The sequence below is a fragment of the Drosophila montana genome, unplaced genomic scaffold, assembly GCF_035044405.1.
Source record: "Drosophila montana isolate Dmon_TW-CO22-7 unplaced genomic scaffold, ASM3504440v1 contig_3699_1, whole genome shotgun sequence".
NCBI lineage: Eukaryota > Metazoa > Arthropoda > Insecta > Diptera > Drosophilidae > Drosophila > Drosophila montana.
The window spans coordinates 1-277,621 of NW_026998585.1; the positions used below are offsets into that span (position 1 = coordinate 1).

General features: G+C 37.5%; 16 protein-coding genes and 2 long non-coding RNA genes across 44 annotated transcripts; 12 read left to right on the forward strand and 6 right to left on the reverse strand.

The window, feature by feature from the left end:
* Window positions 1-4,649: 4,649 nt before the first annotated feature.
* On the forward strand, window positions 4,650-5,935 carry LOC135435776 (uncharacterized). Its single transcript, XR_010437434.1, has 2 exons — window positions 4,650-5,065; window positions 5,154-5,935. It is a non-coding gene; the product is annotated as an uncharacterized LOC135435776 (long non-coding RNA).
* A 3,247-nt stretch (window positions 5,936-9,182) lies between these two features.
* On the reverse strand, window positions 9,183-14,296 carry LOC135435779 (broad-complex core protein isoforms 1/2/3/4/5-like). Its single transcript, XM_064692998.1, has 4 exons — window positions 13,419-14,296; window positions 9,628-9,973; window positions 9,336-9,500; window positions 9,183-9,230 (listed from the first exon to the last, which is right to left on the reverse strand). The coding sequence occupies exons 2-4, from the start codon at window positions 9,775-9,777 to the stop codon at window positions 9,183-9,185; spliced, it is 363 nt and encodes a 120-aa protein (XP_064549068.1). The 5' UTR covers window positions 9,778-9,973; window positions 13,419-14,296.
* An 11,585-nt stretch (window positions 14,297-25,881) lies between these two features.
* lola (longitudinals lacking) lies at window positions 25,882-102,639 on the forward strand. Of its 24 annotated transcripts, none has more exons than XM_064692962.1 (7): window positions 25,882-26,119; window positions 37,468-37,920; window positions 37,987-38,410; window positions 38,482-39,156; window positions 39,235-39,318; window positions 66,527-66,853; window positions 67,559-69,852. In XM_064692962.1, the coding sequence occupies exons 2-7, from the start codon at window positions 37,747-37,749 to the stop codon at window positions 68,881-68,883; spliced, it is 3,009 nt and encodes a 1,002-aa protein (XP_064549032.1). In that variant the 5' UTR covers window positions 25,882-26,119; window positions 37,468-37,746; the 3' UTR covers window positions 68,884-69,852. The 24 variants fall into 24 exon arrangements, with proteins under 24 accessions (XP_064549032.1, XP_064549034.1, XP_064549030.1 ...); XM_064692964.1 differs by lacking the exons at window positions 25,882-26,119; window positions 66,527-66,853; window positions 67,559-69,852 and adding exons at window positions 27,584-27,888; window positions 76,152-76,256; window positions 77,048-79,779; XM_064692960.1 differs by lacking the exon at window positions 25,882-26,119 and adding an exon at window positions 27,584-27,888.
* On the reverse strand, window positions 102,636-104,185 carry Pef (Peflin). Its single transcript, XM_064692995.1, has 4 exons — window positions 104,044-104,185; window positions 103,762-103,981; window positions 103,177-103,320; window positions 102,636-103,100 (listed from the first exon to the last, which is right to left on the reverse strand). The coding sequence occupies exons 1-4, from the start codon at window positions 104,050-104,052 to the stop codon at window positions 102,874-102,876; spliced, it is 600 nt and encodes a 199-aa protein (XP_064549065.1). The 5' UTR covers window positions 104,053-104,185; the 3' UTR covers window positions 102,636-102,873.
* A 6-nt stretch (window positions 104,186-104,191) lies between these two features.
* Window positions 104,192-105,420, forward strand: trsn (translin). The gene is made up of 5 exons (XM_064692994.1): window positions 104,192-104,351; window positions 104,413-104,500; window positions 104,562-104,658; window positions 104,739-104,854; window positions 104,916-105,420. The coding sequence occupies exons 1-5, from the start codon at window positions 104,277-104,279 to the stop codon at window positions 105,242-105,244; spliced, it is 705 nt and encodes a 234-aa protein (XP_064549064.1). The 5' UTR covers window positions 104,192-104,276; the 3' UTR covers window positions 105,245-105,420.
* Window positions 105,421-105,554: 134 nt separating this feature from the next.
* On the forward strand, window positions 105,555-115,151 carry whd (carnitine O-palmitoyltransferase whd). Of its 3 annotated transcripts, none has more exons than XM_064692986.1 (8): window positions 105,555-105,712; window positions 111,245-111,413; window positions 111,479-112,416; window positions 112,480-112,818; window positions 113,234-113,299; window positions 113,788-114,169; window positions 114,236-114,595; window positions 114,653-115,151. In XM_064692986.1, the coding sequence occupies exons 2-8, from the start codon at window positions 111,273-111,275 to the stop codon at window positions 114,773-114,775; spliced, it is 2,349 nt and encodes a 782-aa protein (XP_064549056.1). In that variant the 5' UTR covers window positions 105,555-105,712; window positions 111,245-111,272; the 3' UTR covers window positions 114,776-115,151. The 3 variants fall into 3 exon arrangements, with proteins under 3 accessions (XP_064549056.1, XP_064549058.1, XP_064549057.1); XM_064692988.1 differs by lacking the exon at window positions 113,234-113,299 and adding an exon at window positions 113,466-113,525 and having other exon boundaries at window positions 105,556-105,712; XM_064692987.1 differs by lacking the exon at window positions 105,555-105,712 and adding an exon at window positions 108,746-108,923.
* On the reverse strand, window positions 114,811-115,943 carry LOC135435775 (peptidyl-prolyl cis-trans isomerase-like 3). Its single transcript, XM_064692996.1, has 3 exons — window positions 115,768-115,943; window positions 115,460-115,696; window positions 114,811-115,407 (listed from the first exon to the last, which is right to left on the reverse strand). Exons 1-3 carry the CDS (start codon window positions 115,768-115,770, stop codon window positions 115,162-115,164), a joined length of 486 nt encoding a protein of 161 aa, XP_064549066.1. The 5' UTR covers window positions 115,771-115,943; the 3' UTR covers window positions 114,811-115,161.
* On the forward strand, window positions 115,920-118,449 carry Caf1-105 (chromatin assembly factor 1, p105 subunit). Its single transcript, XM_064692989.1, has 2 exons — window positions 115,920-116,598; window positions 116,655-118,449. The coding sequence occupies exons 1-2, from the start codon at window positions 116,009-116,011 to the stop codon at window positions 118,357-118,359; spliced, it is 2,295 nt and encodes a 764-aa protein (XP_064549059.1). The 5' UTR covers window positions 115,920-116,008; the 3' UTR covers window positions 118,360-118,449.
* On the forward strand, window positions 118,338-127,681 carry LOC135435781 (putative ATP-dependent RNA helicase BoYb). Its single transcript, XM_064692999.1, has 6 exons — window positions 118,338-118,445; window positions 118,499-119,338; window positions 119,399-119,851; window positions 120,640-121,449; window positions 121,511-121,607; window positions 127,542-127,681. Exons 2-4 carry the CDS (start codon window positions 118,499-118,501, stop codon window positions 121,285-121,287), a joined length of 1,941 nt encoding a protein of 646 aa, XP_064549069.1. The 5' UTR covers window positions 118,338-118,445; the 3' UTR covers window positions 121,288-121,449; window positions 121,511-121,607; window positions 127,542-127,681.
* Galphao (G protein alpha o subunit) lies at window positions 122,850-165,061 on the reverse strand. Of its 2 annotated transcripts, XM_064692991.1 has the most exons (8): window positions 164,932-165,061; window positions 163,332-163,626; window positions 148,106-148,290; window positions 147,856-148,016; window positions 130,033-130,161; window positions 127,537-127,666; window positions 127,308-127,461; window positions 122,850-127,238 (listed from the first exon to the last, which is right to left on the reverse strand). In XM_064692991.1, exons 2-8 carry the CDS (start codon window positions 163,447-163,449, stop codon window positions 127,051-127,053), a joined length of 1,065 nt encoding a protein of 354 aa, XP_064549061.1. In that variant the 5' UTR covers window positions 163,450-163,626; window positions 164,932-165,061; the 3' UTR covers window positions 122,850-127,050. The 2 variants fall into 2 exon arrangements, with proteins under 2 accessions (XP_064549061.1, XP_064549063.1); XM_064692993.1 differs by lacking the exons at window positions 163,332-163,626; window positions 164,932-165,061 and adding an exon at window positions 153,596-153,907.
* LOC135435771 (probable cytochrome P450 49a1) lies at window positions 133,756-146,772 on the forward strand. The gene is made up of 14 exons (XM_064692990.1): window positions 133,756-133,931; window positions 138,110-138,416; window positions 138,471-138,604; window positions 138,681-138,846; window positions 143,854-143,934; window positions 144,004-144,120; window positions 144,190-144,266; window positions 144,350-144,545; window positions 144,621-144,795; window positions 145,869-146,038; window positions 146,112-146,190; window positions 146,263-146,362; window positions 146,430-146,554; window positions 146,616-146,772. The coding sequence occupies exons 2-14, from the start codon at window positions 138,163-138,165 to the stop codon at window positions 146,727-146,729; spliced, it is 1,788 nt and encodes a 595-aa protein (XP_064549060.1). The 5' UTR covers window positions 133,756-133,931; window positions 138,110-138,162; the 3' UTR covers window positions 146,730-146,772.
* A 330-nt stretch (window positions 165,062-165,391) lies between the features above and the next one.
* Window positions 165,392-166,185, forward strand: LOC135435764 (succinate dehydrogenase assembly factor 2, mitochondrial). Its single transcript, XM_064692956.1, has 3 exons — window positions 165,392-165,483; window positions 165,536-165,729; window positions 165,787-166,185. The coding sequence occupies exons 1-3, from the start codon at window positions 165,466-165,468 to the stop codon at window positions 166,055-166,057; spliced, it is 483 nt and encodes a 160-aa protein (XP_064549026.1). The 5' UTR covers window positions 165,392-165,465; the 3' UTR covers window positions 166,058-166,185.
* A 183-nt stretch (window positions 166,186-166,368) lies between these two features.
* Window positions 166,369-173,009, reverse strand: RanBPM (Ran-binding protein M). Its single transcript, XM_064692955.1, is given in 12 exon segments — window positions 166,369-167,686; window positions 167,746-167,857; window positions 167,922-168,061; window positions 168,120-168,188; window positions 169,075-169,166; window positions 169,229-169,431; window positions 169,492-169,643; window positions 169,899-170,011; window positions 170,072-170,253; window positions 170,320-170,510; window positions 170,579-170,746; window positions 172,617-173,009. Coding segments are annotated over 12 exon segments (2,322 nt in total). The 5' UTR covers window positions 172,885-173,009; the 3' UTR covers window positions 166,369-167,054.
* A 2,919-nt stretch (window positions 173,010-175,928) lies between these two features.
* Window positions 175,929-179,295, reverse strand: LOC135435778 (uncharacterized). The gene is made up of 4 exons (XM_064692997.1): window positions 179,242-179,295; window positions 177,110-177,435; window positions 176,773-177,045; window positions 175,929-176,712 (listed from the first exon to the last, which is right to left on the reverse strand). The coding sequence occupies exons 2-4, from the start codon at window positions 177,238-177,240 to the stop codon at window positions 176,019-176,021; spliced, it is 1,098 nt and encodes a 365-aa protein (XP_064549067.1). The 5' UTR covers window positions 177,241-177,435; window positions 179,242-179,295; the 3' UTR covers window positions 175,929-176,018.
* A 1,163-nt stretch (window positions 179,296-180,458) lies between these two features.
* On the forward strand, window positions 180,459-181,430 carry LOC135435766 (peroxiredoxin-6). Its single transcript, XM_064692959.1, has 4 exons — window positions 180,459-180,633; window positions 180,718-181,092; window positions 181,161-181,236; window positions 181,302-181,430. Exons 1-4 carry the CDS (start codon window positions 180,551-180,553, stop codon window positions 181,428-181,430), a joined length of 663 nt encoding a protein of 220 aa, XP_064549029.1. The 5' UTR covers window positions 180,459-180,550.
* A 1,428-nt stretch (window positions 181,431-182,858) lies between these two features.
* On the forward strand, window positions 182,859-189,742 carry LOC135435777 (uncharacterized). Its single transcript, XR_010437435.1, has 2 exons — window positions 182,859-183,187; window positions 189,544-189,742. It is a non-coding gene; the product is annotated as an uncharacterized LOC135435777 (long non-coding RNA).
* A 52,991-nt stretch (window positions 189,743-242,733) lies between these two features.
* On the forward strand, window positions 242,734-244,617 carry LOC135435765 (uncharacterized). Its single transcript, XM_064692958.1, has one exon. The coding sequence runs from the start codon at window positions 242,734-242,736 to the stop codon at window positions 244,615-244,617; it is 1,884 nt and encodes a 627-aa protein (XP_064549028.1).
* A 23,725-nt stretch (window positions 244,618-268,342) lies between these two features.
* LOC135435782 (putative uncharacterized transmembrane protein DDB_G0288661) lies at window positions 268,343-276,260 on the forward strand (the record flags this gene model as incomplete). Its single annotated transcript, XM_064693000.1, has 2 exons — window positions 268,343-268,726; window positions 276,067-276,260. Coding segments are annotated over exons 1-2 (302 nt in total), but the record flags the coding sequence as incomplete, so codon positions are not given.
* Between the last annotated feature and the right edge of the window lie 1,361 nt (window positions 276,261-277,621).

Consider the following 277,621-nt stretch of genomic DNA (forward strand, 5'->3'; position numbering starts at 1 on the left):
GCTGAAAAGATACATATATTACAAAACAGCATCAGCCGCAGCAACGTTGTGCGCTGAGCGGGATGCGGCTTCATACTGAACGTTCGGCTGTCGAGGCCGGCGTTCGGCTGCCACTCTCAGCAGTCTTACTTTGTCTGGGCACACTAAAATGGTCGCGGTCACCCATGGGGCTCAGTCGTTGACGATTTATCGGTATCCGATTATTTTAACATTTGACAAGTCTATGCATTGTATGGTTAGTGATTGTATTCTTCTGAGAATAAAATATATATGATCGAATTTCAGTTTAGAGATGAACAAAATGCTAACGATATAACGATAAAATATCGCAAATTTATCGTTTATATTTTTCGATTGTTAATTATCATTTTTTTGTTTTTATTGAAAAGGGAAAGGCTTTTTTTTTTGCAATTTAGAATATGTAAATTAGGAATAAATGATTATCACATGATTTTAAATCAAATTTTCAACATATTCATGATTTTCCAAATAAACAATGGTTCTTTGCTGCCTGATCCTTGCTCTTTAAGTTTGAGCTGAAACAGTTTTCTTGGCGGAAAAACTTCCTAATGACATTTTGTTTTATTATTTGACATGCTGCGAAAGTTTTGAAACAAACACGGAGACATTTGCCATGCTAAGAGCCTTTCATTGTGTGATTTTTGCCAATATGATAGTGGTTTAGTGGTCATAACTTTCACATTATGTGCCCGAAAAGTTCAGAAAGCGACCAGGCGTACTCAATTGGTGGCTATTGGAAAAACCTTAAGAAAAACTACAGCAACAACAACAACAACAACAGTAAAACAAATACAAATACAGGCAACGACTATGTAACTTTTGGGTGTGCCAGCAAAAAAAAAAAATATGAAGGGAGAAACCGAAGGAAAAAAAATCGCTCAGTTTCATTGGCTTTCACGTTTTTTAAGCTTTTATATTTTTTTTTTTTTTTTACTTTTTGCCCGTTATTATGTCTCAGTTTTGTTTCTGATGGCCGCTAATTGCGAGCGAGCGCAGCTAAGAGATTGGGTCGTGCGGCCTGTGCGTGCAAGAGAGGCAGAGAGTGCAGGTTATTAAGGGTGTGGTGTGCGTGTGTCTGCCTGTGTGTGTGTGTGTGTGTGTGTGCCTAATTAATGGCATTATTTGATGGAACATTACTAAGCGAACCAAGCCCTTGGAAAGGTGCGTAGGGCTAAATGGAAAAAGTAAAGAACAAAGTCAAAAAGTAAAAACTTGAACTTGAAAAGCGCCTGCCGATAGGCAACATTTTTTATGGGAATACATATAAATGACCCCGCTTAATCATAAATTCCCAACAAAAAACTTAAAACTCTAAATCAAATTTCCCTTCAATTAAAATGAATTCGATTTTGATGGGACATTATCATGGGAAATTCTAGTTAGATTTAAAGCACATACCTTATGCAATACAATTGAAAATCCTTGTGGCACAAGCCTTTTAAGATCGCAATTTTTGTTGTTTTCTCTTTTAGTTAATATCGCAGTTTTGTAGTAACGATTGCATTTGTTGTTGTAGAGTAGGTTGGACAAATTGTAGTAGACGACGTGACGGAATCAATTGCATACAATATATATTAACTTTTGTTGTTGTATGTGTGAGGATTGTGTGAGACCCAAACAAAAGAGAAAATATTTGCACACCAAAAACTTTGCTGCTTCTTTATATATTTATTATATTTATATATTTTTTTTTTATAAATAATAAACAATAATATATGTAATTGTAAGAACAACACACGCACGAATGATTTGATCAAAAGAGAAAGAGCAAAAAGGACGCAATCGTTGCGATTAGTTGTGAGTGTATTAAAGAGCGTGTGTAAGAGCGATAGAATGTGAGTGAGATGGAAGCGTAATGTATTATTATTGATGTTTGGGAATTTTAATTTGGGAAAATGTTTATCAACACGTGACGCATTTGCATAGGATTTTTATGTTTGTTTTTTTTTTTTTGTAATTTGTTTTTTTGTGGCTTGTTATGCTGCGCAAGAGAATTGAAATTGTATTAATGAGAAATGCTGAAAAGGCAAAATATTAATTGTATAACAAAAAAGAGACAATGCACAAAAGCTGCGGCAGCATCTGGTAAATACAAAAAAACAAAATAGAGCACGCCTAGTTCAATAAACCGTAAGCGCGAGGCTGGAGAGCTGGAGAGCCGCGCGCAAAGTCAAAACACACGCGAATAACGCGGCAAAAGGCAAATGCACATAAAATAAATACGAAATATACATATAAAAAATAATCATAAAAGTAAAGCGCGCAGTCAGCAGGCGGCGGCACTTGTCACACTCACACACACACGCACACACACAAGCACACGTCAAAAACTTGCAAAGCGCAGCGACAGCAGCAGCCACAGCAGCGACAGCGGCGCAACGTCAACGTCATACGAAAAGGAATGTTGCGGCAGCGACATGTGTTTGATGTATGCATCCAGGCCGTATGTTTGTATGTGTGTGTATGTGTATGTGTGCGCGTGTGAGGGAATGCCTCTTTACGTTTACTACGTATGCCGAAAAAAACGTTAACCCAAGTCGTGTAAGTTTTGCCCAGCTTGAATTTTTATACGTTTCGCGGCATTTCTTTTTGCCTGCTGTTTTGTTCTTATTGGACTGATGCTGCTACTGCTTGTTTGTTCTTATTGGGGGAAGCCAGACAGCGGCCTGTCTGCGCTGATTTTGCACTTGTAAATGTGTGCGTGTGTATGTTTTTGAGTGTGTGTGTGTGTAAATATTTATATGTGCATACGCGCGCGAACTTGAATTCATGTAAAAATAAGCAGCTAAGAGCCTGCATATGAGGCGCAGGCGGCGACACACTAACGGTGCACGAACTGGGGACCGAGTTTTATTTTTAAGCACTTTTGATTTTTCGGCCTGTTTTAATTTGATTTGGTCGCAGAACTGGCAGAATTTGCACGACTGACAGCCGCGTTTCGGGTAATTAAAAGGGACTGACTACGAAGCGGGGGGAGTCGCAGCGGCTCAATTGGCGATATTCGTCCAATTGGGAATGACGGCGACGAGCAGACGCCGGGGGCAGACGGGCGGAGTAAATACGCGATAATTACAGCAACGTGGCGGCGACCGAGTGTCCGATCGAAGCAAGACCCACCGAGTACAAATGTTGTCTGATGGCTGGCAACGGCAAAGTTGGCAGCATTGACCGTCGTCGCTGCCGCTGCGGCGCAAAGAAAGAAAGAAAAAAAAACACAAGAAAAGGCAACGGCAGCAGCGGCGGCGGCAGCAGCGGCAGCGTGTGAGCGAGCAGACATACACACACACACACACTGATACGGCGTACACATATACAGTTACATACATATGCGACAGAACGATGAACGATGATGATGAACCGAATTACAAATAAAAGATGATGCCAAAAGACGACGAAGTCTACGTTGACTGCGACGACAACGATTAGCAAACAGCCAGGCGCAAGGAGCAAAAGCATACACACACCCACATACACAAGCACACACACACACACATATACACTCAAAGTAGCAGCGGCAGCGAAAAAAATCGGTCGCAATCGGAAAAAATTGCAGAGCGTAGCCGCTCTCTGCACATATAAAAAGAGAAGAAAAAAAAAAAAAAAGAAAAACGTAAGCAAGCCGCAACTCACACAAACTCACACACAGACACACCGACACAAACGTACTCAAGCATACAACAACAACAACATAAGCAGCAAGCACTACAAAAAAAAATCGAAGCAGCGAAAAAATGAGAAGAAACACTGAGAGCAGCAGCGCCGGCAACAACAACAACAACAAAGTGCTCAGCAAGAAAGCTTGAAAAAATTGCGGCACAGCACGCGCACCGTGGTCCATGCTAGCGCAAAACGTACACGAAACTCTTGCAGACAACAACAATTTGCATTATTGATGAGCAGCGTGAGGCATAGGCGCCACCCAGCCCCAACACTCACATTTCTTAACAAACTTGCGGCAAACTTACAAGTGTGTGTATGTTTGTATGTGTGTGTGTGTGTGTGAGCGAGTGAGTGAGACAGTGACGCTGAACGAGCAGCGCATACATAAGAGGACCCCCACCACGGCTGAGTGGGTGGCGAGCGGCGGGGCCAAGTATATAACACCCTTAGAAAATGACCAACACTGACCAGGCCACCAAATGCGACGATGTACGCCCATTAACTGGAGATGAATTCGCATGGCCATGATTTGTGTTGGGTGTCACTCCGTGGCGGGGGCTTTCGGTTGGCGGGTTGGTGCGGGTAAGAATCAGCAGATTTCGTCGCTGCTAGCGGGACCAGTAAAAACAATGGAACATTTGAGCGACAAAAGAAAAAATGCAATTGCAGCAATTGATGGACATTTTTTTTTTACTCCTCTTGTTGCTAGTTTGGCTACAAGCGAGAACAAGCAACATGGATGTTCCAGTGGGTGTGGACATGTGCTTAGAAACTGGTGGGAGATAGCAAAATTGAACAATATGGCTCCAGGTGTGACTTTCTTTGACGATAAGCTACATACATACATATGTATATAAACTAGCTACATACAAGGAGTCGCAACCATTTTGAAAAACAAAGTAAAAACCCCATTAACAGAAAAATATATTATAATTGTCGAAGCATTTTTCATGTTCGTTATATACATATATTTTTATTGTATAAAATTTACCAAAAGTCCTTGGTAAAAAATTCAACTCCAGGTTGACAAACCTTGCACCACTGTGCAACAAAAACAATGGGCCGCAAAGAAAAAATTGTGCTCTCCGGCAGCAACAACAACAATGGGAGCCTGACCAGCAGGCGAATCTGAAGACAAGAAACAGGACGAAAAATACGAGAAAAAAATGCATGACGGAACTGGACAGACGCAGCGACGTCCATGGAAGCAGCGAAGGTAGCGCAAGAGGGGAAGCTACTTGGACCAGCGAGGACTGAGAATGAAAGTGTACTATGAGTCCAAGCTCTTACACACACAAGCCCGCAGATGTGTGTGTGTGTGTTTGTGTGTGGAGCAGCTGGGCCATTGTTGGCGGACACTCACACACATACACACACACCGCACGTAAGTGTGTATGTGTGAAGCATTTTTTCTTTGCGCCTCACTCAATTTCGAATTTTTTCTTTTATTTTGCCTCCTTTTCGCTCAGCAGCGGTTGTCCTGTGCTGCTGTTTCCTTCAATAAGTTCAAAGTGGCAAGCCAAAGCGCGCTCTCACTCACAGAAGCGGGGCGCGCTCACACACATACATACACCGACGGGCACACATACACTGAGACACTTTGGCGACGTGCTGCGGGGCAAAAAAAAATACTCAGAGAGCCAGCAGAGCAAAGAAAAAGAAAAAAAACGAAACGAAACGAATTCTGCACAGAAAATAAAAATTGTTTGCAAGAAAGAATGAAAGAAAAAATCGGAAAAAATGCAAGCCAAGTGGTTGCTGGGCGCATTCAAAGGGGGAGTGGGCGAAGGTAGCAGCATGCTGGCTGTTGGGTGTGCCCGCTATGTCTCCAACACCACCCCCCTATTAACTGGGTTGCTGCTGCTGCCACCGCTGCCGCTGCTTTTGCTGCTGCTGATGTCCAACGTCGCGACCGTCGACGTCTGCCGCTGCTGCTCTGCTGCGCCCGTGTGTGTCAGTTTCAGCTGCTCACATAGTTGGCCGAAGATAAAGGTGACGTTGATGGCAAGGGGGAAACAATGCAATGGGGCCAACAAGGGGCAGGGTACGGTAGGGTAGGGTGCTGGCGATGGGAAGACCCTCAAGTGTTGGCATGCAAAAAAAAACACAATAAATATAGCCAAGCACATGGCGTCGTTGTCGCAGACATACATGTGCACATGTAGGCATGTGTGACACACATACATACACAAATACATATGCATGCTCATATGCTCAAGCACATGTAGTGTGTGTGTGTGTGTGTTTAAATATATGTAACGGCTTTATGCTGCGTGCGTGTACGTCTCGCTGTTAATCATCTACGCGGGTATGTGCTTGAGCGAGTGAGAGATACATAGAGCGAGCAAGCGAGCTTGACCACATTAGCTAAAGCATTCCACGCAGAGCCCAGCATAATTAACGCTTAGCAAAAATCGAATCTAAGCTTAAGGCGAAAAAAAGCACCGATGTACAACAAAAAATAACTAAACCAAGTGGCAACACTGCCATCGCCGCGTTCGAAAGAGCAAGCAATAGCACGCACACACACACATACACACACACTCAGCCAAAGTCCAGTTTGAGGTCCAGTCGCAGTCAGCAGCCATACAACATTTTTCAAGGCGATGCAGACGCGCCAAAAAAAAGGGGGCCACCATGCAAAATCACAAAAACAGCAACAATAACAACAAGAGAAGCAGCGCCAAAATACGACGAACGCACCAGGCGCTGGGCAAGACGAAGCGACGTCAACGTTGACGTCCGCAAAGCTCCACATACTAAGCGACGCCATTGAAGTTGCGGTCGACGGCGACGACGACGTCGCAACGCACAACGGCAAAAACATTCAAAAGTACAAGGGCAACTACAACTACAACAACAGCAAAAGCAGCAGCAGCAACGAGACAGAAAATAAAAATGGGCGAAAAAAGTTTTATACATAAAAGTGGTGGCAAGCCGAGACGAGAGCAGGAGCCAGCACGAAACTCCAAGAACATGTGCAGAAACAACGGCGACGACGATGACGACGAAAGAGATACAAACAAACACAAGCTGTGTAGCTGTGTGTAGTTGCCACCTTTTCCCCGCTTGCTCCCAGAGGCGGGTGGGTTGGGGGGTCGCCCTCACACAGATGGCCGGCAAAGTTTTGCAGCGAAAATAAAAATGTAGCGCACGTTTGTGACAAAAACAAAAAGCAAAAGCAAAACTTGCAGCATGAATGGGAAGTTGTCGCCGTCGCCGTCGTCGTCGTCGTCGTCGACGGCTGCCCGCCGTCTGAAGCCAGCGCGCGCTCTGCCGACTGTGTATGAGGGTGGGCAGACGTTTGAGCGTTGCGTCAGCTTGAGTTTGAGTGTTTTTTTTTTTGTTCCTCTGTTGCTGGCCAACGACTCAAGCCGGCTTCGCGTGTGCATTGAGTGAGCGCTAATATGCTGAGTATGGCAGGAGCGCAAAGAGCACATTAATGCCAGCCACCAGTGTAAGCGAACGGTTGGTGACTTGGCTAAACAAAACTGGGTTGCTGCTCAAATAAGTTAATGCGTTAAGTGGATAATTCGTTAAATAAACTTCGTTAAAAAATGTCTTATAGCTGCCGAATATTTAAAGTTATTTAAAAAGATTTTACAGATGACAGTTTATATTAATTTCGTGCACAAAACCTGCCCAAAATCGCAGTTATTAAAACGTGGCTGCGTTGATAACATTAAAGCAATAACTGTTTTTGCAATGCTTGAAGTAAAGAGCTGCATAAATAATCAATATTAATTAAAAGCTGCTCACATTCTTTATCAAAAGCAACCAACAACAACAACAGCAACAACAACAATAATAACGAGAACAACTACAGCAATCAACGGTTAATGAAGCGCACAAATGACAATTACAATGGCGTTCGTCAAATGCAAAACAGCGCAACATCAATGAAGGCAGCAACTGGAGTGGGGGGGAGAGAGACAGAGACAGAGAGAGTGGGAGAGAGTAACAGAACGAGAGCGGCAGGCGCAACAGGAGAGCTGACAAACCTGCATAGATAACGACCCTGGCAATAATTGTGGGTGTATATGCATGTCAGTGTGTGTGTGTGTGTGTGTGTGTGTGTGTGTGTGTGTGTGTGTGTGTGTATGTGTGTGAGAGAGCGTGTGCGTGTACATGCTTGTATGTTTGTTGCTGGCGATCAATTTAAAAAAGATAAACACGCACACATACACATTCATACATGCTGCTGCTGTTGTTGTTTTTGTTGTCAATGAAATTGTCCGACCAGGCAGCCAAAGGTGCGGAATGTCTGTGTAAATGGCTTACATAAATAGTTACCGTTTACATACATATGTACATATGTGTGTGCATGTATGTATAAATAGACATCTATTGAGATATGAATAGACAAGAATTGATAAAGATAATAAAAAAAGGCCGCCGCAGCAGCAACAGTGGCCAAAGGTGCGGAGCACTTGCGGTTGCACTTTCCACAGACTTTTCACTTGGCCAAGCAACCACAACAAATATAAATATAAAAAAAACTACAAACAAAGCGATAACTATGAATGCACTGAGAGAAATAGTCAACCGATAAAAATAACCTGTTGCAAGAAATGCACGGAGAAATATACATAGTTAAATTTCTTATATGTACGCGATTGTTACAAATGCACTGAAAGAAATTTTAACCCACTAAACGTTAAATGCAATGCGCATATCGTAAGAAACAATACCCAAGACCAATATATTTATCTATCTATCTATTTTCTATTTATAACAAGTGTATTTGTACATTCGGAGAAATAGTAAACCAGCCCAAGATAAATATTTATCTATGATGCAATAACATTTGCCGAGACAAATAATTCACTATCCTAATAAAAATGTTTATATAAGGCGATAAATTGAAAAACATTGACATTAAATATATATGTATATATAGATGCTTTTATATATAAACAAAGAATTAATCCCCAAAATTTGAATTGTACTGAATACTATATAAAAGGATCGAATAACATATATTTACATAATAATAAATATTTATATATTTAATAATATGTATGTTATGAAGCCTTAAAATAAATAAACATACGTAAAAATTTTTGTAAGAGCCTACACATAGATAATCTCTACTTTATAGTGCATATATGTATGTAAATATCCATATGCAAAAATAGTAAAACCTACAAACTCTTTAAATCAAAGAGGTATGTGGCATATGTTCCCCACAATTTGTAAGAAATAAATAAATTAACAATAATATCATTTTTTCCTATAACAACTCATTTTTGATCCCTATTTCCCTATTTTATCCCAAAAAGTGCTCTCTATTAAGCGATCTTCCCTCCGAGCAGGAAAAGCACGTGAATATCCGCTTCAGGAAGCTTTTACTACATATCAAATATTATTTGTTAAGCTCGTTACAGGGTATTTCATGGTCAAGCAGCGTTCGTAATTAGTTGCTAAACCAAGTTTAATATTGATTTTCAATTATAGACAAAATACGTTTCAAACTGAGGACATTAACGAGCCCCTCATGTTCAGTTGTTTCTGTAGGACCTCTTCATTATTTTGAGTCCACAAACGGACTACGAAGGTTGTGCATTAAAAATGCGTAATTGCAACCTTTTGGTAAAAACTTGGGCCAATTATTTACTTAGTTATTCAAGGCATAGTCGGACAGTCGCACTTACCTGTAGGTCCGATTCGGTGACGTCGATTTCGCCGCGATAAACAAAATCGATAATTGTTTTCAGATCTGTGAATATGATGTCGGCGGGTAATATAATCGTTGGATGCTTGCATGGATTCTCGAGCAGTAGCTTTTGAAAATACGTGGAGCAGGCGGATAAAACAACCTGTTGCCAAAAAAAAGAGTAAACAAATTAAATTATTGAAAAACAAACATTTAGTACAAATGCATTCGTTAAATTTGTCTATCGATAGCTGCAGATATCGATATACGTGTATCGACAAGTTACCCACCTTGTGTGCCTTGAGCGAGCCATGCTCACAGGACAAGGTCACATCGACAAAGGAGAGATCCTCGCGCAGCTGCTGAAACACTGACGTCATCGTGTTCTGATAGTTATTCCAGCGTAGACTAAAGTACTGATGTCCCCGCACGGCAGCCATTTTGTATGTAAGAGTCTTTCGCTGTGCCTTGCAGTTGCAGTTATTCTATTATATTATTGTTGCCCCTCTCTCTATCTCTCTCTATCTCACTCTCTCTTGCACTCGCTCTTTTACGCGTTCACTTTCGCTGCGCACAGCGCCAAAAGCTCAGTGCTACGACGACGACGTCGGCGTTGTCGTCCTGCTGCTGGCAGCGCTGCAAAGATGCAAATGCGATTAGTTGAAAATTGAAAGTTAATTTGTAGCTTAACATAACAAAATATATATTTGCGCCTGCGCACGCACCACATTCCAGTTATTGCATACGGTTTTCGCTTTCCCAGCGCCCATAATAAATACGCATTTATTAATTATTCAGACAGCAAATTGATCGATAAGCGCAGCAACAATAACAACTAACAACTGTAGCAGCCCGTTGCAGCCCGTTGCAGCAGTCTTTTCTGCTTCTATACCAAACGCAACGCCAGTTGCGACTGAGCCAGCTTTTTGAGGCAGAGTCTCGGATGCAAACGGCCGCCTTGCCAGGCCCGGCCGCCTGCTGGGGCAAGAGATGTAAAAGGAGTCCATTGTGCGGCGCATTACAAGTGGAGAGCACAGAGGAGCGCAAACTATGCCTGTCTCCCAAAAATAAAAACAGGTAGTCTCTGGGTGTGACCTGAGCGCGACTTGTGCATACCCTGTAAATAACAGTTAGATGTGCTTGTAAGAAACTGAAGGTAGGCGCAGCAAACATTATAAAAACAGTGTTGAAAAACTCAAAGAAAATGTGTGCGCAAGCTTGAGAACGATATTTGGTATTATCGAAGATTGTAACTAGTGAAATTATATATGTATTTTTTTCGTTTTTTCCTAAAGATTCTATTTTTATATATGAACATATTTATATATTCCATATTAGAGGATCATTAAAAATATATTTAATATTTTTTTAAAGGTTTTTTTTGCTTTTAATCTACAATAGATATTCTATACCCTACATTTCAACCTTTGGTAAATTCAAGTTAAATCACAGGATATTATTGCTTACAATCTACAAGAGGGTATTTGGAACTTTACATTCCAGATCGACCAGAGGATCATTAAAAATATTATTAATATTTTTTAAGGTTTTTTTTTGCTATTAATCAACAAGAGGTATGATAAACCCTGCAATCCTTCTCAACTCAGATTAAATTACAGGGTATTATTGCTTACAATCTACAAGGGGGCATTCGAAACTTTAAATTCCAGTTGGACCATTGTCAATTCAAATTAAATCAAAGGGTATTTTTGCATTCAATCTACATCTTCATCTGCACACACACACACACACACACACATACACAGAGAGAGGATACCTTGATCCCATCCAATTTCATGCTTAACCCTTGGCAACACCTCGCATTAGTCGATTTTTGCAATAAAACTTTTTGCATGTGGCCCATTGTCGTGTTGCGGCGTGTTGTTGGGCTCTGACCGTGGCTTCAATTCAGAAAAGTTTTTAGTTTTGTGCATGAAAATGTAAAATGCTGCCTTCTGCCTTCTGCCCAGGCCAAAGAAAGAAAACCGAAACCAGTTTCAGTTCGAGCTGAAGTTTACACTCTTTACATTTATTTTTTTTATTTTTCGTAGTTCTTTTTACGGATTTCAATGGCACGTACAACGTCATGTTGTTGCTAGCTGGGCCATTGGTATTGTCAAAAAAAATAAATAAAAAATAAAAAAGAGAAATAGGAATGCTGAAAAGGATGCTGCTGCTGCTGCTGCTGGCTGTAAGGACCGAAGCTGCGGTAACCAATGCAGTTAATAGAATTTAGGCGACGTGCAACTCGTTGCTGAAGGGGGAGGGGGATGTGCAGCGGCTCCAGACATAGGCACAGACACAACAACAACAACAACAACAACAACGAGAACAACATACAAAACCAACATTGACTTGCAGCTTTAACGACCGCAGCGAATGCTACATTTTAAGCCCATCGAGGATAGTACGCTGTTCACGACAGCAAGCACAAGCAAATACAAAAAGCAAACGCATTTAGCTATAAATAAATTCAATTTGAAACTTAAATGCTTTTTGCATAATTGAACAGAAGAAGTTTGCTTGAGCAAAATACGGCCAGCGTACGCGCCTTCAAATTTGATATCATGAGCGTCTTTGTTTTTGTTGTTGTGCTGTTCATCCAAAGAAACTGAATGCAGTTTACCAAGCAGCGCAAAGAAGAAGCACATATATAAAAAAAAATAACGAAATCAAAACAATAAAGCGCGCACCAAAATGGAATGCCGAAAACCCAAAAAGAAAAGAAAGAAGAAAAAAAAACAGTGCGAAGCAAATGCACACACTGAAAGTGATGCCACCCACTTGCACACTCCACAAAACGTGTTGGATTTAGTGGGGGGAGAGAGCACAACAGACAGAGAGGGAGAGAGAGAGAGAGAGTCAGAAGCAGAGAGAGCTTATAATCAGTTGTGCATTTAATGCGGCCTGTTTGTTGTTTTGATGCCGTTTCTGCTTCTTCTCCATTTACGCGACCAATCCACGTTTTTTTAATATTCTTTTCGCTATTGTTTGTTGGTCCCCTGTTGCTCGTTGTGTTCGTCTCACACGGACACACACAACACACACACACGCACACACAGACACTCGCGGGAGAAGTCAAGTTGCCGCCTTTTGGAGCCTCTGCTTGCTTCGTCGTTTTCCTTTGCTTGTTTGTTTGCCAAATGGATTTTTTTTCGTTTCGTTTGCTCTTGAATTTTTGTGACCAGTGTGATTTGTGTTTGTGCCTGATATGCCCTACACATGCTTCAATTAGGTATTTAATATTATCTAACATTAAGTATGTTGCATTAAACTAAAAGCTTCTTAAGTTCCTATTGTCTGTATGCTTCTTATTTGTTTTATCTATGCTTTTAATTCCCTATTCAAATATTAATGTACATGGCTGTGTGTGCGCGCTGCACAGTGGTACACGCCATTGGAAATCAAATTAATTATGCAGCCACATTATTATTAAAAGTCAATAATTTCAATTGCCTCCATTCTTCGGAAATAAGTTAAATATTTCCTAATTGTAAATATTTGTTATGTTAATCGATCTAATTAGGTAACATTTTAGGTTTTAACAATAACATAACTGATTTTATCCCACTGTGAGTTTTAGACTTGGCAGCCGCTTCATTGCGCTTTGGCTATGCATGAGCAAGCGAGACAGCTGTTTTGCACGTTGACGCTTGCATAAGTATTGGTGTGTGAGTGTGTGTATGAAGTAGATAAAGAAGAAGCACAAGACAAATGACAGACTAAAACAGCGCTGATGCGGTGGGTGAAGAAGCAAAGAAAATGGATTTTAAACATTTTTGTTTTGATTATTATTGTTCTTGTCGCACAGCAACGAGGGGGCAAAATTTTTTGAAGTAAACTAGAGAGAGAGAGAGACAGGGAGAGGGAGAGTGTGAATGCGAGCGTATGAGAGGCCGAAGTGCAGGTGGCATGGAAATTTGCACGGTATCCTCCCCCCCCACCCACTTCCGCGACATGTAAATAAATGTAATGCTTAATATTGTCGCAATTGAAATCAATTGAAACGTGTGTTAAATTTGTCTTTTTGTTGTACCGTTGCTATTATTATTTTTAGTTTGTTGCGTTATTGTTGGTTTACCTTTTTGTGTTGTTGTTGTTGCTATTTATATTTAAATTTAGCGCTTTGCAATTTGTTGCTGCAAGTGTACATCAGCGCTGTCGTTGCCACAGTCGTTCAATTTGTTGCTTTTTTGCATAATTGGTTGCACACATGGCGCGCACGCAATATGTCGCCTAATTGTAGAATAGTCAGGTTTTTCTTTTGCCGCCTTTGCTGCTTTGCTGCTTACGTTAACGTTACGTGTTCCTGTATTACGTACTGCACGCATAGAGACCACGATTACAGTAAGCGGTGCGTTAGTTGTTGTTTTTGTTGCGCAGTTTATCGGTTATTTTTATGCACATTTTAGGCACACACACACACACACAGAAACTGACAAACACGCACGCACACAGCTTCTGGAGAGAGACACACGCATACATGAACGCGTGCAGAGTTTACCGCCAAGTTTTATTTCGTACTTCTCTTTACTTTTCTTTATTTTTTTGCACTGTTAATTTTTCGTTTTATTTTTATTTCCTTTCGTTTATTTGCTGCTGTCCGTCCCGCTACCTTTCTGCTTTACGATGTTCTTGCCCGCTCACTCACACACACTCACGTACGCACACGATTGTAGCCACACATTCGACTCAATTGGTTTTTCAGCTGCTTTTTCGTAATTTGCAAATAGTTAATTTATTCTATTTAGCTGGCCATCAATGCACAACCAATTGCACTTTGGTCGTTTCATACTTTAAAATTGTATTGCTTTTTGTTTTGCGCACTTTTTTTTCATTAGCTGACTCGCGTTGGAATTTCGCTGGCAAAACGGAATTTAAAATAATAATTATTTTTTCCACTCGTCGTTCATCGGAGGTTTGCTCGTGTTCGCCATTTTCGTATTCAATTGGCCTTGCCAGACTGTTGAGCTATGTTTACGATGCCAGAGAAACCCAGCAAAATGTGATTCTTGTTTAGCTATAACAAGCAAAACCTAACAAAAATAACAATAACCTGCATATATCAATTTAATATATTATAATTACTGCTTAAATTTTAAATATATTTCATGTCGCGCTATCAATGCCAGCAGCTGGCAACGTTTCGGGTTGCGAGAGTCTACCTGTCTCGCTTGTTCGCATTGTTATTGCCGATTTACTTTTGTGCTGTTGCGTTGCACACGAAACAGCTGGAATGAAATGTGCGCGCACAATTTGAACTTGAGAGTAAAACATCAAAGCGTTATTTTTGAGAATTTCTTTACATTGCAGCTATATGGCAAAACAACTACAATGTATTACGTTTATTTTTATCTGTATTTAAAGTAATTTAAGCACAAATGTTTTGAGATTTTAATAGATATGTGCTGTGTACACACTGTCAAACAGCATTGCCAGATGTGCGACGAAAAATTAGCTTCAGCACAAAAGCTAACTGCTATAAAACGAACAATAAGTTTTGAATTGTATATCGATAAGGTGGCGGCTTTTATTCAAATTTAAATTTGTGGAGTGATAAATAACGAAATTTCATTAGAAAGAGACTCAAATATTTGTGCACTTCCCATCATTTTATAATTTATTGGCAAGTTAACTTGACTTTTGTAGCTTGATTTGCATGAGTTGGCTTAAGGTCAAATTATGCTCCCTATGAAGTCATGCCAAAATGCTGTCATAGAAAGTCTGGGCCTGGCAATCGCAGCAAGACTTGAATTATCTTTATGTATTTATAATAAGCAAATAAATATTCGTGGCCAAAAGTCGACATTTGCATAATGAAGGCGAAACAATTCAAATGAGTTGCAATTTTCTGTTGCTGAATGCGAAAGTGACTTGCATATGTGTGGGTGTGTGTGTGTGTGTGTGTGTGTGCATGTATACGCATGTGTGCATGTGTAAGCATGACTTGTGGGTGCGGAAGTGGGTGGCGAGACCATAAAAACGCGCTCACCTAACGCTATTTGAAGCTTTCGATGGATGGGCTGTTGGCGCATACAAAGCGACTCATTTGCAGAAGGAGACAAAGAGAGAGAGAGGGTGAGCAAGTAGGCGAGCGAGTGGGACAGACACACAGAGAGCGGGTAAAAGCGTTGCCCACGTGAGCGCAATTTGGAGTATGGGTACTCGCTCTCTCATATGCATTAAGCTAATTGACATTCATGAGCATCAAGGCTGAATACATTAAAATAATTGCATATTCTCACTACTCGCTCTAGCTCTAAACAACAACAACAACAACTGATTGACTTGCATAATTGTTACATTGATCGTCGCAGTAGATTAATTTCAACTATTAGTTAACATTAATTGACATTGTTCAAGCTTTTCACATGTTGTTGGAAAAATCGATCGAAATAGAAACTCGCATGCGCAGGCTCGCGACGAGCGGAACTGGAGACAGAGGCGAGGGCCGACCTCGCTTGCATTATGCACCTATGCATTTATGTAGTACACACACATTTATGCACACACATACACACTTATAACTACAGCTAAACATTCGCCCCCAACGCCCACATTAAGAGAATCGTAAACAAAACAAAACAAAACAAAAGATCCCCCACGCCAAAGCAACAACTGCCCTGGCAGCGAGCTTCGTCGCCAGCAGCGCAGCTTTAGCCATGCGTATGCATGTGCGAGTGTGTGTTTGGGATCAAAATTAAAGCACGAAGTATTGTGCTCCATGAAACGAAAGCTGTGCATATTTAATGCGCGTGAGCATGACCCAACAAGAGAGCATGAAATATGCGAGTGCATTAGAACAAGCACACACACACACACACAGCGCAGCACAGAAAAGCTTCCCCTAGTTTACAGCTGCTTGAAACAATTAATGCATATTAAGGTCAGCGTCAGCAGCAGCAGTGACTGCGGCAGCGGCCACCCTTTTTGACAAGCTCGACCGCTAGGTGGCGCCATCGGTTCTAAATCGAGCACAGTTGCGGCTGGTTGACGGATATATAGACATAAAAACATACATACATACATTCATACACACGTACTTGAACATTAATGCAGCAAACTCTGGCCGCTAGCTGGCGCCAGCAGTCCCAAAACGAGAACAAATCCGGCCTATTAATGGATATTCCTACATACACGTACTTGAAAATTAATGCAGCGCACTCTAACATGATGTGCAATAATGACACACTCTCACATGCTCACAACCTAAACTGAAATAGAAAAGAGAAAAAGTTAACAACAACAACAACAAAAAGTAGACACTTTATTGGGCAGCAATTGACGTCATTGAAACGCTTTTCTATGAAATTGCCTGCTCGCACACATGCTAAACATGCGATATGCACTTGCAATTTGAAGTGTGAGTGCCTGAGTGTGTATGCGAGTGGGCAGCATGCGTTAATGTATTGGTGCGCGTGTTGTATGGCATGTGTGCATTGCATTATTCTTGTTTAGGCTTTCCATGCGCACTCTCACTCACTCGCTCGCTCACCTACTCGCACTCCCCCCACCCGGTGCTGGGCGAAGAGAGTGTGCCAGGAAGCTTTTGTGCATGCGTTTGTGTTTGTATGAGTACATAAGAATTTAATGTCATAAATGCATAAAATTGCAGCCATGAAATATTTGTGCTCACATGATAGGATTTATCTATTGTGCGTATGTGTATGTACATATACATATACATAGTCGTATATAGTATATAGTGTGCCATATTCATGCAGTCTCGCAGCGCTCGTGAAAACCTGCCCTAGAACTGTTTATTTTATTTTTTTTTTATAGCGACATTGCGAAACCTTAATATGCAAAAGTTCTAAGCTGCTGACAGGTGTTGGCTTTCGAGCAACTGGCACGCCCTCGCCCTTTTTTAACTAGCCATGGAATGTGCTAACAACAACAACAACAAAGATATACGCCTACTTACAAAGCTTTTTCGCTAACATGTGATGCGATCTGCTTTACACTGTTGTTGTTGGTTTTGCTATTTGATCTTTAGCTTAACGATTCGAAGCTTTTGATGCTGTGTTGGTGCTTGTGAAACCCAAACCCTTATGGGATGTAACCGCGTATATATGTACATATGTATGTATGCATATATAGATGTTGATCTAACGGAAGTGAGAACATACGCAAAACGTAAGATAACGAGAGCAATTATTCATTTATCTAAATTTTTGTAACAGATAAGTTTTATGGTTTGCAGAGAGCAACGTACATATGTAAAATACATACATATGTATGTTTGTATTGTATGTATGTATGTATGCATTGTACGGTGCTTAGTTTAACTTAGATACTGTGTGCAATTTTAATGAGTCACATTTAGTAATTTGCAGTGAAACACTTTTAACTGTGCTTGCAGTTCATTATCATTAGCACATTACATGAACAACTGTGGGGCTTAAAATAAATAAATAAAAATTGCTGGCAGAGCTTGTATTTGTATTTATGTATGTCTGTGCAAATGTTGGGGTGTTAGTATTTATGATCACCTAAAAAAGGTTTTGCGTGCAGCTGTTTATCTATTCTACCTTGTACTTGAGCTTTGGCGACCATTTGCAACTGACGTGAGCTACATACATAAATAAAAAGGAACTGGCCAATGGGAAGCCAAAGCCACTTAAAAAAGTTATGCACTCGATTGTATTAAATGAAAAAATATGCAAATTTAAAAAGATTTATTTTTGAATGATACCTGAATGAAGCCTGCTTGATCTAAGCCAATCTAAGCCAGAGGGGGTTTCTTTGTATATGTATATACATTTCTACTTTGCTTTGTAGATTTTCATCTGTAAAACATCTGCCCTAACTAGCCGAAGACACCTTCAGCCACTATTATTAGAGTTTTAAGTACTAATATGCATGTATAATATTACCCAAAAAGAATATATATTTTGTAAAATTGTTTCTTGTTTCGACTTGTTGAAAACTAAATTTTTTCTAAGTGTTGCCTTAAAGTTAAACATGTTCATGCCGAAAGCTTCTTATTGCAATCCAACGGTAAGATGTCTGATTCAGCTTAACCCAGCTTCAGCTTTTATCTACCGTTGACAGCAGTAGCAGCAGAAACAGCAGCAGCAGCAGAAACAGCAGCAGCAGCAGCAGCAGCGCGTTAACCACGAACTCTTGTTGTTGTTCTCATTCTTGTTATTGTTGTTGCTAGAAGATGTGTCACACATCAAGCTAACCACATCATGAAATCGGATTTAGCTTTAACCGTTGTTCGCCTTGCACATGACATAATGCACATACATACATACATATTCGGAGTTTACGTCCAAGCAGTTATTTACATTAATGCAGTTTATTTTGTGCTCTGTTTCTAAAGCTTTTTAACTGTAATTTGGCTTGGACCTAATTAAGTAGCGTATGCTTATTTTAGAAAATGCAAAGCCATGTGAGCACATAATACCTTCGTCCCTCTCTCACACATACACAAACGCACGCACATAAGCTCGTGTAGCAACAGAAGAAAAAAAAACGCACACATACTTCGTGGCGCGCTCGCAGCTTGCGCTCTCTCACGACGCTCTCGTCCGTTTTAATGTGGATCTCAATTCTGGCCCACCGCCTCCCACCCGATGCAATGCGTTTACATTGTACATAAATGCTGGCAGCGACGTCGCCAACGCTACCCTAAGCCTAAGCCTTAGCCCAACGCCGCCGACGCCATCGCCCTCCGCTCGATCTGCTGCGTCGACAACGTTTTTAGGGTAGGTTTTCTGGTTTTCTGGTTTAGCTGTGCATTGCTGCTGTTGTTGTATATGTATGTACTTTGGCCCTGAAGCTTTATTTGCTTCAATCGATGCCGCCCCGCCAGCAGCAACCCCACAATTTAGGGTGGAAACTCGTGAGTCGGATCATGAGCCAAGCCGAACGTTGCGTTTAGGGTTTCACAATTGTTGTTGCGGCTATTACTGTTTTATTGTTGCCATTGTTGTTGTTGTTGCTGTTGTTGTTGTTGTTGTTGCTGTGCGCTGACATGACAACGTGAAATTCGCTTTATTGTCTGTCCGCGTATTTCATGTCAAACATTATTCGATGCGCCCTCGGGCCGCGCCCACACACTCCCATTACCATGGGATCGTCAAAGCTCCCTCGCACACGGCCCAACATGAAAATAATTTTATTTTTTAGGCACTATTTGTTGTTGTTTTTCACATGCAACTTTCTATGTGGGTATAAATCTTTTTTATATGTAATTAACTTTTTTTCTACCTTTTTTTTTGTGTTTGCAAACTTGATTTTTGTTTAAAAATAAACGCTTACGGTTGCCTGTTTCACAAACCGGCAACAACAGCAGCAATACCAACAACAACAACGACAGCAACAACAGCAACAGCAAATTGGCAACCATAATTGAGCTTCTAAAAATTGTGCACATTATTAGCAACTGCGTCGCTGCCGCTGCCGCTGCCGCTGCTCGCGCTCCGCCCGCGCTAGAGCGCGGCTTCGAAAGCTGCGCTGCGCCGCGTTGCTCTGAAATCAGCCAACATCAATGTTGAAAATTTAGCGCCATGACAAAGAAAATATTCCCTGATAAACAAAATAAAAATATACATATAAGAGATGCCAAGAAATGACGGCAGATCCGAAAAAAACTCGTTTTGGGTTTTTGGATTTTTTGGCAACACTATTTTTTTCGAACGGGCAAAGTGAAAATTTATGCCGCACCCGCTTACTTGAGACGGGCATCAACAGCAACAACAACAACAACAACAACAGCGTTGAGACTTAAGTGTCTCGCACTCGCACTCGCTACGTGATTTCGTAGCAACAGCTACACAAATTCCATTCCATTTCAAAGCCGCCAACAACTAATACAAGAACAACAACAACAACAGCTAGATTCAATATGTAATTGAGTTTTATTTTATGTTTTCGTTTTTCAACGATTTTCGTTGGCCGTCGCCAACTTCGAAAGCTTTCATGCGTTTGTGTGCGTGTTTTGCGCATTTCGTAGCCCAAGCCCCAAAAATATTTTGTTGCTGTTTTCTACACACTTCAATTCGGTTGGCATGCCAGTGCATGTGTGTGTGTGTGTGTGTGTGCGTGTTTTAGTTATGTTTTTGTTGCTGTTGTTTCCATACACTTTGATTTCCATTATGATTGCGCTTCTTTTTCACAAATTCTGAGCTTCGTTTTCATTCGAACTCGAAAACACATTTAGCATGGCTGCCGTTCTGTCTGCGTGTGTGTTTGTATGTATATACATATTTGTGATATATGTGTGTGTGAGTGATTGATGGCTCTCGGATTTTTCAAAAGAACGCTCGCAATCGGCTGCCACCGGTCTCGCTCTCCCCCCCTCTCTCTCTCTCTCACTCACACACACACACTCTCTTCGCGCCCTCATCTGCCCCAACAGCAACAACAACAACAATATCAGCGAAGACGACGCCGCTGCCCAAATGAGGCTGCCAAAAATATTTTCGTTAATGGAACTTTCTGGTTTTCTTTGGCTCTTGGGCTTGCAAATTTATGTACAATATGTACATAATACGCATATATGTACATGCGTATGTATGTGTGTACATAACTATGTATATACATATGCATATGTATTTCTTTTGAGGTCAATATGAGAAAAATGTTTAACAAATATTCTGTGCGGAGAGTTTTTGTTAATCAAGTGAAAGGAAGATGCTCAATGGAGCTGGATTAGGGGCATAAACAACGTGATTTCATGGCAACTGCGAACTGTATGGGGAGTATGTATGTATGTATGTATGTATGTATGTGATATACATAAATAGATCTTACAAGTTAAGTATGTAAATGTGTACATGTGTATATCGATAATTTGACAGTGGGACCAAAAGTATTTTTGATTTATTGATATCATATTAATACGTCCTTGCAAATCGATAAACGATAACGATAACATTTTGGAACATCAACTTTGCAGCTTTGGCTACAAGGTTGCTGGACTCAAAAGCTTAATATCACATCATCCCATTCTAGCAAAACAAATATAATAAACCGCTCAACTCTAGGGATGCTGCGCCCGCGAAAGAATTATATTAAAACTACATTACCAACTGCGCACATTTCCACTTCTGATCCGCCCCATTTTATTGATTTACTCCAGCCCTAAAGGGGACGAAAAGCGAAGCGAAATTTTCTAATGCGTACACAAAACAAGGGCAACTATCTGAAAGGGATGCGAGGGTTGGGCGAGGGAGCGACCGAACGTGAGAGCGAGGGGGTGGTCGGGTGTCGGGCATCGGGCGTCGGGCGTCTGGCAGCGACAACGGCGACCAAGCATGATCCCCTCTGTGGCAGCAACCGCATTTCAACCCTCGGTTTTAATGGGGGGGTTGCTAAAGCAACGGAAATGTGTGGACCGGAGAGCTTTTGCGTTTGACAAGGACACGCACCAAACAAACAACCCTAACATGGAGCAACAGCAGCAGCCACAGCAGCCGCCTCAGATCACAAGCAGGCGCTGGCGGGTGGTCCTTGGTCCTTGGTAGGGCTGTTCGTGTTCGTTAGGGTGCGAGGGTGGTCCTGGCCAGTTGTTGCTGCGTACTTTTCGTTTTGGGGTGGAAAGCTGCCACATGGAGATCCGCATGTGGCAACGGGGGTTGTTTAAAGGGCTCCACAAAACAACAGAAAAATAACTTGACAACATGCGCCAGCTGCCGTTGATCAACAGCAAATGGACTTTGCACTGGGCAGAAGAAGACAAATGGCCACCAAAAACAGAACTTGCATTTCAACCCCTAAAACTGCAAAACTAGGGGAGCCCTGGCAGAAGAAGAAGAAAAAACGCTGAACTGCATATATTCGCTGACATGTTGCAAAATTGAGAAAATTAAAATAATATATTTTGATATATTCTGGTATTTTATAGTACAGTAAAAGCTGTCTTGAGCGAAAAAAGGTTTACGTCTTTTTCTTCTGCAATGTCGAATTCGCCGTGAATGAATAAAAGAAAGAGAGCTTTCTATAAAAAGGAGCATTTGCTCGAAAGAGTGGACCTTGCTCGAAAAAGTAAGCAAAGCTTACGAAGAGATCTGTTTAAGTACATGATGTTTTACGTAACCAGGGCTTTTTTTAAATGCTACAAACTTTTAATATAATTTGTTTGTCAAACATACCCATTGTATGCAGACGATATGCGATATCAACTTCCTTAATTGGATACCGCCAACGGTAGGCAACCCTGTATGTGTGCGTGCGTGTGAATGACAGCAGGCCCCGGCGCAGAGTCCCGGCGTGGTCGTGGTCGGTTGGTGCATTTGGGTTTTTCCTACCCCCAGAGGGCAAACATAAAAACAAGCACATAACAGCTGCCGAACGGCAACAACAGATGCTCCCTCCGTTTCGGTTAGTGGCCAACGAGCAACCCCTAAGGCCCCGCTTGCATGGTTCTCTGATCAAGTTGATCGATCAGTTCTACCCTTGGCGCAGACGCCCATTTTCTGGCCCAGCCGCCGCACAACTCCATTAAATTCAATTGACAAAAGGAAATGAACATGAAATGCAAAAAAATAAAGAGAGAGAGAGAGAGAGAGAAATAAAACCCAACAAACACACACACACACTGTCACATGCGAGCGCATACACGAAAAACAGATTAATGTTAAACAAAAAGAAGAAGAGGAAGAAGAAGAACATCAACAGTGGGAGAGAACGTGTGCACGAGGGGCGCATTAAAGGAAAATGTTAAGAGGGGAGCCCAGCGTTTCACATCTGCTCTTCTGGGCAAATGCATAGAAACGCAGCCATGTGCCGTAGTTGTTGGGCTTTTGCATTTCAAAATTTACATTTGCATGCATGTGCTGCAACGGCAAAAGCAACGGCAGCAGCAGCGTCAGTGGCAGCGAACGAGCGAATACAGAACAAACAGAGAAAAGATGACTTCAAGGTTAAGCATAGCCGAGAGTAGAGTTGACGTTCCCCTCCCACGCATGCCGTTGGCGTGCGCTCTCCCACTCTATCTCTCTCTCGCTCGCTCTTAAAGTTTGGCTGCTTCCTTTTGCTTTTGCTGCTCGTGTGTTGTTGTGTTTGTTGTTGTTGTTGTTGGTTTTTGCATGTGTGCATGTAAATGAGTTTGCACAATAATAAAAATAAACTTTTTTCTTACATTTTTCCCTCTCGTGCAATTTCTGTTGCTAAAATTAAACGTTAAGGAATTTTTATGGAACAGCTGTGTGCGCCAAAAGAAGAAGCAAGGCACCAAACAACGGCGTAAAAACCCAGCGAAGTTTCAAGAATAAAGCAACAGGCAAAATCACACACACACACACGCACACAAAACATAAAGATGTACACACATACATATGCATGCATGTGTCTCTGTCTATGTGCATGGCCATCCCACACCCACGCACGCATCACTGGGCCAGCAGGTGATTCATTTCGAAGTTCGTACAGAAAATCATTGAAAAATTGATCAAGCTACAGCATTTAACTATGGACGGCTTTATAGATTGGCATTTCTGTGGCGATCCACTCAAAGTAATCGCCGCTGCTGTTGCTGCTGGCGACGGGGCGCGGCATACAATTTTCACTTTGCCTGCTGAATGGGCAATCGAAAAAGTGTTGCCGAAAAAAACAAAAACAAAAATGAAAAAAAAAACCCCAACAACAATAACAACAAATCCAGCCAAAGCCAAAACGAGTTTTGTCGACTGTCTTCGCCTTCGGACCGCAAAACTTGAGCTTAACGATTATTTTCTTTGTCATGGCAAACAATTTTCAACTTTTTATTGTTGTTAATTTCTTGCAGCGCAGCTTTTTAAGCCGCGCCAAAATCTCTAAAAAAAAAAGCAACAACAATAAAAAACAACTTCGCTCTGCGCGGGCGGCGCACAGCAGCGACGCCAGCAGCGGCAGCGACGCAGTTGCTAATAATGTGCACAACTTTTAGAAGCTCAACGCAATTATGGTTAACATTTTGTTGTTGTTTTTGGATTTTTTTTCTTTTTCGCTTTTAAACAAGTAATCATTTATTTTTAAAGAAGCATCCAAATCAAGTTTGAGCAATTGTTAATGCAAAAAGCCAAGAGGGAAAAAATCAAAAATGTCAGAAAAAGTGGAAAGATTTATACAGTACATGTGTACATACATGCATATGTATGAACGTGTGTATGTTTGCACATTAGACGCTCCATTAGAAAGTCGCAAGTGTAGAAACAAACAGATTCATGTGATAAGTAATTACATACATACATACATTTACAGGAGCGGCTTGTACGATAGATCGGGTACTCCAAGGGGAAACCTGAGCTGAGTAGCTGATAATTGGGCCCAGTAGAAACTTTACAGAAGAGGTTAACCCTAGTTTCACGAACAAAAATGCATCCTTACTACGTCACAATTATTATGTATTAACATATTTTTGGGCCCCTGGCGGCTTGACAGTCCGTCCCTGGCTTAAACATTCGAGGGTTTGCTTTGAACTCTGCATTACTTGACACCTTCTCTACTGAGGAATTTTTATTGTTCCGCTTAATGCTTATTATTTGATTAATGTACAAATATGCATATGACATATACCATATAACATATTTATTTCTTAATTAACATTTTAATGCTCTTAAGATAAATACATAAGTATGTATGAACATATATGTATATGTACTTATGCATTAATCTGCATTAAGAGTGTAAACACTCATAAATCTACTCAGTAGTTTATTAAGTGTGTACATAGAATGACAAAAAATATATACATATACAATACAATATTTAATTTACATTTGGATTATTTCATATTTCTCTGATACAAATATAAGTACGTAAATGCATTTGTATATGTACACACATATTTATACATTTAAAAATATACACGCATATGTGGTCACTCAAACACACAAACATACATGTAAACATTTTTCTTTGCTTTTTCATTTAGCAGCACTTCCACATTCCCTTTTTGAAAAAAAAAAACAACAACCACAAGCAAATGTCGCTACTTCTCTCACACACATTCGCACAAATATGCAAAGGTACACAAGGCAAAGTCAGCGCCTTCACTCACGAGCGATCTTCGTTTTTCGCATGCAGCGAAAACAACAAAAACGTTGAGCTTCGTGTATGCACACATATGCTTTGCTTTTCTGTGTTTGAATTTTTTAGCTTTTCGACTCTTATTCTTTTTGGCTGGCATTGGCGTCGCACTCGCCGTCGCAGTTTTATTTTATTTCTGTTATTGCAGTAACAAACGGAACTCTCAGGAATAACGCGTTTGTCGGCTAGTGTCGCTCGTTTGATGCACATAACGTAACGCAAGCAATTTTCCCCACACCCAGCGAGGCAACAAAAACAGCAACAATAATAAAACACTTTGTTACTAGCTTACATAAAGGCAAAACAGCAATAAAGTGAGCTTGAAGAATAATGCAAAAGCAACAAACACAAAAGTCGTTCGATTTGGTTTATGGCCCTCAGGCCGCAGTTGAAATATAATTTATTATAATTAAAAAGCAGCAGCGAGCAAATAACATAAATATATATGTATGTGTATATGTTTGCTTGTATGTAGATAACTGTCAGTGTTTGAATTTCACTTGTCTTGTGTGTTTATTTCTCGTGCAAGCGTGCGTGTGTGTGTGTGTGTGTGACGCAGCTGCCATTGCAGCAGGCGGCCTAGGTGATAGTGCAGCTGAAGCCGACGGCGACGACGCGCCGCTTGTCAAATGTAACAAAAGAGTCAAATGTAAATGTAAGGAAAAAGCTTCTACGTGACCGATTTGAAGTTTTTGCTTATTAACTATGGGAGGTGGTGGACACAGAGAGAGTGAGAGAGAGAGAGCTTTGCATTGAATGCAGGTGAGTTAATTATTATGCGAAACGTGCTGCTATTTAAGTTATACATATATCTAAAATTACACACATACATACAAATGTTGCATTCTATACTCACATTTTCTATACATATGTATGTATGTTACACATTTAATTTCTTCGTCCTTTTAACATCTGATCGCTAAATATTCGTACGGAAAACACGGCTATTGCCAAAAATAAAATTCGCACCTTAAACTGTCTCCATTTCGTCAATTAGTATCGCTTAGAGCTTTTCAATTAAGCGTGTAGAATTTCACATAAAAGCGTTAATTACAAATACATAAGGCATAAACGCAACACCGTTAAAAATTGAGGTACATACATAATTACACACACACACACACACACACACACACACACACATGATTTTTAAAGGTATGGTCGGGGCAAGGGTGCACGAAAATGTTTCCGATGAAGTCATGCTGGAACCTAAAATAAATCAGCAATATGTGTGTGTGTGTGCATGAACGATCATTAAAAAAACAACTCAACACACTCACGAAATAATTTGCACTTTTTAAGTACAAAATGCAATGCATACATTTTACATGGTATATATCCCCCCCCCCCCCTCACCTTTCCCGTCACACACACACACATTAAACATCCATAGAAAAGGAGACACAGAGAGAGCGAAAGACAGCCAGCGAGAGAGAGAGAAAGAGTGAGAGTGAGACAGATACAGCCCAGCAACGGCAGTTTTTGTTCTTGTGAACATTATGGCTTCGCCTTGGCAAAAACTCATACACAAAATCTCGCCCCCTACATGAGCGAGCGACGCTGTTAGCAACAACAAAAACAACAACAACAACAGCGAACGAGCACAACGAATGATATTTTTGAACTCCACTACATAGACAGAGTTGCCAGCTTGCTGGCAAATACATACACAAACATATCTATGTATGATTGTTGGTTTATTTATATCAATAGTTGTGGCGCTAGCTGTCAAAGTTGCCTCAATTAAACAAACTCTGCTAATTAATGCTGCCAAGCCTGCCTTTTTATCAGGCACAACAAATAAACAACAGTTTTTCATTTGCATGCGCCGTTGAGTTTTTCGTATTGGTGTTGGCAACTCTGCGCGCGCGCCAAGCATACAAAGCACATACTCACACGACGCACACATATTATGTACATGAACGCCAAAGTTACCCAGTTGGACAAGATGTGGTAAATGTAATTTACATTGCAATGGCAAAACAATAAATATTCTAATGGCATTAATTACCTAATTGCATACAAAAAATAAGAACCTCTAAAAATGGGTAAACATTAGATATGAGAAACAATGCTGTGCATGAAATAATAAGGTAGTAAGCAGTACTCTTGTCATGCAGTGAAGCGCAACTGGGTAATTTTGTTGAACTCACACTCACTCGATTGCTCGCTCTCGCTCGGAACTTCGTTCGGTAGCGCGGCGGCTAGACCAGAAAACTTTTCGTGTGCGCTCGTCAGTCGTCAGTTTTTCTTCAGTGGCTCCGCGCGTTTCGCATTTTGTTGTGCGGGCTGCTACTCCGCAGCAGCAGGAAAACTACACATACATACACACAACTGAAAAACTTGGCTTTTTAATAAAAATAAATTCAATTTTATTGCTTCTTCTCCCGCGCGCTTTTACACATATACAAATCGTGCGTATCTCTATCTCTGTGTGTGTATTAACATAATTTTGATGTGCAAAGCTCTTTAAAGAAAAAAATCTAATCAAAACGACACGACGACTATGTGCTGCCTGTGATTCTATTTCGGTGTGTATACCTTAAAAACAAGCAACTAAAATGCATTAGATCTATATGTATATATTTTTAAATAGACTTAGAACTGTACTTTCTAATATGTGCGATTGATTTACTGTCTCTCATTTCGCTCTTTCTGTGTGTGTTTTTGCATATAATCAATATTTTCAACGTTTTTTGCATGCGTGTATTAGTTTGGTGAGCGCCTCACTTTCATATCGATTTTTCATGCGTTTTGTGAAAGCTTTTCTGCACTGCAAAAGCTTTTCAGTGCAACAGCAAACTAACACACGCATACATATACATGTGTATGCAATTTGAAGTAATGACGAACAATTTTCATTAATTTAATGAACACACACACACCCACAAACATGCATGCAAATGAGGTCAAGTGTCGCTGTGAAAAATTGTACGTTCTCTCTCCATTCGTATGCAGCCAGCCTGACGATTGTGTGAAAGAGTGAGTGTGACGACGACTACCGTTCGTTACATAAGCTTTTCTAATTGGCGAATATACATATGCGCAGCAGCATAAGCTTCTAAAGCGCGCTTTTCAATGCATTAACAACAACGTGTACATGTGTATGTATGTATGGTATGAATAAACATTTTAGGTAAATTGTTATAAAAAGCACGTTGTCAAAAAAAAAGTAAAATCTAAAAAAAAAAATGTGTCGCTGTTTTGAGCTCTATGTACAGCCGCCATCTTGGTTTTTCCCCCCTATGGGCAACCCAGTCGAAACAGCCGTGGCAGCACCATACAACAACAACAACAACAATACAAAAATATTTTTTCAATGCTACTGGCGGGCTGGCAACGCTCTCTTTTTACTCCCTCTCACTTTGGCTCACTTCGTCGGCTGCTGACTTCGTTTGCTTTTCGTTTTATGTTTGTACAAGACAAAAAAAAGCGTGAAATTTTCTCTCTGCACTTTTCACACACGCACACACACACAGCAGACAGCAGCAGCAGCGCTCACAGGCGCTTTGGCGCTTCGTATGCTCTCTTTGTAGCTTTTCGTTGCTGCCAGCCGACGGACGGACGGACGGGACCGACCGCCCGCCACATATTTTTGTTTCCACTTTGTGCTACACTTCTACTTCGCTGCGGCTGCCTTCTGGTGTTGTTGTTGTTTTATGTACATATGTACGTGCTCTACAGACACGTTTACATTTTCATTTTTCATATTTTCGGCCTGTTTTTGACTCACATACACAAAGACACTTTGCTTTGTCGCTTTTATAATCTTTCACTTTATGTGCACACGCCATGTTTAATATACATACAAACATACATACATATGTATATGCGTTCGCGCTGCGACGTTGCCAAATTTCACGCGCGCAGTGAACTTTTTGTCATGTAGCTTAAAAGTTTCATTTGTTTACATTCTACGCACATGTGCAGAATAACAAAAGTACAATAATAACAATAATAATGAGAGCCAGCACGCACAACAGCAGAAAAGCAACAAAAAAAAAAAGCTTTTGCGCAACAAGTGCAAAAGGAAGAGAATATGAAGAATACACATGCGAAACAGAATGCAAAAACGCTCAAGTATCTTTTCTTAGTACTTGTGATTTGTTTATTATTTCTTTTTTAGGCCAACTTTTAAGAGATATACGTGCGTGTGTGTGTGTGTGTGCGTGTGCGTGTGTTTGCCTCACATTCTTGGTTGGCTTTTGAGCGTCGTCTGTCATCAAATTTAACCACCCACGTCTTTAACGTAACGACCTTGCATTTAGATTATTTTTTGGTCTTTTGTGCTCTTCAATTTCTACACTGACCTACACGTTTATAGTCGCGTGTGCCATAAATTCTTTGCCCTACAGAGTTTATTTTATAATTATTATTTTCTGTTATAGTAAACAAAAATATGAAAACGTGCAAAACTAAAAAAAAAAATACGAGACTTTTGTAGGCCGTTATCGTTGGCTGCTCTTTGCTTTTATTTTGTATTCATTTATTATTATTTTTTTTGCTAGTTTCTTGTCTCTATTGTTATTATTTTTGCGAGTGCCAATGGCCAAAAAGTTCATTGAACTTTTTGTTTTTGTTGATTATTTTGTGGCTTCAGTTAGTCTCTTCGCAATTTCACTTTCATGCGGCCTACTGACAATTAACTTTAAAAAATGAATTATTTACATTTTTTTAATGAAAATTATTGACTTTGAAGATTGTTAAGAATAATTGCTAAGTTAAAAGCTCTTGAAATAGGAATCGTTCCGAAATTAGAACAGGCATTAGACGCGTTAACTTAATGCTATTTATTTAATTAAATTTTTCAAAAAGAATGGAACTGAAAAATGAATTGTTTATTAAGCTAAACGAGATACGAGAACGAGTAGCTGTTCATTTGTTAATCATCTACTAAAAAATAAAACAAATAATTTTGGGCAAGATTAAGGAAGCAGCTTGAAGTTTCCTTCAATAAGTCAAGACAATTGTCTCTCAGCACTATTCAACAAGTCAAAGATCAAGTTTTATCTCTCTTGTTACCACTTCACATCAATTATATAAATATATATATAATTTTACACAAACCTATGCAAATGTTAATGTGTAAATACGCAACGCCCCAAACATCACCTGTCATATAGAGACGGGGAGATAAAAAAAAACACCTCTAGACACACCTATTTAAAAACTCGGCGTGACCACATTTTCAAATTACAACATGTCCAAAACAAGCGTCACATGCAGATGGAAGAGAACATTGAGAGATGGAGTGAGGGAGCAGGCAGGTGGGTCAGGGGCAGTGGCAGTGGCAGAGGCGGAGGCGGAGAGTGGGCACAGTCGGACATCATCATCATCGTCATCATCATCACAATCATCATCATCATTGGCATCAGCGCGAGTCAAGTCGTTGCCGCAGGCCCAATTCAGCAGCAAGCAGACAAACACTTATACTCTGATAGATAAAATCCATAGATGCCCCCGGTGCCCCCCCCCCCCCCTCCGTACCCCTTTGAATACCGCACACCCATTGCCAGTTTTGCCAGTTGCCATTGGAACGCTTGAGTTTTTCAGCCAACTCACGCCGAGAGCGACAGAGACGCCCTTTACTCGAACTCGAAACACAAGCCCTTAACATTCACTTTAAATAGCTTGTTGAGGAAAAAAAAACGAAAAAAAAAAACTGAAAAAAATAATAAAACAAAAAACAAGTTTTCGTTTTTCTCTGCTGGCCGCTTTTAATGGCAAAAACGACATTTTCTGCCTTCGCGAGCATCGCAGAAAAACAGAAAACCTGTGAACGACTTTGGGATTCACCTGTAAATGGCTCAGGAAAACGGAAAACTTTTTAGATATACATATATTATTATCGTATGCTAATGATGCACTGTTCGATTTGTGATTTATTATTGAGTTGCTCATTAATTTTGCTCTCATAAAAGTCGTGCGTTTTGCTAAATGGAATATTTAATTAGAATGAAAAATGTAATTATATGTTGAATGATAAGTTCTAGATGATATCACACATATAAATTGATCAAGGACAAAAACTCTTATTCAAAAACATTGAGAAAACCTTGATGTAATAAAAGTATTTAATGCTGAATACTTAAGTGTTTTATAGGAACCCTCTTAAATGCAAGAACTTAAGATAAGTATTTTTAGATAGATTTTTATGACTATTACAGAGATCAGCTTTAATATTTTGGGAGATATAGATCTGTTGAGAATGAGGCAAACACATTTTAAAACTCTCGCTATTATTGATAGATATTTATGGCAAAAAATATGAAAAAGGAAGGAAAATATGGATATATATGGAAATTGGAACGTCCAAAAAAAGCATTTTCTAGAAATTAGATAAGTTATTTTCATCCCAATGATCGGGAAAGTGGGATACAGTCAGCCAAGGAGAGATTTTAAATGCCTTGAGAGGGTACACTCGTATATTATATGTTTTTTGCAAAATGGGATGTTCCAAAAATCGAATTCACGACAAATCTGAATCATTTCTGCAACCCACCCATGTGCGTATTTTCACCTATGAAGATGGAAATTATGAAGTATACTCCTATTTTATGTAGGGTATGATGGCATAAACAAACAAAAATCCATCCATATCATAAAAGAGCGACAGACAACGATGAGGCCTGCGCCGCCTACGTTTTCAAAAGCGATTTCTTTTCGGTTTTTAGGCTGTTGCGGCGAATGCTACAAGTTCTGTCTACCTTCTGCCCCTCCTGTTGCCCTGTTCTCGCCTATTGTTGTTGTTGTTGTTGTTGCTTTTGCGATGCCAGAAATTAAATTATTGAAAGTCAGCAGCAACTGCGACTGCGGCGTTTATTTTAACGTCGTAAATATACAAATTTTATGTCTGTATTTGTGGCTGTGCTTGCGCACGTGTGTGTGTGTGTGTGTGTGTGTGTGGGTGTGCTGCTCAGCTTGGCAAGATAAATTCCACTTTATGCAAATCTTGTGGGGGGAACTTTTTTTTTTTGCTCGTTTTTAGCAAGAACTCCTTTCTTTAATTTTTTCTTTTTATTTTATTTTATTTCAAGTTATTTCCATTTTAAATTTGTTTTTCAGTCGCGTTTGTCGATTTTTCTGTGTGTGAGTGTGTTTTATTTTTCTTTAAACTGGTTTTTCTGCCAACTCGCAACTGCCGCCCGCCCGTTTTTCGAAATGGCACAGTTCTTGTATATTTTGCGAAACCGGTTTTTCTTTTGACTTTTTAGAACAGAACCAACCAGAACAAAACTCACAACAGCAAAGAAAAGAACAAGAAGAAGCATTGCCAGCAAGCATCAGGCTGCAGAAACACGTATGGAAAGTTTCTTTTTTTTCTTAGCTCCAAGTGAATTTTCTTCTCTTTTCTCTTCTCTTTATATGTTGCAGTCTCAAGTCCCAAAACTCAATGCCAAATACATATATACATATATATATATATATATATGTATATATGTATTCTCCCCTGTTTTGTGTCGCGCGCACTTCCTGGAGCTCAGGGCAGTTGTTCCTTGACGCTGTGATCCCCTTTGGTCGAGAGGGTGGGGGGATCATCGGCCACACTTTTAGGGGTTGCAACCCCCAAAAATGTACCCTTCGCACTCGCTCTTGCCTCTCTGACCGGCGTAACCAGTTTTCGGGGTTGCTCTGGGATCCTGGGACCAGGAACCGTCTGGCGCGTGCTTAGTATTAAAACCTTTTTCCTTTTTTTTTTTTTTTTTCATATAAATATATACACTTTTTTTTTAACCCGATTTGCATCATGCACGGCACTCAAGTTGTTGGCATTTGAATCCCTGATTTAATGAGTTCTGTGCCTTTACAACTGCGATTCATTCAAGTGCCTAGATTAATATCATTGTATAGGAGAGTTTTTCGCTAACATTGCGTGACATTTCGATAACGCTTTAGTTTGATAGTAGATCTCTCCACAATGCAGTCTTCTAAATATGAAATAAGATTTAGAATATAAAACATCCCACTTTCTGGAAACAATATCCCCACAAAGTGGTTGAAAGGGATTAAATAAAGTTGTCAAAATGTATGAAGCAGGAAGGTAGGATGCGTCTTATACCATATCATAGACCATATACATTTGTGATCAAGAGAGAACGGCCTTAAATTTAGAATAGGTTTTGGTTTTCGATAACTTTTCGCGTTCCTCCCACAAGAATCCTCTTAATAAATGGCTAAATCTCTGTTCTATCCCTCTTTTTGAGGTTATAAACTTTAATACTAACGTTTTTTAGAGCTACGTTTACAAAATATTGCATCCAGAGTGCTGGAAATGCAAATTTTACTTTCTAGACTATTCCAATTTCTGTTATTTTTGCCATCTGTTTGAAAATATCTAGGTATACTCATATGCAATACACATCTCTTTTTTATATATTATATATTTTACTATATATTTAATCTCTTCATCGCAATTGCTTATAATGGGGGTGTTGAGGGATATTTTATCCATGTCTTAACATCCCAAGAACAGCAGCTGCTAAATTAATATCTCAAGTTGGGTTTTTCGCTAACAACGTACCGCATATGAAAATTTTGGACGTCGTTTGATAGTAGATCCCAATACATTATAATTATTATGTAGTACTCAGTATCATCCACATTTAGTTGTATTCTCTATATCACTCCTGCAATTGCATATGATACGATGTTTCGGAAATGCAATTCCGTCGCCATTTAATTGCAAATTGCTAAAATAAAAAAAAATTGAGATTTTCGCTAACAACGTTCCGTAAAGAAATTGTTTGGACGTCGTTTGATAGTAGACCTCAATACAAGCAGACATTACTCATAATCATGCTCATTCACAATCGGCACATTTTTCGACAACTCTATGCTACATGGTTGCCACATCCGCTGAGAGAGCGCCCCCAAAGCGCAAAAAACGCGCGTCATCTACAACACATTTTCTGTGGGGTCCAACTGTACTTTTTCCACACAAAGCAACATGCTCAGCAACGAAAACGCTTTGCTCTCTGCCTGCGTTGGGAAAAAAGGATCCCAATTTTCGTTATAATCCTCCACCATCTGCGCAAAAATAAAACCTTGCATGTGCAAAGAGCGTGCGTCACGAAATGTCGTTAGGGAGAGCGGGAGGGAGAGCGAGAGAGATCCTTTTTCATGCTGACGCTGACGCTGCCGCTGCTGCTGCTGCTGCTGCTGCTACGGCTGCGGCTGCAGTCGCTGCATGCTTTGGCAGCGAGCCGCCCTTCCGCCCGTTTTTACCTACTACTCCTCGGCGTCTGTCGGCTGCTGTTGTTGAACTACAATAACAACTAATGTAAATCCCTTTTGCTTTGTTGTTCTATGTGTGTGTGTGTGTGTTTATGTGCGCGTAGGAAAAACCCTCAGCTTAAGGCGAACGACGGCAGAGCGTCGACATTGTCTAGCCAATGCATCATCTACGTCGCTGTCGCCGTCAACGTCGCTGCCACTTGGGGTAAGAGTTACTCTAACTAAGAACAGATGGCGCCACTGCGCATGACTCGCACCTTATGTACAAAGGCCACAAAAGTTCGCACACACACATACGTATGCATATATAGGTATACATACGAGCAAACGTATGTAAATAGAAAAAACTGATCCCTCACACAAAGTAACCGACCGCCTAACGGTGCCCTCCTGCGCTTGCATTTCTTTTTTGCTCCTCTTTCGCTTTGCTCAGCCAACAACTCCTAACAACAAGCACAGCATGTGTTTTTCGCCATTATATTTTATATTGATCGGCTGCTTCCTTTTCACTTGGCAAAACGAAAAAAAACAAGCAACTTGTGAAAAAGGGAGCCCGAAGCGAAAAGCCGAAAGCCAGCCCAGCGTCGTCGTCATCGTCGTCGTCTTCTGTCACTGCGTCACGTAGCGCACATCTTGCTGTCTCTGTTGCGCGCATTGTGCCCAGAGAATTGTGCATGGGCACAGTTAGGTTTTCTATAGAACTTCTCTATGTCGGCCTGTCCGCCGCCTGCCTGCCTGGCAGCCTTACACCGACGTGGGCCATAAAAACGAACGAGCGAGTGAGCGTGCTGCAGCTGTCGTTGCCGCTGCTGCTTTCCACCTCTTTTTTATGCTGATGATTAAATTACGGCAGGAAACGGACGCACAGAAAACAACAACAAGAATGCACACAAGATGCAACTGCGCGCGCTCCCCTTTTCATTAAAATTTCCATGCAAATTCGCCGCGGTGGCATCAGTCTTCTTAATTTGCGTTTTCATATACTATTTTTCGCTTCCATTTTGAAAATTGAAAATGTGGCCCAGCGACGGCATCATTACCCGACTCCAAAAACTCTTGCCACGTTTTCTCTCTATCACTTGCTGCCTGGCTGGCTGGCTCTCGCGGCGAATTCAATTGCTCGCATTATGTTTGTCTGTTTACCTGCTTGCGTGTGTATGTGTATGGGATGTATTCCCGTTATGTTTGCTCTGCTCTTTGGCACGCTCACTGCAATGCATTTAAAAGGCTCCTTTTGCCTACCTGCCTTAGGCTGCCAGTCGTCTGCCTACTTGGCAATTTCATAACGTGCCCCCAAAATATGTGAGGCTCACTCTCACTCACACAGGGACGCAGCTCGCTCTCAGCAACTTCGCACTGGGCGGCCATTTTGGTGTGTGCGAGTGAGCGAGCGAGCATGCCAAAACGAACGCGTCGAGAGCGAGAGCAGTGAGTGAGCGTCGACGAAGCGTCGCGGCGAAAATGAAAAAGGGTCTCTCAGTTGCCAGCACATTTACGTCGTTTCAGTTGCTTTCGTGCGCTTGGAGCTTTTGTTTGGTTTTAGTGTGTGCACGGCAGATCGTGACGCGTGCGGTGTGCTGGCCAAAAAATTACATACAATACATACACACACACACATTGAGCAGCAGCAACAACAACAAACGCTTAAATCATATAGAAAAACAAATTGTTTTTTCTCGTGCATTAAGAAATTTATTAAGTAAGTTTGTGAAGTGAAAATAAATATGAACATAAGAAATTGTGAAATAATTTTTATGCGAAGTCTCCCCCATTTGTATTATGTATGTGTGTTGCTTCAAACGAAAAATGTTCTATTTTTAAATGCATCATAAAACAAACGACGCACACACACAAATATGTGACTGGCAGCGATTGCTTCATTCTTCAACTTTAAAATTATCTGAAAATCGTAAACGTTTCTGTGTGTGTGTCTACTTGTGAAATTTTCCACAACGAAAAACCCACTGGGGGAAAAAAAAACCACACTGAAAACGCACACACGTTCATCTCGTTCACATATACCTATATTGTACGTTTGTAGTTGTGCATGCAGCAGTGACGACGCGAACGTCGACTGCGACTGCGAAACTTCCCCTCTTTATGTTTCATGCTGCCTGCTGCCTCGTTAGCTGACGACGACGCGTCGACGTCGCAACGTCTCGTCGTCATTTATCGTTTCCATCGATCTCCAACACTAGCAACTGTAACATCGCCACAAAATCCGTTAGCCGAGTATTTGTACTTGCGCTCTCGTTGCTATCGCTTGCTCTCATTTGTTGAGTGAGAGTGGTGTGGTGGCGAGTGCCGTTCGAATGAGCAAAGTTGAGAAAAAGAACATAAAAGAAAAAAATCGAAGCAAAGATAGAAGTATTTGAAAGCAAGCGACGGAACAAGAATAAAAAAAATTGCATTTGCAGTTGTGTGTTTAGGCGTCACAGAGGGCGCTTTTGTGTGCTGGAAAAGTATGTTTCATTCGTGTTAGTGTATGTGCGTGTGTTGAAGCAATTGCGGAGCTGTGTTATTTGCATATGTAGATAAAAATAAATATATATATATATATATATAAATTTGTGCTTATACGTATGATGAATGCAAATAATAATCTCACTGAATTTTCGAGCTCTGTTGAGCGTTTATGTATGAATGTGTTTGTGCAAAAGAGACACTAGGCGGCTTTTTGTTGCCGTAGCTGAAATAAAACATGAACTTGACCTTGAAGCGCTTGCTAGTTGCAAAACATAAAAGCGAGTAATTAATTGCCATTGTTGTTTGGGCTTTATTGTGTGTATGCGTGTATTTGCTTGAAATTTTGTCTACTTATTTGTATGGCCAGCATTACTAACTGTTTTTGTGTTATTTTTTCATTGCACTTGCAGTTAAACTGACATAACTACAAGCATTTGACAAAAACAAGAAGGAAGATAACAGCAAGAAGAAAAAGCAGACAAACCAAACAACAAGTTTACAACAAAACAAAAACAAAGCATATTTCAACTGCCTGCTACATTAAACTGAAATTTCCTGAAAGCTGCAAAAAGAAAAACGCGCCTGGCAGAGAGCACAACTCCAAGCGGCAGAGCCACGTCGAACGACGACGGTCGGCAAAAGGCTTCTTCCCTTCCTTCCTTTAAACTGTTTAACAATTCGGGGCAAACATGGACGACGATCAACAGTTTTGTTTGCGCTGGAATAACCATCAGAGCACGCTAATCAGCGTCTTTGATACGTTGCTGGAAAATGAGACACTAGTCGATTGTACGCTTGCTGCCGAGGGCAAATTTCTCAAGGCCCACAAGGTGGTACTATCAGCATGCAGTCCCTACTTTGCTGTAAGTAAACAAAGACATATCTAATAACTGTTTAATATATTTATATATTTATTTCTCATATTGTAGACATTGCTGCAAGAACAGTACGACAAGCATCCAATTTTCATACTCAAGGATGTCAAGTACCAAGAGTTGCGCGCCATGATGGACTATATGTATCGCGGCGAGGTGAACATCTCGCAAGATCAACTGACCGCGCTTCTCAAAGCCGCCGAATCGCTGCAGATCAAGGGCTTATCCGACAATCGCAGCGGCACCGGCCCAGCAGCTGCTGCAGCACAACAGCAAGCACCCAAACCGGATACACATCATCGCGTCAAGCTGAGTGCACCCTATACGCTGGAGCAGACCAAGCGTGCGCGCATCACAAGCGGCGCAGCTGCCCCTGGTGCTGGCATGGTGGATGCCGCCGATGTGTCTGGTTCGCGTGAAGGCTCCTCCAGTCCATCACGTCGTCGTCGAAAAGTGCGACGCCGCAGCATGGAAAATGGTTAGTGATAAATAAATGAATTTTATATCGATGCAATTGTAAACTAATACAAATTTCCACTATACTTATAGATGTGCACGACAACTCCAATTCGTCAGTGCTAGCCGCCGCCTCCAATCAGTCAATCCTCCAACAAACAAGCGCTGGCCTCGCCGCCTCCGCACTGGTCAGCACTCAATTGGCCAGCGGCAGTGCAGCAAGTGCAACGGCCGTCAGTGCAACAGCCTGCGGCAACAGCAGCAGCAGCGGAAGCCAAGTATCCAACCAGCCATTGACCACCAGCAGCAGCAGTAACGTTACCAAAAAGACTGAAAGCGCTAAACTAACATCGACCGCAGCTGCCCAGGGCGCCCAACAACAGCAGCAGCAGCAGCAACAAACAACAAGCGATGCCATTAACACCGACAATGTACAACAACAACAACAACAACAAAATCAAGGCGCCCAAGGCGATGCTGAAGATATGGATGTGGCAAGTGGTGCTGCTGGCGGTGCAAGTGGCGCCGTTGCCGTTCACACTGGTGTCGTTAAGCAATTAACAACGCTCGATAAGTCGAATCATAAACAAAAGATCAAAGATAATAGCATAACAACAACTGAAATGGTAATTGAGCCCAAGGCCGAATACGATGATGATGCGCACGATGAGAATGTTGAGGATTTGACTTTGGATGAGGAGGATATGACAATGGAGGAGCTGGACCAAGCGGCCAGCACCAGTCAGGGTGGCGAAGGATCTAGTCAAGGTTTGTTTGAACATCTTCAAATTCAATAAAAGTTCTTTATTTATTTTCGATTTCCCCCTTTTTTTTGTTGATTTATAGCATATGCAACATGGCAACACGACAGATCTCAGGATGAACTTGGACTAATGGCCGCACAGGATGCACAGCAACGGGATCCACAAGGTGAGTTTTTCATTGCATACTCTATACTCGGAAAGATAGTTCAAAACTATTCCAATATATATATATATAAATATATAATACAAATGAAAAAGCAAAAACAGTTTAGAAATATGGTTAGACCAGCCGAGCACGACGACCAGCTAAAATTTTCAAATGCAAATTAGTATACGCATAAAAATGCTCTTATAAAGACAATTATTTTTCACACAACTCTCAATTCACAATATTTGTTTTTCGTTTTCGATTAAAACTAATAAGTAACTAAAAACATTTTTTGAAATTAAATAAATCATAACATAAAACTGCAAAAAGTCGTGCTCCGAAAAAAGCTCTTAAACGTTTGAGAAAGAATTGTTTGTTAGGCAGAAAGTGTAGAAAGAAAGTAAAGATAAAAAACAAGCAACAAGAAATATGCAAAAATACTAAAAAGAAAAAACAAACAAAATTCGAAGCGGCGGCACAGCAAACAAAAAAAATTTAGAACAAATCATATGACAAATGTTTCAAGTATCATTAAAAAGTTAAATTTATTTTTTACTTCTATATTATTTTTGTTTTGCTTTGCTCCGCTCTCGATGCTTTAGCCAAAAATAATTACCTAAAAACAAAAAAAAAAAACATAATTTGTGCAAGTTGAAAGTACTACTCTTTTATTTATTTTGAGTTTTTTTTTTTTATATAATAACTAACTTCAATTATTTTTTTTATGATTTGATCACACATAATTCGTATAACTCAATTTTTTTTCTGTATATATTTATTGTATTTATTATACTACATTAATTTAATTTTTAACACACATAAATGAAAAACACAACCAACCACCAACAAAAACATTTGCTACTATTTCCCCAAGCCCCGATATAGCTATCCTCCACTATATAACTAACTTTTACTATATAATAACAACTCACCAAACTACCATCAATTCATTTGCGCTTTATGAAATGTGTTCAATGTATGATTTGTTTTAATATATATATATATTTTTTTTTATTACATATATATATCATTTTATATATATATATATATATATATATATACTATTTGGTAATCATTTGGTTTTCTTATGTATTGGTGTTCTTTGTGCCGCATTTGGTTTTTAACATTTTGTTATGTATATATATTTTATATTTATTATTTAACACGCAAACACACACACACACAAACATATATTTTTTTATATTTAGTTGCCATGCTATTTTAACATAAGCCGCAAGCTGCTGCTCCATAAGTTCTCTCTCTCTCTCTCTCTCTCTCTCTATCTCTCTTTAAACTCATTCGCTGCCAGAGCGTTCAAGAAAACGAAGACACTTCAATTGCGCTCTCCCACGCTCAACACATTTCCCCACACGCACACACACACAGACAGACACAAACATTCATACAGCACACTGCAGCTTCAACTTTGATTGTGTTGTGTTAAGTTAGTTTTTAATTATGTTTTGTGCGTGAATGTGTTGTGTGTGTGTGCGTGTGAGTTGATAACAAAAGTTGCCGTCATCAATAGCAATACTCATACGTCACTTTAGTTATTGTTATGCCTGGGTGTGTGTGTATGTGTTCACAGCGTTGCTCTCTCCCCACGTGTGTGTGTGCGTGCGTGTCTGCCCAAGGTTGCTTTCTCTGTCCCTCTCACTCTCTCACCGAAAGCTCTAGTGTTTGTTTCAAGTGCTGCTGCAGTCCTGTCAAAAGTTTTGTTGTTATTGTTGGTAAACCACTTCTAGCAATTTTAACAAGCAAAAAAAAAAATAAATTCAAGTTTAACTTTTGTTTTCGTTAAACTTCATACAACACACGCACATCATACACATACATACACCCATATATATTTCACAAACAACCCCCATTTCGGCACTGTTTGTTATCATTTTTGTTACATTTGCTTTTCGCCATATTCATAATTGCCAACATCTGTTGATTCGTCTTCGTTTAGAACTTTTCCCATTTTCCCCTCTCCAGAGCGAGCTAATGTTTTTTACACGATTTTAGTTGATTTTTTTATTCTTTTTAAACTATATATATATATATATATATTTATATAAAAAAATACGCATGCAGTTCTTAAATTGTAATTTTAGTACTATGTATATTTACCTATATATTATACATACATATCTATGTATATATATAATTTTGCTTTATTTTGGTTGACGGGACTTTTTTGTTTCATTTATTGACTTTAATTTGTGTTATCCATTATGTTTTATGCTAGTTTTTAAGAAATTCTCGTTTACTCTCTGAGTTTGGCAAATCCTTTTGACCAAGCAAGGGCGCGCGCGCGCAGCTTTTCGCTCGTTTACCGTTTTGTGCAATGCACGCGGCGCTCTCTCTTGAGAGCGCATTGCGCATGCATAATCGCGTTCCTTTTGTAAACTTTAACGAGTCAAGTGAATCAGTGTACAAAGTAGCAGCAAAAGGAGCGGAAGAACGAAGGAGAAAAACATATCAGCATGGTTCAGAGTCGCCGTCACCGTCACCGTCGCCGTTGCCGTCGCCGTTGCCGTTGCCGTAAGCACATCCGCCCGATCAAGTTAATGCCGCGCAATTAAGCACGTAGCCATCCAGTGGGTGGTGAGGTACAGTTGTTGCTTAAGCGCTGGTACTTGATGGTGGCGCCCTCTACAGTTGGTGGTCATCGGTTTCTCTTTTGCGCTTATTACCAGGTAAGTATGCTTCGCTCGACGGTATCGGTTGGGCGAAGTGCGAACAAAATGAAATAAATTTTGATATTTTAAGTTCGTTTTTTGTTTGTGCCAAACAAATCCAAACCAACTATCCAACCCTCTTCCCCATAAGCTTTCCACATTTTCCCAAACTCCAGTCAATCCAAAGAAAACAAAAAAGAAAACCACTCATCATACATTTTACCGCCTCCCCAAAAAAAGAAACATTTTTACAGAGTTTTCAGGTAATGTAGCAAACAGAGAGCAAAGCTTTGCCTAAAAATAAAGCTATTCCACTCTATTTGAAGCAATTTAAAAAAATATATATATTGCTTACATTTAAAACGCCGCTCAGGGTAAGCTATAAACTATCTAAAAAATTATAATCATACTTCATTTATCTATCTTATGCTGCATTATTATTAAGTGTATACACATTAAATTACATATATATATATATATATATTTATTGTATATATATCATACATATTCTTATTATTATAATTTATTCTTCGTCAATTTACATTTACCTTGCATTACGCTCCAGCCAATTGAGTCTCTGTTTATGTTTTAATTTTATACATGAAATCTTAAACAGAAATTGCTTGAAGCGGTGCCAACAAACCCCAATTTTTTAACGATCTCTGATTTATACCATATAAATATAACAAAGTATCGCCACCAACAAAAAAGAAACCCACAAATTTTCCTCGACAGAAAACCAAGAACAACACAAACAAAACAAATTTGTACCCTCTAATTTTTCAAAGTTATATTTCACAATTTGTTTTAAATCTTTTTGATGTGTTGTTGTTATTGATTATGTTTTGTTTCTTCTATTGCTTTCATCAGGTTTCATTAGGTTGCGTTTTCGAATTCAGATTTAATCAAGTTTTCGATACTGCATTTTGTAGGTTAACAAATAAATTATATTATTACATGTATAGAAAAATAATATAATTATTTTTTAAAGAATAGGTCTGGAATTTCAAGTTAGATTTCTATAATGTATGTACTTTGTTCATATGGAACGTGCGTCATTTGTCTGGTCAAACCACTTACTTTCTGTGTGTCTATAGCTGTATAGCTCTTTATCCCTTGCCCCCCTCCTCCTGCTCGTTCAAAGCTTGTTTTCTCATAATTTATAAGCGCCCCTTCGTTAAGTCTCGATGCTAGTCGCGCAGCTCACTTCTGGGCTCTGTGGTACTCTCTTTCGTTCAACTCTTTTGCTGTCTCGCTCGCTCTCTGCTGCTGCTGTTGCTGCTGTTGTTGTTAATTGTTAATCAACATCAAGTTGAAAGATTCGTTCAAGTTCAAGGTCGGACAAAGATTTTTCTACACTTTTGTGTGCTTTATGTGCGAGAGGTTTTTGTTTTTGTTCGTTTTTTTTTTTAAAATCAACTTTTTGCAGGCATGGTTGCGTCTTTGTCTCACATTGGAAGAAAATGTTTATCTCTGTGTGTATGATGTGCTATAGCCTTTTTTTTCTGCTGTGCATTCCCTCTTGATGCTGATGATCACTTTGTAGATGAGTGTATTCTGTTTTCATTGGTTAGTTGCATTAGGAAACAAGTTTCTTTTCAAGTGTTTTTTGGCGGGGTATTCCCGGATTCATTAGCATATTATTGTCTACAAATTATTGAAAGCGGCGAATAAAAAATAAATTAAACTTTGAACACTCCCACCATAGAAAATAATTCTTTGAATAATGCTGAAAATGCGATTTGCGTTTGATTATTCACGGCATTTTGTCATTCCTCTTCTTCGTTGCTTTAAGTTGAGGCATGATTTCATTTCTGGACGCATTTTATATCGAATATTTCTTTCACATTTGTTCTCTGACTTTCGCGGTTAATAATTGCGTTTTGGTTGCAGAAGTTGTTTCTTTGGCCTTGACCCAATTCGAGCCAAGTGCTTGGCTGGCCTGTAAAAGCACAAGAATCAAATGCTTTTTAGGTTGCCGCTGCTGCTGCAACGTGAATAAAGCTTTTTGTGATAACTGTACATGCACGCACACATCTGTGTATGTGTGTATCTGTGTGTGTACACGCGAACGTTATAACGTAATTGGCATATAAACTAGTTTATACATATAAAAAACAAAACACACAAATTTAATCTTAGCATTTGAATGCAAATGTGTACAAATTTTATTGCTCTAATAATCCCAATTGAATTAAGCTCTCATATGTATATGTATGTTGTAGTGCACACTTTTCTCCATATCTATTTACTTTGTAGTTTGGTAATAGTTTTTAAACTGGGCCTTTCCTTGCTTTCAACTTGTACAATTGCAATTATTGGTTAAAAGAAAATTTGAGATTTAAGCGCCAAAGACAAAAGAGCTTTTTTCATGAGGTCAATGTGTGAGCTTAATGAGGACTAGGAGACAAGTTAGGAAGTTTGTTAGTAATTTGTTTTTGCTTATTTGTGTGTCATACTCTTCCTCTCTCTCTCTCTCTTTCTCTAATTTCTGCCCTGCCTGGTGTGTAGGCATGCTAATGCAGCCGAGCTTAAAGCTTAATGCGAATACCCGAAGAAAGTCCAGCCGATCGATGGCAATGCAACAGCAAAAACGCCGCCAGTCAGCTAAATCGATGTCCACGTCCTCGTCGCCGTCATCGTTGCCGTTGCACGTGTGTCCCACCTGTGGTCGCATTTATCAAACGCTTTCCACATTGACGCGCCACATGCGCAAAGAGTGCAATCAGCCCAAGCTGTTTATATGCCACCTGTGTGGCCAGGGCTTTCACTATAATTTCAAGCTGCAACATCATTACCATCACACACACCGGCTCAGTGCCTGATCCTAAAGCAAGCAACCTTTTTTTTTTGTTTTAATGTACACAATTGCATATTTTTGTTACAAAAAAGAATGAAAAACAAAAGACAAAAAAATAAAACTCAACTATTCAACTTAAATCAAAAGTAAATTTAATTCGTTTACGTGTACTCTAGTCGGTTAACTGTTATTTGTTTTGGCAGAAAATGAGAGCGAGAGCGTTTTAAGAGCTTTTTTCACAATTAGCGAGCTTTTAGTAAGGGTATATTAGTATTTCTTGATTTGTGCTTGTTGTTGTTGCCTAAGCCTGAGCCATGTTCTCTTCTATCTCTCTCTCTCTTTTTACATTGTGCGTGCGTGCAGCCGAAGTCGCCCCCGCCTCTGACACACTGTTGCCACAAATTGTTGCCGTGCGTGGTCGCTCAAGTCGCAATGCTCGAAGAAAGCCCAATGCCACCACCATCCCGTCCCCCTTTCAGTCGACGGCCACAGGCGCCGCCACACGCAGCAAGCCCAGGCGCAAACGTAAATTGGGCAGCAGCAGCAGTAAATTGATTACGACGCGCAGGTAAATGTGTGCTTTCACTCTCTCTCTCTTACACACACACACTCCAGTTGTGCTTGGCTCTCTTACAAATCAGCCTTTCGTCCACTTTCGTTGTGTTTCTCTTTAGAAATGTATCGGCCATCAGCAGCGAGTCGGCAACAGCATCGACATCAACGTCGTCTTTAGCGATGGCGGGCGGAGCTGGCGCGTCGGCGCCTTACGTCTGCCAGACATGCGGTCGCAGGTATCAGGTGTTGGGCACATTGACGCGTCACATGCGCAAAGAGTGCAACCAGCCAAAGAAATATGTGTGTCGCATGTGCGGACGCGGTTTTCACTATAATTTCAAGCTGCAAGATCACTACTATTACGTTCACAAGGGCGTCTCAAAGAGAGACTTAAAGAACGACGAGGAGAGCTTAGGCTAAGAGTGTACTGTACACATATAAATTGTTGTTTGTAAATCACGATGAATAAGCGCTAATAAAGCCACTGAGAGACGAGTCTTTCGTTCAATTTCGTGTGTGTGTGTATGTGTGTTTACAAAAAAAGGACAGGCCAGTATAGGACAGTGTTTGTGTGTGCATGTGTGTGTGCACAGGCTAGGCACATAGAAAGTTTAATACGCGCATGCACAGCAGAGAGAGACAATAGTTTCGTTCACTTTTGTTCGAACAGCGCAGGAATAGAGAGCTTAATACGCACAAGCAGAGCAGTTGAGAGTTGCCTTTGAAATATTTTATGCAAAGTTGTCGTCGTGCATGCGTGCACACAAATACGTAGTTAAAACAAGCTTTTACCTTGCTCTCTCTCTCTCTCGCTCTTGCCAAACATCTCATTGCAGGTCTTCTTGAGTTGAGCTTAAATCAAGCCTCCTCGTTTTACTATGAGCCCGATATACCGCTGCTACTACCGCCGCTACCGCCGTCGCCGCCGCCACCCCCTGCGTCAGGGCCAACGCTGCGACGCGGCAAATTGAGATCGCGTAAGAGGAGAAATAATAGCGCAGCTATCGCTGCGGCTGCTGCAGCTAAAAAATTAATGGCGCCACCGCCAATACCGCAGCCGCCGCTATCGGAGCGCAGCAGCTCGGCAGCGACAATGGCGCGCAATGCCGAGCTACGGGACGATGGCAAACTGCAGTGTCCGCAATGCCCGAACGCATATACCCGTCTGTCGGCGCTGAAGCGCCACATAGAGTTCGAGTGCGGCCAATTGGAGAATTTTCGTTGCGCGGTTTGTGATGCGGGCTTCAAGCGTAAAGATTCATTGAATCGGCATTGCAAGGTCAAGAAGCATATTACCAAATATTTGTATTAGGTTCTTTCACTCTCTCTCTCTCTCTCTCTCTCTCTCTCACAAATTATGTTTTAGACACTGTTTCTTTAATTGATTAAAGTGCGTAATTTATTGCTGCGGCAGTCAGTCGTCAAATTTATAGTCGAGTGTTTGTTTCAAGGATTTTCAACCGTAACACACACATACACACACACACAAACAAATACATACTCTTACACCTAGAAACATACAGACAAACGAACAGTTCCAAAAAGTCCCAATCAACCAATATGAAAAGAAAGCCTGATTTTTTAATACGTGTTATGCTCGTCGTGCCTGCGTGTGTGTGTCTCCTTCTATTGCTGCAACTGTTGTGCCTGCCCGAAAGCTCGTCTTGCACTCACACCTTCACACATATTCATGCTTATTATATTTCATAACAAAAACAACAAAAAGAACACTAATGAAAGCTCTCTTGCATAATTGAATTTACGCTCTTTTACAGAGAGGCTTGCGCGTCTCTCTTTCCCTCTCTACTGAACTCTCTTCTCTCTACTCCACTCTTAACTTCTGCTCTGTTCTTCTATTTGATTTGATTTTTTTTTATTTTAAGTTTTACTTTTATTAACCTGTGTGAGCTGCTGTGCATTTTCCAATTAATTTTGCCTGTTTGAAATTTGTTTTTGTTTGACAAAACGCGTTAAACCAAACCCAACAAACATTAATTTATTAATTTGAACGAATTAAAAAAAAAACTGAATTAAAACACGCTACGAAGAAGGCCTTTTAACAAAATTAAAAAAATATAAAAAGCTTACACAAAACTATTTTATTGTTAACGGCATTTTGATAACAACTAATTATTGCTTGTTTTGTGCCTTGAAGATGAGAACTAAAAAAACCAAAAAAACAAAAAACAAAAAAAATAATAAGAAGCATGCCAAAACCAACAATTATTAACGTACTCTGCTGAGCCAAAAAACAAAAGAAGAAAATTACATAAGAATTACAAATTATTTCAAATTATGAGAAATATCAACCAAAACAAACAAAACAAAAACAAATTTCAGGCTACCAACAACTGCAACTGCAACAACACCAACAAGACAGCAGCAACAGCAGCTACAAACAGGACGACAGCTGCGATATGCATTTACACTATCAAGGAACAGCAGCAACAACAACAACAACAACAGCAACAGCAACAGCAACTGCGGCAGCTGCACCTGCAACAACTCTGCATCATTTTCAAGCGCCGCAATTTGATAATTTTCAGTCTATGCTTAGTTCAGGTGCTGCCGCTGCTGCTGCTGCTGCTGCTGCTGGAAATCCCATGGAGGAAAGTTTCACCTGCCCGCAATGTTATCGGACCTATCGACGCCACGGCACGCTGCGCCGCCATTTGCGGCAGGAGTGTGGCAAGGGCAAGTCGATGGTCTGCTCCGTTTGCGGTCATCGCACCAAGCGGGCGGATCATCTGCGGCAACATGTGCGCAAAAAGCATCCAGAAATTGCCATGCGTTCGCTTTTCAAGCGGCAACAACGCGCTGCAGCGGCCAGAGCTGCGCAGCCGGCAGCGCAGTCGCAGGGCAGTGAGGATATTGTTGATTTGGATATGTTGGACGATGGCCTGGATGAGCTGGCCGAGGAATCGTCACAGCAGCGGCAGCCGCAAACCTTTATTGTCGATGATGATGACGAGGATAATGACCAGGAGGGGGGCGGGCTAACGGATGAGCAGCAGCAGCAGCAGCCGGTGGATAATTACTATCAGCAACAGTTGCATCAGCAGGCGTTGCAGCAGCTGCATAAGCAACTGCATCAGCAGCAGCAGCAGCAGATGCAAGTCCTGGCAGCGGCCGCTGTGGCCAAGGCCAACAAATCTGGCAGCGATGCGGCAACGCTTAATTGTTGAGTGTGAGTGAGGTGGAGGAGGGCAGAGAAATCTGTGCAGGATTTGGGCGGAGAATGGGGTTTTCCTTAGTCGTTAGAAAAAGACGCCACTCTTGAACTATACTAATCAGATTAACCAAAGAAACGTGGGGGCAGCGGTTTTTAAGCCGTTGACCTTTGACCCGTGCGAGTCGATTTTTTTCAGTTTGCATTTTCTTCAAAACTCTCTTGAAAAGTATTTTCACTTTGTTTCTTGCTATTTTCTTTAAAAGCAAAACTTTTATTTCCAGCAACGAAAATCAAAATTCAAGTTGAACTATAAATTATTTTTTAATTAAAATAATGTATAATATATAAAACAACAAATTAAGTAACTAAAAAACTAAAAAAAAAATAAAAATTAAATATTAAAAAAATACAATAATAAATGCAATTTTTTATATACAGAAGCTACAAAAATGCGTTTTTCAATTTTCAATTGCATGTCTCATACACACACACACACACATATACACACAACACACACAAAGAAAACAAAATTTATCAACAAAAAAATTAATTATATTTTTTCTCCAATTTTTATCTTCAAAACTGGTAAATAACATTTAATTTAAACGCCCTTAAAAATTTATGTAAAATTTTGGTGCAAAAGTTTGTGTAATAAAATTTAAGTTTTTTTTTCTTACAATTAATTTTTATGTGAATTTACCGAATGAAAAAAAAAAGAAGGAAAATCAACAAGAAAATCTCCAAACAACAATTTTGTGTAATTTAAGTGGCGGTCGTGGCGCGGTGTGCATTTTGTTTTTAAGTAATTTTAATTTAATTTCTGCTCCTAATTAACTACTCTAATTTAATGTGTGAGAGTTGCGCCTAATCATTAGCCATTTAAGTAGCTGTAAATTATATAAAAAAAAAACAAACCACAAACACACACACACACACACACACATACTCAAACTACAACCCAACAAAAACAAACCAAAAAAAAAAAAAAATCAGCGCAAAAGACGAAACTATTTTTGAGCCCAAAAACCACCCAATCCACAACTTTTTACAGATTTAAGGACGCTGTACTGTAATTTTGCCACGGCTGTTGTAGCGGCTGCCGCCAGCAAGGCAACAACAGCAACTAAGACGCCAGCAGCAGCAACAATTGTCGACAGCAGCAGCAACAGCAACAACAACAGCAACAATTGCCAAGCAGCAGCAAGTGCGACAGAAATGCGTGAGGTTTTTGAGCCGGAGGTAACAATACGTAGAATGTACAAGTGTGGCAACAACAACAACTGCAACAGTGAGGCCAATGCGCTGGCAACAATTGCCAACAACAATAATAGCAATAGCAGCAGCAGCAATAACAACAACAACAACAACAAGCTGCACTGCAATGCCAGCAATTGCAGCGGATGTCAAATGTCAGCGGCCGCTGCCTCGTTTCAATTGGCGAATCTATTAAACTCGAGCATGTTGCTGCCAACAGCGGCAGCAGCCGCAGCAGCAGCAGCTGCTGCCGCAGCAGCAAAAACAACGACAACAGCAGCAGCAGCAGCAGCAGCGACAACAACGTCGGCAGCAACAAAGCCCATGCGCAGCAGCAACAATAACAACAACAATAATTTGCTCAGAGTCGCCAGCGGAGTTGTTGTTGGCAGCAGCAACAGCTGCAGCTCCTCGTTAAAGAAATCTGCGAGCGTGCAATTCCATTGTGAATTTTGTAATTTCAGCTGCAGCTGGCGCTACGATCTAAAGCTGCATCTGCGTCAGAAACATGGCATACATCAGTTAAAGAAATCATAGAACCCAAATTGTTGACCATATTATTGTTGTGTGTTTAAGAATCCCTCCAGTCCAGTCCCCCCCGCCCCCCCAACTCTTCCAGTCAAATTGTATATAACAAAAACGAAACAATTCCATTTAATGTTGTTAAACTGCGCTAGCTAAGCTAAACTCTTAAAAATGAAGAAAGTTAAATATATGTGTACAACTATTTATTGAAAAGAAACTTTGGTTTTTTGTTGTTAACTTTTTTTAAAAAAATATTTATTGTATTTTTAACATTAAAAACTGCAGAATTTACAGCGCGCGCAATTGCAGCTACTTTGTGGATAAACAAAACAGAAATGACACACAAAAATAAACTATAAAATTAATTATTAAAAAATTAGCTATTATATAAACTATTTTTTATAACACAAATTATTATACTATTATTAACTAGTACATTTTGTTACATATCATTTTGTTAAAGTATTTCTTTGTCACTTTAGTTGAAACAAATTTAACTCAATTATTTCAAGTAAAATTTAGTTTAATTTTTTTTTGTTTGTAAAATTTGCCAAGTAATTTGTTAATTTAATTGAAAAAATTGTATTTGTTTAAAACTTGTGTAGCCAAATTCGAAAAGTAGTTAACAAATTTGTTGTATTAGTTCAATTGGAACTTTGTCTTTGTCATTTTGTATTTTCTAGTTTTTAGCTTTTAGTTCACTTCAACTTACAAAAACAAAAAAGAAATCAGCAAAAATTTAAGTTTAGCTTAAGTTTAGTTTAAACGAAATTATTCTTCGGACAACAAAGCCAACAAAAAAGAAGAAAAAAGAGTATCTACCGCTTAAGGGATTTGCGTTTTATGATTTTTCACAATATTTTTTATTTTTCTTTTCATTTTCATTTCATAAAACACAAACAAAAACCAAAAAAAAAAAAAACCAACCCAATTCACAAATACATCACATAATAACCTACATAATAATAATGAACACCTAAAACTAAATACGCACAACAACACATCAAAATCAATCAATCAATCAATCAATCAATCGTTCGATCAATCAATCAATCAACCACAACGTAGACTCCAAGTATGATTTTGGCCACAGCGTTTTTGGCGGCGATATGGACATGGATCGCAACTCGTCCGGCGATCCTCACGAGCGTTTCCCCTGCGCCGTCTGCGGCAAGAGCTATCTGCGCAAGCGTCATCTGCAGCGTCACATGCGCGACGAGTGCATCGGCATACCGCCGCGTTTCAATTGTGAATTCTGCAGCTCACGTTTCCGTCGCAAATATCACATGGTCCGGCATCTGGTCTCCAAGCATGGCATACCACCGGCCATTGCACAACAGACGACGGGCAGCGGCTCGAGGACCAGCAGTCCGCGCAGCAACAATCTGGAGCACAAGCTGAGCGCTGCTGCTGTGGGCGTGGCCGGAGGAGGCAGCAGTGTTAACGGTGGCGGTGGCGGCGGCGGCGGCGGTGGCGGCAATGGAGGCATCCACAGCGACAGCGCCAGCGTGGGCAGCGCTGGCTCGCACAACGGCTGCGAGAGTCCCATACCCGAGAATCTGTCGTTGCGCAAGGAGCACTATGAGCGGGATGAGAACCTGAATGGTTCGCGCTGCACAAGTCCCTTGCCGCCGCACATGATGCCCATACCCACATATGGGCTGACGGGTGCGATTACAGCTATTTCAGCAGCCGCTGCAGTAGTCGAGGAGCAAGCAGCAGCAGCCGCGGCAGCAGCAGCGGCAGCAGCAGCAGCGGCCGCAGCCGCAGCTGGCAACAACAATGGCAGCGATGCAACGGCGGGCAGCGTCGCAGAATTGGCCGCTGCCGCTGAGCTGGCCATCAAGGCGGAGCCGGTGACGCCGGGCAAGGCGCAGCCGCATCATCTGCTCGACGAGGAGTGGAACATGAAGCTCGGCCTGCAGATCATATCGAATTCATTGCTCAAGGAGCGCTTGATGAATACAATGCCATTTGCGTACAACAATAACTGAAGTTGTCCAATTTTGTCCCTTTCTTTGAACCCTTAAAGTAAACCAAAGTATATTTGACTTAAGATTCACAAGACAAACTAAACTAAAAAAAAAAGAAGAATTATTTATATTTATTATTACCAAAACAAAGTCTTACAACTACTTTAGTTTCATAATTTTAATTTGTGTCTGCTTAAAAAAAAAATGCTTTGTATGTTTAAAGAATCGAGTGTAAAAGTAAGAAATTATAATTCCATGTATGAATCTCAGAAACTAGACATTCCAGCGCTTATCTATATATTTTTTTGATTTTAATTTTATGTAACTTATTTTAATGTTTTTCATTTTTTTTTTGTTGCGTGCTTTCTTTAGTCAGCGAAACGTGTCTTAAAAGAAAAAAACAAAAACAAAACAATCAACTGTATTACAATGTTACTTTGCGGTACTATTTATCCTAAAAAGAAAGAAATGTCAACTTAAAACCGAACCGTCACGAATTTGTATTGCTTAAGTCATTCCCAATAAAGAAACCAATATTTGTTAGAATTGTAAGATTTTGAATAAGTGATGCCATTCCAGTCATGATGCTGATGTGCTATGCAGCCCAAAGAGGGACGAAAACAAACAGAATACTCAAAAGACAACAAAGAGAAATACTCATGAATTCCAAAAAACGCAAACTCCAAAAAAACAACAAAAAAAAAAAAAAAAAAGAATGATGAGACGTTTTTTTTGAAACACTTATTCCAAATGATATGCCACCAAATTGTATACCTACATTTTTAAGTAATTTTTATACGTGTATGTGAAATATTTAAAATAGTATATAAAATATATATATTTATCTGATAAACAAAAGAAAAAAAAAAAAACAAAAACCAAACAAAAATTTATATTATTAATTAAATAAATCTAAAACAAAAAAAAAAAAAAGAAAGAACAACAAATTTATTGCTGCATACGTTTTAATTAACTATATATTTCTCTTGTTTTTAGCTGGCTTTACATGTTTCACACATCCAATTTTGTACCCCTCAAAAATTTTGCCTTCTTTATACTTATTTTGTTTGCTTTATTTTTGTTGCGTGTTTCGTTTGCTGAAAGAGCAACCCGAAAGCAAATTGTTGTACAGAGAATTTCACTAACCTATTTTTATTACTAAATTTCTTTTAGATAAACTCTTCTACTCTACCTACTACTACCTACTACTACTCGGTACTGGCTGCAGTTCTAGGAATCTATCTATAACCAGTACCACCCAACTATCAGTATCAATCAGTAACTGTATGCGTATACTCGTACCAGTACAACATCACAATACAAGAAAGTCTGTCACTTACTATAATACATATTTACTTATATACTTATATATACGTATATATATATATATATATAGATAATCTATTCTGTCTGCGTCTATTTCTTGAAACTCTCTCTATATACTTTTATATATAAATGGGTTCTACTTGTTCTAGCTGCACATATCAAAACAATTACACACCCACACACACACACACACACACACACACACACACACCCACACACACACATACAGAGATGTTTGTATATAGCATGCATAGAACGCCTGCTTGTATGCTGCATAAAATTGTAATTCTCAACTTGTGCGTGTGTTTATATGTGTGTGTGCGTGTGCGCGTGTGTGTGTGTCGTCCTGTGCTTTTGTGTCTTGTCCTTGCGCTACTCACACAACGAATTTAATTTTAATATATTTAAATTTATTGATATATACATATCTATATATATATATATATATATTGTATTTGTGTCTTTTTCAAAAATAATAAATTATTTAACACTCGATGTTTTTCTTACACAGCCTCTCTCTCTTTAAAGCCAGCTGCAATGTTCTGCAATTGATTTTCGCCGCAAAAAAATGACGAAATCGATTTGCAGAATCGGCGCTGGGTTTTTTATGCTCTCTATGTGGGTTTTTTTTAATATATTTATATATATCTTTATGTGGGCGTGCCTGATGTTATTTTCATACTTATAATCAAATATTTTTACACTTATTTGTTTTTATTTAATTTTATTTTTTACCCGTCAAATATTTGTAAGCTTTATGTGTCTTTATTTTTACTTGGAATGCATATATATGTCTATATAATTATATATATTTTTTATGTCTTAAGTTTTATGTTGAGTTTCATGTAGTTTGACTTGCTCAAAAAAAAAAACAAAACAAAAAAATTAGTTTAAAAACAACTCAGTTAAAATTCAGTCATCAGCCAACTAAATTTAAGAATTCAAAAAATTGCAAAATAAGAAAAATTATATCATATCATTATATATTTAACACCCAAACAAACAAAAAATGCAACAAATTCATCAACAACATCTTCACAAACACACACACACACACACACACACACACACACTCGCGCACTGCTTCATTCACTCTTTTGTGTTGTTGTTGTCGTTGTGTGGTGTTCTCTTTCTCTCTCTCTCTCTCTCTTTCTCTGTTACCCCGTCCCAACGTGTGTTTTGGGCCAACAAAATTACTTACAGATTTCGTACTCACCTGGTATCAACACGCGTGCGATCAGTGCGGCAAATCCTACAAGACACGCAAGAGCTTGAGTCGCCACCGACGCTTCGAGTGCCGCTTTACCACAGAGAGGCCAATTTTTCAGTGCCCCAGCTGCAATTATGCGGCCAAGCGCAGCGATAATTTAACCAAACATATTAAAACTCATTTTGCCAAAATGAAAAAGGATTTCCTGCCGCTGGCATTTCAAATGCAGGCAGCCAGCATACAAACCAAATGGGAAACGGCATAAAAAGAAAAAAATACTAAGAACAAAACGTTAAGAAACAGAAAGATACTTCGGCATGCCGAGGCTTAAATATTCTTGCAACAGGCTGACTCAGAAAATAATATAGATATAACATATTTGTCTGCTTAATACAAAAAACTAAATGCAGATGCAATCAATTATTCAGATTTATTAGATGCTTTTTATAAAGCTGTCATTCGATCTAATTCAAGCCATGTCTGATAGCTGAAAAATTGATATAGTTTTGACCTATCCCAATTCACAGTTTTTCTAGTTCAAGCAAACAATAGTTTTTCCACACAGAAAAATAATTCTTTTCATATGAGCTATAGGAAAAACTTTCCACGAATCAACAAAATTAATTTTTCCAGTTTTTTTTGCCTGTTAGCTATAATATATAGTGCTCCGATTCGTCCAGTTGGGACTCAAGCATTATGTAAACAGCATTTAGTTTGTTTTCTCTCTCACAGCACATAATAACTAGATTTATAGAGCTGGTCTCACAGTTTATACCTCTTTTATTCCGTGTTTATTTGGGCCTCTGCACGGATATTCGCGCTAAGCGAAAACTTCATTCGATCTCTAAAAGTTGTCAACTATAAACTTTTAAGTACCGGGCAGCGCAACGCACAAAATGTTTCTACCAAAAAACAAAAAAAAAAAACATACCTGAATGGCGCACACTTCCATTTATTTTTGTTTACCTTATTTTTGCATATTTAAACTTTCACTTAGTGGCCAGAGATTTGCATGCGAAATTTATTTTTTGCATAAATTTGTGTAATTTATGTAAATTGAATGCGGCAAAGTTTCCGAAAAAAAGTGCTGCGACTTTTGGCCGACATTTGAATTAGTTTCTATGTGCAATCAAATTTCCGTACTTTGTTTTGTGCGTTGCAATCCCAAAAAAAAACCCAAAAAAAAAAAAAACAAAAAACCAGCAGCCAAAAAAAAAACTTTATATTTACTCATTTGTTAGCCTTAAGTTGATCAAGAAAAAACCAAACAAATTTAAAGCCTAAGTTAATTATTAATATATATTTTTAGCACTCTAAGCCAAAAGTCCAAAGAGAAATGTAACCGAAACTAAGTCAAAAGCATTTAAAGCAAAAACTATTCAAAAAGAGTTTTAAATATTTAACTAGACTACTGAGAGTAGTAACAGATTTTACCAGGGGGGTTGCACTTAAGAGGCAATTTCGTAACGTCGCATTCCTAAGCAAAAAAAAAAAAAAAATTAAATATATATATATTTTAAAAAGAAAATCAAGTGAAACAAATGTTTGATATGATGTAGTTTAGTTAAGCAACGGCAACGCCAAATTCAAAAGAAAACCCAAGTATTATACTAAAAAAGAAAAAGAAAATCAACTAAAAGCTTCAAAATTGTATGTAGCTTAGTTGGAGAGCTGTAAAATGTAAGTTCCTTGCTAGCTTAGAGATACTTTTTTTAAGATAAACATATATTTTTATTAATATTATTATATGATGATGTTCATACAACTAACAAACAAAACAAAGCGATCTCAGCAAATACAAATGAATGCAACCAACAGTACAATTTATAAAAAAACAAACAACAACAATTACTTACAGCAAATAGTTCAAATATATATTTACAACAAAAAACAGCCAAAAAAAAAAAGGAGCAACAAAAGTCAAAGCTGAGAGCTCAGCTCTGGTCATTTAATGCTGGCAAAATCTATGATATAATGCTTTGGAATTCCATCTAAAACTTGTGCGATATAGATTTTTCTCAGCCATTAACCGAACCAGTTGTGTACTTGGCTTAAAACAGTTATTAACCATGCTTAGTTCAAGTTTATAATGTATACAGTTTCAAGTTGATATTGAGCGCACTTAAGAAGAGAGGTCTTTTAAAGCACACAAAACACAAAAACACACTCAACTTTTTTTTTTTACTTTGTGAAAAGAGTACTTTGTAAAACATTCCAAATATTTTAAATAATTTAAGAAAATGGGGATTGAAAGATTTGTTCGATATGTTGACTTTAATAATAAGAAGATTTCAAGTGTTGTGAATGTGTACAAATGATTCAAGCTATGTGTATTGTTTTGCGAATGATTCAAATTATTTGAATTGTTGCGAATGATTCAAACCATCCGAATGACTTACAAGTTTGAATTGGTATGAATGATTCTAAGTATTTCAATTGGTGCGAATGATTCAAAGTATTTGAATTGGAGCGAATGATCCAAACTGTTCGAATGACTCAAAAGATTGACGCGATTGTTTTCAATGCCTCTGCTTTCATTTCATGTATTCATATTCACAAACTTTAAAGTCAAACAGTCACAACTTTCATGCCATAAACTACTTCTACAAATTTTCAACTATATTTACTCAATTCACACACACTCAAACATAATTACACACACATACAAATACATTTGTATTTTCATATAAATTTTATGCTATCATTAAAAAAACCAAAAAAAAACCAACTATTTTTATACACATTGTCAAAGAGCATAATTAAGTATTTTTATAAACATATATACATATATACACACACACATATATATATATATATATACATAAATACCGCTATTTTTGTATGTAACTGAATAAATTTGTAACAAAATGAAATTGTTATTTACTGTTTTTCATATAAGATATTTAATTTTTAGTTTCGTTTAGTTATTTCGTATGCGGGTTGCATTTGCATTTTTCTACTCTTTTTTTTTTCGCCTACTAAACATGTTTCATTGCAGCAGCCATTAAAACCAAAAACCAAAAACCAAACAAAAAAAAAAAACTCAAAAAATATGCATCATCATTCACACAGCGCCTCATTTAAAGTATCGCAAGTATATCGCCTCCTCCACATATATTGCGAAAACGTGTACATAATCAAGCTGCCTCTATCATCAAGCACTGCAACTGCTCTCTGCATCAGCTCAGTATCAGCCTCACGCTTCATCAACAAACACCAACAGTCCATCAATCAATCAATCAATCAACCAACCAACCAATCAACCAACAAGCAAATTGAACACAATAAACAGTTGCATACCACACACTAACTGTAAATATCACTTTTTATTATTCTTATAATTATTATATTAATATATAAATACATAATTTTTAATTTTTATGCCTAAAAACACTTTTAACAGCATAATACCAAAATTAACTAAAATTTTAACTTAAAAAAAAAAAAATGAAATCTTGTTACTTTTTTTTATTCAAAAACTATAAATAACAGAGCTGTTAAATCAATATATTTTATTTTTAAGTATAGACTCTACAGCTCTGTTATAATATATCTAAAACAACAAAAAAAATATATATATCTTTTGTCTAGTTGTTTAAGCTTTAAGAAACACAACTCTCGTAACTGATTCAAGTTTATCTTTGTTTCTTTCCTTTTTTTTTTTTTTTTGCTGTTGTTTTTTAACTGTTTGCCATCGTATTTTTGATTTGATTATATTTTATTATTGTAGCGCCCGGCAGCTACGCCTCCAACTCCAGCCAAACGCCGCCGCCAACCAGTTCGGCGGCGCATTCACTGATCCGGGACTATTGGTATGAGCTGAAGTTTTCGGATTTGTTCAAGTTCATAAATCCGGATGGACGCTATCAGTGCCCCAGATTCAATTGCCTGAAGAGCTACAAGGATGCCAGCTCCTTGCAACGACATATCAGGTGAGTTGTCGCTATATACATATATATTTCCACTCCTTAGATACATACGTTATATATATACATATATGTCTGTCGCGTCTGTCTGCTGCAGTTAAACTAATGTTTTTCTTTATCATATGTTATCGAAACTCTTCCTCTGTAGATATGAATGTGGTGGACAGAAAAAATTTCGCTGTCTGATGTGCGGCAAAGCATTTTCACAAAGCTCCCACCTAAAGCGGCACCTTGAGTCCGGTGTCTGTGTCAAATATTACTTATGAGATAATGTATTCTTTAAAATCAAATAGAATAAGCGTTATCCGCATAGGCAAAGTGCAACATTTTGTTGAGCAAAACCTAAAACAAAACCGTAAATTCAAAAATAATTATATAATGAAAATTGTAACTACCAAAAAAAAAAAAAGAACAAACGAAAAACAAGTAAACCCAATAACAACAACACACTCACACACTCAAGAACAACAACAAAGAGAACAAACATAACAAAACAGTTAGTTGAAGAAAGCAATTGAATATATATATATATATATATATATATATATATATAAATATATACATATACCATATATAGAGAGAACAAGTAGCTAAACCAAGAACAATTACAAATAACAACAACAAAACGAATTTATTGGATGCCACATCATTTATAAAGAGAAACAAAACAAAAACAAAAAACAAAAAACAAGCCCATATACATGCATATATACATACGATATATATATCTAGTATATACAATACATATTATGATAATATGAACAAGAACAAGTTGAGAATTATTGTTGACAACTGAGCATTAAAAACCAGAATTAGTTAAAATTAACAAACTGAAGAAAACAGCGTAGCTATTATAAAATATTTAACAAGCTAGACAAGATATATATACATATATATATACATACATATATACATATGTATAGCTGCAGTCAGTGCAACATTTTATAGAATTTTAGTAAAATTAAAAAACATAAAAAAAAACGTAAAAAATTACGAACCAAAAAAAAAAAAAATAATGAAGAGCTAGTAAACATTTGTATTGAGAGGCCGTAACAAAGCACACACATGTTATAGAAAAAGAACAAGAGGAAGACGAGCGAGTTGAAGAAGAAGAGAAGCTAAGAGCAACAACATTTTAGTCAAACTAACCAAAACTACGTAATTTTAGTCGAGAGTGCAAAAACAAAAACAAAAAAAACATAACAACAAAAAAAACAAACCAAGAAAAACGAGCAGCAACTTAGTAAAATTAACAGAAAGAAAAGTAAATAATAAAAATAATAACAATAATTATAGTAATATATAGAAAGAAACAATTGCATTATATAAACAAAACAAAAACAAAAACAAAAAAAAAACACTGAAAACAAAATACATATAACAAAACGTACTGTGTTTATTTGTTGCCAAATATATATCTATATATATTTCTAATATATTATTGAAAAACAAAAACCAGAACAAAATGATTAATAATTAATTATAATAATTGCAAATTTCAAAGAAGCTAAAAGCCAATACAACAACAACAACTAAACCGAGAACTATGTTTAATTAAATCGATTACAGGATACAAAACATATATGTATGTTATGTTATATACACTATCGTTATATATTGATATATATATATGTTTATGTTGCAAGCAAAATCATACATACATATTTATACCCACATATATACATATATATATATATATATATGGATACACACACACGTGCGTATTGTATATGTCGAAATGTGAATGTTTGTTATAAAACAAAGTAAAACCAAACTAAAACATAGAGCAGCGAGTTTTCGGCAAGCCGAAGTTCAGCATACCCTTGCAGCTTTTATTTTAAATATATATATATGTATATTTTTAATAGCCCAAAACTATGGCAGCTATAATCTTATAGCGATCCGATTCGCTCCGATTCATTTTCATGTTTTATCCTTACTCAAGAATCAAGTTCTACCAAAAGCCAAAAGACTAGATGTACAGTAGAACCTGACTATGCGGACTCAGCTACAGTCTTATGTTATATATATATATATATATATATATCTATATATTGTTTAACTTTAGGAATATCTTTAGCTTATGTCAGTCAATCATAATACTCTCTCCCCCCACCTGCAAGGGTATACAGATTTGTTGTGTTATATAGACGAAAAAAAAAAAACAGATAATTTTTAGTTAGTTATACTTAGAACTAAAATGCAAAGAGGCCAAACGATTTGTTGGTTCACAGAACAAAAGTTTATATACATACATACACACTACATATACATACATATTAACAAACCAAACTTACACACATCTATTTAAAAAGAAATGCTATGTTAGCAAATTTGTTGTCTGTTGTTGCAAAAATGTAAAGAAAATGTTATTACAAAAATTGTTTTTTGTAACTTGTACTCACTGTGTGTTTAAGTGTGCCTGTGTGTGTGTGTGTGTGTGTGTGTGTGTATGTGAGTGTGTGTAAGGCAGCATTGAATTTGTGTGCAGAACGTGTGTGCCATTATGTAACTCCAACAAAAAAAAATAAAGAAGATATATTTAAAAAATATATATATACAAAATTACACTCAGCCGTAACCAAATGAAATTACAATTCAATGCTGCCCAAAAGTAGAGCAAAGCGTGAGAGATCAAAACATATAAACACATATACTCATGAGTTAAGCAGAATATATGTATATGTATGTGCTGATTTACATATATATATTTTTGTTGTACAGCAGACGCGCGCCCCGCCCACTCCGCAAAACTCTTTAGTTTTTATTGGTCTTTTGTTGAACTCTTTTAGTGCAATCTAATAACAAATTATTGCGAAAATGAAAAAACAAACAAAACTAGTTAATAGCTATACAATTGCAAACTAAATTGTATTTAACAAGTACAATAATAAGAAGAAGATGAAGTAAAACAGTAACAAAAACATATACCGAACAATGTTATAAATAAAAAAAAAAAATGAAAATAATATTAACAAGAAAACGCTAAGAGTGCCATTAAAACAATTTAAATGTAATAAATTATTGAAATTATACATATTAATATACATATATGATAATTGGATACATATATATATATATATATACATATATATATATATATATATATATATAAACAAAACTTACTAAGGCAGGCAGTTAAAATGCAACTAAAAACACTTATATATACATTATACATATGCATGTATATATATATATTTTAATATATATATATGTGTGTTAGTTAGGTCCAACCATTATAACGTAATTAACTTGTTTTCATTATATTGTTTTTTGTTTTTAATCAAATTTGCTTGTTATTAATATTTTATGTTATTATTGTAGTCAAATATTGCAAAAATACAGACAGTACAATAAACCATAAAATTAGATTCAAAGCTGACGTTGCAAAAGGCACGAGAAGCGCAGAGCAGCAAAAAGCGAACTTGATTTGTGCCATTAGCTAGACGAGAAGACAAGTTATGAAAGGAGAGAATATCGTATATGTTCGTAAAGGTGTAAGCGAATAGAGAAGCGTGTGCGCTATAGGAAGTTCAAGCTAAAGGAGAAGCGCAAGCAGGACGATAGATGCGTAAAAACAAAGAAGCGTAAAAGTAAATTCCTCCAGCTAATATCCATTAAAACGCTAAGAGGGAGAAGCAAATGAAAAGAAGTTCCATATTCGCTTCTCGCGGTTGTTTGAGCGTCAGCCTACAATAGGCACGAGAAGCGCAGAACAGCAAGAAGCGAACATAATTCGTGCCATCAGCAAGACGAGAAGAGAAGAAGTAAAAGCTCGTGAAAGTGTAAGCGAAGGGAGAAGCGTGATGGGCTCTAAAAAGTATAAGCTAAAAAAGAAGCGCAAGCTGGAAAATAGGTACATATATAAAGAAGCGTAAAATTAAATTTCTCTAGCTTAGATATCTTTAAAAGCTTACAAGAGTGAGAAGCAAAAATAAAAAAAAATAAGTTCCGTGAGCGCTTCTCGCGCTCCTTTAAGCGTCAGCCTAGCAATTAAACAGCAATAGCAATAACAAATAGTTGAAGCTCGAATTGAATATAGACAACATAAACTTAGTAAAAGAGAACACTTAAATTAACTAAACACACTAACTAAACAATAAACAATTAACAATACCAATGCAAATTTTCATAACTTTATAACAATTGATTTTTCGTCAATTTGGTTGTCAATTTGCTTATTTCAAATTAGTCGAATGAAAATTCATTTTCTTTTTGCAATTTGTCCTGTGTGCCAAATTCGTGTCAATTGCAAAGTACCAAAAAAATATAATACAAATAATAATACTAAAAAAAAATCTAATCAAAATCAAAATAAACTATATTAGCACATACGACAAATTGTTAAAATTGTTTGGCTAAAAAAAAAAAAAATTAGGTAAATTTTTATATATATAAAATATATTTATGTAGCCTATACTAAACTAATTTGTTAAACTAATTAACTAAGGTTTTTGTTGCACGTTCATTGAATTAGCTAAATTATTATTATTAATTTTTTGTTTGTTGCGCTGTTAAAGCTTAGACTAATTTTTAAAAAAAAGCCAGAGCTATATGAAAAAGAAACATTAAATGTTTTTTTGTTTTTAACATATTTTTTTTTTTAAACATTTTTGTTGCATCGTTTTTAATATACACACACACATATATATACTGATAAAAGAAATTGTCTTTGATTTTTGTTCATTAATTTAACAACTAAGTTTTAACTTGTTATTGTTAATTAATATTTATAAAATAGTTTAAAAGAGAAATTAAAACAAAAATATAAAAAAAAAATGTTAGCCTAAAGCATAAGTTACAAAATAATGAACAAAATATACTCCAAAGAAACCAACCAAAAAATATATATACAACAACACATACATATATACAAGGACATATACATAAAAAATAAAAATAAAATTAAAGTGAATGAAAAGAAAAGAAAATGAACAAACCCAGAACAAGTTTTAGTAAAAGTGTATTTGGAACAAAATTGCCATATAATGAACATTATATATATATATTATTATATATATACTATATATATATATAAATAAATATATAGTCAAACCAAAAGAACAGACATATAAAACAATAATTAACAGAACAACAAAAAGAAGCAAAAGAAAAATGTAATTATAACAAAACGAATGTTGTTTATTTTTTGTAGCGTAATATTAAACAAAAAAAAAAAAAAGGAAATTAAAAATGTTTATATAAATATATATATACATATATATATCTATATATAAATATACATATATTTATTGTTAACGAATACCACGGAAAAGGCGAAACAGAAATTATGAAACAAATTTATATAAAAAGCAAACTTACATTGACGAAGCTGATATTGTTAGTACCTTAAACAAAATGAAAAACAACAACATCAACAACAGAAACAACAGAAACAACAACAATTAATATTATTAATAATTGTAATAATAATTATAACAAAGTAGCATTAAACATATTATAACAATATAATGTTGTCATGAGAGCATATATATATATATATACATACATATATATAGAAAACTCAAAATGAATATGTAAACAACATTTGAGATTCTGTTTTTTAGGACAATTTGAGCAAAAAAAAAAGAAAAATGAAAATACAACCAAAACATCAGCGTAAAAATTGTTATTTTTGCAAAACCGCAGAACAAAGAAAAGGCATTATATGCATTGTTTATATACACAACATGTTTGAATTTGACGCATGATGGTAACAAACAAAAACAAAAAAAAAAACGTAATAAAGATTGATATTGAAATGTTGAAACCCAAAAAAAAAAAAACAACAAAAAACAAAAATGTGAAATGTTTTTATTGGTTATTGGTGCGAAGTTGGGGCTTATCTGGAGTTCTTTTAAAAAAAAGTAATTAATTATGTTAACAATTTTTTCTATTTCCACAGATGTTAACCGGCTGTGGCGCTGCTTTAGAACGTGAATGTGCGTGTGCTTATTTTTCCTTAAATAATTATAATCATACTTTCTTATAGATAATTAACATTTCAGTTATCAGTCAGGTCGATTGTGCAGTTGCACAATTGCTACCGTTATGTGCATAGTAGACGGTACTACCTGCGGCTATGTTAAGTTTTAATTCAATTTTAACATTGTTGGGTACTCACAGCGTTCTCGTTAACAGCGCGTTTTAATGTTATTTACAATCATTTTTTTCAAGTGTTGTTTATCGCGTTTAAAGTCACTTTTTTTTAGGCGCTGTGATTAACCCAATTTCCTTAAGTGTATTTTTAAGACGAGTTTTGCAAGGCTGGTAAGAGTTTTTTTTTTTCAAATTATTCTAACTAAGTTAGTTTGAGTTTTGATTTTGAATTAAATTAGCCAATTTTGATATATTTTGTTTATATAGTTATTGAGTAATTAGTTATTAATTATTTGTTCTTTTTTGTGTGTATGTATGTCTGTATGTCTCTTTGTAAGCTTTTCAGTAATGACCTGCCCAAAACTGCTCTACTCTATCGCCTCTGCCTACTGCCAAATGGTTGCCCGGTAGTTATATACGCTCTATAGATATATACACATATACTATATTACATATTTTTCTTTTCTACTGCCTCACTTTAGCTAAAGACTCTAATATCATCAACTTCATTCCTATCAAACGTTTCGTTCGTTTTTGTTTTAGTTTGCTTTCTTTTAAAAGCTTTCGATACAACTATTAACCTATTTTCTTTCTCTGTTATCCTGTTGTAGAGAACACCTGGACGCTGGCTGTGAAATCGGTTACCTCGCTGAACAATATTGCCACAACGCTGGCCAGCTCGCAGCACATTTGTCCGCGCTGCGACAAGGCCTATACGTATAAGAAGAATCTCTGGCGACACCTGCGCTTCGAGTGCGGCAGATTGCCAACGGAGAAGTGTCAGCATTGCCACTATGTGGCACGCTACAAGCACAGCCTCAACATGCACATGAAGACGCAGCATCCGGATCAGACAGCGGGCGGTGTGGCACGTGGTCTCTTTGAGGCCCAAACGCGCGGCAAGTTGGTCTAAAAGGACTCGCTGTTTGTGCTTTGATCTCAGTTATATGTGTCTCTCTCTCTCTCTCTATATATATATCGAGAGATATTCTATATAGATATTTGCGTGTGTTAGCAGCAGGTAAGTTAAAATCTAAGTCGCAGCCATTGTGTATATCAAAAGTCAATACGAACATTTAAATTGCCTCCTTTAAAAGGAATATCTAAACTACATATCAACAAAAATTGTTAATAAAAACTGCCTTTTGTAACAAAATTGAAATGTGTCATTATTGAATTTCTTTAGAGCATAAGCAGCGTTTCATAATATTTATTTAGGGGCACGGTTTTTAAATAATTATTAAAATAATCTCAACTTTTTGTTCTTTTGTTACGTTCATTTATTTTGTTTTTGTTTTTTTTATACATATTTTTTCTGGCTTTGGTGTTTAATTTTATATATATACATATATATATATATATATACATATATATACACAGCCGCACACAAAGTTTATGTATAAATTTATAAATATGTATAATATTTAATTAATTTAAGCAGCGATCATTTGTTTGCTTGTTTTTATCAAATTGTAAAAATATAACAAAAAAAAAAATGAAGAAGAAAAACGAAAACTTAACCCAAGACAGGACACGTTTTTGAGCTGAGCAAAAAAGAAACAGAGTGAAGAGAGTATGTGTGTATGTGTTTGTACTACGCCTAAGAAGTGGTAAAAGACAATTAATTTGTGCCCCACACAAACAACAATTAATAATGCAAATCTTTTTGCCGCCATGCCCACCCCTCTGTTCCCCCGTTTCCTTCAATATGTTTTCACAGCAGCCAAGCAGGACAAGTCGGAACAAACTGAGGGCACACACGATGAATTCGAACTGGACGATTGCCTGCTGGAGAGCAACGATATTGTCATCACACAGAACAAGGATGGCTTTGTGCTGCACGTCAAGAAGCTGGGCAACATCACAGCCGCCAAGCTGGGCACCACCGAGGAGGAGCAAACGGCGGCTGTAACCGTCACCGGACCCGCTGGACAGCCAACCCAAACGATAACCGAGCTCCTCAGTGCGGCGGCCCACAGCACGGATGTGAAGCCCACGTTGACGACATTGACGAACACGCCCATCAAGTTGCCCTCATCAGAATGCGGTAAGTTGAACCTCAAAAAAATACAAAAATTATATGAAAAACGACTATTAAAAGCTTTTTAACATATTTTTTGTGGATAACTTGAAATTAAATTAACTTTAAAGTTATATAAATGGATTCGAGATCTTAAAAAATGTTGAAAAAAAATTTATTATTTAATAGAAAATATATTATATTAGGAAACGTTGGGCTATGTTTGAACCGCTCTTCAAACTGCTTAAACAATAAAACATTAAATTCAGGAAGTTCTAGAGCTCATAAGAGTAGAAATCAATTATGATCTAATGTCATTAGAAATTGATAAAAAGAACTAGAAAATAATATGAAAAATATTGAGAAATTATTTGATAATGGTTTATAATCATATGCTAAGGTTAAATAAGCTGAACATCGAGAAAACAAGGATGTGTTTCATGAAAAGAAAGATAGAAAAAGCGAGGAATAATGTATTGTTATTATTGAAAAGGCTTTTTTTTTGCATTAAAGAACATTTTAAATTTTTCATCCAACTAAAAAGTTTTAAAATAGTAATATATAAAGCAGTAATATTTTAGAAAAAGTGAAATATCGATCGTGTCATAATAAACTATATTTGATAAATGATAAATGAATGATAAGCTATAGTAATATTAATTGCCTTTAACACATACCTATTGGCCAATTTGTTACCTTTTACTAAAAAGATAATACAATTTTAATTTGCAGAGCTTATCAACATCAAGAAAATCATACCATCAACAACTACATTGGCGACGCATAGCAGCAGCAGCAGCGGTGGCACAACCACCATAATACATCCGCACCACATTATACAACATGTGACGCAGGAGACGCAACAACAGCAGCAGCAGCAGCAAACACCCCAGCAACACCATCCTCATCATCATCATCAGCAACAGCAACACCAACAGCAGCAGCAACAGCAGCAGCAGCAACAGCAACCACAGCAGTTGCACATTGAGGAGGTGCCACAAAGCTCGCATCATCATCATCAGCATCAGCAGCAGCACCACCAACAGCAGCAGCTGCATCAAGGCGCTCAGCAAGTACAAAGCATAATTACATCCCATACGGGCCAGACCATCAATTTGGTGGGTCTGCGCAATGTTCAAATTGGCGAACAGAAGCCCAACATTGCCTCGCGTATACGATATTCGCGTGGCAAGATTATTGCGCCGACCGTTAGCAATTTGCAGATTGTGGAAACACACGAGGCCATACCGCATCAGCATCATGAGCTGGCCGATGGCACAAAGTACGAGATTAGCGAAATAGATCTGAACAATCCGAACGCATCGGCGGCAATAATAAGCGATCTGGTCAAGTATGCCGAGATCGATGATATCGAGCTGCCGGATGGCACCAAAATTGGCATTGGCTTTGCGCCCTCCGAGATCACCGAGCACATGCAGACAACGGCGGGCGAGACGCACATAACCACCATTGAGCATGAGCCGCAGGAGCTGCAGGTGCATCAGCATGAACAGCAGCCGCAAACACATCACATACATGCCACACAGCTGCAGACGCATCACATACATCCGGCCACGGTGGTGCAGCAGCAGGAGGAGGACCAGGAGCTGGAGCATCAACAGCAGCAGGAGCATCATCACATCCAGCTGCAGGCGGAGGATGATGATGATGGTGTCGAGACCATAATACCCGAAGAGCTGGGCGTACATGATTCGAGCAAGAGCTATACCATTTTGACCACACGGCCCATGAAAGAGGAGTCGGATGCTGGCGGCGATCCCAGTGGCATGACCTATGAGCTGTCGTTGAGCGACTCCTCATTGGGTCCCTGCGATGATCCCGAATCGCGTTACGTTTGTCGGCACTGTGGCAAGAAGTATCGCTGGAAATCGACGCTGCGCCGTCACGAGAATGTCGAGTGCGGCGGCAAGGAGCCGTGTCACCCGTGTCCCTATTGCACCTACAAGGCCAAACAGCGCGGCAATCTGGGCGTTCATGTGCGCAAACATCATCCCGAGAAGCCGCAGCTGGAGAGCAAGCGGGGACGCAAGATCTAAGAAGGGGGCGTGAGTACCACACAAAGAACAGTAGCAACAAAAAAATACCAGTTTTCATTATTCTTCTACATCTGAACTATATATATATATATATATCTATATATCATATATATACCATTTATTATGTATTTTTGATTTTTCTCGAGCCTCAATTTTGATAATTGATGCGATTTGCTTAGTTGTTGATTATTTGCTTAAGTTCAAACTTAACTTGTAATATCGTGTATGTTTTTATCATGGAAAAAACATGAAAAACATAAAAAAAAAAAACAAAAACCCATTTCATTATTTTCAAAATCTAACTTTTTGTTCGGGCTTTAATTGATGTCTTCACGTATAATTTTCATTATGATTGCCGTAATTTCAAAAATTACTTTTATTTCATGTTGCAGAAGAAAAAATAATTAAAAATGAAAAATACAACAACAAAAAAAATACCAGAAATCATGTGCAAGTATTTTCATGGAAATAACAAAAATCAAATATTGTTAACCGTAATGAAAAAATAATTAAAACAAAAAAAAAACACACAAAAATATATAGTTTAGAATTGAGTAGGTTAAATTTTAAATACATTTCAAATATAAATTAAACGCATAACATCTAAATGTCTTCGCAGAAAGTACAGTACCTAGCAAATCTATAAATATGTGTAAAAAATAAATGAAGGAAAGGAAAGTAAACAAAACAAACTTAAAGGGGAGCTCTAGGTATTTAAGATAAATACAGAAACAATGTTAAAGTGCACAGCGTGTTTTGTTTTACATATATACATTTAAAACAATTTCACAAAAAAAATATGTTAGTTGCAAAACACACAAAAAAATATATTACAAAAAAAATATTGTCTGAATTGGAGGCTTATCGTATTCATAAAGTTGTCACATGTTGTTTTTACAGTTCACAAAAAAATGATTAAATAAATAAAAAAACAAAAGTAGTGACAAAAAAAATATTTTACATAAAATTGACGCTAAATTTTGAACAAAAACAAAAACAAAAACCTTTAAAACTATTGTGTGTAATACTGTGGTTGCAATTGAAGCAGCCGCAACCAAATTGAAAGAACTTTAATTAAAAGAAAAAAATACAAAAACAAAAACAAAACTTAGTAAAATTGATTGTATATGACACACCTAAGCCACAAAACTTCTTAGCATATATTTTCGCGTAACAAAAAATATTCAATTTAATTCAAGAATTTTACAAAATTTACAAGAAATGAAAAAAGCAAACAAAAAAAATTGTATGTACAACATTTTAATTCATTGCTAAACATTTATTATGTATACATATATTAATTATAATAATATATAGAAATTATATATTTTGAAAATAGTTGTAACAATAAACGTAAACAATAAATTTCAAAAAAAAAAAAAAAACAATTGCCGTTTGTTGCTTTATTTAATCAAACATTTATGCGAACATTACTAATATATTTTTCTCTTTCTCGCAGGTAGACGTTGCAGCGCGCCAGCAGCAAGCCGCCTTTTCAAACCCAACTATAAAATACCCTTACTTTTAGTTGACATTTCCATTAATATATTTCTCTTTTTTCTAGGTAGCCGCGAGGAAACTGTGGAAAACTGCCGGATGCAACAAACTGTAAAAATGTTTGCATATTACCTAAAGAAATGTGATGAAGCTCTAACTATATAAGTACCTACATCTTAAGTAATTGTTTTCTGTATATGCCACTAAAAAAAAAAAACAAAAATAATAATAACCAGCAATTGCCAAACCTCTTCCCCGCCCGTGTGTGTGTGTGTGTGTGTGTGTGTTGTGTTTCCAGCTGCTACGTGCAACACCATATAAAAAAAAAAAAACCAAACAATTCAAGAATGCCCAACGTTTAACTTAATTTTTGTAACCTTTGCAGATGTATTTATAAGAAAGTCAATAAGATATTATACAGATAATGTATCTATATTTATTCATGATACAATTTGAGTTCATTTATCTATTTGTCCATTTCTATACACAACAATCATAGGAAAATTAGGCTGTATCTTAGTTATCAAATTATAATATAGTATACAATTGTACTTAAAAGCTTATAAGAAAAGTTATCAAAAGTTATTAGAAAAGTTAACTGATGGTATAGGTAAAAAAGCATATCATATTGCATTTAAATATCAAATAGTTCATATAACATCTATATTCGAGTTCATAAATTTGTCAATTTGTCTGCTTTTATAATACAATCGTTACCTATACTACCCAGTACAGTTAGCATTCATATTAAAATTCTTCTATATTCTGAAGATATCATTAATTTCAAACAACTATAGATTGTATAGGTAGAAAACAAATCGGGTTGCATTTTAATATCACTTAAATTTGTTTGGTTTTACAACTTGATTTTCCTATAAAGTATATCTGCCAGGGTTTTATATATGCCTACGGCATATCCTACCCAGCTGTTCTTCGTTATTATAATATATTTTTTTTTAATTTTTAAAAATTAATAAATATGTTTATACACCCTGCACTAATTGGCTCTCAATGAAAGCGTTTTTTGTTTACCTTGTTTGTGCACACATACTTATGTATGTATTTACATACACATGTCTGTATGTACATATATAGCGAAGCTATTTATTTTTAATATTTTTGTACATATCTATATATTATATTGTTTATGTGTATTTGCCAATTCACGCTCTAATTTTTAATGCTTTTTAAAACAAATATTTTTTAGGCTTTGCCGCTTCACTAATATATAATTATATATTTTTTTTGGATAATTGCTTTAATGTTTGTTGTGCTCGACTAATCATTTTTTGTATCACTAATTTTCCATGCATCGACATTTAAGTTTTTCTTTTTGCCCTATTTTTTTTTTCTGGCATTGGTTTAACCGAACCGTTCGTTTTCCTGCCCGCCCACCCCTCTTTACATCCGTTAACCGTTTATTGTTAAGTTTTGTTACGAATTTTCCTATATTTTTTTTTCTTATTTGTTTTATTTTTTTTTTCATGTTCGGTTAATTTAACTTTTCGTTGCATTGTGTCCAGTCTCAAAAGTAATGCTATTGATTTTCGTTCTTCTTTTCTTTTGTTTTTTTTTCTTTTCTCGTTTTATTTTCATATGTTGTATGGCTGACCAACCCTCTCTTCACACAAAAACCAACAACAACAACAACAACTACAACATATATGCACCTACAACAAATACACAAAATATAATGTTAACAAAAAAAAAAATCGAATATAAAATCGAAAACAAAAACCAGATTTGAGTATTACGCGCATTGCGGGACTCACCTGGAACGAGTGGAACGCTCGCCTGGCCATGCCGCTGGTAACGCTGCGCGAGGGCGTCCAGCCCTTGGTCTTTCCCACCGATCTGTCGGTGGACAAGCAGCTGAGCATGGCTGGCATCAAGGGCGCCGCCGCCGCGGATGCCATTGACCGGAAAACGCCCACGGATAGCATTCGTTTAAAAATCGAACCGGGCACCACATCAACGCCGTGCAACACTAGCGAAAAGCAGCACAAAATTTATCCCGGCGGTGGCAAGCTGAAGCACCTATCCGAGGAGGAGGCCACCGCGCTGATGCTCAAGGCCGTTGCAGAGAAACAGGCGGCAGCAGCAGCGGGCAACAGCAGCGCCGATCTGAGCTATGGCGAGGAGAATCTGAGCTCTGTTGGCGGCAATGGCAACAGCAGCAGCAGCGATTATCCGATTACGCTGACCGGTGCCGTATCCCTGGCCGATGTCGGACCGGCTGGACTATGCCATATCAATATATTGAATAGCATTAGCGCCATGAACAATCTCATCAGCGGCAGCACAGCTGGAGCTGGCAGCAGCACGGGTGCTGGCAGTGGCAGTAATCTGAGCGTCACATTGAGCGCCGCCGGAGTCGGCAGCGGCGGCGGCGGCGGCAGCAGCAGCAACAATAGCTCCCTGGCTGGCGCTGACAACGGTGCTGGACACCCATGTCCCGTTTGCGGACGCGTCTATAAGCTGAAATCATCGCTGCGGAATCATCAGAAATGGGAATGCGGCAAGGAGCCGCAATTCCAGTGCCCCTTCTGCGTCTATCGGGCCAAGCAAAAGATGCACATTGGCCGCCACATGGAGCGCATGCACAAGGAGAAATTCAAGCTGGAGGATGACAAGAGTTTCATCAGCGGCATCATCAATGCCAGCGGCGGCGCCTCCAGTGTCAGCGGCATGGACGCTGACGCTGCCGTTGGCAGCGCTGCGGCTGCGGTGGCAGCAGCTGCTGCGGCCGCGGCGCTGGCCAATGCGCCGGAGCTGCACACGCATTTCTCATGAGTGGGAAATTTGGGAAATGGAAAACGCATTGGGAAATGGATTTGTGTATAAAAAGCGTTAAAGTTGGACAAAGACACACAGTTATTAAATGGAAAAACTAAATATCAGGGATTACAGAAACAAAACAAGCAAGAAATATTGAAATTACATAAAAAGAAAAAAAACACACTCGCACATGTGTGTGTATTTGTGTGTGTGTGTGTGACAGTAGTCAAACAACAACAAAACAACAACAAGAACATAACAACACACCTAGCTCGGGGTTTCTCTTATGGAATACGGAATCAGTGTGCCAAATTAATCTTAAAAAAAAAAAAACAACAAAAGTTAAAGAAAACCTAACAAAGCAAAAAAAAATAATAATAATTAATAAGAATGCCTGGAAAATTGTAAAAATTTTCATCACGAAAAAAAAAAAACAAAACAAAAGACAAACAAAACAATTTGTTGCAAAGCACAAACAAAACGAAACAAAACAAATTTAGCCATTTTATTTTTTTGCATAAAACATATTTTTTGTTATTGTTATTAATTTTTTAACAAAAAAAAAAGTCAAGTGCACAAGCAAAAATCTTTTTTGAAAAAATATTTTTGTTACATTAAACAGCAAAGTGATCAGTAAAATGATTTTACACACAAAAAAAAAACACAATTTAAAACCGCATTCCACAAGTTACAAAAAACAAAAAAAAAACAAAAACAAATAAAAGACACATATTGTACAATGAAACATTAAATTAGTTAGCTAAGAGTTAGGTTTAGCTGAGATATACATATAATATATATAGGAAATAGGGTTTAAAACGAACGCGGTGCGAGCAGTCAACTCAGTGGATAGTCTTTTTTATATAAAGCTTTTCGAACTCAGAGCATATTAAGATATTAGTTAAAGGAAACAAACAAGAAACAAGAAAGGAAACTTTAATGAGCTATAGAGCATTAGATATTCACATAAACATTTCAGTGCCAAAACCAACTATAAAGAAGATACCTAAAACAAACAGTTAACAAACAGTACAGTTACAATTACAATTCATAAAACATAAACAACAACAACAACAACAAGTTACCTCAGATAAACAACAACAAAAAACATATATTAGTCTAATGGCTTTAAACTATGCTCAAAAATTGCTTAGTTGTTTTTTTTTTCTAAATACAGTTTAGTCAAGCAAAAGCGAAAAGAAAAACTTAAAGACAAGTTTAAAAGTGCCTTTTGAAATTGAAAATATATTTTCAAATAAAAAAAGAAAACAGTATGTGCTTATTAAAAGATATACACTAGAAGAAAAAAAAATAAAAATAATAATAAACAAAATCTAACACTTAAAAGCCATATCAGTTAGTTGTAAGCTGTATCTTAGGTCAAGTCAGCTAACAAATGTGTCAAGTATAATATTACTATTAATACTATATACTATTCCATTTTTTTTTTTGCGATACACACATGATACACGTTTAAACTCAGGTACTTAGTTTTGTGTTTCACAATTAGGCAGGAAACCAAGAGAAAACAGGCGCGCGCGTAGCTGAGCTACGTCGAGGGTTTGGCCCAAAACAAATTGAAAACAAAATAAATAATAATAATATTTTAAAATATATAACAACTACAAGCAAACAAAAACACCGCCACAATACGTCACATGCACTTATTTATTTTTAATATTTATAAAAAATATATATATACATATGTATATATATATTAAAATTATATATTATAATTTTTACGTTCTTTTTTGCTAGTAAAGCGTAATTTATTTTTAGTTTTCACTTTACAACTTTATATTCTATTAAAAAAAAAACAAAACAAACAAACTACAAAAAGCAAATACATTCCATAGATGATTTTATAAACAATTAAGCTTAAACAAAACAAAACAAAACAAAACAAAAACAAAAAACAACTGCAAACATTCACAGCAACAGCGAAAAAAAAACACACACACATTGCCAGTCAAACTGTGCACTGAAAAACTAATATATAAAATGAATTAAATTTACAACAAATAAATCTCGAATTGTAATTATATATTTTGCTAATTTTCTGCTATTAAGAAAATACAACCAATTGGTTATATTCAAGCGGTGTTGGGGCTAAGTTTAGCGCTTCTTTATAAAATGAAGAATAAAAAATAAGGCAATAATTTTTAAAGATAACAAAAACGCAACAGTTAAGGCAAAGTGAAAATTCAAAATTTTCTAAAAAAAAAAAAACATACAATTGATATATACTTCAAGTTAAACAATATTGTTGAACAATTTTTGGTTAAAAACTGGCACACGAAAAATGTTAATACACATTTAAAAAAATAAAATAAATAAAATAAAATGTAATATTTTATGTTAATGAAGCAAACACTTAATAAGAACACAAATACTCATTACCAATAAAAGAAAGTATAATAACGGTTCTATATAGTTAACACTATATACATATATTATCTATTATATATTATACCTTATATTTAATTTTTTCAATGCGTCGTTTGTAAACATTTTTGTAAATTGATATATACATAATATATATATATGTATTAAAAAACAAAAAAAAAAACAATACAATCAATGTGAGAATTATACAAGTTCATGTAATAAAACGCAAAAAGACAGAAACTTGTTTGTTATGCTGCGTTTAAATTATTCTGTTATTATTATGATTATTATTATGACTTTTATTATCATTATGATTATTATTATCAACACATTTATTTTATTTGATTTTCTTATGCAGCCCTTAGTTTATGTAGCGTACTGCTTGTAAGTATTCATATTTATTTATTTCATAACATTTATATTTTCTTTTAAATAAAACCAATTCATAAGATAGTTCAACTGAACATAATATAAATAGGGCACATTTTTAGGCACACATACGCAAAAAAAAAAAGAAAAGAAAAACATTTTTAGGCCACATTCGATACCCTGTTCACTTGTGACTCTCACTAATATGTGCATATTTTGTATATACATTTTTACAGATGACAATGGACAGCTGGACTCGGGCGAATCTCGTATACGCGTGCGCAATTGGCTCATGTTGGCGGATCAGTCGATCATAGACAAGACTAGCGACGAGTCTACAGGTATTTAAACCAGTTTTCCAGTCCATATAACATAACTTTTGATTGAATTTATACATATATATATATAATTTTTTTTATCAACTAATTGGAGCCTTGCAGAGTGTATTATAAATAAGTAATCCCTTTAAAGGTAATTTGTTCCGACTCTATAGTTTCTATGAATATGCCATGTCCGTGTGTTTGTCTGTATTTATACAGTAAAATTTTCCAATTGTCTGACTATATTAGGAAATGATTTCGAGAGATAGATTTGAAGACTTAAAGAAGCTAATAATCAAAGTAGAAAAAAAAATTATATTCTTAAAATCATGAAAAAGGAACTATCTCTTTTTACTTCCTCCAATTAAATATACGTTCGTCTAGAACAACTTAATATAGTTCTCTGATTCTTTATTATATTTTTTTGCAAACTCTGCCAGGTTGTTCAATCTTCGGCTTGCCGCTGTCAATCCATTATGTTGTTCTTGTTATTTTCCAGTAACTTTTTTTTTCCTAATAATGTTTCGTTTTCTTTTTACAGTCTTAATTTTGCATTACAATTTACATTTTGTTTTGTAACGGCCACACTGCGGCAAATACACATATCATTTTGTTTTACAAAAATATTTTCACACACATATCTTCAAAATAATAAAAAACTAACCTAACATTTCCCTAATACAATTTCTATTTTCATGCGCCAAAAAAAAAAAAAAAAATCCAAATTATAACAAATCCAAAAACCATTGCTAACACTTTCCAAAAAACTAACATAACTAAAAAAAAACAAAAAACAAAAAACGAAAATAAAGATAAACTAACTCCGAGCAAAAAGCCAAACATAAACGCTGCTAAAAACACTAACAATGCCAATGCAAAGCCACCCACGACACCTGCAACAATCAGCACAACGCCGCCGGCGACGAGAACGCTCAACAACAGCAGCAACAACAGCAATAGCAACAACAACACAAACAACAACAGCAACAACAACAATGTTGTTGGCGAAAAGACAACCGGCAGCTGTTTACCCGTGCTGGACCCAAAGACGCAAACGGTGACTCGAATTGGCAGCATCGGACGCACAACGATTGCGTGCATCACGCCGGCGAGCCTGAAGAATAGCGCTAGCAACTGCAATGTGGATGCCGCATCGGCTGCGGCGCTGGCCGCTGCAGGCGTTGAGCTGGACAGCATTGATGATTCGATGACCGAGGTGATAGTGAAGATTGAGAATCCGGAGAATGTGTCGCTCAATGGCGACGAGGCTGTGTGCAATGAGGCTATCGATGATGAGAATACATTCGATTATGATCTGAAGATGGCCAGTCCATTGTCCTGGACCTATGATGCGGTCAAGATTGAGAACGAGGAGTTCGAGGATAGCTATTTAATGGATAACGATGATGACGACGACGATCTGTTGACCACCGCAGCGGCCACACAGAAGCATGCCAAGCAATCAAACGACAAGCAAAGAAACGGCAGCAACAGCAGCAACAACAACAACAGCAGCAACAAGATTGTGCTCAGCACACAGCAACAGCAGCAACTGTTGCTGGAGCAACAGCAGCACTTGCAGCATCTGCAGCTGCAGCCCACCAGCCAATCGCTGCAGATCAAGCTGCCCACCATACCGGCGACCATAACCACCATCGCAGCACCACAAAAACAGCCGATAGCCAGCACCAGCGGTGGTGCGAACATAACCACCGCCAATTCAACGCTGCTGTCCAGTAAGCTGGGCCTCAATATGGACGCACAGAATCTGAATTTGCACTGGTCGCACACGGATGACAATCGCTATCGGATTCTGGTGCAGAATAAGCGCATGCGCAAGGAGTCGCTGGAGCATTCGGCGGACATGATCTATAATGCGGACATTGAGAAGCCGTGGGTGTGCCGCAACTGCAATCGCACCTACAAATGGAAGAACAGCCTCAAGTGTCATCTGAAGAACGAGTGCGGCCTGCCGCCCCGCTACTTCTGCAGCAAGATGTGCGGCTATGCGACGAATGTGCACAGCAATCTGAAGCGTCATCTCAATACCAAGTGCCGTGATCGCGAGAAGGAGGAGGAGGAGAAGGAGAAGGAGAAGGAAAAGGAGAAGGAGAAGGAGCGAAAGCTGGCACCAGCTCCAGTCAATGCAATCGCCAACAGCAGCAGCAATATTGTCGGCGGCAACAACAATGCCAACAGCAACAACAACAGCAACAACAACAACAACAACAGCAGCAACAGCAGCACCTACACACTGGTCTTTCAAAATGAATAGTGGCTCCAGGCAAACAATATAAATGTTGTACAAATAAGCTATGGGAACTGGCAACTGGTAAATGGTAACTGGATCTGGTGGCAACCAATAAGCAACAACCAGAACTTAACTTAGTAAAAATTAAGTTTTTTTTTGTACAATATTGTTTTTTTTTATTATTTTTGTCTCTAACAAGCACGTGTGCAATGTTTGTTGCTGCCACTCCAAAAAAGGAGCAGCACGGAATCTGTCATAAGTTGTTCCTTTTTTTATAACATCTTTTTCGAACAAACTTTTTTGTTGCATGCCCCACGCACGCTGTGCCATCAAGTTGCAGAGGAACCCCCAAAAAAAAAAGAAAACACAACTAAATTAAAAGAGACAAAAATTAGTTTTAGTTGGCAATACAAAACGTTAATTTTTGTATTGTTTTAGCGAATTCTCAAAAGAAAAACTAAAAAAAAACAACTTAAAAGAAAAACAAAAAAAAAAAAAAGAAAGCAAATAAGAAATGTGTACATTTTTTTCCGAGAAAAATCTCACACAAAACGCAAGAAATTATATAACTAGTCACAGCAAAAATTGTTTAAGTGTGCTATACAACATAAACAAAAAGAAAAACAAAAGATTTTTGTATTAATTATTAATTTTAAATAAAACTAAAACAAACCAAAAATCATATGCATGGCATGAAGACGCGCCCTCCCCAAACAAAAAAACGAACACCAAAAACAAAAAAACAAAAAAAAAAGATTATATGACACTCACACATACATAGATACATAATACATAACTATATCTGTGTACATTTAAATAAAAAACCATTTACAATATTGGTTTTCACTTAGTTGCAATCGAATTTTTCTCATACATTCCATCTTTTGGTTAGAAACATTTTCAACTACAACCAATTTTTGGGCATTAACTATGTTAGAATTGCTTTATATATACATATATATACACATATATGATAATGAGAACAAGTTCTAGTCAAAACAAAAGGATATGATTATATTATAATAATAATACGTATTAATAATAAATAATATCTATACAAATAATTTGAAAATTAGACAAAAATTATTATGATTAATTCTAAAATAATGTTTTAATTTTTAATTCGAAAATATCAGCGAATGCTTTTCTAAAAATGTCGAACAAAAAAAAAATACACAAATTGTTAGATTTAAAAAAGAAAAACAACAACAACAAACACAACTAAACCCGGCCATACAAAAAAAAAAGCAACAAACAATTTTCATATGTAAAAAGCAAAAGAAAATTAAAATTGGCTGAAAAAATCTCAAAAATATAATAAACTACATCTAAGACCCTACACACACACACACACACATGCACACACAAACAAACACACATGCAAAATGCGAAAAAATTCTACAATTATTATGTATTCCATATGAAATGAATATATCGTAATTATTGCCGGCTATATGTATTAAATAAAAATTCGAAATACAATTAAAAGCAAATGTCAGAACAAAAAATAACCAAAAACCAAAGTTGTATTTATTTTAATTGTAAAACAAAACCAAAAAAAAAACCAACCTTTTACAATTTTTTTCCCCCCAGTCATCAAAACTCATCCATCATGAATCCAATCTCTTGTATATGCCTATATACAACACATGCTCCCAACACATTTCCAAGCGATCCCAAAAACAAAACCTCAAAGATCCCAAGAAAATCTTCCAGCTATATATACACACACATATATTACGAGTTGTTCTCTTTCTTGCCAAGAATCAATACTAATCAGCTCTCTATTTCAGGTGGATGTTGTCCGAATTGATGTTGATTGAGATCGATGAAAGTATATATCTCTGTGCTGGCACAACAAATCCATACAAGAATGCAGTTTATGGTGTAGACCTCTCTAATTGTTGTTTGCATGCTCTCTTAACCTACTATACTACAACTCTACATAACTAGAACCAGAGTATCTGCTGCTTAGATATCCTATAAACCAACCTATTAAATCAACTATTAGATACGTATGTGTATGTACATGTTTTATAAAGACAACGTGACAATCACCCCCCCTCCCAAGGGGGGCGCCCCCTCGATATTGATGATGCTGTTAAATAACTAGTACATGAACATATTACTTATATATATTATATATATTTATACATATGACTCTTAACTTTGTATGAATACCTCTTTATTAGAATTTGTAGATTTGTTTTCTCTTTTTTACATATACCATTCGTTTGTATTGCTGCAGGTTATTCTTAAGTTTCACTTTTGTGCTCATTCTAGTGTCGTAACGTACCAACTATCTATCTATATACTATCTATTTAAATATATACATCCTTTAATATAAATAGCCTTAAATTATTTATACATTTATATATCGAAAAAAAAAAACCAAAACTATGATGAAAGCAACAACTTTGTTTGTAAAAACAAATTGTTTTTATAAATATTGCATTTTCTACCAACATTTTTTTTTTTTAATTTTAGATATTACTTTCATTATTATTTGTAGCTTCTATTATTTTTCAAAACAAAAAAAAAAAGAAGAAAATATCGTAAACTTATGCATGCGTATTTTTTTATAACGAACTTTGTCTAGAATTGCTCCTCTATAAATATAAATATATATATATATATATATATATATGTGTGTGGAGCAGCTCGTGTATCTATGGATTTATAAGAATTCTTCTAAGTCTGAAAGCGTTGCGTCCCCTCTTAAGCACACATACATTTATACAATTAGTAACCAAATTGTGTGTTTTATCTATAATAATATATATTCTTATTTATATATTTGTGACTAACACAGAAAACTATAAAAAAAAAACAATATTGAAATTCATTTGGATAAAAAAAAAACAAATCACTTGTAATATTTTTTTGCTTAGCTCAATTTGTACTCAATGTAACTTACACTCGATTTAATGTTGTTTACACACACACACACATTTTATACTTATATTCATTGTGTTTATTAAATTTTGTTATTTTTATTATTATTATTTGATATATCAAACTCTTAAGCAGCGTTTTACACAATTTATATACATATATCGTAAACATCTCAACATTTTACTTTAGATACAAGCAGCGCCTACTCACGCACACACACACATACCACACACACTTACACGAACACACACACCAAACACCACACACCACACACACACACAACTATCACAATGCACCAACAACAAAAATCACTAAAAGTTAAAAGAAACGCAACATTTATAACGACTTCACGGTAATAAATTCTATTTATATATATATTTTTTTTTGGTTCAACTACGTTTCCAATTAGATCTTAGGATTTATGATTTTTCTATCTCTGAAAAAAAAAAAAGAAATATCCTATATGCATTTTTGCGCCCAGAATTTCGTTAAATTATAGCTCTTGACTAACATTGCATTTTCTTTGACTCTTTGTCTTGCTCATCTGCAGAATTTGCGCATTGCGGCCAGGAAGCCAGGCCGGGCAGCCCGCAGACGTCCCCGACGCATCCATATTATCCGCTGCTGCACATGAAGACCAGTCCGTATACCAGTCCCATTGCCACGCCCAATCAAATTATCAAATTCGAGCATGCTGGAATCATGGATGATAATGAGCATGAGCTGCGCATTGATAGCGGCCGTGCCACGCCCACGCACTGTACACTGCACGGCCATGGGCATGGTCATGGGCGTCACGGGAATAATGGCGACAACGATGACAGCAATAACAACAACAACGAGGATGATGAGGACGACGACGACGACGATAACGGCGATAAGCCCTTTGATCTGCGCATGGGCATTGCCAAAGTGCTGGTAGCTGCCGCCCAGGTGCACGGTGCCCTGCCGCTGGGCCATCATCCCCATCATCCACATCAGCAGCAGCACCACCACCAACAACAGCACACACGTCCGCTGGCCCAGCTAATGCAGCAGTCCAGCCCCGACGAACCGCTGCGCCGCTACAGCAGCAGCAGCAGCGTCGGCATCGCGCCCACAACGCTGCCCAGCAACAGCAGCAGCAGCCTGGTGGCTGCTGCAGTCGCTGCTGTGGCAGCCAACAATACAAGTGCCTCGACGAGCGGCGGTGCCTCGACATCGGCTGCAGCTGCAGCGGCCGCAGCGGTAGCGGCAGGTCTCGTCACGCCCAATGCCACACTTGGCGCTGCCGGTCCATCGGGTGGCGGCAGCTGGAGCAGCGCCGGTGGCAGCGGTGGTGGCGGCGGCGGCGGCGGCGGCGGCGGTGGTGGTGGTGGTGGTGGTGCCTATGCCTGCGATCGTTGCGGCAACACATACGCCCGTCCGCACAGCCTGAATCGGCATGTGCGTTTCGAGTGCGGCGTGGAGCCGCAATTCGAGTGCCCCATCTGCCACAAGAAGTCCAAGCACAAACACAATCTCGTGCTGCACATGCGCACGCACCAACATCGATGATACAATCAACAACAATTGCAAGAACGTCAGCAACTGGTTGCTGCCGTTGCTACTGCTGCTGCTGCCTCCACTGTTGCTGCTGCTGCTGTTGTCACTAGTTAGTTAGCCGTGTTTCTAGGCAGCACTTTCCGGATTCAGTCCAGTTCAGTTCAGTCCAAAAACAACATAGGAAGAAAGAAGCAAAACAGTGCGCGGTTTTTTTTTTCAAATGATCTTGAAAACATATAGTCGTTTTTTTTTTTAAATCTATAAATATATATATATATATACAGTATATGATATATGTATATATAAACAACTACATACAGAGCATGCATAAAAGCCGTCAAATGTGAAAATTTATCAAATTCTAACTTTTAGTTTCCACATATATATCAAATTATTTTCTTCTCTGTTTAATTTTTCCCTTATTTTGATTTTCACATATAATATTTGATATATCGGTATATATCGGGGGGCGCGTGAGAGTGCGAATCATGTTGCATGGTTTTATATTTGTTCTTGTTGTTGTTGTTGTTGTTGTTGTAGTTGCTATTGTTAAAATGTGTGTAACATCCTTAGAAAACTCAATGATCTCAATGAATTTTTCTTTATTGTGGTGTAACAGAAAAGAGGAAAAATTAATGCATTTTTTTGTGTAGAAAGAAAACAAAAACAGATAGAGGAAGGAAGGAAGGAAGGAAGGAAGGAAAAGGAAACGCAGCAAAACGCAAAACATTCACATTAATTTTAACGTATTTTATTTATTATATACAAAACATAAAAACAAACAAAAAAAAGAACAACAAAAAACGCAAAAACAACACTGAGAAGGGGCGAGGAGGGCAGGGGAGGAGCAGAGAGTGAGGTAAGGTGAGGTGAGGTGAGGTGAGGTGATTTATAGTTAGCTCAAAGAACTGTTCGATTGTGACTCTCACGCGCTTGCAATTCACTTATATGATTATTATTTTTTTTATTATTAATATCTTTCTTTTGGGGCAATAGTTAAACTTAATAAACTTAAACAACCATTTTGCATATATGTTTATGTATATAATGTAAAAAACACACACGAAACTTCGGCACATACAAATATGTATGTATTGAAATAGCAACAGTCAATCGCTTAGTCAGTCAAACTAAAAGTTAGCAACTAAGTTAGTTTTAGCTTTAAGGCAACGATAAAGCGTAACTAAATCTAAATGGACATGTGCAATAAGCTAAAAATCACAGACAGCAACAAAAACAACACACTAAAAAAAATAACGAAAAATTAAAACCACAAAAAAAAACAACAAAAGCTAAATAACTCGTGCAATAAGCTTAAAGAAAATCCCAAAATCAGAAACCAATGTAATGAAAAAAAAAAAAAAACAGCGCACAACCAAGTTGTAATTTTGATTTTCTTTTTATAAATATTTTTTTTGTTTAATTTTCGATTTATTCACTTTATAATTTTTTGTTAAATGCGCGCCGCCAAAGCCACAAAAAGAAAACAAAAAACAAGAAAAAAACAAACAAAAACAATTATTGTTAGTGCAACGCAACGATCTCTTAAACAACTTTTCTAAAACACAAAACAACAAATTTATTAATTTATCTTGTGCTCATTCCATGAAAAAAACAAAAACAAAATTATTCGTTTATTTAAAAAAAAAAAATTATATTATTTATTCTATGACGAACACAAAATGTGATAGGCGGCAATTTTAGTTGGACCAAAAACGAAACAAAAACAAACAACAAAAAAATGCTAAACAAAATTATTAATTTATAAAAGCAAAAAAAAAAAAGTTTGGCTTGTGGCTTTGCGTAAAAGGCGCGTGCAATCAATTAAAACAGTTATTAACAATATATATATATATTATTATTAAAAACAAAAAATATTCTTACATATATGGCAAGCAACATGTACAAGTGTGAGCAAATCAATTGGCATTATAAAGTTAAAGATTAATGAGTTAGGGACAAAACTCGCATCGAGTCACAGTCAGAATCGAGGTTGGAGTCAGAATCAGAATCGGAGTCGGAGTTGGAGTCGGAGTCGAAGAAGGTTGGAAACGAAGAGTCAAGTAAATGAGAAATAATTGGTATGTGATATAATGAATATAGTCCTCATTGTAATTAATATAATATTAATAATTTTTCTTGTTGTTAATACACACGAAACATACACACACACACACACACACACACACACACACACACACACACGAACACACTAAATGTTACTTTATTTATTTAATATATTTTCAAAATTTGTATAAACCAAGCAAATCACATAATGTTGCAGCAAACCTTGTTATAAAACCCGTTATTATAATTAAGCTACAATTTGTGTAATGTGCGCCTAAAATCAATTTCGAACATATTATGCGCACATTTCAACAGTTAGACATTAACACGCTATATAGTTACAAAAATTTAAACATTTATAAATTGTTAAACTACATTACGAAAGAAGGAAAACGAGAATGTAACTAAAGAAAAGGTTTTAATAATGAGCTTAACAAAAATTCGTTGCTTAGGTACTTTAAAACAATATAAATAATATTGTAATATAAATATATATATATATACACCCTACCCCACACAGAAACACACACACACACACACACACACACATAGAGGGGCGCAATGTAATATTCGTTAGCAGTTTGTGCCACAAAATATGTGATAACAATTTTATTTGTACAACAGACAAAACGAAATTGGCACAAATTCTAGCAAATTGAAAATAAAAAAAAAAAAACGAAAAAGAAAAAAGCCTAAAAAAAATTATAAAACTTTATGTATAAATTAATTAACATCACACAAAACATTGAAAAAAAAAAACAAAAAAACATAAACATGCGAATATTAAAAAATTTAATGTAAATTGTGCAAAGGAAATGAAAGAGAAACAAAAACAAAATTCTTGTCGGTCAGTATTCGAATTACGTGAGGAAAAAAAAAATTACAAAAAATTTGTATTTAAATTGTTATTATTTTTTAATGTATATCTTTTCTGTTAACAATCAGGCAACTTTCTAATTGGCATACAAATTCATTTTAATTAAATATACATATACATATATATTTGTCAAACAAACATTTGCGCTAGTCAATTACGTGAGTTTGCTTTGCTTTTTTTTTTAATTTTTTGTTATACCTAATTGTTTAATTAATTAAAAGGAACGCAGAGAGAGAAAGAGAAAATGCTAAGGGAAGAGTTTCACAATCTACATTATATGCAATTGTGTGTCCTTTTTAAACAATTATAATCTAATGCAATTATTTAAATTTGTCTATTAAGGTTGTGGTTCTTATTTATACATCTAAATAATTTTTTTACTACTTTTCTAAGCAAACAAAACAAACAAACGAAAAAAAATGAATGAAAAACGAAGATATGCAAAAATCGAGCAACATTTTAATTTATCAACAGCGCATGTGATGGACCCAAAGTTGTTCAGCATATAAACAATATATATATATATATATATATATATCCAATATATAAATCTGGCTAATGCAAGACAAGCCTTGCGTTCGACTTTGGGTCATATAGTTAAAAAGTGTTAAAGAAGAAGAAAACCATGGAAATAATGAAGAGCATGTGATAAATTCAATATAATTTTGATTAACAAACAATTTACTAACACGCAACACAACACAACAGCAACACACACACACACACATACACATACAGAATAGCTATGTTTGTAATTAAAATTAAGTAGCGCTTATGCAACTATATACACACACCTAGTACATCTAGTATATTAAATAATTAACCATTTTTGAAGGGTGCAAGATTTGTAAGAAACGAAAAAAAATATATATAAAATTGTAAATTTTTGAAATAATCACAAAAGTTTGTATGCACATTGCTTTTGGCCTTTTATACCATGCATCTACAAATAAAATGTAGCTTCAACAAAAAAAAAAAGAAAATAATTAAGTGTGTATATCACAACACAACAGCAAGAACAGATCATAAAACATATTTTTTGAGAAATTGTACTAACCAGAAACAATTTAATTATGCTAACAAATGTATCTTTTTTCTGTTTTATTTTTTGTATAAGCCTTAAATGAATTGAATGTATCTATGTAACTTACACTAAACACATACATATGTAACGAAGAGTTTATATGATAGCGCATACTACTACTACTACTAAACACACACACACACAACACCCACACACTATACACACACACACACACACAAAACGTTGTAAACAAGGAGCTGTGAATGTAAAATTATATATAAATATTATAATTATATATATATTTATGTATATATAAATATGTACATATAGATACATACATACATAAAAAGAAGCAAATCGATGTGATCAAATGTGATTGTTAAGAGAAAAAAAAACACAAGATTTTTATGTGTATTGAAATTGAACGGCATAGGCAAGCGGGGTAATAGGTTTTGGATAACATTGAATGGGCTTTTCTTTACAAAAAAAAAAGTTAAACTAATGAAAACACAACATACAGAACACATTCAAACATTCAGACACACACAGACACAAACATCTTTAAGTTGTATTTAACTATCCAATAATTTACTTCTTCCTTGTTTATATTTTCTCTTTAAACTAATACAAATCATATAGTAGCATATTTATAACTGCAAGAACACGTCAAATGGGGTTTTATATACATGCAACGATAACAAGAAAAATTAGCTTTAAGTTAAACCCAAAACACACACACACACACATATATACATGTGTATATGTAATTGTGGATTATAAATCATAATTGTTAATTGCTGTTCACGCACGCTAAACACACACACACACACAGACGAAAAACTCAAGAGTCATTTGCCTAAAAATTAAACTTAAAAATTATAAAATAGCAAATTCTAAACAATAGTTAAACGAAAAAATTCGCAAAAATCTTATTTCTATTTAATAATAAAAACTAGCTTAGTTTACGCCTATAACAAAATTTACAACAAAAACCCTCTTTAAAAAAAAAAAATGTTAAAATTTGAAAGATATTTGGCTTTTTCAATGCATAGACACATTTGCGAGTAGTTTAACAAAATTTTAATATGATACAAATAAAATGACATTCAAAATGCCAGTTGTTAGAATATTTTTGAAGAAAAGTGTGCTTAAATCAAGAAAATTTGTAATTGGAAAAATAAAACAACGATAAGCAACAAATAAATCAAGATATATATATACATGAAAGTATATATATATGTATATATATATATCTATATGTGTATAGAGCCGAAAAACGCCTTAAAACATTTTGTGAAACAATTTTATTATTATGTATAATAAAAAAAAGGTATATAAAAAAAAACAAATAGAAATGTGAAAATGTAAAACGAGTAAACGATTTAATTGTTATAAGTAAAAACAGGAAAACAACTAAATTTAAAAATACATTATATTAAAAAACCAAAAAAAAAAAAAAAAGAAAAAACAAAACAAATTAAGGTTGCCTTTACTTATCGAAAGAAATTCTCATTTACAGCAACATAATATATATTTGAAATAAAAACCCAAAACTAACATAAGTTTTTCTCTTCTTCTAGATGCCGTCGCGCTGGAAAACCCATTCTGGAAAAGTAATACCTATATGGCTTTAATGTGAGAACCTTGCGTTTCTGCAGCATAATGCTTAAATTCTTTTATTGTATTTTGAGAAGAAACCAAAAAAAAAAAAAAAAAAAATGAAATGAAAAAAAAATGAAAGATAGTCTTAAATATAATGATAAACCTATGTATTTATTGCTGTATTGTTGTAGTTATTGAATGCACCAAAAAACACAACAACACACGCCCATTGATTAACTATTCGAAATTGTATTTGTTATTGTTTCTGTTTCATGTTCTTGTTTATAATTTATTGTACATAATTAATACAAACTTTTTGTTGGCGTTCTCTTTTTCTGTATTCAAAGTTAAGGGGCTAGTGTGCATAGATATGCGGGAAATATATGCTTCTCATTATCAGCTCCATCATCAAGCTAATCATCATCTTCCTCATCATCTTCATCATCATCATCATCAAGTGCGCTCATCAACGCCTGGGGCTCCAGTCATATTTGCTATAAACCATACCAACAACAACAACAACAACAAAAACAACAACGCAACACTTGTATCTAGCCGGTAGTTAACATAACACTAAGTACCTCTTCACACTCTCTTTATACAAATTAATATATATTTCCTTATATTTTTTATAATTTGTTTAAGTTCGGCAATTTTTTAGTTTATGTTGTATTTTTATTTATTTTTCGATTAGTATTTTTGTTGTTTGTGTTGCCTTTTAATTAATTAATTTGTTTATTGTTATGTTTTGTTCTTGTTTTTTTTCATCGCCCACAACCGACAACGCCTCCAAAAACAGACATCTATCCCATATTGGGCAGTCTGCTGGGCGTGGATACATCGAGCAATGCGAATGCTGGCAGTAGCCATGACACCGCCATTGGCGACTACTACGGCTATCTCAACAACAACAACAACAACAACAGCAGCAGCAATAATAACAACAACAACAGCAGCAGCAGCAACACCAATGCCGCCGGCGCTGCCACGACGCACAGCGCCAATGTCCTGCGACCAGGACATGCGAGCAGCCTATCACGTGATTCGTTTATGCAGTGCAAGCACTGCAATCGCTACTACAAATCGCATCAGAAACTGCAGGAGCATGTGCGCAAATATTGCCTGAAGCAGAAGAAATACAAGTGCGTGTCCTGCGAGTATCGTTCGCGCCGCAAGGATCATGTGCTGCGGCATGCCAAGCGCAAGCACTGCATGCTCTACGAGAGGCTGCGCAACGACGAGGAGAGTCTCTATTTGATACGCAACGAGGACGATTTGAGCAACGATGATAACGAGCACGACAATGATAACGATGCTGATAACGATCACGATAACGATGCCGAAGACGCCGATGGCGGCGGCATGGATAGCGATGTGGCTGCCGCACTGTGTGAGATCAATTTCGATTTCGCAGGACGTGATCTAACCATAACAGCGGTGCCCATGCTGCAGGAGAGCGACGAGGATGATGATGACTACGATGAGGATGCCTAAAAGTGTCTCACTCTGTCTCTCTCTCTCTCTATCTCTCTCTCTCTCACTCTCTCACTCTGTTTGTGCGTGCGTGTGTGTGTGTGTAGCAAAACCGTGAGGCGTAATTTGAAATGTTTACCAAATATGAATACACATTAGTTTGTACTGTACGGTTCAGCCTGAGGCCTGAAGCCTGTTGTGCAGTGTTAGCTTCAACTACCTCCACATGTGTGTGTGTGTGTGTGTCTGCAGCATCAGCAGCAGCAGCGAATTCATAGCTTTTTTTTATAGTGTAGCACAACCACTTATACCTATATATTAACCTTATATACTATCTAGTATATATACCATATATAATATATATAACCAATTATCATAGCCAGTTGTTGTGGCAAACTCAAGCATGTCACATTCCTGCGCACAACGCACAAATTACTTAAACAAAACTTTGCAAAAGTGCAAAGCAACTTTAAACAATTGAATTTTACTAGAATTTTAACTGCAAAGCTGAGTTTACACGTGATACAATATTAACGTCAACCATAGTTAATTAACAAAAAAAAAAAAACAAACTTATATTTGAGCACATTTTGTAAATCTTTTTTTGAAAGGAGAGCTGTTATATTTGTATATACATTTTTAATATTTTCATGTCTTTCCAATGAAATAATCCATATTTATTTCATTATCTAAGTAAATCTAAGTTTACACATGGCAAAGTTTTTGACAATATATTCTAACTTTCCTCGGGCATGGCCTAATCGTTTAAATTTATTTAATGTACATATTTTATGCACATTTCGATCAATGATTTTGACTTTTTCCAATTCCGAATCATTAAATTGCTCAACGATATTACAGATAATTTTTGATATTTAAAGCTGATATATAAAAGTTGTCTATGAGTTCTTCAATGAAATGAAGAGGCGTAGCCTTACCCCATATTTAACCCTTATAACGTGTACTTATCAAGCATCAATAATAGAACCTATATTCTCTATTTGCTTTCTTCGAGATATTTTCTTAACTTATGATATGTCACAATCTCTACACTAATGCAATGAGAGATATGAAGGCAGAAAAAATTAAGGCATGCCTGCATATTTTGGTCCTGGACAGAAAGCTATAACTCAATAGATAGAAGGTCGCAGGGCGCAACAATCTATTTAATAATAATACATTTTCAGTCCTTAAAGAAATACTTGTGCCCAATATTTGCTAAAAAAATATATAGAATTTAGCTAAAGGTCTTATCCTAACATTTTTTTTTTAAACGACAACAAATATTTTCAATTTGGTTTTTACAAATTATATATATGCAATACAAATTTCTAGAATTTCATAAAGAATTTGTTTTTAACCGTCACGTGTGAACATCAACTTAATTATCTCTGAGCGCATTCCGTTAATATTCTTTTTGTTTTTTGTTTTATAATTTCTTTAATATTTTTAAGTTTTGTTGACCGTGTGCCCATCCTGTAGTTTAAGCAGCAAATTGGTCCAAGACCACAATTATTTATACCCAAAAAAAAAAAAGAAAAGAAAGAAAATAAATCCCTTGATTTGTTAATGTCTGTGGTGGGTTGGTGTTCTGAAATACTTCCAAACTCTCTCTCTAATTGTTTCTCAAATATTCTTGCCAGCAGCAGTTCCAAAAAAAAAGAAAGAATAAGAAAAAAGTAAATACAATTAATAAAATAATATTGTAAAGCAAACAAAGACTTAAAGCGCCATTATTTGCCACTACATATATTCCTCAGTTACACACATTTAAGTACAGTATGTATTTTCAGGTGTTATAAACAATAATTTTTAAACTTAAAACAAAAAGCAAAGCAAAGCAAACGTTGTGTACATTTTTTATATATATACATAATTATATCTATATTATATATTTGTAAATGCAAGCAATTAAGAATAAAGCATACTTATAATAATTATACCATCTATGATCAGTTGAGTAGAGCTGTTTCATATGAGTTCCATGTTCATTTATTTATTATCTTTTTTGTTTATTTTGAAAGCTGTATTTTAAATGAAACACCAAGACCTTATAGTACACATCTATTATCCGACACACACACACCCAACAACACTTGGATGATCAGCTGCTACATTTGTTATTTTACTGCTGCAAGTAATTATATATGCATATATACCCGATATATATAAATAATCTCAAATGTTGTTCTAATGTGTTGTTTATTCCTCTGGCTCTATTTACAGATGGCTACTGGACCATACTGGAGACTGTGCCCTATTCCATAGCCAGTGCCACGAGCCAGAATCAAACACTAAGCACTGCGCAATCCCTGAGCTCGGGTAATGCCAGCAGCTTATTGTCGGGCGCAACAGTTGTTGTGGAGCTGCCGCCCGATGATCTGGGCAATCCCGTGGGCAACATACAGTATACGATTCCCGCGCTGACCAAAAATGCCACCACAAATACAAATACCACCAGCTTGCACAAGCCACAGGCCACCACCATACAAATTGTCAAGCAGCAGCAACAGCAGCGGCAGCAACTGTCGCTGCACCAATGCCTGGATGTGCGGCAACAACAACAACAACAACAACAACAGCAGCAGCATCAGCATCAACAGTCGCAAACGCGTCCGGAGTATATCAAAATAGACACGTCCCGACTGGAGGACAAAATGCTGCTCCGTGATGTGATGCAATATGGTGCCACCAGCATCTCCATGGCGCCCAGTACAGGCAGCGAGGTGGTCACCACCACAGTGGTCACTACACACGAGTCGGAGCTGCTGCTAACCGATGCCGATGAGGCGGAACGCGAACTCGAACTGGAGGCCATCAAAAATAATCAGCATGAGGATCTTTTAAACGACGATGATGATGACTATGTGGACAAGCTGCCCTGTGGCGAAGAAGCCGCGCATCAGGCGGACAAGCTGTATGTGAATGGATTGAGCGGAGTGCACACCACCATGGCACTGCACCAGGTCACCAATGAGCTGGCCATCGATGATGCCAAATATGCGTGCAACGTGTGCGGCAAGACATACAAAATCAAAGGCTCACTCAAGCGCCACAAGAACTACGAATGCGGCGTGGAGCCAACTCTCAAGTGTCCGCATTGTCCGCACAAATGCAAATACAAATCGGATTTGCGCAAACACATGAATCAAAAACACTCCGAAAATGGCGATACGCTGCTCCTAAGCAATTAGAGGGTAAGGGAGGGATGGCCAGGCCTGAAAGATTTCCAAACGCAATTTAACTGAGCTAGAATCTTCTAAAAGAATAACAAGAAAAAATTCTAAAAAATTCCATAAGAGCTGTTAAGTTTCAAAACACTTTTTAAAAAATTCAATACTATTATTATTAAAAAAGGAAGGCTCAGCTAAAGATTCCCTATATTCCAGCCAAGTTTCTTGGCCCAAGTGTTGTCTCCTTCAACAGGCCTGTCCAGTTTTAAAAAGTCCACTGCAGTTATATTATATGAAATAGCATTTGTTGTTGTCTAACTTTTAGGTACATATATACACGTTTTCATCTGACTATTTCGAACGATGTGTAGTTTTTTGTAATATAGCCAAAGATATGATCTCAAACATAAACTTCAAGAAATTGCATAATATTAAAGTTAGTCGCATAAGTTTTAAACGAATTTCAGTAGCCAAAAAAAACAAAAACACAAACAAAAACAAACAATTTCAAAATAGTTGAATTGAATTGCTCAAGTGCAGCCACAAAATTCAAGTGTAAGTACACAGATACATATATACGTAATATATTATATATATATATATATATATTCCTATGTGCAAAACAGTCGTTAGTAATTTTAAAAACTAAAAAAACAAAAAACTCAAATCTTATATACATATATAAAATTGTATATGATAATAAATAAATTAATAAATGTTTACAATTTATGCGCTTTGTACTATTTACTTATTATTATTTATTTTGTATCTACAAGTCTTTATTTGTATTTTTTATATTTTTCTATATGCTTATTATTAATATGAATTTCTTTTTTTTAGGGTCCGCTGCTGCTGCTGCTGTGGATTGTTGCTAAGATCTGGCTGAGTACTGAAAAAAGGTCTTTGAAACGTATTTTTGTTAAAGTAGCTAAACAAACGAAAAGACACGAGAATCATTTAACAAAATATATTGCGTACATAAACTCAATAATAAAAGAGCCAAACTGTTAATCCAAACGAATTTGTGTATTCATCCAGCGAAATATCATCTCTGGCATATATCACAAAATATATATACACACATGTATATATTTATATAGTTGCTGCTGTTCATTTGTTTATTGTTGTCATTCGTTGTCATTTTTACCATCTATTGCTTCCTAGATTTCCTGCGACACGGCCCAAGGAATCAGCTGCTGTGCCAATGTGGACGCTACTATAACACGATGAACCGCCTGATGCTGCATCAGAGCGAGGAGTGCCAGGACTTTAAGCGCTTCCAGTGTGACTATTGTCTCAAGTGGTTCAAGCGACGCTCCCATTTGAATCGCCACAAGAAGCTGCATCAGGCTGTGCTGGCCGCTGAGCGCAGGCTTATTTACAGGCAAACTCAAAAGCAAAAACTGGCTGTGGCAAAAACAACAACAACAACAACTGAAACAACAACAACTGCAGCAACAACAACAACAACAGCGACAACGAAACCAACAAGTCGTACATCCAGTCGCCCGTTGAGCGCAATTGATCCCATGTTTCTCTATACGACTGAAATCAAAGTGGAATATGAATCGGATGATGTGGACATAAGTTAAGCTAATTTTTTGGGGGCCGGTTTTAGGTGTGTTTGGGCCGGGCCCAAATGTTTTTGTTGTTCTTAAGTTAAAGCCGATGTAATTATTAGCCAAGTTTCTCGTTAATGCCAAATTCCTAAATTTTATAATGTATGTAAATAAAATGAAGAAAGAAACTCGCATATAGAACATGCATTTCTTTTCTTTTTTTCCGTTACTGTTTTTCGATCAACTATAATTACTTTGTGTGTATATATCTGTGTGTGCGCCTGTGTGTTATTGCTTAATTAATTAATTTCGTTATAATATTTATTGTACCAATTTATTTACCTTTTGGTTTAGGCAATGCTGTTATCTAGTTTGGTTTTCTTCTTTAAACTTATCATTTACATCTTTTTTTGTTTGATTAGCCCACAAAATATTTTTTCTCATTGCAGTGAGCACCGTCAGGAAGTACAATTTGCGTGGTCAGGACAGCGCCATGCCCGGCACCTCCAAGCAGCTGGCCAAGGGCAGGGAAGCGAAAAGCGAGAATGAGGAGCCATCGACACCACAACGGCGATCGCCCAACAACAACAGCAACAGCAGCAACAACAACAACAACAACCACCATAACAACAACAATAGCAAGAAGCCGCTGGTGAACAACACAGACGCCTTGATAGCACTCCAGCAATTGGCCTCCATTTCGACAGCCCGGTCGCTGCAGCATCTGGTGCCGCATTTGCCACACAATTTGCACATCGACACCAGCAGCCTGGTCGCCGGACGCAAGCTGCCACGGCAGAGCTCCAAGCGCTTGCCACCATACGAATCCAATCGCTGTCCACTCTGCGCACGCGTCTATCGGTCCCAGGCCTTCCTCAACGAGCACATGCGCAATGAGCATTCGGTTTTGATTTAGCCACTTTTCATAGATTTCAAGCTATAATAGATTTAACAGTTATCGCAGCATATATTCTTTGTGGTTGAGTGAACGTGAGCTAGACATTTCTAAAGATTTCAGTTAGGATTGTTAGTTAAATTAAATTAAAAAATAAACAAGTCGCCTTTTCTTGTTACCTTTCAATATAGATCAACAAATCTAAACGATCTAGTTGAATAATTCTTTTAAATTTAAAATTCAGTAATTTTCATAATGCTGCGAACTTATTAATATCCATGATCTATATAGGATGTTTTCAATATGATTAATTTTTTGAAAAAAGAAAAAATAACAGTAGCATAACAGAAAAGCTAAAGATTTCGTTCAACTTATTTGTTATTTTATTAATTTTTGTTTTACAATCTAGTTTCTTAAATCCATAAGTTTTCAGCTATAGTATTAGAAACATATAGAACTCACTCTGTACCCCCACAAAAAAAAATATATATATATATATATATTGTATAAGAAAGTTTGATAGCATATTGTAAACGGAGCTAAGTCTGAATTTGTGAAATGAAGTTTGGATTCCAACTTAATTTTTTTATTGTTCAAATTGAAAGAAAATAACACATATTTACCAAATTGAGACCAAAAATTACATATATTATGCAACAGCTCATAAAGATGGTATATTGCTAGCTATTATATTACTAATTATCATTATTATTATAGTTAAACAGCAGCCAAAACTCGCTTAGAATTATTGAACTCGTGTGTATTTCCGAAAATTGTCGTTTTTCAAGCATTTTTACGTTATCTTTCGAATATAGAAAGCGAGCGAGAAAGTTTCATTTTGTTGTTAGCCAACTTTCATATAAGTCATTATATTTTAGTTATAATATAACTAATTTAGTTAACTATATATAATTTAGTTAACTATAATTATCCAGATTAAATAAGGACCAATTTAAGTTTTTATACCTGTTGCTAATAAAATCAAAATGATAAAGCGCATGCCAAAAAAAATAAAAATAAAATTTGAAATTGAAATTAAAAATTATTATGTGCCTAAAACAAGTAAATAACAAAACCAACAAGAAAGCTGCAGCATTATTATATTTATAATTTTTCGCCCAATTTATCTTATTAATATTTTCTTTTATTTTTTCTTTCATGTGCCAAACAAAAACTGGAAGAGCTTGTTATTTCATTTAATTCAAATTGATTTTGGTACGTATAATTTGATTTGTTCATTTTCTAAAATCAATTCTTTATTTATTCTTATTTTTCTTACAGATTTTTTTAATTTTAAATTAATTTAATTAAAAGCTGAAAAATTGACTGGAGTAGCAGGTAAATATTAAAGCATATTTCTATTTGATGAATTGCCAATTTTTAAGTGCTCAATCAAGCAAAAATAATTCCATTTCGTTTCACATTTCAATACAATAGATCGTAATCCTTTAACCAAAACAGGTTTCAGGCCATTGTCCCAGTGTGCAGGGTGGTTTCTGCCCTTGAAATCGGGCACAATCTATTCAAAATTTGGCCAACCACAAAGCGCAGCCAACTGGACTGTACTGCCACAGTGCCTATCTATCTCATTCCAGGGATCTTTTCCAAACACACCCACATGCGAGACTCAACGAAATGCATTTGAAAAACATTTGTGCACAGATAAATCACGTTTCAAACTGGGTTTCTCTCTAAAAATAAGTTTTCACAGGCTCTCTCTCTTTCGCTCTCGCTCTCTTGCTGCGCTGCTTGTGTGGCTTGTGTTTTATTTTTAATGCTGTTTCTCGTTTGCCTGTCGGCGGCTTTTGCTTTTGCTTTTGTGCTTCCCACGTTTTCAAACAATTTTCCATTTGGCAATGCGTCTTCGTGCCTGAATTTTATTTTTATACATTTTTCTCGTTTCCTTTTGGGCTTTGCCTTCGCCAAGTCCAGTAAACAGGATACACAGCACAGGCGACACATACATACAAACATGCAAGTTCCAAGGGTCTTCTGTCTTGGGTCTATTGTCTAGAAGCTATTTTTATATTTCAATGTTAAATTCCTGGAAGCCCAGGCTAGGCTCGTCTGGCTTTGTCTGTATATTGCAGGCGCTAAAAATGTATCTATTTTAAACATTTACTTCATTACGATTATCTATAAAAAGAAAGTCTCTATGAAGATCTGAATTTAAAGCTATGTATATCTTTCAACAGAAATATCTTCTATTTCTTTTACTTGAATTCTTCTAATCTGTCTATGTTTTAAGAGCCAACTACTCTTTAAATTTGCTTGATTTTTTCATTTATTACTGATGTACATATATATGCAAATTTCTAGTTCATGCTTTTATTTTCTTTGAGTCAATGATAATTATTTTTTTAGTGGGTTAGTCAAACCAAAATTGAAAGCAAACTTTATTTGTATTACAATTTCCCTTAATTTAGCTCGTGTATCTATAGGTGGGACTTCTTTATAAAAGCTGTAATCTCTAGTTATATACATACATACATCCATGCCAATATACATATATGTATGTATGTATATATCTTCATTAATTTAAAAGCTGATACTCTGTGGAACGACTCTGCGTGCTGTTGCCAACTTTATTTATCCGTTTTATGGTTACTGCGTAGCAAAAGTAAATTCCAATAATTTCTGTCAAGCCCTCCCTTAAGTTTGCTGCCTAATTCTATATGTGTTTCACATGCTGACCTTGAAATGCATATGATGTATATATGTATGTATATATAAACATCGCTTACAGCTGTAGAAAGAAAACACCCGAAACACCACCGGAAGCTGCTCTTAAACACACACGCACACACTCACACACACATGCATACATGCATGCATAGATGAAATGTGCGCCTGCGCAAATGCTTTCTATTGCGCACTCGCTCTCTTTTGCGCTCTTTCTCGCTCAGTCCGCACTCTCGCTCTGGCGCTCGGAGAAAGTTTTCTGTGGGAGAGAGGTTTTGCCTGGAACATGCCAGAAATAGAAGCAACGCGTGTTAGGTAGAAAATTGGGAAAATGAGCAAAGAGTAAAAATAAATCAAGGACCCGGATCAAGCAGGCCTTAAGCCTTGGGTACACTTGCTATGCAAGCAGCAACAGATACACACAAACACACACACACACACACACACACGCGGACACACATACACATAAGCCAAACGAAACAAGATTTTTCCGAAATGTTATTGTTGTTGCTTTTGCTGTTGCAGCAGTTGTTTGCCTGCCATTGGTTGCAGCTGCAGCGCAGCCTTTGGGATTTGAGGATGCGTCTGCCTGCCTGCCTGCCTGCTGCGGTGCTTGGAAAATTGTTAAGCTGCCCCGTCGACTAGTGCAGTTTCGCTTGTGTTGCCGTGTGGACGCTTTTCCGAGCGCTTGCGCGTGGGTGGTTCTGGTTAATTCCTCTATGCAAAGTGAGCTGAAAGCAAAGCTTTTCTTCAGCTAAAGTGTTGTGTACAACTGCAAACAGTGTTGACTAAAAGCTGCGCTTAAAGCTCTACTTAAAGCTCAAGCCACACACACTACAACACAAAGCCAAACTGCACTTGAACACCTGTTAAGCTCAACGTAATTAATCAATTGTTTTTCATATTTTTTCAGCTTGCTTTGAAGAACAAACGGAGCCTTGGATTAAATAGTCGAAAGCAAAAAAGAAATGGCACTAACCTATTTTCTCTATTTATTTTTAGATGTGCATCCAGGTAAAGATAACAAACAATTATTATGGTTACGGTACAATCAAATCACAAGAACAACCACCAACACCACCACCAGCACCTCCACAACAACAACAACAACAACAAAACATTTTCACAACATTTTCATTTTCATTTGCGCAACAACAAAAAAAAGAAAAGAAAAACCAAAGAAAATGCAATCAGTGCCAGCGGCTTTTACAACATTTTCATTTTCATTTAATGTTACATTTAAACAAAAAACAACTTAATAAAATTTTAAATTATGTGTACTTAGCTTTATTTACTGATTTACAAAAATATGTTTTTAATATTTTTATATTAATTTAAACAATTAATTTTATGTTGCCTCGCTTTAAACAAAATTCTTGTGCATGCTTTTACATACGTATCTAACCCAACGAAATTTTTGTTTGTTTCACCTAACCCAAGCAGTCGAGGCTTAGTTCAGTCAATAATGAGAACTCATCATTTGCTTTTTCATTTGTATTATCGTGTATATATATATGTATATATTTAGCCGCCCGCAGCTGTCGGAAATTTGTGCAAGATTAATCAATAAATTGAAACTAATACGAAATGCTTTCATCAACAGATCTCAGCCGCAAGGAGAACACCGCACCCTCCGCGACCGCCGGAGAGATACAGCGCGGCCTGCAGCGCAGCATACTCAATGTGAAGCGCGAGGAGCAGAAGCTGCAGTTGCCCGGTTCACGGCGCAAGCGCTTGTCCGTGTCCGAGGTATCCGATATGCTGTTCGAATTTTACAAAACCAAATCGGCAAAGGCACCGAAGCAACAGCAGCCACAGCAGCTGCAACAGGATCCGGTCGAGCTGAGTAAGTACGGTCAGGTGTCGCCCACCTCGGCGGAGACGCTGGAGCCGTCGAGCATTGCTGCGATTGCCGTTTATGGTGCTGCCTCCGAGACGGCTTCAAAAAACTTGATGGCTGATGAAATGCAACAACTAAGCGCTGCCGCTGGCGCTGGCACATTTCATCCACGCCTCAAATATTCACTGAAGACAGCGGCTGGCGCCAATGCGGTGCCCGCAGAACTTAGCTTAGTGCCCGGTGTAACGGCCATACCCACCTCCGTGCTGGTGGCCAATAATGCCGCCGCCGCCGCCGCCGCTGCGGCAGCTGCAGCAGCAGCCCCAGGCCCGGTCCGCAAGCCGCCCGCTGCGGCGATTGCCGAGGCGCTCATGTGCAACGGGCTGCACAGCTTCCAGCAGCAGCTGCGCGCCCAGGAGATCTTGCGCCAGCAGACGCCGCAGCGTCGCTTGCCGGACGAGCCGGACAACAATATTGGCGGCAACGAGGTGACACCCACCAAAATCTTGGAGAATCTGTTGCGCAAGCAGCAGCAGCGCGATATGCGGCACTCGGAGTGCGAAAATGAACCGGGCTCCTCCACCGAGGATGAGGATGATGGACGCTTTAATGCCTTCGATGATATACAACTGATGGATCAGTCGGGCGGCGTTGTTGGCGGCAAGTTTGGCAACTATACGCTGAACATGTTCACCTCGAATGCCAATAGCTCGTCCGGTTCGATTAAGGAGGCACAGGCGCAGGCCTTCCGCCAGCTGGAGTTCACATTGAGCGATTACGGGGGCAGCAGCAGCAATTGCAGCACCACCAGCCCCAATGGCATTGGACTGGACGGTGAGCCCGTCTACGAGTGCCGTCATTGTGGCAAGAAGTATCGCTGGAAGTCGACGCTGCGTCGCCACGAGAATGTCGAGTGCGGCGGCAAGGAGCCGGCCCATCAGTGCCCCTACTGTCCCTACAAGTCCAAGCAGCGCGGCAATCTGGGCGTCCATGTGCGCAAACATCACACGGATCTGCCGCAGCTGCCCAGCAAGCGTCGCTCCAAATACTCCATGAACATGGAGGGCGGCGGCGGCGCCGGCGGCATGAGCCTGAGCGGCTCCATCTCGGACGATTCACAGGGCAAGCTCATCATTGACTGCAATAAGTGATTGCGAATTTCAAGCTTTTTTCATTTGTCACATACGATTCATACCAAATACACAAATACTACTACATACTCTATGTGGGTGGGGCACTGAGGGCAAACGATTGTAACTTCCATTTAAATTTATTATGTTTTTGCACCGTATCAAACAAGGATTGTCTCCCGTTTTTCTTTTAATTTGTCCAAGTTATGAATTATCACTTGTCAATTTGTGTGTCATCCCAAAACAAAAAAAAAATAATAATAATAATAATAATAATTTATGTTTTATAAGGAGTGCAAACAATTCTAATCAAGCATATAATCAAAATCGCAAAAGAAACCAATTAGTATTAAGACATCAATATTTTCAAATGCAACGTATTATTTACAACAACTTTATAGATTTTATATGTATATGTATTTCCAGAAAAAAAAAACCGATCAAGTGCGAAGTTAGCGAGTCGAAGTTGATATATTGCAATTGATATTTTAAATTGACCTAAGCAAATATTTTTGTATGGACTTTTATGATTATGTTTACTTGCAACTTCCGAGCACATTCAGATACATGTTCGACTATATTTTGATAGCCCCATCGAATTTCCGCCAACATATCCATTAACAATAAAATGCCAAAAGAATTCGCGTTTTATTTGCCTAAGATCCTTAAAGCCAATTAGGCGACCAAATATATCATTTGACATCTTGCCCAATTTTCCACTATACTCAACATTGTCCATGTCCAAAGATCTCTTTTTTATATATTTATTTAGTTTGCTTTATTCCTTGAACCGGGCCCCATCCTTGACTGCCTAAGCGATCTCCTCGATTTATGCCATATTAGGTATTTATTTTATTTAAAATTTTGACTGATTATCAGCTAATCATTCGTACATTATAGTTATAAAATCGCAAATCGATTATGGATTGAACAAATTTATTAATTTTAAAACCAAAATCTTACATTTTACACATAACATTGACTTTTTGAGACTGAAAGCAATTATATTAAGAGTTTTTATTTTACAATAACCAAAAAAAAAAACAAAAAAAAAAAGAATAAGAAAAACGAAAATGTTTAATATGATTCCCAGACCAAAAATCAAATACTTCTTATATCCAAATGTATTTTATCATATTTTATATATTTATATACTATAACTGCCATTTTGCGTAGAATTATTATGATTTATTTCCAATGAAGCGCAGAATGGGATGAGTTTATTCTTCATGAATGCAAAGCGAAGACATTTATTGGAATTGTTTGGCAGTGCAACTGCTCAAAACATTCAAATTGAACAGAAACAAATGCTAAGACATGTATTATCTTTAATCTATATATTCACATTGTTCACACTTCGAATAAAACACAATTATTTTACATTTACAAATATAAATACATATATAGTTCATTTTATTATGTTTATTTTCTTTGTACTTAATTTGAGTGTCAAACTGCATTAACAATACTCGATGTGTTCCAGGAGAGATTACAATGTGATTGGCGAGATTGGGATTAACAAGACGTAAACATACACCATAAATTTAAACGAAATGCACCAAAATTTAAACGGAATACAATTTGCATTTGTAAGGCTGAATGTGTGCGGCGTGCTTCTTGATTGTAAAAATCGTAGGAATTTCATTTAGTATGAACAACCAATGGCCACGCTCAGGAAGTCCTCAAAGGCAATGGTAATGGTTCCATTTTGTTGCGTGTCGCGCTGCCTGAAGGCCTCCGTGAAGCGTTGAACCTGCACGCACAGCACAATGAACTGGTCCACGGATACCTCCTTGTGATTTTGAGGATCACTCTTCTTAACCAGAAAGTTTATGAACTCCGGCGTGAAGCGAAAGCCCATTTGGGTAAATGCTATGCAAGAAAAAACGAAAATGGGCAGCACTTTAATAAATTTACCAATATAGAAATATAGATCATTAAAGCTTACCTTGTGTGAGCTCGCTCTCCTCAATGTGACCAGAGCCATCCTGATCGTAGGTCTTGAAGACCTGCAGCCATTGATTGATGTAATTGTAAAGCTTCTCGAACTCATAGATATCGATGGTGCCGCTGGCGTCATTGTCGAACATGCCTGTGAGGGAGGGGAGCATATAAAAAGTGCGATGATTTAAATTGGACTTAAATCATTAAACATAATAAACCGTTAAATAAACAAACAAGAAATGTTTATCAAGATAGTGGGGGCTATCGGGCCGTCATTCTAAACAAATATGCACGTGTGAGCGCAGATACCTGAAGATTTTCGGGGCACAAGGCAAATATTTAAACAACTATGTATATATATAACATGAATAAAGAATGCTTCACAACTTAATGCAAAGCAATCAAATAAAATGTAGTTTATAAACACATATAACAAGTCGAAACATGTTCAAATCGGATATTATCTGTTTCAATATGTTACAAATTTCCCAACATAATTGAAATGCCCTCTGCAAGTCTGAGAAAGAAACCCGCCACTGACTCATTGTTAGCCCACATTCCCATTAATACCGTTGCGTGCCTCACTTACTTATCATTAATTTGCATGCGTTGTCCGAGAATTTCTCGCCACGCCCATTGATCAAGGCAGCCTGCAGCTCCGAGGCGTTAATATGGCCAGAACGGTCCCTGTCCACCATGGCGAACCATTGCTGAGCTTGTGGTGAAACTTGCGCATTCTGTGGCGCAAATGCGCCTGGGGGAGCAGCATAGCCACCGCCTGGCTGTGCATAGGGATTATAGCCGCCGCCCTTTAAGGAAATTCTGCATTTAAATACTTTCTAATTAGAATTACCTATTTTACTTAACTTACGTAGGACATTTTGTTCGAATGAAATTTTCCTTTGACGTTAATTAGACCAGCAACACGAAACACGAATGGGAAATCACAGCTGTAAATCGATGCACGATGTTAACGGGAGGCGCCAATCGATATATCGCATGCGCATACAACTCTGCTATTCGATAGATATTTACGTCGCTCGTTTATATGTATTTGTGTATTTTTGAGAGGCCGGCATAAACAAGCAAATTATCGCAAACAAAATGTCGCATTTCGTAAATATGGAAGTTTTCTCAAACTATCAAAAGTATATAGACAACGAACAAGAGTTGCGCGAGGTAAGTAACAATATGTGCTAACTTTGGACAACAGCCAGACTGAATGAAATACATTTCGCAGAACATACGCATTGTAGTGCGGGAAATTGAGCATCTGGCAAAGGAAGCTACAATACAACTACAAGTCATACACTGTGATTTGAACAAAAGTAAGTAGCTGTGGTTGTAACAATTAACATTAATATTAAAATATAATTCAACTGTATATAGTCAACAATGCCTGCAGCTTGGCACGTAAGCAAATCGAAGCCTGCGCCGAAAAATATCAAAAGCTGTCTGCGTTGGTGCCGGCTGGCCAATATTATCGGTGAGACCTTCGTTTTAGTGGTTTGTAGCCTTGTGTAGGCGTCTTATGTGCCACTTTTTGCTAATGTACTCTGTACACAGCTATTCCGATCATTGGACCTACATTACCCAGCGTTTGATATTTCTGATTGCGCTGGTCATTTACCTGGAGGCGGGCTTTTTGGTGACGCGCGAAACGGCAGCCGAGCTGCTGGGCTGTAAGTAATTCAAACCAAACGCATTCCATCATACAGCACTCGAATATTTAATTAAAAACAGTGAAAACGAAGCATTCGGATGGGTTTCATTTGGATATTGAAGACTATTTGCTGGGCATATTGCTGCTCGCATCGGAACTATCACGCTTCGCCACAAATTCCGTCACAATGGGCGACTACGAGCGCCCCTTGAATATCTCCCATTTCATTGGTGATCTGAACACTGGCTTTCGTTTGCTCAATTTGAAAAACGATGGTTTGCGCAAACGTTTTGATGCTCTGAAGTACGATGTGAAAAAGATCGAAGAGGTTGTCTATGACGTCAGCATACGCGGCCTCTCTAATTCTGCGGAGAGCAAAGATGAGCATAAAGCAGAACCTGTCGAATAAGTGTTGTAATATGTGCATAGGCTAAGCTTAAATCAAAAAAGACACTACAATTATAAGTAAACGTTCAACTTTCATTTAGCTTGTGCTTTTCTTCTGCTTCATATAAAATGTAAATTGAAATCATATTTGAAAATTAAATATTTGCAGCAATTAATTGCATGCACATGGTCACCCTACTCTACCTACCCCACACATTCGCGATCATATGGTCGTTCGAACATTGTTGTTTTGTTGCTTGCCTCATTTACAGCTCTCTGGCTCAGAGTCGGCTCTTCAGTCTCTTTTTTGTCGTTGGCTCGTTTACAACATTGCGCGCGCGTCTTTGCCGTTGTCGACATTTTGCTTTTTTGTTTGTTTGCGTCTTATGTGCTCGTTCCGCTTCAATTTTAAGCGCAATTGGATTAAGCGTGCGTATTTCGTCTGCTATTAAAACGAGTTCTTTTCAATACAATACATACACATACATAAGTAAGTAAAATGTAACTAAAAATGTATATGCAATACGTATACAGAATAGAATGAAAACAAACGGCGTCTCGTCTCACGCAGGCGCCGTGCATTCACCTTTGACTTGACTAGTATCTGGTCACGTTTACCTGCCTGCTAAGGTGAAAATTACGTTTTGGCCCAGCAACCTAGTCAGTGATGCATTGCTTAATACCAGCAACAACAACAGCTTCAACCTGTTTCTGTTATTTGGGTCACAAGCAAGCCCCTCTTTTCCATTTTCCGCTCATATCTATATGCATATGTATGTATATACCGCCGCTTGGAAACTTGTTGTGGAAAACAGAGAGAGAAAATATAAAAACAATTATTACAACACATAACAGTTTGTTGCTGGGCTGTTGCTGTTGTTGTTTATTTATTTTTTATTTTCTTAACTCGCAGCTAAACAAGGTTCAAAGTCCAAAACCCAATCTTTGCCGCGCTCTCAGTTGAGTGGGTGAGCGAAAGCTCTTCGACATATACAGACTCAAGCACAGCATTGTAAACATCTGTAAAATACACACACATGCATAAACTCAAGCAGGTGCAGTTGTGTGGGGGCGCATGTCTGAGTCGCAATGAGTTTGTCTCTGCATGTGTGTGTGTGTGTGTCTCACGAACTAATTGAAAAAGACAACAACAAACGGCGAGAGCTCAAGTGAATATCATGCATAAACAACAATCAAAACAAGTTGTTGCGTCAAAGTTTAATTAGTTTGCATTAAGGTTCTATTTGAATATTTAAAATGTAGTATTTAATTTCAATCAATTTGCGTGTACTTATAGGCTTAGGCTTGCTTCAACAGGCACAAGTGAATGATAAAACAGCGCGTGGCAGATTTAAATTCGCGAAACTGGTTCCCTCACCCTCTTCAATCGCCGACGCTGTTGCTCGCGCATTTTATGTTATGCTCACAGTTCAAAGTCCATATGCAAGCGTAGCTGTTACTGTCGCTGTCGCTGTGGCTGCGGCTGCGGCTTTGGCATAGTGCGATTATAAAGCTTACGATCTGTCAAGGCTACAACATAAATTTCCTTAATTCGCACAAATTTCCCTTATTCAACACCATTTCCCAGGGGGGAATTAAGGTGATTTATCACCTGCTAGACTGTTATAAATGTGTGATAAACCAAATTTGACTGATAACCAACTTTTTTCGTCTACACTTAAATGCCAACTAGACTATTTCAATGCGTCACGAAATTTAAAAGGTTACTCCGTAGTAAAAATTTGGCAGTACTTAAGAACAAGGCGTATCAATCCACTTGCCGGGGCCTATCGCGTCGGTAATTGCGTTCTAGTTTATGGAACTGGCGAATATTGGCAGACCCCAATGATGAATTGAACTTTAGACAAGCCACTAATGCGATAAAAACATTATAATAAAAAATAAAAACACTATCTTATCGCTGCTACCTTTAAAAAAAACTATTTTTATCGTTATAAGATCAGATCTAGCAAAGCAAACCATTTGTGTAAGCATACAAAACGCGCAAACTATTGATAAAAAATAAAAATAAAACCCTATCAGTTCGAATGAAAATTGAACCCCCAAGGGCGTGGGGTTCATTTTGTAGCTCTGCCATTGGAAAAATGAAAAACTCTTCAAATGGAAAATTTTGATTGAGTGTTTACTAAAATATAGGTTTATATGTGTAACCAAAACAAGATAGAATGCCTATCTTCGGTGGCCGAAGATTTGATACCCTTCCCAAGGTGCGATTTACTACATAATGCTGTGATTGTAGTCTATCAGCACATTTTCCATTCATTTTGTACCAATTCGATTGTCTTGTAATAAATTTTCCCAAAGATCTTTAAATATAAGTGTACGGCTACAGGGTATAAAAAGATAGTCTGTTTCAAGACCTAGATGATTTATGCCTGGCTGGGAAACGGGTTTCAATTATAAAGAGATATAAACCTATATATTCCGCTGCATGTCTATGCTCTCTGGCGACAGTTCAAAGTGCAAAAATACTAATAATAAGCTGAACATGTCTGTTGGTTTTAGTATTTCAATCATAGTGTGCGATAAATATGTTATATATGCCCCGCCATATATTCCCGTCTAACCACAGACCTGACAAAAACAATTTACATTTCTCGCGCTCTTCCATACTCAATGATATGCTATAGATTTATATTTATAGTTGCCCACACACATACTTACATACACACATATATAGATATATGGGCCTCGGGAGAGATATGTCAGTGACAGGTTCCCGATCCCAGTCCCAGAAGTGGGCGTGTGTGTGTGCGAGAGACTGCAACGCCTCAGGGCAATTTATTAAAATGCACATGGCAATATTTGCAGATCTACGTACACATGTATCTGCGTGTACTATGTAAAGCTATTGATACATTTTGTAGCGTTTTGCCGGTCAAGAGACTCTCAGTAGCTCTTCTGCGCTGCGAGCCCCCCTTTTTATACCCTGTAGCCAATCAAAAGGTGTAAAAAGGGTATGCATGTAACCATATAAATCTGACAGTCTGTTCGCCGCATCGAACGCAAAGACTATAAGAGCTAGAGAGTATAATATTTCGTATGCCATACGCACCTTAAGTAATCGATAACTAATAAATATCGATAGGGAAAAATAAATAATCGATAATTAAAAATATCGATTTTTCACTTAGGTTATTTGCGTATATCTCAAAGATTATTGGTGCTAGATACATCAGTTTTCGTATATAGATACTTCAATATGTATACGATGTTGAGTGTAGGGTATCTGTTAGTCGCGCACTTTCAACTAGAGCATTCTTTCTTGTTCTTGGCTGTGACGCAGCAAAGACACACGCTAGCCATGTCTTATGTGCCTGTCTGACTGTAGCTATATCTGTATCTGTATCTGTGTCTATAGATGTAAAAGTATCTGTATCTGTAGCTGTGTCTGTAGCTGTAGCTGTTTGAGTAGCCGGTGACCGCCGCGACGGTTGTTCGCTTTTCGAGACCCCATGCGCTGCGCTCGCCACGCAGCTCAATCAGTTGACGCTCGGCGTTCAGGCGATCAAGTCGATTCGTTCCATCCATTTTCGTAACGCTCGCAAAGTATCTGAAAACAGAAACTATTAACGGAATTCGCTTTTGCTTTTTATATATCGTGTTTTAAAGGAAAAGTGCAATTACTTGGTATAATTGAATTAAACCGATTAGTAATTTCAACACACACACACACAAAGGTTTGTTTCTATGCAATTGTTCTTGCCGTTTTACATTTTTCACCCCAACTAATTGAAGGTCACAAAAGCGAAAAAGTGTAAGGGGAAAAAACAAACATAAATAAAATATATTTCTGCATTTCTATGCATTTTTTGTGGCTTGCGTTGCATTTGTTTTCCCTTCATTCTCTTCACGGTTTCTTGTCCCACTTCAAGACTCTCTACACATGCAAACAAATGCCTCTTCCTCTATAAATATTCTCGGATTTTCGAGTGTGCGGCAGGCGCCTGATAAGCGCGGCAGCACATGAGCACGTCTCTTATCAGCGCGTTTTGAGATTTCCTTTTTTTTTTATAGTTTTCTTTTTTCTTTTGGCTGCTTTACTTGGTTATATAAAAGCGCTATAGACAGGGTTAAAAATGTACTCAAAAAAGCTGCTGTGATGAAAAAATAATCGTAAAAAAAATAGACTGGCAAAAAGCGAACAAAAAAAAAACGTAGACAAACAAAATTTCAAAATTGGACTTTGTACCTTCGTGCACAGCGCTAAATAAATTAAACCGAAGACAAACAACAACAAAAACATCAACACACTTATTTCTTCGCTTTGCTGTGTCCCCTTAAAATACAAACAAAACAACAACCACAAAATAATAATAATATATGAATGCACACATGAATATTTAAAAGCCGGTAGCGATCGTCTAGCAAAAATATAACGCATACGCCGCGTAGACGCCTAATCAAAAGTGGGTCAAACAAAAATAACAAACTATTGTTGTTGTGTGTGCCGCTTTTTTTATTTTTATTTTTTTTTTTTGATATTGTTGTCGTTTATTATTGCTGCTGCATTGGCCTTCAGCTGCGGCCTGCTCTTGGCTGGTCGAGTTCAAGCCAAGGCCTGTGCTTAGATAGAAAACAACTTTTTAAGTTTGATGCTAATAACAGCCACTCATTAACTAAATGACTTACCAGTTATTATTGCACACACACTCGCACACACACACACACACACACATTTCTAATAAACACTTTGTATGCACTCAAACAATGCAAATAGCTATTAAATCCGCTCTCGCAAAACACTTGATAAATCAAAGTACGTGCTTGGTTCTACTTCTACAATTAGTTGTTGTAGGCTACATTTCAGTTATTGCTTCAATCAAGTGTCCATAGAACTGATTTCCACACAGACAGATAGACAGACAGACAGACCGACTGGCACAATCAATAGCTAATGATTGCCCCTTCCCTTCAATTCTCCACAGACTCTTTGAGCTGGGGGCCATCTTATGCCCATATTTGGGGTTATCGCGAGAGGCTCTCGGTGACGTCAATCGACAATTGCACATTGGCACTCTTGTTATGACATCGCAATTGTATGCAGCGCATTTCCCACTGTTCCTTGTAACCCCTATTATTAATAAAGAATAAACAATTGCCTGAGGCCTGAGAAATATCAAAGTACAACGACTGAGACTAATTCGCAGCTAACTTTGAAGTGCATTTTATGTTTGTTTTAAAACATGCCATGCTCTAGAGCTCCACTCGTAAATATTTTGCAACCCATTTTCACAAAAACAAAAGCGAACAAATAATTAAATATGTGATGATTAGTTCAATGAACTAACTAAGAACACAAAAAGAATAAAAATACATAAAATGGGGTAAAATAATGGTTTAATAATTTTTCCACTATGGCTACATTTCATTTCTCTCTTTCTATCTTCATCTCGACATAATTTTCTCATTTATTGTCTCTCACCTTGATCTTCACTTTGTCCTAGTCCCACAATTGAACGCGTTCTCTTTTATTCCCACTGTACTTTATTCTCTTTGTCGCTTATACTCTCCTCCTCTCTCTTATTTTGATTTTCTTACTGACTATTAAGTATCGCCGTTCTACGCACTTCTCAAAAATTCAAGTGAGACAATAATTATTGTTAAGCGATATGTATAAATATTACTGCCATTTAAAATGTGCTGTCATCCTCGGACCTCCCAAGAACAAAAGGGCTTACCTCATATCCGTTAAGCTGAGATAAGGTTATTTTATCGAAAATAATTGTTGGTCAGTTGTGGCTTGCAATATATCCAGTCATAGGCAATGTGCACTGAATCATACGGATTGCCTGGCGATTCGGCAGATAAGCTCCACTTATCAGTTTAATTAATTAAGTCAAAAAGCAGTCAATTGGCCAAATCCGTAAGCAGAGTTAATGACTTAATAATAATGTACTCGAATGTGATGGATGCAAATAGTACAAGCTATATATTTTATGATTAAAACACCTATCTAATCTAATCCGTGCGTGTATCTGGTATTTGTTCTCATTCGCAGCGCCATTTGGTAGAAATTAGCAGCAGGTATGGCTGAAGCCCATGCCGCCGTTGCCTTCTCGTTTGCGATCACGCACGAGGGCTTCGACATCAACTATGACCACGAGGTACTCAATCTTGTGTTCAATTCGGGCGTGCGCTCCTGGAAGAAACGCGTGGCGCGTGCTAGAGTAAGGCAATCAAAGATTCCTCGCAATTTCGTATCCGGCATTTAAGTATCTATATTCATTTCCAGAATGGCATTCGGAATGGTGTGTATCCGGCGCACATACAAAGCCTCTGGCTGATCACGGCCATTGCGCTGGGCTTGCATTTTGCGGGCTATCAGGCGCCCTTCAATTTGACCAACAGAATCCTGGTGCATCTGCCCAGCAACACAATAAACTGGCAGATCAGCGCCTGCTTCCTGGCCTCACTTACCATCTGGCTATCCATCTGCTTCACCATGCGCTACACGCTGAAGCTGTTGCTTATGTACAAGGGCTGGATGTATGAGTCGCGGGCGCCGGGCAGTCGTGTCTCCATACCCACCATGCTCTGGGTGGCCGTGGTGCGTGTGCTCTCCAGCTGGAATAAGCCCGGCCTGTACAGTTTTCAGGGTTCGCTGCCACGCCTACCGTTGCCCTCAGTGCATGACACAATGACACGCTATCTGCGCTCGGTGCGTCCGTTGCTGGATGACCAGAACTACGAGCGCATGGAAAGATTGGCCAAGGAGTTTGAGCAGACAATTGGCAAGAAATTGCAAAGATATCTTCTGCTGAAGAGCTGGACGTCCACCAACTACGTCTCCGATTGGTGGGAGGAGTATGTCTATTTGCGCGGCCGCAGTCCGCTCTGTGTGAACAGCAATTTCTATGGCACCGATGCCATCTTCATGAATCTCACCAACAATCAGGCGGCACGTGCCGCCAATGTCATCTCGCTGCTGCTCAACTTTAGGCGTCTAATCGAGCATCAGGAACTGCAGCCGATTATGGTGCAGGGCATGATACCGCTCTGCTCCTGGCAATATGAGCGCACCTTCAACACGGTGCGCGTACCTGGCCTAGAAACGGATCGCATCGTTCACTATCGGGACTCCAACCACATTGTGGTGCTGCACAAGGGCTGCTACTACAAGATGCTTATCTACTACAAGGGACGCATTCTGCGCCCCTGCGAGCTCCAAGTGTAAGTCAACATTTGCTTGCTTTCCATTCATATATTTCATACTCAATTCTACTTGCTCCACAGTCAAATCAAAGAGATACTCGAGGCCAAGGCCACTCCATTGGAGGGGGAGGAGCATTTGGCTGCTCTGACTGCCTGGAATCGCTCCAAGTGGGCTGAGGCACGCAACACGTTCTTTTCACGGGGCATTAACCACGTCTCGCTGCGCACAATTGAATCCGCTGCTTTTGTGCTCTCCCTGGACGATGAGCCCTTCGAATTTGATCTAAATCGTCCGGAGCTGCTGGACTCATTTGGCAAGAAACTGCTTCATGGCAATGGCTACAATCGTTGGTTCGACAAGTGCTTCACCGTCTGCGTGGGCAACAACGGACGCGTCGGCTTCAATGCCGAGCATACTTGGTAAGTCTTTTATGTTTAAATAAAACAATGCTTTTAGTTTTTGTGTATTTATCGTTCATGACATAAAGCTGCGTCCGATCGTCTATCAGAAATCCTTAGACTAAACAATGTATTTAGTTGCTTTATAAAAATCAGTTTTCTTTTTAAACATCCTGAGCAAACTTGCCAACTACAGCTTTTGTTGTGCTCCTCACAACAAACAGAAATCAATTTTATATATCTCAATATTTAATTCTAATATAAAACATTTTTTATTTTTACTCTACCAACATCGAACGGTCTACAGAACGACGTAGTTTAGCTAAGATTAAAATATAATGCTGTATGCAAGATTATTTTATATTCGGCAGCCCGAAGACAAATGTTTTTTTTTCTCATTTATATAAAATACAATTTTTGAATATTGTGTAAAAAGGTCGGACGCTGCAATCGCCTCACACATGTGGGAGAATCTGATCATTGATGATATTGAAAGTGACGGGTAAATGCTCCGACTATATTTATGTAGAGTTCTACGTTAGCTGGTGTCGGTTAGCTGCCTTGTTATAGACACAAACATGTGTATAAGTTGTACAGATTCTATCATATCATATTCCTTTTAACCTTGGTTGTGGCTTAATCAATTGTATTTATAACTTTTATTATAGGGCCGACGCACCGGTTATGGGACATCTATGGGAATATATATTTGGTGATGATATTGAAGGGTAAAACTAAAATTAAAACTAAAACGTCATTGTTAACCCTTAACCGATCAAGAATCAAACAAGTAACTCGAAACGGTAACCCATAAGAGTTATTTCATATTTATTCCATAACTGTAGTTAACTGTACTTTTACTAAAGCTGTACACTAATGTAATGCCTAATTTTTTACCATGTTTTACCAGACTAACCAAGAATGCTTTAAACTATTTATTCATGATTTATTATGCTCTACTAATCGCATTTCATCGAAAAACCCCAACAGATATGACGAGACGGGCAATACAAAGGGCACACCGGAGTTTACGCCGCCGTCGCCCACTCGTCTTAATTGGGATTTAAAGCCGTGTCTACCGCAGATCGAGGAGGCCACCATCAGTGCCACGAAACTGATCAATGAGGTCGATCTGCGCATACTGGTGCACCAGGAGTACGGCAAGGGCTTCATGAAGAAGTGCCGTCTGTCGCCGGATGCCTACATTCAAATGGTCCTGCAGCTGGCCTATTATCGCGATGCTGGGCGCTTCTCGCTGACGTATGAAGCCTCCATGACGCGCCTGTTCCGCGAGGGACGCACTGAAACAGTGCGGCCCTGCACCATAGAGTCGGCTGCGTGGGTAAAGGCCATGGAGGATCCGAGCACAACGGTAGGTTAATATTCCGCAATGGAATCCGTGCTATAATAACGCGCATGATTTCTATATTTATTTCAGAACGATGAACGAGTGCAGCTGCTGAAGGAAGCCTGCGATCGCCATCAGTTGGGCTATCAGGACGCCATGTGCGGACGTGGCATTGATCGTCATCTGTTCTGTTTGTATGTCGTCTCAAAGTACCTGGAAGTGGATTCGCCCTTCCTGAATGAGGTGCTCAGCGAACCCTGGCGCCTGTCCACTAGTCAAACGCCACATGGCCAGACTCCAAAAATGGATTTGAAGAAGCACCCGAATTGCATTAGCGCCGGCGGTGGCTTTGGACCCGTTGCCGATGATGGTTATGGCGTTTCCTATATTATAGCCGGTGAAAATTTGATATTCTTCCATATCTCAGCGAAGACCACGTGTGCGCAAACGGTATGCGATTAATTGCTATTCAAGTAAAAATAAATATAAACCTAAATCTCATTTCAGGATGTGCACCGATTTTCTAGGAATATTTCCCAAGCTCTGGCTGACATTCGCAGCATGTTTGAGCAGCACATGAAGGATCATCCGAAGCCCGCCAAGTCTCTCACAAATGGCGTCTCCAAATAATGCATAGTCCTAATTGTAGTGAAACTCTTGCGAGATTCTTGTTAGCATTTGTTTTTACTTCTCTAGTTATTCGTTTTAACAATCATCAAACATATTGTCTATTGTAAGTTTTCAATATAAGTGCAAAAGTGTTCGGAGAAAACGTTTTAAATCAAAATCCACGCGAAATGAGCAATGCAATCTTATGTATACATATAACTAAAAGAAAAATTCGTGACGACTTGGCTGATTTTTAAGATCTAGTTTTAGCAGCTTTTGCACAATTTGCTGTTTCTCAATTAATTAGTTTGTAAATGAAAGAAAAAACATCATTGTAACTTAAGGCTAAAAAATATATAAATATATATGTATAGTGCATTAACTAATGCAATCCCGATCCGCATTTATCACGCTGCCAGCGGATTTGCATGGATAGTTACTCCATTGATTTTCTTGTCGACATGTGGACGATAGTTTTTTGGATTTACGGGCAGTTTTTCCAGCTCATCAAGCGCATCGAAGCCATCGATGACACGTCCAAAGAGCGTATATTTCAAGTCCAGATTAGGCTGCGCAGCGTACGTAATAAAAAACTGGCTAGCATTCGCGTTGGGACCATTATTTGCCATGGAGACCATCCCTCTGTCTGTGTGCTAAAACCACGCGTTTTGTAATATGTATTGTGAGTATTATCTATTTAAGTACCTTTATTGTTTCTTTAAACTCGTCATCGAACTTGGTCCCCCAAATAGACTGTCCATTCTTGCCCGTATTTGTTGGATCGCCGGTTTGCACAATAAATCCCTTGATGTTCCGTATGAAACAGCAGCCACTGTAATAGTCACTTGCGCACAAGGCCAAGAAATTCTCGCAGGCCTTGGGGCAGGCCTCGCAGAAGAGCTCGATTTTAATGTCGCCCACGTCGGTGTGCAGCGTTACTGACTGGAATATGTGAATATGTGATCAAATATGTGAAAAAAAGTAAAATTTAGTAAAACGCGGCGTTTGTTTACCATTTTAGCAGCTGATATCCGAATTTCGACTTCGAAAGATGTTAAGTTAGCTGCTATTCCGTGCGATATATATCGCTTACATAGGCGCAGAGCTGTGTTGTGTTTCTGTTATCGATGAGTCTGCCAACCATAAAATGCAACGATGTTTTTCTCGTAGTTCACATCGCTGTCTGAGTTTTGGGCGCGAAGTCAGCATTCTTCGTAGAAAAATAACACTAAGTAAGTTATTAAATAAGTTAGAATGAAGTGCAAAATACCCGAAATCTCTTGGCACAATCGTGACCCGGTGCTAAGTGTAGATATACAAACAAACGGCTTGGGCCTAAGTGCACCTACGATGTGTCGCCTCGCCTCGGGCGGCACCGATGCACACGTTCTCATTTGGTACGTAAACCAAGGCGAAGCAGGCGAGGGCGTTGAACTGGAACTGGCGGCGGACTTGGCGAGGCATCAGCGTGCGGTTAATACAGTGCGCTGGTCACCCAATGGAGAACTCCTCGCATCTGGCGATGACGAAAGTGTTATCTTTATATGGAAACAGAAAGCGGAGCACGAAGTGGTCAACATTGTGGATGCTGATGGCAACTGTGAACAGGATCGAGAAGTGTGGCTGACGTTGAAAGTGTTGCGTGGCCATCGGGAGGATGTCTACGACTTGAGTTGGGCGCCCAATTCGCAGTTTCTAGTCTCCGGCTCTGTGGACAACACTGCCATGTTATGGGATGTGCACAAGGGCAAGTCTCTGGCTATATTGGATGATCACAAGGGCTATGTGCAAGGCGTCGCCTGGGATCCGTGCAATCAGTTCATAGCCACCATGAGCACGGATAGGTGAGTGGCTGTCTAAACTTCAAAGCGGCTTGTTTATTATTTCAAAATCCTTGCAGGCATTTGCGCGTTTTTGATGCAAATACGCGACGTGTGCTGCATCGTGTCAGCAAATCCACGCTGCCCGTTAAGGAAGGACATGAGCTGCACGGCCGTAGTATACGCTTATATCACGATGGCACGCTGCAAACCTTCTTCCGGCGACTTTGCTTTACGCCTGACGGCAAACTGTTGCTTACACCCGCTGGCGTGACGGATTACGATGGAGTGATGAAGCCTACGAATACCACCTATGGTTACAGTCGCTACGATCTGAGTAAACCTGCCTTTGTGCTGCCCTTTCCCAATGAATACACCGTGGCGGTGCGCTGCTCACCCGTGCTGTACCGTCTGCGACCGTACAATGCGGACAAAAATCCGCCCATTATAACACTCCCATATCGCATGATCTATGCGGTGGCAACCAAGAACTCGGTGTTCTTCTACGATACGCAACAGCCGGTGCCGTTTGCCATTGTCTCCAACATACATTACACGCGGTTAACCGATCTGACCTGGTCGAATGATGGCAATGTGCTAATCGTCTCCAGCACCGATGGATTTTGTTCCCTGTTGACCTTTGCCGAAAACGAACTGGGCGAGCGCTATGAAGAAATGGCTGCAGTGCTGTGCGCTGCTGCCAAGGCATCGGAGAATCATCATCATCATCATCGCCATCGCAAAATGAAGAGACAAAAGTTGCGAAAAACTTCGGCAGATGACTCCGCCAGGCGTCGACCGCTGCAGGAGAAAACCAAGCCCAATAAGATTGAGACGAAACACAAGCTCGGCGAAGGCAGAGCAAATGAGTGTAAAGAAAATGGAGAAACCGACTTGGAAGCGGAGAACGATTCATCGCTGCAGAGTAGCAGCTCGGCAACCTCCGCGGGCAGTCCCAAGCCTGTGTCCAAAACAGATGTGAAGCCCACGCCCATTGCCTTCAGACGCTCGCCTCGCAAAGTGCCGGAGCCCACACCTATTGCAATACGCCGTTCGCCGCGCAAAATCACAGAAGCCACGCCCACAGCTGCTGCTGCTGCTGTCACTGAGGCGAAGGCAATTGCCGTCAAACGCAAGGCCAGCGATGATGGAGAATCTGTGCAGAACATGCCTAAGAAGCCGCTTGGGGTGCTGCATAAGCCCATCGAAGCTGTGATTGATAAGGAGATCATCAGCTCGGATGAGAAGTTCGAGTCGCCGGAGAAGAAATGTAGGCCAGCCACGCCCATACAGGTGCGCAGACAGCCGCGAACGCCGGGCAGCAGCAGCAGCAACAACAACACGCAAACGCCCCAATCACTGCCCGCCAAACATGCCACGCCCATTGCTGTGCGACGCACACCGCGCGTCCTCATCGAAGCGCCTGTCGTGAATGCGCCCATGGTCGTCGAGGAAGCCATGGACGCTTGGCCGCTGGCCATGGATGGCATAAGTCCGCTGCCAGCGTCTACAAAGGAGAAATCGCCCAGCAAAGAGGCGGACGCGAAAAAGGACAAAGAGACGCAGTTGGCCATCAGCGAGGCGACTTGTGAGCGCACCGAGGATATACGCCTGGTCTACGAGGATACCCAAGAGGAGACGGGCACGCCAGTCAAGGCAGCAGCACCCGTCGCGCCCGTTGCAACGGCTACGACGTCGATTGCCACGCCGAACGCCAAGACGCCACGACGCGTATCCTTGCGCACCATTTCGACGCCCAAGTCCAAAAAGAAACTTTTAGAGTAGAATTGTTTAGAATACGACAGATTTAGCTTAGCCTTAACACATTTATATCCATTATTATATTTAAATAAAACGCACACACACAGACGGTAACAGATGAAAGTTGATGACACAGCACGATTATGACTTTCCTGCCTTCCAGATGGACAACCATGCATTTAGTCTGGCACATGCACAGCAGGCGGTTAGCAGTTCCAAGCAGAATGTGCTCACCACACAAATACTTGCCGGGGATTCACTGCTGCTAATCGATGCAGCCAAGCGCCCGTTGGACGAGTACGTGCAGCCACTTTGCCAGCTATACAAGCTCGACAGCAGCAGACAGCAGCATATGATCCTTGTGCTGGTGGCTACGCGCAAACGTTTGTTGCAGCTGCGCGCGCAATTTGAGAAGCAGTTGGACAGCCGACAGGACCTTATTTGTGCGGCAGAAGAGTCGGAGGCAGCAGCCCAGCTACTGTCCAAGCGAAGCTGCTTGTTGATTGCGACCACAGCGGAGTTAAGCGCTTTGATGACACAGACGCCTCAGCTGCTAACAGACGCGCATTTGGACTGTATTGTCTTCGACGAGCTGGACCGGCTGCAGGCTTATGGCGGCAGCTGCTTTCAGGCGCTCGAGTTGGCGCTCTGGCAGCTGTGCAGCAAGCCGCAACTCGTGGTGACCTCGCGACTATGGCTGGCTGCAGAAATGCAACAACTTTTGCAGCACGCCAAGCAGCCGCTGGTGCTGCTGCAGGAAGCGCTGGAGGCAGCCGTCTATGGTGGCCTGCAACTGCAAGTGGAGCTGGGCAACAGCGGGGCACAGCAGATGCAGCAGCTAATGGACTACCTGCAGCAGCAGCCATATAAAAAACAACGCACGCTGATTTACTGCGCCAGTGAAACGGATTTCCAGGAGCTACAACAGCAACTGCCCAAGGATGATTGCATTTTGCATCGCGGACGAGGTGATAAACCGCGCCTGGACCGCTGGCAGCGGCAGGTAAATAACAAATGGCTAATAAAACTTTAACCGATTGAATATATTTTTTTATTTTCATAGAACACGGGCCAAATATTGTTGCTGCGCGCACATGCGCCCGAGTTGCTTGTGGACAACGTTCAGTCTCTCATACACTTCAACATGCCGTCCACTTGGAGTCAGTTTAGGAAGCGTTTCGCTGTCCTTAAAACTCAAATACCCAATGCACTTTTGTCCACCACAAACCAGCAGCAGCTGCAGTCCCTCATTCTGCTGAATAAGCAGAGTCAACGAATGTTGCCTCAGCTGATGGAGTTCATGCAGCAACATGGCCAGCCCATCGATGAGAAGCTGGCTGCGACGCATGCGCAGCTGCAGTCCTTGGTGGCGCGTCAGTGCGTCATTTGTCCGGTGTTGTTGCTGCATGGCCATTGCCTGACGCCTACCTGCCAATATCGTCATGTGCTGGCAGACGTCGATAGGAGCTGTGCGACTGTACCAACTGCGGGATTTATACGCTTTCAGCTGCTCAAGGTGAGCTAAGTGAACGAGCACGAAAAAGGGTTATGAGGGTTAAAGGATGGAATTTTTATGATATTCTGGAAAACTAAGCAGGAGAAAAACGACAAGAACTGAACTAGTGAAAGGTACCTAGGTGGCGGGGTTAAGGCCAGGTCGATGAGGCGTCTACAAGGTCATCGCAGAGATAATTACAAATTAAACGTCTTTCGCAGCGAATGTTAGTTAACTCAAACATTTAGGCGTGAATACCCAGTCTTAGCGGCTTACGTAAGGGTTACTGATATCTACCAAGATGTTCGAGGATAGTTTGACAATATACTTATGTTTTACCCTGACTCATAAGTATAGTCGGCTTAGCCAGAAGGGAGCCTGGCCCAGCACAATATATATATAATTATTCTTGGACTATTTAATATAATATGGCCATGTATGTCTTTATATCCCTCTGTATGACCGCATCGATCTCAGTGACTATAGAAACTATAGATTTCAAATTTTGATGTGGATTCTCGTACATCAAACGCTGATAAGGTTTATTTCTCGAAATCCTCCAGCATTTTCATAAAATCAATAAATTGCAGTCGAGGTTTGGACATATTATAAAATTTGGAACAGTCCAGAATATATAGGGCTACGATAAGAATTTAAAAAAAATATACTTGAGAGTCTTATAAGCAAAATGTTCTTCTGAGAAATCCAATTATACTCGAGTATAGTATTTAAAATTATGAGAATTATATTTAGAAATCTATCAACCTATAGTTGCAGGATTATTATGAATTTCCCTATATTGCTTACAGATCTGCACACCCTCCCACTTTGCGGCGCGTTTGGTGGCACATAGAGCAACAGCTCAAAGTTCGTGGCACACGCTGCCTGTGCAGCAACAGTATGCGGAGTTGCAGCAACAATTGATTAGCTATTATGCCATGCCGGAGCATTGTGTGGCACCCAATCCTCAAGAGCTGCAGCAGACTTGTGTGCGCCAAATAGCCGCCAACTCGTATGAGCGTGTGTGTGTTACTTTTGTGCCACCTGCTGACTCTGCTACTCCCCAGCAATATCAAAATATGACTGTGCGCGTCAAGCATTTGGACTTAAATACGGTCATCTGCCATGCGAAGGTGTCGGTGCTGCTTGTCTGTCCGCTGACTTGGCAGCAAATCGATCCATTGGCCCTGGATGTGCGTCTGATTGGCTTGGTGCCCTACAATGGCGAGGAGATATGGCAGTACAGCGACATTCAGCCAATTGCTGAGCTACTGCATCCCGATGGCATCTATGAAGCAAATGTGGTCTCTACGTTAGCTCACACAATATTCGTGGACAATATTCGTGGACTGCAACTGGAGAAAGTTAGCTATGAGGAGCAGCTGCAATGCCTGGGCAAGTTTGATTCCAATGCAAAGCAACGTTTGCAGCAATTAGTAAAAACAGTTGCCAGCTAACATCGGTTACCTGAAAGTAATTAATTAAACATTAAAAGAATATACTATAATTAAAACAAAAATCTGCCAAAAAATGATGCTGAGGACAAGATCTAAATCGCTTTCTAAACATATTAACTAGATATTAACTCGAAAAATCGCGATATTGGGAATTTCAATTTTGTAAGCATAAATATATAAGAATGCTCGTTTAAAAAACACTAATGATGATTTTATATTCCAGTTTATACGTCATTTACAACTGCCTCGGGAAAATGTGAAATGTTCGGGGAAGCCTTTGAATTCTCATCGATCGTCCTGCTATTTGCGAATACGAAAAGGTAAGTGATTTTGATATCTTTATACATAGAATTACGCTAAATCATATTCGCATGTGAACGTATTCAACGTGCAAATGTTAGAGCCTTAATGAAAATATCGTTCAGCACTCGAGTGTGTTAAGGGAATTGATTGATGTCGAAGGGTTAAAAAAAAGCTGTTGTCCAAAAATGATTCGCTTTGTTAAGTTAAAATTTGTTGATGATTTTGTGGAATATCTCGGCCAAATAATGTCCGATTTTTGAATTTTATACCATTTTGGAGTTGTAAGGATCAGTACTATCGATGGGCATCAAAAATATGAAAACGTAAATTTTGACCCAAATCGACCAAAAGGCAAGGGGTTACATCACGTTTCTCTTCAAAATCGGGGTCGGTTCGAAAATCAAAACGTTTTTGATGATTTTTTTTGAATATCTCGGGTAAATATCGTCTGATTTTGAAACGTTATACCTTTTTGAATTCGTAAGGATCCATATTATCAATTGGCATTCAAACATTTTAAAAATCGATGTGTTAAAAAAAGTGGTTGGCCGAAAACCGCTTGCTTGTAGCGTCAACCTTTTTTGATGATTTTTTGGAATATCTCGGCCAAATAATGTCCAATTTGGTAATTTTATACCATTTTGGACTCGTAAGGATCAGTACTATCGATTGGCATCAAAAAATCAAAAATTAAAATCTAAATTTTGACCCAAATCGTTTTGCAATGTAATACATTGTTATTCTTGGAGTAAGTCCATTTAATGTTTCGGAATAGAACTATTTGGGGATATATTTTCTGGATAGATCTCTGTCTTTAATAAAATTGAGAGGCAATCCTGAACAGCTGTAATTGCCTCTTAATAGTCCTGTTCTGAGCTGCTACAAATCCAACGTCTTTGGGTTACAGTCGAATCATACTTTGAAGAGAGAATCTTTATTAATGAAATGATCTTTAAACTAGAAAAAATGTTGTGTGCTTTAGATTCACAAGCTCTTCGTTCGAAAAGTGTTGTGGTAAAGAAGGCAAATGGAAATGTGTGCAAAGCTTGTGTGTTTTTTAATTTAATTTTTATTTAAATTTTAGATGATCTAACATTTTGAGTTTCTTTTACATACAAACATTTTGTTTTGTTTATTTTTCATTTATTTTGTAATCGTTTTTCTTGTATTATAATTATAATTTATATTAAATTTGTAATTCAACGATTCGATTTTATTATGTCAAGTTAGTAGTAATTTGTTTATATCTTCTTCACATGTTTGTTTTCTTTTTTCATTTGCTTACTTGCTCGTTTCACATTTAAAAACTGCTGCTCAAGGGCTTGGTTCATACATAGTTCGTACACGAGGAATGCAAAAAGTTGATTTCTGTACTTCGTTTAGCTCGCTCTGAATTTATAAAATTGTAAATTCATGGGACAAAATACATTAGAAATATGATAAAAGTTGTTCTCTTCGTTAAAGAGATTAAACATGGGAAATTATAATTTGCTTTACTGTGTTTATAGGTGAACAACAAAAGCAATTCGAATTGGGCTAAAAAATTTAGATACAACATCTAAAGTTTGTCTACCTATAAACTCTGGTTCCATATTCCGCTAGCCAATCTCCACCAGCTCTTTACAAACTTCAACATTCTTTTTGTTTTTGTTGTTATTTCCAATGCGTTGAGTTGTTTCTCATTTAAGTTTATTATAATTTGTATATAATTATATATGGTATGTTTTTTTTTTAAATTTTTCCACAAATCAAAGTTGGTTTTGCATCTTATAAATTTTAACTGCTATTAAAGTAATAGTTAATTTTTTTCACTGTAGTAGTGGTGCGTCCTTTGTGAGTGTGTGTGTGGGTGTGTGTGTGTGTGTGTTACATATTGGAGCAAAAAGTTGTATGAGCGTTTTTTTAGAAAAATATGAAATATGTTTGCTATATGAGTTGAAGTTTTAATTTACTTTATGTAAAGTTGACTTTTTGTTTTCTGTTTATGGCAAATATGCAAAAATGTTTATTATTATTTGTTTTTTGTTTTGTTTTGACGAAGTATGGTATATGCATACGTATTTTGTATTTTGTTTATTTGTATATGTACTATTATGTATTATGTAAATTGTAGTTTTTATTTTGTAGAGTTACAAAGTTGAGCTAGATGATTCTTAAGTTTGAAGAAAAATTATAGTCATTTTGCATGAGTATTTAAAAAAATAAAATAGTGAAAGTCTTGTTTGTATGTTTCATGATTATGCAGTTAGTTACATAATTTTCGAGAAAAATATAGTACATATGTGTATGTTTGTTGTTCTCACTATATATATGTATGTATATATATATTTTATTTATATAAAGATCGCTCGTTTTATTTGTTAGTTTTTTTTATTTTAATAGTTAAATGAATAAGTTCTTGTGAGTTTCCCTTTTTTATTATGTTTATAAATTACATCAGTTGTAGTTACAAATATTTGTTGTTCTTTTTTTCGGTTGAATTAAATTTTCAATAAATATATTCATAATTTTTATATATAATTACATACAGTTTAGTCAACTTAGCAGAGTTCACACCGGTTTGCTTTATACTCTTTCTTTTTGCTTGTAAAAATGCGCTGTGAGTGTGTGTTGTGTTGTGTTGTGTGTCGGGTATTGTGTGTGTGTGTGTGTGTGTGTGTTTGCCTTGCCTGGGACAATAGCAGCATCCAATAAAATTAGTTGTCTAATTTAATGCAGCTCATTTAACCAGCTGCAAGAGAAATGTGTAGAATAAAGAGTTTGGCTGTTTTGTTTTGTTTTTGAATAAATAGTTTTTATTTGAAAATGATTTTTTTTAAATTTTTTTTTTGTATTTTGGTAGAATTTTACAATTTGAATGGAAAGTACATACGATAAATATTACAGTGTTTGTTGTGGTTGTTTTTTTTTGTGGTTTTTGGATAGGTTTAAGGAGTGTTTTTTGGGTTTGTTTAATTTCGGTTGTTGTCAAATTGCATGGGCATGGGGTAGGTATGCTTAGAAAACTGCTCATAATATGGCATTCAACTACAAAAGTATCTCGTATCTCGTAGATACACAATGTAACTGCACAAGTATCTACGAAAAAATGCGTTGTTCAACAACTTTTGCATAGTTTACACACTGGTTTTTGTTGTTCTGTATCAAGTGTATTTTGGTTTATGAGATACTTTGTCAATTGTTTTCAAAATGTTAAATGATATTTATTTTGCTAATAAACGTACTAACTTGTTGTTTTTGTTTAAGTTGCGTGTTGCATGTGTTTTACATAAATAAGGCTTAAAAACTATAAAACATAAATGGATTTCGCATAGAGCAAGAGCACAAAACTGCAAAAAACATACTAGTATATAAGGGGGGGAAAGGAATTTGGAGCTAGAGAGAGAGTGGGAGTAGAGAGGAGCGTAGGAAGAGAGACAGAGAAAGAGAGAGAGAGAGGAGAGGAGAGGAGAGGAGAGAGAGCTGCTGTATAATATACAAAAATACTATAAAATAACAATTATAAATTCATTGTGTAAAATCAAAATGCACAATCATACATACATTAAAGAAGTTGCATATGCATAAATACATTAATAAGTGTGTATAAATAAGTCTAAACAAAATTAACAGCTGCAACCGCACAGTGTTAAATGCCATTCACTAAATACAATAAATGTTACAATTAATATTATTATTATTAATATTATTATTATATATAGTATGTATATGCTTTATAAATATTACATACAATGCGTTTTACAATGAACTGTTTTCTATTTTGTTTTTTTTTCTTCTTTTTTTGTTGAGATTTTCCTCCCGTTTCCTTCCTATATTTCTCAGTTTCTATTGCGAGTTTCTCTGTGTTTTAAGTTTTGAATTGAATTACATATTATAAAAGATACAATCGTATGTGGCTTTATAAATGCAACAAAATTATATTAATTACAATAAATTAGTGTACAAAAATTAAAGTTAGTTTGTGTGGCTGTGTGTGTGTGTGTGTGTGCGCGTCTTTGCGTGTTTGTGCGTTGTGTGTGTGTGTGTGTGTGTGTGTGTGTATGTGTGTGTGTGCGTGCGATTTGTAGCTGCTTCAGCTCGATTCTCGATTCCTTCTATATATGGTATATGGCATATATGCTATACACACACACACGCAAATTTCAACAAATTACAATTTACATCGATCTATATAATCGAATTATGGCTGGCTGGCTGGCTGCATCGAGTTCGCAATTTTTGATAGTAAATACAAATAGTTAAGAGAGTTTTCCTTTCATTTTTGTCCGGTTTTCTTTTGTTTTGTTTTTGTTTTTTTTTTTTTTGTATTAAATTAGGCCTTACATATTAGAGTTTTACGTTTTTTTCATGTTAATTTTGTTTTGTTTTTGGTTTGTTCATTTGCTTTATCATTACGTTATGCTTTAAGTATTATTTTTAAATTTGTGTTTTTGTTTTTTTTTTGTTGTTTATGTTTTTGTTTTACTTTTCTTTCAATAATATTTATACGCATTCTGCTAATTCATTGCCCAGGGACTTTGTTTGTTATTATTCTTGTTGCATGTTTAATTCGCGCAGAGAGTTTGTAAACTTTGAACTTAAGCCTAAACAAGCATGAGAAATGCAGCGTTGATGGTATGAATAATTTCAAAGAGATTGCAACAGGAAACATTTAATATATATATATAATATAATATTTATATACTTAGATGCCGGCATATATGCGTTATACATGTGTATACATATATTTATATGTATATACTTTGTTCAATTCTTTACTTTTCATTTGGTTTAAATTTTTGTTTGTTTTTGTTTTTTGCTTTTTGTTTTGTTTTCTTTTAGTTTTTGTTTCAATAAATACACGAGAAACTAAACTACACATAAATTATGAAATTCTATAAAATTATTCAGACCAAACAACAACTACATATTATGCATTAATGCTTGCGTTATGCGTTTGTTTGTGCGTCCGTGTGTGTGTTTGTTGTGTTTGTTGTGTGTGCGTTTCATGTCATACATGTAGCTTTGCATGATGCAAATGTAAAGCAAATATAGGAAATGCTCTTCAATATGCTTGAATTTCTGCTTCTGTCAATGTTTTACGTTTTTTTATACTCTTCTCTTTTAGTCAGCTGCCTCCATCAACTAACTCTCATTCTCAATCATATTTTAAGCACATACAGATTCTCATACTCTTCGGAGTGAGTGTGTGTTTGTGTGTTACAACAAATAAAAGTTCTTTGGGCTTTGCTTTTGCTTGGTGTGTATGTGTGTGTTTGTGTGTGTGTGTGTGTGTTTTGTTTGTTGTGTTGGTTCTATCATCATTTGCTTTTTTGATCAATGCTGGTGGGTTGTTGTGCTCCCGCGCTGTATTATTCTTGTTTTTGTTATTATTTTTCATAAATTTTTTCTGTTTTTTGTTTTTGTTTGTTTTGTTTTTTTAATACCGTAACGGTTCCCGTTTAGCCCCGCCATCACGTCTTAGTACAGGCCGCAGCCGCGCAGATTGTTTGCTATGATGACATCGGTGACAGCATCGAATACAAACTGAATGTTGTTGGTGTCTGTGGCGCACGTCATGTGGCAGTAGATTTCTTTCGAGGTTGATTTGTTTTTCGCTTCGAATTGGGCCTGAATGTACGCAGCCGCCTCGCCATACTCCTGGCCACCTAAATTCAATGCAATACAAATCAATTAGCATCATATGAAATCTTCCACTTTATTCTAAGTACACTTACCTGTGTATTCGGGAAAGCAAATTGTCAGCGGACTCTTGCGTATCTTCTCCTCGAACAGATCCTTTTTGTTCAGGAACAGTATAATCGACGTATCCGTGAACCATTTATTATTGCAAATGGAATCGAACAGTTTCAGGGACTCTTGCATGCGGTTCTGCGTTTAATTCGAGTGAAATTTTCCTCTTAGTTTCGATTTGTACAAATAATAATAACTTTTATTTTTACTTACCGTAGTTTCGTCCTCATGCAAGACCTGATCGTATTCGGACATCGCCACGCAGAATATAATCGCTGTCACATCCTCAAAGCAATGTATCCATTTCTTGCGCTCAGATCGCTGGCCGCCCACATCAAACAATCTGCAAAGAGGCGTGGCATTTGAGTTAGCAAAACAAAACATGAATGTTTCTACATTTCTTCTTCTCGTAAGCGTACGATTTTCGATTTTTAAATGGCCTACATCCATTGAAAGTTTTAATCATAGTTGTTTCTTATCTATAACTTTTTATTCTTATGTTTTTATCTTTTCAGATTGTCGTATTTTGCAGACTTCCCCGATAAATTAATTCCTAAATAAAATAAAATGATTCTCAACTACCAAATAAATGTAAATCCTATTAACCTCCACGAGTTCAGCGCGCCCAGGATCGGGCTTTATTTGGCCGGGATATGACCATTTCGTTTTTCAAAAGAACAACTGCTGTTTTATGTTTTTTTTGTAATATCTGCCCCCCTGGCGCACAAACAATCAAAACCGATGGTTCCTAGATGACCCATATATCCTTGGTTGTACCATGCCAAAGATATCGTCCTGGTGAACCTAAATGACCGAAATGGTCAAAAAATATGAATGCTTTTTCTTTCAGCCGCCCCCCTTAAATAGCTCCATCCCCCTCGATGGTACCCAGTTGACCCATATATCATTGGTTATACCATACCATTGATATAGTCCTGGTGAACCTAAAGCACGAAATCCCTGCAAAATGCGCACGAAAACGGTGCAGAAATATTGCTATGCAATGCAATTTTTCATTCAAACAAATTTTAGTTCATCTGCCTACTGGGCATTTCTGTTCGCCTGGTATTTTTGCCAAATTTTCGTTTAAATCTAACGCCCCCTTTGTAGCAGCAGCTGTTAACAGTAACAGCTGCAGCTGCTGGTTAATAGTGATCTGTTTACTAACAGCTGCTAATTAACAGTGGTCTGTTAAATTAAAATTTTTTGTGCATCTACCTGCTGGGCATTTCTGTTCGCCTGGTATTTTTGCCAAATTTTCGTTTAAATCTAACGCCCCCTTTGTAGCAGCAGCTGTTAACAGTGGTATGTTAGGTAACAGAAGCAGCTGCTGGTTAACAGTGCTCTGTTTATTAACAGCTGCTAATTAACAGTGGTCTGTTAAATTAAAATTTTTTGTGCATCTACCTGCTGGGCATTTCTGTTCGCCTGGTATTTCAGCTGAATTTTGGTTTGAAAATGAAAGCTAACGGCCGGTCCCAGAGCAATGGTATTTTGCAACCGTTAATTTTTAAACCTTAATTTAATTGTGGATAAAGTTTTAAGAGAATTTTGTTGGGATTTGGAACTTTAGGTTCACTAGGACTATATCAATGGTATGGTAAGACCAAGGATATATGGGTCATCTAGGAACCATAGAGGGAGAAAGGGCTGCTGCTGGTACGGCTGAAAAAACCGCATACATTCATGTTTCTGGCACATTTCCGAGCAAATTTTGCACGAATTTAGACATTTAGGTTCACCAGGACTCTATCAATGGTATGGCAAGACCAAGGATATATGGGTCATCTAAGAACCATAGAGGGAGAAGGGGTGGCTAAAATAGAAAGCATGCATACATATGTATCGAGCAAATTTTTGCCCATTTTGCAAGGTTATTCGGTTATTTAGGTTCACCAGGACTATATCTAGGATATGGTATTATCAAAGATATTTTGGTCATCTAGGAGCCATGGGTTGTGTTTATTTTTAAATTTTTAAAATCCGAAAAAAATCGGATTTTGGGTACCTCGTGTAAATTAACTTCAATCTTAAGAACAATTAAAGTTTTTTAAATTGTAAATTTGTATAGATTTGATTGGAATGCACATTTTTCTTTTGGAACTGATTAGGATAAAAGTATGTTTCTTTTTTAAATTCTAAACTTGCTTGTTCGATCCCTGTAGTTAGCTCCATATTAAGTCGGGCTGAAGATTCTGATAAGGAAAAATTGATCCTATTTAGCAGAAGTTTTGCAAATTTAGAATTTTGTGAAAACAACTCGGATAAATGAAATCCCATCTTTTATTTGGCTTTTGCAGCTCTTTCTTGCGTGCTTTTTCTTTGCATATTCCTATCAGCAGCATATTGTGGTATTTTTTTGTGTTCTTCTTATTTTTTTTAAGCATTATTATTTTGATTTTAGTATTTTATTATTATAATTTTTTTATATTTAGTTGTTTAGTTTATGCCTAACCAACGTTTTTGAGGAAAATATAAAAACATTTAAAATAAGTTATTTCATAACATTCAATTTAAACTATAATAGTAAAAAAAAAATGGGTTGCTGGCTTTAATCAGTATTGAAAAATGATTGGATTTTCTATTTTAAATATATATTAATTTAATAAATAAATAAAAATCAATTCCGCAATTTTGCTAGTTTAATTGTTATAAAAAGTACCGATTAGCTTTTATAGCCATTTGTGTTATGCCTGTCGTTTTACTTACTTGAAGTTGAGATTTTTGAAGGAGAAATGAACCTCGACAATGCCGGTTGTCTTGACTCGGGTGCGCAAGATATCCTGCTCGGTAGGCTGATAGTCTTTGGCGCCTAACCGATCCAAATCATCCAGGAAACTGCAAAGAGCAAACAGACACGCAATCATTAGCAAGGCGAAGTGCTGTTGTTTGTTAAGGGAAGAGGGTGAGGTGTTGTTGTTTAGAGCCAGGGGTGGGCAGGCCGACAAATGTTTGACTTGCTGCAGTCAGCTCCGACGTCGGCGGCTTCGGGGCAAACACAATTTGAGGCGCAGGCGAAGCGCTGTGCAAACAATTAAAACGTAGCATAAATTTAGACGCCGACAAGTGGTAACAAACGCTCAAAAACAAATGTATCTTCCAGATACAAATATGACTCTAGATGCGAGTGTGGCACTTGTGGCATCAAGTTTCGCAATGGTATTTTATTTAGGGGCACATAATTAGCTTTATTTGTGACTCTCAATCAGTCAAATGTTGCGTGTTCCGACCAGCTTCAACAAGTAGGTCAGATACAGAAAATATACAAATAGAAAAAAAAATTTAGATAAAAGAGAAATGAAGAAGACGGAGACGAGGCTGAATAGGTCAGTGTCCAGATCTTGGCAGTAATTTACGCAGCGCACGCAACATTTGGCAAAAGATAAAAAACAACAACAAAAGCCGAAAGAAAAAATAAGAAACGAATTCCATTTGTTGCTGCCAGGTGTAAGGTTCATGTAACCTAGAGACAAAAAGAGGTCTCTGAGGCGGGTCGTAAATAAGTTTTCCAGTTGCCCGTCTTCTAGCGTCTGTTGTGTGAATCTTTTTGTTGTTGCGGCAATTACTTTTGCGACCAACTGTAAGCTGTGTGTGTTTAATTAACGCGCGACTTGCCCAACCTTTGTGGCCCAACTTTTGTTGTCGCCCCATTGATCATTGGCAAGTGGCACAGTCTGGCAACGCTGGCGCAAATGCAACACAGCGCGGCACACTTAACAAGGGTGGGCAAAATGGCCAAGTCACGCTCGCCATGCTCTAAATATCTGTGCCATAACCAGAAGCCAAGTAGCGCTAATTCAAGTGGAAAATTTGAGTGCATAATATTCCAAATATACCTCTATATACATATCAGTAAATATCGTGCCTGCAATAGTTGCATATACGTAAGACTGACCAATGTAAATATTTGTAACATTTATACGGCACACGCTAATCAAAAGTTATTCACAATTTTCACTATTAGATGATCTCCGGACGCGATCTTATCCGGGCAATGCTCATTTGCTTGGGTCTCCGAGTTGCGTCATAGTATGCTGTCAGGCATTCGTGTTAGCACTTACAGCGTGCAGTGTGAAAGAGAGGGAGAGTGAAGACAGTTAAGAGAGCCATAAAAAAGGCTAATATAAATTGGGCTACAGGCGGTTCAAGGGGCCAAAAGTTCCAGCTGTAAATGATGTCTGTACAGAGCATAGACTCATAAAAGCTAGAAATGTATATCACTTTCTAGAAATTCAAATCTACTGGAAATATTACATATTTATAACAGACATTTTATTATTTTTAGTTAATTTTCTAGTGTTAATTGTATTTTATTAACACGTACAACAACATTAACAATCTGGCTGTGGTTAAAAAAATGTTACATCATTTACATACTGGGCTTACATAATGACGATTTGCTGCAACATTTCATGAAACGCAATGAAATATTACGAATTACTTCGAATGTAAGTTGCATTTTATAAATTGATGAGGCGCAGCCAACTTAGCGCGGCACTGAAAAGTCTGGCAACGCTGTCACAGCTCTTTGTCGCACATGTGATTTAACTTTTCTGTGTTTTAAGTCCTTAAAGAAGATTTCTGCTCATAAAATTATATCAATAAACAATAAGTTACTTTTTCACATAAATTAATAAAATTTGCGATAAAAAAGAATATGATCGGAAATTAAAAACTCTTCGAATAAAAATCATAATAGTTATATTATAATTATTAATTCAACGCCTTGAAACTAATTTTTACATTTCCGGTCGCTGGTTCTTAATTTATTTGGATTTCTTTTATGTTAATCACGTATAAATTTGTATAGCAAATGAAAAATAAATTATTTGGAATATATGTACAAGTATTTAGATAATTTTATGTTTGCTAAAAAACTAATTTATTTAGATAAGCATCGGATAATCAGTTAATTTAATTAGTTTTGAATAAGTTTTAACTCATTATATTGCAATTATAAAAATATATTTTAACTGATGCTCTTTATGGCTCGTCGTTTCAGTTATGAGGACAAAAACAATTTAAAATGAAATACTCTTTGAGCTTTTTGGGCAAGTGTCAATGCAGGTTTAAGAAAAATACTATAGAGCGTTTGTTTTATGGCGCTGAGTGTCTCGCCTTGGCAAAAACCAAGCAACCCCATAGCGCATTAACTAGTTGAAGTGAACTAATATGCTTTATGGCTCAGTGCATTATGTGAATTTAATGCAAAATTTCAGACAGAGAGAGAGAGAGAGAGAGAGAGAGAGAGAGAGAGAAGACAACGTTTGAGACAGAGACAAAGCGTCTAGGTAAACGCGTCGTTAGTTTTAATGCAAATTTCTATATTTGCTTTTTTTAGACAATTTCCTAACGACGGCTGCCATTAAGGCCTAGACAAACAAAAGATGAAAAAAGTCGACAAAAGGTAGATTAAATTGATTAAAATGAATTAAAGCGTGTAAATAACCGCTGCGAATTAACGTCGCAAAAAAAAACTTTTGCTTTTTAGTAAGATTGATTAGCAGCAAACACTTTCAATTTCAAATGGCCAGAGCAACAGAGAGAGAGAGAGGATATAAAACGAAGCGAAGAGAGTGAGAGAGCAATTAGCGGGCGTATCTTAACAATAAAACCAACAAATCAGTTCCACAATAAAAAAAGATCAGCTTTGCAAAGCCAACTAGATAATACCCTTAAATTAAATGGCTGCTGGGAAAGTTGTTTGATCAAATATTTGTTGCTAATTTAAATTTAAATTAATAATAATTATTAATTTACAAAATAATTTAATTTGGAGTAGAATTTTAATTTTTATAATTAATTAAAATATTTATTATATTAAATGGAAATTGTATCTGTAAAAAATCTGTTCGTATTACGACTTAATTCCGATCCGATTTATGACAGCTATAAATTGTTTGTTGTGGTATTTTTTGTTTTTCTAATTTTTTTGAAGAAGATAACATAAACAAATAAATTTAAATTGTGCTCTAAAAATGTTAGACTAGCTATTTGTAGACAGAAATGATCCCAGATTGACTTAGGCATATGTTTTGGATATATCTTTACCAAGTTTCAATAATATAGAATTTCTTTAAAGCTAAACGGTTTGTTGACATAATCTCAGCTGACAATTTTGATCATATATAAATAAAATATAATAAAATAATATTTTTTATATATGTGTGTAACAAATTTCTTTATCAAATTTAAATACCCTGTAGCATAGAGTATTTAACAAAAGCCAGCAGTCCAGCTCTGGACTGCTCACGCATACAGCTCCAGTTGGAGCTGTCTTAGCTGCCGCATAGCGCACGTAGACCCGAACCCCGCCGTGCCGCGCCGCGCCGAGCCGAGCCGTGCCGGACTGGAGCGGAGCGGACTGAGTGATGCGATGCGCTGCTTTTGCCCTGCTGTGGTCGATCCTATAAGTAGACTAAGAAGCGCTGCGATCGCGTTTAGTGCGTCGCGTTTGCTCTACGAGACAGCAGGCAGCAGCAAGCGGAGCTTGAAGCTGAGTTTGTGGCTGTTGTTGCACGACTTTCGGTTTCTATTGGCCAACAAGTTTGCACGCTCGCGTGACGCTGATGTTTAAAGTGGAAGTGGATGTGGAAGTGCCCCGCCAAGTGAGTGAAGCTATATGGTTAAATATATATTCGTGTGCGTCGGCAAGCAACAATAGAAAACCGCAACCGAGTTTCATTTCAACAAAATATATAGCAAAAATGTTTATAGCTTTAGCCCAAAAATCGAAAAAAAAAAAGAGTTTCATAAAAACTGACAAATATTTTTGCGAGCATTGACAGCGCGTGTCTTAGACTAGTAAAGGCAAGCCGGCCCAAATACTTGGCCAAAAAGCGACAACAAAACTAGTTAAAGTGCAATGCGCTTAAATCAGTCGCCGTTTGCAAGTGAAGCGTGAAAAGGCAGTTAAAAGCCAACTTTAAAATGCCTTTGACAAGTGCAGAGCAAACAGCCGCAGCCGAGGCGACTAAACTTTAATGGGCGTGCCACAGCCGGGCCGGGCCGCACCTCGAAACGCATAATTTATAGATTTATAGACTTTAATCATGGGACAGCTGGCTGGCTGCGCGACAATCTCTGTGGCAATGGCAAATCAAATAAATTAAAACTCCAAATCGAAAACGCAACCGCAAACAAAAGCGGCGACAAATAAAAATCAACAAAAAAAAAAGAAACACAAAATTTGAAATACTTTGAAAATGACATAATTTATGCAGCCGCAACTTTCTTGTGGCTAATTTAGGGGTGTCCGTGCGGAGCGGGCGGGGCGGAGCTGGCAATTTGTTTTTCAATATTTAACATTTTGGCGCTAATAAATAGAATTGCTTGTCAGCTGCATTCGCAAATGCGCAACAGTTTACAAATTGCTCGCAAAACAAGTTTTCTATTTTCGATTTCGCTGTCAGTCGTGCGAGACGGCCCCTTGAGAAGCCGTCAGAACAATGGGCAGAAAAACAGGGCAAAGGGAGAGGGTTGGGGGAGGAGGGGCACTAATGCATGCAACTAGAGGGTGTGCGGGAGTTGAGCTGTGATTTGTTAAAAAAGAGTAGAAAGAGTGAAGACTTTAACTTTCAGTCCCCAAACAAACTTCAAAATGAAGTTATGTAGAACACACTCTTAAAGACCAGAAAGAGCGAGAGAGAAATCAGTTATGGAAATTTAGGATATTTTTGGCAATTGAATAAGTGCATATTACTTATTATTTTGAAGACAAGTTTGAGGTCTAAATTATAGCTTCATTATAACATTATTTATAAACTGGGGCTAAAAACTCTCTTCAGATATTTCACAGATTTTTTCACTATATTAAGGAAATATATTTCATACTTGTTCATTTAACTAGTGAATGACTTTAAATAATAAAATCAAATGAAATGCACAAAAGCCTTTTCCAATTACGAGCTACTGAACAAAAAGTACCCGATATTCAGCTGTGACAATATTCTGTTAATTTTACAACCTTTTTTTTTACTTTCTATACTTTTTTAAACAATCGTATTTTAAAGTGCAACAATTAAAGAAGCTAATGACAATAACAATAACAATAACATTGGGCAAAAGAAAGTTTAAAAAACTTGCTCTGCAGTTTTTATATAGAACCGACAAATTCTAAAGCTTATAACAAGTTTTAATGCATTTTAACTTATCAAAAGTATTCTGCAAACTATTCATGTTACTTTCTGTTAACTATGGACTTAAGCTAAGACAAGACATCATCCTAGAACTCGAGCCAGAATCCTTCTTTGAATAATTGTCTAATATTACGTTGCAGGGCCATAAATTGTCAGCTTTAACTATGTCATTGCAGTGCACATAACAGTTGGCCAGACCCTTGATTATTTATTCGTTTGGTAATTTAACAATTTAAATCTTTGCGCTTTGGCTAGCCAAAGTCAAAGTCAAGTTGCGGCCAAGCGCAGCGCAGACAAAACGCTTTAGAAGACACTTGAGCAGCTGTTGGAAGGAAAACCCATTGCTGTGCAAGCTGCTTGACATTTTGATTTTCCTTTCGTTTTTCATTTTTCTTCTTTTTTTTGGTGAGCGCAAGGATTATCACTCAAGTTCATTATGAGGCATGCCCCGATAAGGGGCTAGTGTGTGTGTGCGTGTGTGTGTGTGTGTGTGTGTGTGTGTGTGTGTGTGTGTGGTGTTGTGTGGCTCAAGTGCTGGACGTCGCAGCTGAAGCTGAAGGTCGCCGCTTGTCAAGGCAAGGGCAAGGATATAAGCTAAAGCATAATGCCAAGATTGTGTGTATACACATAGAGATTGAGCCATAAAAATTGTGTGCGGCAAATGGGATTTAAATTACCAGCGCACAGAAGTTGCAACTTAGGAGCAGGCGCAGAGAGACAGAGAGAGAGAGAGAAAGAGAGAGTGTGAGCAGCGACAATGGCAGCGCTTTGTGCTTGGCAGCGCCATGCGGCGTATGAGCAATATCTCAATATTGCTCATACGCAGCATGCCACACAAATCACGCTTTGAAGTGTATAGACACGTATATAGACGCGCATATCTGTGTATATATATATACATATTGAATGCTTTTGTTAGCCACTTGAATTTTATTGGCAACACACACACACACACACACGCACGCACGCACAACTTCAACAATGCGCGTTGTTCAGCTCATATTTGAGTTTGAGCAAAGACTTTTGGCTTCTGGCAAAATCAAAATGTAAACTGCTTTGGGCTTTTATTTGCCTGGTTTTTTTTTTTTAGGCCATATATTAAGTTCGTCTCTGCTGCTGCCGCCATATTATCGCATAGGTTTAGTAAATTGTTCGTTGTTTGCCTTTCGCTCTTGGCTGCGTCAACTAAGTGCGCTGCATTTGTGTGAAACCCTAGTTCAAGTCTTGACTTTTGACAATTTGCCTCGTGTCAGGTCTTCACTTGGCTGAAAGTTAGTTTTAGCCCACATTTATGACAACATATATATTTATGCATGTGCCATCTATTATGCATAAATGTTTTGTTTACTCAGCCTAACCTTCAATTGTTCAAATATTGACATCTCAACAACGTTTTTTTGTTTTTGTTGTTTGCATAACGAACAGAGGCAGCTTCCAATGCTCAAACAAGAAGTTCTTTCTACTCGCTAAACTTGCACATAAATATTATGATGGATGTTCTCACCAGTTCTTTGTTTACTCTAACAATTGTTGTGTGCCCGGCTAATTCACATAGCTAAGCTACCTTGTTTGCACTCCTATATACAGCGTATAATAGTTGTATTTATCATAATTGCAAAAAACTTTGCGCTCTTCTAAAGTTTTTATAAAATGCATAAAAAATTATAATGCCAACTCATCTGAAATAAGTGACAGCAAGTTTTGCGCAACAAACATGGAAAAATACATTTAGTTTTTTATTTGAAAATTACATGAAATCTCTTTGGCAGTTCTCAACTGTTTTTCAAGTGGGCGCCACTAAGAGCAAAAACTTGTTAAAGTTTTATTTTTCCTCCCCCTTCTTCCTATTACCAGTTAAAATTGTATGCCCCAAGGTATAGACTATACGGTTGGAATGTTTTGTCTACTTTTATGAGTTATGTAATGACCAGATGATAAGACCTTTGATTGCCCGCCAACCATGGAGTCCTTCTACTCATGCAGAAAACAAGCCTAGGCTCTTGCAAGAGATTTGAGAATTGGTTGGTCCTTAAATGCCCCATTCAAACTATTATGAGTTTACATTCCAATTATATTCCAATTAGCTTTCGTGCATTTCTCGAAACAGTTCATTTTCAGTCTTCAAAACTGTAGCATAATTGCGCTTTACAGGTGCAGTTCTGAAAATATCTTTACAAACAAACAAAATGGAAAAAGTTTTTCCCTCTCAAAAGCGAATTACCTTTTGCGATTTTCCCGAATTAAATTAAGAGCATTTTATTTTACTTGGTATTTTTAGTCTATATTTAGTGGGTATATTTACAAAGTAGGTCTTTCTTGGTATTTTACTTTTTGCTAGAATTTACCTTTCTATGCGATTTTCATGAATTCAACTAAAGCCTTTGTTCGTGTTTACTTTATTTACATTTTAAATCGGATTTAAGGGCTTTCCAACTGCTTTAAAGTTCTCCACATACACAAGCTCTCTGTCTCTCTCCGTCACGCGCTCTCTTCCTCTCTTAAAACTAACCTTTCTATGCGATTTTCATAAATTCAAGTGCTGCCTTCAGGCACTCATGGCTTTTAGTGTATTTTAAAGTATTTTAAAAGGTTTCACACTTTTTATCAACTGCTTTAACAACAAATATCAACACTTTTCAACACTTTAGCCCATCAGCAAAAAGAACCAAACAACGACAAGCAACTGAAAGGATTGCGGAAAATGTCAAGTTTACGGAAAACCACGGCGGCTTTGATAAGGCGCACAACGTACTCGGCGACGACAACGCTGCTGCCCGGTGCCGGAGGCGCTGGTGGTGCGGTTGAAGCAGCCGCTGGTGCTGCACTGCCCCATGATGGTGTGGGTGTGGCAACGGAAATTGAAAAATCAATTGCGTCTGGAGCGCTACAGCGACAGCGACAACAACAACAGAAGCAACAGCAGCAGCAGCAGCGGATAAATACTTCAGCTGACAGGTAAGATCTCTCGGAAGCAGTTTGTTGCCGCACTCTCTAACGCGCTCTTTGCAGAGGCGCCACAGCAGCAACAACATCAATAGGTGCAACAGCAACAACTGCACCCGCTGTGCGTCCCTATGCGGAGGTGCCCGGCCCGTATCCGTTGCCATTGATTGGCAATTCCTGGCGCTTTGCGCCGCTAATTGGTTAGTTATACTTTTGGATTAGCACACTAGCACACACACAAATACCCTGTTGCTCATAGACAAATCATTTTCACAGGCACGTACAAAATAAGCGACCTCGACAAGGTGATGCACGAGCTGCATGTCAACTATGGCAAAATGGCCAAAGTGGGCGGTCTTATTGGACACCCGGATCTCTTGTTTGTGTTCGATGGCGACGAAATACGCAATATATTCAAAAAGGAGGAGGCCATGCCGCACAGGTGAGCAGCGCTGGGCGTGAATGCCACGCGCGTGTTTGGGTCGACAGTAAACAAAAAGATTTACACGTGCATATTGGAAAATCTGACGTTTCCGCCCGCGCAGCGACATTTTACGTGCTCTGATATTATTGCGCACTTTAAACTGGGTTTAATATTTCATATGCAAACTTGGCTAGGTGCTATAATTTTTAAAGGGACATTTAGCAAAATTCTGAATAATAATTTACGTGGGTTTATAATAGCAAAAATGGGAACATGCAGGATTTTAATTTATTAAAAATACAGAAAGGAAGATTGAAAGAGGGTAAAGGCTAACTGAGATATTCATTGGAAGCGTTTTTAACATAAACATGGCCTATAACATACATGTTGTGTTTATAACATGCACATTATATTTATAACAAGCATATTACACTTATAACATCCATGTTATGTTTACAACCTGTATGTTAACCTGCAGTTTAAATGGTTCCTTAAAAAATATCAAGTGAAATGTAAAGATGAAGGACAACAAAGAAAAGGTAAATGAAGACTGACGCATCAACTGAAATATGCTTGACCTAATAAATAAAGAAGAAGCAGTTGGCCTGTTAAATAAAAATAAATTGGCCCTGGAAAACACTTAGATCCATCTAAAGTGACTGGCGAGCTAAAAAAAAAGGCAAATTACAAGGAAATTCACAAAAAATTTCAAGCGCAAAGCCTAATTGTGACATTGAGAAGGATTTTGCAGCATTTACGAACAGTTAAATGGAAAACAAAAGTCTATTTTCATTTACAAATTAAAAATTTAAGCAAAAAATGTTAAAAGCAACTGATCATAAATGAGACTGAGATATTCAACGAGACATGATATGACATGGTATGACATAAAATGGGCCTTAATATATGTTTTCCAATTGAGTACAGTTGGCATTACATAAATATTAATGCCATGAAGGTAATTCAAATGCGGCAGCTAATTCAGTTGCAGCAGAAGTCGGCTTAAATGAATGCACATTAATTGACATGTGTAATTTGCCACATCGTTGCACTTAAGCAGCAGCCACTGTGATACACACACACACACACACACAGATACCCACACAAATACACACATGCACAGTCCGCATATGATATCCTTGTGCTGTGTTTTAATTTGCCTTTCGGTTTGCCTTTGCACAGCTGAGAGCAGCTGAAGAAATGTGTTTATTATTTATGCGCATATTGCATTAAATGCATAATTAAATTATTGACGCATGTAGGCGTCTGTCTGTGTGTGTGTGTGTGTGTGTGTGTGTGTGTGTGTGTGTGTGTGTGTGTGTGTGTGTGTGTGTGTGTGTGTGTGTGTGTGTGTGTGTGTGGCATGAATGACAGTTGCTCAGAGAGGCGAGTGCGCAATTAGTTGGCCAATGCAAAGGATTTTGTTAGGCTCTGCCATTTTGTTTGTTAATTAATACGTAATTATAATGCCATTGGGCAACATTACGTGCACAATTTGGCCAATTAGAATGTGTGGCAGCTGATTTAAAGGCCTCAACGAAATTAAACAAATGTCGATTCAGCTATCATAGCCTAAAGCAAAACAAAAACAAAAAAAACAAACAGACAAAAACTTTCACTCAGTCAAGTTGTAGGCCTGAAAGATTTTTTGAAGCAAAAAGCTGCTTCACAAGACGCGCAAAATTAAAGAAAAGAAGAAGAAAAAATTGAATAAAAAATGTGCCGCCAATGGAAATAAATAGTTAGCTATTTTGGTTTTCGTAGCTTATGAATATGAATTTTATCTTTTACTTTTTTTTTCTGTATTTCTGTACGCCAAAGAAAGCCAAGATTTGCCAAACTTGTTAAGCTTTCTTTTATAAAACATTTTGTGTGTGTCTGTGTGTGTTTAATTTTTGTGCTCTCCCATTTGGCCATGAACCAATTTATGTGCCAGTTATGTTAAGATTTGTATAGCCAAATATAAATACAAATAATAATCATCAAATAGACGCGGCGTCGCGACAGCTTCAAGCGAGCGCGAAAAAAATAGCCGAAAGAAATAAATGTTTTGTATTTTGTTACTTGTAAACTTTTTTTTTATTGTCAGCATGGTCGTTGAAATTGGCAAGTCATCATTAAAAAGTTGTAGACGCACGAGAGAGAGAGAGGGAGATGGAAATATAGAGAATAGCCAATAAATTGACATAGACGCGATGCGTTAAGGTGAGCAAATGTTTAAAGATTGAAAGATTGATGAACGCCGCAGCGCTAATTGATTGATATACACACACCAAACGCAAACAAAGCGCAAATTGACCAAACGACCGACTGACTGACTGACTGACTGACTGATGAAGACATTCCAGCACTCAACACTTTGCGTGTGGGCTGGCCACAGGCAGACAAGTAAAAACCTTTCGTATTTTATGTCTCGCATAACTTTAAACGCGAACATACAAAAAGTACAAGGTTGTGTGTGTGTGGGAAAAATGTTAAAGAAAATAAAATAACGCATAAACTTAAGATTAGATTCACAGATGTTGTCGTTGTTTTTGTTGCTGACAGACAAGTTGTCTGCCGAGTGTGGAACAACATTCGGTAGTTGGTCAACTAGTTGGCCTACAATTTCCAAATTTTGTATCTAACTCACGTCGGCTTCTGCCACACAATTGTCGCACACAAAAATATAATAAATTTAACATATATGCCGCAATTTATGCACAAAATTTCAAAATGCAATAATTTATTGCATTTAGATGTGCAATGCAGCGCTTTTCAAGTTTTTGTCGACCTTTCGGAGGTCGGCAGCGACATCTGCATGCAAATGAAATGCATTTTACATATGCTAACAATTTACAATACGAATATATTTTTTGTGAAAATATGTTAGCTGTTGTATTGAGTAATATATTCTACCTTGGCAGCCTGGCAGAAAGTCTGAAGTGCGTGTTAAACTTTGTTCTTTAGAAAAGAAACTTCAATTTAAGTCGATTGTATCTGTAAGAATTATACTTGAAAGTGTGCAGAAACTTAAAAGCATAATAAAATACGGTGTTGTTATCAAACTATCAACAGATAACATATTTAGTAAATATGGACTATTTATTTCGATTATATAGTTAAACTGAACGACTTTGACATGATTGCTTATAAACCACATAATTATAATTAAAAGAGTATTTATGACATAGTTGTTACGCATCTTGAATCATTCAACGATAAAATTATCATACTCTTTCGCATTGATATCTTATAGCCTCCTGCCCACTGAACACATTTCTGAAAATGTCACATTTTTGCAAGATGTGTAAAATGCGGCCTGTACGTTTCCCCATAAGAAAACACATTTCACACATTTTTAAAAATGTCACATTTTTTAAAAATGTGTAAATTCGCCCCGAACTTTTCGTGTATTTTGCGATGATTAATCGAGATTTCTATCGATGTTGTGAAAAATGTAAACATAAACCAGCTGATATTGCAACGAAGGCAAGCGGTAACTTTAAATTATAATTTTAAATTTTAATAATCCCACCGTTTTTAACATTTAAAGTTGGCCAAATCTCGCAAAGAGTCAATTAAACAGAGCCCCTACTTCGGGGCCGTATTATTTGACTTTTGGAAGGAAATCTGTGCGTCGCTTATGTAAATTAAAGCAACTCGATCAGCTGTTTATTTAAAGAAACAGTACTTTTGCCACTCACATGTTACCGAAAACCGGTGGAACACCAATATGTAAAACTTGAAAATGTGACATTTTTAAGCCCAGTGGAGAAAGGCCATTACTTCAAATTTAAATAGTTACAAAATTAATTAAGAGTATTTTTGGTCAACAAAGATAGGATTGACCCTTGAGGGCAGCGGCTTAGAGAACTTGTTTAATTCCGAAATAGAAAAAAATGTATTAGAAACTGGTTTTTAATATTCGAAAAAAATAACAAGTAAAATTTATTGGTAGAAACAATAGGCTGGCAAACTACGAATTGAGTTCAAATATTCAACACAATTTAAAATAATTGAATAAATGAAGAGTTTTTGTAGCGCAAATATTAATTAGAAATCTATAAAAATAAAAATGCATTTGATGTGTGAATATTTAGCTGGCTAAAAGTGATAGTGCAGAAGAAATCTTAATTTTTAAATGAAAAATTCATTTTTATAAAAATATTATTTCATATAAAATCAACAAATGATTTTAGATAGCAAAAGATTAAACACGGGCAACATTCTTAGCTAAGAAAGCGAGCATTGAGCAAATGTGATGAATAGAAAGAGAAATGTGTAAAAAAATAGACAACTGTTACGATTAAGCATTACGAGTTTCTATAAAACACATATGATTGCAATCGTTAAGCGCATAGTAAAGAAAGTTGGTTTAGCTACACATATTCAAATAGCTCCTCTGCAGTGAATACCCCTAATGCGTATGCGTGTGTGTGTGTATTTGTTCTTTGCTTGGGCAAATTGCACAGTGGCTAAGTAAATAAAGTCGCATGACTTTTATTTTATGCCATTTAATTGAATATTGTTGCCTGGGGCAACACAACACACAGAAGAAAAAAAAGACAAATAGACAAAGAGGCCGAGTAGATACAGCAGTTACACCCTACTAATCGTGACACCCTAATATAAAATGCGAGCTTCGGTATTTGCCAGTTGAAGTCGTAAAACAAAATAAAATGCGACCAGTTTTATATGGCGACATGCGAGCGTCGCAATAATGCAAATATGAGCGCGAACATCAACAAGATACACAAATGTATCTGCGAGTCATCATTTTAGCCGGGCTTGTTGTTGTTGTTCTATTTGTTTGATGTGTCGCACGCGAGAAATTCCTATGTGAAATTCCTATTGTAATGTGAGTTAAGTTTATGGCAAAAGGCAAGGCTGAGCCATGAGCTAAAAACAACCTGTGCTATGTGTGTGTGCGCCTATTTGACATCATGTCCTTTAAAAGCATCAAATTGCGCATACGCCGCATTGCCCGCCTAAACATATATACCTATATATATATATATATCTTCTGGTTCTTCTACTTGGCAGACCCTCGATGCCATCGCTGCGACACTACAAGGGTGAGCTGCGGCGCGACTTCTTTGGCGATGTGGCTGGTCTAATTGGCGTGTAAGTATTACGTTGCATTTGGCAAAGCCTGCAACCCGCCCACTTACCCTCCCATCCACTCACAATTAGGCACGGTCCCAAGTGGGAGGCCTTTCGCCAGGAGGTGCAACAGATTTTGCTGCAACCGCAAACCGCCAAGAAATATATACCCCCACTGAATGATATAGCCAGCGAGTTTATGGTGCGGTAAGTTGGCATGACATAATAGGCAGGCACCTCATTATATAATCCCGTTGCTGCCCGTTTGCCATATAGCATAGGCGAGATGCGCAATGAGCAGCAGCAGCTGCCCGATAACTTTTTGCACGAACTGTACAAATGGGCGCTCGAATGTAAGCAAAGAAAATGTTGTCTTACGCGACAGTTGAACTAAATGAGAAGGCAAGAGCTTATATACTTCCTTTATCCCCTGCAGCTGTGGGTCGCGTCTCGCTGGACACACGACTCGGCTGCCTGAAGCCGGAGGGCAGCGCCGAGGCGCAACAAATTATTGAGGCAATCAATACGTTCTTCTGGGCGGTGCCGGAGCTGGAGCTGCGCATGCCACTGTGGCGCGTCTTTCCCACAAAAGCCTATCGCAGTTTTGTCCGCGCATTGGATCAGTTTTCCGCGTAGGTTGAGACACGCCTACCCATCTTTTTTTTGACATTTTTTTGTTTGTTTTTTTGATTGATTTATCGCTGCAGCATTTGCATGAAGAACATCAGCCAGACCATGGACAAGGCCGACGCGGACCAGGCACAGAATGTACCTAAAAACGAGGCGGACATTTCCATAGTGGAGCGCATCGTGCGCAAAACGGGCAATCGAAAATTGGCAGCTGTCCTGGCCCTGGATCTGTTTCTCGTCGGCGTCGATACGGTAAGTAATTGCCGCAAAAGCCACTCAAGGCCAAAACTATTTGGTACTACAAATTATTAGATTGTACGGCTTAACATATTCTTTTGGCGAGTATTCCAATCACATTTTTCAGCCAATATGATGAGAATCTGTCGAACGTTTTCTGCATTGCGAACTTGAAACTTTTTCGATCGATTCGACCGAATTTCTAATCCTTGTAGAATTAGTTGAGTATGCTTTCTTTCTTTCCTTGTGGTTATGCTGAACAGGCTTCTAGTTTATCCAAGTTGATCAGCTAAACTCAATGCTGATTTTTCAGTTTAATCTAGATTTTCTTTGGAGTATCAATATAAAAGATATAATCCATCTGATCTTAAATTATCTCTCGCAAAATTTCAAAATCAGTATCAGCTAATTTATCTTAATATGTAATCTTTCCTTAGCCCCTTAAGCCGCTTTGCCTCAAAAATCTAGGTGAATTTATTCTACAAGCTAACGTTTAATACAAATAAATAAAAAATAAAAATATATAAAAAAAATGTACCAAGTATTAAATAAAGGAATATCAAATAGATAAAAATATAAATATATAAAGAAAAGAAATAAAACGCATAAAATAAATAAAAAATGAAAATTTCAATAACAAAATAAATAAGCACAAAATAATCCTAGAGATTTATATACTTAGAATAATATAATTCTGTTCTGCCTGTTCTGTACATAAATTATGAAATCGATAATGCATTTTTTGCTCACATTATGTACAACATATATTCAACATATCTCTTTAAAAGGATTTTCTATATCATGAGTTATCAATAGATAGAATAGTTTTTTTTTCCACTTAAGGCCTTGTTTCATATGCATAGCATTGTAAATAATGACAGCATTGATATCTGACAATGTATATAAGTATATACCAGCGTAATCTATGCTAGATAATCGAATGACACAATCATTATTTGTATAATGCCAGGCTATAAATAAAGCTCATTAGGTAATTAACTGGCAGACTGTGAAATATACCATATATACTACATATATGTATCGGCAACGCCCTAATGCGCCCAACTGTCCCCCTGTTTCACTTGCAGACCTCGGTGGCGGCCTCGTCGACCATTTATCAATTGGCCAAGAATCCGGATAAGCAGCAGCGTTTGTTCGAGGAGCTGAAACGTGTGTTTCCAACGTGCGATGCGCAAATCAATCAGCACGTCCTTGAGCAGATGCCCTATATGCGGGCCTGCGTCAAGGAGACGCTGCGGTAGGTGCAACAGCTCAACCCACGCAGATTAAATAAATATCCGACTTATATATATATATATATATACTTGCAGCATGAAACCGGTTGTCATTGCGAATGGACGCAACCTGCAGGCGGATGCAGTTATTAACGGCTACCATGTGCCGAAGGGCGTAAGTAGGCGTGGCCGTAACGATAACTGATTGTTAATACATAACCTTTTTGGTCCCCAACATGCAATGCAGACGCACGTCATCTTCCCACATCTGGTTGTCTCGAATGATCCAACATATTTCCCCGAGCCGAAACGTTTTTTGCCCGAACGTTGGCTCAAACAGGGCGCAGGTGAGTGAAAGGGGGGGAGGGGAGTTGTGCTCGTTAGTGGTAACGGTTTTTTTCTGTTGCATTTCAGCTGAAGGCTGCCCGCATGCCGGCCAGAAGATACATCCCTTTGTAAGCCTGCCCTTTGGCTACGGGCGTCGCATGTGCGTGGGTCGACGCTTTGCCGAAATCGAGCTGCACACGTTGCTGGCCAAGGTGAGGGACGAAATTGAGACGAGATTGAGGAGCACATTTTAATTGTCTCTCGTTATTGCAGATCTTTCGCAAATACCGTGTTTCCTATGATTCCGACGAATTCATTTATCGCGTCAACTCCACGTACATACCGCAATCTCCGTTAAATTTCAAACTGACACCGCGCGACGAGTAGCATGACGGGGCGTTGAGGATTTGCAGCTGCCACAGCTGCCACACAACACGGCGGCTGTGTGATATATTTAGCGGAACGCATTACTTTTTGCTGCTGTTTGTGTTTCATTTGGTTTAACTGTCACGCGTTTTTCTTTTTCCTAATTATGCAAATGGGCTTGAGATACAAATGTATCTGCAACTGTGTATCTTTCAGCTTTGACAGCCGCTAAGCGCTTGTATATATTTATGTATTCGTGTTAGTCATCAATTTAGTTTTACTGTACGCAACCAAAAGTCGTAGCCAATAAAGAGCCAAAAAGTATGCAACGCTTTTTATCCATTAATCATGCATATAAACATGAGCGGAATGCAATGGAAATGGAACACAGACAACAGCGAAAAGAGAAATTGTCTTGGAAACGATTATTCACTGAGATTATGTGTCTGATGTGCGATATATATATATATATATATGTATAAAAGGTTTTAGTCTTATGATGAATTCAAGATTGATTGAAGCAAGTTTTTATGCTGCCCATCTGGGCAAGTATAATAAGTTCAAGGTCATGTGCAATGTCAAATTTACTTTGACAACATTTTCTTTCGTTTCTTTGAAGCAATAAATATTATTCAATTCAGTTAATAAGTTTGTGCTTGACACACACACAAAAGAAACTCAGGAGAAATCAATGCGATTAAAAAGACACTATAAGAAATGTATATTTAAGGTCTCTATGCGCACGCAAAACGTTTACGAATGCTGTAGAAAGAAGAATTCAGAAGCAGCGAGAGCGTATATGTATAATATGTACAGACTATACAGCTTAACAGGTCAGAGTAAAGGTGTGAATGCATTAACAGATTTTGAATGCAAGGCAATAGAAACGTTTACGAATGCCTGACAAAGCAGAATTGAAGAGAATAAACGACTAGAGCGTTGCAGCTAACCACTGCAATTAAAACTGTTTTAAAAGTCTGATAGAAATTCCATTGAAATTCTTTTACCAGAGGAAAAGACATTTTGAAACTCACAGATTAAAGTTAACTAAAAGTGACAGCCGCCGATAATAGAATGAGTATGTTGGCTTGGTTTACATCCACACATATAAATAATCACAATAATCTATTCAAAAATGGATACTCACTATTTAGCGGAATCATTCAATTGATATTCGTTGCTGCGCGAGAAGCATTCCTGGACGCCGGCATCAAGCCAGAGCCGCTTCATGGCGGCCAGCAGCTCCTCTGAGAAGGGTTCGGTATCGTGCATGCGTTGGCACACATCGAACACCATTTTCGCATCGCTCTGCAAACGACAAGAAAAGAAAACATTTGAACAAAAGATGCAACGTTAGGGATTCAAGTAAATGGCTTCATTTATGTTGGTTCACTTACCTCCCGCTCGTTATTGCTATACTGAATACTAAGAGTTGGCATGGCTCGCAATATTGCAACTAATGATTGTATTGTGTTGCTGTAAACAACCGGTCGATATTGTTTAAAGTCCTCCGCAGTGAACCCGCTCTCGTGAATGATTTTCATTTGTTTGACTATTGTGCTTTTGCCCGATTCACCGGCGCCTGCAAATAGGAAAGATACGAGATAAGATACACATGTTAGAAAGATACGACACTAGCAAATTATTAAAAAGTTGTTTATATTCGTGCAATAAATACCCTAGTTTTATAATGAGCTGATCTTGAAAAAGTCTACGAATGTTATTTGTCATGTAAAAAATATATGTTATATGTATTTTATTTGGAAAGGCTTCAAAGTAGTTTATGTTTATTCATAAATATTTTAAACTTTCTATTAACCCCAAATTTTGAGTGATTTTACAGTCTTCAACTCAAGTTTTGCCAAACATTTGCAATTTAAGCTATATAACTAAGTTGGATAGACAAATTATAGCAAAACTTGTAGGTAGAAGAAACTTAGTTCAACAAAATTGCTTGCACTTGTGCAAAAGAATTGAGGCAACGGTTATAAGCTAGGCTCATAATTTGGCTAACAAAACCGAATAGATAAGACAATAAAAATAGATAAATCAATTGCAGTGTGTGGTCGAAATTCTCATGATATTTTACACAATAGCTTAATCTGGCTTTAATTCAGACCAATTCTCCCGTAAGGCATAAAAGCTATCTGCACATACTTTATAGTTTTATCAAAATAGCTTTAAAACGTTAAGGCTTTAAAAAAGCGGATGGTTTGATAAACTGTTTAATCTCATTTTATATAAATCTATATTTATGAAAAATAATAGTAATGCCCTAATTAACCACAAAATCAATATACCCCAACAAAATAGTTTGAAGAGCTCATTTTTTTTTGCCATGGCAAATCGCCTCAAGTCTGTGTGGCAAAGATGCAAAGTGCAAAATACAGAAGGCGTCTGATTATGTGCAGTGACGCAGAACGGGCACTCAGGGCAGGGCAAGTGGCTTGCTGGTGGGGGGCGAGGGGCGAGGGGATGGTGGTGGGGGAGTGGGCGAGGGTGGCGAGAGGGGGTTATAAATATTTATACACAGATTACAAGTGCATAGTTCGTAGTTGTTGAGCTCTAAATGTGTGCGCTTTGTATTATACAAGTAGAGCTTAATGGCCTTTAGCACACGCAACACACACACACACATACACAACGTCACAATGATTATCATTATCATGATCATCATTATCATCATAATCATCATCAGCATTGAGCAATCATCTTATGCTCTGAGCTCGGACTTGGCTGCCGGCTGTGGGGCAGCTCAACAGTTGCGCTGACAAAACAAAGGATTAATTGTAGCGCCCGTTGCATCTGATTCTGGTTCTGGTCAGTTTAGGTGCTCTACGCCCCGAAATAGCTCTAGTTGAGTCCAGCTTACGGTTTTCTGTTGGTTTAACGAACATTTTTTACTTGCTTCAGTTTTAACCCCCGTTTGGCACGAACTTCTGACGCTTGTTTGCAGCTCGTGTCTAATTTTAGCTGCTTTCATTGCACGCGCTCTGCACAATTTTCTGCATTTTTCATCAGAATTTTCCTCTTCGTGTTTTTCTTTTCTCTTTTTTCATAATTGAGTGGGCTGTTTTTGGTTTGCATGCACTTGTTGATAAGCTGTGCATTTAAGCTGTGTGGAAAATTATTGCCACAAATTAGATTCTGCAGAATTTTCTAATTTGTTTTTCTACGGATTTGGAATTTAGTAGGAGCTTAGTTTGTGTGAAATTGGAAATTAATTGGCATAAAAGTTAGAATTTAATTGGCATTAAAGTTTTACAATTTTGCATGATTTTGGTAAATAATTTGGGGATTAAATTCGACATTGATTTGGTATAATAATTGTAAAACGATTTTTAAAGTGAATATTAAGAATATTTTAAGAAATTAAAATAATAAAAAAATGCTGGAAATATGCAGAAGAGAGGCTAAAAAGAAACTAGCTTTAATGTGGGTCACGAAATGAATATGAATTTCGCTTTACAGAAGGCATTGAGGTATCAACATTTAAAGTGTTTAATTACGAACTTAAAGAAAACAAGGAGAAATGTGTGAATATAACAGCTCTACTTGCTTTAGTTGTGCGCTATGCAATCCAAATCTTTGGAACATCAGCAAAATCGCATTTGGAAAAAAATTAGTGCCTTTTTAAGTACTGGGCCATCTTGGTACAACCTAAACCTCTAGTAAGGTATCTTAAGGTTCCTTTATTGCCCGCCTCTCTGCAAGAAGGCATTTGCAGCAGAACGCGACGAATACTTTACAGGATCCCCCCACGATCACCCAAACCGTGTACTTGGATAAAGTTGAAGTTGAGTTAAAAACAAACAATAAAAATAACGTAGAAGACTTTATAATTAATGTTAAGTAAGTGAATACCCTTATCGTATAGCCAGATTAAGATGCTAATAAAAAATATAAAATATAAGCTAATTAAAAAAAAATAAAACAAAGTGTATTTTAAGTATGACATTTCTTTTTAATAATGACACTTAAAGCGTAATTCAACGAAAATTTAAAAATAAATTTATTCATATATTTAAAACCATTTTAAATATATCTATGCAGAACATTAATTAAAGATATGCAGTTCCTTGGAGAAAACTTAAAAAAGAAAATGCGAAATAGTTTTGATTTAATCGATATCTTTTTAAGTTTAAGTTTTTTCATTAATTTTCGCCGAGATTCTTTTAGAGCTTAATGAGTTAATTTGTGTTAGTTTATTTTCCCACAACTAAGAAACTATATATGTCTTAGTATACTTCATGATATCTGGCAAAATAGAAAATGAAAAGCTTTTTCTAATATTAACCAAAACCATAAAAGTCAAATAAAATACAATGCAAATATCAGTTCTCTTTCGGGAACTTTGAGCGCTGTCGCTATTTATGACAATCAAACGGAATTTCCGTTTAAGCACATTCCGAATGTTAGCTCCATTAAGTTCAGTTCTATATATAGAGTCGACTAAACCGAAAGGGTCTTTACCCGTAGCGCACACTTAACGTGTTGCGCCTCGTTTACATGTTGGACTCTGCTGTCCATAAATTAACAATGCGCCATGGAGATTGTTTAGTTTCGAGGTTTTTGTTTTGTTTTGCTGTGAAATATAAGTTCAATGCGCTGGCAATGTAATTGTTCAGAAATGTTTTTCGATTAAAAATATATGTGTATATGCAACAATTCTGTGAATGCACCTATTGAAGAACAATCAACTTGGGAGTTGAGCAAATGGATCGAAAAGTTTATCTAGCTCAACTCTTGAAGGCGTTGTTTATGGCTGCAGGCACGTTAAATTAATGAGATGTTTGCATGGGAAGTGAAGGCGAGTGCTTAAATTTAATGCCTACGTAAATTGCATAAATATCTCAAGCGGGACAGAGACAGAGAGAGAGAGAGAGACAGAGAGAGAGGCACTCAGTGAGAGCGGGGTGTGCGGTCGTGGGGTCGAGGTAAAAGTTTAGTTTTTGTTTGATTATTATTATTATGAATTTGTGCTCGATTTTGAATACGCACACGCGCACACAATACAGCCAAACTTATTTTAAATAAACACTTTTCCAGTGTGAGAAAAGCAAACACAAAACACGCACACACACACACACACACACGCACACACATGGAATCGCTGAGCAGAATTTAACATTTTGTACAAACACGCAAAACTGTCAGAAATTAAATCTTTCGCGAGACGGACGCTGATATTTGCAAAGAGGAAATTAAATGAAATACAAAAAAAAAAAATGTAAACATCAGCCAAATTGCAGGCACCTACAGAAAAAAAAACAAAAAAAATAAAAATGAAAATTGGGGGGAAATGAAAAGTGAAACACACACAAGCACGCAAAGCGAAAAAGAGAGCAGCGCAGTGGAACAGAGGACCATGTCTTCAAATTATGAATATTACTCGTTTATGTGCGAATGTGTGCTCCACAAATTGCCTAAGAGCTGAACAAAGCTGAAAGCTAGCCCAGCAGATACCCTGTAAACATTAGCTAAGTGAAATATGTGTGAAAAAATGATACGAATAAGCTTTAAAAGCCGTTTGCATAGAACATTATCAGTAGGTTAGATCTGTTTCTTTCTATCACTAATCTAACTACCCGTTCCAAATGAAATGGCCATAATAACCATATGTTTCTATTCTGGCCGAAAGCTTTACTGATTAGCTTAAATCTATGTTGACATTAACATTTTGTTTTAAGAGAAACATCGTTAATTTTGCCTTAAGCTAAATATAGCTTAGCTTTGTTTTAAATTCCAGTAACATTAACCAAATTTTATAAGGAATAAGTACAAATTTACCTTGTAAGCAGGAAAAATTCTACATTATTGTTGTTCCACATTAAGCAAACCATGTTTTATTATCAAAACGAGGCAGTTATGAAAAGTTACATTTTCTAGAAATTTTGCTCATTTTAATAATAACTTTTGCAATTGCAATTGCAATTTCTTCAAAACGATTACCTCGGATTGGATAGAAAATATAAAGATATTTTTATAGAGAAACGATTTCAAGTAATTCACATTTATGGCAAGCAATCATATTTGAGGAATTTCTTTGCAACGGATAGAAAATTTCATCCTAAATGTAAAATATATTCTTGATTTAACATTTGAATTTGACTTGCAGATATATTTAACCGAATCGGTAAAGACAACTTTCTTAGAAATACTGCTGATAATTTGTTTTCATAGCACATTTTGAGTCTAGTTGATTCTCTAGAACTAATTTACAGCAACTGTAAAATCATATTAAATAATTAAAAATCTATCAAGAGCCCGAAGAGGTAGAGAAAATCAATATAACATTAAGATTCTATTTTTATGTAGTATCTAAGTGCCTCGCAGACCTAATGCTTGAGTCATTACGTTTCCAGTTAGTTGGCCATAATATAATTGCAGTTTGCAATCAACGATTCCCGGTGCAAAGCAGGCTCATCATGAGCACACACACACACACACACACACGCACACACCCGCACACACCCACCCGCATACAGAGAGTGAGGAGAATTCACACCCACACCCGTTGGTTGACCTTGAACTTTAGCAAATTGTCTGAGCATGAAAATATGTTATTGTGATTATTATATTTATGGCATTTACATACAGCAATAACAAGCAAATTTTGCTGAGCTGTGTGTCTGCGCTGCCAATGCAGACAATCAGCAAAAATAAATAAATAAAATAACAAATTTTGGTTAAATTACTCGTGTGGCAAGTCCAGCAGCAGCAGCAGCAGGACGCCAGCTCGTTAATGCCAGTTGAATGTGTGGCAGGGGCAGCTCTTAATTTATATGCAGAGCCGAGCAGCCGCTAAGTATGCTATGGTAATTACGCGGGGGCAGAGACCTAACAAAGAGTGAGAGAGGGGGGGGGAGGGGTCTGGCAGAACTCACCCAAGAGCAGCAGCTTAATCTCCTTGGCAGCCTGGATGCCATCCTCTTTGAGATTACGCTCGATCAGGCGGCTCCTGGCGGCTGCGGCTCGCTCCTCGGCAGACTGTGCGCAGCCCATGGTGCGTATTGCCTCGACGCAAAACGTTTTGAAGGTCGTTTGATATCGGCCAAATCAATGGCCGAACACGCGGGGGGGCAGAAGTGAAACGGAAATTAACAAACAAATAAACAAGCCCAACCAACTAGCTGGCCCACACTCTCAGCTGCTCAGCTGAAAATTGTTTTCTTTCTTTTCTTGTCTTTTTTCTTTTTCTTTTTACAATTTTTGTTTACAATTGCGATTAAGAATGTTGAATTGTTACACTTGCTAACACTGCGCGAATTTCGGGGGGCAGATTGAGAAAGAGAGCGGAATTAAATATTTATTTGCGTACACTTGTCAGCGGGTGACATAACCGAACAACAATTGAATTTATGCGCATTTGTTGACAAACAGGAGCCAGGATCCCAGGATAAGAACCGAGACACGTTCGCTTGCCATGCGGATGCTGCACGAAATGAGTCGCCGATTTGAACGATAAAACTTCGCGCCGCGTGCTTTTAGCCAACAACCTACCCGAAGCTGCAACCAGCTGGCAAATTCTAAATGCTCGCACGAGAGAGAGAGAGAGAGAGAGAGAGAAGGAGCGAGAGAGAGAGGGGGAGAGCGAGTGGGAGAGAGTGCAAGTCCAAGCGCGAGCGAGTTCGAAATTAAACTTTTTGTTCAAAGCTTTTGCAAGTTTTGTGCTTTTTGACTCCTAGACAGAAAAAAATTAAACTAGAAAAAAAAAATACAAGTTGTAATAGAAAAGAATACAATTAGCGCATATACAAGATTTTTGGCTAGATTGGCAAGTCATAGGCCAGGGGCGGGTAGGGGTGGCAGGTGGTATACACCCATACAACATGTTGTGCCTGCAACTAGAGCCTTGACAAACACACACACACGCACACACACACACACACACTGGCACACGCACAACACGCATACGCAGCGTGTGACCAAAACCAAAAACAAAAAAATCAATAAAACACGCTAGCGAAACACATTGAAAGTTGCTTTATAGGCAAAACGATATTGCATATCGGATAAGCATATATATATACTGTATTTTTATATATATATGCATAGACGATTATTATGAGTGGCCATAAATAATATTGATAGACAAATGAATGGCGGGGCATATATTATTATATGCAAAATGCCCATGGACATGACCAAGAGTTTTTTCCCAATTCGCTAGCTGGTCTTACAAGTGGCCATAAACACATTCACACGCAGATCTAAGAGCGAGAGAGAGAGAGAGGGGTTAGAGGGCCTGAGAGGGGGGAGCAGAACGTTTGGAAGGTGTTGGGGTTGATTGGGCGGCCAGAGGGGTTGCTTATTCTGACGCAAAGCAAATAGCAAGTGCGAATGCGAGTACTTTGCTGTTGTTCTTATTGTTGTTGCCACAGTTTTTCTTTTTGTGAAAAGCACGAAAAATTGAAATTTTCTTTGCTTTCTGATTGTTTTTTTTTTGTTGCTATTTTCTTTTGTTTATTGTTGTTGCACGCTTCCAGCACAGCATGCAGCACAAAATTATGATTCATGCGCGTAAAAATTCAAGAAAATTTCAGACGAAACTGCTAAAAGTTTTCTTTAATTTTCGCGTGCAATTAACGAGCTATTATCGAGCACTTGTCGCGTCTGTACATATCTAATGGGCGCGCAAAAATTCAATTGTTGTTGAACGATTAATATTTTATAGGTTTCTTTTAAAGATTTTCACATATATTAATTCAATTTTTTTTTTACTTTATTTTGGTTTTTTTTTATTTTTGACTTTGAATTTTACACGGTGTGAAAATTCGCGTCCGTTGTGAATTTCTTTTTATTTTTTTCCTATTTTTTGTGCTTTTGGACGATTCGCTTCGCTCCTAAACTAACCAACTGACTGAGTTGGCTGGAGCTGGCGCTGGACTCGCTGGACTGAACGACTGAACTGGCAAATGGAGCCGCCCTAAACGCGCCTGCACGTACTCACCAACGCGCGCTCTCCCGCTCACACTCGCAGTCGCACGCACACGCACACTCACACGAAGTTAAAGCTTTATATACACATACACATTAGTGAATGGACTGGCAGAGCTTTGCGGCGGGCGTGTGGGAGAGTGGGATGCGAAAGCACAAAGCGCGCGCATGGCAAGGAGCTTGTGAGTGGTTGACAGGCTGGAATGTTCGAAAAAGCACAAAGGCGAGAGAGTGCGCTACGCAGAGAGAAAGAGCGTGAGTGGGTGTGAGAGAGAGGGGCAGAGCATATACATGTGTATAAGCGAGCGCGCGCTGCAATTGGTTTAGTCAATGCGGGCAGCGAGTGTCGAGCAGCGAGTGCGACAAAGCAAGGACAACAACAGCAACGAGTGTGGCCCACGCGAAACACACACACGCACATATAGACACACACGCACACACAGAGGCAGGCATGCTATTTTAAAGCCAGTTTTAGGCAGCTTAGCTTCTAAACGGCTGACAATTAGGCAGCCATTGGGCCCGCCAGCTGCCCCAGCTAGCATCCGGCCTAAAAGCAGCGAGTGCGGAGAATGACGAACGTTGACAGCCGACAGGACGAGTATTTTGACCGGAAAACGATACCGCAACAACAACAACAACAACAAGAAGAAAAACAGCCGCACTGACTGCCGCCGGCGGCAGATTAGATAAAAAAAGAAGTAAAGAATTGGAAAAATTGAGGCCAATTGATGGCTGCAGAATATATGTAGTGTTCAGTCATTGTCATTGACGGTTTGATTGAATGTTCAGCTGGCAGCGTTAATTGACCAAAAGCTTTTGCGTTTCGAGTGCCGTTCAATTAGAGCCATATCGTATTTCATTGCGGTACTCCCTCGCCCCACAAAAAAAAAAAAAACAAATCAATGCCCAGGTAAAACCAGGCGAGCACACTCAACAATCAACTACACCATATAAATCAATTAATCCTATTGCATGGCTCATAAAAACGCAAGGCTCGAAGGGCAATTACAGCCTGCAATCGATTACCATGCCAAATGGTGCCCATAGTTCAGCTAAATATGAGCCCAAGAATGTCAATGGGCGAGTTAATAGTTTTTTATTGGCTATTAGTTAGAAAAACTTGCCATATGGAAACTGCACAAGTTCAATTTTGGTTTGGTTTGCCTGAGATTCGAGAGTTGACAATTGTCGTGTTAGTTGGTTCTGGTTTTTGACTTAGCCGAGTTTGCTTGAAAGGCTTTCCTTTGGAAATGATTTAATTATTTATAACAAAAGGTAAATAAAGAAATGATGTTTGCAACTAAATACATTTTTATTTCTAATCAGAAGATAAATAATTTGTTATGGTATTTTAATATGATAATCATAGGTTGAAATGTTTATCTATTCTTTTGATATCTTTTATAGTTAAAAATGAGATATTTTAAGTTTTCGAATGCAGTCTCCATTCTTAGACTCTGGTTGTTAAGTCTTAGAGTTTCGCGATTCCGACTATTACAAAGTTTCTTACCGTATTCCTACATAATTTTTTATAGTATGGTATTTTAATATGAAAATCATAATCTTAAATGTTAATCTTCTTTTTTGATATATTTTATGGTTAAAAAAAAGATCTCGAATCTTTATGAATGCAGTCTCCATTCTTAAATTCTGGTTCTTCAGTCTTAAAGGTTTCCCGATTCCGGCTATTACAAACTATTCTTATCGTATTCCTCAGTTCAATCATTCAATCAAAAATAATCAATCAATCAATTTCAATTGATATTATTTAATAATAATTAATAAGTTATATTTCTGTTTAGTTAGTAAGTTTGTTATTTTCAAGCCTCAAAAACTAATTAAATTCAAGAAAATTTAAAATCAAATGCGCATTGCAGTTTTTCCACATTGACCTTCAATTGGAATACGATCCTTTTTAGCCATGAAAATCGGAAATTAATATTTTCGTACGTAACTCCAACTAGTTACGTTGCAGTTAACCTTCAATTTTAGTTTTAATTGGAATCTCCCCCTGATTATAAGTGCAATTGCACAATGGTAACTGATAGCCCGAGCCGAGATTTCCAAGAAAAACAGTTGCAACCATCACCAGGCCCCGCCCACCTCCACCTCCACCTGCCGCCCACACAATAGGTGACCCCACGTTAAATGCGGCGATAATTGACGTAGTTGTCAGAGACCGTAAGGTAATTGCATTCCATGGCAGCACGGTCAAATTGCGTGCCAAAGCGACGGACACAGTCGAATTGGCTGCCCTGGTTTAACAGGGCCGCTGTCAAGGGGTAGGAGGAGAAGAGAGAGAGAGAGGGGGGGGGGGTACTGTAGGGGCTACGCAAAACAACAAATTCAATTGAATCATCAGTCGCGAGCGGACAGTGGCAAAAAGTGAAAACACTGAACGACTGGCAAATGAAATTATTGAATGAATTGGGTTAGGCCAGGGGCACAGCCCCCTGACGGGTGTTGGAAGGGGGTTTGAGGGGAGGGGGGGGGGTGGCAACCGCAGCCAATGACAACGACAAACAAATTGTCTGCTTCCATCTAACTATGTTCATTTTTATTAACACGCGAACTCTTTTAAATGACAACAAGCTGGGATGAAAAGTGGCAGGGGAAAGAGTTGCACACTCTATCTCTCTCTCCCTCTCTCTCTCTCTTTCTCTTACAATTGTAAGGGGGTGCAGGGGGAGGGGGAGCCGGGTACCCTTTGGCACTCTTGTGCGACATTTGACTCGAGTCAATTAAATTCGATTTGTGTTATATTTGGCATATTCTCCATAGTTTATTTAACGAATCTTTTGTTTATTTGCACGAGCCACGCCAAGTGGAGGGGGGGGGAAGCCAGAAGCCCGTAAAAGGGGGTTAACAAATGCAATCTCTTTCGTTTATTCTAGTTAAGTGCATTTGGCAAAGAACAAATATTTTTTAGCTGGAAAATCAATTTCGAGCTCTTTTCACTAACAACAAATTGTGTGCTGCACATTTTTCTGAAAATTGCGAATCAATTTGGACATTTATTTATTTATTTTTTTGTTTAACAATGTTTGCTTTGTGCTTGAAGCCATTGAAAACTTGGTAACAAGTTAGCTAACCACTTTTTAAGCAGAAAAGCTTTGAAGTTTAAAGAGCGATTTCTTCAAAAAAGAAAATTCAGTTTTCTAGAGAAAAATGTAAAGTTTTGCTAATGGAGATTAGTATGCATATAAAATATGCAAGTTAAAATTTTCTGTAGAAATTCTTAAGTTTTTACTATAGTTCATGTTCTTTGTTCTTTATTTTTATACCCAGAATCCATTGAAAATGTGTAAAAAGGTTTTGTGTAAATATATGTAACACGCAGAAGAGAAGTATACTATATATATATATATTCTTGGTCAGTAGGTCTTGGCCAATAGCATAGTTGATCTAGGCATGTCTGTCTGTCTGTCTGTCTGTCTGTCTGTCTGTTCGTCTGTCTGTTCGTCTGTCTGTTCGTCTGTATGAATGTAGGTCCCACTAGTGCGCGTGCAGTACGAGTTTCTCTGCAAGTATCGATAGTTAATCACGTTTCCATGAAATTAATAAGAAACAATATCGAATTTCTGTTTTTGGAGCATATCTTGGCGCTTATAAGCGCTATAGATAGTAAGTTTGGCATGGGAAATCTCGAATAGTGCACAGTTTCTGAATATTTTACTTTTTGAACAGCTTTTGATCAACCTAATTGAACAAAAACACAATTTTAGAGGCATACTTTTAGTTTAAAATCTGCCCCCTTTTTGGGCAATAATTAAATGTTTTCTTTGACCTATGGCAAAAAAAAAAAAAAAAAAAAAATACTTTTAGTACTTAGTATTTACACTTATTGACTTGACATACAAAATAATTGAATACAACAAAATTTTCATTTGGATTTCATATATAAACATTGTAGCTTTTTCACATTGACCTTTGGTTTTTACACAAATTTGTTGTGTCATTTCACTACTATAAAACTGCCGTCTCAATTTTGAATGCAATCAGAGTCTAGTTTATCTTCCAGTCAGTTGATAACTCCTCACAGATTACAGGATATCTGCTAGTCCGGCACTATTACACAGCATGAGGACTGTTCGTTTTGCACATAACTATAACTGATTCTATCTAAAAATTCGAATTGTTCTACAAAATTTGGCATTTCAGTTAACAAATCACGTTCTTGAGTTATCGCTCCTTCTAAAAGTGTTTATTATCGCCAACTCTCTCTCTCTCTCTCCCTCTCTGTCAGTCTTTGGCCACATATCACTTAGCTGCTGCAGTTTGGGCCATAAAACACAAGCGGCAAATGTTTCCTCAATAGCCCCTTTTGGCTGCAAAATTATGTTAAAGTGTTTAAGCATCCGTTGGAGCAGGGCACTCGCCACGAGAAAGGCCAAGGGGGGGAGGGGCAGGCAAGGACCAGTTGGCACTTGTGTATCGATGTTTTGTCCACAGACCGAAAAAGCAACCACACCCAGGACAGGAGAGGGCAGGTCGGAGCAGGGCGGAGCTCATGTACATTCAGCTGGCAACAGTTACAAGCGACGTCGTGTTGTCGCCTGTTGTCGTTCATTGTTTGTTGCTCTGCTTCCTGCCGCCATTTGATGCTTCCGGCCTGCCATTCGTCTCTGGCCCAAAGTGCAACCGACAAAAGCAGCAACAACAATAACAACAAAGAGAGCGCCACAACATGAACCATATTGGCCCAGATGCAATTGCCAGTTACCTGCAATCATTATTCCAGGCAACCAGCAACAGAGAGAGAGAAGAGAGAGAGAGAGAGAGAGAGAGAGAGAGAGAGTGGGATAGGGAGAGAGAAAGAGAGAGGGAAACTATAATAGCTGCAGTTGGCAAATTTGTCATGCAGATTTGTAAAGCCCTCAAAATTCCAAACATAATACAAGATTTTGAAGGATTAACTTGTGATTTTATAGATGATAATATAAGTACTAATGATAAACTACCACTGCTTTTTCCTAGAATCTACTTGTTAATCGAAATCTGAAGTTGTTCCGAAACTGTGACACATTTCGGCACAGCATTTCAATTCTTCTATTCTATTTAACACCCTGGCATCAACAATATAGCGTTTAGGAGTATATATCCTCAGTATTGATTGTATTTATATATCATACAATATTACTATATATCATATATCTTCTTCGGGGGGCCTTCGCCCTGACTTTCCCTCCATATGTTTCTATGCAAACTAATTCCTTAGTTTAAGAACTCTCTTGATAAAACTTTGCATCGTAAAAATGTCACATCTGGAAATATAACACAAATCAGATCAGGAGGGTATTCAAGCATTTGCACCCCGAAGATGGCTCCTCTTTTTATTGTTTGTTCCTTTAACATATCTAATTTTAAATTTTCAAAATATTTCACAGACCAATTCCATAGGATTTTCGAAAATAATGTACTATAGATTTAAAACATAATACAATGTGCTTGAAAAGCCTTCAATAATATTTTTTTAATCTCTAACTTCAGAGCATTCCATATAAACTTATTGTACTCAGAATACCTCATTTAAGAGTAAAATTTTATACGAATTCTGAAAATAATTCACTTCAAAAAGTTCCAGATACACTTTTCTAGCTCAAATTTCCGATAACTCATTTTAAAGTAAACGAATTCTAAGGGATTTTTGATAACGTATCTACAGTTCAAAAAAATAAAAATGCCCTTTCTTTGGAGTTCCAATTTCCAAGCATTCCTCGTTAGCGTATTGTACAGAAAATGCTTTATTTTAAAGTAAAAGATTTCTGCAAATCAATTTTAGAGGATTTTCGAAAAATAATAATGCACTTTTATTAAGTTTCAATTACCGAGCATTCCGAGTTAGTTTACGTCTCTCACATATCTTTTTCTCTTTTATTGCCTTTTGTCCAGGATCTGTCGCGTGGCATTTGGCTAAATGGGATTAACGGGCGACACCAATGTCAATGTCAGTGGCGCGAGCTGCTTAAGTGCTTAACTGCCAGCCGAGTAAGTTGTCCGTTTACAAGAGTCGCCCCTCTACCCTCCGCCCACCCGCCCTCTACCCGTGCCATGGCGCGTGGCTTGTGGTTCATGTCAATCGACAGGTAAAGCTACACGTGCAAACGCTTGAATGCCAAGTGCCGTTTTGGCGGATGCAGGCGCGCCACTAACTACACTCAGCGAAAAAGGCGAGTACTTGGGTGAATGTGTCGAAACTGAGAACAAAATTCCTATTTGCTGAACTTTGTTTACAGCAATCTCTAAATACAAGTATTTAATATAGTTAAGTTAGCAAATGGTTTAAATACAAATTTTGTACATAATCCAAGCTTGTTTCTCCTTTTATTTATTTTTGTAAGTCAAGAAAAGTCTTGTAAAAAGTATTCTGTACTTAATTCAAACAATTTGTTTACCTGTTTTTTAAGAGTGTATAATAAAATCGAGAGGAAATATCGTGGAAAGAATTCTGCTTGATATTCAAATAACAAAATGTTAAAAAATCTCTTTCTATAATTTACAACAAAATTTTCTCTGAGTGTAGTAGAAGGTTAGCGCGAAGGGGCGCACTTGAGCCTGACGCATCTTGGCGTGGCATCGCCTCTGTTGCACATAGCTGTTGCACACACACACACACAGACAGAGACACACACAGACACTCGAGAGCAGCCGCAACAGTTGCACCGTGGTCTGAGAGCACTTTAAAATGCGTTGCACCGCATGCCCCGCGATTTGTCAGTTCTCATTAGTATAAAGTCGCAAGCATAAGCACTCGAATTTGGCCAGAACAAGAAGAAGAACCAGAAGCAGAACGAGAATGGAAATGGAAATGGGGATGGGAATGAGTGGCAGAACGAAAACGAGAGCCGGACAACGGATGACATGCAAGCATCGCATTTGACCCAATTGTTAGTTTTTCGGTCGCCTTTTGTTGCCTTGGCCACAACACACGCTAAGAATAAATTATCATGCCACTGGATGATGCATCAGCCTTGAGTTACGTTTTTTCCTCTTTTCACTCTCTTCTTGGTGGCAAGTTTTGCCACAAAAAAAAAACGCCATGTGCTTACACAAATTGAGTAGAGAACAATAAATTAGGAATTGATTTTTCTTGTTGTTTTATTTTCAAAACTTGTCAGAAACTGACTTCAGTAAAACTTTACCATACAAAGTTTAAGGCAATAGTTTGAACTTTTTTCTTGTAATAACTATTAAATGCCATAATAAAATCTCTAATGACGATAAATACCCATGGTAAAGCACCTCATCGATTTAATGGAAAACTTTACCAAAGCTAAGTAAAACAATTAAATAATTATCATTTCACATACCGTCTCCACCTTATCCCATTTAATTTTTTTTACAAACATTTCCTAATGGAGAGCCATAAAACCTGCAATACACACCACTGTGCAGGGCCTAAAATAATTGAGCCTGTATGCAGTTGCTCTATCGAAAAAAGAAATGTATGTAAAAGGAAAACAACTTTAAAGAACTCAAGTGCTCTTTGCGACTCGCAACTGATAAAGAAATTCCATTTATGTAGGTACACAAAAGATGATATTGTTTTCTTTTTGAGAAAGGGGAACGCACAGCGACTTCCTGAGCGAAAGTTCTGAGTGTGTGCATAAACAAACAGAAGAAAAATACAAAAAAATATGATTGCATTTGTTATTGTTATAAATTGTTGTAAATTGCACTTACCGAGTAGCAAAAGTTTAATGTCCTTTGCCGCTTGGATGCCATCCTCCTTCAGGTTCTTCTCGATTTGTTTGGAACGTTGTATGGCAGCGCGCTCTTCAGCCGATGTAGTGCAGCCCATTTTGTTGACTTTGTTTTTTTTTTTTTTTGTTTTTTTGTGGCTTTGGCAGCACTTGTCAGTTAAAGTTTGGTGGAATTTTCTTTAGATGGCTGCTTTTTAGTTATTGATGATTTGATTTGATTTGTTTGATTATACTTTTATCTTATTTACAAAATGCTTAAAATTACAATATACACACTGAAATATAATGGAATATGTGGTTATTTTTTTTGTATATGTATGTAATATTCTTCTTTTTTTTATTTTTTTTATTTGTTGTCTAGGGAAATGGCAGCCGAGCGCGCAGCATCCAATTGGATTTTTATGCATAAACAATAACAACTGACCGTTCAGCCGTTCTGACACGGGAAGTGACAGCAACAACAACAACAACAACAACTCAATGAGCAATGAGTCACACACACACACACACACGCGCGCGCTCACATACGCAGACGCAGGCACGCACCGGCATTGAGATAACAGTGTTGCCTACTTGACAAGTGCACCTAATTTTATGGCCGCCACTGTCTTGCCGTCCAATAGGGCGCGCGCTGCTATAATTGAACTGCGCTTTTGTTGTTGTTGTTCTTCTTGCTGTGTTTTGTTATCAGCGACAAAAAACAACAACAAGAGCAAGCAGCAGCAGCAGGAACTGCTCTAGCCAATTTACATATGGCTTGAATGGAAAATATGTAATATAACACACATATTCATCAATTCCATTTATCTAATCAGAAAATGCTATCGAAAATGACTAAAAGAATGCAAGAGGAAAAAATGTACGCCTTTTTGGCAATTTATCATGTAGTGTTTTTTTTTTTGGGGAAATATTGTGCATGGTGTGGCCAGGTCCTGCGTTTTTCTCTATATGTATGTGTGTGTGTGTTTGTGTGGAAGGCGTGGGCGTAGACGCAATAGATGTGTTAAACGGGTCGTTGTGCCGGCTAAGACGGCGCGTGGTCACTCTGGAGACTGGAGACGATCTGCCAGTCGCCGTTTCGATTTTCATTGATGCTGCGATTTGTGTAACTTTTAGAAACGTTTAGTTTTTTATGCGGCTTTTGCGTGGGTGCGTCGCGTTTAGGTTTTAGTTGGGCGGCTGGGTGGTTGCTTGGGTGGTGTTTGGGGCGCTTGTATAAATTTCCATTTAGTAGTTTCATGCCGCGCTGCTCACTCGCTCACGCTCGCACTCTCACGCACACGCACTCTGCACACACACACACACACACATATACACATTCTCCCACCCACCGCCAGGGCGGGCAGCGTGAGCGCAATTTTCTTCGTTTCGTTTTTTTTCGGCTTTACATTTTACCACCGCCTAGTTTCCAGCGCCAGCGTATACACACAACACTTGCACACACGAGCTGAGCAGAGCAGAGCAGCGCAGCGCGCAGCACAGAGGCCACCCTCTTCTTCGCCCGTCGCTTTTTAGCTTTTCAGGTTCTATTTTCTTTGATTGCTTTTGCACATTTGGCAACACATTATCTTCACCATTACCCGTTGCACAATGTTTAGCACTTGCACTTTGTTTTAAATTTGCATTAATTCTAATTTAATTGGAATATTTCGGGTGTGCAAAAACTTGTAACACACTTTTGCTGCCTCTCGCTGTCTCTTTCAAACTGATTCTGGCATTGCCAGACCATCAGGTCCATGCACTTTGTTTACATTTGGTGTACTGTATGTGGCAACGCTCTGAGTTTAACAGACTGTAAAGTGTGCAGCTTGCAACGATTGTCGTTTGCGCACAGTTGAATTCAAATGCGACCAACAGTGCGCAGTTTTTTCATGCATGACTAAAATTAGCTACTGTTGTTAAATTTGTACATCTAACTGCGTTTACTAATTAACGTAAAGCAGAGTTCTTAGCTTATAATTGAATTCCAGCTGCCTATAACATTTTGGTAATGTAAAAGTTGGTCACGCTGTTAGATCGCTGTTATTTCTTAACAGTTGCATACATTTTTACAGCCCTGACTTCGAACAGCTGTTTTTATTTGCGTGCTTTGTAACTGTGGACAGATAAATAAAATGTTGCGTCAACTTTTGGCAAGTATTCAGCTTAACTAGTCTTAAAGGCTTTACTAAATTGCTGCATTAGTGCTCCACAGCTGCGCGCCGTCTGCTGCTGCCGTTGGCCACACCCAAACGCTGTCTGAGCAGCAAACCAAATGGTCTCGACAAAAGCGAGTACTCAACGCCCCCCGAGGTGATTGACTACGAGGATCCGGAAGGTTTGCCGGTGCCGGAGTATCCAATGCGACCCGACGAGCCGCTCGCGACACGCAAGCAGCGGTGGGTACCCACTGATATTAATAAAACATAATTTATTGAGTTGGATCCATTTTCTAGGCTTTTGTATCAGTCGCGCAAACGCGGCATGTTGGAAAATGATCTGCTGCTGAGCACCTTTGTGGCGAAGTATCTGAAGGATTTCGACGAGGATGAAACCGCGCTGTACGATAAGCTCATCAATGGGGTTAGCAACGATTGGGATATCTATTATTGGGCAACAGAAACAAAGCCCACGCCGCCCGAATATGATACGGATATTATGAAATTGTTGAAGCAGCATGTCAAGAATACGGAACGTGTGCAGCGCATTAGGCAGCCGGATTTGTAGACTAGTATTATATAATAATGTAAATTGTATGTTAGATAATGCAAGTGCTTGTTAATAGTATGTTTTTCTGTGCTTTAACCAATATGAAATAAATTTAAATTAACAGGTTTGAGTCCTGTTAACTTTAACAGCTGTTGCAATGTTAACGCAGATCGAAAGGAGTAAAAATGCACTTGTTTTTAGTTTTCTTGAAATACACATATGTTTACATGTATATATGCATACGTATTTGTATATTTAAACGATGTCAGTTGTATATGCTTATCGATTAAGTTTTAGTTGCTACTACAGCGAAATATTACACTTAAAACTTTTGCTCTTATGAAAAATTCATCGAAATTTGTTTTTAAATTTTTTGCACCCAAATATAAACTGGGGCTCAGATCCGGTAGTGTTCACATCTCGTATTAAGTATAATGAATTTTAGTTTATTTGAATTGTTCACAATGTTTCAGTTAGCTATATATTTTTTTTCAGATTGCATTTGATTTAAGCGATTAAATTGTTGTAAACTCTAGTTTAAAGTTAAATGAACGTACAGCTTTTAAATATGCTAAAGAGTTGCGTTGGTATTTAAGAAACTATTTTGGTGTTATCTCTCGTTAGCAGCATTGCGCTTCAGTAATTAAAACAATAAACAATACGCACGCAAAATCATGTTTGCCAGTTAGTTTCAGAGGGGAGCGTGGCGCAGCACGGCAACTATATTGTTGAATTATACATAAGAATAATATTACACAAACTGTTTGCTTTAGACTTACAACCGAAAGGCTAATTTTATAAAAATATTTTGTAAGACGTTATTAAAATCTTGCTAAATCAATAGGCCAAAAGACACACACAATCGCCAAAGAATTTCGCCTGCATTAGTTATCATAAATTTAAACCATTAAAAGAAGGGCATTAAATAGCCGCATTGACGCGTGTAAAATATGTGAAGTAACAACAGAATTAACCTACTACACATTACAGATTACAGTTCGTTTATAATCTTAATCTAGTCGAGCGTTTCAAAGAAGTCGTGCCGATCCACAAATAGCGCCGGGCTGCTGCCACTGCTCATGGCCGATGATGAAGCTGCTGATGCCGCTGCGGATGCCGATACGGATGCCGACGCTGTTGCCGTTGCTGATGCTGTTGCTGCTGCTGCTGCCGCCGCCGCCGCCGCAGCTGCAGCTGCTGCCGTAGCCGTTGCTGTTGCTGATGATGCGGAACCGACGCCCCTATGTCGACCACGACGTGCTGTGCCTGAATTGCCGCCGCGTATACTGGTGGCAGTCAAGACGGGATCGTAGGTTCTAGTTGAGTTCGCCTCGCTGCTCGATATGGACGATTTGCGGCGACGCTTGTTGCGCCGACGACGCCGCCGTTTGGTGGTTTGCACGGCGGCCGTCGATGTGGAGGGTACGCTGCCCAGCGGTTCGGTTAGCACGCTGGTGCGCGGCAGAGTCAGCGTGGTCTCGAACATCTTCAGCAGCGTCGGCGAACTGGGTCAATTTTGCGGGAACACATCGTCGATGGTAATGAAAGCATCCTCGCCCAGCGAATGCTGTCCAATTATCTTCAATAGCTCCGCCGCATGCGCCACCAAATACTCGAGCGGTGGCCGGCGCTCAAAATTGAGCGACTCTGTGGGTTATACAAAGAAGTATTTAGTAAAAGTTGGATTGCAAATACTCCAGGCCTACCTAATATGGCTGAGTTGAGCGTGGTGGAAACGTTCTCACGTCGCGAGGGACACAGTAGCCAGCCCAAGGGACTGGACCAAGGATTTGAGTAGGCAATCAAGCTAAATGCATCCTGTTTACAGATAATATAAATATAAATAATCACATATAGTTAGTTTATATTTATTGCGCGGCACCTCCAACATTTGACGCTCCTCTTCAGTCATGAGGTTCTCCTTCTCTAGCTGCTGGCCCATGCTGGACAATTCCTTGCCGAATTCTAAGATCTTCTCAATGACACGTCCATAATTGCGCGATGAGGGCGACACGTCCACATCTGTAAAAATGATAGAAATTATATAAATTGTTTATAGGCTTTGCAGCTGTTCCCATACCCATTTCCTCATCGATGGCATCTAGAGAGTTACGTGCTACGCTGGCATTGCCATTAGAACAGGAATCGCCTGAATAAGTGCATATATAGTGTATGAATATACATTTCAATATGTTTCCTTTTCAATAATTACTTAATTAATGCTATGAAACTCACGATATCTTCGTTCTACTTTTTGCTAAATTACAACTTGAGCTCTTCTTACCCGTCAGAAATGGATATTAGTTCGTCTTCTTGCATATTTGTATATATAGTATATAGTATATATAGTATGTAGACCGAAAAGAGTTTTCTTCTTGAACACGTAATTCTTGAACCGCGCCGAGTCTTCTTAAAAATATAGCATGCATAACAAATCCCGAACCCTATTCCCTCCAGTTTTTCTTGAATTAAATTTAGGCATAATAATTCATTTTCGACTATGGCAGCTTCTTCTTGAATTCTTGAACCACATTTGACTAAGTTTTTTTGTGTGCCACGTCTTCTTCTTGAATATATAGTTTCCACACGAATTCTTCTTTTTTTACAACAGTTTCGCATCGAGCTTGAATCTGCCTTAAATCAGTTGAAAATTCATGCCTTAATTATTTAAAATATCTTAGTTGTATAAAAGTATTATGATATATGCTCAAACCATGTCTGCCCAAGTTCTTCGAGAGTTTTTCTACGTATACAAACGATTTTGTGAACCATTTGTTAGCCATACCATAATAAAATGTTTTTTCTTATAGATAGTTTAATATTTAAGCTATTCTCGAAAAAGTTGCAAACCTCAAATTAGAAAATAGCTTTAGATTACGTTTGAACATTCCTAATCAGTTTTAAGTCGAACCTGAGTGGATTTTTAAGCTTTCGAATTATAATATAGGTAAATATTCGCCTCCTTTTATGGAATTCATACTGAGCGGGTTTTATGATAGAATGTATAAATAATTGTTCTAAAAACTGAAACGCACCATTGGAGTGACTGTTGCAAGGTTCCATTTCCACGTCCATGCTATTTGAATCGTGCTCCGGACACTTGTTGGAGTTGTCATCAATAATCATGCTGAAAATGCGACAAGAATTTAGAATACAAAGAAATCAAATAGTTATATTTGTGGTACAAACATTTTGGGATCTGTTTTATCGCCGGGTTTTATCACAGCTGAGTTCGCAGTGTTGTTTTGTGGCTGGTTGTTGGTGCTGCCGCTGCCGGTGCCGGTTCCGGAGCCGCCGGATTTGCTGTGCTTGAATGCCTTGGTCGACTGTATGACCGAGGTTTGATTTGTGGGCATGGTCTGTGTGGTGGCGGTTACTTTGTTATTGGCGTGCTGTAAATGAATTGACAACGCGTTAACTTTATATTTGCTGGAAACAATTGAGAAACTCACCTCAATATCAGCGCCATTTATCATCTCAATGAATTGGCGGCACTTAAGTGCAAACCAAAGATTTTTATTGTTCTCCAAGAGGCCCGGATAGGAGCGCAGTGTATTCTCAATGGCCTGGCTCATTTTGCCTGTCTGTATGAGCTTGATTATCTCTGAAAGCAGCGGGAAGAGATGTTAAAATAACATTTCGATTGATGATAAGGACGACATATGCTGCTGTTTATGTTGATCGGATAATAAAATAAATAAAACAGACGGACGTAAGGAAAGTTTAAAAGTAAGAGTTTGTCTCGCATAGAGACATATTTACAAACGGACAACACCTGATCAAGAATATATAACCAGAATCTATCGGGTAAGAGTATTCTCTACATGAAACATTTCGTGATAAAGTAAATTGTACACACTTTGACGTGTTTTGATGGAGGCCAAGTCCTCGTCGAAGGGCTGACTTGTGTAGCCATTAAAAGCCTCAGCCGTCTTGCAATAGCCACTGTGCACCAGATAAGTGGAGACAAGCCTGTTGAAAGCGTGGAGCATTAGTTTTTTTTTTGCCAATTGAAAGTATTTAAATGCTTACCTGTTCATTAGGTTTTCGGGCGTTTCCAGCAAATGGGGATATCTGTCGACTTTGCGCAATATATTGACGCGCATATCCCGCATCATTTCCTCAATTTTATCAAATTTAAAAGGCTCCTGACCAAAATTAGCATCCACCTCCTCGCCGGGCGTTTGCAAACCCACCGTCGGATAGAGTTTGGTCTGTGTGGACAAATTTCGAGTTAATCCAATTCGATTTGAATGATAATTATAGTAATAAGTACGCACCGGCAAATCTCTAAATGCAATGCCCAGATCGACGCCGTTCTTGGTGTAGAAACAAGTGTTGTTCACAAAATTAACGCAACAGCCAATTACATCGCCGGTGGTAAAGGTGGGCCCATACGACTGGCCATTGCACGAGGAGCTAAACGAGTTGCCGTCGTAGCCGTGATAGCCATACGATTGCTTGTCCCCACCTACTTGAGAGAAGTGCAGAAGAACAGTGGGTATGGCATATGAGTTCTTCGCTTCTCACAATACGCACCTGGCAGGCGATTCATGCGAAACTGCTGGGCGGTCAGTCCGATGCCCATGTAACCGTTGCGGCCCTTGGAAATGATGCGCACCTCAAAGTAGTAGAGGCCACAGGACGATGGTATCGGGTATGCGGTGCGCACAGAGCCTGCTGCCTCGCTGTGTTGCTTGCCCACGCCTGTAAGCAGAGTATACACGAGAAGTACAGTAAACACACGCTAGGTGAACAATTACTTAATATTATAATACATTATTATCTGATAAGCCTGCTCATACATTATGCATTTCTTTACAATTTTACCAAATTAATAAATTTGTTCATATTATGCTAGTTCATTATAATGAGCGCGCACTGTTATTGCTACACCTCGTTTCTCGCTCCCACAGCGACTTGCAAGTGTGTGCAGCCAATCAGCTGTTTGCCAACCACGCACACAAGCGCAGGTCAGCACGCGAATAAGCGTGTGAGAAGTGGGCGCCAAAAAACAAAACAGCAGCCATTACAGTTGCGCAAGTGCGAGCGAGTCAACAGCTGTGCCTGCATTCCGTGGGGTCGCCACACAAAGCAGCGCGTTGGCGTTTTGTACCAAAAATGGCAGCTTGAGCAGCTGTTGTTGCTGTCTGTTATGCGAGTAAGAGGAAGCAGCACTGGCAGCTCAATATAATATAATTTTAAAGTTTATCAACATAAGAAGCTTTAATTGTGTGCACTGTAAGAAATATGTAAAGCTAATGTTGTATGTAATTAGTTGAAGAAATGCTTTTCGTTTTCTAACTTTTGCTCGTTGTGCATATAACCTTATTTAATGCTATCTCTATGTATATATATGTACAAAATATTTCTAACGTTCTGCTTGCTCTGATGACTCACTTTTAGGAAGTTGTCGCGAACTAGATAACCTATAATTAAAAACAATTAAACTCTTAACAGCCTTTTAACATTTGAATTTTATGTTAACTATCTGTAATAGGCCTGCAAATTTGGGAACTCAACAGATAAAAGGAATATATTGATATAAAGAACTTTGAAATTGAGATTTTAGAGCAGATCAAAGCTGTGTTTAAGCTAGTCAATATATAAAACTGATTAATTTGATTCACTGAAAGCCTAACACGTAGAAGCTAGACAGTCGAACATTAAATAGATTAAATCTTATTCCTTCGAATATTTTTGACCTTTGTATTATTCATTATATCTGCCCGAAATATTCGAAGTAATTATTAATTATGTATTATATCTGCCCTATTTGAGAAATATGTGTGTGCATTTTAAATAAAGCTCCTTCAATGTTGGAAAATGGAAGGAAAACTTATTTTAAATTTGTATAAAAAATACTTTGCCTGGGCAGATGAATGCTACTTTCGAGTGTATAATACAAATTAACATATTAGTATTAAACTGTGCCCTATAATATAAATATAACACAAGCTGGAGAGATAGATACCTAGAATATTTCCTAACCTGTTTCTTAGTTTCTTTTTTCTGCTGAAGCTAAAATGTGGCTTAAAGAAAGTTCTTGGGAACAGTTTAAATAGTACAATTAAAGAGCTTAAAGACAATTTGTGGCAGGAAAATAAAAGTAAATAAATAAATACATTTATAGAATTTCTAGAGAGCCTGAATAGATATAAGCTGGGTTTGAATAGGTTCATATATAAGAGATGGATGGGAATAGATCTGTACTATAAGAATTGCTGAGAAGAAAGATAAAAGCTGAACTCAAGCACTTGGTAGATAAATTATATTAGAATATAAGATTCTCCTACATTAATATATTCTCCTATATGTACATATATTATTCTCCTAGGTAAACCCAACTTAATGACAATGCATCTATCTGTGCCCGAGTTCAGAATAGATCTATATAGTATAATCAACGCATAGAAGAAAGACTTCTCAAGCACTTGATAGATAAATTATATTAGAATATAAGATTCTCGTATATGTATGTTATTCTCCTAGATAAAACCCAGCTGAATTAACATAATGACAATGCATCTATCTGTGCATCTTGAAGCTGTATTCTACTGCATTGTTGTCAACTCACCTTTGTAGGTGACACGCAGATTGTTGTGCGAGAGTCCAATGGTCAGGCACTTGTCGTGGGGACTCCAGCAGCGCGGCAGCGGCGTCTCGTTCTCGTTCACATTGGGATAGAGGAGACGCAGCGGATCGACGCCCTGATGCGATTGGTTCGCATTGCGTCCGCCCGCTGCACCGCCAGCTGCTGCTCCCCCGCTGCTGGTGCCGCTGGCCAAGCGGGGCGAGCTGTGGCTGTGGCTCTGGCTGGTTCCTTTGTGGCCGCCGGCGTACATGTCGTTGCTGAAGTGGCTGCCGTTGTTGCTGTAAAAGTGACGCGTGCGTCGCGAGCTGGAGGCGCCGCTGCTGCTGTTGTTGTTGTTGTTATTATTGTTGTTGCTATTGTTGTTGTTGTTGTTGTTGCTGTTGTGATGGCTGCGCGGCGCACGCAGTAGCGGTGGCAGTGGGGCACGCGCCGTGGAATAGCTCGGCAAAACGGCCACAGAATGCAGACGCTGCTGGCTACTGGCTGCGGTGGCGGCTGCTACGGCAGCGGCTGGTGGCGGTGTTCCTGCTGCTGCAGCGGCTGCGTCTGCGGCGACAGCGTCAGCGTCGGCCTCCTCCTCCTCGACCACCTCCTCCTCCGCTTCGAGGTCGTCGTCACCTTCGTCCTCGTCGTCGTAATCGTCAATGCGCTCCACGACGGCGTCGTTATCGTTGTCTATGGCGCCCGCGTCAATCGTGTCGGCAATGACGTCCGCGTCGATTATCTCCGGCTCCCGCTGCTGCTGCTGTGGCTCGTTATCCTCCCGTTGCTGCTGCTGCTGTTCCTCGCCCTGCCCGTGCTCCTGTTCTGCCTCGACGCGTGCTTCGTCTGCCTGTGGTGTTTGCTGTAGAGTAGGAGTAGGTGAATGTTCATGTTCAGCTTCAGTTTGTTCTTGTATTGTGTTTGTTGCGGCCTGCTCAGCCTCTATGTTAAATAACAGGGCTGCAGCTGAGCTGCTGGCTGCAGTTGCATTAACAGCAGCTGTTGCTGTTGTTGTGGCCTCTGCCTGTAAATTGCTGTTGTTGCTGCTGCTGCTGCTGCTCGCGTTGCTGTTTTCCGTGGATAAATTCGGATTATGCTCATTGTCGTTATCGTTATCGGCATGCTCGAAATCCATGTTTCTTTTTATTTATTGTTTTTGCTGTTTGCTGTTGTTGTTGTACTCTGAGAGAGATTTTTTGGAAGAAGCAATTAAAAGCGAAGAACTGAAACACATATGTATGTATGTATGCTGACTGTGTGGGTGTGCGTATGTGTGTGCGGGACAGGGTGGAATGAAGTGGAGGGTAAATGCAGGTGCAAAGCAGCAAATAACAAACACAGCAACAACATGGCATCCTGCAACTGTATGCGTGCGCGTGTGTATGCATTTAGAACAAATGTCCTTTTGTCGGTCCCCCCGCCACCCGTCGTTAGCAGAGAAATTATGTGCAGCAACAATTTTGTGAGACAGCAACAACAGCAATAACAGCAGTTTACAGTTTTTCGACGCGCAGCTGCAGGCAGCAACAAACACAACAACAACAATAACAGAGGCAGAGGCAGCAGCAGCAGCTGCAGCTGCAGCCACCAACAACATCTTAACTACAACTACATGCAGCTATGCAATAAAAATAAAATCAATAACCAACTTTTTACACTGTTGCGTTTTAGCCAAAGTACACTTCGCTTTTGTAACTGTTAACAAAATGCGTTTCAAATGCGTTTTTACGTCGTTCTTTTTTGAAGTTTTCTTTGTTTTCCCCCTAGCAGCAGCAGCAGCCAGTCACAGTTCACACACACAGGCGCACGACATATACACTAAACACACACACAAACACATACACACGCAAAACATATGTACACGCACGCACACACTCATGCATACAGAAAAAATTTGCTGGTGGCCAAATAAATGCATTGCAAATGATGAGGTCTGTGTTTTTGGTCTGCTTGTGATATTGTTGTTAATATGCTATTTTGGTTAACTGACTGCATGAATTAAACAGTTAATTTCGTTACCTTTACGAAAGTTCAGTGCACTTTAAAATCACACAAATGACTTTTTGTTTAAGATTTTTACCTCGAATAGAGCGCAGTGTGACCGGGTCTTCTAACTGTTTGGCAATTTATGTTACTGCTAATGCTATGCCAATGCACTGTAAAAGGCGGTGCACCTGTTAAGTGTAGCCATTCGCCACGAACTTAACATAGCTGTTATCGATAAGGCGCGCAGAGAGCGCTGCTTTAAATGTTAACAGTATAGGCAAAATTAAAATAGATGTTGTACGTGTACGTGTACGTGCCACAGCTTGCTTTGCTTTAAAATATGAAATGCAATATTTTCAAACAGCTGAATACCCTGTATACGGTCGCTACGTGTGACCGTCCCCTCCCCCCGCCCGTTACCTACTCAGAATTCTGGTTCTTATCTACGGCTACGACCTACGTAAACGCTGTGCATACAAATATGTCTATGGCCTGTTTTTTTTTTATTTTGTTGACAAACACATTTACTAATCACTAATGCGATGGAAAATTACCAGAGAATTTCAAATGAACCTAGCGCTATTGCGTTGTAGATTTTAAAAACTGTGAAATGGAAAAATTGGATTTCACTTTATCAAGGGCATAGACTGTACTGGATTTTTACGTAAGCACGTGTACAGTTGTTTTTATTGAATAAAGCACAAGTAATCCGCTTTCAAATTTACTTTTATTTAGGTAATCCACATCCTGCAGTAGTTCTAAACAGGGGCTTAAGACTGGGTTGCCTTTTTTAGTAGATCTCTAAAATTCATCCTTACTGTCTGACGGCTCTACACTGTCTGACTAGCTCAACAGTTGGTTAGCCGTAACGAACCGAGTGTTCCTACACATATTTGTCGCAGAGCACCAGATGAGCTTAAATTTGCATTAGTGTTGGTGTTTTCCATGCAGCACACCAAAACACTTAAACAATCAGCTGCTCTCTTTGTCAAACTCTCAAAAACACGAAGTCGATAGCAGCTGAACAGGTTGCTTTCGTACATGAGCTCACACGGACAGCCTTTGCTCATGTAGACGCGAACCTCGCTGAGCGTAAACGTTTGCGTGTGTTGGTAAACGCATGGAACTCACTAACACACCCAAAGGCAGCGCCGCTCTCTGCGCTTCACACAGATCACATAGAGTCTCTGAATTGAGCGTAAAATGTGCGTTCGTATTGCGATTTGTATGGCGCTCACTAATACCATCAAAGCAACTGCTGCGCTCTTCTTTTATCGGCTCTCTGTTTATGTTTTGCTGCGATCGGAATTCAATTTGCTTTATGAATGAATTTTTTGTGTGTTTATTTGTGCTTAAATAGAATCAAAATGTTGTTTTAAACTAAGTGCTAAATATTTAAATTAATGTTATGGATAATTAGAGTTGCGAATAGCTTGACTCATGCACCACCATGGATGGCTGAATATCGCGCAGTGTGGGGCAGCCAGCTAGCTTCATGGTGATCTCAAGATCGTGCCGCATAATCTGCAGCAGTTGCTCCACGCCGCGCTGCCCGTTGGCGGCCAAGCCCCACAGCGCCGGGCGGCCTATGAAGACGGTCTGGGCGCCCCGGGCCAGGGCCTTGAATATGTCAGTGCCCTGCATAATGCCGCCATCCAGCATGACCACCAGATCTTTGCCGACGGCGGCCACAATCTCCGGCAGGGCCTCAATTGTCGCGGGCGCCGTGTCCAGCTGCCGTCCGCCGTGATTGGAGACAATGATGCCGGCGCAGCCGAAATCGCGAGCCAGTTGGGCATCCTCCGCGGTGAGGATGCCCTTCAGCACAATGGGCAGCTGGGTGAGCTGCTGCAGCCACTTGATGTCCTGCCAGGTGATGCTCGGATCGAATTGGCTGGCCACATACTCGTTCAGGCCGGAGCCGCCCAACTTGGACACGAAGCCCTGCTTGGGCTCGTCCTGGAAATTGGCCAGGCACAGATGCGGCGGCAGGCTAAACTGATTGCGTGCATCCGCGCGCCGATCCCCATTGATGGGCAGGTCCACGGTCAGGACGAGCGCCTTGAAATGGGCCAGCTCCGCGCGGCGCACCAGCTGCTCCGTGAGGGAGCTGAAAAATGGACGCGAGTTGGGATTCAGTTGGAAATTTAAAGCCGGGATGGACACTCACCGATCTTTGTAGATGTAGAGCTGAAACCATTTGCAGGTCTCGGGCGCCGCCGCGGCCACTTCCTCTATGGAGCAGGTGGAGAGGGTGCTCAGGATGAATATGGAGCCAGCCTGGCCGGCGGCGCGTGCTGTGGCCAATTCCCCGTCCGGATGGGCCAACTTCTGCATGGCCGTCGGCGCAATGCCCAGTGGCCAATTTAGTTGCTGGCCCAGAATCTTACAGCTCGTGTCCAGCTGCGAAACATCGCGTAGGCAACGCGGACGCAAACGCAATCTGTTTGGGAAAATGTGGATTATATTCTGGAGATGGGTCTTATGTGGATGGGGTAGATGTGCACCTTTTGTAGGCGTCACGGTTCAGACCCAGGGTCACCTGCTCCCCGGCGCCATTACTGTAAAAGTCCAAGGCAGTTCGTTCCAGCTGCTGCTTGGCCCTTTGCTCAAAGTCGGCGACACAAATCAGCGACATGGCTTCGATTTATATATTATATTGATATAGATTTTATAGCGAGATTTATGTATAAGCTGTTTAACCTTCAGTTAGCTGCTGTTTTGCTCTCTGAGCGAAAGTCGCGCCAAATGCTCGCTTTTATACTCATATCAGCCGGATTCCGGCTGTAATTGGGATGAGACGGACGCAGCCGGCGCTTATCTCACATATTTACTTGTGTGCACATAAAAAGTGTAAATATAATAAAAAAAATTAGTGTAAATATATTACAAATATTATAGATATGCAGTCAACAATTAATATGCCATATGGATGTATATCAAAAATATATTTCTCATTTTAAAAATATTAAGAAATTATTACAAATCAATAATAAGTATTTGAAAAATATAAAAAATATAAGTATATATATTTAAATATTTAAAAGAGGGTTATAATTAAGTAATAAATATTAGAAAAATGTAAATTATGTAGACACAGAGTAATATTATATTTAAATAATAAATATTATTAAAATATATATAGTATACGTAGAAAAAAATACATAGATCATAAAAAGTTATTTAAAAGTAATCAATAATATGGAAATATAAATAACATAGACAAAAAGTAATATTTTATATAAATAAAATATATTATAAAAATATTAGAGTATACGTAAACAAAAAATAAATATAATAAATAAAATACCAGCAATATATATTGTTATTAATAAGCAATAAATATTATAAAATATAAAGCATGTAGACCAAATATTAATTTTATAAATACATATTATATAAATAAATACTAAACAAATATTGTAAAAATATGCAAAGATTTAAAAATTAATTTAATTTAAAATAAAAAGTAAATATAAATTGTAAAATTAAAGACTATTTTTGGCAGGCAAATAAAAAATAAATATAATATACATATATTAAAAATAACTTTTCTTAAATAAAACTTCATTATTAATAGTATACATATATATATATATATATAACACTTATATATATGATTTTAAATTCGATTGGCGCATCTTTTAATTTCTTTGAATAAATTTAAATACATCTTCTGTTAACTTCACAAATCTCAACTAACACAGCTAAGCTACAACAAAACTAATGGCAATAACTTTGTCAGCTCTTGAAAACCTGTCCAATTAGCTGTAGACCTCAATAATCAACTGAGGCAAAAGCCGCTTTGAATGGAAGAACCTGCAAGAAAACATAAACAGAGAGCCGAAAAAAGAAGAGCGCAGCAGTTGCTTTGATGGTATTAGTGAGCGCCATACAAATCGCAATACGAACGCACATTTTGCGCTCAATTCAGAGACTCTATGTGAGCTGTGTGAAGCGCAGAGAGCGGCGCTGCGTTTGGCTGTGTTAGTGAGTTCCATGCCTTTACCAACACACGCAAACGTTTACGCTCAGCGAGGTTCGCGTCTGCATGAGCAAAGGCTGTCCGTGTGAGCTCATGTACGAAAGCAACCTGTTCAACTGATTGCGACTTCGTGTTTTTGAGAGTTTGACAAAGAGAGCAGAAGAATGTTTATAAGTATTGGTGTATTCCATACAAATTACCAATACTAATTTGAAATTACGCTCACTCAAGAACCCTATTGCTATAGGTGTGAGCTCTAGACAAATAGGTGCGCTACCACTCGGGTTCAAGCGGGCAGTACTGCACAACTGCAGCTTAAGAATTAACCTAGGGTTAAATTTTGGCTTAAATTATCTTATAAGACTTTGAACCACAACAAGCACATGCGACACCCTGTATGAATATCATATAGGTGTTTCAGGGACAGATTTGAGGCTACACGTGGCCCATCCCGCCGCAGCGCTACCTGCTTGCCCGTTGCCTAACTAGGTTTCTTATCGTCGGGCATACAAATGAGATTGTGGCCTGTTGTTGTGCTGCTTTGCACAAACAAGTCGGAATGGAAAATAACCAGAGAATTTCAAGCGGAACAGAGATTATTGCGTTTTAAATTCCAGACTGAAAAAACAAAATATAAAAAAAAACTGAGCTCACTTTGACAAGGGCTGAGACTGTACTTATTGCCGTTTGTTCCACTTTCAAATGATATTTTCTTCAAATAATAAAGAAGTTGCAAGAGAAGTTTTTTTTTCGACTATTTAATACGATCCTAACTGCTTGGCTGTCCTGAGGCATCTGCGCAGCTTAGGTTGAGTTTGCACGATTAGAACCCGAGTGTACCTACACCTATTTGTCGCAGAGCAAAAGTTGAGAGTAAATTCGCATTAGTATTGGTGTTTTTCATGCAGCACACCAATACACTTAAACAATCAGCTGCTCTCTTTGTCAAACTCTCAAAAACACGAAGTCGATAGCAGCTGAACAGGTTGCTTTCGTACATGAGCTCACACGGACAGCCTTTGCTCATGTAGACGCGAACCTCGCTGAGCGTAAACGTTTGCGTGTGTTGGTAAACGCATGGAACTCACTAACACACCCAAAGGCAGCGCCGCTCTCTGCTTTTCACACAGCTCACATAGCGTGTGGGAATTGAGAGTAAAATATGCGTTAGTATTGCGGTTTGTATGGCGTTCACTAATACCATCAAAGCAACTGCTGCGCTCTTCTATTTTCGGCTCTCTGTTTATGTTTTGCTGCAGTTCGAATTTGTGCTTTGATAAATTGCAGCGGCTTTTTTTTGGTATTACTTGCAAATTGCATTTGGTTATGTCATTTGGCAGCTTGGCAACTGTGTTGGCAACTTTGATTATTTCATCAGTAAGAATTAATATTGCCAGCGAATAACCTGAAACCGATTTGTGTATACACATATAGTATTGATATGTGAGTAGATGCAATAGTTGTTATTTTTATTTGCAGCTGTTTGTTTTTTTAATTCTAAATTTGCGGTAAATACACAAGTGTGCATTGAGAGATATGTATATACAAATATCGGTAGGTGTGTTAGCATGTATATATGTATGTATGCATCCTTGGGCTTATGGCAAACACAAACACACATACACACACACAGTTGCGTATAATATTTGTATACCAGATAAGGCCGCGCTTGACAACGTTGCGCGAGCCGCTGCCCGACCGGTCTCTCGCTCGCTCTGCCTCTCGTTCGCTCTGCCTCTTGCTCGCTCTGTCTCTCTCGCTCGCACTGCCTCTCGCTCGATCTGCCTCTTGCCTTGTCGATCTTAATTCTCCACCTCATTCGCGCGCTGTGGGGTGTATAAAAGGCCGCGCCTCCGTCGAGTTGTCATTCAGTCGACTTCCGATATTCAGCGACAACACAAGCAACAAGTGAAAAGTTTTCGTTCTCTTTTTGAAAATATTCAATAATTGAAAAATAACAAAAATGCGTCTGGGCCAGACTATGCCAAACTTCAAGGCGGAGACCACCAAGGGACCCATTAGCTTCTACGAATGGCAGGGCAACTCGTGAGTATTACACATACCCTATACATGTATACATATATATAGTCTATTTGATCTTTACTCAAACCTCCTCCACTTTCCCTGCAGCTGGGTGGTGCTCTTCTCACATCCCGCCGATTTCACGCCCGTTTGCACCACGGAGCTGGGCCGCATTGCGGTGCATCAGCCGGAGTTTGCGAAGCGCAATGCCAAGTGCCTGGCGCACTCGGTGGATGCCTTGAACTCGCATGTGGATTGGGTTAATGACATCAAGTCCTATTGCCTGGACATTCCCGGCGAATTTCCGTATCCCATTATTGCTGATCCCACACGCGATCTGGCCGTCTCCCTGGGCATGCTCGACGAGGAGCAGAAGAAGGATCCCGAGGTGGCCAAGACAATACGCGCTCTGTACATCATCAGTCCGGATCATAAGGTCCGCCTCTCCATGTTCTATCCCATGAGCACGGGCCGCAACGTTGAGTGAGTAGAAGGAGACATTTTTTCTTTGCATTCAGATTTATTTAATACCCTTCCTTCCGTTTGCACAGTGAGATCTTGCGCACCATCGATTCGCTGCAGCTGACCGATCGCTTGAAGGTGGTTGCCACGCCCGCCAACTGGACTGTGAGTATATTATATCATTTTTTGTTGAGCTTTCATTAAACGCATACTTTCTGTGCCCACTGTAGCCCGGCACCAAGGTCATGATCTTGCCAAGCGTCACCGACGAGGAGGCCCACAAGCTCTTCCCCAAGGGCTTCGACAAGGTCTCGATGCCATCGGGCGTTAACTATGTTCGCACCACGGAGAACTATTAATTATTCAACTTCTGGGGCCAAAATTACGCACTACTTATTACATTTAAATTTTATAATTATCCAAAGTTTCTTATATAGTTTTTGTGTGCATTAATAAATTAGCATTTACTTTTTTATACAAATTTAAGCTTTGTTTATTTGTTTTCTATTAACATATTGATTGTTAGTCAAGTCAGGTCGAAAAGTGCATTATAATCGAACTCGACATTGAATGCACTTGCCTGTAGGCTCTGCCAGTGCTGCCCATTTAGCCTCTTAGCTGGCAAATCTGGCTTTTTTGTAAGTGCAACTGCGAAAGTTGAAATGTATGTGTGTTTTTTTTATAGTTTTTAGCTATATTTACTTATTATTAAGTTATGTTTCCTGCTTCAGGGTAAAGGTTTGTTACGAGTGTATCCATAGCTTGTAAATTTTTACACCTGGCTTTTATATGCTGATAAAGATAAGATAGAGCTATAAGCCTCATGCACTTTTTATTAACCATTTTTTTCTTATTATTTTAAAGCTATATTTGTTTTTCATTTTTGGTATTACAATATAAAACTTATAAATTAAAAAAAATATAATAAATATAATCATATAATAAATTATAATATGAAATTACTGAAAAAAAACAATTAAATTGAAATTATTTATATACTAACTAAATTTGTTGCTTATTATTCATCTTTAATTAGATTCACACACATATTTTTATAATTTAAATATTTATCAATTATTTAAATTACAGACTACTCTTAATATTTCTGTGAGTAACCAGCAAAATTAAATACGCCTTACATTTAATTCATTTAACATAATATAATAAATAATTGCCTGAATTTGGCTTAAATAACACATATTAAACAATTTAAATTTAATTAAATTAAATTATACTATTAAGCTAATTTATTGTTGCAAAACGAGCATGCACTCGGACTATGCCCACTATTTTTACCGGCAGTGTAAAGCTTTTGCCAAAGCTTAACGCTTTGACTGTTGTAACGTTTGGCGCGCTGCTGTTTCTGATAAGCATAACAACAACGGCAGCAGTAGCAGCAGCAGCAGCAGGCGCAGCAACAAGAACAACAACCACAACTTTACCGTTAACGGCGATTCTTCACCTACGCCGCTTGGCGCTGTTTTCGCTTCTGTCTCAGTTCTAATTGAGCCTCGCGCGCGTTCGGTTCGCAACTCTGGCAAAGAAAATAAAATTTAATAGTAACGGTAACGGTAACGGTATTCGTTGTATATTTTGTGTGTTCCTTTTCGGTATTTACATTTGTCGAAACAATTTTGTGTGTTCGCCGCTGCCGCTGCCGCTGTTGCTGCCGTCGCCGCTGCCTGTTGGGCCCAATTGTCCGTTCTTTGATAAACGTCGCGTGTGCTCCCCTTCAGCTCCCCTTCGACGAGTGTGTTACTGTTAATGTGTATAAGTTTGGGAGCTTAACGAAAGGAAGGCACATAAAATGCCTGCACATAACGGTGCCTAAGTGATCTGATCGTTTATGCGTGTCGTGTCGTGTTTTTTCTTCTTTCACTTTTATCCACATCTCGTTCTCGTTCTCTATCAATGCCAAAAACTACGAAATTTAATGTGAAACGGGCCGTAAAAAAGTTTTGTGTCCATGCAGCAAATGCAGCAACAACAACAACAGCAACAACAACAAAAATCAGCCAAAAAGTTTGCTGTTGTCAAAAGTTTTGATGACTTTGCGCATAAAATATGCTGGCAACATTTCCATCTTTGGCAGCAAAGTGTTAAAGAGCCTTAAAAGGTAAAAGATTTTCCCCTACCCACTCTGTGAATAATGCATTCAATTATCCCACTAACAAAAAGATAAGAATAAATAAAAATCATATAAAACAATAAGCGAAGCGCTGCACGACAAGAAAATATGTTTTTCTTCCTTTGCTGTTGACTTTTGTTGTTTTTCTTTTTTTTCGATAGTCTGCTTTACCCATGTCCCTAGGGTCTCTCGGGCCTCGAACTCATTTAGCTGGCATGCAGATAGATGGCGACAATATTTGATTGGTTTCTGCATTTGCCGTTAAAGGAAATGAAACTTTATTGATTCACCGAAAGTTGGAGCAGGTTAAGAGCACTTCGTAAACTTTTTGAAATTTGATGTTCAAAGCGAACCCATGCGAAAATCAATTAAAAGTAAAGTATTCGAAAAACCCTTTTTTTAATCCGTTTTATAGAGTGTTTTAGGGGTGACAAAAGAATTTTTTAAAGTATATATTTAAATTTCATTTTTATTGGGAAAATATGTCAATTCCAGATTTTAGAGAGCATTATGCTATACATATATATTTATATATTTAAAATAGTTTTGTTAAAGGTAAAAATATTTAAAAATAAATCGTTTTTTTTTTTCAATTAAATTAAAAGTGTAATTTTAATTTGTAAATTTAAATAAATTGATTTTATTTGTTGGGAACATAAATATTTTATATATGAAAAAGTTTATTAATTTATAAACATGATCGAAAGTTCTTTTGCAATTAATAAAAAAAATATAAATAAAAATGTTGTAAACAGAAAGGTCGCCAAAAAGCCAAAAATATATAAATAAATAATATAATAATATAATAAAAATATATATTACAATAAATAGAGTCGAGGCAGCTTTATTGAGGATTTATAATTTAAGTGCAAGGGCTAATTTTTTTCAGTTTTTTTTTATAATATAATATTATATTTATATAATTTTTTGGATGCGTACAAAGAGTTCAGTCATTTTAATTGCTTTTAATTTAACAAATGATTATTTATTATTTTTATTTCATTTTTCAATAACACAAATTTGAAATTATCGGATTAAAATAAATTGTTGTAGAGAAAAGAAAAAGAAGAAGAACACACAAAATTAAAAAATTAACATTTAAATGAAATACCACATTTTGAATTTATTTTAAGAGCTGCCCAATATTTAATTTCTAAATAATTTTCTCATGGAGTTGATTGCCGAACAAAATTGGCAGCATTTAGAAAAGTCATGAAATTTGTAATCAATGCAAAAAGTTGAGCTTAAATTGGGATATATTGCGAGTTGACTTGACCGTTGTGTGGAATTAGTTACAATTTTGAGCGAGTTTTGGTAAAATGATTTATTGTGCTTGATTAAAATATGTGCCGGAGGTTGATTTAATCTTCGGGCAACCTTTCAACAAAGTGTGGGCCGCAAAATGCCGCAAATTGAGGAACCTTTCTCATATTTAATGTCTCAATTAAATTGACATTCACACACACAAAATGGTTCAACTATTTGACCTTTATGCGGCCCAAATTACAAAACAACCAAAATACCAAAGATAATGCCAACACACACACACACACACACACACACACACACAGACAAGCATGGCAAACAAAAGCTAAATAAATAAATATTTAAATATAATTTAAAGCTTATAAGGGATAATAATTTGGAAAAGTTGAAAATCAGCCTGGCTGCTAAATTGTAGACAAAGTGAGGGAGGGAGAAGTTGGCCGACAGAGTGGAGTGGGGGGAGGGGTGCACAGCTATGGAGGCGGGGCTAAGTTGACTGTAAACAGCATTAGTCTTAAATATTAATAAACTTATTTTTTTAATATTTTTTTCTATTAAAATTTTGGCGCCGCGTTTTGCCAACTGACACTTTATGAAATGTTAATTTTAATTAAGAGCCGGAATGAAGGATGAAAAAAAGCAGTTTAGCGAAAGAGCGAGAATTAGAGAAAGGGAAGCTTAAAAATGGCAACAATGATAAAAAAAAAAAGGAGACGGAAACAACAGAAACAATGCGAAAGGAACAGCAGGTGAGAGAGCTAGCTGAGCAGCTCAGGGGCTGAAAGGATGATGAAGTGAGCATGGAGGTGCTTAAGGAGATGGTGATGATGATGTAAGGGGGGGGGGGGGAGTTGGGTGCGTGGTGGGAGGCGGTTATTTCACGGAAGTGTAGAGCGATGTGCGCGCGAATTTGCACGGCCATTGTTGAAGCTGTTGTTGCATAAAGCGGGTCAAGTTTTTCTTATAAAATATTCCAAGTGCTTGACAAGTCGCCAACAACAACAACAAGGGGAGGGGCAGCAGCGGCAGCTGGGACTGTGCGTGGCGCCACCGCGACTTTTGCGGTCTGCTGCGCGCTGCTTGGGGAGGCCTTTCGGATCATCTAACCAAACAACATGCTGCTCAAAGGCGCACAAGACCAGCCACAACTGACGGCGACTTCTTATGGCAAATTGTCAGACAAAGAACAATAAAGCCCAGAGGCCTCCACGTGCAGGTAAAACAAAACATCGAGTGTGAAACCAGAAAAAACCATATAACGAATATTGGATACACTCTCTGCATTGTACTCCATCTGATAAGAAATAGCTCAACTTGTTTGGAATCTGTTAAAATTTCTAATATTGATACAGCTTTCAGATTTCTCGTTGTTAACAAAATAATTTCATCAATATTAATGTTTTTAAGAAATTTAAAAATGTTTAGCCCTGATTTTATATACTTTTTTTAACGAATTTTATTTTATTGCTTCTAAATTTATAAGAAGAATCCCATGTTGATCTGAAATGTTCAAGATCTTGTTTACTCATATTAATAACTTCAAATATATCGCAAATGTTCCAAAGTCTAATCTTCTGCTTTTGTTTTGCAACTGTAACAAAATAGTTGTAAAAAACTAGCGGGAATTACCGTATTGGATGTACACTCACAAAGATCTTCGAAAATGATTTAGAAGTCGATCATTGGCAAACTGTTTTTGCCCTTACATTCATTTTCTTTGTTTCAAATCAGGATTCAATCAGCATTTGGAATACCGAAAACTATCGATAACATTGTTAAAGCCAGCTATCGACTTGGGCACTATCAAATACTTTTCCAGCACTAGTTAGCGGCACTTGCTTTGAAGTGTTGCACAACATTTGACATTCAGCAAATGCCCAGTCTAAAAGTGTTTAACATTCGGGGACAGAAAGGCAAGGATAGGCACAGGTTTTCGTCTCGTCTACGCTCACAAAGAACTGGCTGTGGATGTTGATGAAGATGAAGAAGCAGATGATGGAGGCAGGGGCCAAGGGGATACGCGAAAGGCTTATGGGAGAGCGACAAGAAAATGACAGGAAACAGAGTACAAAAACTCGGCTAGGCAATTATTGTTGATGAATATGTACGAAATATGAACAGAAGAAAAGTATTTCTCCCCCTTCCCCCCTTAGGCAGCTCCGCCCCTCGCCGTGGCTAAACACGCGAAAGTTTTCTTTGGCATTTCGGTTTAACAGACACAAAATAGGTTGAATATACAATGCGAGTAATGAATGGGATAGAATGGGTAGAAGGTTGGTTTTTCGAAATGTTAGCGCCGCATGAAATACAATAATTTGTTATCTCTCCCAGGCTCAGCTGTGAGTCCTGCAGTGTCCTTTGACCCGCGCAGTCTATAAATCAAAATATGTTTCACACGCGCGCGTGTGTGTGTGTGTGTATGTGTGAAACACATAATTAAGGCATTAGATAGATGGCCAGAAAAACACATTTACTCTCATATTTTGGTCGGCCGTCTGCGCCCTTTTTTCCTTCCAATTTTTTTATGTATTTTTTTTGCATTTCGCATCATAAATAATGATTAGAAAATTAAATTCGTGTACCCTACATTTGGGCACGTATTGATGGCGAACCTTTGTTGTCTTTTAATTTACAGCCAACGACCAGCGGAATTTAATTAAAAATTCGTTTCAAATTTGCGTCCATTCGATTTTGACACATGCACAAATATAATTGGATAAAAGCCAAACAAATGTGCTGATGCGCCTATTTTTAAACAATTAGTTAATTGAATAATTGCATTTTAACTAAATATTGCGCCAGCAGCAAATATTTGCCACTTTCTATAAATTTTCATTTTCGTTTCATGTATTTATTTGTATTTTTAACTGCTCGCCATAATTTAAAACACATTTGCAGACAAATCTGTTCACGAGCTTCAAGGCACAAATTAAACGTTAACCATCGCGGTTAGAACATTTAGTGTACCCTGTGACTATAAGATGGCTGGGAAGGGTATTTAAAATTAGGAGAAGCAAAGTGTTTTATATGATTCCATTAGATTAAATAAATATATATTGTATATGACCAAGTTGAGTCTGATCCGTCTGCTGATCTGAGAGACTTTAATATTTAAAAAAAAGTAAAATAAATCTATAAAGATATTTCAAATTAAATTTTCTTAGATACAATGTTTTTTATTGAAATTTTTTTTTTTAATTTTATTTTCTTTGCTTAGCTTTTAAAAGCTTTTAACGTAATTTAATTTGCGATCATCATGGAATAGCTATTATCAAAATATAAATATGAGAATTAGAAAATATATTATAAAATATATAATATTTCAATATGAAATCATTAAAAGAACTCTTGTAAGAGTTACATATAAAATATATAAAAGAGTTTTTTAAAAATATATAAAATTTGTGTAACTTTCACAAGAGTCTTTTCTCAGATATTCTATATTTATTAAGATGAGAGTCAAATTGAAGTTATATACTTAACTTCATTGCAGATATTGTCGTGATATTACTATACTTTATTCTACTATATACTAACTATAGGTATGGAAAGTCATTACCTTGCATTAAGAGAAGCTTAGACTTAAGAGATTTGAGACCAAGTCTTGAAGGGCCAGAGGCACCAAATTTGGACTGTAAACTCTCGTACGCCATAAACAGACCGAGAATATTTCACTCTATAATTTGTAAATTCTCGATTTGTGGCCAAAATGTAATTATCATAGCTCATATATAACCTATACATATATATAATTGATAAATTCCAGATTTTTTTTTGCTGACATTCGGCGCATATTAATTGTAGCAGCTAAAACTTAATTATGCCCGAGATTTGCTTGAGAATTAATGCGACGCGTCAAACTATAAATATAATTGAAAAACTAATTTGAAAATTGCTGCCAGAACCTTCTGCTCCGCTGGCTAATTACAAGCTAGGCGCAATTTTCAGCCGGCGAACGAGACAAATGAGCGCTGCCCAGGGGAGGCGGGGGGAGGAGGGGGGGGGGGGTAGGGGTAAGGGTTTTGGTAGGCGCAACAGGCAGCTGCTCGGCGCAAATTTGCTGTAACTAATTAAAAACGCTTTAAGCCCCGAAATATTTTATGGGCCAAATGCAATAACGGAAAACACGCAAAAATTTTTGGGGACTCAAAGGCGCCAATCTAATTAATGTGCCGCACCAAACGCAGCCGGCAGAAATGTATTTGCGCGAGGATCACAAGGACGTGCACCTGGCCGGGACACTAGATGCTCTGTGTGTGTCTGTGTGTGTAATTGCTGAAATTTTTCACAACAGGTGGGAGGGGGGGGGCGGGGCGGAAGGGCAAACGAAACACGTTTTGAAGTGGCATCGCAATTTGTTTGCCACAGCCTCCTCCGGCTAAGCCGCGGCAGATGATTTGATAACGCAGACAGCAAAAATAATCAGAAGGGGGGCCCGCCACGGCCGGCAGCGGGATTTATTGAAGTGGACTCCACTTGGTCAGACATTCCGCTCTCAGCCTGTCAGTCAGTCAGCCAGCTGGTCTGCTTGTCCGGCTATTTATATGCGAGTTTGTTTTGTCTGCTTTGTTCTTTAGTGGTTCGTATTGAAGAGAAAGAAGAAAAAATACTTGATTTGACATTGATTTGTTTGCCAGCCTCTGCTTTTTTTTTCCCCTCTGTTATCAGGATTTGCTATGAAAATAAATAGATTTTTTGTATTCAACAGAGCTAATGCTTAAACTCAGTTATGTGCGTGTTGCCTGCACATTAGCGTGTCAAGCATATATTATTGGCAATTTCCGAAGGCAATTAAATAACTATGCTTAACCAAAATTCACCTGACAGAAAAAATTGATGTTTCTTATGCATAATTTAAGGAGTTTGTGTAGTTGTATGTAAATTAGTTGCCCGCTCTCACTCCGCCCCTTTTTTCATTTCTAAGTATCGCCTTTCTATGTGATTCTCATAAGGCAATTGTTTGTTTTTTTAGTGAAAAGTCTCCCTCTCTCCTATACTTACTTTATTTGAACTAGACTTAAGTCTAATTTAAGCACAGTATTCCATTAAATTAATTTGTATTTCTTCCCACCTGCTAGAACCGTATTGACCAAGTGCTTAAGAGTAGCCACGCCCGCTACGAATGTGAGATGGCAATTGTAATCGATTGCAATTGAAATTGAATTGCATATTCAATAGAGTCGATTGGACGAAGAGGCGGCAGCACACGCCAGGCGCCAAGGTGTAAGCCTGGTGCAAGATATTCGCCAATCTGTGGACGCGTCTACGTTCGCCACGGCCCAATCGGGCCAGTGGCGGCGGCTATCTGCTGACGGGGACAAGTGCGACACGCGAGGATGAGCTGCTGGGCGTGACAGGACGCAGGAAGCGGCTTGAAGTAACGCCCGATGATTGGCGCCAAAACGATGCGGCCACAGCTGCTCCAGCTGGCAACGAGTGTTTAATTAATGTGACGGACTTTAGTGATTTTCAAGAGGCTATTGAAACTGAGCGCCGAACGCTGGAGACAGCCAACGCATTGCGAGTGCCGAGCATAACGACCACAAACATCAACAACAACATAACCAACAACAACAACATCACCAACAACAACATCAACAACATAAATAACAACAACAACATGTCACGCATTTTACAGCCTCGCTACCGTTTTCGTGATCTGCTGCTGGGCGATTTCTCTTTCAACGATGACGGCGAAAGGTAAGTGAATACTCAACGTCCCGTTTACTAATTGTGCCAGGGTATGTTTTATTTTTATTTTTTTTATTTTGGGCCCAAGCACACAGGCAGCTGTGACCACTTAAAACAAGTGCTTCAGCCCAGCAAATATCATAATTACATATATATATATATTGCGCATACGCCTAGGCGACAGTTGACAGCAGCTGCTAACATCGACTTTTTATGCTCTCGCAGCGAGTTTTTGTCATTTTGCCAGTAAATGTGTAACGCATTTTAAATGGTTTAGCAATTATTATTAAATATGTTAACTATTCTTATAAACTATCTATGATTCGAGCGCGTACGCTTAATGTTGAGGCAGCTCATCTAACTAAGGCTTTATATAAATTGTATATGTGCATATTAGTTGCACATTTATATTATTTACGCACATTTATTCAACCATATATAGTGATTTTTAATTATCCTTAATTGATATTTAATACCGATTTATTTTGTTGTTGCCCCTTAATTTTTTAGCACTGAGATATATTATTTAAAATTTTCACATTATCGGAAATTTATATTTATTTTTTACTAATTGATATTTGATAGGAAAAACCAATTTTTATTATGTTTATTTTACAAAAAAAAACCCAATTTATTTAATTTATCTCTTGAGTCAAGTATTCATCACGCACTCAAAACAATTTTTCCCATAGAAAATGAAAAATATTTTTCATTTATGGTGATTTTTGCAAGATCGAGGAAGGGTATTAATAAGTGCGTTCTAAGCCAACCGATTCCTTGGCCTTTTTCGTTCTATTTAATTGCAATTAAATGCGAACTAAAAATAATGTTAATTGCATTCGCTAACTGCACAAACAGGCTGGGCCAGTGCCTAAGTATTCATATACATAATTTATGACACTTGTCGGCAAATCGATTTATCGATTTTTACTTGACATGCTTACAGGGGTATTGCCAGGGGGAGGGGGGGGGGGGAACAAGGGGGAGAGAGAGGGAGTGTATTAGTTGGACACAGCTCGTGTGCAGCTGTGTAGTGTACTGACGCGCCTCGGTTCAATAATCGCGCACTTTTGTCTTCAATTATTTACCAGCTGTAAATGGCAAAATGTGTCCTGGCGTGTCCTGGCCTGATATGGTTTAAAACGCGTTACCCTTGGCGATGACCCACACGAATGGATGACTGAACAATCGAAATGCAAATGAATGAATGGCAGAATCGTCGATTTTCCCGACTACGTGTCTGACAGCCGATTGGCTGATTTGAAAAGGGTCAATTGTTAAATTAGTCAGGCAGATAAATGAATTCAACAAATTCAAATTAACTTTCAAAAAGCATGCTTGGGCTTTAAGTGGGAAAGATTAAGAGCAATAAAGCTCACTTAATTATCTAGCTTTTGAACAATTTAAACATTAAATTTAGTAAGTAAACTGTTTGAAATATTCAAGTTTAATTGAAAAGTACATTAAAACTTTAGGCTGAACAACATTAGTACTTAAACACGAGATTAAGCTCACTTAAGTATTTAGTTTGTCAACAATTTAAAGAATTTAATTGGTATTTGAAAGATCGGAAAAATTAAGTAAACTATCAAAGCTCATTAAAGCTTAAAGCGAAAAAATTGTAAATTAAAGGTCTAGCTTTTGAACAATTTAAACATTAAATTTAGTAAGTGAACTGTTTGAAATATTCAAGTTTAATTGAAAAGTACATTAAAACTTTAGGCTGAACAACATTAGTACTTAAACACGAGATTAAGCTCACTTAAGGATTTAGTTTGTCAACAATTTAAAGAATTTAATTGGTATTTGAAAGATCGGAAAAATTAAGTAAACTATCAAAGCTCATTAAAGCTTAAAGGGAAAAAATTGTAAATTAAAGGTCTAGCATATGAACAATTTAAACATTTAAATCTTAAAAAGAATACTAAAACTGTATTTAAACTCGCTTTAAGTGGAATTGGCAACTAAACATTTTCAAAAATTCAAGTTAAATTCAAAGCACATTAAAGCCTCAAAGAGAGTAGGGCCAAACGCGTTTTGTTTTTATGTTAAAAATGAATATTTAAATGTTTTAATTTACTACACAATGTCTCAGAGTTTTTAGTAGACTTTTGATTAAGACACCTTCTTTAATCAGCTAATGTCATTGGCTACAAAGTTGATTATTTGCCTTCGCATATTCGGAACTACAAATAGAAACCAAAAAATTAATCCTTAGAAGCACTTTTGATTGTACTTCATGCCATTCCCATCAATTTAAGTGTCAGCTCAACGAATTTCCATGCATGTGCATAAAACAAATCGATATTCACAGATTTTATTTGGATTCTATTTCAAAGTGCAATCGATGTCATAAAAGAAAGAACAAAACCAAAAACAAAAAAAAAAAACACACAATTAGAAATGCAATGCGAAAATCCCAAAACAAAAATTCATTTTCATTCCCTTTTGTTATATTTCCACAATTCCCACATGTGTGTGTGCGTGTGTGTGTGTGTGTGTGTGGCTCCATTGTTGGCTGGGTCAACAGTGTGGAAGTCCTTTTAGTTCGTACGAGATTAAAGTGGCTGGAATCCAAAATATAAAGTGAGAAATTTAAATCTAAAATTGAAAACTGATTTACAATTTATTTTTTTTTCTTTTATTTTTATTATTATATAATAATTATTTTCATACGAGAATAAAAAAATATTATTATTTAATGATTATTATTTGAATGTGGAAATTGTGTACTATATATTTTAAAACTATCGAAATATTTTTTTACCGAAAATAGTTTAAGAACACTTTTTAGCTAAGAAATCTATTGCCAAATGAAAAATAAAAACTTATTTTTATTATTTAGAATACCAGATTAATTTTATGTTTACAATCAGTTAAAATTAATACATATATGGTATGCAATATTACCAAAATAGGTAAAAATAGCTAAACAAAGTTTTAAACATATCATGGCCCCAGAACTGTTAAAGAATTAACAGCTGTTAAGCATTCTTTCAGATTATTCTGGCAGCATTGTATTAACATACTAACACTCATTCTGTAATTGAGTATTTGATCGTTTTTTTGTACTCATGTTTCAGTTTCTATCTCTATGTGCAACTCAGGCACATTGGAAATGTTCTAACAAAAACTAATTCCAAATGATACACATAATTTTTTAAGTCTTTTTCTGCTTAGGTTTTCCTATAACGTATTAATATGCAGACGTATATATATGAGAGTTATTACAATAAAAGTTTTTCAAATAACAATATGAAGCGCCTACATATAACAATTAAAGTATAATTACAATCGCGATCTAGCAACACCGAAACATTTAACATTCATTAGTATATAAGCTCTCAAATTAGTTACCGGAAATGAGTTGGTAGCTTAATGGAATTTAATGGTTCAATAATCCATTGTCATATTGTCATTAGCTCGTTTAGTCATTTATCTTGTGGTCAACGCGATGAACACAACCAAAGTATATTATTTGGCATTATTGTGCCATTTGATTTGGCCGCAAGCCGCAGCCAAGAGGGAGGTACATACATATATAGAAAGCATTTGGTATTTAAAAATAAATGCATGTCTCTTTCATTTTATTTAACAGTTGTACATTAAAAACAACTTGAAGCTGGATATAAAATCAATAGTCTTGAATTGTGATGATGATTTTGTCCGGGATTGCCAGCAAGTGCCTGGTATCTCGCATATGTTCAGCTTCAAGCCAACCAGACAGGTGGACAGCTTCTTTTTAGACATCCAAGTGAAATCGCAGACGGCAGAACGTGTTCTCTTTGAGCTGCAATACAAGAATGCCTGTCGATTTCTCAATAATCCGCTTATAAACAAAGTCTTCTCACGCATTTACAACGATGTTGTGGTTAATAATTCCTACTTTAAGTGTCCCATCAAGCCGGGCACTTATTACATCAGCAATAAAGTTACAGCTAATGTTATATCCTTTCTACATCCTGTGGGCAGATATCGCTTAACCGTACGCATCGAAACATCGCATAGCGAGGTGCCTTTTATTATGGAAATTGTTTGCAATTATAATATTGTTGCTGTTAAATAAAACAAATTTTAGTATAATTATATTACTAAGATTACGAGCATTAATTTCAAAGTTAACACACATATTTAACATGTTGTCAAACTAAAGCTCGTTAATTTATGCTTTTGTCAGCAGCTCCTTTAGTCGAATATAAACAAGCAGCTCATCTACATGTTAAATATCTGACAGCTAACCTAGCAACAGAGTTGCCACCTTGCGCTGCACTGTCGGCATCTAACAAGAATTTGTTTGTGCTTGTCGGAATATAATATCTAACATTCAACATATTGGAAATATGTCTGATCAACTGAATTTTAAATAATGCTAAAATGTGGTTTAATATTTCGTAGGTAAAAAGAAGAAATCATTTCTTGATTTCGGCTAACAACTGTACGTTGCCAGCTTCACATAAACTTAACATATTCCGGCGCAACACAATTTACCATCTCTTCAACTAACATGAACTTTAACAGGCGAACAGGGGCTGTCTGTTTTACAGAATTTTTAACAGAATCTCGACGAAACACAATTTAACATCTCTTCAACTAACAGTAACTGCAACAGGCTAACAGGTCTGATTTACAGAATCTTAACATATTCTTGGCGAAACTCATAGAGATGAAAATCTGTGTAACTAACATGATCTTTAACAGTGTCTTAAGTAAGAATTTTTATTCAGTTGTTGCACTCAATTTATTGTGACATTTTAAATATCTGCCGGAGGTCTTTCAATGTGTGTAGCCCGAAAACCATTTGTCATAAAAAAAACTTTTAATATTTGTTTTTCTTTATGCTTATTAAAGAAATTGAAGCGGAAACAAAATGGTAAAGCTAAAAATAATCTAAAAATAAAAATGCTCGTAATGTGCGTGGCTATCTGGCCAAAAGCCAACAATTATCTGGCCATTAATTAAGCCAAATGAAGTTGTAGTTTTTTCCGCATGTGCGCATAATTTTTTGTAAATACAATTTAATGGCTTTATAAATGCGCCAATTAAATTACACGAGCAGTAAACAGGTAGTCCACACGAGTAGTTCAGGAAAGGGATCTGTAATTATTGCCACTGGGGTCGTCTGTTGCGAACTGGTATCGAATCACAGGTAGTTCAGGTGCGCCACACAGGCTGGGTGCATATTATTTGAAGGAAATGCGGCAGTAATAAATATCTGGGCAACCCTTCATTCCGGCGGACATTATCTGCTGACCGAGCAGCTCTTGATGCTGCAGATGTTCGTGAACTAAACGCACGTGAAAATTGTTGAAGCTGTTTAAATATTGCAAATATTAGTTGCGCATACGCCGTGTGCTCCCATTGGGGCCATAAGCTAACGCTCGCTGCGTATGTGCGGGCCATAAAATGCGAGTGTGCGTGTGTGCGTGTGTGCGAGTGTGCGTGTGTGCGTGTCCTGGCGCACAAAATCATATTTTGTTGCCGATGCTCGCCCTTTTGCATTTAATGTGGCGTAAATATTTTAATTTTTTATAAGCCCCGAATTGCTCAGCTGACTGCGACGTGCGTAAGTGGCCGTGGCTGTTGCCATTCTAATGCCACGTTGTGGCCCCAACCACTTGAGCAGCCTCCGCAGCCTCCGCATCCTCCTCTGCCGACGCCCCCTCCCCCTCCACCTCCCCCCTCTCCCCTTGCCAAAAACTAAAACCCGGCAGCGCTCTTGAGCCGCACATGCCCCACTGGCCTTATGGCACAAATGCCTGCACGTCCTTTGTGCGAAGTTGATACCTTGACAAAATCGGATCACATTTGTTTAGCTATGAGGCTGATGTGGATTATTAAATTGAAGGTTGTAGCTAAATTAAAGGAAATTATTTTTAATTATGAGAGATTAAAATAAAGTTGATTTATTTCAATTAACTATGTGAGTTATGTGAGTTTCATATTGAGAATTTTTAATACTATTCGAATAAATATAAAAATATATATCGCATTTAAAAATAATGTATTTATATATTTTAGTTTTATTTTTATATGGCAATTACATTCTTAATATAATCTTTGATAATATTTGAATAAATATAAATATATATCGCATTTAAAAATTATATGTTAAGAAAATTTAATTAGATTTGATATTATATTATATTATATTATTATATATTTGATACTAGGGTAAAGCCCGTATAAAGTCTTGTTACACTTTTGTCCAAAAATTGCTCAAATTTTCACTTATTTTCCGATTTGAACTTTATATATTTTTTTTTGCTAATTTTGTACTTAATTTACCTTTCTACTCTTTTATTCATTCATATGTTTTTAACTCCATCAAATTTTTTCCTGCATTTATCTTTCTACTAATCCAATTATTTTTACTCTATTTTATAGCTTGATCTTTTATTCTCGATCTTTAACTCTCTATATGTCTTTCTCAATAATAAAGATATATTCTTCTCATATCTAAACTAAAAGTGGAATTATTTTAAAAGTAAACAAGAAACCATTTCGTGTTGTAGATCTTGGTTTGCCCAATAATGATAACTTTCTATAGTATTATCGCAAGTATTTCTAAAGCGTTTAAATGGGACATTATAATACCCAATAATTAGCATTAATTCTTTAATCCTTACATAATTTCCATACATTTACTTCATGAGGTCCTCATCTGCAAAAAAGGGCATGCACACTTCGTTCAAAAAAATATCTGTCAACTTTTTTAAGGCTTGTTCCTTGTAGGCTTAAAGGCTTTGTGGCACCTTTTGTGGGCCAAACCCTTTTTGGGGTTTGGCTGCCACGTTTTGTTTTTGGCCATGTTAAACAAAAAATTATATTTAATTTATATACTCGAAACGCGCTGCTTTGTGTCGTCGATGCTGACGACAGCATTAAGATTTATGCCCTCTGAAAATGCAAAATTTTATGGCCTTAAGCATAACATAAACTATGCAGAGATCCCCTTGGGCAGCATTTAATTGCCCAGCCAAATGACTGAAGGGTATTTGTATGTGAGTTTTTAACGAGCGAAATCTGTTAATTTATTTGTGGCTGTCAAAATGTTATTAAAATTTGTTTGTTAAATCTGGCGTCAAGTGCTTAGTCTATATTGCCTAATTAATCTGACCGGCAACCTTTATCGATAAAGGTCAATGTTAGAATTCCCCAGTTGCAAATTTGATGCGTCGACAAAAATTGTTCCACTTGGCCTTCATTAGCAGCCAAATTTGTTGCACAACAGATTTACTTTTTTTCATGGCCAAGTGCGCACTTGAAATGATTTGGAAAATATGTTTACCCGCAAAGAAAATTGCTCCACAGCTCGTAAGATGAGTGAAAATGTTCAATTAAGCTGTACACAACAAGATGAAAAAAAAAAATCAAGAAATGGTTTTTCCTTTTATATGGAGAGATCAACAGAATAAAAAGGGTTCTCTGCAGCAGACGCTGCTTAATACAGCGCAAAGTTTCCTCATTATAACTAAGTAAGGGCCACATAAACACAAACATATACATACATATATTTGTATATATAAACGGGCGAGACAAAGGCAGCAGGAATCGCAGCCAAGGTAAATGGTATAAGAGCTCCAGAGCTCAAACTGAACCAAAAGATGCTGCGGCTGAGTAATGGCAAATTACTTACTTGTTTTTTCGCACGTTTAACACAATTTTGTGTAAACAAGCGCGTGGCAGCAGAAATAAAATAACAAAAACAAGAAAAAAAAGGGGGCAAAAACAACCACAAGAAAAGCAGGAAAACAAAGCTGTCTGCGGAATGCCGAAGATTAAATGCTCTTGCGCTGCAAATGGTTTTTAACAATGTGAAATAAGATCCGATTAAGTATAATGCTTAGAAGAACAAGCATTCAGGTCAAACATTATTTATTTATTTAGTTTTCTATTTATTTATAATGCTACTTAATTCAGATATTATATTATATCCAAGAGATATATTCTATTATTAAAGCCAGATGATAATATTAGCCAGATCGAAAAAAAAACCACTCTATTAAAGTTGGATATTATATAAGGGAGAACCAAAAGTTTAATTCTATTATATTCAGATATCATATAAATCAGATTCAAAATTTTGTTATATTCAGATATTATATTGGTCAGATCCAAGAGATTAATTCTATTAAATTCACAATATATATTTAATATCCGGGAGATACATTCTATTAAATTCGGATTTCTACTTAAGTCATATATTATATTAGTAAGATTTTGTTTTGATATTGTCCTAGTAAGAATCAAATTATTAAATCTTTTATTCAAATCTTATCATATTAAGATTTACAAGCAATCAGATATTATAAGGCTTCAGGCTTTATCATGCTATACTCAGATCTTTTATTAAATGATTTAAACATCTATTATTCAAAATGATATTATTCAAATCAAATAAGGATTACGAAAATATATTTGTTGATTAAATTATAATGCTCCAAGGCAGAGTATTTTTAAAAGGTTGTAAAGAAAATCAACCACTTGACAGCAATGTGATTGCATCCAACAGCCCGTGTCGCCCAATTGGGCTCTAAGTGTGACTCCTCGAGCTGGCCATTAGCGTGAATTGCGCGGCTTCAAGTTGGGGCCCAATGAAAATGAGCCAAAACTAAAACAGTTCAAGATAGTTACAGGGCGTACACAAAACTTGGCACAGACAAAGTATGAATCCCATTTCCATGATGCAAACCGAAAACTTGCAACTTTTGACAGCCAGTTTGTTGCTGTGGGACTCTTGGACTTGAACTCTGACAGACATGCATGCAGGTATATATGGTATTTTATATAAGCCAGACATTTGCAGTTAATTTCACAAATCCACAGTGTACTCGTGTAATCATAAAAGTTTGCGCACTTCTGGGCACCGTCAATCATTTGCATAACTCCAGCTGTGCACCCTGTCGCCTGGCCCAGTTATTCCAGTAATATATTCTGTCTGTTCATAATGAATGCATTATATGAACTCACTTGCAGTTTTTTGCACACGTGGCTTTCTTTCCCCGAGGGTATTATAGAATTTTTTAATAAAATGTGTACTACGTATGTGAGTGCTCTCTGTGTAAGCTACCCTTCCTTTTGTGAAGCTTTCGTGTTATTACTTGGAATATATGATAGAGGACTCTCTCTTCAAGGTTAACAAAACTTATATGTAGACTGTAGAAAATTCTTATTTCTGTAAGCTGTCAAGTCCTTGATTTGTCCCAACTGTTGTCTAGGGTATTTGTATTGCAGCACTCCCCACATGTTTGTCTTTCTGTTTCTGTTTGTGCTTTGATGGCAGCGCTTACTCTTGGGGCAAATCCATGCAAATCTAGGGGAGCTACATACAATTATGATGTTATATTGAAATACAAATTTGAAGTGTGTGCATACCTCAGAAGTAACGGTACTTTTGCCTTTTGAAGTGGGATGTGGAAATGGAGATGGGCTAAAGGGAAAATGCACTCGTGCCTGAGAAAGGATTGCCTTTGGCTTGGGGCATGTGTAAGCACTTGTGGCCGTTTGCATGTAGCAGAATGTTCCATTATGCATGCATTAAATGCTATTTATAGGTGCTATACACTGTTTTGCAATTTAGCATTCGAGAAGGCCCTCACCTGGCTGATGTTCCTTAGCTACTCGCTATAGATGTTGGATATTTATATTAAACATTGCTTTTATCGTTATTCAGTGGGAATTGTCAGCTGTCTAGATTGTTATATCTTGTATAGCATATATATAACGGACAATTTTTCAACTTAATTAACTGCAATTTTCCTTTGCCAATATTTCTGCTGGTGCTGCCATACTTTTCGATGTTGTGCGTTAAGCTGGCTGCAGTTGAATATTTGATGCAATTAAGTGCAATCGATTTTGTATTTTTACGTGCAGCTCAAACTTTTCTCTGTTGCAGCAATAATGCTTATCACAAATTTATTAACAATTTTTTTTACGGAAATATGCTTTTAGCTTAAGCTTCTGCCTTTTTTCAATTAAGAGATTGTAAGGCTAAATGCAACAGTGTTGCATTTAATGGCTACAATTTGGCAGCTAGTGAAATTCAGTTCATTAGGCATCTACTTAAAATCAACTTGACTCGGCAACACTGGTTGCGAGCACACGGCAACACTTGTCATATCATAAAATGTCAATACAATTGTTGCCACATTTTATTAAGCGCCTGTTTAGACCTAGCGGTGCCGACACACGAATAAGCTGATGTTAGCGCTTAACATTGCAGAAGTCTTAACAGAGATCACAGCCCTCTGCTTAAGCTTTACATTAGTTTGGCAGGTAGTAAAATGCAGATTATTGGGCATCATGTTATTAAATATCCCTACAATTGTTACCATTATTAAGCGCCTGTTAAGACATAACAGTGGCGACTTACCACTAAGCTGTTGTTAACGCTTAACATTGTAGAACAACACTGTTAAGTCCTAACAGCAACCACAGCTCTCTAAGCTACTGTTTAAGTTTAACATTACAGTGCCAAACTGTTCGAATTAACAGCGATAACTTTTTATCACCACCTATTGAGCTTAACAGTGATCTTGTATTTCGATAGTTCTGCAGTTATCGACGTGTAAAATGCAGCTCGGCTGCTGTGACAAAGTTTATTTTGTTTGCAAATTGTTAGTTTTGATTTATTATAAAGTTCAAAGTGTTTTTCATGTGCATCAAGTGAAACTGTGGCAAGTGCATAACACACATACTAGCCGCTGCCAGTTAAACTGGGATATTTTGGCAGCCATAAGGTAAGTGCACGCTTTCCTGCCATGTTTTTGTCAGACACTCGCTTGTGTCGTCAAATCTTCACTCTAGTATAATGAAAATTTCTATTTGTGGACCACAACTTTAACGGCTCGCATAAAATTTGCATAAATCGTGGCCTTGAAGTGCGGCGGCTGTGTTTACAGCGCGGCACAATACCCCAACCAAAAACACAGTCACTACAATAAGTCTGTCAGCCAGAAAGTGAACGATCCGCTCAGCCAAGCAGTCACTCTTTCGGTCAATCAGTCAGTCAGTCAGTCAGTCACTTAGTCAGGCAGCCAGGCAGCCGCAGTATCCTTCAGTTCCACTTGGCTTGGCCTGATTCGGTTTGATTCGGTTTGATTTCGAATTCAAAAGGATATCCGCTTCGATGGGCTGCCGTGTGGCAACCTATCCAAAAAAAAAAAAAGCAAGTCATGTACTCTAGTTGAGAATGCTTGACTAGCTGATACACTCTACTTATACATTGAAAATTAATTTATGTGTACACAACAAAATGTTTTGCTTTTTAAAATTGATTCCAAAATTTGTAGGCCTTTGCTTTTACAGACTCTAAGATCGATGCTTCCTTCTGCTTGCTACATACTCATACATAAATCAACAATATTCAATTGTGTACAGGGTATTATAAACCCCAATCCCAGTGTGAACTGAACTGCAACGTCGATTTCGACTCCGGCCTGCAGACTGTGGGGCTGTGGGCGGAATGGGCGTATCCGTAACCGACCGTTTCCTTAGAAAATTCCCACGTAATTGATAAATTTACAAAAAGGCACGAACAAGACACGTTCATGTGAGCTTCAATAATTGAATATTTAACTGTGAAATCATTTTTCGGGCTTTCTCAATGACAATGTTGTTTGGCTAATTTGCGCGACTTTTATTTATTTATTTTCGTGTTCTTGTTCTTGTTTTTGTTTTTTTTTTTTGTGTGTCACACAATGAAAATTTGTCAGGATATTGAATGGAATGCTCCGTGGGCCTTGTACATACAATAAACTGGCAAAAGCAAAGCTATTAAATGCGTCATTGAGCACTGGCACACTGGTGAATTCTGTGGAAAAAGAAAAATGCTCAACTTTAATATTGTATTTTGATTTTTCCTTTCTTTCCGTTTATTTTCTGCTCCCTTTTTTTTATCGCCTCGGCTCGTTCATGTTTCATGCTACGTTTGGCGTTTGGCAAAAAAGTTGTCAGCTAGCTAAGGTGCTGCATACGTACACATCGACACACACGCACAACAAACTCAAATACACACACACACACACACACGCACACTTAACACACACACACCTTTGTGTTACGCTGAACTATGGGAAAAATGAAAGCTTTTGCGCCATAAATTTATAAGATGATGTAGCATGTTTCCTAAAACTAGATCTTGTATTTCTTAACTCTTTTCGAGCATTTAATATTCCTTTAGCATATGTTCTTAACATCTGTTAGATGTAGATTTTTTATGTAGATTTTTTTAAGTATGTTGCATTCTGGTCTAATTCAATATTATATATTTGTACAAATATAAATTTTTACTTTAACAAGAACAGCTTTTTTTCATAAGGCATTTTTTAAGCTACTGCTTCTGTTAACATACACTATGATCTTCATCAAAAATTATTCACTTTATAGAGTAACAGCTGTTATTCTAACAGCTACTGGTAATGTAAATTTTGTGGGTGTATTAAATGACATTTTTCGGCATTGAAAACTTGTTTTCTTAAGCACTTTTAACAAATGACGCTACAAAAGCTATAAATTATGATTATAAATCACTAACTCTTCATTTCATAATGTTCGAATAGAAGAGCTCCATTTAACAGCTGTTATCTTAACAGCTGCTCGTTATGAACATGTTGTTGGTGTTATAAAAAACAGCTTTTATATGTAAAACTTCTTACGTTAAACACTTTTCGCAAATAACGCTACAAAAGGGATAAAATCTTACTCTTATGATTATTTTCTTAATGTTAACTTAACAGCTACTCGTTATGTACAGTTTGTTCGTATATTGAATGACAGTTTGATGTATTGATCTATGCAGTGCTCAAAACTTGTTACTTTAAGTACTTTCAGCAAATGACGCTGCAAAATGTATAAATTATACCCACAGTGCGGTGTAAGCTCCGGAACTTTGCTCATAATAGAATTTTCAAGCACTTTTTGTTGTTGCTCTCTTTTGCCCGCAACCACAAATTGCCTTTTTCGCACGTTGATTGATTTTTGAACTTTTTTTAAACTTTTTTTTTTGTGTATTTTATTTTATTTGATATTTTTTTCGTTTTTTGACTGGACCCAGGCGCACGCCAATGAACACGCACACACACCTCAGCCTTGACGGAATCAAAGCCAAACACAACAAATTTCTTATAAAACTGCTGCGGCTACAATTTCCAATAGTTTCAAGCACATAATTATTTATTTATGGCTATTTTTCCATTGATGTGGAGCAAGTGTGTCGCAGTAAATGTTGTTTGTGTGTTGCAAAAAAAAAAAAAAAGTAATAGGTCAATGGAAATGCGAGTCCTGTTGCCAGCCGCCATTTGTATACAGTACAAATAGGTATAAATAGTCGGCATGACGTAGAGCGGAACATAAAAATAGATGCCAGGCATAAAGCACAAGCCGTAGGACGTGTATGGAAATGCGATAACTCATAAGTTCCGTTTGGGTATTTCGTTGTCCCATTGAGCTAAGTTAATGTGACATTTGGGATTCATAGAGAGTGTGTGTTGGCATTATGAAAAGGGTTTTGTGTGCACGTGTAGCTAAAATATATCGAGACTCATTAATAACCTGGCTCAACAATTGAATTATGAATGCTAGGTACTTTTCTTGAAGTGTAGTCTAAATAGACGTAATAAAAAGCATTAATAAAATTCACACTCGCCGAATGATGATGATCATTCCGTGTGACAAATGAATGCATGTAAATATTTGCATAGTTGGAATGTGTTGTTTGAAAATGAATGTGTGTGAATGATGACAGACAGTTAAGCTGATGAGTTACTAGTTATGGAAAGTGCCGAAAATTTATCGATAGTTATAAAAAGCAACCATCTCTATAAAGTATGATGTTATTATTGAATGTTGTACTTTACAATGCTGTGTGGTTTTTGAGAAATGTATAGAATGATGATCATATATGCTCTAAGATTCTAGAAAGAAAGGAAAATTCCTTCTGTATTGTTCATTTTAATTTGGCGCCCTTAGCACGTTTACCAACATTAGACTTTGACTATGATTATCTTGTATTTGACAGTTATTATAGCTAACTAGCTTTATGTATTCACGAGAATTCTAATTAATACATTTTTTAATCTCTGATGTAAGCAGTCCCTAAAATAAAGTAGGGTTTAATATAACACTGGAAAAATGATCGATTTTAATCAGTACATAACTCTAAATGAATTAAAGATCTATTAATATTATTTTGGTATAAGTTGTAATCAATCTTCTGATTTCTATACAATATTCTTATAACTAAGGTAATTTGCTCTAATAATTTAAATTTTTATAGAACTTACATACATTCTCTAATAACGTTCCGACACGTGCCGGAAAGGTTTTGCTATTAGCCGCTCGTGTGTAAAATGTTCACCACACACAAAGATAATTGAAATGCGGCTTATAAATATATGAAAAAAAGATTACTATCAAATAATTATATAGCAGTCAATACTCTATGTTAATTGTTTGTATCTGAGTATTATTTCTGCAATTATTTCCCATTATTCGAATATCCTGTTAAAAATCGTACTCAAGTTGTACTTAGTTCTACGTTCTTGGCTGTTCGCATAATTTCAAGCGGCACTGTAACTTGTACTAATTTGAATACTTGCAGACAATTCAAGATTAACTGGTGTTTGGCCAATTTCCATTGCCGAATTGACAAATTTGTGTACGCTTCATTGAGGCTCAGTTAATGGCCAGCACAATTGTCTTTAGCATAATTAGCTGGCCCTTTGTTTGGGCCAACAGCGAGGTTTGTTAATTGCGGCGGCAAGTAATTAAAACGAAATTAAGCATTCCGCTAAAAGCCACTAGACACGACCTCTCTCTTTGAACTGCAACTTGATTGCTCAATAATGAGTCTGAGCACAAAAATAAAATAAAAAATAAAATAAAAATAAAATAAAAATCGAGAATAACAGTGGAAAAGGCGTGAAAGCAGCGCAAACACTTAAAATAGCATACACTTTGTCAAGGGTGGCAAAATAATACAAGCAGCTTGGACCAATATTGATAGAGCTCTGTGGAAGCAAATGTAACAAGCAAGAGTGGACTGGCGCAAAGTGTCAACACTAGGGGAATACCCTGTAAAACTTTACAAAACTACCATGCTTTGATTGCTTTTGAATAAAAGTAGACAACATTAACACCTTTTTAAAGCAATTAATGAATAAACATCCCAAAAGCTATATATTTATTTTTTATAGCAAAATATAGGACTGTTAAAATTGGCATCAATAATCTCCTAAACAATGTTGCCGAAAGCTTAACAAATATTGTTATCGATATTTATTCCATTATGTTATCGACAATATCGCACAAATAAAACACTAGTCGATAGTAGTCTGGATAGTGTTATCGACAATGTTATCGATCTTAGACTCACTCATGTTTACGATATTTTATTTCATAATGTAGTCAATAGTGGCGAAAATAATGTTCTCTCTAATTTATCGATTGCCCTTTGCATCATATCATCTTCATTGCTATCGATACTTGTGGTGTTCGATTCATTGAGTATCGATAGCAATCGATACTTATGATGTCTTTGCCAACTTCTGCTTGTTACCTGCTTGCTTTGTATACATTCCAGGATTACAGGATATCTAACATAGATTGTGTGCACTTGCGAGATAGTGCTGCAAGCTTGGGGGGCTCTTTATTTGCCACGCCCACACACGCACACCAATGGGGCAATTTCGTTAAGAACTTTTTGCGGCATTTAGCGCAAAGTTTGTGTTTGGTTTCTTTTTTTCTTATATTTTGGTAGATCGATAGGGCAGGTCCGAGTCCGGCAGCAAACGCATTGAATGGGTTTTCATTAGGCGCTGCCCCTTGAATGACCCCGCGCGCCACTTGCCACTTGCCACTTGCCACTCCAGTTGCCATTTAGTGTGACTGTCAAGTTGACCTCTTAGCTGTCGCTTTGTATTGCCCGGCTGGCTAGCTGGCCGGCTGGCTGGCCCGCTTCCCAATGCAATTTCCTAATGGAAAACAGTTTTAAATTTCCACAATCAAATGCATTGTGTGAGCTGCCACAGAAGACAAGTTGCGGCAATGGAGTCGAACAATACATTTGCTTTTGCCCGCCTTTTGTTGCGGTCCACTTTCGGGAGGCCGCGACCAACGGCAGTGCCAGGGCAGTGCTTGACCCAGCTCACGACTGGCTGCAGCTGGCCCCAGCGCTGACATTTGAGCGCCTTCCCGAAGGTAATGCGAAGGACCTCCGCTGAGCCATACATCAATTACTGTCCCAGCAAATGGCGTTCAATTAGCTCTCGGGCGTATATCAAGAATCCCGGAACTCTGTCTCTGACTCGGGCTCTGGCTCTCCAAGTCTCATGTCTTCGGTGTATTTAAAATTTAACAAGGCTCGAGCAGCAGCTGCACGTAGTTTGGAGGTTGAAGCATCCCATTTGGGGGCTTTGCCTGCCGTCACGTTTTCCTTTTGCATAATTAAACCTGAGCAAATGTATTTATTTTTGCCTCTGCCTTCTAGCCAGATTTATTTGGCTAAAATGGTAGCAATTTCTGCATAGCCACAATTAATTGATTTAATATTCAAGTTCTTTCTGCCTGCACGCATCGCCATGTGTTTAGGGACCAGAATCCAACTAAATTCAATGTGTCAATCATAATGCAAACAAATGCCAGGCAAACCCCAAGCGTCACAAAAAGGAAAATAATAATAATAAAAATAAAGAAAAAGAAAAAATATAAATATTGACGTTTATAAGAAGTGCCTGGCGGGAAAACAGCACAGCGTGAAAATTCATCAAATAGCATATCATAAATTCAGCTCAAGTCAAATATTTTATATATAATTTATGTGCGAACGCTTTTTTGCCTAACTTATATTTATGTAATTTAGTTTTTTTTTTCCTGCTTACGAATTTGAATTTTTTAACATTTCTGACAAACGGCAGCGCGAAGGCGCAGCTGTTTGCCACGTTCCCGTCATTGGCAGCTGGGCATATAATGAAAAACAGTAGAAAAATCCTATGCATAAGAAAATATGACGACTTGCAAGTGCACTTACCAAGTGTGGAGATGGGAAAGAAAATTAAAAGTTACTTTTAGAATGATTTAAAAAAAAATTATTCTTAAATGTTTCAATTCGAGTAAAGCTTTAAAGATATTTAAATCTATAAGAATAAAGTTAATAAAAAAATTTAATATTGAATAGCAAAAAATATAAATAATGCTTTCCCTAACAATAAACAAACTAACTTTCAATTACAGAAGTTATCTTAAATATATAAATTAATAAATCCAAAGAATCGCTTAAGAAATATTAACTACTTTATTTATTAACTTATTTAATATAAGTATATACATACATATATTTGTGTAATTTATGACTTGGTAACTTTCAACTATTGCAGCTATTTTTGCATTAGGGAAATTCGAAGGGAAATTCATAGGGAAATTCGCATGGACTTTTGGAATGTGCCGTTAAATTGCTAGAAATCAATGTGGCAAAGTCAAAAGTGAATGTAGAAACAGCTGCGCATATTGAACTAACCTTCTTTAGTTAAGTGTATGAAATAAAAAACTGTTGCAGCGGCACGAAACCAAATCGAAATCAAGCAAAATACACGCTTTGCTGTGGAAATATTGATTACTATTCGCTGTGTTGAATTCTGAGCACCCGCAGAGTGCGAGAATGTTTATTAATAAATGAACGGAGCCCAAAACTAAGATTGGCAACGGTCGTGTTAGATAGTAAATGTATGCGGGAATGCGTTGGCATAACATCATAACAATCCCCTTTGAGTGTGACGGATTTTTTTTCTGCTTCCTTTTAATATACATATTTTTCAGCACGTGTTGTTCAGACATAGAGAAACCCCAGCTGGGGCTGGGGCAGGTATTGTGTGACAGAAAATTCTAAAAAAAAAGTGGATGAAAAATGCAATCTGACATCTTTTGCACTTTATTTCAATTTGCATGCGTTTATTTCAATGGGGCAAATGAAACCGAATCTTATGTATTTTGAAAATAAAAATACTGACAAATTACATTCATAAAATTTGAAATAATAACTGTCAAAACTTTGTGCATTCAAAGGTCAAGCGTGGCGTCTAATATCGTTTGTCTAAAACTTTTTCTAGCCTCAAAACAATTTTGTCAACTGCTTTTTGCAACTTTTAAATAAGTTTTTCATTTATATTTATATGCGGTCACGCGCTACCCACACAATGCAGCAGCTGCCTTCGCTTGTTTACCAATTTGTTCATACATATATTACTATATATAATATCCCAAGTGGTTTGTCCGTTTTCTTTTTCCTGGCCAATATCAACAGGCCACAATCTCTCTCTGTGTGCGACATTCTATAAGAAAGTTCCTTATGTTGAAAAAAATACTGTGTGCTTGTGGTTTCACAACTGGGGACTCGGTCTCGTCTGCTTTGTACAGATCTAAAAGGAGTATTTCACTGGAGAGTGCTTCACTCGTACATATTCTCCTAACATGCTCTAGTGTTTTTTCTGTGCCTTATGAAAATAACTTGACTTGCACGAATATGCATTCATTACTTTTATATGTTCGTCAGAGATGGGATAAGTAATTTTATAAGTACACAATATGTTTGTTAAGAGGTACTTTGTAAGCTTATTTTAATTTATTTTCCCATTGAATTTCCCTTCGTATTTCCTTGCATATATTCGTATGTCTTGGATAAGATTTTATTATAGTGTAATTCGAGGGTTAGAGGTACTTTTCTAAGAGGTACTTTTCTAAGAGGTACTTTTCTAAGAGGTACTTTGTGAGCTAATCTGACTTTATTTTCCCATCGAATTTCCCATCGAATTTCCCTTCGTGTTTCATTGCGTATTTGCGTATCTAGAAAACGAAACTCTCGGGTAAATTTTATCAAAATGGATAAGCTGTATACGTTTTATTATTTATAAACTAATATAAATTATTATATAATATTAAATTAATATAAGAAATTAGATAATTTATTGTTCCAAAATTATAAGAAATTTATACAAATTGTATTTGAATGTGCAGCGGTTTTCAGTAAAGAGCTAAGTAAATGCACTTCGTAAAATTTTGGGTAGGTGAGCAACAGATGTATAAATGGAAAAAAGAAAAGAACGTCAAAGGCAATTTTACTTGTGGTATAAACTGAAATTCAAAGGAAATTTTAAGTTGTGTAAAAAGAAATCAAAGTGCATTTTATTTTGCAAAAGTCAGAATACAATAGGGGAAAATCGCTTGCACAATATTTAGTCGAATTTTCAGTCAGCCCTCATAGTCCCATAATCATTCAGGTTGTTTTAGTTTAAATTGATTACTTTTTATTTATTGAAAAAATAAAATTATTATTATTGTCTTAACATACGTGCTATCCAAATTATTTTTGATTTCAAAGCGAATCTAATAACAAGCAACTTATCCAAAATATAATTGACCCGAAACAGGAAACTTTGCGTTTGTTGAGAACATTTCTCTGAAGGCGTTTATTTCTTCAATCGATTAATATACAATACACGATATGCACTTGAATATAAAAAGATATATATAATTATAGATTATAAGTATATATCTAATAGATATTATCTATGCCGCCATTAGATGGTATGTTAGCACACACAAATAACAAAATGAGTTGTCTATGAATATGCAAAAAAAAAAAAGTGAATAACCTCAGAAATGTTTGCCTCATTGCCTGAAGGCTTCCCTGACGGTCTGACGCTGGCGTCATCTGTCCAACCAGAAAGGGTCTGATCTGTCTGCACACAGTTATTTGATATGATAGTTTTGCGGCTGACAGTTATTTTTGTTGTCTTGTTTTTCATTTTTCATATTTTCATTTTCATTTCCATTTGCAGCTTTTGCATTTTGAGGCTTGTCTGCGGACGGCAATCTAAATTGATAAGCCCAACAGGACCTTGGCTTGCCACAGGCTTTGCTTGTGAGAGGCACCGAAACGCGTCCTTTGTGCTGACATTTTAATTACAATAGTGCAGAGGAGTGTGAGAGTAGTTGATGGAGGAACCTGAGAATAGCGAGAGCAGCAGTGAGCGTAGTCCTGTGTGTGAAAAGTCCTGCCCGCCCTGGACATTAGGCTGTTCAATTTGCTGCCCTGCCTGCAGAGACATGTTAATGCGTGTCAATGCGATTAAGCAGTCAGAACGCGAGACGCACAGAATGCGGCTTCTAATTAGAATTTGGAAGGACTCAAATGCCTGACACAAGCACAATAAGCCATGGGCTAGGGGAGTAGGTGCTTGCTGCTAGGTTCGTCCTGTCGAAACTGTCGAAACACTCAATTTGGACAAAAGAACACGCGCACTTATCAGCACGGCCAGAACATGTGAATGCCACTGGCTTCAAAATGCTGCACCCCTACCCCTCTACCCTACCCTACCCATTCTTTCGACCTCTGCCCTCCACCTCGCACGCTTGTTTCCATTAAGCGTCGACAAATTGCTTACAGCATTGGCATGCCAAAAATTCATTTTGTGCCATATTTTGCACACATTCTAATTTGTTTTTATATTTATGTATACACACACACACACACATGTGTGTGTATATATAGTGTGTCAGTGTTAAAGTGTATTATGTTGTCTTGATTGTGCGCTGCGTATCATTACAGGAAGCACGGCATCATCGGCATCCTTGGCATCATCAACGCCTGCTGAGGATGCTGCTGCCAACGACAAATTGCAGGAAATTGACTACAAATTCACTTGGCACACACACACTCACACACACACACACGCACACGCACACACACACTCATGCTTAAGCATGGGCATTTAGCTCCATTTAATTCGCCCGACATTTTCATTGTTCATCTCTGGGATTTAACTTTTATCTTATGCATTTCTTGCATTGTCATTCGCCTGGCATATCAATGAACCTTCTTTGAACAATTTAACTTGAATTTTAAGCAGGCTGGGACTAAAATAACTAAGACCTGCTTCAAAGGGAATAAGAAGGGAAAATGTTTAACACAAAATTATTTTCACAGCGCTTAAATTATTAAAAGATTTAAAACGTACTGGGAACATTTTTTGAAATAACAAATGGTTGTACTTTATTAATTTCGAACGGATTTAATCCCCGGCCTTGCCCGTGGCACGTATAAAATAAATTACCTTCAATATCTTTGAAAATGAGTTTGAAACCGATCGGACGGTTAACCAAAAAACTTTAATACAACCGTTAGATCAATTTGCCATCTTAATCTGGCAACATTATTCCTGGTCAAAATTCATGAGAAAATGGTACCCTCAAATATCCTATATAGACATCGGTCAAAATTTCCCACCCCCATAACTCGGTCAAATCTCATCAGATTTGCACGAGGTTTTGCTCTTTGTTCATGGTTTGGCCTCAAGATAAATCGGGCATCGTAACCTGGCAACTTTATTTTTGGTCAAAATTCATGTAAAAATGGTACCCTCAAATAGACAAAGCTCTAAATTTCCCACCCCCGTAACTCGGTCAAATCTCTCTGAAGTTGATCAATCGTATATACCCCACTGTATTCTATTTACAGGGCATATTGCCTGACAGTTTGACGTGTCTAACTGGATTTTATGTTTTTCAATTTGCCTTGATTTTTCAGGACATGCCACAGTTGATTTTTCCGCAGCTTGTTGCCAACTTAAAATCATTTCCCTTTTAGCGGTTCGTGTTTCCGAAGCTTTTACGCGATTTCCATTCAATTGGAGTTTTCATTCATTCATTCGCTGATGCGGCTCGAACAGCATTTGCTATTTAATTTGTAATGCAAGGGGTTCAGTTGTTGTTGATGTTAATGTTGTTGGGCCATTTGCATGTTGCATGTGTTGCAAGTGGCGTGTGTACTGAGTGGCAAGTGTGGAAAGTGCAGCTGCTGTCAGTTGCCATAAGATGTGCGATGTGCGATGTGCTTTGCATGTTTTCTTACAATTGAGCCGTGTGTATTCCTTTTTTATTGATTTGTATTTTCCTTTTTGCTATTTCAACATTCATTCAATTTATTGACATCAATCCCATTTCCGCCTTCAATGTTCAATTTCTTTTTTTTTTTTTTTACTCCATTTAGGCCTCTTGTGTGGCTTTTTGTGGTTTGTGCTTTGTGGAAATTTTTTGTGTTTTTTTGTTGTGTCTGAAAAAGGAATATTGTTGTCTTCTTTCGTGGCTGACAGCATGGCCGTCTAGTCCTGTGAAAGGATACGTGTACAATTTACATATGCAAATGCATAATTTGTGTTCCCTTTTCTTTTTTCTGCAGCTGTTTAAATTTGCACAACAAACTTTTATTTAACTGCTAATGGCTTGAATAAAAATTGGACAAGGCAGGCATGCCTAGAATTTAAAATATTTAAATGTAAAATGTTATTTAACATTTATAAATTAAACATTGTTTTAAAGTGAAAGGGTACAGGAAATATTTAAATCAATTTAAATTGATTTTTTGGAGCTTAGGGATATTTTATATTTTATTTTAGTTTATATATTTATATTTTATATATTCTTTATATTAGGTTTAAATATTAATTTATTGTATTTTTTTAAATTTAATTTATTTTATATTTTATTTTATATATATAATTATTATAAATAATTTCAATATTTTTTTTATATATTTTAATAATTTAATTCTTATTTAAATAACATTGTTATATGCTTCACATCTGCGAATTTAAAATCCTTGCATAGTCTAAGCACTAGATGGCGCCACGTGCACTCTCTACCATCTACGCACTCTCTCACACGCTCGCTGTGACGTCCTTGTTTAGCACTTGTGTAGACTTTTCCGTCATCTGACGTCATAAGGCCACAGATGACGTCACAGAAAAGCTCCAATGTTTATGCGCGCGACACGCAACGAAATGGAATCGAAACGTGTCGCTGAGCACGTGTGTTCGATTTCGCGCCAAATTTGTTGATTATGGAATTTTGGCCATTTTGTTTTGTTGCCATTTTCTGGGTTACGCGGCCGACAGCTCTTGTGCTCTTACGCTCCAGAGAGTTAGAGATAGAAAGAGATATCGTATGTATGTGTGTGTCTGTATTTATGTTGGGTTGTGTTATTATATAACACGTGCTTGGATACAGTGCAAAAAATGTGCTCAAGTAGCTTAAAAATTGATGTAAATGTAAAATTTAATTAAAAATTAAATATTTTTTTTATATAATGCAGATGATTATTGGGGTTAAGTAAATTGAATTATTTATATAATTTCAAACAAAAGAAATATAATATATTAAATAATTTTAAAAAAATATAAAAAATTAAAAAATAATTTTAAACTTTCTTATTAGTAGCTAAAAATGTAATTTTACAAGTTTCTTAAAAGTCTTAAATAATAAATTTTAAAACTAAATAAACTATAAATGTTTTCATAAAAATAAATAAACCGAAATTAAAACAATATATTTATTACAAAATTTAAATTTATATTTTTCAAAGGACTGAGAACCGCAAAGAATAATAAATACCTGTTGCTCTATTTGTACTTAAAATCATCTGCCATAACAAAATTTTAAATCCAAAATCATTTATTAAAAATGCTTTCATTTTAATTTTAGCAATCTTTTAATTTCTATTATCAAAAGCTGTATGTATAATATTATTACCTATACTTAGTATCAGATTTCCATTAGATGTTAACTGCATATATATATATTTTTTATTATTTATTATATTTTATTTTAAATATCTTAAAATTTTTCTTTATTTTCTTGAGGCTGACAACTCTAGTTGCCTGCACTAGTTATTACTTGACTTGTGGCGAGATTTAAGAGAGCACCGACTTGGGCATGCAAAGAGCAATCGCTCAACACGGAAGTTGCCACCAGCACACACACACACACACACACACAACAGACGCACGCAACACACACGCACACACAAGTATTCATTGAACAGTCAAAGCCTTGTGCGTTTTGTTTCGTCCAAGCTTCAATGACAGTTGCTCGGCTTGGCCCAGTGTCACAGGCGGCAAGATTGAAGTCAGTCACAAGCAGCAGCAGTAGCGGGCAGCGCAGTCGACGTCGCAGCAGCAGCGGCAGCAGCAGCAGCAGCGGCAGCAGCAGCAGCGTCGCCGACTTCAGTTAGCTGTGTTTTTGTGTGCCGCCGTTCAGTTTGGTGCAGAACTGCGCGACGTTCTCATCGTCTCCCATCGTCGAACCAGCGCAGCGCTCGAGCGACGCGTTGTGCACGTTTCCGTTTCCGTTGCCTACTTATGTGCGCGACGCGTCCATTAAACGAAATTAGCAATAAAAAATGTTTAAGAACGCGCCCACAATGAGGCCAAGTGCTGCTGCAATTGTGGCGTGGATTTAATAATTAGCAGCTGCACAAAAAAAGAAAAGAAAATATTAATAAAAGAAATTCCCATTGCTACGCGTGCTGCACGTTTTACATGTCCTTGAGGCCAAAAAGGCTGCAGCAACCGTCTAAAAGTCGTGTGCAATTTGTTGAAGTAATAAAGACGGATGGAGGGAAGCTGCATTTGCATGTGTCGACACACAACTGGCAGCTTTATAAAGTGTGTGCGTGTGCGTGTGTGTGTGTGTGTGTGTGAAGAAAGTAACTTCATATACACTAACAGCTCAACTGTATCGCAGTTAACTGAACTTTTTACAGCATACTTTTGTGCGCAGACTTTGAAATAACCTTTGCAAGTGCTTTGGCATCAGCATTATCCTGCATCGTTCTGCTGCCAGACGGAATTTCGCTTATTGAATTCCAACTGATGTTTTTTATTATTTTAGTTTCCTCGCCCCCCGCTCGCCCCGCTGCAAAATGCAATTTAATGACATGAAAGCTGAAACAAATGTATTACAAAATCGATTTGTTGTTGTGGCTGCTGCTGAGTGGTTTTTCCTTCATTTTTTCTCCAGCTTTATGAAAAATGTGCTCAGCAAAAATGTACGTTTTTTTTTTGCATATTTGTAAAAAAAAACAACAAATTTTGTTAGTGTTTACTTAAAATGCCTTGTGGCTGTGCCGTGTGCTCTGTGTGTGCGTGTGTCTCGTTGAATGCTTGTAGCTTGCCTTGACACATTTCGCTGGCAGTTCCCGGCGCGGCGCTTTCAGCTTGTTTGTTGTTTTTACATCAGTCTCTGCTTCTTCATTCTTGTAATTTTTCACAGTTTCTCGTTAGTTTCGCCCACGTGCGCCACTAAGTAAACCAACTTGTATCATTCAACACACACACACACACACAACCTCATGCATTGGCATGACATGCAGTATTTTTTAGTTAGGCTTTATGACACATCTCTCTGGTACCATTTGAAATGCGAGTGAGTGTGTGCGAGTGTGTGTGTGCGAGTGTGTGTGTGTGTGTGTGTTTAGTGTGCAATTGTTGTTCGTCGTTTGCTTCAATACACAGCGACATTACTGTAGGTTGTCAGCCATTTGTTTTGCCTTGTTTTTATGGTCAAAAAGGGTTTTTTTTATCCTGTCCGGCTTGATGAAAAACAAAAACATTCGCACTCTGAATCTCTATTGCAAACTACGTGACTCACACACATACGAAAACAACACGTAGTTTCTCACACTCTGGATTATTTTCACTCAAGAAAGTTTAGTAATTTTATTTCTGTCGATTTCCTCAACGTTTTACTTGCCGCCAGCATAGCTTTGTCCTCACACATTTGCTTTTGTTCTCGAGTTAGCATAGGTTGATGCTTTTGAAAATAAATCACGTGCAGCAAATATATACAAAATTTAAGGGCTTTCTTTAACGTAATTCTGCTTTGCGAGTTATCCTTACTTTTTTGAAAAAAGTTGAGTTGGCATTTATTTTCCGATTCTTCTTTGACTGTTTTTTTTAAACGTTTTACTGGCTGCATTTTTCCATAAGAGGGTGTAGCTAAAAATTATTCTATTGCCATTTATCTCTACAGCTTATTTGATTTGATGATTTTTTCCTTAAATTTTGTATTCTTCTTTTGTGCGGTATCCTGAAACATTACCCTACATATATTATAAATTTGTTCTATGAGAAGTAATATTACTGAATCGGGTTTGCATTTAATATATTTTTCTCTCATATCTCACATTCTTACCCATTTCACTGGCAGCATAGTAAAATGTAGGCATACGCAGTATAAATCTCCGCTTTTTATCTCTGACATTTTAGCATTTAAGTAAGTAGATAATTCCCTTTGCGATGTTCTTCGCTGGAATAACTTTTCGATTTTTTAAAGCTGCAAACCTGTTTATACTCGCTTATAAAGTATTCAAGAGTCACGAACTGCTGCAACTTTTTGCTATTTTCTACCAGCCACGACAATTCGTTAAATTGGCCTCAACAAAATTTACATACCAATTAACTTTAATATATATTTACTTTGCCTTTTGCTCATTATACTTGTACCCAGTGTCGGGCATTTGCGTTAAGTCCTTTGTTTGACGTCGTTGCCACATAGCTGATATAAATCTGTGCGCATTTTGTTGCTACAAAATGGCGCATTAACTGTTCAGATTTGCCCCGTGGAGAATTCTAGGCCAGGGAGAGACATGAATAAGTTTTTGGCAACAAATTTAATTAAATTTGCGGTTTTGTGAGTGCAAAAACTTGTTTAAAGTTGAATTCTAATTTCTAACAGAACGCTCTTTAATTTCATTTAAATGTGTTTTATTTAAACAATTGAAACTTTTTGCTGTAGTTAGCAAATTGTTAGATTGTCGCTGAATTAAATTATATATATAACGCGTTAATATGCAAAGCTGATGGCGATTTAGATTGCGATTTTTCGCATGCAGTCAACCATTTTTATGGCATGCATAAATATTTAAAGGCAAAATAAAATTCGAGAGGTTTTATATTTTAGTAATCTACTTAAAAATGAATAAAATAACAAAATAAAATTGATAGATATAATATTTTGAATTTTTAATCCGATTTGTAAACATTTTGGGGTTCTTTAGAATTAAGTGATATAGTATTTGGATATTGATAAGATAGTAAAGAAATGTTTGGCCAATATATCTTGAAAGCTATTTTAAACAATCACCTTGATTTTATAATCACGTATTTTTGTTTAATTAATCCGGCTATAAATAAAATAATTTCATGAAAAGTCATTTAAAAAAGTATAAACACCCTAATGTAATTTATTTATTTTTTTGGCAAAAATACTCAACGCAGTAAAGATTTCAATTAATTAATTGGGCCAGCATATACAGCGCTTATTCAGCGTGAAATTTATTTGAGCCCAAATTTAAAATGCCAGCAAACAATTTAAACCGTACAAAATGGGAATTCACATAATCGAACAAAGAGCGACGCCCGCAATTTATGCGCCACACATAAAAATAATATTAAAAGTTATGTTTTATTATGCAATAAGCCATAAAAGTTGTGTGTGTGTGTGTGTGCGTACTTGGCCATATCAAAGCATTTTAACAGCCAGCAAAAAGACCGCAAAAAAAAGAGCAGAATTCCCAAAAAAAAGGAAGAACACATAACCGAAAAATCAACAAACATATAAAGCACAGAGACACACGCGGCGTATACGCAATATTATGCTCTATTTAAGTATTATGAATGCTTATACTATGATGAAAGAACTATTGAACCATATGTGCATGTATATATATTTATATATATGAAGCGAAAATATATGAAAATATTATGCATGCTACTCTAGTCAATGGCCGGCGGCGTTAGGGTCTAAATACCTAAACAGGCCAAAAGCTAGCCGAAACGCAGGGCAGGGAAAAAACTGAAAAAGAAAAATGTGCGGCCAAAAGTTTTGTGTAGGCTTTGCAAAATGGAATGTAACAGGCAGAATGACAGCATTTAATGTGCTAAAGCTAAGCCCAAAAAAGGAGCACACAAAGTTTGTAAGCCAGAGAGAGAGAGAGATAGAGAGAGAGAGAGGGAAAAATAGGAAGTGCGAGAAAGGCAGCGACGGGAAGGAAGCAAAACTTGGCCAAAGGTCGAGTTAATCTATGGATGTAGCATACACGGCAAATTGCCTAGGCCGCACACACACACACACACACACACATTTACAGAAAACTGCAGTTTTGGTTTATTTAAGCCAACTCGACTTTAATTAAACTTCTTCACTTCTATGATTAAAACACTTCATGGCTCAAACACTTGGCCAAATGTATGTGTATGCTATTTATAAAGCTGTCAGCTTGTGCGGCACTTTATCAAAACCCAACCGCTAATCAGCTGTACGTGCAGCTTTCTAATCAAGCCAGCTAGCGCAAGCCACAATAATTATGTGCCGATCTGCGGCATTTGTTGTGCCAGCATATTGCGTATACGCAGTGATAACAATGTCCTTTCACGCAATTTGACCCACTAAATTGGATTGATTACTGTCGCAACTTCGATTTGTTTGTGTAATGGCGCAAAACTGTTGACGGAAATTGCTGCGATTTTCGGATAAGCACAACTTTTAATGCTCTTACGGGTTGTTCATTCAACTTGATTTAAATTTGGGTTTATTTGGGCTTTCAGGAGAGATTCTTATTATGTGATTTGTGGCTATTTATGTAATTTGTTTCATTTCGTTTATGAGATGTCATTTATAGATTGAAGTTCGTAATAAATCAACAGCACATGGACATTTAGGAGGTACATGGGTTGGGTGTGTACTATTTTAGTGTCATTAATTATTTTATATATACAAAATTGATCAATTGTTGTGTTATTTATAGCATGCGTGTCTGCAGAAATATATTTATATTTTTATTAAACGTTTTAATGCTTTTCTTGTAGATTCTTTTAGAAAGAAGTCCATTAAAAACCAAATTTTGTAAAGTTATTCTTTTGTTATTATTCGATTATCTTTGTTTCAAACACAATTTGCTTTCGTGGTTCCGTTCGGGGTTCGAACTTATTCGTCGTCATTTATTTTCTGTTACGGATTTTACATGAACCCAGCTTGAGTTTTATTTTAAATAAGGTTTTAATTTGTAAAATAATCTATTATTGCATAAAATTAATTTTTTTTAGTTTTGGTTTAAGATTCAACAACTTTTTGGGCAACTGCTTTACGTAATATTTAAAATTCTTTTTATATAAAAGTCTTATAGAGTATTGAAGCCAAGGCACAATTGCAATTTTGTCTACTAACTTATGTTCATCCATTTCGTTGTTGTCCTTCAGCTAATAAAATTTAAGTGTTTTTTGGTTTCAGTTTGAATATATCGCTTAATGGCCACGATTTTCCTGCTGTTTTTTTGTTGGAAACTTAATATCGTAATTATGGCAGACCATATATGTCAGGATTAACATCTGCTTGCTGACCCCACAGAGCATTTTCTTTTTCCATTTTGGACGCTGATGCGTGTCGAAGCTGCTTTTTATGATATTCGAGAAAAAGGAGGCTGTGCGTGTGACTATTTACTTGCCCCGCCCCTTGGTGTGTGCGTGTGTGGCTTTCTGTTTTTTTCTCTTTCTTTTTTTCTTCTGCACTTGTTTATTGTTGCTGCTAAATGTATAACATACTGTATAGTCCATAACATACAACTTAACACGCTGTCCTAACTCGTCGCTGTAATCCCTAATCTCATATCCTGTGCGTTTTGTTTTGCCCTGTGGCTGAAATTTGATATGAGGGGTATGCGGAAGGGTAGACGAAATACTGGACATATGAAGAGTATGTGTGTGTCAAAAGTTTAAGTAACTACAAGAGAGCTATCGCTTTCATATCGCTTTCGTATCTTCTGTTAGGAGCTGTTAAGAGTTTCTGTCGCCTCTGAGATATACATCCTTATATATGGAAATATTAAATATCGCCAACTAATCGCTTTGGAAGTTACCATTGCGATATGAATATGTTCTTATATTAAAGCAAACCATGCCAAACTATCTTAGAATGTACTTCAATGCAATAAAAAGCGCTGAAAAATGTTTCCAGCGTATAAGTATATATGACCATATTATCGCCTTGGCAGATAAAAAAGCGATGCTCATGTCTTTGGCTTTTGTCTAACGCCAAATTGTCTTCCCAGTCTCTTCCTGGCGATCAATATCAATTGAGTATCATTTTAAGCGCTTGCATTTGAATCATTTACAGAGTATCTCATAGTCAAACTGGCAATTTGAGTTGCCTAATTCTTGTTCTTTGTTAGCAGTTGGGTCAGTTGGCGCTGCCAGCAACGATTTGTACTAACATTATCTGTGTGGGCGTGCGTGTGCGAGCGTGTGTGTCTTACTTTTTGGAGTATTTGTTCAGATTTTCGTATTCCTCCATCGGCTGCGATGCTTGTGTTTTTGGTATTTGCTCGGCTCCGTCAGTTTCACGCAGACAGCTAAGTGATTTCAGCTCAACTCGGCTGATATCACAGCCCGTTTATGTAATTTAAGTGCTGCCAAAACTTGGCCAAGTTTTTTGGCTCTTAGCACTTTGGCCGTCCGGATCCTGCCAACAAATGGATTTCAATTCCAAATTTAACACTTGATGAAATTTAAATAGCTCGCAGCTTATGCACTTAGGAGTTAGCCAGGGTGAAAATTGATTTTAGCCATTGTAATCAAGTTGAAAAATCCGTATATTGGAAAGTTTCCGCCGTTAATATCTTAAGAATTTATGATACAGAAAACCATTCGATTGGCACAAAGTTTGCAAGCAAACTTTTACTTGAAGCAAGAAAACTTGCTTTCGAAACTTGTTTCTATTTTGATGCCAAAAACCTTTTTGTTTATGCCATAGTGAAAAACAGTTATTTATAGCCTCTATAGCATATTTTCAGTCAGCTTTTGGCTTTAACACCCTTTAAGACGCGCTCTCAAATCCGGCCAAGAGCCGCACAAAAGCCAAAGGCAAACAAACAGCTACCGAGTTTTCTTAGATTACAAAAGTTGTTTTGTTTGAATTGCTAATTTCTTTCTTTTTTGGCTCACACACACACACATACACACACACACCCACACACAGGTGCGAATTTACCGTGCTCTGCGTATTTTAGCTGCCAAAGAAGTTAAGTCGAAATAAAAATTCAATTTTCGCCAACCTCAAAAAGTTCACTGGGCCACAAATCAATTTGGCACTTGGCAACGACTACAAAGCAAAACGAGGAATGTTTAAATTAAAATTAAAAGTGATCCATCACGTACGACTAGCAGATACCCTGTACCCGACTTCTACTTCTTATCATGCATACCCAATCGATCCCCTTCTTGAGTGGTATATAGATTTTTATCGCTTTTCGCCTTAGGATAAATAAACACCTTCTGGATTTTATTCTAATTTTCGATATATGCCATAAGAAATCGGGTCTATAAATCGATTTTTATCGGTTGTGAGGTATATTAAAATAAATAGGCATTACCGATTTTTTTGTTTTGTGCCAACTTTTCGAGAACCGCGTTATGGCATATGTTATCAAGTATTAGACAATCGCATTGTATCCATTCTATCAAATCAAAGGATACAGGGTATATTCATGAACGTTTAAATGAAAAAAGAAATCTTAATGAAATTGGTCTAAAACATCTGTTAAAATGCATCTCTTAGATGAAAATCCTTATGTTTGAGCTCCTTTTTTGTCTATGCTTCATTCATATATATTTTATAATGCTGAAAGGGGTCATTCACTGTGCATAAAGTTAAAAGCTGATGAGGGTAATAAACCAGTGACAACTGCGTTTATTGTTGACCGGGAGCCGTTTTGGCAACCGCGCCTAATTCCACATGCAAAAGGTTAACCCGAGCGAGGTTTGCAGAGTTTACCCGCCCAATAACAACTTTTTGATGATGGTCTTATGCAGTACGTCAGCTGAGGATTATGCGCATATGGCTTTATTTATTTATTTCTGTTTGTTATTGTTGTATGGTCATGCATATTAAAGCGGGGTATGTGACCTTGATATATGGCCTTAGCTATAATGCTACGTGCACATAAATATCTGAACGTGTCACACTTCTCAGGCTGGTAGGGCTTTACTCAGTGTACCCTTGCTGCAGGTGTCACGATTTTGTGGCCTCGCAGGATGCTCTGAAAAAGTACAAGCCATAAAACATAAATAATTGAGAATTTGAGAGATTAGGCTGTTCATGTAATGTTGAATGTGTTGCAATGATATATTGTATAGCTAGTAAAAGACATAAACGTGGGTTAATAGATTTGATTCGAGTGACACTTAAGTATTAAGCTAAGTCTGCAAACCTTTCAGCTATAAAGAATGTCATATGTAAATTGCAAAAACAGTTTTCTGTAAAGTTATTTCTTAATGTAAATCTCATTTGGGGATAATTCTCTGTAGGAATAAAAGGAAGTAGCTCGCTTTTATCGGGTTTTGAATATTAAAAGTCTTTATATTTTTTTATAAATGAACATTAAGTCAGTTAGCTTTGCACTTACTAGTTAAAATCATGTAGAGTGTTTAATGTATCCTTTAAGTAATGTGAAAAGGGTTTCATCTCGGACTAGTGTATGAATGAAATATTGTCTTCACAGAACCTTTTCGTATTTAAACTATTCATATATATGCGTATGCTTAAAAACTATCCCTTAATCATTATTGCTTTTAGGTTTATGTTTTAATACTCATGTAACGCACAAAGTGAGTCATCTACGACCCTATAAAGTATATATGTATCTAGTAGATCAGCATAAGCATAAGTTTTAAAGCTATCGTTTTAAAATCGGATCGGACCAAATATCATATAGCTGTCATAGGTACGATTAATCAAAAAGTAGGTTCTTTTATAGAAAACTTGTTTGTTTCTCATGTGTTTTAGTTTCAGCATGCTCTTTCCATATATGCAAAATCTTATCAAGATCGAAGAACTATATCATATAGCTGCGATCTTTACTATTCGAAACATTTGGGCTTGCAATCAACAGTTCAGCAGTTATAATTGTATGAGAGTTTAACTAAGATTAGCGTTTGTTAGCGTATTTAATATTCGTGGCCTGGGCTCATAGAATTTTTTCAGCATATTATTTATGTGCGTTTACCCACAAGGACGGACAATTGTTGTACCGTTTATGACCCGGGCTGACGAGCATAATTCCCAGGCAGAATGTTTACCCAGTAACCAAGTGAATGGCATTTCCGCGCTGCCAGCTGCCATTTCTTTTGGCCTTAAAGGTGAATGGCAAAACAAATAAAATGACGGCGTTGTAATGTAACGGCTACAGTTACACTCGGCCCACAAATGACGGAAGTCACGGAATATAAAAATTGTTTCATATTTCTAAAGCACAAGTTCACACACCCCCCCCCCCCCCCCTCGAGCCAGCCCCTCGTAAAACGGAACTGACGCGTTGCAGCAGGTGCCAGAAGTTCATTAATTGATAAGGTATTTGTGGCACAGGGTATTCAGCTATCAGCAAGGCTATCGATTTGCTTCGATGTCAGCATGTGCTACATATGCCAAGAATCTCAGTGCGCTGCATTTTGAGAGATTAATGTTGGGTACACCCTAGCATTTCTGCTTCCCTCCTGCAACAATAGTTTCCATCATGATTAAACTGTTTGATATGTTGCGGCTTGCAGTTGGGGAGAATTTTCCATTTGGCCGGCACCCAAGGGGAGAACAAACATCAATGTGCGAATGTTGAGGGTGATCGACTAGAAAATATCCTGTAGCAAGGTCGAAAGTGTGGCAGAAAGTATTTAAGCAAATTCTGAAAAAACGATAAATATCGATTTGTGAAGCGACTGTTATCGAAAAAATAATTTTTATCGATTTGGCAGCATATCTGATTTTCCCTTATCATTAAAGAGAACAGCACTTAAGATATATAATTTCGCTTTATCGTTTTTTGTAGTCGAACAAACAAAATATAATCGTTTATAATCTGTAACAAATATAATATGAAAATTTCAGGCAGACAGATAGAGACTTAATATATTAAGCAGACAGAAGGAGACTTAATATTTAAATTGTCTTAGCTATTGTTGCTGCTAAACAATATATACACCTTATAGGTTTGGCACACTCTTCCTCTGTCTTTTGTAAACATTTCCACAGCTCGCTTTAATGGCCATATTCCTGGGTACAGGGTACACAAACTACACATAATGAGCTGCCATTTATCAGCCACGCACGCATACGCCCACGTATCTATAGCTAGATATTTATATATATACACATAGATATATATTTAGTACCCTTAGCTTTTTGCCTTTTGCCTGGCAATTCGAAGTTATGAAGAAGAGCAAAAAGCAGAAAGCGAATCGCGTGCTTAGTATGAGTTTATTTTAAGGCGTCGCCAACACAGCAAAAAAAAAATATAAGAAAAAATATAGAAGTCCGGCGACAAAGTCAAAGTACTTAAGGGGCGTGGCCACATTTAGTCGCAGTTTTTTTCTTGATTATACTTTTAATTGAGCTACTAATTCAAGCCTATTTAGTATGCAAGTCCATTTGAACGTCCATTTCATCCCACTTCCTGTAAAGTTGGCAAACTTTTTAAAGACTTCATGGATCATTCGCAGTAAATGCTGTATAACTGGTCTTTTTTTCTTTTTTGGGCTCATCTGCGGCTCTGGATCTGCAGTCTATAAAAAAAAAATCGAAATAAAACCCAAGTAGCTAAAAAGTGGCCGTATAATAACATTTTTTACGTAGCCATGGCATAAAATGTAAAAAAATAATACGTAAACGAAATGTTTCAGTAAAAACACTTAGCAAAGACTTTTATTTTGTTAAGCGAAGCGACTGGCAGATACCCTGTATACATATGCATATACCCTGTATACACAATGTGTGAAGAAGTATCTTTCCAATATTTAAGGTATTTTTAAAGTATTTTTTAACAAGTCGATTTTATTTTTGTATTTTATGAATTGATTTTCCCTTTTAATTAACATACATTTCATATTTTTTAATTTACTTTAAATTTAAAATACCTTTTCTTCATTGCAAAAACTACCTTTCTATTCGATTCTCACGAATCCAACTTAGAGTTGAAAATGTCTGTATTGTCAAAGATTTCATCGTTTTGTATACTCTGTGCTGCCATTGTATACAGGGTATAAAACCACAGCGTCATCATCATCAGCAGCTGAAATTGTGGCAGCACTAAAGCAACAGAAACTGAAAAGTGGGTAACACTTTAATTAGGGGTTTCCCTCCGGCTTCATCAAGCCAAACTGCAGTCGAGGAAGTGTCCGGGTCTTTGTGTGTGTGTGTGTGTGAGGATTTCTAAATGTGCGTGTGTACTTTTGGCATTATGTTTCATTTTGCATATGAAATGTGTGACATGTGAAATACGCGTAGATAGGCAGGCGCACCCTCGAATACCTGAGACAGTCAGAACGAGCGCGCACTCATTAAGAATTCATGAGCATTTAAAATGCTTTTCATTTCAAATTTAGACGACACACAATTTTCGCTCGGCGACGTGTTTATGACCTTTAAAAAAAAAGGCGAGCCTAAGGAGAATATATTGCAAAGACGTGACAAATTAAAGAGACGCATTCGAAATAATCTTCGCTGAAGTTTCTTTAAAGATTGTTTAGCAAAGTTCTCAGGATTTGTTTTCTATTCATTTGATGGATTTGCAGCCATTTGACTTGCTGCACTCTTGAATGCTGCACTCAATTAGCCAACGACAGCAACAGCAACAACAACAATAGCAGGAAGATGCACTGGAGGTCAGAGGTCACAGCGATTCATCATTGTCACTTGGGCACACAGTGCGAATGTCTGCCAACTCAATTGTTGTTTTTTATTAGCCCAGCTGCCAGTTGATTGTGTTTAATGAACTGCCCAGCGCGCATTTTGTATTAAAATCAATTATAATGGCAGCTGAATGGAAAAGTCAATTTTTTAGTATTTAACGAGCCATGCCAAGGCAACGAACGCAGCGGAAATTCTCAAAATTATTTCTCATGTCTAGTGAAAATCGTGAAGAAATGCAAAACAATGTGAAAATGTGCAGTGAAAAACGCTGAGTGTGAAAAGTGAAAAGTCCATGAAGAGTATCTGGAAATACATATCTAAGAGATGACACACAATCTACAAGTTAGCTATACAGCATTGGGCATGTCGGACGATAATCAAACGAATACGAATAGCTATTCGATGCCATCGATAGCATCGCCCACACGCAGCGCCGGCGGCGGCAACGGCAGCGGCAACGGCAGCGGCAACGGCGGCAGCATCGGCAGCGGCGGCGGCGGCGGCGGCGTCGGCGTCGGCGTCAACACGCGCAACGTCAACTTCAATGAGGAGCTCAACGATCTGGCGGGTTATCCGCCGCAACAATTGCCAGCCGTGCGACGCTTTTCCAAATCATTTTTCCAGCGACCCCGCTCCATGTCCGTCTGGAGTGACATAAGTCGCAGCAGCATGCGTCTGGATGAAAGGTAAGTCCGTGGGCGTCAGCTGCACCTTATTCAAGGCATTTATCTGACAGCTAAGGTGAGGGGGTCCAAAGGGGGTCCATTCGCCCCCGAGGGCGCAGTTTCTGCGGCTGATTGCGTGCGTGTTTGGGCTACAGAAATAATAAATAAAGGAAAAAAAAAAGGTTGCAGAAATATTTGCTTTCATTTCGCCCAGCATTGCTGACAATGCCAGACCCCGGGCCTGTCTTTGTTATCCTTATTGCAGAGCGAATACAGAGCTTATCGGAGCGAGTTTGTAAAGCCATTTATAAATATATTTATATAAACCGGCTTGTTTCTTTGATTATTTCGCTTAGCTGGTTAAGTTCTTGGCAGCTTAAAGAGAAATTCTTTTATGCAATTCTTTATTTAAAACTTGTATAAAATATACGATTATAGTTGTTCATTTGCATGGAGTATTTTCAACAGTTTTAAATTTAATTAAAACCACATGAGACCTAACTTACAATTTATGTTGTTTATAAATTCAACTTGTAAAGTCCGACCCAAAGTCAGTTGCTGTTAAATTGATTTAAAGTTTATTCAATTAATTTTATTTTATTTATTTGACTTGTAAGCTACTTAAATTAGAAAAATTGAATTATGAATTTGTTGTATACAAGCTTGGAGCTCATTCATTTAAACCATTCATTAAAACCTCTTGAGACCTTAGTTCGGAAAGTCTGACTTTAGAAGAGGCCTTTTTATGGCTCAATATCTATTTCGACATGATTTGATATTTTTAAGAATAAAAAATATATTTTGTTGTCAATTAAATGTTTTTCTATTTCAATATTCTTAATAAATAAAATTGCGAAATTGTGTAGTTAAAATTTGTCAGTTTCACGTTAATAATTTTGAAATATTCGATGATAAACATTTTATATTATTACGTATACTCGCACTATTAATAATTTATAACTTAATTAATAGAATTAGTTAATTATATATATTTGTATTTAATCCTTATATTGTATTCTATATTAAAGTTTTTATATTTATATATAATATTATTTGCATAAAATGATGGAATAGGTTTAGGTTTTTGTTGAATTTCGTCTTTTATTGGTATGCTTTCTCCTATTTTGTCATAACTTGTCTGATCTGAAATTATGTTTGCCGCATTTAATCGTTAATTGCTTTGCATAAAAGCTTACAAATTAAATTTGAGCGCTTTGCCAAATGTTTTGCCTTGGGGCCAAAAATAACACAAAATTACGCATACGCCATGTTGAGCGATTGTCAAGCGGCACTTTTATAACGTCTGAAATGAAATTTTGTGGACGTCACAGGCCGTCGGTCACTTTAATTTAGTTAGAGCACTTGAAGTTTATTATCCTGTTATCCTTGTTGTCTCTGATTATAGCTCAATCTTTTTGGCTTTTATAACTTTAATATCGCTCGACGCAAAGCTGTGCGAACTTTGACGCGTATTTTTTTGTTTACTTATTTTCATCGAATCAAATGCCATTCGGTTAGTTTGGGTGAGTGTGTGTGTGTGTGTTTGTGTTGACGTTAATGCGGCTTTGCCTGGCTGACAGCCAAAAAAGAAATATGTCTCCCTGCGGCAGAACAGATAAAGTGTGAATTGAAACTGAGATGGGCTCAAAACAGCTTGGGAGTTAATTTAAATGGAAATTTTGGCTTTGAGAAACGCAAATTTTGATAAATAAATATAAACATAATTTTGGTTAGATTTATGAGGCACCTTAAACGTTTTAATGCAATTAAATTCTAGTTAATAATTTTCCAAAAATATGAGCATAGCTTAAATGAAAAACCCTCATCAATCAAAGCCGGTTGAGAAATGTGCACTCATGTGTGTCATATCTTAAATCTTGCGCAAATATATATATATACGAGAGCCGAGTGTAGGTAGTTGATAAATGAAAATCTTTAAAATGTGGATTGATGATCAAGTATTACAAATCGTATTTCATGCGAAAAACCACTGAAATTCTTTAAAGAACCTCCTTATTGGCTCATTAAAAGCTCAAGCAGCGATTTTCTGTGACCACTTTATAGGGAATCAGATTAAGATTACGCTTGCCTTTTTTTTTTATAATGCTGACTAGTCGATGGCTGCAATAATGAGGTCGTTTAGCACGTGCTTTTTAAGTATTGAAAATGGATATAAACGACGTCTGTATACATTTGAAGCTAAGGACCTGACGGGGCTCAAGGGGCATTAAGCAAATTTAATGACTCTTTTATAGTCGCCTCAGCTTATGAGCTTCCACTTCCGCAAAATGCACTCGAAAGTGTGTTAACGAAGCATTTTCCATTATTATCATGACTAAAGTTGCGGCAAGTTGCGTTCCACAAAAGGCGAAACAAACTCCGCTTGTTTGGCAAGGTGAATTTAGCTTGTCTGTATTAGATGATCTTGTAAAATCTGAGATTTTTTATAGCAGCAAACAGGTTCAAGCATTTTTTTTATAGGTGTAGATTAGATTAGATATAATAGATAAATTGGATGTGTTTTATCTATTGGCATTCGGGCTTAGATGCATTAAAACTATTATTAATATTTAAAACTATTATTTGATATAATAAATAATATATATAATATTACCTTTTACATCATTTTGGTGTTCGAACTAGAATTTGTATTATTTCGTTGCCTGAAAAAATTAGTTCCTTACGCAAACCTTCAACAAAATAAATACATTTTGTTTAAATACTCGACTCTCATAATTTATATTTCAATTTAAGGTTTTTTTTTATCAATAAATAAAATATTTTAAGAAATATTCTTGCTTCTAGTAATTTTTAAATATTACATTTTTATAAAATTTCACATAGAAAATTGTTTAGTAGCAGGGAAATCTTATAAAATAACTCTAAAAATAATAATGTACCAGTCAAGCGTATTTTTAATAGGAAATGTTGCTTTTCATTTCTGCCTGTTCCACTTTCCAAGTATTCACTGTATTCCGGCAACTCGGCGCTTACATATTCCCAACAGGGCCTTAGGGCTTTAGCTTAATTTGGCAACTAGTTGGTCGCAATATTCACTTTCTGTTTGCCGCGCAAATTGGTTGCACAAATGAAATGCTTCAATTTTGTTGGGGGAATGCGGCACATTGAATAGTGTAATTGCATTTGGCAATGTGGCTGGCGCCTAGCTCTGTCCGTGTGTCTGTGTCTGGCTAAAAGCCTTGTTGCATTCAGTCAGTGCCACGCCCACGTGCATTATAGTTTCGTGTGCAATTGGTAGGCAGGCGGATGTGTGCAACGTACAGCAACAGGAAACAGGCAACGTTTCTACTTGCCAGCCCCACCACCCCGCCTCATATTTGGTATGAAATATGAAATTCGAAACACAACACGACACGTGGCAACAACAACGACTTTGAGCCAGACGTGTTGAGTCGCCGAGTCTATCAGTCTGTCAGTCCGTCAGTCCGTCAGTCAGTCAGTCAGTCAGTCTAGTCAGTCAGTTTCTTTGTAAGTCACGTGCGCTGTGCAAACTTTGCGGTCCACCGCACCACGCTGCCAATTTATGTCAGCAGCTTACACAAACGTCTCTGCCCCTGATTATGTGTGTGTGTGTGTGTGTGTGTCAATTAGCGTAAATAACTCAATTATGCTCGCTTTTTGTGAGACTCCTGCCCATTGCTCCTGCTGCTGCTGCATCGACACCTTTTGATTGGTGATTATGTGCGCCGCCAGCTAATTGGCTTGTCAGGCTGCAGCTTACGGCGTCCGTGTCCGTGTAAGTCTCTGGTAACTGTATATGTGTCCGTATCACAATGTATCACCATCTGTGCGGGCATCACTGTCAGACATTGATTGCAGCTATAAACATTAATTACACTCTCGTTTATTATGCGAATATATACAATATATTTTCGCAAGGTAAAAGGACTTTTCTTGTTGTGGCAGCACATTTGAAAGTCGAGTACTTTTTGCTTTTATTTTGCAATTTTGTAATTTATGTAAAATACTTTGTATAGTATTTTAACTCCTTAAATATACTGAGAAATATGTTGTTTCTTATTTTTTAAATATATTTATTAATAGCATATTTAATTATTATGTATTTTGTAAAATTAGCTACCTACTTGTAACATAATTAAATATGTATTAAATGTAATCGCTTCACATCAAATATTTGAATTTATAATTCATTTACCTTTTGGTAAATATTTCGAATTTCTTTGATATATTTTATAGGTAAAATGAGCTATAAAATAAACTTTATAGTCAGGAGAATTAATAAATCTAATAAGTTTAAATAGCATTTAAATATAAATTCGTTTTAGATGATAAATAAAAATGATAAGTCGGAATACAAGAAAAGAGTTAAGCTTTCCAAAGTCCTTCCCCGTAGTTTCACATATTTCAAGGAGCATATTTGATAAGAAATATTCTCTCAATATTCTGCTATAAACTTGGCCAATACATGTATTTGCTTTCTTCATGGCATTGCTTAACAAGGCAATCCTTGCACACAACAGCGGCATAAAATCCTTTAAGAAAACACAACACACTCTTATGCTCACACCCCCACACTCACACATCGCTTGAGGGGAATAAACACACACTCACTTGAGGCTCATATATCAAGAGCTATTGAAAAACATTAACAGCATGCTTCAGTTAAGCTCCTTGGCCCTAACGTTTGGCCACGCCCCTCTCTCTAGGTGTTTGCCTTCGGTCAACTGAATTCCTTTTTACACAATTTCGTGCAAAGACTCGAATTTCTATTTATATACATACATATATATATTTACTTATTTTTCTTTTGCTCTTTGCAGGTGAGTGCTTTTGGTCTTAAGCTGTTCCCAGCCATATATAAAATTTATGTGCCACGGTACGTATGAGTAATATGCGCCATTTGAGCACCTAGTTGCCTGGCATTAATTGCAAGCATCTTAAATTGTGCACATCATGAACAACATTTAATTTACATAAAATTTGCGCCGCAAAACTTCCTCCAGGCAAATTTTCTTTGTCACAAAGACATTTAAAAAACAATAAAAACGAAAATTTTGCATCTAATTTGGCAGGCAAACGGCCTGTGACATGTGGTTGACGGCAACGCCTGCTTAAAAGCAGGCAACAGGGTGTGCGTGGCAGTCAGTGTCGCTTACCGTCTGAGGCGACCAACTTTTGCCGCCATATCGGTGTGTCTTACCTGTTTGCTCGCCCAGGCAACGCATAATGATATGTGGCCTGTCGCAGTCGCATTGTTGGGCCATGTGTTGTCCTTAAATGTGGCTGTCGGCATTTGGCATTGTGTTTATCTTAAATAACAGATGCCTGTCAGCTGAAAAACCAACAGCAACAAAATGTCCTTTTATTCTCAAGCCTACGGCGAGCGATGCTAATTTTGCTCCAGGTGTGTACAAATTCAAATTAGGTTGTTTAAAGGTAAAATATTTAAATCGGTTTATTTTTATACGAAACGAATTTGTGAGCGTGAAAGGTTTTCATATATGCCTTGTTTTCTATGGTAAACATAAAGTTTTTGGTAACAAAGTTTTGTAAAAAAAATCTTGCCCTTGAAAAGGCGTCAAAATAGAACATTAAATAACATAGAGACATAGTTTGTTCAACTATTTATATATTTTGCTTAGCCTTGTTTTGCATAGTTCTAGTTGGAAATTTAAATACCTAAAAGTTTTTCATATAACACACTGAAGCATTGAAAACATATTTGTTTTCCCTTGCTAAAAAAGTCGACAAAAATGTATTCAGAACATTTTTATACCTTTCTGCAAAAGCTTTCTATTACAACTTAACATTTAAGTATTTACTATAAAAAAAAATAGTCAAAATATTTACACATATATTGTTATATCTATAATAATATATATTTTATATTAAGTGAGATCTGTTGCTTAATTTCCCTAAAATGGTGGCTAACTTTTTCTTTGGGGAATTAAGCACACAAAGAGTAAATTTTGGTAAAATTTTTTAAATTGAGAACCTCTGGTCTAGGGACGCTTAGTTGGACAGAGGGCCACCTCATGGTGGCAGCTGCAGAGTTGGCCAAGCTGATTCCAGAACGAAGAGACGTTTGTGTCACGCTGAAACGTGGCCTTGTGGACATGTGCGTGAGCGACAGCAAAGCGCTGGGGGCTTCATTTGGCGCAGAGCTGAAGATGAATGTCACATGTCGAGCTGCTGGGATTTAAATATAAAAATGTAACACTTATTTATTTCCTGCTGATATACACAAATATTTGCAGCTAAAGCAAAGCTTTTTCGGTATTAACAGCCGTTGATGTTGTTAAAAATTAGCTTAAAATGTTGCTCACAAATCTATTAAAGAAAGTCGCACGCAGAGACACGCCCACACACAAAACACGCCCACGCACACAACACGCAGCTTTTTGGTGAAGTCAAGTGAAAAATATTGTTGCCTGCTTTCAGGCGCTGGCTGAAATAATATTACGTATACGCGACGTTGGCAAATAGCATCATAAGATTTGATTAAATAATTAATAGGATTTAATGGCTCAATGTCAGCGCAACAAGTATAAAACGTAATTGTGCGAGAGCTAAGGAAAACGAAAGTTAAATGCGAATAGGTTTTTCAAATTAATTTTTGTATGGCTGCGTTTCTATGCGCTCATTTTGTTGCCATTTTACAGCTGGCGATTTGCGTGCTTGCAGTTAATTAACAGAAAGCCACGTTGCCAGCTGGCCAGCAAATTCCAAATGGACAACAGCACGCGGCACACCCAACAAAATTGTTGTCAATTATGCTGCAGCGCGCAATCAGTTGTTTTTTTTTTTTATCTTCAGCTATGCAAACGAGTGCAGCGCGAGTCTGTGGCAGGTGAAGGACGCAGTTCAACAGTTCAGAGGACACAGCTGCCGAAATGCCAAAATGCAGCTTGTTTGCAACACATTTAAATGACCTTGGGAAGGGGCGTTTTTGGGGTGTGGCGCCGGTTGCCAAATAAGCTTTGCGTCCAGACAAATACGCTTAACACTACGCATCACAACGCACTGCATACACACACACACACACACACATGCACGCAACCGAGCGCTGCTCTAAAATTCTTTTATTTTAACCGACTGTTAACTGCGCTGTCAGCTGCGCTGCAACGGCGACGCCAACCGCCGCTGCTGCCGCTGCTTCATTCGCTCTCTCTTTGCTCAACGACGCTCTTCGCTGGCCAGCCACGTGCTTGCGCCGCTTCTACTTTGTGCTTGTTATTCGCTGCGTGAGAGCGCGACGAGGGCGTGCGGCTGTTGCAGCGTTGCCAGTGCGCAGAAAAAAAAACAAGAATTTCATTCGAAGCGGCTCGTTAACAGTTGCCCGCTAATGTTGCCCCATTGCGTGTGCTTTCGTTTTTGTTGTTGTTTCTGCACTATGCGAAAGCTTTTTGTGTAGAGTTCTAATGCGTGCAGTTTGTCAGCGAGTGCAACAGATGGCGCTTTGTGAAACGTTAGAAACGAGACAATTATTAAATAGATTATATTTTTAACAGTTTAATAATGTATTTAAATTAATAGAAAATAATAACTATACAATTTAAACTAAGAGAAAATATAAAAATATTTAGTTCATAAAATAGTTGAATTACAAACATATATAATATCAAAACTTTTAAGATTATCATAAATAATTCGAGTTTGTATTTCTCTTATCATTATAACAAAAAATTAAGTACAAAAGTATTTTTTATCGACCTAGAATTTTGCAAATAAGTTTATTTTAAAAATTGAGTTTTATTGAAAATGTTACCTTTTATTTTGTTAAAAAAATATATATAAATATTGTTACAGAAAGTTTACAACATTTGAGTTTTTTTAAAAAGAACTACAATAAAATATATTAGTTTATATTGTGTAGACACAAATTAGCTTAGTTTATGAGAATTAGATATTGTAAGAACTTAATAAACTGCAAAAGTAGCTCAGTTTCTTTGAAAATGAGTATTTTAAAATATAGGAGCAGGCATATGATAATAAAAAAATTAATTAATTAACTTATATTGTATGTCGCTTCACTTAATTAATTATTAATGCAGCGTTTTAAACTAGATAAACAATTTCTTTTGTGTTCCAATACCCGAATTCCTTTCTCAGCCCGTGCTGATTTCCCGATTTGATATTTAAGCCCGAAATACTGTACATGATGCGTAAGCTGTTCAGATTACGAAAAGCATATGTAAGGATTGAAAGCAAAAAGCCAGACATTCAACTAAACTGCTTTTGATATTGCAGTTAAATTATGCATAAAGTATTTGCAATAACAAAACAAAATCAACAAACAATTATGGCATAAATATGTCAATAATAATGATAGCACAAATAACAAAAACAATAACAATAATAGCTGCGGAGCTGGAAGTAGATTTAGGCCGCAATCAAAATTGTGGCCCAGTCGTTAGGCGTAGTGCCAAAGGCATCCTTTGGCACACTCGGCTATCATTGTCATCAGCATTAACGCAGGCAGATAGCCCTAATGTTGGACCAGTTGTTTTTGTTGTTGCTTTTGTTGTTGTTGCTGGTAGACTAACAGGCTCTAACGGCAAGGGACGATTAAGATGCAAAGTGTATATTAGTATGTTAACACTCGGCACTCAACGCACAGAGAGACAGAGTTGCGTTGGCATTGTCAATGCCAGCCTGTTACACTTGACTTGACTTGACTTGACTTGACTTGAGGCAGCTGCTGTCCTGCCTGTCCTGCGTGTCCTGTGTGTCCTGCCTATTGGCCTGTCTCGCAGCCTGCCTGCCTGCTTGAGTGGCTATCCAGCTGCGTGTGGCATCGTCTGTTGTGTTTGGCATTTCAAATGGAATTCAGGCGTTACTCTAGCCGCTGGCTAGCAGCCGAAGCTGCTGCCCTTTCTTGCTTGTCTATGCCATTGATTTATTGGTCCCTTTTGCTGTTGTTGTAGTACATGGATTTGGTTTTGTTTTGCTCTGCCGCTCGCTGTGTTGTTTTGCTTTGGCATTATGACATTTATCGCTGTTTACATTTGTCATTTGTCTGAATTTATTGAATGACAATGTGTGCTATACTCCATTAAATAAATAACATTTAACTTATGTCTTTATTATGAAATGCAGGTTGAAGTATTGAAAGGCAATTTTTGACTGTGCCACGTTGCGTATGCGCAATTTTATTCGCTTTTCGCGGTCTGTGTGCGGCAATTAATGTAATATTTGCATGTGTGTGGCGCCACCTGTTGCTCGGCTGCAGCATTTGTGGGGGCGTGTGTGTTTGTGTGTGCCTTTTAAATTTAATTAGAGCCTTAAATGATTTGTGGTCGTCTCTGCGGCTGGCACATTGTCTGCTTCTCCACATGACACTGAAATAAATGTCGAGTTGCGGTCATAAATATGACAGCGTCTAACGTTAATTAGACTTTGAGCTTGTTAACAACATTTCATTGTTGCTATTGCTGTCGATTGTTGTTGCGGATTGTTGTTGTCTTAGCGTTGTTGTGTGAAACAGTTTGTCTAGTTAAATGGCCTGAAAATCACAAGTGAGTGGGAAAACAGAAACTAACAACTGAGCTGCGCGCCTAAAAGTTCAAGCAAAATGTAAAGACCTAAAATATTCAATATCGTAAGCTTATATAGAATATAATAACATAATATAAGATTTATGTGTAAAAAGCTTATCAATTGTTAATTTCAAATAAATGTAGGCACTTTAAATATTTAATTATAAGCAAGCTAATACATTTTTCATTGCTTGATAAATTATTAAAAATGACGTTAAGTCAAATCAAAAACACTATTTAAAATGCTTTCAGTGCTTTTTATTAAAATGAAAGTCAAGATTTTGTATTCCAGGAAAAAGTTAATTGCTCAGAGTATGACTAAAAGTTTATTAGCTTAATTCTCCGTATATATTTCAGCGTTCTACTTTGATGCTAGACGTTTAAAATCACATGAAAGTATTTAACTTATTTAAATTTAAATATATAAATTATTTAAATTTTAAAATATATAAATTATTTAAATTTAAATTTTAATTTATTTCAATTTAAATATCGTAATTATTTAAATTTAAATTTTAATTTATTTCAATTTAAATAATTAATTTTTTTGAATTTTAATATTAAATTATTTAAATTTCAATATATTATTATTTGAATTTTGATATTAAAATTATATAAATTTAAATAATATATTAGCGTGTCGTCTTGTATTTTGAATTTTATTTAATTTATCCAGTTATATTTTTTTGCCAGTCAACTGCATTCTTCCCTTTGTCAATAATAAATCCCTTATTTCAAAGTAATTTTTGGTTATAAATATATTTTTTTCGATAACCTAGACAAAGGTTTCTATACCTAACATTCTTCTTATCCGCGCCAATGCAATTTGATAACATTTAAGAGTCTTATTTTCGGGGTCTTGAATTTTATCTTATGTTAAGCTTTATTTTTTCATATTATTCGATATTAATCTGCTCCATGGTCACATATTGCCTATTAATTTTTCTCAATGTTACTTTAAGTAATTTGAATAGTTTAAATCCGAGAATTATTTACTTTTGCTGCCTGGAAATACTCGAATAACCAATTTCTCAAACAGCGACGACTGTTAACTTAACATTTAGTTAACAGATGCGCCTTAACAGAGCGAGCTTTTGTACGCTCTCTTTTGCGTCCAAGCAAAGCTCTCAACTCAGCGTGTGTCTGTGTAGGTCCTGTCACGTTACGCATACGCCGCGTCTAACGATTGCTCGGCTCTGTTTAACAGCTCGGGCATTGTTAAATAGCAGCACGATGCCAGCGACATCGGGCTTCAGTTTGCTTTTATACTTTGCACATGAAACATGTGATTTTCACTCGTACTGTGCGGCCGCCTGTTCAAGCATTTTCCTTCAAACAATTTTCCCGAGCACACACAGCGCTTGAGTGTGTGCGTGATTCTTCGTGTCTGTGCGTGCGTGTACGTGATTTTGTGCTTCGTGCTGCGGTCGGTGACATTTTTCGTGCCAAAATGTCGAAATTCGCGAAGCAGCCAAGTTGCATTTTTTTCGTAACGGATATTTTGCCAAGTGCTTATTACAAAATTAAACTTAATAAAACTAAATTAAATTAAATTAAATTAAATTAAACTAAACGAATTAAACTGAATTGCCTAGTGAATTTAATTCTAGTAAATTTTATTCAAACAAGACTAGTTCAATTATAAATTGTAGTTTGTTGAAATTAGAAAACCAATTGATTACAATTAAATTAATTTCTAAATAATAGCTAATTGCCGCTGCACAACTTCTAGGATATTAATTAAAAACTATTTCAATTGTTAGCAAATTAGTTTTTCGAACAATTCGCGCAACTTTTAGAAATAAATCCCTCCAAGATAATTGCTGGGAACCGGTTCCCATAAATCTGGCCAAAAACAAGTGTATAATTAACAAAAACAAGTACAAAAAAAAAAAAAATAAAATAAAATACAAATAATAGCAAACGCGTGTGTGTGGTGCATATAAATCAATTGAAGCAAACTCCTAGCTGTCTGGCTTAAATATTTAATTTGGTCTTAGCCCGACCTAAACATATAAGTGGCAATAAAAATTTGTTTTTTTCCCGCTGCTGTCAAATCTCGCCCTCTCTGTCGCACTCGCGCCGTCTCCAAAGCGTGTTTGAGCGCATAAATATAAATAAATAAGCGAACTACGAGATATTTGTTTGTTGTGACCAGCGCTCCGGACCAGGTTAAGCTGTCTGTGCGTGTGTGTGTGTTTAGGCTACTTATTTATGTGCCGAAGAATTGCACAGGCAGGCAGGCTGGCTTGAAACCTACGCCAAGCCCAACTCGTTTGCCGCAGTGCGAAAAAGGTTCAAAGTTCAACGTGAACGCCAACTTGACTGCAAGTTAAAATTTATTACAAGCTGCTGTTAACCTTTACAATGCTTGGCCGCATCCCAGTCGCAGCCGCAGTCGCAGTCGCGCTCGCGCAATCCTTCGCCCGAGTGTTGTCCTGTGGGCATCGTTTGCCACACACACACAAAATATAACGGGCAACAAATAAACGCAAATAAAATAACAGAAACTCCAAGCTCATAAAAGCCAAGCACACACGCTCGCACACACACGTTCACACACACACACACGCACGCACACAACGAGTGTAGCGGAACAGAAAAAAAACCATGGTATGTATTTTTTTTCGGTTGTTGTTGTTGTTTCGTCCTCCTAGGTGTTGCCTGTGCTCAGGCAGCTCGCCATCGACTCAAGTGTGCACTCGTCTATGAATCCGCATCCGTAGACGCATTCGCATTCGCATCCGCAAGCGCATCCGCAGCCGCAAGACCCACAAAAGTCGTCGCAAATAAATAAATAAATAAAATAAAAGAAAATTGTGCAAGTTTTTCTATTCGAATTTCTAGCATTTGTTTTATTTTTATTATTTTCTACATCTGTTTTTTGTTTTCGGGTGGAGCAGCAAATTGTTTGCTTACGTGCGTAAATTTTATATCAATAAAGGTTAAACTTTCTCTCTGTCTGTATGGGTGTGTTTGGTATTTATTTTGGTTTCACTTTTTGGTCAGCTCTCTGGTTACCTGTGTTTTTTTTTTTTTTGGCCAACATAAATATGTTAATGGCCAAATGCTTTAAACATGCTCAAGTGCTTGATCCAAGCGAACGTGTTGATTAAACCTATTTTTTTTTAAATATTTCTCGCACTGAATAGTTTGAATTATTGAAGAACTCGTGTCGTCGAGCTTTGCCTTGTCTATTTGGTTAACTCGCGAATAATTGATAATTGCAGCTGACGACATGGCAATGCACTTAAATGCGCTCAAATGGCCAATTTGTGTAAATTTGTATAAAACGCAAATTAAAATTCTATTTTAGATTCAGTTGCTGGTAAAAATTCGCTGAACGCGCTGCCTGACATGAACATCGACTCTTGGTTGTAAGTTGGTTTGTCGAAAATATCTCTTGATTTTTTTTATGTTCCCCCCCAAAGTTCTTCTACGTAAGCTGCATATTTGTAGCATATAAATTGTCGCTATTGTGTGCCACATTCTTGAACACTTTTTTGTTAATGTTTTCATGTGAAAAATAAAATGTTTTATTTCTTTCCTCGAATGCTTAGAATGTTGCCATACTTCTTTCTGTCGCATTTGTAGGTTTGTATCCTTTATTGTCTGACATTCTTAAACGTTTCACTCAAATTGCCTTGCTCTCGCTTTGGAATATTTAATAATGTAATTTTACATTCCGTAAGCATTTTACTTGCAGAGTGGGAATGCGCTTTGCTACTTTCTGTGCATTTTTAAGCGGCTGCGATATTGTTTTTATGGCATACTTTAAATTTAAACGATAGAGTGTGAATGCCATATTTCTGTTTCTTATAGTTTACTTTGAACATTTGCTGTCTTTTCTTCTTTATATGAAACTTTTCTTCCAGCAGCGTAAATATATTTTCTCCTCTCTTTTCCCCTTAGCCAAATATTTGGCTTTTCAATTCTTCTTTGTGTGATATCCGTAACCTTAACACTTAGATCTGTGACTGTCCTTTATTTGTCTCCAATATTCAATTCCTTTACTGTCCTCTAAATTTCTTTAATATTTTGCTCTACACCATATCTGTTTTTTGTTGTTTGAAGTCTGAAGATGGCTTTTGTTTGTGATTTTTCGAACTTCTTCATAAACGTTTCACTGGCAGAACGTTGAGTCTTCTCTCTTTCTGAGAATAAAACAAAAAACTTAATTCAGATTTACGTCTTATTATTTCATGAATATTTTTTCTACTGGAATTGCCAGAGCTTACCGCACCTAAATAGAGAACGGAAGGTTTTCGTATGATTTAGATATTTTACTGAGCTCTCTCGATTCCTAAACGTTGCACTGGCAGATTAACTTAACATATGAAAGCTTTCTGTTTCTCTCTGTTGTAGAACCTTTCTATTCTATTCTTCTCAAATTTCTCTTTGTGAGCTTTATTCTTAGTAACATTGTCATGCTTACATTATTTTTCTCTGATATTTTATTTAAAAGAACAAAATTGTGTGTACAAAATGCAATTGACAAAAATTCCCCAAAGACAAAGCTCAGAACAATCGGCTTCCCTTTGTTTACCTGCTGTTTGTGGTGTGGATGTTATTTTCACTGCCCTGCAATTTGCAGCCCGTTGTTGTTGAATTGTGCACGGCATTTATGGGGCTTGAGGTGTTCCATAAAATGTGCACAAATTTTAGCACAACATGCTCAATTAAAGGGGGGCGGGGCTCCGGGCGGGGCTTGTAGACATCAACATAGCCGCAAAACAGTAAACAAATGCTAACTCAGCTGAGAGTTGGGTCGCACAACTGTGGTTTGTCTCCACAGCTCTTGTTAGTCATCGCAGTTGACATTATGCGCATTAAATGCGCTTGAAATGTTGCACAAACTGGCATTACAACTGCCACGGAGACCGACGCCAGCCAGCAGCGGCAGCAACACTGCAACTGACACTTGCCGGACGCTGGCGTTAGGCAAAGCCGGAAGCCTTGTGGCCGGTGCTCCGGACCCGGACCCGGACCCGTGCCCGGGACCGGCTACGTCCTGGCAGCGAGTAACTGCCAAAGCGCTTCTGTGAATTATGTCGTTTGAGTTCAGCTCGAGTGAGTTTCTAATGCAAAATAACAACAAACTGTGCCAGAGCATTTCCTATCCCCCGATCCCCTTCCCCGAACGCCCAAACAAGCCCCGGCATTTGCCGCCGGAAGAGGCAAAACCGCTGTCATCCACGTAACTGGCAGTTGGCTGGGCGGGCTTAGCCGGGACTTAGCTTAGCCGTAGCCCTCGCTTGTTGGCCATAATTAGCGTCGCATGTTGTGCTTTTAATTAAATATTTAACAAAATACATGCGTGTTACTCTCCAGCTATACATTTTGTTATATTTTTTTTTGCATTTTCTTTTCGCCAAGTAGCACTTTAAATTCATGCTCATTTTTAATAACAAAACGCACGGCGCGTATACGCAATATCTGCTTCCGTTCCATCGCGCAATCCGCTGTTAATTAGCAGCTTTATACGCCTGCCGCCTGGTGGCATTACAAATTTATCATGCACCTTGACGAGCATGTCCTCTATCTTAAAAGATTCCCAGTAGGCACACCTACGATTAGAATTGTGAATTGGCGAGAATGGAAATTAGCTTGGCTTGGTTTGTGATTGAGGAAAGAGGCTTTGACATTTCAAAATAGTTATTACATAACTTCGCTTAGCTATTGCATAGGATTTGAATACTATAACTAATTGCTCAGTTGCTTAGACAATAACCTTAAAAATAACGTATACGTAATATCGTTTAACTTAACGCCTTTTTGAAGCCCGAAATATATATGATATATGATATATATATAATATATATTATATGAAGTATGTTATATGATATATATAATATATATTATATGATGTATGTTATATGATATATATAATATATATTATATGATGTATTTTATATGATATATATAATATATATTATATGATGTATGTTATATGATATATGATGTATGATGTATGATGTATGTTATATGAAAAATGATATATGTCATATGATGTATGGTGTATGATGTATGATGTATTATGTATGATTTATAATGTATGATGTATGATGTATGATGTATGATGTATGATGTATGATGTATGATGTATGATGTATGATGTATGATGTATGATGTATGATATATGATGTATGATGTATGCTGTATGATGTATGATGTATGATATATGATATTTAATATATGTGTATGATATATGATGAAATAGTTTTAAGGCAGCGGTTGTAATTATCGATTACATATTTTACACAAAATTATAATACTCTTCTAATATGAAGTAAGGCCATTATTTAGTTCAGTTTTTAATACTTCCCGTTTGTCTATTTACAACAGATATTATACAAAATAAACCTCCGGGACTGCTGGAATTGTCCTCTGCCTTAAGAGTATATTTATATCTGCTATATAGCTTTTTCTGTTTGATTTTTAAAAATTTTTCCTTTTTCTAATTACAAAAGCCTTATACTTAAAATGAATCATAACCTTGTCTATAAAGCAGTAATTTTATTTAGCTATACTAAGCTATAATTGAGGAATATCTCGTATGAGCAAACCTTTTCCTTGCAATTTCATATTTCCATTAAAAAAATACCAATTTCTGTCTGAATTCACTTTGCTTACGGATGTTTATCGTTTTGCCTGCCTTGCCATCGGCTAATGCCCACTAAATGTCAGCTTCAGCCAGAGTAAAGTGCTGAAAATGGTTTTCAGATTCCTCGCTTTTAATGCAATTATAATTGATTGTACGATAAGGCTTTAAAATAGCTGTCAAAAGTCTGCCAGCGGTTCAGTTCTGTAAATGTAGCATAAGCGGATTGTAATGGCCGCAAACGAACTGCTCCTGTGTCTGGTGCTGGCCACACTTTGTCAAAGCTGGCCAGGATCTGAAATTGCAGCTGCAATTGGAGGCAGACGACAAGATTTTCTCTATAATTTTGTGGCAAGGCTGCACGAGGAGCGGCCAATTCTGTTGCTGTTGCTGCTTCAGCGTCGCCGGGACAACGGCTTTGGCGCTTTGCAACACTGGCAAGCAGATGATTGGCCAGTGTTGCGTTACGACGAACACGAGGAGATCATTGTGAGAAATTCAACTCGAGAGGCCTTGGCACTCGTTTGCATTAGAGAATTAAGTGATTCGGTCTTGCTGACCGCACTGGCCGCCAATTTTGACGGCATGCGAGAGGGCCGAATTGTAGTTTGGCTGCAGCTGGAGGCTGCACAGGCGGCACAGGAATTTCTCGATATAATTGCCCAGCAGGCAATAGATCATCATTTCTTTAATATATTAATACTGCGAGGCACTAGTGAATTTTCTGTGCTACGCATGCGACCATTTCCGATGCCCAGCTACGAGCCGCTGCCGCTTAACAGCACTGAACGCATCTTTAGCCAACACTGGCGCAATTTTCAGGGCAAAACGGCCGTGATGTTATCCTCACTGGTGCCGCCCAATAGCTTCATAAGCCGCGATCTGAAAACGGGCCGAGAGTACATCAATGGCTTCTGCCACAATCTGCTGCACAGCTTTGCCAAACATCACAACATCAAACTGAAAGCGTTCATTCATCCTTTGAATAAATCATCGCCCATGTTTTATACGCCACAGATCATGTACCTGATAGGTATTGGACAGGTGGATATCGTGGCCAATTTGCAGCCGTATGCTCAGAGCCTCAAATACGCCGGAACACAAAATACCGCCAGCCTGGGCATGGTCAGCATGTTTTTGGTCGTGCCCTGCGGCCGAGAGTTGAGCATTGAACGGATCTACAGGCTTCTGTTTCCGATTAACTGGTTAACTTTGCTGCTGAGCATCTACTTGAGCTTTGCGGTGCTCGAGACGCTGGCCACAAGCTTCAATTATCGCCTGCTGGAACGTCATTTGTATATTAGATATTCCAAGCTCTGGTTGAATTTGACTGTGCTGCGTTTTTTTCTGAGCCAAGCGGCGCCGATTAGCCACTGGACCAGCTCCTCGCTGCGCCAGCTGCTTTTGCAGCTGAGCTTCTTCGGCTTGGTAATCTACACCAGTTTCAATGCCCGGTTGAGCACCATGTTGACCAAACGACCGCACGACACGCACATTCAGAGCTATGCGGCGCTGAATGCCAGCCGTTTGCCAGTGGTCTTCGATTGGAACACACGTGTGCTCATCGAAGCGGAATATGATGCGTTGTTCTTCAGGCGACATGTGCCCAATGCTGTCTTCATGGTCTCCAAGGATCAAGCTGAATTGATACTTTCCCTTAATACGAGCTATGCCTATCAAACCTATTCTTATCTCTGGAATGCCTTGGACATTTATCAAAAAACTTATAAGCGACAGATTCTGTGCAAGTCGAATGCTATGCACATTGCCAGAGAGTTTTCTGTGAATACAGTCCTGCAAAGGAATTCTATCTATGCTGAAGCTCTAGATGACTTCATTTTGGATGTTCAGAGCTCGGGTGTCGAGAAATGGCTGAAAACGCGGGCCTATTATGATATGCTTAGGGTCAAGGCACCATCGATGGTTAATACAACGACTATTGGCCAGGTTAGGGCTCCTCTTCATTGCGACGACCTGAATTTGTTATGGCAATTGCTTCTTACGGGACATGTTATTGCGGCTGTGGTCTTTATTGCTGAATTAAGTGCGGGACATTGGCAAAGGCAATTGAGAAACAGGAACAACAGAGGGGCAGAGGTGGAGCCATCTGATTAATATGTATTTATTTTTATATTTGTATCTGCACAAATATTGCTTTGATTGAATCTGAGCACGCAAAACGCTTGCATTAAATAAATCCTTAGGAAAGTCCCTCTTCTATTTGTACTGGCTTTAAGGACGTACGAAAACGGTCTTTAGGGAGAATGCTTGTGTAACGTTTAAGAATGAGTCACAAAGAGGAAATGCAAGAACTTTTAGGACAATAGGAGAAGGATAAGTGGAAAAAAAGACACGCACACAGCCAGAGAGCAAAAGAAAGAGCGAAAGGCAGAAAGAAAGAAATAGGACAGATAAGTGTAGAAGAAATAGAGAGACACAACAGAGAGAGACAGAACGGACGAAATGAATTAACAGAGAGAAAGAAAGAGAGAGAGAGAAAAAGAGAGAGAGGAGACAAAGAGTGAGAGTTAAGAATAAAGATAAAAATATAGAGAGATAGAGTGGGAGAAAAAGTCAAAGAAAGCGTAGATGTTTAGAAAATTAGTAAGAGACTGTGAAAGGTTTAAGAATACGACACAAAGAGATAACAAAAATGTGTTTAAAAGGACAAGAGCAGAGTAATATATTAAGAGGATGGTAAGTTGCTTGGGAATAAAACATTCAGATTAATCGAACTGTGTGGACGAAGTAGGAAATAAAAAGGAATTTCAAACAATATGTTCAATAGAAAAATTGCGAGGGTAAAAAATATTCAAAATTAATTGCATAATAAATAATTTGCATTCGCAAGCGATTGTCAAAGAGCTACTCGCTCAAATGAGAACAGTTTTGATGTTATGTGGAGTTTGGAGCATGGCCCTGGAACAGCATGACGACTTTTTCCAAATACTGAAATAATAAATGTGCCACGAAATTTATAATGCTGAACCGTATGTTTGTTTTCGGTGCAGCTATTAAAATTTCATCTGGCATGCACAATAAAACGCTATCAGAGAGTGGCCATAAAGGCATAAAAGCCAAATGACATATGTGACGATATGCCACGCATTTATGACAGACGACGACACGCGACACCCGACGAGACGAGACGAAACGAGACGACATAATGAAAGCCAAGTTCTAACAAAAAACTTTCGCCAGTTCATGAAGCGCCTCAATAATTGACTCAGACAGTTATTCAATGCATTAATCAGATCGATGGGTATGAGAACTCTGTGACAGCTCAGAACAGCTGAAACATATGTTCAAAATAATAGATAGATACTCTATACAAAAGGTTGGGTAGCTGGAAGGACCTTGAAACGAAAAGCCAGACAAGGTACAAGGTACTTAATTATTGCATAATAAATCAGGCAATGTATACCTTATTGATGAGAGACTCTATATATATATATATATATATATATATATTTATATATATGTGTGTGTGTGTGGCGCAGCAATTAGGAACGAGCTGGATATCATATGAATATGTATGGTGCATGTTGAGTAAATAATGCTTGAAGTGGTTAGGGGAGGCGTTTAGAGCGGGGCAAAATCAATCGATTGACGTCAGGTAACAAAAACCGTTCAAGTGCCCAGAACCACCGATTCCAGCAAGAGGCCAAAAAACTGGCGCACACACATACACACACACACACAGCTATGCTCGTTATGTATAAACATGCATGACTGCTCAGCATACACACACACACACACACACACACACCATCACACACACACACATCCATGGCTTATGGGGCGTATACGTCATGTGCCTTATGAAATTAACTGCGTTGCCAGTTTATTTTTCGCCCCTTCTTTTTAAAGCAGCGTCTGGGCACAGTCTCACGAGTTCCTGTTTCACGCCCAAGAAACTAATGTAGGCGTGGCACGTTCACCTTGACAAGCCCTAAAGCCTTTAATGCCCACAGCTACAAACGCATTTCACAGCTGAAATTTCATTTTGCAGCTGATTTCGCATCGCTGCGCCTTCACATTTATCATTTAATTAAAGCTTATACTTTTTATATGCCATATATAAAAAAAATGGCAGCATATATCATCGCATATACTCTATAAAAGCACATATATGTATATGTACATATGGGCGACATATTTTTGTGGTAAATAATTTATTTTTGCATTTCCGTTGAAATTTCTACTTGATTATTGTTCAGAGCTATTTGCATTTGTCAAATTGTTTGCTGATTGCCCTTGTGCCACGGGTGTGTGTGTCTTTTGAATATTATTGAAATGTTTTCTGATTGGACTGCCGCAAAAAAAAAAAGCTACATATGTATACATATGTGCTATGGTTATGTCAAACTCATGTGTGCGTATGTGTGATACAAATTGCCAGCTTGCATGTTGAACACAATTTTTATTGTAAGCTAAAATGATTAGCAAGGGATTTTGATTCGACTAAAAGCTTATAAATTGCCAGCCCACACAGTGTGTATATATATTTTAATATATGCGCAAATTATGATATTAAAAAACATTCTTTGCGGCTTTTATTTGAATTTTATAACGGCAGTTGAATAAATCTACAAATGAATATATATTATTAACAAATATGCAAGATATGTTCAATTTTTAATTTTATACTTAAATATGCACAGATTTTATGAATGCATCTAAAGTTATTTATAGCCATGCAAAAAAATTTGTTTATTTGCACTATTCAACGTTAAAATTCATATGAAAATGAAGCTCAACAATTTTCAAGTATAACTATTTTTCAGGCATTTTTGCAGCTCGCATTGTGCGATAAAGCTTTTATTTAATATTTTACGGGTATTGTTTATTGATCTTCTATTAACGTCTGATTCAAAATAAAAAAGAAATATGACGCCATAAATTTAAATGCAACAGAAAATTAAATGCTATGCCAAGTATAAAGCAAAGCCGGACAGGACAATAAATTACATTTATTTTTATATAATTTGTACTCAAGTAAATTCACAAAAACAATCTGCATACTCTTACTTTAAATTCTTTTTAACTGATCCTTGATAGTTTTTTCTTAAGAACTCCGTCGAAAGATATTTTAATTCTGGTTTATTTATTTAATTTACTTGTACTTTTACTTTCTTTTTCAGAGACTTTAGTTTTTTGACTGTAATTTATATCTAGTTTTATATTTACAATTAATCAGCTTATATTGATATTATTTTTAATATAAAATTCATACCTCCCGAAAACCGAAATTATAGTTTTAAGACTTAGGATTTTTTTCGCAAAGTACAATTCTCTTTGGGTCCAATTAAAGTAATATTCAAATTTAAGAAGCTCCATACTTTAAATGCCATCTAATTAAATATATTCATAAACTTTCTTACGTTATTTTTCTTCAAAGTTTCTAACTGTCCATCGAGTTTTGAGTAGCAGCTGCTCTTGGCTAAATATTTTAATCCCCAAAATATTTTCTGCTCAATTAGCAAAATAAATGGGAAATAAAAATAAATAAAAATTAATAAACAGTAGCCAATAAATTATTGTATTTAATTTATGACAAAATGCCAAGCATTTTGTAAAATTTATTGCAAATGCATTTGAAAGCAGCTGCTGGCGGCTTAATATGCAATATTAATTCCCTTGCATAAATTTATGTGTGCAATTTATTGCATTTAATTATTTTCGTATGATTAGTTTGCAAATATTTGGCATTTGTGCGCTCTGTTTGAGCTGAAAGTGCACAATCGAATAGAAGATAATTAAATTAATTAACAGTAACCACAAAAAGTATGCCAACACGGCAGTGCAATGAATATAGATGTATATATTTTGTGCTAAATTTCGGGCTTAAAACCACAGAAACTAATAAAGTTATTTAGCCCGTGTGGCAAGAACGACTTGACCGCATTAAAGCTGGCCAATTGGCCCGCCGACCCCTTGCCCAAAAACTCATTTTAAGCAAAATGTGGCCAAAGACATTTAAATATATATATGTCTGTATATAAAGGAATGTAGTGCAGGCAACTTAATAGATGAACCAGCTCGAGGCAGCTGCCATTGCTGCAACTGACTGTGAAAAGCCCCTCGGGCAGCTGTGCTCTCTCTTTTTTTCTTGTGTGCATTTCAGCAAAAAGTTCACAGCTTAGTGCGGCAAGTATTTGCCTGGTAGCAGTCCTTGCAGCAGCAGAAACATGCAAGTAAGCCAAGTAGAATATTAAGACTTAACAGCGTAAAAGCCAATTGCAGCAGCCATAAAAAAAAAAAACGCAACTGCAATTGAGATTTGTGCAACGCAATATAAGGCAAAAAACCTATAAGAAAAATAGCATACAGAAGAGCAAAAGTCTTACTTGCTGCAATTGCAGCAGACATTTAAAGTCTTTGCTCAATGAAATTATGGCACATTTCTGACGCAATTTCATTCGACTGGCAGCTGCCTGAAAAGTTTGCACTGCCGCCCGCCCAAACACTCGAAAGTTTTTTTTATTATTAATTTTCGGCTGGCATCATTTATCAACTTATCAGCCAAGCTAACAACTTGCGACAGCGACTTTAATGCACTCAGTTCGGCAAAGTCACTTATCGGAAAACAAAGAAACGACAAAGAAAAATAGAAGAAAAGGTGCTTTTACAGAATGCCGAATATTCAATTCACTTTTACGCTAGCCGTGTGAAAGATAAACTAGTCTGGTTTTAATTGAAATCATGTCAAACGCAAAATATTCAAATGAACAACTTTTTTATTTTATTTGTTGAGCAGCAATGCAATCGGATTTAAATTTGGTAGAAAAGGCAAATTTATTTCTATCAATTTTCTGCGAAATATTTTTGTGGCAATTGGGAGTTCTTTGCTAACTTTTAGAAGATTTAATGAAAAATATTTCAGTATGAGTACTTCCGATACATACAAGCTCTTGTCTGCTAGCACCAAGAAATGTATCGATAAAATAATTGTTCTTATTGCTGCAAATTCCCTTTAAATTACATGCAAATTTCTCACTTTAAATATGTTTATCTAAGAAAACTACACTAGCCTAAGATTCGTATTCGGATCCGCGTCATATTTATTATTAGATGACAATTTGCGGATTTTAATAAAAAAAAAATGCAATCGTACTGATTATTGACTATCGAATTTATCGACAGTTTCTAGAAATTAAATACCTCTTTTTCAAATTATTATATGTTATATCAACAAGATATAGAGGCTCCCAAGCATTATGCCAGTCAAGAGTATGTATACTTGACAAATTTAAGGGCGCAGCTCTTGTGGCCTCCGCAAGGGTATACAAAAACCATAAAATTGAATTTCTGTTGAAATATTTTGACATGTGGTGCGATAAATCAAGTTGCAACCGGCTGCCAGCCAACCAGCCAAGCGGCCAACTAGTGAGCCAGTCAGCCAGCCAGTCAGTCAGCCTGACTGCAATATAAATTCATAAATATTTTATGGCTTGGCAGCGCGCCCAGGCTGAAGCGCTGAAGCGCTGAAGCTCTGAAGCTGAGGCTAAAACAACGTGGCAGCTGGTAAACTTGGCTAAGTGCATGACAAACGCTGTGACAAAACAGTTTGACAGACAGACAACAAGCGCAGGCAACTGCAACTGCCCGTCTGCCCGTCTGCTCGACTGCTCGACTGACTGCCTGTCTGTTCCACTGTCTATACAGTGTGACACATTGCATATATGGCAAACAAAAAGAAACAACACAAGCCATTTGATGAACAGACAGACAGACCGACAGACAGACCGACTGTCAACGCAAGTTGTGTCTGCTCGCTGGCTTGATAAAAGAAAACCTTTGGTTTGCCGCCCTTAAATATTTAAGCAGCTGCTAAAGTGCTAGCGCCTCTTGCAAATTTTATTTGATTGGCAAAATTTCCACCACAGCGAAAAACCAAATGCAATTGCGTGGTGTCAAAGCTGGAAAGTTCTTCACAGTTTGCACATTGACAACCGCTACTGACATGGCTGTATTCAATTAAATCAACAGCAGCGAGTTGATTTAATTAAATTTTAACCCGCTTTTTGGCATAAAAATACAGGCTGACCTGCTTCGAATGCTGCACAAGCTTGAGCCTCTCCCTCTTTCGCTGCACACTTCAATTAAAAATGCCATCGATATGCGCATCAGCATCGCGATTGCATTATTTATGCGTGCCGGCCTGCACGGGCTGCCATCGCTGGAATTGAAGTCAAGCTATTTAATTGATGCTCCCGCGTCGCGCGTTGCCAATCAACAATTTAAGAACGAGTTGATTTTATTTCCATTTCTTAAAATGTCGTTCAGCTGATTTTTTAAATTCGTCTTGCCGTCAGCTTGGTCTACACTTGGCCCTAATTTTGAATTGTTATCAATGAATTATTGAATTATATGGCAAAGGTCAACATAGACTTTAATATTGCTTTCGCCAAGTCTAAACTGTTCAGCTAAGGCACATTTAGTTTTTGATAATTATGTTGCCTACTTTTAAGCGCAACGCTTTTACTGCTTGCATTTCTTTTTTCTAATTATTAATTTGTGCTGCAATAATATTATTAGACTTTCGCTTTGCAAATATACATTTTATAATCAAATTATTATCATTAGTGCTCACCAGAATAACCCAAGAAATATTTTGAGTGGAAAAAAGCAGGAAAAAACGCGTATTCACATATTTTTGTTAACTTCTTTTTACTTCTTTTCTTATTCTACTTTATTATTTTTGGGCAAAACTAAATTGCATATAACAACTGGAATTTGTCCTTTTAATTAAAAGGATCTAAGATATATAACTACTTCATTATTTACTGAAAAATATATTCAGGTTTTTATTTTAATTAAATATATTTTGTTGACTTTATTATTTGATAATAAATATTTTAACTAAATATTTAATTTTAGTATTTCTAATTGACAAACTAAACAGTAAAAAAGAATTTAATTATTTTGTGGTTTATTTAAACTTTACCCAATTAAATCAATGGAAGAATTCGAGTATTGTTTTATAAAGGGTTTGCCTGTTTCCTATTCATAAACTTTTTTTTTATTTAATAATTTAGTTTACTTATATTTGTGGAAGAAAGTCAGATTTTGTGTCACTTTTCGCAAAAAAAAACATCATCATCAAAATTAAAGGCTGTTATTTCATAAGAGAGAATCCCCCGCTCGCATTAGTTGACATCTTTTCAATTTATTATTAGGAGAAAGTACATCGAATCTGATCTTTGTAGTTTGAACACATTTCATTAATGTACATTCGTTTGCAAAATTCCTTAACTGGATAATTGAAATTCCATTGGGCTTTAAATCTCTTGTTGCAAGTATTCAAATACAATTGCTGAGCCTTAAGTATGTGCTATGCCACAAAGCCTGGTCGTTTCTTTGGTCAAATGAGCCTCAGACTTTGACTGGCCCTCACACGTGGCGTATGCTTAATATTTGCAATTTATGTTGCCTACTTCTGAGGGCCTACAACAAAGGCTCCTATGTGGGGCTCGGTTGCAATTGAAACAAAACGAAAATTTTTAATTAACTTTCAAAGGGGAAATTTACTCAATCGAACAACAGCTGCGGGCACACGCACACACACACACACACACATAATCAGATTGGCCACAAATCGAAGCTTGTAGAAGAAAACCCCAAATGCCTTTTTCGTGTAATTTAATAATTAATTTTGCCAATTTGCATTAAGCGCCGCTCATAATCCAAGCGACCAAACGGAAAATTGCTGACGTGTTGCCGCCCCTAAAAGCTGTTGTTCGGTTGCGTTTAATGCATGTAATGCTTATAAAGTAAGGTAAATGAGGAAAAACCATTTTCATATTTATGTATGTATGCGCGTGTGTGTGTGTATGATGTTGATTAAAAACTTTTGTCGATTATTTCCGTAGCGACAACAGCACGAAATCGATGATAAAAGTAAGCAAACAATCAACTTGCGAACGGACAATGAATAAATGGCATCGTTGTCATTCGCGTTGTTGTTCTTGTTGTTGTTCTTGTTGTTGCTGTCTGGCATTTGCTGTGCAAACAGCGCGGCTTGACAACATTGATAAAGAAAGCGGCGGCAGCGGCAGCGGCAGCGGCAGCGGCTGCTATTGCTATTGTCGCCTATAGTAGCACAAAGCCCCAACTTCTTCTTCGTCTTGCCTTAACATGTGCATATTGAAAGCTGTTGTTGGCTTTTGTGGGGGGCTGACGATGGGGCTGCTACGCATACAAGCAAAACACATTTGCCTTGCCCAGTGCTAGGTAATTCATTTTGGTTGTCCTGCTGCTGTGCTAATAAAACAACTTTAGGTGTGTGTGTGTGTATCGGTTGTGCGTGTGTTAGCCTGTTGCTCTAAGCCCTACAATAAAATGCCAAACTCATGGCTGTTAGTGTAGCGGCAAATATTGCAAGCTGGCTGCGTTTGCTTTTCCTTTCTCAGCTATTGACAATTGTCAGGCAACATTTGCACGACTAAATATAAAACATCTGCCGTGTGTTTTGCCAACACGTGTCATACGCTAAAGAGTATACCCTATAAATGTACAAATTCGCACGGTATGTGACAGAACAAAAAAATTTCTATATCCCCTCAAGTATTGATCTGTTTTAAGAGTCAAGTCTATCTGAGTAGTTGGCTCTTTTTGTATAATTTGTTGTGCTTCTATTGGAGCTTCAGTTTGTAGATTCTTCAAACTCTTTACAGAGCATTTGTGTATCTGGTTTAGTTTAGATTGAAAAGTAAATCCATAAATATATAATTAATTTTAAGCAAGCTTGATATTGACGATATTGATATTGTTGACATATGTCTTTGCAGATATTTTTGTATATTTTAATAATTCTATATAAAAATGAAATGATAAAAACAGAGTAAATGAGAATATAAAATTGCTAAAGTGCAAAATAAAATACCTGAATACTACAGGGTAGCTTCCCATCAAGCACTTTGGTTTCCTTGCTTCTCCACTTCTTATCGATTTACTTATATATTTCACTCGAGGTCTAAATTGCAGCAAAAAAAATATAATTTATAAATCAATATGTTTGTTTAACAATATTTGATGGAAAAATATTTGGAAATAAATAAGTTTACTTTTTTAATTTTCGTTAATTCATATTATTTGTCTTCAAACTTTGCTGCAGAGAATAAATATGAAACGGGTTTAGTCGAGCAGAGGCATATAATTTAAAAAAAAAAAGCTAAAAAGAAACTCTTGAATTATTTACAACTGTGTAGCTGGCAACAAATTTTATTTAAATACAATTTTTGCTAGCAGTAGAAACAGCGAATAACGAATAGAGGGACTTTCTCACTCTCCCCTTCACCTACTTCTCCATCGTGTTGTATATATTATGTAGATACTTTTGTCTCTTTAAGATGAGCCGAGGCAACGTTTGCATGCATAATTTAAGTTCATAATTTTTTCACAGCACAAATTGAATTATTTTTATATGTGCGTCTTACTGTGTGTGCGTCTTACTGTGTGTGTGTGTGCTTTCTTTTTCTCTCTACTCGCTGCACTCCTCTCATGTTCAGTTAGTAATTATTCTTGCATAAATTAATTGTGTCATATTCTTTGCTGTCATACACGACGAAACTGTTGACACGACGTGCCCCGCACTTTTGGGTCGACCCTCGCAGTGTTTTAGCTGGCCCCTCTCTGTTTCTGCCAGTGTCAACATGTTGCTGAGCATATTTAAGCCGCGATTTTGGCAACATTTGCAGCTGCTGGCTGAATTTCTAATAATGTATGTTCATGTTAATAAATTAAGCGGCTTACAGAAGGGTCTTTTGCCCCCCCCCCCCTCTTGAAAGCGTACACAGGAAAATTTAGTAATTAAAACGATTAATTGGCATTAAAATATGTCGCCTGCCTGTGTCGCTGTGCGTGTGCCACACAAAGAGTGGGGATTCGTTTAGCCGCGCTAAAATACGCTTGCGAAACGTATTAAATGACTTGTTGCTCTGTCTAGCTCATAGAAAACGTGTTGGAATTAGCTAATGGCTCTGTTTGTTTATCTCGCTTTTGTGTTCAAAGCTCAATGACATTAGCTGTAAGCGGGACTTTGCGCTGCATTAATCGTGTACAACGCTGTAACATAAAAAGCCATAGATTTAGAGGGAAAAATAATCTCGTGCTTTGGCTTTTGAGTAGCTAGAGCTCTTCGCTCTACGGGGCTTTATGCTATTTAGCTTACGCAATGGAATTTTTTGCTTTCAGCTTATTATTGTTTCGACGTGCTATATATAAAAGTTCAAGGTTTCTTGTGTTTTATTAGCTCTTTGATCAGTTGTTAAAAACTGTAACTGAATAACTTGTACAATAATTGAGTTTAAATCGGACTTAAAGTTGTAAAGCTTTTGCAAAGCTTCAAGTTCCACAACAGCAAATTATTTTGCGCAACAGAAATTATTTTATATGTTCTTTTAGAATACTATTGGGAATTTACTAAATATTTGTTTCCTGCTTACATTTACCATTTGCTTAAAGCTTTTATTAAAGCTTTTTTCTTATTGTTTCCACCTCACAATACGAAAGTTAGGTATTTATCAGCTTGCACAATTATTTAAGCCTACAGTTTATCTAAAAGCCTTCATTTAAGTTATTTCATTTTTTCCAACAAATGTTGAAAGTTCTATTGAATTTAATTCTTGTAATAAGCTCTGCTTGAAGACATTTGATTTTCTTAACTTTAATTCTTTGCCTTAAACTAGGTCTTTTAATCTGGTTTTCATATTTAATCAAATTTATGTGTCTTTGAGCTTGTGCATTCTGCAGCTTTTATATAATTGAATCGTTTAATTTTATTTTAATGTTCAATGAACATTTAGGTTTATTTTATTATTATTTTCCTGCTTTAGATTCAAGTTTGCTAATGAATTGGGTTTTATAATAACAAAAAGTTAGTTTTTAATTTAGTCAATATGAACAGAGGAATGTAAACGTTGAAAGACATCAAAAGAAATATTTAGTTGCTCGCCAAATTGTTATTCAGAGTTTGTCACACAGATTGATTCTATTCCGCTCAGAGTCTCATCTCTGCAATTGTTATATCGACCCAATTGTAGAACATGTAAAAAAGTTTGTTGTATTCGAAAAGTTTGTTATGCATTCAGTCCGAATTGTCCTCCACTTGTGTAATTTTAGGTGACAGCTGCTAACAAATGAAAATAAAGGAATACAAAAAATAAAGATAGTAAAAAAAAATATATATATAAAAAAATACAAAAAGGAGGCGAGACAAAAGCATGTGAATGCTTTTAAGTGACAATTAATTGGCGTGCAAAAAAAAATAAAACTTTCGCATTTAATGCTGCTGGTAAGGCTGTTGTGAGGCGGGCAGAAAATTAATATTAATTGTATTCCATTTCACATTTGCTGCTCTTGCTGCCGACACAATTAGGGCCCCGTCCATTTTGGCCAAGACAAAGAGGCCAAGTGATTGAGTGAGTGCGAGAGCGAGTGCGCTGTCGAGTTGCTAATAAATTGAATTTATTACAAACGATATGCGGCTGACATTTCAGACTCCAGAGATTCAATTTGCTTGCCATATTTTGGCATATTTTGTTTTATTTTATTTTTTTTCTCTTTTGATTTTATCCTCGCGCAACTCTGATTGAATTTATGCATGTGAATAAATTGTTGTTGTGCCTGGCTCGTCGGTTCTACAAATATTTTCATTAACTCTTTATTTTTTTTTTGCATATTTTATTACACTTCAGTTTTTTATCATTTTGCCTGCAGTGAAATGCAAATTTGTCAAGTAAATAAAATGAAAGCTTTATTCTAAGCTTTCTAACTTTCTATACACTCTGTATACGTATTGAATAAATTGAGTGCAGGGTATACAGGGTATGTGTGTTTTGTGCATTACAATAATTAAAATATAATTATTTACATAAATTAAACAGATTTTTTACGGCTTCTCTGCAGCTAAAATGAGTTGTAAGGCTCGGGCATGAAGTAGAAGAAAAAAGTTAGGGTTTGGGTTTTGAAAAGTTTTATTTATTTATAATTTGTACCGTATGTTGCTTTCAATCTTTTAAAGTTGAGCCTTAAAGAACCCAAGAGAAATCTTTCTTTATTGTTATCCAGCAGGTAAACCAGCTTATGTGCTGGACAAAAAAGTAATTTCGCATGTCCCTCTGGAGTTTTTTTTTAATTCTTGTGGCCTACATAATAAAGGACTATTTTTATTATATATATTTGTAACTTGTTCTGATCTATGACTACCAGCTTAAAAATAGACGTTAAATATTTTAGTAACTTTTTTGTGCCTAATAGCATAATTATTTTAGCAGGTTCTATGTAAAAGAATTACTTCATAAAACCATTTAAAATATATAATGAATTTTAAAACAAGGATTAAAGAAAAACCTGTACATATCTTTTAAAACTTTTTTTTAGATAATAAACAATATTTGCTCATTTAAAAAAATGTCTCTCAGATATGTCCGTATCTTTATATGAAATTCAAATGAATATTTGTGGACCTTAAATCTTTCTATATTCTCTTTAAAAGTCTGCATACAAGCCTACAAATTACCCTGTTGAAGAGTGTAAAAAGGGTCAGAAAAAATTCCATTTGAGTGCTGTTTTTTTCTGTTTTGTTTTTGTAGCTGTGGTATTCTAAACCCGAGAGACTCGACAAATTGCAGCTGAGTGTGTGGCATATAAAATGTTTGCTTTAATTTTCGCTTGGTCATAAATTTGTAAATATTTAATAAGTGCACGGCTCTGCGCGAGTGTGCTAAATTGCTGTCAGGCCTTTTATTTTTAAACAAAAAATGAGGCCAGACTTAAATGTTTAACGCGGCGTATGCGTAATGCACAATTTGCTATTTGATGTGTGGCAAATACGTTTATGCTGCCACCTAACGCTAAATCAGCCATAAAATCGTGGCCTGCCGGCGACATGCACTCGGCGCTTTTGTCAAAAAATTTTAGCTGCCACAAACTGCCACCCGCCCTGCTGCAGTGCACCCTGGAGGCATTAGCTTAGCTGACTCATGAGTGTGATGCGGTGCTCTCAAGTGCTGCAGGTAGCTTCAACTTTTGACGCTTAAGTGTTTGCATATGTGAGCGTGCGCGCGCGTGTGTGTGTGTTTAATTTGTGTAAGTACTTGTGCACACAGTCGCTGAGCGTTGCCTACTTTACAGCGCGCTGACATTCCCTTTGGAGCAGCGCTTGCACCTAATTGGCGCAATGCAGTCGCTCGAAATTTTATTGGTTTCTCTCGTTCTTCTTTCACCATTCCAATGAATCAATGAAAAGTGCTGCATAACTTTATTATATCGCTGCCCCTGCCCCCGCCCCCCTTTCCACCTGCCCTGCCTGGCATTGGCAGCTGTGCTGCTGCAGATAGCTCTGCAAATGGCAAATGGCGCACGTATCTTGAAAGCCAAATGCAACGCGCGTTACGATTTTGCTATTTAAACTCGCTTTTACCATTTTACCGCTATATCGTTTTTACCGTTTGCAGCAGCCACTTTTTCGATTGTCGCAGTGTCTGCTGCTCCCCTACCCCTAACGAACCCCACCCCTTCCCCTGCTGTCTTCTCTCAGAATGCACGCACTGCATTTTTATGCGCGCATTCCCTTGGCATCGCCAAATCCCAGTCAGGCATTTGGCTGCTGCTTCTTGTTTGCTAATCGGCCCCCCAACGCTGCGCTCCGTTTCTTCAGCCCCACTAAAGCTGCTGCTGCCGCTTCTTCTTCTTGTTCGTTGATATTCCAATGGCGTTTCAATTTCCGGTCTACGTACAAAAAGAATACATTCGAGCAGCAGCAAAAACAGCGGAAAGCTTTGATTCGATTTGTTTTGCGCTAGAAAGTATGCTACGTTTTCTTCTTCCACTTCACTCGCCTGATGCGCTCTGTGACATGTGTGTGGCTCTTGATATTTGATATCCTCGTCTGCCCCTCTATGCTGTCTGCTTGTGTGTGTGTGTTCTTAAGTATTTAAATTCATAACACCCGTGCTGCATGTGGTTGCTTATTGATGGCTTGCAAGGTTCAGGAGTATATAAATGTCATGCGGGTTTTGGTTGACAGTAAGAAAAACTAAAAATGTGGCAAATGTGGCAGGAAATATGAAAGGTCGTTTGGTAAATATTTTCTGCTTTTTATGATAACTTTAAGGTATTTAGTTACAAGCCATTAGTCTAACTAATTGGTTTATTTTTTAGCCTTTGGCTATGTTACTGATAGTGGCAAAATATGGAAAATTCAGCTTAATTTAATTAAATTGCGAGTAACGTTAAATGAACTTGAGGGCAGCTAGTTTGCTAAAAGTTCTGTAAAGCTTGGCAAATGTTAAATATTTTGAATAAATAAATGTTTAACATGTGCATTGGGACAACCTTCCCATACTTTGCATGACACTTTTAGCATTGCGTTTGTAAATTTATTTGCATAAATATTATACTGCATGAATGCCAATTTATGAGTTCGGCTTACCTATGAATAATAATAATAACAAATTAATGAAATTTTATTAGCCGGTGGAGCGTAGCCTACTTAATTCCATGGTTATGTCAGTTCTCTTTGTGAATTTTTAAGTGCAGCATAATCACGAAATATTTCTGAATTTGCAAACATTAGAAACTCATTAATTCTACACGCAGTAACAAATTTGCATATAAGCTTGCGTTCCGAGTGAGCTTCTACCTTCATATTTGTAGCTTTTAGTTTTTATACTCTGGTCGCAAAGTAAGCAAAGGTAGTTTGGATTTTTGCAACTGCCGTCTAGGAAAAACTGTGTTAAAATTTGTTTACCTCATCAGACAAACTCTTCAATTCCATATTACTTAAAGTTTTAAGGCAAGTGCCAATAAATTTGTTAAACAATTTAAAAGTTGTTATATTCCTTAAATTTAAGATGAAACGCTTGTCCTTACAACTCTGCGACTGCATTTGACTGACACAAGGGCTCACAAAAGTTAAACAATGGAACAGAAAAGTATAGAAATGCGTAAATGTGGGTACGCAGCTTAAAGAATTGTATGAAAGATAAAGTTGGACGCATTCTTTCAATGTGCTTTCAGACTTTCTATGTACTGCTTGTAGTTCGTATTAAGACTTTTGACTAAAGGTTTGCTGCATTGCGTATCGCATTTGGTGCGGTTCGTTTAACTCAAGTCGATGGGAAATTCCGGCTACAAATTACAACACTGGAAGCTGCTGCACGCGACACGAGACCTTAAGATAAACTCATTAATCATCTGGCAAGATGCTGCCGCCCCTGTAGTTGGCCCCTTGACATTTTCAAACGGCACACTCGAAGTTCAAGCATAAAAATTATGAGAAATATGCAAAAATGGAAACAATGCCAGAGGCCACAGAGCCAGGCCAGAGCCGAGCCGAGCAGAGCACTTTGTCAAAGAAAGTGGAAGCAAGAGAATGTGCGAGTCCATCAGTCAGTTGAGAAATGCAAACTTACAACTTGTGGCACAGGTTTGGGCAGTGGCAACAGCGCGTTGCAGAATGAAAATGGCGCCACTTACTTTAATTGCTGGCCCCGTTGCTGGCCATGGCAACAAAAGCTGCTCAACTGGACAGCCAAGAGGATATACGGTTAGGGGAGTTGGCCACGGCAAAGCGTAGCACGTAGCATTGTTGCTTTGTGAAACACTGACGCGCGGCTCATGTAATTAAGGCGTCGCTTTCAACGCAACAATGCGACTGCAACTGGCGTTAAGCTCAGCAGCAGCAGCAACAAAAAGAAATAAGAGCGCTTCAGTTGAGAGCGCACTGCTAGTAAATACCCTGTTTGCAGCTATAATATTCAATTAAAACTTTCCTAACATATATACACTCAAGCACACTCAGCGGCTGTTGCTCTGCCTCCATCAATTCCATGTTTTTATTTACATTTACATCAAATAACTTTTGCCTTTCTTTTAAGATTGGCTTAAAGTTTCATAAGTATAAAGACGATGAGTTAGCGTATATACCATAAATCAAGGCAATATGGTTAGTTATTCCATAGAAAGGTAGCAAAAGGTAAAATATTTTGCAAGTTGTGTACTCTATAAGAAAACCAACATGGAAAATTTCATTTCTCAAATGCGTATAATAATCCCATATAGGCTCAAAAGCATGAATTGACAATCGATACTTAGCGACTTTTATCAAATGAGAATTGGAATTTTTCAGGCATTGCAATTTGATAACTAACGATGTTGTGTTATCGATTAATTTGAGCAAGCACACAAGGATTTTAAGTCGATACTTCACTATTTTGAGCTTTCGACAATTTGGAATAAGAATAGATTTCAATCGATAATTTACTGCTTTGAGTTATCGATGAATTGAAAAATGATGGATGCCAAATCGATACGTAACGATGTTGAGCTATCGATCTTTTGGAATAAGCATGGATTGCAAATCGATACAAAGCGATTTGGAGTAATCGATATTTAACAGTTTTTAATTATCGATAACTTGGAATAAGCATGAAGTGCAAATCTTTACTCATACTCAACTTAAATTTCAATATTGGATTCTAAAGCAGGCGCAAAAATGTTAGAAATTTGCGATAATTATTTTGGCTTAACTTAAATTCTCTGCTCTCATAGACTCAGCTCGCCGTTTTGAACTTAAATAAATACAATAAATAGTTTGGAAATATTACTTTCTGCCTGTTGCATACCTTGGCTCAACTTTATTATGCCCAGCGATTCGTAACGTTTAGAGGGTATGGACAAAATCAACAGCAGCAGCAGCAGCAACAGCCTTTTGTAACTGGACCTCAAGAGCGGCCAGCATCTTGATGCCAAAATGTGTCAGTAAAACCTTTTGAAGCTCAGCTGCTGCTGACTGAACTGATATTTCTCTGTGAATGTGTGTGTGTGTGTGTGTTCATTGTGTCGTGTGTGTGTGTGTCAGCACTTAATTGAATGCATTAACTCAAAAGCGGAAACCTGTGACCGCTGCTTATTGAACGCACAAACCACGACTGGCAATTTCAAAAATGTGGCTGCCAGCCACAAAATGTTGCCTCTCATCGCATAATTGCTTTGCGCCAAGGCTGCGCAGTTACTCAACTGTTGACCATTGCGAAAGTTGGCCATTTAGAGAGTTAGACACAGCGACTGGGGAGTGGTAGCTGATAAATGTTTAAATGACTTGATATTGCAAAAAGTTTTCCACTTCGTGCTTAGCAAATTTCGCCATGTAAATTCATTAGAAACTTTAATTAATATTCAACAGCGGGCCGAAGCACATCGATTTGTGCAACATTGTTGCGAAAACTTTTGACGTATCGTTTGAACTAGCTAATAGCATATAAATTGACTTTTCGAGTGCCGCCACGTGACGCATGCGTCATGGCCAGAGCTTGGTGCGTGTGTCTATCACAAATTAGTTTTGGCTACAGGAAAACGACAGGTAAATCATATTAAAGTCGTTTATTTTTGTTTGATAGCTAAGGAATCGCCTGGACCAAAGTTGTTGCTTCCTGTGTCGGTACGAAAGTGCTTCAAAAGGCTTTCGAATATCGTGTTTAAAAGTTATTCCCTATATAAAAGCTGACATTTACGTACTAAATCTGTTGATTTTCACATATGATATATTCCTGACTTTACTCGGCAATACTTATCTACTTGAATGTACTCTTGACTGCGATTTAGGCAGTTTTTAAACTCCCACAAAAAAGTTTTAAGAAAGTACAAAGAAAAAATGTGAAGAATAGATGAAAAGCTGAATGGAAATCTGTTTCAGATAGGCATAGGACATATTTAAATTTGGTACAAAGCAGGCTTAAGAAAGGTATTAATTAAGTTAAATACAGTTAAATATTTTGTAAAAGATAGAATTGAGTTACAAATAGGTTAAAGATGTGTTGAAATTAGTTTAAATGGTGTATATAACACGACTTTTGTATAGATTATATTTAACTTAAACTTGAAATTAGACTTATGACTCTTTGAAAGGAATTTTAATCTAAAATAAGCAAGGGTGCCTTCCTAAGAGAGTGCCCGACTAGGCGATACCCTGAACCTTCTTCTTCTTTATACTAAATGCAGTTCCCAGCAAAAACCTAAGAGATTTGCTCAAAAAAGAGGATGTCGATATTGCTTTTATCGATTGCTTGGCAACGGGACCTGCTATTGATTATTGAAAACAAACTCGTACCGCTCGGGCACTAGAAGGACCTGCGTTCAAAGTCTTAAGTCTCTAGCTCTTATAGGTTCTGAGATCCCTGCCTTTATAGAGGGACGGACGGACCGACGGATAAAAGGACAGGCAGACGGACATGGCGAGATTAAGGCTGATAAAGAATATACATACTTTATAGGGTCGAAAATGCATCCTTCTACCTTTTGCACAGAACCATTATACCCTTATTTCAATGGGCTCAGGGTATAAGACTGACGGACTACCACTTTTGGCCAGGCATAAAGACAATAAAAGCTCGTTTGATAATTAATTTTATAACAATTCAAAGCAGCTTAAATTGTGGTTTTAAAAAGGGAGCTAATGTCGGAGTTTATTATCTCTGCTCTTGCTTACTTGCAATCTCTGCTAATTTAAAAGCAAGGCCCTTTACAAGACTCAAATGCGTTCCGCGTGTAATTTATTTTATTTTATTTAATTTTATTTTTCTTCTTTTCACTTTATCATAGCCGCTTACATTTTCATTCCACTTAATGTTTGTTTTTCTCTTTATGTTTTCCCTCATTTTTTTTATTTACTTGTTTCAGCATCTCACAACTGACATTTCCGAGTCCTTGCAATCCATTCAATACAATTTAATTCCCATCTTTATTTATTTTCACTTCTTCACTGCGAGCTGCGCTTAACTTTTCAGCAGCTTCGAAGTGCCGATAAACGCATTTATTTATTTAATTTGTTTGTCTTAACCAAAGTGTCCTAGAAAAACAAAATCGTAAACGTGCACATGGGCATGTATTTCTGTATCAGATTTAAATTGTCGCCTGTAACTCGAGCTCGGAGCTGCCTTTGATCGATGTCTCGTTGTGCCGCGGTTTATTTTTTTTTCTTTGCTACTCTGTCAACTAATCCAATTAGCAATGCCTCATTGGCCAATTGTTAAGGCAAGAAATTTGCGTCGGAAATCTTTAAATGTTTTTAAAATTTTCAAATTGAGCAGCTATACGAAAAAGTGGCTTGCTTCATTAAGAGTTTATTATGGGTGACTATCTTTGCAGGCACAGCAAAAGCTGATACAATTATTTCTGTGTGTGTGTGTGTGAGAGCGTGTGTAGTGAAAATTGTTTTGTGGCTTTGGCGTGAAAATATGGCAAGTATTTTCTTAGCTTTGAAAAGCAATGAGCGCCACAACAAATCATTGTCTGTCTAAAATCGAAAAATAAATTGAAGTGATTTCTGTGGCTATCTCTGTGCTTGCCACTCGCTCTCTCTCTCTCTCTCCCTCTCCCTCTTTCTCACTCTATCTCTCTGTTTCTCTCTGTGGCTGCTGACTTGTCCCTTGTGGCTTTTTGACCACATCCGCAACTCCTTTTTCGTGTGTGTCTGTGTGTGAATGCTCGTGTTGTTATTCGTGTTGTTTCTTTAAAAATGGCTTTGAACTTTTTGTGCTTTGCTTGAAACCAAAAACAAAAAAGAAAAAACCTTAAACCAAATGCCAAAACGTTAGACATGCAGTCATTCAGTCAGTCGGTCGTTGGGTCGTTAACTGTGCTTGTTGTCGGACGCACAGCATGACATTTGTTTTTATACCCTTGCAGGGGGGATGATGACTTTATTATGAAATGTACAAAGACATCTAAAGCGTATATATGTACATAGCATTAAATACAAAATAAATGAAGAGTATAATAATATTATTCATTTCAAGCAATATTTCTGTCTATCTCTGCAAAATCTCTTAGCAGAAACCTCAAAATTGTTTGCTGTACTAATTCGACAATTGCTTTACTTATTCATGAGTATCGCAAGAAATAGTTTGAGTTGGCATACTAAGACGACAAGATTTGATCGAAGAACACCAATCCATTTCGATACCGGGCAAGCTAAATCGGAATCGATGTCTGGAACACGCACGTATAACGTCAAACAACTATCAAGCGATCAAAATAATTAAATTTTTTTATAACTAGCGGGTATTCACTGGCCTAAACAAAGAGCCAAACCTCATTAAAATCGGATGAGATTTGCCCGAGTTATGGGGTTGGAAAATTTAGACCTACGTCTATGTAGGATATTTGTTGTACCATTTTTACATGAATTTTGACCAAGAATAATGTTGCCAGATTTAGATGCCAAATTTATCTAGAGCCCAAGCCATGAACAAAAAGCCAAGCTTTATGAAAATTGGTTGAGTTTTGACCGAGTTATTGGTGTGGGAAATTTCGACCTATGTGGGAAATTTAGACCTACGTCAATGAAGGATATTTGAGGGTACCATTTGTACATTAATTTTGACCAAGAATAATGTTGCCAGATTTAGATGCCAAATTTATCTAGAGGCCAAGCCATGAAAAAAAAGCTTAACTTCATGAAAATCGGACAAGATTCGACCAAGTGTAGGTGAGGGAAATTTTGACCTATGTAGCAAATTTTGACATATTTCTATATAGGATATTTGAGGGTACCATTATTGCTTGAATTTTGACTACGAATAATGTTGCCAGATTTATAAGAAATATGTATATATTTTAAATACAATTCAATTATCAAAGTTCAAACTCCTGCATTAAACAAATTGTGTTCTACTAGGTTCATATTAGAATATTATAAAAGTGACTCTTTTTTAGCTGCAGCAGCCTTTGTCAACTTTGCTTTTCATTATTTTTCCTTTCCTTTTTCCGATTTTTTCTTCGCAAATTTAAAGTTCAAATGCAGCTGCCGCGCGCTGTGGCAACGCATGGTTTCATATATATGTGACATGTCTGTAAAAACAGCTGTTCCAGTTGTGTGCGTGTGCGTGTGAATGTGTGTGTGTGTGTGTTGTGTTCATAAATTCAATTTCGTAAATGGATACAGAGCAAACGCTTCTCGCGTTTTGTCACATGCAACGTGCAACCGTGCAACCGTGCAACGTGTTGTTGCCGCAGCATCGCAAAGCTGCGACGCACAGCGACTGCGTCAGAGGTAGCCAAAGCCGAGTCCTGGTTTATTGTAAACCACCGCCCTGCCCGCAGCCACACACCCCCCCCTCCCTTTTGACACGCCCCGCTGTGGCTGCTGCTGCTTTGTCATGTCAACTATATATAATAAGTTTTGTCGCTTTGACTGCTGTCATTCAGAGGGCGAAAAGTTTGTCCAGCTGCAGTTTTCAGCTTTCCTCGGTTTCCGCTGTTTTCCCTTTTTCATTTTTACCCAACACATCTGACAGCACGTGGCCTGTGTGGTCGGTCGGTCAAACGGCGCGTATGAGCAATTTACTCAGTGTATTTTACTTATTGATTTTTTGTTGTTCCTTGTTACCTCAACAATATCTATATTTAGATTAGCTTCTATAAGGCAGCTGCACAAAATTGATTATTTATTAATCTGATATTCTTTGGTTTGAATAACTTTATCTATTTATTGGGCGTGTTTTCTCATGTTGTATTGCGATTATCATCTAAGAGCCTGGCTTTTTATTAAACCATTTAAATATTGCAATCGAGCCTATTTGTGATCCTTCAACTGACAGTTTGACTGCCAGCATATTAGTTGAGGAGAAAAGCACTAATTGATGACATGCGTTCTATGGAGAGTGGAAATCCAAAGCAGATATTTTTTATTCATTGTAACTTCTTTTATAAATTGAAAACTGATACGCAATCAAACCATTTGTTTAATAACAGATTGGGATTACCCGAAATCTTGATAAGGAAAGCAACTTTTAGCTTTAAGTGAGCTTTAACGATCTTAACCTGATGCAGGTTTTATGAACTGAAGCTTTTTTGAAGTAATTGTGTAATTCAAAGCTATTTTGCAATTTTAACTTTTAATACTCATCGTACTCATCATACTCAACTTAAATACAACTCTGCTTGCTACTTTTTCTCTACCCCTTTTTACTACTACATCTATGGGTATTGCTAATACTCATATTATTACATCTACCACTTCTTTGTTACTACTACTACTATTACTCCTACTACTTCTACTTTTACTCCTACTACTACTACTACTACTGATACTTTTACTACTACTACTATTACTCCTACTACTAATGCTACTACTACTGATACTCCTACTACTACAACTACTATTACTCCTACTACTACTACTTTAACTACTACTACTATATCTACTAATTTAACTACTTCTACTACTATTAATTTTACTTCTACTACTATTATTACAACTACTATACCTCCCACAACTTAGTAGCACAATAAATAGTAGTAGCAGTATTACTAGTATTACTTGTACTATTACTACTACTTCTACTACTATTTATTCTACTCTAACAACTTCTACTTCTGTTGCTTTGCTTACTACTCTCATATTTACTACTACTACTATTTCTCATATTTACTACTACTACTATTACTCCTACTCTTACTAATACTTTTGCTACAAATATTAAATGCCTTTTAATTCTTCTATGCCAATAACATCTACTACTGCTTTACCTACTCATCTTTTTTTTAAATTATCTAATTAAAAACTCATATTCAAATTAAAAATTCATTCTCGCGTACCTAAATTATACATTTATTGAACATGTTCTGCGAATATTTTCCCAGGGGCCGTGATTTCCTTTGGCAAATTGTCAAATTTAATTGTTTTTACGACTTTCCCTAAACTCTAAACAATTGAATTAGTACAAGTGGACGCCATTGTGCATGGCAGCTAACAAAATGGCTGCCCGGCTGCACGCACTTTATTGCGAGCAATGGCGGCGGCTGCTGGTGCTGCTGCTGCTGGGCGTTTATTGCATTCAGAAGACGCAACGGGCGTCATTTTGATGCGAATGCTCGACGAATGACCCGTATATCTTTCTAAGAGAAATGCTTCTCGTGCGCTTTGGGGAACGTACTCGTATTGCGCCATTATGAGTGGCATTTTCTGCAGTGCTCCTTTTATGGCAATTCTAGCGTTTTTTTATTTTTGCGATAATTTCATTTGGGTGAAACAAGTATTTCCAAGTGGTTTTCAGTCTTCGGATGCAGTCGAGCGGCACAGTTGAGTCGGATGTGGAGGTGAACTTGTTGGTTTGGCATACAAAATGTGACAAATATTTGATTTATTTACAGGACCAACAAAGCAAATAATGAATTTTTTAAAAGATCAACAACTACAGTCCAATTAAAACCAGCTTTAAGAAAGAAAAATAACCAATTACCAAATACAACCACAAAAGGAAATTCAATTATAACTAAACAAACTGACCAAATATAAAAAACATAAATGTGCTGTGTAAAAATAAATAAATAATTAAAACATGTAAATAAATGTAGAATTCTGTGTGCTTAATTCAACTGTGGACCAAACACAAAGCCAACACCCAATACAAAATCTATTTATATAAATAAATATACCTAAATACAATTTTATAAATTCTTCTAAGCTGTTGCAACATCAATGTGAGACTTGTGCATAATTAAATAAACCTTAAAATTAACAAATTAGCCATATGCTCGATGTAGTTAATTATACATATACGTACATATAATATAAATTATTTTTTAGTATTACATTTAAGTGTACATATGACCACCAAAAATGGTACACGATTTGGTAAAAGCTTTAATTAGTACATAAGCCATAGACAAAACTTTACTCTTGGTGTCAATTGACCAAAGATTAGTGTAAATATATGAAACGATATTAAACAAACAACTGAAAGTGTAACTCTAGACTGTGCTTAAACATATTTCCGATAGAAAAAAAAAAACAAATTAAAATAAAATAACCCAAACTAAAACAAATCAACTTAAGCTATTAAAGAATTTTAAAAAGCATTTAACTCAACTTAAACGTCGTCAGGTAACACAAATATAAATGTGACAATCCGTTTGGGAGCTGCTATTAAAATGATTGCTACACATATGATAAATATAATATGTGTGCTTTGCCTGCGTCTGTGTTGTGTTGTATAGTGTAATTGCTAGTTAAACATAGTGTGTTGCGACCATATCTCTCTCTCTCTCTCTCTTGCTCTGTCTGTCTTTCTATCTGTTTCACGTTTCCTACGAATCTTCATGCAACATGAGCAGCAACAACAATAATAATAATAATAACAACAACAACAATAATAATAATGACAGTCCTATAACAATTACACGCAACTACAAGTTAGTTGGTTGGTTTTCTCAAGTAAGTTTTCTTTATTTTTGTACAGCAATGTTTTTTTTTTTATTTTTAATATACATATGTATTACGCAATCCGCATGCACAGTGTAAACTGTCACCATTTGCTCTATCAATGCGAAATCAAATTAAAATGCCAATCCTTTTGACACACACACACACACACACACACGCACACGCGCGTACACACACATTCAGCCATTGTTGTCGTTCTTGTGCTTGTTCTTGTTGTTGCTGTGACCCGGCTACCATGCTGAATATCATCATGAGCATCATCATCGTCATCTGCGTCATCTTTCTCAACCTCATCTGAGCTCAGTCAACAGTTGCCTCATTGTAGTCGCTTACCTCTTATAAGTATATACAATATACCTTACACTCATATTTGTGCTGATTCCCATTCTTTGCTCAAGACGAGCTTCTTTTTTACTTTCCATTTTGACTTTATTTATTGCGTTTTGGTTCCTTTATGTTGGCCCAGGCAAGCGTTTGCCTCAAGTGTGCGTTCACAATGTGTGCCTCTTAATTAGCTGACAAGTTTTGCTTATGCCAAAGTTTTCCAGTTTTCCAACTTCACATAGTCTTAAAGCCATCGTAACTAAAGCCCTTCAGACATTTTACATATTCGAAACTTATGACGACTGGCTTATGGAATATTTATAGCCTGCCGGCTTGCATAAGAGTTTCCCAGTGAATGTATTTAAATATTTATAAATTGCCTACAATCTTGTTGACCTGTTTAATTCTAAATAATTTGAAATCCGCGCGAATTGCTGCGTAGCACGAAAAGTTGGCACAAATAGCACAGCTAGTTAAAGCTAACTATTTGAATATTTAAGAAAGTTTTGGCCTTAAAATGCTATTCAATGCAAATTTTTTAAAAGTTCTGAGGTGAAATTGTGACAATTTTATGTGCTTTAAAATATAACTTTCTTTAAAGTTTGTGGGGCCTTAAGCTTTTAATTCTGAATTAAATTAAATCAAGCCTTTTCTTTCTTATATATATATATCTCAATATAAACCTATGCAAATGGCAGCATGCTGTATTATCTAAATGAATACATTCTCTCATATTCTCTAAATTAATACATAATTACAGTTGAATTCAATTTTTAATTAAATACCACTTGCTCTTGTGTCTTACTTTAAATTATTATTAAAGATTACCTTATGCTTCATAAATTTCAATTTATTAATTAGTTAACAAACGAGTTAATCGCATACTTTAAGGACAATTTAATAGTTATGTTATGTTAACGCATCAAATTGAATTTAATTATACTTTGAAGTGGAATTATTCGCCATCAATCAATTGTATAACTGGCACAATTTCCAACACAAATACTTGGCAATTCAACACGCCATGAAATGTCAAACTCAGACATATTGAAATTCAAATTGATCAAAAGCCGCAAAAACAATACAAAGCAAAACAATAAATAAATAAATGTGGATGCCATAGAAAAGGGTCCAGCACGGGGGGCTCAAAGGCAGCTGTGCATGCAAAATATTATTTTCAATTTTCCGCTGTAATCAAATATAAATGCATGCAAAGCAAAAGACAAAAAAACAATTGGGAATGCTGGGCTGAAAGTTACGCTATATACTATATTTTAAACAAATACTATGCTAATTTTTAGATTAATTACAATATCATTCGATATATTGACAGAAAGTTAAGGAAAACGAAAATTAGGATTGGGAATATATACTCTACACATAAAGTCAAGTCCGTACAACTTTTAATTGTAAACCCATTTGATGGGTGAAAGGTATAGAAAAAAATGTACAGATTTTTCACACTTCAGCGAACGATTGTGGACTTTGGTAAAAAACAAATGAAATTTAATATTTTTAATTTGGCTAATTCAAGTATATTTCTGCCACTTCGCTTGTGAAATTGATGAATTATTTATTTTATTCACATTTATTTACTTAACACTTGTGTGTGCGTGTGTGTGACTATGCGTGTGTATGCCAACTAAATCAAAAGTTGTCTTCTCGTGTCTGCAATTAAATTGGGTACCTCGAATTGCAGTTGGGGGTTGGCTCCATAGTTTTGGGTTTAAGTGTGTGTGTGTGTGTGTGGAGAGCTTTGGTTGTTGGTGCGGCCGGCGGGTTGCGGGGTGTGGGACAATCAATACGGATTTTTAATGAAGAAATAAAGTGGCCATTTTCATGTTGTGCTGTGTCGTAAAAATTGTCTACATTTTTATTGCGCATCTTCATTTTTCGGTTGGACGGCAAGGGCGCATTTTTACGGCACGCCTCATCATGAGGACAATGAAATGACCTGTGTCCTGTACGCACACACACACCGACACACACACACACACACGCGCGTATTGAACGTGGCCTAAACGCCTCTGTTGAGCTGGAAAATATGCCCTTTTGTGGCCAGCTAACAACAGCAGGAGGCACAATTGGAGCTCGCACAAGTGTTTATTTCGGCATTTTGCTTTATATTCGCAGCGCACAGCAACACCCCTTGCCATTCTATCAGCACTTGTGTGTGCGTGCATGTGTGTGTGTGTGTGTGTGTGTGTGTGTGTGGGTGGGTGTGTGCTTCAACGCACTCAACCCAATGCGAGACAAAAGCCAGCGCGTCACAAGTCTTTGCTTTTGGCCAAGTTTTTGTGCCCTAATGATTATTGGGCTCATTTTTTCATTCTTTTTTTTTCGGCCATTGTTCGTGTCGGCTTGTTGGAATGCTGAAAATGTTGCCATTGTTTGTTTTTCTTTCATTTTTTTTTTTTGTTCGATTTTGCAATGGGCGTGAAATCATTTAAGACATCGGTGTGCAGCCCGCTGACGGAACTAACAGACCCAACGGAACCTGCTGTGTGCGGTTGATAAGCTGCATTTGGGTTTATTTAACTGTTTTGCTAATTTTTACATGTTTTATGGGGATAGAAAGGATTTCTTGGTATGGATTCTAACTTATTTGATCGATTCATCAGCACCTCTTATTTTATTCCTTCTGATCTGTAAGGCTATGCAACTCTGTCTGTCTCTTCCCTCTTTTAGTTTTCATCTTTCATGTGAATTTAAGATAATCGCAGAGATGCCATATCGCTGTTCTATGCGATTCTCATAATTTCCAGCACGTTCATTTTTGGTTATTCATATTTGGATTTCCCAAATAGATGCTCCCATTGTACGTGGTTAAGTAACTGTCATTTAATGGTATTTAAATGCAATTTATTACCATATTTACTGCCAATTTGTCGTTTTTTTGCAATTATTACTGTTTTTATTGAACGTATTTTTATTGATTAGTTGTCATCGGCTATTTAATGGTTAATTTGATGGGATTGACTTCATGGCGTATTTTTGTGGCGCTTTGTTACCTTTGTCTGACTAGATCGTATAGATGTCCCTTTTGAAGTCAATTTTGACTTTGATAGCGTGCTGCAATACTCGTTGCATTCCTCTGAGCTATAGCCTGGTTGGCAAGATAGCGTCATTCTGCATTCGCCCTCATGCCACACCCAAATTGGACGTAATGGCTGGCATATCAGGCGATCCTTTTCTCTTAAGTGGCACATATCAGTCGGATCCTGCTGGGTCTCCTGCAGTAAAACCAAACCCAAAAAGGCAAAAACTACCCAACCTTTTCTCATGATACGAACTGTCTATGAGGAACTAAATATGTTTTCTTTGGCTTTTTATTTTTCATTACATCTCGAGCCAAATCAACCGAAGCTGTTGCTAAAGGCATGTAATTAAATTTGTTACGGTATAGTTGTTTTATTTATTTAATTATTTTTTATTTAATTTTAGAAAAATGCTGCTTTTTCGATTTGACCTTTTTAGTTATGAGAATTGTATAGAAAGGCATTGTTAAGCCTTTTACTTGTGCATACTCCCCACCCTTTTAATGTTGCTTTCTTTTGTCTATTCTATCATTCTCCATTTTTTGATTTGGCGTTCTTATTATACTTCTTTTTTTTTCCCACACTTTAATTAAGTTATAAGAATTGCCTAGAAAGTCATTGTTATGACTTTCACTTGTGCTTACTATTCACACTTGTAATATCACTTCCTTTTCCCTGTTCTATCTTTCTCCCTATTTCGATTTGGCAGCTTTCTCCTCTTCTTTTCTTTCCCACTCTTTAATTAAGTTATGAGAATTGCATAGAAAGCTTTTGTTATGTGGTTCACTTGTGCTTACTCTTCACCCTTTCAAAGTTGCTCTTCTATGCGATTCTCAAAAAATGAATCGGTGTAGTTGAAAGTGTGTTTTGTGGGAACAATTTAAACATCTGATATGAAAATGCAATTTATTGCTGTATTTATTGTAAATTTAACGGGTTATCGTGATGGCTTCTGTGGTGCGCGGTCTTCTTGTTCTGCCAGTGCTACCGCCTTGAAGATTTTGAGTTGTCGTTGTTGACACCGTTGTGGACCGTTTGTAACAGTGTTTTCTGCACTCCTCTTCTGTGTAGCCCGCAGAGCACGTAAGCCCCTTTACGCATCTGCCGTCGCGCAACACCCAAACTGGTCCTAAAGGTTCGCATAATGAGCGTGCGAACGGAAAGATTTTTATATTCAGATTGCAACGGTCTACTACCCTGTCTCCTATTCTGGACAATTTCGTTAAATATATTTTTGTCTTCGTACATGTTACTTACTAACTTCGCCTCAAAGAAACCTGCTGCAGCAAAACAAAGCCAGTGAGCGCACATAAAACCCAGCGCGATCTCATCGTATAATGCATCTTTGAATACATTAAAAACTGAATTGCAACGTTTTTAACTTTTAAAGTTTCAGCCAGCGGTTTCTGAAAGCGTGAAATTGCTTTGTTCTGGATATTTATATAATGCCATATTTCTCTTACACGCAATCCAAAGACCATATCAAGAAATGCTCAAAATTTGTATCGTTGGACTCTTTATTAGTGATTTCTCCATCACAACAGCAGATAGTTATTTAATTTTGTTTCAAAGAAGAGTCAAATACAACTTTAAGTAACATTTAAAGCTGTGCGACTGATCATTTAAGTTCGCCCCACTTAGATATCTATTAAGACTTAATTTATTACACTTTGCGCACTTGATTCGCTTAGCTCAGGCACCGAAATGTGCAGAGTGAAAAGCGCTGGGAAATTATAAAGCTATTAAAGACGGACAGAGTTTGCCTAATTAACAAAATGTGCAGAGTGTCTCATGCTCTCAGCTAGCTAATGGAGATATAAAGTCTTCGGTTCTTAAATACCCTGTAACTTACATACTTGAGTAGCTCTTTGATGCAGTAAGTAATATTGTTTAAGATAAACTTCACCTTACTAGCAGAGCTTTTAAAAGCTCATTAAAACAAAGCTCTTTAAGCATGCAGCTTTTACTGATTAATGCTACTGCGCAGTTTGTTTGGGCAACAACTTTTCACACTTTTGAGCTTTTTAAAGCACATGAAAGTTCAAAACATGAATAAATGAATACAATTAGAGCACTTAAAGCTTTAATAAGCTTTAGATATAAATCGATAAATGTGATTTTCATTTAGATTTTAAATTTTTGAACCAAAGCAAAAAGTTTTAGATTTGGCTTAATTGCTTATACATCTTCCAGGGCATCTTATTTGCGGTTTATCCAGCTGTAATGCCATTTCAAATTGTTATATTGACTTTCTCCTCTTGCCCCTCTCTTTGACTTTCCCTCTCTCTCTTACTGACCGTCTGGGACGCGATTGGTAATTAAGTTTGGGACCGCCGCCGCCGCCGCGACGATGTCTTAAGTAAATTTATGTAAATTTCGATTAATTTATTTTTTGACACAAACTCCCCATCCATCTATTCGATTATGGGCTGCCTCATTAAGTGCTGAGAGTCTTGTCATTAGGCAAAATTATTGCTGTCTAATTGCACGGATGCTCGTTGTTGGTGTTGACAAGCGAATCGGTCGCATTTGGTATGTATTTAATGCCTGATTGCAACCTGATCAATCAATGCCGAACATTTTTCATTCTTCTGCATTTATATTTGGCTCTTTGCCCAATTGATTTTCCTGCCAGCTGCTATGTGGCTAACTAAATGAACTGTGTGTGCGACGGCTTAAATGACAAACAGGAATTGCATTGAGGCTTTCGGCAAGAATTTCCGCCCATTTCCGTTTTGGCTTCTTTCTGTCTTTTGGTTTTTTTTTCTGCTTTTTTTTTTTTGGAATGAATATCGTTTTAAAGACGCCAAAACTGCTCTCGAAATGCTCTTCATATTTCAATTTCCGGTCCACACAACTTGTAAGCAGCTGTCCAACAATGCCCTAAATCTACAGCTATCTCATCTCTCTAGTTCTCTCTATTTTCCTCTTTATCTATCTCTGTCTTGTTGTGTGGCGCTTAAAATTGATTGATGCTGCCGGAAGTTGATTTTGCTTTGCAGTTGCCCTGGGGGCACATGTCGTTTTGATTTGGTATTCAATACCCTGTACTCCAAAACAAATGCCAAGATGGGTGTATTTAACTTCTCAATGATACAGTCGCAGCTACCGACTATCGACTAAAGCACCTGCAATCGATTGGTTATCGATAATAAGTCGATATCACTTCGGAACCATTTTATATATTTTTTATATATTTTATACTTTATTACCTGCACATGTAAATACATTAATTAATATTATTAGCATTGATTGTAATTTCAATCGATAATTTGTAGCACACAAAAACGAACATAAATTGTAGAGGTTATAATTTGGCTTACAACAGGGTATATCCTAGTCGAGCAGTTCATATTTGAGCATTCCCAGTTGTTCGATTTGTATTTATGTTTGACTTTTGGCTTTTTGCATGCACATTTTATATGTATGTATGTAGTGTAATGACATTGAATGAGAGCAGCTCCCAAAATGGCAGCACACACGCACACAGTTACACGCTCACACTCTCACACTCTCGCACACACACACACACACACACAGTCGCATGCATAGCGCTTAAATCAAAATGCTTTACGTTCTCAATTCTGTTGCATAATTCATGCTGCTTCCATATCAAATGCAACAACAAATGCAACGCAACAACAACAATAAGCAAAATGCTTTGTTCCTATGACTGAAATGCAAAATTATGCGCAACAACAACAACAACAACAACAATAACAACAACAACTATAAATAACGCGCGCGCTAAAAACCAACATTTGGAAAATTGCAAATTTTTGATTGCGACTACAAAAAAAAAGAGAAAAACAAAAACAGAAAAAAACTCGTTTGGCCTGCTTCGCTGCACAACATCCTGCTAAACCCTACCCGACCCCAATTCTTCAACTCAACCACGCCCCCAGCCCGACCCGTTAACAAACGCCCCGCAGAATGTCAATGTTCTTCTTTCGCTTGCATAATCTCCAGCGCGCCGAGGAGAACAAACGCAAGAAGCGCGCCGAACAGCAGCGTCAACAGCAGCGCCAGCGGCGCGGCGCCAAGGTCTTCAAATGTGTCAGCGATTCCACTGGCCACCTGACCCTGGCGCCCTCGCGCCTCTTCGAGCGGACGCCAATGAGTCCATCCGACAGTCTGGACGAGATTGCGCTGCAGATACCAAGGTGAGTTAACATCGAGTGTGCCGAGCCTCAGGCTGCGTGTGTGTATGTGTGTGTGAGTATTATGAGTACATTGTTGAAGCTCAGCAATACTTAAACACCAATACACACACACACATAACACAACACACTCACACACACAGACTTTGCTACACACAACCAGCTCAGTTACAAGTGTGCAATTGAAGAACATTTGTCCCCGTGCGACTTGTGATTGTTTTGCTTTACCTGTGCTCCGGGGCAACCAGCCAGGCACACAGTGGCTCACAATCGTATACAACTAAACATCATTTGTGCTTTGGCTTATATAACATAATAAGTATATAACTTAACCATTATTCTATTGTGTGATATACGTGGAAATCTGTGGACGTGATTTGTTACGAAATAAAAGTGGTAAACTTTCAAAGAGCATACCTAAAACCTAAATACCCTAACTATTAAGCTATATAAAGGTGTGACAGCGAAATCAGTAAAGATTTTGGTGGTCCCTTGCAAAAAATTGACGGCGATTTTTAGAGATTTACTTTTTTGGAGTTGTGTATCCGAAACAACAAACTGGTCGAGCTGATTCCTAAGAAAGTATTTCTTTAATTAAAACAAATATATTTCTAGCATATGTTTTTCTCTTATTCAAATTGAACTTCATCATCAAACACAATTTATTAACCAATTCAATAAAACAGCATTTCCTTAAAATTTGAAATGATTGGCATCTTTATGGTGAGATGGGTTACGGAATGTGTATACAATCTATTTTTCTAGAGAATTTGGTAAAATATTATACAATACTATCAAAATTAAAAGTGTTAACATAATGAAGAATACCAGTAACTCAATCAACTTTTCATTCAATAATTGGTTTTATTATTACGATTGGAAGAAATTTCTGTGTCATATCCAATAAAATAGGGCAATATAAGCTGATGCAGAAGTATGATAATAATAGTGCAGAGCTATTCATTTCTAGTAGTCAAGTTCCTCGTTATATTATTATCCAAACCAGGCACAGCTGGCCTTTAATGTCAGATCCTGTGTTTCTTTAACATGTCCTTTAATATAAAGGGACGCAAGGAAACGCGACAGTTTCTCACTCTCCGTATTGAGTTCCTACTTTAACGGACAGAACTAATAAATTCAAAGCGCAAACAAATAAAAATCGTTTTAATTCGCTTACTTTAATTTATCGCTGATGGAATTTTTTTTAAGATTCCCTTCGGCATTTAGCGGGAAATGTCATCTACAAATTTATAATTTATGCTCCATTTAATTTATAAATAATTTAAGACAAAAAATGGTGAAATGAAAAAGGAAAATTGAATGGCATTACCCTGTAAAGGGCTTGAAAATGTTGTGTTGGAAAA

What these genes read in the sequence shown, in the direction of transcription:
- LOC135435779 (XM_064692998.1), bottom strand. Translation starts at nt 9,777, where the DNA reads ATGGCTGCCGTGCGGGGACATCAGTACTTTAGTCTACGCTGGAATAAC. An exon ending in GCTCGCTCAAGGCACACAAG is followed by an intron (nt 9,501 to 9,627) that starts GTGGGTAACTTG and finishes TTTTGGCAACAG; the next exon opens with GTTGTTTTATCCGCCTGCTC. An exon ending in TCACCGAATCGGACCTACAG is followed by an intron (nt 9,231 to 9,335) that starts GTAAGTGCGACT and finishes CAACCTTCGTAG; the next exon opens with TCCGTTTGTGGACTCAAAAT.
- lola (XM_064692962.1), top strand. Translation starts at nt 37,747, where the DNA reads ATGGACGACGATCAACAGTTTTGTTTGCGCTGGAATAACCATCAGAGC. An exon ending in CATGCAGTCCCTACTTTGCT is followed by an intron (nt 37,921 to 37,986) that starts GTAAGTAAACAA and finishes CTCATATTGTAG; the next exon opens with ACATTGCTGCAAGAACAGTA. An exon ending in ACAGCAACGGGATCCACAAG is followed by an intron (nt 39,319 to 66,526) that starts GTGAGTTTTTCA and finishes ATGTTTTCACAG; the next exon opens with CAGCCAAGCAGGACAAGTCG.
- Pef (XM_064692995.1), bottom strand. An exon ending in CGCATGCAAATTAATGATAA is followed by an intron (nt 103,321 to 103,761) that starts GTAAGTGAGGCA and finishes CCTCCCTCACAG; the next exon opens with GCATGTTCGACAATGACGCC. An exon ending in GGAGAGCGAGCTCACACAAG is followed by an intron (nt 103,101 to 103,176) that starts GTAAGCTTTAAT and finishes TTTCTTGCATAG; the next exon opens with CATTTACCCAAATGGGCTTT.
- trsn (XM_064692994.1), top strand. Translation starts at nt 104,277, where the DNA reads ATGTCGCATTTCGTAAATATGGAAGTTTTCTCAAACTATCAAAAGTAT. An exon ending in ACGAACAAGAGTTGCGCGAG is followed by an intron (nt 104,352 to 104,412) that starts GTAAGTAACAAT and finishes TACATTTCGCAG; the next exon opens with AACATACGCATTGTAGTGCG. An exon ending in ACACTGTGATTTGAACAAAA is followed by an intron (nt 104,501 to 104,561) that starts GTAAGTAGCTGT and finishes AACTGTATATAG; the next exon opens with TCAACAATGCCTGCAGCTTG.
- whd (XM_064692986.1), top strand. Translation starts at nt 111,273, where the DNA reads ATGGCTGAAGCCCATGCCGCCGTTGCCTTCTCGTTTGCGATCACGCAC. An exon ending in TTCAATGCCGAGCATACTTG is followed by an intron (nt 112,819 to 113,233) that starts GTAAGTCTTTTA and finishes TTGTGTAAAAAG; the next exon opens with GTCGGACGCTGCAATCGCCT. An exon ending in AGACCACGTGTGCGCAAACG is followed by an intron (nt 114,596 to 114,652) that starts GTATGCGATTAA and finishes ATCTCATTTCAG; the next exon opens with GATGTGCACCGATTTTCTAG.
- LOC135435775 (XM_064692996.1), bottom strand. An exon ending in AGTTTAAAGAAACAATAAAG is followed by an intron (nt 115,408 to 115,459) that starts GTACTTAAATAG and finishes GCGTGGTTTTAG; the next exon opens with CACACAGACAGAGGGATGGT.
- Caf1-105 (XM_064692989.1), top strand. Translation starts at nt 116,009, where the DNA reads ATGAAGTGCAAAATACCCGAAATCTCTTGGCACAATCGTGACCCGGTG. An exon ending in GCCACCATGAGCACGGATAG is followed by an intron (nt 116,599 to 116,654) that starts GTGAGTGGCTGT and finishes AAATCCTTGCAG; the next exon opens with GCATTTGCGCGTTTTTGATG.
- LOC135435781 (XM_064692999.1), top strand. Translation starts at nt 118,499, where the DNA reads ATGGACAACCATGCATTTAGTCTGGCACATGCACAGCAGGCGGTTAGC. An exon ending in TGGACCGCTGGCAGCGGCAG is followed by an intron (nt 119,339 to 119,398) that starts GTAAATAACAAA and finishes TTATTTTCATAG; the next exon opens with AACACGGGCCAAATATTGTT. An exon ending in TACGCTTTCAGCTGCTCAAG is followed by an intron (nt 119,852 to 120,639) that starts GTGAGCTAAGTG and finishes TATTGCTTACAG; the next exon opens with ATCTGCACACCCTCCCACTT.
- LOC135435771 (XM_064692990.1), top strand. Translation starts at nt 138,163, where the DNA reads ATGTCAAGTTTACGGAAAACCACGGCGGCTTTGATAAGGCGCACAACG. An exon ending in GTGGCTGGTCTAATTGGCGT is followed by an intron (nt 143,935 to 144,003) that starts GTAAGTATTACG and finishes ACTCACAATTAG; the next exon opens with GCACGGTCCCAAGTGGGAGG. An exon ending in GTACAAATGGGCGCTCGAAT is followed by an intron (nt 144,267 to 144,349) that starts GTAAGCAAAGAA and finishes TATCCCCTGCAG; the next exon opens with CTGTGGGTCGCGTCTCGCTG.
- Galphao (XM_064692991.1), bottom strand. Translation starts at nt 163,449, where the DNA reads ATGGGCTGCACTACATCGGCTGAAGAGCGCGCTGCCATACAACGTTCC. An exon ending in ATAGCAATAACGAGCGGGAG is followed by an intron (nt 148,017 to 148,105) that starts GTAAGTGAACCA and finishes TGTCGTTTGCAG; the next exon opens with AGCGATGCGAAAATGGTGTT. An exon ending in TTGCTTTCCCGAATACACAG is followed by an intron (nt 127,239 to 127,307) that starts GTAAGTGTACTT and finishes CATTGAATTTAG; the next exon opens with GTGGCCAGGAGTATGGCGAG.
- LOC135435764 (XM_064692956.1), top strand. An exon ending in CTCGCGACACGCAAGCAGCG is followed by an intron (nt 165,730 to 165,786) that starts GTGGGTACCCAC and finishes TCCATTTTCTAG; the next exon opens with GCTTTTGTATCAGTCGCGCA.
- LOC135435778 (XM_064692997.1), bottom strand. Translation starts at nt 177,240, where the DNA reads ATGTCGCTGATTTGTGTCGCCGACTTTGAGCAAAGGGCCAAGCAGCAG. An exon ending in AACCGTGACGCCTACAAAAG is followed by an intron (nt 177,046 to 177,109) that starts GTGCACATCTAC and finishes TTTCCCAAACAG; the next exon opens with ATTGCGTTTGCGTCCGCGTT. An exon ending in CTCTACATCTACAAAGATCG is followed by an intron (nt 176,713 to 176,772) that starts GTGAGTGTCCAT and finishes TCCATTTTTCAG; the next exon opens with CTCCCTCACGGAGCAGCTGG.
- LOC135435766 (XM_064692959.1), top strand. Translation starts at nt 180,551, where the DNA reads ATGCGTCTGGGCCAGACTATGCCAAACTTCAAGGCGGAGACCACCAAG. An exon ending in TACGAATGGCAGGGCAACTC is followed by an intron (nt 180,634 to 180,717) that starts GTGAGTATTACA and finishes CTTTCCCTGCAG; the next exon opens with CTGGGTGGTGCTCTTCTCAC. An exon ending in AGCACGGGCCGCAACGTTGA is followed by an intron (nt 181,093 to 181,160) that starts GTGAGTAGAAGG and finishes CCGTTTGCACAG; the next exon opens with TGAGATCTTGCGCACCATCG.
- LOC135435765 (XM_064692958.1), top strand. Translation starts at nt 242,734, where the DNA reads ATGGCCGCAAACGAACTGCTCCTGTGTCTGGTGCTGGCCACACTTTGT.